General features: G+C 44.8%; 1 protein-coding gene and 1 long non-coding RNA gene across 3 annotated transcripts; one reads left to right on the plus strand and one right to left on the minus strand.

Moving 5' to 3' along the window:
- Positions 1–10,740: 10,740 nt before the first annotated feature.
- On the minus strand, positions 10,741–41,532 carry LOC308506618. Its single transcript, XR_013994742.1, has 3 exons — positions 41,414–41,532; positions 11,649–11,771; positions 10,741–11,197 (listed from the first exon to the last, which is right to left on the minus strand). It is a non-coding gene; the product is annotated as an uncharacterized lncRNA (long non-coding RNA).
- On the plus strand, positions 38,862–210,474 carry ADCY8 (adenylate cyclase 8). Of its 2 annotated transcripts, XM_081070317.1 has the most exons (18): positions 38,862–41,789; positions 66,720–66,869; positions 93,212–93,342; positions 99,659–99,770; positions 107,126–107,253; positions 120,921–121,079; positions 127,177–127,447; positions 141,462–141,659; positions 154,116–154,216; positions 165,319–165,520; positions 167,532–167,621; positions 175,668–175,840; positions 182,781–182,859; positions 191,458–191,616; positions 200,244–200,390; positions 205,479–205,571; positions 207,030–207,144; positions 209,905–210,474. In XM_081070317.1, exons 1-18 carry the CDS (start codon positions 40,833–40,835, stop codon positions 210,390–210,392), a joined length of 3,753 nt encoding a protein of 1,250 aa, XP_080926443.1. In that variant the 5' UTR covers positions 38,862–40,832; the 3' UTR covers positions 210,393–210,474. The 2 variants fall into 2 exon arrangements, with proteins under 2 accessions (XP_080926443.1, XP_080926444.1); XM_081070318.1 differs by lacking the exon at positions 167,532–167,621.
- The last annotated feature ends 77,884 nt before the right edge of the window (positions 210,475–288,358 follow it).

Below are 288,358 nucleotides of genomic sequence, written 5' to 3' on the forward strand. Positions count from 1 at the left end.
GAGCTCATCTTTCAGAGTGCTTCTAGAACACCAACTTCTGCTCTCTCCCAGCCCCTTTGCCCCTGCTGAGTGGGGCTGGGAAAATCTCAAAGTTTCCTGGAGGGAGGTAGACACTAACTAACCACTGCCCCCACCCACTCAACTCTCCTAAGAGTGGCCAGCAGTCTAGTTTGGGTCCCATTCTCTGAGGCCATTCGTAAATGCCTATCATTTTCTCTCTGGCCTTTCCAGAGTATCCTCATCCAGTAGCCTGATCTAATTGGTTCACAAAGTAGAAAAAGTGACATCTTCTTTTCTTTTTCACAAGCTGTAAGTTTCTCTTGTAAATGAAAGGCAGACTTCCACAGGCACAAGTTTTTAATGGGTCATAAAAATTGAATAGTCAGCTCTTTTTCTCTTCTTTTTTTTTTAACTAAGTTTATTGGGGTGACAATTGTTAGTAAAGTTACATAGTCTTCAGGTGTACAATTCTGTATTACATCATCTGTAAATCCCATTGTGTGTTCACCACTCAGAGTCAGTTCTCCTTTCATCACCATATATTTGATCCCCCTTACCCTCATCTCCCTCCTCCCTCCCCCCTTACCCTCTGGTAACCACTAAACTACTGTCTGTGTCCATGAGTTTTTGTGTCTTCATTTATTTGTCTTGTTCTTTTGTTGTTTTCAGTTTTACATACCACGTATCAGTGGAATCATATGGTTAACCCTTGAGTCTAGTGTCCTATAATGTCAGCATCAGACATTTAAAGATCAAATTTAAATCATCTCAAATAAGAAAAAATGAAATCCCGAAAGTTAACATTATTTGCCCAAGGTCATGCAGTTTGTTGAATCAGACCCAAAACTGATGTTGGGGTTTTCTCTTTCCCAATCCGTTGTTCTTTCCACTTCATCTCACTATGTCTTACGTAAACATAGCAACAAAACAATACACAAATCCACTTCAAATCCTGTGTGGAATAACTAGTGAAATACTTGGCACATGGTAAGCTCCTGAATGAACTCATTCCTACCTAATGAGTTGTAGGCATACATGTACAGATAATACATGTGATCAAGACTGCAGAAAATAGACTTTTGATAGGTCAACAGAAATATTCAAATAACTAAACATATTTGGGGCCCATCCAATATCCCTACAGGAAATGTTGTCTGGTCATTGACTGGTCCTTTGTTGTTAAAATGTTCTTGGAGGAAGTAAGCGCTGACCAATGTCCCAGCGGTTAGAATAGTCTATTCATTTTACCTTATCTTTGTCTACAGGTAGATAAAGAGAGAGAAGGAGATGCAAATAGCACAAGAATAAAGATACATGGTTTCCATAGAGGACAGTAATGGAGATGGGGGGGCTACAATCCATTGTGGAGGGGCAACTTGGACTCAGTCAACTGTAGGTAAATCAATAAGAGAACACCGCTAAAGGTAACTTTGCCCATGTGATTTTTGAGCTAGATAAAAGAAATGTTTTAAAAATAGAGAACTTCATTAAAAATACAAAGGGGCGCAAGATTTAGTGGAGATTAAAGTCACTTATTGTATGGGAGCAACCCTGGAAGGTGTTTATTTAAAGACAATTAGGCACATCTCCACCAGAGTCAATAATAGGCTATAAAAAAGCATGCCTCACCTAGTTTCTCTGGGCTCAACCTTTCCTGTGTGTTCTTTACAGGACGTTTCTCCTAAGCTGCTTCCGTAGGCCGGATGAGTGACAGGTTGCCAGGAGCTTCCTTCACCCACTCTTCTCCCCCTCATAGCATCTCTGACCCCAGTGGCCACTGCCAGCCCCTAGAGCCTAAGAAAGAGTTGCTTTCCATAAGTATGGCAACATTTTACCTCTTTTTAACCCAAGGGATGTGACAGTAACTTGGAACTCTGGGACATGAGCTAAAGAGATACCAGATGGCAATCTTAAGAATAACTAGCTAGGCTTTAGAGACTATCTGTGGGGCAAACACTATGTTGTCCATTTGGGATTCTCATATCTTTACTGCCACAGGTCTGGGGCACCCCTTCTTCCACATGGACTGCTTTATCATCCTTGTGTCACTGTTTCTGCTCTTCTCCCCTCCTCTCTCTGTTATCTACCACAAAACAGCCAGAACTAGCTTTTAAAAGCATAAATCACCTCGTATGATAACTTTGCTTACACTTCTCAGTGGCTTCAGACTGTACATGGAACAACAAAAACAACAGCAAAATCCTACCATTCACCCACTCCATAAATTGCAACCACACTGACATCTTTTTGTTCTTGAACCTGCCACACGCATCCCCAAGTTAGGGCGGCTGTTATTCTTTTTTCGTGGAGGATGTTGTCCCTGGATCTTTCCATGGATTTCCTCCTTGTCATTCAGCTTTCAGTTCAAATGCCACCTCTTCAGGAGACCTTCTCTGATCACCCCTGAGCCACCTGACTCCCACCCCTACTTACTTTGTCTTACTTCTTTATATGTTGTTTCTTCACAGTATTTGTAAACATGTGAAATTCTCTTATTCTTTGGTTTGTTTGCTTGGGCATTCTCTGCTTTATCTCCCTGAGAACATGAGTCCATGAAAGCAAGGTCTCATCTGAATGTCCAGAGGCCTGGAACTCGGCTCTAAGCCCAGGTTGGTAGGTGACAGGGCTCACACTAGAACCAGGTCTTTTGTGTCATGTAACTGTACTCTGCTTCTCTCCACCATCATCTTCCCACCAAATCATTTGAATCCCATCTCAGAGACCCATCTCAACAAAGGCCCCCTTCTGGTGACAACAAGAGACTGCTCCACCAGGCTGGCCAGGCTGTGTCTCTGTCACACTGTTTAACCAACTGCAAGTTAAGGGGCATTACTGCCGCGTGGGAGACCAAGAGCTGGAATTGCCCATTTCCTCCTTTTACCTGTCATGCATCACCACCGAATGTCCCTGTACACTGAACCAAAAAGAAAAAGAAAAAAAAAAATCCAGGCCACTGCAATGGCCTGGAAAAGCAGAGAGGGGTAATTTAAAAATAATAATACTAATAAGGCTAATTAGAATAATTTAACAAAGTGGGAAATAAGGAGAGAAGACACATCCCCTGGAAGCCAGACTGTCTGCTCTGAGTTATTTAAAGTCTCTTTCGTAAAAGGTGCTGATTCTGACTGTCTAAGGACCTCAGAGGCTTGCGGGCTGGACCACAAATGCCACCTTTTCCCAGGCCCCAAACAGCCAATGAAGTGTAATAAATAGCCCCCGAATCTCATGCTCAGCAGAGTCATTTGGAACAGGGGGCCACATACATCATCTCAAGGCCTCCTCAGAGCTAGAATTCCTCTCTACAAATAGTTCCCCGAGGAAGCGCAGACACAGCTCTCATATCCCGTGACTGCTTCTGAGAGCCCACTGCTCTGTACAAGGATGGTTCACATTTTATAAACAATCCATGCCAGCACCCTAAGCTCAGCTGTAAAAAAGTAGTAAAAAGCCCCCAAATATGGGTTAGGAACCAAAAGCATTTCCTCAGGGTTCTCCAGATTGGGCACTGCTGCTCTCTTGAAATAGATCAATAGAATTTCAGAGTCGCAAAGCACATTGGAAATGATCCCAGCCAGCATTTCCCAATGTGCGTGAGACTAAACCCTGGAACTACAAAGTCTAATGTTATTAGGTGAGGAACGGGGAGGGGGTGGTGGTTAGAGGATAAAATAAATGTAGAGCATGCTGTGTTTCACAACGTTAAACAGGTGTCTCTGTGGAAGGACTCCTGGAGTCCCTAGGGCGCACTGGGAATCTTACAGTGAGAGAAAATAGCATTACACGTCTTCTCATCCTCTTATCCAGGAGGATATTTTTTTCATGGATCATCTTGCTGATTAAGTGTTCTATGGGATCCGAATTGGGGAAATGTTGGTTTAGCCTTACTCTACACAAGGAAGCACTTTGATGAGGGACTAGTTAGATGTGTCTGGTGTACAAAATTGTCTAGCAATTCCTTTCATTGAAATTTTGTGGGAAGCTAGCTTGGAAGAGACAAATAGCTGAAGACAAGATAGTTTGGTGGAAAGTACTTGGTTTAGAACCCTGGCACACCCAGCGATTAGATGTGTGGTGTGGGGAGAGCTGTGTTACACCTCTGAGAAGGCTTGGATCAACGGGGGCCAAATGACAGCTGGCAGGATCTCCTGCTGGGAAGGTGGGGATGCGTGAGAACTTCCATCACACTATGACCCTGCAGCACTTAGGGACCCATCTCCAAAGCTGGTGTCTTCTGCTACCATCTGTCCGTGACTTTTCCAGGTGTCTGGTTCTCTTGGCCAAAAGTTTATAAGCCCTTAATTGTTTTCTGGGAAAGCCGCGTGTTCCTCTTTATGTCTGATAGACTGCAACTGAAGGCACGGATTCATTCTACCACATTGGTTAAGAAGCCACTCGGTGTAAGCACGGAGCTAAAAGCTGGCAAAGCAAACATTCACAGACGAGACAGACGTCCAGGCCACCATTCTGTGCTTCTGACACTTTCAGCTGACCCAGAAACTCTCACTCTGATTCTAGCCCACTTCCTGACTCTTTCCTTCTCCTGCCTTCTCAGGAAGGGAAAGTCCCTATGACCTTCACGTTTCTTCAGAAACATTACTGTCTGACAGTGTGTTCATCCATCCACGGGCAGGGTACGCGTGCTGCCAGGTACTCTGAACGGCACTGAGAGCTCACGGGTGAACGAGACACAGGCCCTGCCTCCCAGGAGCTCGTCACTGAGCAAACAGGCCTGGCTGACCTCCGGGTGGATAAACAGAACATGCCTCTGAAGGTTGCAAAAAAGGAAACAGAGGCATTGGTTTTGAACTGAGAGTTAGAGACCCTGCTCTGCCGTTTACCAGCTGGGTGACTCTGAAAAAGCCCAGCAGAGTCTCTATACCTCAGCTGCTGTCAATTCAGGTGTGATTGCCCTGATCTCTCTTCCCAGGTTTTAATTAAGCAATGAACATTTACGTAACATTTAACAGTACGTAAGTGGTTTTCACATCTATTGTTTAACCGTCACAATCACTTGGTGATATAAGGATTTAGCATGCATGTTATATTATCAGTCATAGTTGCTATTGGTATTAGCACTAGCGTTTTAAGTGAGAGAAGGATTATCCTTGCAAGGGTGATCGTATACCTGACAGGCCCAGAACAGAGCCAGTGCACGCTCATACAATTATTAATTATATACTCACTTTCAAGCTCAAAACGATCTAGGTTTGGGTGATACATTTTTTGACCATTGTTTCATTAGCTCTGATCCACACAAGGTTCAGAGAGGCCAAGAGGGACATCCAAGATCACACAGCAAATGGTAGACCAGTTCCGATATGAATAGAGGGCTGTCTCATTCTAAACGCCACTGACTTTGAACCATCACATGCAGGACCAGTCTCTTCGTGAGAATAAATAAGTCCATGACTAGGAAGGTGCTTTGTAAACTTGAGATAACGTGTGTTGTTTGGGCAATGTGCTGTTATTAAGAATCCACCATCTATTCAGTCCTTTTGAAGACCTAGTGTCCGGAGGAGTGAGCCAGATGGAAGAGACAGCCCAGAAGCCACAGTGCTGTGACCAGGAAGGAGGAAAGTTTTCTCACACGTTTTCTTCAACAAAGAAAAACTGTGAAACTCAGGGGCTGAATGACACAATGTCTGCCGCTGAGAAGAGAAAACAGAGAAGAGGATCGGTGGTTGCCTGTGGAGACGCACAATGCCTCCGTTCATGAGACGCAGAGGAACATGGCATCTGGCATGAGGAGGAAGGGAAACATGGCGTTTGTCCCAAAGAGAGATGAAGCGACGCCAAGAACAATGACCGCCTGTCCAGGTAGAAAGTGTCACCGTAGGAGCACGGAGAATCTCCCCGACTGAACAGGGTCTTATTCACAGCAAGGATATGGAAGAAAGATGGCTGCTGGTCATTTCCTTCTGCGACCCTTAACAAGCATTCTACATCCTTTCGTTTTCGCTTCTGGTTTTATTGAGAACTAGTTGACATAATCACAACGTATAGTTCAAGGTGGACAGCATGATGGCTTCATGGACATACACTGTGAAAGGGTTATCACAATAGGTGTAGTTAACCTCCATCATCTCATCTAGATGCAAAAAAAGAAAACAAATGAGAACTCTTAGGATCTACTTTTGTAACAACCTTCCTACATATCATACAGCAGTCCGCATGTGGTACGTTATATAACTAGGACTTATTTATCTTATAACTGGCTGTGGTTTTCCGTTTGCAGTCAAGGCAGGAGAGAGAAAACGAATTACAATGGAGCGCTTGCTTTAAGCCAGGTGCTCTCACTTGACAAATATTTACAGAGCTCCCACTATGTGTCTGGACTCAGATTTAGGCATGTCCATGTACAAGACAGATGAAGACGCCTGCCCTAAGAGGAGTGTCCATTCCACAGGGGAAAATATACAGTTAACATCAAGCACAATAAATTAATACATATTCCAGCTTGTTAGAAAGAGGCAGGCGTCACCTAAAAAGACCAAATAACGCAGGGTGAGGAAGAGAGAGAGTATTGGGGAGGGAATTGCAGAATTAAATTCGGTGGTCACATTAAATTTCACTGAGAAGGTGACAGCTGAGCAAAGACTTGAAAAAGGGGAAAATGAGCCATGAGACTACATGGGAAAGAGGGTACCAGGCAAAGGGAACCGTTAGTGCAAAGGCTTTACGGCGGCAGTATGGCTGGGATATTTAAAGAACAGTGAGGAGGTCAGCATGGACAGATCAGAGGGAACAGGAACAAAAGGGGGGAATAGAGAGATGAGGTCGGAGAGGAAATGTGAGGCCATTTCACTCAGGGCATTGTAGGTCATTGTAAAGGTGTTGGCTTTCACTCTGAGTGAAATGGAGAGCCATTGTTGAGAATTTAAAAGTGACATAATCTAACTTATGATTTTGAAGGAACACATTGTCTTCTCTGATGAGAACAAATGCTATGTGGGCAGCCATGTATAAGTAAGGAGACTTGTACGGAGGTTACTGAAGGAACTGAGGCCAGAGACTGTGTTGGCATCAGCCATGATGGGAGCAGTGGAATTAGTAAGAATGGAGGACTTCCAGCTGGAAATTGAAGGTTGATACAACACAGTTTTCTCATGCAGAAAATGAGAAAGAATGAAAGAAAGAGAGAGACAGAGAGAGAGAGAGAGAGAGAGAGAGAGAGGAGCCAATGGTGACTCCAACGTTTCTGTCCTGAGCAACTAGAACAATAGAGTGGTCATCACCTGATATAGGTAGGTCTGTGGAACAGCTTGAGAGAAGATCAGAAGCTCCATTTTGGACCTGTTTTGAGGCTAATCGTAGATGTTCCAGTAGAGATGTCACGTAGTCAGCTCTTTCTATGAGCCTGGAGTTTGAGAGAATGTTCTGGAATGGAAATATCAATATGCTTCGCTTATCGGTTTCATTGGTTCCTCCTAAAAACCCCTCCAAGTAGGTAGAATTCCCTCTGGTTTGTCCCAAAGTGGTTGCGACTTACGCACAATCACATAATTAAGAAGGGACTAAATGAAATTTTGAGTTCATGCCTGCTCTCCCAAAATCCCAGGCTTTTTGTTTTAAGAGAAATATCTTTATTAAAGCAATTTTCACCAAAGTGTAACATATTAATATGTATTAAATAATGTATTCTTCGTCATCACTATTAAGCACCATTAACCAAGGGCATTTTCTTTTTTTTTTCAATTGAAGTTTATTGGGGTGACAATTGTTAGCAAAGTTACATAGATTTCAGGTGTACAATTCTGTATTACATCATCTATAAATCCCATTGTCTGTTCACCACCCAGAGTCAGTTCTCCTTTCTTCACCATATATTTGATGCCCTTTACCCTCATCTACCACCCCCACACCCCCTTACCCTCTGGTAACCACTAAACTATTGTCTTGAAAAAAAATCCTTTAAGAGAAATTAGTTCACTTTTTCTTCTCCCTTTATTCTTTTAGTTTTATTCCTGTAACCCAGTTTGTGGTAAGCTCTATCTAGAATCATAGAAGTATAAACCTAGAAAGAAGTGCACAAATCTTGCCTCCCTCCTAACGACTTGGTTAGGATTGAAGACAATCAGGAGACACTTGAAGCTGTTAAACCCAAAATGGGGACTTAGAAAGGATGGACTAGAGGCAATAAGAAGGGACCTCAAAGAAAGAATGGGAGTTGACAAAGTAGGACACTGACAGTCATGAGAACATTAGGCATACAAGATGTATCAATAGAGTAGACCTCAGCCCTCCCAGACCCCCCACTCCCCTTTTATTACAAGTGAATGCAATGACATATGTCTCCCAATGGTGCATCGTGACAGTCCCAGTGAATGTTTTGTCCTCTGTTAGAGTCTGAGCTCCTTGAGTACTAGGACACCTTCTGTGTCTTATTCACCTTTGTAACTCCAGCCACCTGTCTATTGTCTGGCTTGTAGTCATGTAAGATGGACACATAGATAAATGGATGACTAAAATGCTAGATATGCAAGAATGTGGACCTAGAGTTTCCCAAGGGTACATTCTAGAAAGAAGAAATAATTTGAGTGAAAATTAAGCATCTTGTTATTCTACTTCAACATGAAGAGTAGCAGATTTCTGTGGACATATATTTGCATATCTTTTTCTTAAATAGGCAGGCCAATTTACATACATTTTTATGTTCCATTCAAAGAAACTTGCTGTCAGTATGTAAATTACTCAGCACATTGAGTTCTCCTTATCCTTTGTCAATTTTTCTCATTTTTACTTTTTCCTTTTTTATACTTAAATATGTATATTTTGTGAAAATTATCTCCATATTCCAATAGTGACGTCTAACGGCCTATGTTATTTTAAATGAAATATATAGTTATATATGCATGCATATGTATAATGTATTTTCTGCACTTCCATTAATGAAAGAAGCCACATTCTTATAATTTAGTATAAAATATTCTGACTTACAAAAGTTTCTTAACCTAGATGCCCATTATTTTTAGTATTACTATCACTGCTATAGTTGCTGCCACTGTATCTGCTTGTTTGAAAACAGAAGCCGTCACAGAACACAGGAACCAGGCCACCTGGGTTCAAATCCTGATTCTGCCGCGTGGTGACCTTGGACACTGATTTAACCCATCAGAACACCGCCATTTTAAAGTGGGGATAATATCAGAACCTATCTCTGAGGGTTGCTGTGAGGATTAAATGAGTCAATCTATGTTAAATCCTTAAAATAGTTTCTGGAACATTCTGGAACAGTAATTATAAGCACCACTCAGAAGTAGAGAGATGAGCATTTTGTGACCTCAGGGAGGTCCATAACATCTCCAGGCTCCACTTTTATCATGTAGAAAATAGGGATGTTTCATGCCTACGTTTCAGGTTGTAAGAATGAATGTGAAAATATACATAAAGTAGGGTCGGGCACTTAAAAGGTGCTCATGAAATAGTAATTTCCACCCTAGTTTTAAAATTTTGTATTTTGTTAATTATCTATGAAAAATATTGCCTACATTGAGCCATGGAAATATCCTGACATCATTTCAATATATTTTTTAACTTTATTTTATTTTTAAGGAGGGCGCAGCTCACAGTGGCCCATGCGGGGATGGAACCGGCAACCTTGGTGTTATTAGCACCATGCTCTAACCAACTGAGCTAACCAGCCACCCCATTCAATCAATTATTTTTAATGGAATATGCAAGTAGCATGATTAGCCTCTGATTCCCAACTCACCTCTGAATCTTGTTCACTCTTTTTTGCTTTTCTTCTATACCTTCTCAAGCTGAAAACACCTATCTGATTTTACATAGTTCCAGGTACTCAGAGTGTGCAGGACTCAGGGAGGGTGGCGTAATTTTCATCCTCATCGGATGTAAGGGAGCCTATTAGATGCAAATGAGGTTGTGACTGTTTCCAGCCATTTTTCTTTCACCAAAGTGTCCCTCCAAGCTCCATTCATCAGGGCTGACATTTCAGGGCCTGCGATGAGAGCCATGGCCCAGCTGCAGTTCACCCGAGTGTGATGCATTACTTATACTCAGAGCTGCAGTGTTCTTATCTGCAAAGTGGGGATGCCATTAGCTACCTCAGGGTGTATAATGAGGATTAAATGTGATAATGCAGTCAGTGTACTTAGCATAGTGCTTGGCACAATCATGTTTGGGATGATGATGATGATGATGATGATGAATTTTGCCTGGGGTCCATAACCATCAAAGTCTTTGAATCTACCCTTATGGCATCTTCACGAGCCCTTTCTACAGGTTCTGCTATTTAAAAAACCTGCGTGTTGGGGTGTAAAGTCTGACTCCTACTGACAAGTGAGAAAATCCCTCATTATGAGCTTCACAAGCTAAAGTAAAAAATAACCTTGCCAGTCAGGCTCAGGAAAGGCTCCCCGGAGAAGACACACTCCCTCCCCCCAAAACAGAAGCTCCTTCCAGGGGGCAGAGCTGGTCCATAATCAGCAGTCAAGCAGGGTACACGGTGGCTGTAATAGTTTCCTAGGGCAGGCGTAACACAGTACCACAAACGGGGTCACTTAAGAAAATAGACATTTACCTTCTCACAGTTCTGGAGGCCAAGTCCAAAACTGAGGTGTTCATGAAGCCACATGCCCTCTGAAGGCTGCAGGAAAGAATGCCTCCTCGTTTCTGCTGGTTGCCAGCAATCCTTGGCACCCTTTGACTTGTCGAGGTATGTCCAGTACCTACCCCCATCTCCACGTGGCCTTCTCCCTATGCTTATCTCTGTGTCTCTGTTCCTCTTGGCAGGACACACAAGTCACAGGAGATAGAGCCCAGCCTAATCCAGTACGATCTCATCTTAGCCATCCATGTGCAAAAGAGCCGATTTCCAAATAAGGTCACATTCTGAGGTTCCATGAATTTTTTGTTTTAATTTTATTTTACTGCGGCAAGAACACTTGACATCCTCGTATGAGATCTACCGGCTTACTTGTGCAGCATTGTACACCAGGAAAGAGGGTGGGAGACACGAGAGTCATAAACAGAACCCTAAAATGAGAGTGAAAGGGTCTCTGAGACAGTCTTCGTGCACGTAATGATGTATGTGATGCCTCAGTAAGAAAGGTGACGGGAAACTTTCTGCAACCCATGGTAATGGCGTCCTTGGCGGTGGTCTAGCTGCAGGAACGAGTAAAATTTGTATGTGCGAAGGAGAAGGCACATCAACATCCAGTGAGCAGCAGTAACATCTCTGCTACCAAAAAAAAAAAATTAAATATTTACTTTATAATTAGAATTTAAAATTATCTAATCCAAACACCTAATTTTATATACAGGGCCAAGAGAGAGGGTTCTCTTCCCCAAAATATTTAATTTCCAATTAATACCTTCTTACCCACAAAGATGTAAAGGAGAATGTATGGCCCTTGATATAGATATCAAATTTTGAAGGTAATATAGGATGAAAGTAGCAGACTGCAATAGTAAGTTAAGATGGTAGTTATAGGCCCAGTTCTCTCAATAACTGCAATTAATACAAGTTAACCATACTCATCCATTAAGAGACAGTGAATGACAGATTAGTTTTAAACAATAGAAACATATGCTGTTTACAAAGATATAGAGATATGCAACATAAAATGCATGTAAAGTTAAAAGTAACAAGAGCTTGTGTTCTTTCTTCAGCCCAAGTGTTTCTCTACCTTTGCACAGTTGACGTTTGAGGCCAGATAATTTTTTGTCATAGATGGCTGTCCTCTACATCATAGGGTGCTCAGCAACGTCTCTGAGCTCTACGCAGGAGATGGCAGTGACACCCCTTGCCCCTGTTGGGAAAACCAAAAATATCATCAGATATGACCAAATGCCCCTGGAGACGGGGCAAAATTGTCCCCAGTTGAGAACCACTGATCTAAAACAAGTTATTCAATTTCATCGTTAGTAAGAGGGCAGTAATGATAGTATCTTTCCTCTGAGAAGATTCTGAGGATTTTATGAATACATACATTAGAAGTTTGTAGAAAAATCCCTGGATGAGAATAAATGTTAAATACATTTAAGTAACTGATGTTACATCCATAGTGAAGGTGGAAGTGATAGTAACAGGAGTATGATAGCTGAAGTGTCTTCTAATAGGTGCTACATTTTCAACTTAGATCCAAAGCAGCGAATTGCCTTTTCCATAAAAAGGGAAATATATTCTTTTATTCAATAAATATTCAATAAGCTCTTACTCTGTGACAAGGACTGAGCTAGACTCTGGGAATAAAATAACAAATACTTGTAATCAGATCATAAAAAGTGAAAAAATAAAGCCAACAGAGGGGAAAAAATACAAGCAGAAGAGGGTGGGGAGAGACAGGGAATCATAGAAAGGCAGAGAAATACAGAAAGATAGAGAGGTAGGCAGACAAATCACTACACAAAAGGACAGAGAGAAAAACAAGCAAAAGTCGCAACTAAGAACCATATGTGAAGCAGGCAGGTGTTACAGTGCAGAGCATATCAAAGGGGTCTTCAGCTTCTAATAACAGCAGCATAGATTATCTACATTACTCTGTTTCAAAAATGCCTAACAATGCTAGAGAAGATAACACATAACACAAACATTCTTTTAAATGTGTAGATGAGCGCTCACCAAAGATGAGCGTTAGCTCAACTAGCAAACCCTCGACTAGGATTTGACATCCATTCTTAGACAGATCCTAGGGCTTTGGGTGCAAAAGATAAAAAGTTGAAACTGACACCTCTGCAAAGAAGAGAACTTTGAAAGCCTACACCCTAAGTAAAAATGTAGACTTGTAAAAACCACCCATAAGCCTAGGTAGCCATGTACCGCATGATATAATACATGCAGTATAATACAATACACACACACACACACACACACACACACACACACACAAACACACCACTAACTGTCCTGAAATCCAGGTGAAGTTTTGATGGGCTGTTGGCAGGATAGGTAGAGGATAGTGTAGGGAACCTTCTTTTCTTTGGCTTCATGTTTCTACGTAAGGGGCTTCCTTTAGTGTAGCTCTATTGCCCTCTCCTGATCCCTCATCTTTCCATTTGAGAGATCTTATCTAACTGGGAGATTGGTGAATGAATTGGACATATTTTACTGCAGCATTTTCCTTTCTTCTCTACATTTTGGGATCTGCCAAGTCACAAAAAGCATGTTGGCTTGTTCAGACTGTAAGTTTTATATAGATCTTCTGTGTTTATGACTAGATGGTAAGGCTTTCTAATATACTTATTATTCCTATTTACTGTTAACTACTTATTGGACCTCCTCAAACCCTAATATGAGTCGGCTGAGCCTCAGGTTTGGGGGTTCAATTTACTCTGCCCCATGGTTTAGCTACACAAAGCCCCACAAATTAAAATATAACATAACTTCAAATAAAAGATCTTCCTGAGATGTCTGAGAAAAACGAACAGAAAACAACCATGGAGGAATGCCTACCATGCCAGGAATCACAGGCTTCAGAACGATAAAGCTGCACTGAAGATGGTTTACACACCAAATAGATGATGATGGTGATAACAGAACTAACGTTTTTGAGCAATTCCTATGTGCCAGGATCTTTCTAATTATTCTAAATATAACATTAATACATAGTATCTCAATAAGACAGGTTCTATTAAGATGCTTATTTTACATTTGAGAAAAATCAGGCATAAAGGGTTTCTGTAACTAGTTCCAGATCACGCAGCTAACAAATAGCAAAGCCGAGATTCAACCCGGTGCGTTCTGGCCCAGGTGTGTATTTTTAAGCCTTAACTGCTAAACTTCTTGTCTGCATAACAGGGAAACAAACCATGAGGCATGTCCGAAGCGAAAACAAATTGGGTTAGAACACTACGCATTTCAAATAACAGAAACATAAAATCGAGACTATAAAAAATATGTTTTGAATGATTATAGACACAAAAGAAGAAATTGGAAACATGAAAAGAATGTTATGAAAGAATGGACACATAGAACTTCCATAAATGAGCAAAACAGCCTTGAAATTGACTTCAGCGGACAAGTTAAAGAGCAAATTAAACACAACTAATTCCTCAGAGAAGACTGGGTAATGAAAAATAGATCTGAGAATACCCATAATGCAGCAGAGAGAACAAAGGAATAGGAACTAGATAGATTGTGAGGTTCCAACATATGTGTATTAGTAATTCCACAAAGAGAGGGCAGATAAAATGGAGAGAGAAAAGATATGATGTCTGAGAATCTTCCAGAATTGTAGAAAAACATACATGGGCCCATTAAAAATAACAAGTGATGTGTAGGATCAATAAAAGTAAATCCAAATCTAGACATCTTGGTGAAAAATGCAGAAAACCCAAGATAAAGAAGAGACTTGAGAAGCGGTCAGGGAGAACAAAGAGACTAGCTAAGGAAGAAGTTATATCAGACGAGCAGTAGGTTCTCTAACCAATAAATAATAAATTTAGATCATCAACATTTTGAGAGGAAATGACTGTCAACCTGGAATTCTATACCCACTTAAATTTCCATTCAAGAATGAGAGTGTAGTGAAGGAATTAGAGGAGAAGACTGGAGAGAGGTGACCTCTAAGAGACTCCTCCACTGAAAAACATACTAAAACATATGCTTCATGAAGAAGGAAACTAAACCCAGGAGGAAGATGTAGGCTGTAAAGGAGAATGGTAAGTTTAAGCAGACACATTTGTGGGTAAACCTAAACAATATAAATTAATTAGAAAACAATGATTTTGATCAATTTAGGTGTATACAAACAAGGGGAAGCGAACAATCTAAAAAGGAAGATTAAAGATAAATGTTTGGAAGAGTTAAAGAATTCTGGGTCCTTGTATCCCAAGGAGGGAATGAGAGCCACCAATGGCCGTAAACCAGGCTAAAGGATATTTAAAAACGGAAACAGTATATTGGAAGAAAGCAAAGAATCGTGATGACTTCACTTAAAGTACACTTCGTGTTTTTGCAGATTCAAAATAATTGCGATCCAGGAACAAGGCATCTAAACAAAGAATGTCACTTTTTTTTTGAAAAAACAAAACCCGCAGAGGTCAAAAGGTGTGTGAATCCCTAGAGGCCATTGTCAGGCATCATGGAACAGTGCCTTAGATTTGGAATATCCAGCTTCCCATATTCCAGGGTGTTGCCTAAATTATGTTGCCAAGGGAAAAACTCCAAAGTTTCAGAGCCTTCACACAACACAAGTTTATTTCTCACGCTAACAATAATTTTGACTTTGAAAAGTATGTTGGATCACCATTGTCAGAGCAATAGAGCTGTCACATGTGGCCAGAAGGACACCAGGAACCGGGTTCGATCTATGGATACAGTACAGTGAAGGGTCCACTCTACGGGGAGTTTTCTAACTTTACCTTGTCCCAGATCTCATGAAGTAAACACTGCCTTCAGCCCCTTTGCAACCTTGGTGGCTTCAGTGCTCAAATTACACAAGGTCCGTTGTGCCGCTGTCAGGCTGAAGGCAGATAAAATCGTTTTGATTTTGAACTTCTAGCCATTTGTATGCCCAGGGAGGTCCCTACTGGGACCTCTGCAAGCACAGGGGAAAACCAGGGACGTGAACAGAGGTAGCAGGCCTCTTCTGTGTTTGAGAAGCAGGATTTTAGATGGCAGAGTGAAATGGACTTGTGTGACCGTCTCAGGAACTCCTTTCTCCCTTAAAATTGAAGTTTAAAAGGGCCAGACCTTTTAAAGAAGAACAGTAAGAACAAAATACCTTTTAAAACTTGTTTCTCTGCCTGCAGAGTTCTGTGTATGATTTCTGGAACAGGCTATCCATTTTTTCCATGGTATTCAGAGCACCTGGTCAAATGGGGTGCACTAGTTCAGTTCATCTTCCTGGCAGCCCAAAGGCTGCCCCAAAGACCCTGTTTTCTCCTTTTATCCCCACCTCTGGAGTCACCTTAAAGGTTATGTGAGTGGTAGCATTTCTCTCTTGTTGGGTGGCCTGACCCCTCCATAAATCAGTACTTTAGACTCTCTGGGAAGTATGGCTGATGCGTCCCAAATTGCCCTTTCTCTGTCCCCATTCAACAGTTACCTGGCATTCGACTTCCCGTCATCTACGTTTGTATGATTGTTTTTTTCTAGGTAGCACTATTCTCTCTTGTCAATAGCCAGGAGGAGCAGAACATTAATGAACATGAACCAGTAATTCCCCTCTCTGTGCCTCTCATCCTTACCTGGAAAGTGGATGGTGAGTTGGCCGAGATGACTGCCAGCATCTCTGTGGACATCACCACTGTGGGCTTCCAGGTCTTTGGGAGACTCCCCAGGTAATCAACCACCCGATTTCTGGAGGTTGGCTCACACTTCATCATTCCTTTCCACACTCCCTTACTGGATCGAGAAATCCCAAATGACAACAATAATAATAACTACCATCGATTTCGCACTTGCTCTGTTCTTTGAATTGTACAAAGCACATTAATATACTAACTCTGATCTTTATAGCAACCCCACAATATGCAGGCGACTAACTCAGCCCTACAGATGGGGAAACAGAAGTGGAGAGGTTCAGTGACACTCCCAAAGCCATCCAGGAGCTAAGTGGTAGAGTCAGAATTCAAACCCAGGTCCAGGGGCTCCTGGAGCCATGCCTGTCAACTCTAACAGACAGCCTGTGGCCTCATGAATCTCAGTGTCACCTGTTCCCAGCATATCTCCTGGAACAGACTGAGGGTAAAAAAAATACTTAATTAAATAAATAAAGTCAGAGTGATGTCGTCCCAGGAATTACAGGGGAAGTGGATACCTATGCTTTCTCACCACTGGACATGTCCTGCCTTCACTCCTCTGTCTTTGGGAATCTAGCTTCAGTCTCCAGCTTTCAAAGCTCAGGCCAAGAGCCACCTCCACCCAAAACACATCCCTGATGGCTCTTAGCTGTCTGTCTTTCTCCTGCTTCTGAAATCATTCAGTATGTGTTACCGATACATCGTACATTTAATGTATTTGACATATGGGGTGTTAATCCCAGTGTCCTGGAAAGAGCACCCCCAGAGAGGAAGTGTGAAATCCAGGTCAAGTACAGATTCTGACCCTCTCTGGCAGCATGGACTTGAGTATCCAAGAGAGTCTCAGTCTTGGTTCTTTCCCTGCAGAACAGGAATCACATATGCTCTGGCCCCCTCACTAGTCTGATGGAGGACAAACTCAACTTGAAGTCAGCCATACTCAACCCTTAGCCTGAGGTGCCTGCCATAGAGTGTGCTCTCAGTGATTATTCAGTGTGAGGTGGCAGCTGTTCTTTTCAAGTACAGTGCCAACTTACAGTACTGTTAATGAGATGATCATAAGCTTCGTGCCTCCACAAAATGTACAGCCGGCCCTGAGAAAGCAGACTCTGGCTTCTTTTTTTCATCACAGCCTATGTGCAGACATTCATCATTTTTCACCTATATTACTGAAATAGCTGTTTATTATATATATATTTTTCCTTTTTGACTTTTTTTCTCTATCCTCCACAATCAACCAAATGGATCTATGTCCATCCCCTGAAGAAAGCCATCAGGCTTCACCATTGCTTGAAAGACAAACTCCTTGGCCTATATATAAGGTTTTCCATGACCGTGAACTTCTCGCCCAGCCACACCTCCTGCCACTAACAAACTTCAAATTCAGTGGTCCACCCACCTTAAGGTTCATCTTATATGATGCCCCTGGACCAGTGCCCTAAACTGGCCACATGTTCTGTAGCTCACTATACCATGGGGCTGCTCCCCCAGGGGAGACAGGTGCCATCAATTCTGATCAAGCCAAAGTTGCCTGCCATTCCCCAAGCATACAGAATGGCCTGGAATGTGCTTCCCTCTCAACTTCCTCATCGTAGAACGGCCGACCTCATCTTCCAGGCCCTGCTCAGATATCACTTTCTCGGGGATGTATTTCTGGCTCTCTCTGGCAGAATCAATGGAGCACTGAGCGTTCCATCAATATCTGGAACTCACTGTGACTTGAACACTTGTCATGTGATATTGTGGATGTTTGATGCGTGTTTTCTCCACCCCAGTATCTATACTGTGAGCCCCTAGAAGGCAGAAACTTCTGCTTCCTCTTTGCCAGTTCCTGACACATAGAAAGTATTTTTTAAATATTATAAAGTTCAGAGGCAAATAAGGTTAGCAACCTTATTTAATCAGAGACCTCACCCAACGACTGCACATACAAAATGTTTCTGTATGAAGGTAATTGGCGCTACTATTAAAAATCATCAGAAGGGAAAATAACCGTAGTGAGAATGAGGAAGGCTGGAATAAAAGTTAGAATAATATGGGTACGGTAAAAACGGTAGTGACTACGCAATGAAATTTCTAATGAAATGAGCAGTCGATTTAAATTAGGAACTATTCACACAAAAAATGTGAGAGTAAGTTGGGAAACAGTTAAAAGGAGCTTATGTGGGAATCAGATCTTGTCAGTTTTCATATTTAAGAATGACAGCTCTCAGAACATGAAAGGGGACCTAAAAGTTTATGACGTGGAAACACAAGTGCACCGGCTGGACACTCACCCATAGTTGTTGACTGATTGTCATTTAAAACATGTGACATGGGACGGGGAGGGGGGGTCGTTTTTAGTGTGTGCTATTGCGTGCGTATTAACTGCTTTGCCCAATTCAACAACAAATGTTCCAAGAATCACTCTGAAAATATTCCTTTCTTAAATACTTTATAAAATGACTTATCAGCCATTCATTTTGTCAGCAGAATATTAATTAATCAATATTGTTTAGACATTGGGGAACTGAATCAAAATCTGGCAGACTTGGGTTTCAATCCTGTCTCTGCTACCAGCTCATTTTCCTCCCAGGATCTCAGTTTACCTTCTTGCACTAGATGAACAAAAGTTAATGCATATTATGTTCTGGGCACTCATCTAAGCACTTTATGTATTAAATTGTGCAAACTGCATAACAATCTAAGAGGCAGTTACTACTGTATCTGCATTTTTCAGCTGAGGAAAGTGGGGCATTGAGAGGTTAATCAACTTCCAAAAATCACACAAACTAGGAATAGAGGAAGCAGGATTTTTAACCGGCTCATTTAGCTCCAGAGTCCATGCACATAAGTTCTAGTGGCACCCAGGGAAGGACAGTGGAGTGATCTGCCCTGGGTGAAGGCAATAAGGAAATGCATTGTCTTAAAGAATTTTAAAATAATGAAAATATACCTCACTAGATATCAGTCTGCTTTTATTATCACCATCCACTTGCAATTCTGAACAATGTCAGTGAGAAAATACACATCCCCCCTAATTATTTGTTCTTCCAAGTCACAACAATTGTTGTAACTACTGTGGAGTTTTACTAGCATGTATGCAAGCTTCCAATTGGCTCATTGATTGTCCATGCACGAAATGAAAGTTGATTCAAAGAACTTTCCTGACCCAGGCTGACCCAGCTACACACATCGATTTTGAAAGTCAGTTCATAACGATTCGGAATCATTTTATTTCGAGTGCAGTTATAGTTCGTATTTCCAACCCCTGTGGGAATACATATTCCTATATTTAACAAACAGGTGAAAAATAAACAATGATGGCACAGTGATGGGAAAGATAAAGATAAAGGATTAGAGTTGCCTCAATTCTGTCATTCTTTGTGACCACTCAGAGTGTTTATTTCCATTTGAAATTTTAAACCATGAAAACAGTGTGAAATGCAAGGTGTGATATTTTTATCAGGCAAGTACAAATTTTAGTTCGTGCATGAAACATACTCATTTCACTTTCATGGTTATTAGTGAAAATAATCTGTCCTGCATCAAAACCAGATCTGCTTAGGTAGGTAACAATTATGCTAGATTTGCCACTGAGTTTTTAAGGACAAGTAGTCTCTCTAAATGTCCTATCTCATTGAAAAATGCCACATTTCATGATTATATCAACCCCCATTCTTCGTATTTCTGAACTTAGGCAGCTCAGAGTACCTGCAATCCTTCTACAAAATGAAGCAGGGAATAAATGAACAGTTAGTTTATAGCAGGTCCCTCAATCCTCTTCTTCATTTCTTCTGATGCTTCCTTCTCCACTGTGTTCCTCAGAAATGTGGTGGCCAGACCACCGTGCAAGGTGAATGTTTCTTTGCAGCTTTGAGCCCAAAGTGCTCCCTGGCTTCATATCATCCCAATAAATCCTTGCCGTTTCCCCAGATGTACCATGATCTTCCTCACCTCATGTGTGTGCCTGTTCTTCCGTCCACCTGGAGAACCTTCTCCCACTCTTCTCCCTCTCTGAACCACCTTGTCTGCTGGAAAAATCCCACTCTTCCTTTAGGACTCACTTCGTATGTTGGGGTCCCCTGAGCATACCCTCTTGACAGTTCTGGGCAAAGTCAATTGTTGTTTTCTTATTGTACACTTACGGCAATCTCCTACTAGCTTGGCTACATATCAGCTTTCCCTTCTCCCGCCTTAAAGGTGACTTCTGGAGCTCAGGAATAACTTTCTTTGTATTTCTATACCTAAAAGACCCCAAACGAAGCCTGTCCCCTAGTATGACTTTAATAAATATTTAGCTAATAAATTCAGGATCGAGGTCCAGTATTTTATGATTGCTTAGGTTGATGGCCCTAAAGAAGCACATGATATTTAAAACAATAAAGGAAATTATTTAAGCCGGGCCTTCCTAGAAAGCAGTCTGAGGCCAATCAGAACTGCTAACTTTTAATGGGCCTGTAATGCCAGTGCACAGGAGAGAGGAACATAGGGAAGAGAGAGGGAAGCAGGGAAAACAAATACAGGTGAGGGTTACTAAACAGGTCCCTGTTTCAGCTGAAATTAAAGGGAGAGCGTTGATTGGTCATGGGCATGACCTGGAAAAGCCAAATGGGACCACCATGTTTCACTGCCTCAGAAAGAAGAAGAGTGAGAAATTTATCTGCCAGCTCCTTTCTGGCTCCTTACTCTCACTGGTCCAAGTTTGTCCCATGGGCGCCAGCTCCACCATGAAGCTTGGGTACGTTGCCTGTCCCTGCCTCCCATCAGCCTCTTGGGAAGCCAGAGCCTCTGGATCTGGTGGGGTCAATGTAGGCTCTGTTGCTACCACACTTCTCATCACTGAGGACCCCTTGGGGGCCATGCTGAAGCCTGGCTCTGTCCCCAGAGGAGGCAGTGGTAGGACATAGTGATGGAAGCAGCAGTCTGGCTTTGCTACTGTGGGAATGGTAGGAGCCAACGTCAGGGAAAGGGGAAATGACTGAAAACAGCAAGTATATATGTGGGATCCACTAAGACAATTGACAATGACTAGCAGCTGAAATGTACTTAGCATTTATACTAGGTCAGACTCGATAGTGGGCCCTGGGGCCCCAAGAGTGAGCCAAAAGAAAAAACACACACAGAAAACACTGTCCTTCTTCAAATGGTCTGGCGGGAAAAACAGACATTAAACAAACAACTGCCAAGTAAATTAAAAATAGCAAATGTGAAAAGCACAACCAAGAAAAACTTAGGCTATCTTCTCAGAGCCTCTGATAGTTGCTGACCAAATAAGGCGGAAAACTTCCCTCAGGATATAATCATGAAGTAGAAGTATTAAGAATGAAAAAGAGTGATCCATATGAGGAGAAGGAAAATACAGACAACGGGCAACAGCGGGGGGGAGTCCACTGGCAGTGAGCGGTAATGCTTAGAGAATGGGATGAGAGGTGACGATTGGGGCCAGGTGATGATGGAGAGATGGATGGAGTCTGGGTCAAGGGACGCCTTGGAGTACATACTGGGGATTTGTGTCTTAACCAGAAGAGCAATAGGGAGCTACCAGAGGAGATGAGCAGATTTGGTGTACGTTAAATTGTTGACCGGGTCAGCACTGCCACAAGATCATGCTGACAGTGAGTGGAGAAGAGGATAAACAGAGGCGAGAGGATGGAGGGACACCAGTTAAGAAGGTATTGGAGCTCGGGCTGAGGAAGTGACAGTGGAGTTGAACTAAAAAGTAGGAAGATTTGAGAGATGTTTGGCTATGACAAGACATCTTACAACAGCAGATGAGACAAAGCTGGACAAGCATTGTAATTGCATGTTATTATATAATAACCCTAGTTTTACACCAACCTCACATGTCCCGAAACCTGGGGCTTATGCATGGCTTGAATTATGTTTCTTCTGAGTACATCACTCTTCCCCAGGTGATGTGCATTTTGATACCCTCTTCTGAGACGTGGTGGGGCACACTTTCCTAGCAGCCAGGTATTCCACTACTCAAGAACAAGACATCGTCTACAAAAGGAAGGATTGTTCTTTCATCTCCTTTTCTAATGTTTAGTAATCTATTAAGACGAATGCCTGAACTGACACTTCTCCCAAGAAGACATACAAATGGCCAACAGACATGACAAGATGCTCAACTTCACTAGCCAGTGAGGAGATGCAAATGAAACCCACAATGAGATACCACCTCACACCTGTTAGAACAGCTATTAACAATAAGACAAGAAATAACAAGTGTTGGAGAGGATATGGAACAAAAGAAACCTTCAAACACAGCTGGTGGGAATGTAAATTGGTACAGCACTATGGAAAACAGTATGGAGATTCCTCACAAAATAGAATTACCATATGACACAGCATATGGGGTATCTACCTGAAAGTTTTGAAAACATTTATTTGTAAAGATATATATACATCTATGTTCATTGCAGTGTTATTCACAGTGGCCAAGACATAGAAACAATCTATGTATCCTTTGATGGATGATTGGATCAAAAAGATGTGGTACATATATACAATGAAATATTACTCGGCCATAAGAAAGGATGAAATACTGCCATTTGCAACAACATGGATGGATCTTGAGACTATCATGCTAAGTGAAATAAGTCAGACGGAAAAGGGCAAGAACCATACGATTTCACACTCATGTGGGATATAAAACCGAAAACAACAAACAAACAAAAAATAAACTCAAAGACACAGACAACAGTATAGTGATTACCAGAGGGGAAAGGGGTTGAGGGAGGATGAAGAGAATAAAGGAGGTCAAATATATGGTGACAGAAGGAGAATAAACTCTGGGTGGTGAGCACACAAGTGCAATATACAGGTGATGTGTTACAGAATTGTACACTTGAAACTTATATGTTATTAACCAATGTCACCTCGATAAGTTTAAAAAATAAAAGGATGGTTATCCGACTCAAAAAACAAAAACAAAAAAGATGGATGCTTGCATGGATTTCTGGGATTATACATTTAAAAAAAATAAAAAAAAATGATAAGCATATGAATAATAACCAACATCTTAATTTTCTAGCGTGGATGGAGAGAGTGAACTCTCTCCTTGAGAAACTTCGTCCGGGTCCTCAAAGCCCAGGACGGGAGGCCAAAGAGATGGGCCATTCACAGTCTGCAGAAATGTAAGCAAGATTCTTCACTTCACTGCTTCTTTCTCCTCATCTTTACAAAGACAGAACACAGTCTGCACTATTCACCAAGTTGTGGTGCAAGCCAGTGAGAGTTCTCTTCAAATAAACTGTAAGTCACTTACAACAAGGGATCATTATTATTTTTATTACCACATTATTATTACCACAATAGGAAATGGTAAAAGGACAATTGAGTGTAGTACAATGCAGTATCATTTGGGATTTCTTTTTTTTTTTTGTTTTACTGTAGCAGGAAATATGATACTTAAATGCTGGGAGTAGAGAAAAATTCATTAAGTTTTCTTATAAAATATAATTCTGATAATGAAAGATTAAAATACCAAGTATTGTGAAAGATATTAAATATTCAACTGTATGAAACATCCAAAAAATCCCATCAAAATTCTAATAGGCAACTTGCTTCTTATAATAACTTTCATTTTAGAGTGGATTTTACGCTTGAATTGGCCACATGTAATTTCTGATTAATATTTTTAATGAAACTCTTTCAAACTTTTAATAGTCACCACAACTGAAAACTGTCTTTGTACGACAAGGTGATAATAAAATGTAAAACCATTTTACAACCACTCAAAATTTGCAACAGCTGAAATTAAATTTACAGCATCTGAAAGGTCTTCCATTGACAAACGTATTGAAATTTCTTGTGATAATGTGAGTGGACCTCAAATGCAATCAAATGTTTTTAAATAGAGTATTCCAAAAACAATGCAGGAGTTCTCATTGGAGAACATGCATGAATTGTTAAGGCAATTGTCATTCTACAACTAGTTTGAACTAAAAGAGTATAAAAGAACTATCATTAAAAGAGCATGTCAACAGCAAGTTGAACAGAAGCATCCAATCATTGTGAAAACAGAGACCGTGGCCTGGCCCCTAGAGCTGTGGCTTGAGGACGTTGGAGACGCTGCCTCTCCACTTTTCCATCACTCCCCCTACCTGGGCTGCAGGCTGTGCTTCTAGGGCACCTGGACATGGATTTCTCCCTCAATTTTGCAGACGCCTGGTCCTCAAAGGGCGGAAAAGTGCTCCACGGCTCAGGCTCCCCTGGCCATGTTTCACTTTAAACAGTAGAACAGGAAGAACCACATGTTGCTTATTCTGGTGGCCTTGACCTCAGTCATTAGTCCCCACTCTTCATGCAGAAGCTCCCATGAATCTCTGAAGCCAGTGATCACAGGATCCTGGCACCCACAGTGATCAGTATGACAAAGGGGCCCCAGTGACCCACGCCATTCAAACCATGTTCTGGAAAACTCTAGTGCAAAAACCTCTTCCACCCTCAGTAAGAGGAAGGCAAGGGTATGTGGATATGGGGAACCTGCAGAGCTGGTGTCAGTACTCATGTGTGCTGGCATTCCCGAATGGATGGTAACTGGTCCAGATTACCAACAGGCCCCGGTGCTTCGCCAGGTCTCTTATCTGTTCTGCAGTGGAATACAGCTCTCTCTTCTGAACAATGTGGTCATTTTAACTAGCTTTTAAATCTAAAGGTGAACATGAGGCAACAGAGCATTTTATATGTAGGTTGAAAATAACGGCTAATGGTGCACTTGCACCCACATGACACTTCAGACAATAACGCTCATTCGTATTCCACAGCTCTCGTCAGGTAGCAAACAGGTCAACATAATTCAACTGGTGGCTTATGTTTGGTTGAGCAATCATCAAGGAGAAATCATGATTCATTACAAATTCTATTAGTGGTATCTGTTAAAAGTGGTTCAATATTTCTCTGAAAGGGAGAAACCGTCTCTACTTCCTTTTTAAAAAAATTCTTTATGCACAGGGAAAACTTTAAAATATGAATCCAAAGAACTACATTTATCAGTTATCTTACATGTGGCCTTAACTACGTCACTTAAAGTCTGTGATTCAGTTTTCCACCTATAAACCGAAGACATGCACCAAAAGTACCTTTGTGGCCACACAACTCTAAAGTTCTAGAATTTTACTTTTGATTTATCTCTTTACATTGCTCAGTTGATTAGAACTATTTTGCTCAGGAACTGTGTGTCTTCCCAGATATAAAATTTCATTCAGGTTGTCATTGAAAGTCAAGAAAACCAACTAATGGAGTAAAAAAGACTCAAGCTTTTAGGTAACATTTTAGGTAACGTGAGCAGGGCTATTTCTTTGCCTCCTGGGATATTTGCAATATAGTCAGTGCTCACCAGGTACCGGGTGAATTGAAGGGATCCTTGCTGAATGCATAATCTTGCTTGATTAATTTGGGAGGTTTTTAGTTTTTCTTACATTCACTTATTTGTTTTTACTCTTGTTTTTTGGAAAAGGACTTCTTTGCTTGAACTTCTCTCAGCACTAATGCTGGGTGACATATAAGAATTGGGGGGGGGGGCGGGTCCCATCATGGGTAAAATCACCAGAAAATCTCTTTCTTGATTCATGATAGCTTCAGCCGAAACGTTCAGCATAGTGCACAGAGCTGCCTTCCCAGGGAGCTGCCTTCCCAGTTGTTCATTTGTCCATTGATTTTTTTCCCAGGAACATTTGTTAGGTATCTACTACGAGCCAGGTCCGTACACCTAGTGCAAAGGATATGGTGGAAAATAAGAAGCACAATTGTCCAATTGTCATGGAGCTATGTTCTGAAGGGAAAAGGGAAAAAAATATGTGACCTAGTAGGTGACCAAGAAATTTTTCAGATAGTAGTAAGTGTTATGAAGAAAAATATATACTGTATACTGGGAATAAAAGGATGAGCAACATTGGGGTGAGGAGGGACAACATCTTAGGGGAGATCAGATGACAAAATAAAGGCGATCGGTGGGAGTTCTGGGGAACCAGAGGCCAGCCAGAGGCGGGGTGAACACAAACGCCCTAACATCTGAAAGGTCTGGGAGACTTGAAGGAGCCGTGTAGGTCATTGTGGCCATAGAGTCCTGGGCAAGGGGGAAAGTGAAATGAGAAGTTGTGAAGTTCAGAGAACAGCATTCAGGTCTCAACGGGTTGCTCACTAGTTGTGTGGAATGAAAACACCTCACTTGGCCTCTTTGAACCTTGTCCATTACGGGAGATGATACTTACCTCATAGGATTGCTATGAGTCCTGCATCCGTACCATTGGCGAGATTTCAGTACCATCCTATGGTATACCACATGAAATTGGAATTCCCTAACACGGCATCCCAGGTGGTCTTGACGTGGGGTCTCGCTACCTTGCTAACATTACTCTAGCAGTCTTTTAGTACTGAGTAAATCAGCGGCTTAGTGAACACATGTGTGGGACACGAATGAATGAAGTTCCCAAGGTGGTGTGGAGTTCCACTTTTAACGTGTAGCTTGTCTAACTAACCTTGCGTGTCTGAAAGGATGTGGCTAGGAGATTCTCAAAGACTCATTTTCTGATTTTGCATAAAGTGCTCAGTTTCCAATTTGTCTAAATTTCTTTAACTATATTTCAAGAGCTAATTGGGCTGCGCATGTGGTCACACACACACATTCAACAACTATTTTGAAATGTCATAAGACATAAAGACCCTTAGTCGCCAGTACTAACCACGATGTGCTCAGGATGGATGTGATTTGCCCAGTGTTCTGCTCTCTGGGCTGTAACATTGCCTTAAAGTTAGGATTCAGGGCCATATATACGTAGGAGCTTCGTCACCTCCATCCAAAAGAGAATCCTACTAGTTCCACCAGTAGACAATTAGTGATGTTGAGCAAATCAGTTAATTTTTCTGAAGCTCAATTTTGCAACTCTACTAATCAATAGCTTCAGAGCCATAATAACAAGACCAGCAGCAGCACCTTGAACCCATAGCCCCTTCTTTCTCAGCCTCTTAGACCAAGCTTCCCTTTGTCAAGTCTCGGTCTTAAAGCCCTTACCCCTAGAGGAAATCATTTTCTTCCTCAGCCAGACAAGAATAATCTTGCAAAGATTTACCTTGATGTTATTACATACATGCAGCTGACCCTCTTGAACTCTCTACTTCAGAATAGGTAGGCGTTTGCTTTATTTTTAAACACAGCTAAGTGTAGATTTGAACAGATAGCACACTTGGACATCTATAAAAAGAAAATATCAGTGACATACATTAGGAAATACAGTCCTGAAGCTTTCAAAGGGGTACTCTTCCAATTAACTTTTCAACGCAGAGTCATCAGTGCCCATGTTTTCTGGAAAATACCATTTTCTCTGCCATCAAGAGCATTGAGCTGTGCTACGTTTCATTTCTTAAGAGTACTCACTCACGTCTCCTGGATGTTCTGCCAAGCTGCTCACCCTCATTCTTCAAGTTTTCATTTAGGCGCTTTATAGATCTTACCAGATACTGTCAACGAAAGATTTTGTAGACAACCTCATGGAAATATTTCAAAGGGTAGATTTGTGGTCCTTTGTCTATTTGAGGGCCAGGGACAGATGGGCCTCCTGTGCTGGGGCCCCCACTCCCAGCCACCACTCCACTCCCAGCCACTTTAGATAAAGTTGGGGAGAGTCTTAGGCTCCGGGCACATGGAGAATTCATAACCAAATCCTGCCTTGGAGCCATCAGCCTCACCAGGAACTGAAGCCAAAGAACAAAGCTTTATTTGCGATGACCTCCTTCCGGATTTCATAGTCACACTGTCTAGACACTATTTATCGGCAGTCCCCCTGGGATTTGTAAGGAGTACACTCAAGTCTAATTAATCAATCTGACTAAAAGTATGTACAGTCGTTAGAGAGTAACCACAGCTTTAATGAAGACAAAAGGGCACCAGATGGCCCCTTTGGTCGTAACTTGGGCTACTGCATCTCACCCCTCCCTGAGCTTCCCCTCTCTTGCCTGACTCCCCCAGGCCCCCTCATTTTCTCTCATACCTCCAGGTGCCTTTTCTCCAGTGATTTCGTGGCAAGCACATGAACTTTAAAGCTTCTGAGGATACTATGTCCCATTCCCATTTTTTTAATTATCCAAATTAATTGCTGTGTAATCTTTATGAGGCCTCAGTTTTCTCATCTGTACTATGGGGGTAATGATATCTACCTTGGAGGGTCATGTAGATTCAGTACATCCCACTTGCCTATCTCAATCTTCCTTCTACTCTTCCTTCCTCTTTCCCTTCTGTATCTTCTTCCTTTCAAAACCTTTTTTTTTTTTTAAACAGGACTTTATTGGGAAACAGTGTGTACTTCCAGGACTTTTTTTTTTCCAAGTCAAGTTGTTGTCCTTTCAGTCTTAGTTGTGGAGGGCTCAGCTCAGCTCCAGGTCCAGTTGCCGTTGCTAGTTGCAGGGGGCACAGCCCACCATCCCTTGCGGGAGTCGAACCAGCAACTTTGTGGTTGAGAGGACACACTCCAACCAACTGAGCCATCCGGGAGCTCAGCGGCAGCTCAGCTCAAGGTGCCGTATTCAATCTTAGTTGCAGGGGGCAGAGCCCACCATCCCTTGGGGGACTCGAGGAATTGAACTGGCAACCTTGTGGTTGAGAGCCCACTGGCCCATGTGGGAATCGAACTGGCAGCCTTCAGAGTTAGGAGCACGGAGCTCTAACCGCCTGAGCCACCGGGCCGGCCCCTCAAAACCTTTACCATCTTTCCTGTGTGCCTCCTTCCTCCCTCTTACCATTCCATTTTTCCTTCCTCCTTTTTTAATTTCCTTCTTTACCCTCTTTCCTCTCCTCTCCTTTTTCATGTTTTCTTTTTCTCACCCTCTCCCTTTACCACCAGGAGTCATCACAGGCATAGTAAACTTGAGACTTCTCTGGATGTCTGGCAAGGCTCACAAATTTCAAAAAAACTAAAACACAAGAATAGCACTTGAATTGGCAAAGTGGTTAAGGTGTTTGTTGTCTGTTGTCGCAATAAGACTATCTTTCCCCCATTGTCTTGGCAGGAGAGGAATACACAACAAAATAGGATTGAAAAGGGGAGGAAGGAGAGAAGCAGGAGAGAAGAAAAGGCTGGCCTCTCCTGTTTGAGATCTCCCGTTTTATGCCTTGTATTAATTGTCACTGCAGAGAAACAGATGTGACTGATTGGGACACTTGGAAAGTTTCAAACATGTGAGCACTTTAAATCAGTTCTCAGTGACATATATGATCATGACTGAATCTAGAAGGTTGTTTGTTTGGACTTTTTTTTGTAACCTACTTTGGCTATTGCAGTAGAATCAATCTCTTCTCTCTGCCTCAGTCATAACGCCATGCAATTTTTTCTTATCATACTGGTAGTGTCGGAGGGGTGAACTAGTCACATCAATCCTGTTTCTCACTTCCCCAGCATCCCTTATAGTTTACATGGTCATGCCATCTAATTCTGGCAAATGACATCTAAGTAGCATCTGGTAAAAAGTAGTGGTTTAGAGGAAAGCTCTTGCTTTTCTAAAAGAAAACTAGAAATATAGATGTAGGAGGCTGGCAGCTATAGGTCTGCCCTCTTCCTTTGCTTTCAGGCTTGAGTATAGATGTGATGACTGGACCTACAGCAGCCCTCTTGTAACCATGAGGTCAAGGAGCATTTCCACTCAAACGTCTTTGAGATCCTGACTCAATGCTTATAATTACCTACATTGAGAAAAATGAACCACTGTCTATTATATTTAAGCTAATTATTCATTCAAGTATTACTGTGGACTGAATTGTGTCTCCTCAAAAATCGTATGTTAAAACCCTAACTCCCAATGTCATAGTATTTGGAGATAGGGCCTGGTAATTAGGGTTAGGTGAGGTCATGAGGCTGGAGCCCTCATGATGGAATTAGTGGCTTTATAATATGAAGACGAGAGAGAGTGCATACAGCAAGAGAACAGCCATCTGCCAGCCAGGAAGTGGGCTCTCATCAGAAACCAAATCAACTGGCACCTTGATCTTGAACTTCTCAACCTCCAGAACTGTGAGAAATAAATGTCTGTGGTTTACATCACCCACTCTATGCATTTTATTATGGCAGTCCTAGGGGACAAATACAGGTGTACTGTAACTCGTAGCTAAAAAATATTTGCTGGATTTTGGAAAGAAATTAGATTTTGGAAAGAAATTAGAGTCCTAACTCTTCCACAATCCAGATCTGAGTGGGGGACTTATTCTGGAGACATGGGAATGTGTTCAAAGCATCTTCCTGAGGTTTTTTACAAAGTAGCACTAAGCCTGGTACATAACAGGTACTCTCCAAACCTGGTCTCACTTCCCTTGGGAGGGATCACTCAATGAAGAAGTGTCCCTATTAGAACCCAGTGAAAGATTCCCAGTGCTATAGGCTCTCTTTTCCTTATTTTGAGGTTTATTCTGCTCCAATTCAGGAAAGTATAGATTATTTTCTGGCCTGACTACTTTTGCATCTGTGGTTTGCCTACATGAGAGTCAGTAGCCAGTTAGTTACCAAAACTGGGTAATTTTATACTCATTCATTTAAAGCTGTTTGCTAAGCTTGTACTATCTGCCAAGCCCTGGAGAAGGAGTGGCCAATAGGGGCCATGGACTCTGCCCTCAAGAGCTTACATTCTAATCCGAGAAAGCAGAAAAGAAGTAAACAAACAAAAAAGTATGATAACTGCAGATAGTAAGATATGTAGGAAGTCAACAGATATTTTTGCTTGAAAAATTCTGGGAGTTGGTAACTTAAGTAGGATCACCAAGGATGGCTCCTCTGAGGGGAGGGCTTCAGAGTGAGACTGGAATGAGGCAGAAAAGCTGTGATCCGGAAAATCACTCTGGACAGAGGGAACACCAAGCACTGGCAAAAAGCAGCTTGTCCTCGCTACCTTTCCTTCTCAGCTAATAATTGAGCTTTGGTACATAGTTGTCTTTCAAAACCTGGTACAAATATCTTCTCCTGGTGTCTCCACAGTATAAACGAGTATCCATTTGTCCATCAATGTATGAATGAATGCATGAATGAATTAATGAATGAATTACAACAGGTATGAAATATTCCTAAGTACAACAGGAAGCTACTAAATAATTTTAGATAAAGAAGTGATATCATCTCATTTCATGATGCTCCCTAGCCCAAGTCACCCATGATTTCAAATAAAAATTATCACAGGAGCCACATAAAACATCTCCTTCCTATATCCTATAAAAATAAGCAAACGCTTTTCTGCCATTTTGACTACTATGTAACTAAAAGTTGTTGCTGTTGTTATGGTTTTGGTTTTGTTTTAAGAAACGTATCGTTTACTGGGGCAGTCAGAGAGTGTATCAGTTATCTATTGCTGCCTACCAAATAACCGCAAATCTTAGGGGCTTAAAACAATAAACATTTATTATCTCACAGTTTATATGGGTCACACATTTAACAGCAACTAAACTGGGTGGTTTTGGCTCGGAGTCTTTCATGGGGCTTCAGAGAAGCTCTCAGCGGGAGCTGCCGCATCTGAAGGTTTGACTGGGGCAGGACAATTCACTTCTAGGACGGTTCGCTCACGTGGCTGCTGGAAGGAGGCATCGATTCCTTGCTGGCTTTGGTGGGCAGGCTTAGCTCCTCGACAGGGCTGCCTGAGTGTCCTCACAACATGGTGGCTGGCTTCCCCCAAAGCGGACAATCCAAGAGAAAGCAAGGCAGAAGCCACAGTGTCTTTTATGACCTAACCTTGGAAGGGGCATATCACCATTGCTGCTGCACTCTAGTGGTCACACCGACTAATTCTAATATATTAGAGGGGACAATGCAAGCGCATGAGCACTAGAGGAGGGGGGATCGTCTTGGAGTTTGACTACCACAGATGGGCAAGGAGGTGGTGACTGGATAGGCCTAAAATGGAGATGTATAATTTGCTAAGCAAACAGATAGTAGGGGTGATAAGACCATCTGTGTCGCCTACCCAAGATCCATCCCCCACTAGAACACTGGGAATGTGACTCCAGGTCCTGGCTGAGCAGAGAGCATGGGATGTAGTTCTGGCCAGTAAGATATACGTGGAAGTCTTCTAGGGAGTTCTGGAATGACTTTTTTCACCTCTGATAAGAAGGAGGTACTCAGCAGAAACTGGCTTTTACCTTTCTATGTGGTGTGAGACAATGAATACTCAGAGATGCTGTCACCATCTTGTACCCATGAGAAAAGAGCCAAAGAAATACTAGACTCACCAGTACAAAGCCCCTTATCTAATACACTTCCTGAACCAAACCGGTAAATGCCTATGTTCACACTTCTTGTTGTGCAAAAGAAAAACAAACTCCTGTTTGTATAAGCCACTCTTATTTGGGTTTTCTCAATATTTGTGAGCAAAAGCATTTCTAGTTTATAGAGGCATTTCACCCAGACATAAGAGGCCAGGAAAAGCTTCTTGGAGAAAGTGACATTCATGCTTAGAGCAGAAAGATGGGGGAGAGCAAAGGGAACAGTAAATCCGTAGATTCAGAGAGAAGAGAGAGAGAGCAAGCAACATGTGGGGAACTGAATGAAGTTGAGTGTGCTCACAGACTGAGAACAAGATGGGAAGCTGTGACAGAGGGAACAGCAGAGAGAACCAATAGCCAGTCCTGAAGATCTCTGTCTTCAATTTTAAGGCATGTGAGGGCAAAGCAGAGCCACTGCAATGTTTTCAGCAAGAGAGGGGCATGATTGGCTTGGGGGACAGAGAGGTGGGAAGTTGGGGTTCTTTGATAGATACAAAGTTTCAGTCACATAGGAAGGGGAGGGGTTCGGGGGATACGTTGCACAACAAGTGCATATGGCTGACAGTATTACACTGTAAATTTAGAAATTGCTCGGAGGGTAAATTTTATGTCATGTGTTTTTTTCCCACAATAAAAAGAGAGTGACATTATCATATTTTTAAATTTAGAATGATCACAGCAGCTGGAGAAAGGAGGCAGACTCCAAGTAGAGAGACATGTTCAGTCTATTGAAAGCATCTAGGTGAGAGAGGATGGTAGCCAGAAATAAGAGAACGTGGAGCAGCACTGGAGGTGGGGGAAGAAGAAGAAAGTTGTGATCTATCTTGTCAGTAATTCACATGTGTTTTTGAGTGGATGGGGCCTTTTTCACCTGTGATAAGCTGTACCACATGCTTTATGTGAATTACCTTTAGGCTTCAGAAAACTTGGCAAACTTATTATTTTCTTCCACATTATGCATGTTCTAAAGTGTTAAGTAACTCGATCGAGGTCACAGAGCTAGCACCTTGCAAAGTCAGAACTCAAGAATAAGTCTTCCTGACTACAAAATCAACTCATTTCACTAAGGATTCCAGTAAGGATCTCAGGACAAGACCAATCACTTCCAAACATTTTTTTTTTTTTTTTACTGCAGTCTGCATTAAGAAATCTACTTTAAATTGTGCCCAGTACCTATTGTGTGCATGTGTGTAATGTTATCCAGATCTAGTTGATTCTCATTGGATAATGAGAGTTCAAACATCAAGTTGGATAATAAGTAGTATGTTAAATTGAACTTTATAATTTGTGGATTTCAGGTAATGTCATATCAAGAGTTTGATAAGGTATTATTCTGAAATGTTATCAAATTTTCTTCTGTTCTTCAGAAAGGAAGAATTGGATGCCATAGAATGCCTTTCTATGTACAGAGTAGCAGCAAGACATAATTATCCTTAAGATTCTGTTTTACTCTTTTATTTACCCTTTGTGAATCTCCTGTGTTTTTTGTATGTGTATTTTATTTTGAGATATTAACTCGGGGGATTTGCTTTTGTGTGCTCCCTTTTGTCCTTTCCTTCATTCAAGTTCTCTATAAATCACTTCCAGAAAGAAGGAACAGAAAGCAAAAGTCGTCTTTCCGTCTTTTGTTTTTCATAAAGGCTTTAGAGTTATAAAGAGTAAGAAAGTGCAAGGACGGATGGGAGCGCACAAGAAAAATCAGCTGGGCTTGGGAGAAACATAAAGCAAGACATCTCACCAGACTAAAGGAGATACTCGCAAGCTGGGGCAGAAGGAGAGAAAGGGAGAAACACACAGGGAGAGCTGTTGTATCCTAAATAATGGCTTCCCAGTAGTGCCCTGGGGAGGCGCCCTCACCCTAAAGACAGAGGAAGGGCAATCAATGTACTATGTCAAGCTCATGGGGCCTCAGGCAGACAGAGTGATGGAGACTCTCGGGGGATGTGTTGTAAGGAAGCAGTGCAGAGTACTGTTCCTGCTGGCGCCACAGGGATGTGTGAGCAGGACCAAAGATTGCCTCAGTGGTGACCTGGAATGGTGGATGTGGAGTGGTGACCTTGGCCAGTGGAAAGCCAAAGACCAGAGGCTATGCATGTGCATGGGTGCCTGCATGCCCTCCTCTCCCAACTCCCACATAAGAGCCTGCAACATGGTGTCTTCCTGGAATTAGGAGGGTGCAGATGAAAGCCTCAAAAAGGATGGGAATTCAACGTCTCACCAACTGGTGAAGACAGAAATACACTGATTTTTGAAAGGTGAAGAGATATGTTTCTTTCACACTCAATTAATGGACAGATTCATATATGCAACTCCATAAATTCCTATAAATACATTTATGTAATATATCTACATATATATTTATGTTATATATATTAGCCTAAATATCCTAAATAGATCTCAAAAATCTCCGGGGGAGGGAGGGACAGAAATACAGTAAATATTTTTTTAAAAAAATAAGAAGTTTTGTGCTATTTCAGAATTGAAATAGCAATCAGGTAGATTCTTTAAAAAATAAATAAATAATAGAGAAAAACGATCTGCTTTGTTTCCCACTGAAGTTAATCACTTTTGCCCCAAGATTCCATATGAGTCAAATTTAAAAAAACAGATCTTAAACCATGGCCAAAACAAGATTTAGTGAGAAGGTACACTAACTGGAAGCCCTTTTATTTTTTTCTTTCATTACTACTTCTTTAAGCTAGTTTCTTAAGGATTTCTCTCATGCGTGTGTGAGTGTGTACACGCGTGTGTTCCTATTATCTTATGATTTCAGTAAGTGAAGACTTAGTAAGTGATATCACAGTAAGCTCATACTCTAGTTAAACCAGAGGCTAGAGAATCATCTTTTAAGAAGAAGAAAATGTCTATCTCCCTTGAAGATTTCTTCCTCTGACTTGCCTGACTGATGAATTTGGCATATAAATACACTGTCTCAGAATTGTCTTCTCACTGATGAGACTTTCTTCTCCTTCCAGGCACCAGAATCTAATTTAAACTAGTTCCTGTGAAGATCAAAAATGTATCCAGTGTATTTTTTTCCCTCTTGCATTTTACAAGGCAAAGAAATACAAGCTAGGAGTAAAATAGACATTTTGTTTTTTCTATTGTACACCTTACTGCTTTCCAGATGAAATGTGAGTCCAAAGTTTTTAATTCATGGACTGTTTTCATGGATGAGCTCCACTTCCTTTAGACATTGACTTTTCCTGGAGTTCTATCAAAGCAGTTAATGCCTTTGATATTTCCTAAAAGCCATGCTTCCTGGCAAGGCAGGCATGCCCTCCCCTCCCTTCCCTCCAGCTTTATTGAGGTATAATTGAAATTAAAATTGTTTGTATTTAAAGTGTATACAAGGTTAGGTGCAACTTGATGTTTTGATGTATTTATGCCATGTGAGTTAATCACCACAGTCAGGCTAATTAACATATCCATCACCTCATATACTTACCATGTTGGTTTTTTATTCCTGTGCCTGTGTAGACAACATTTAAGATCTACCCCACTAGCAAATTTCATCTACTTTTCCTTTAAGGGTTTCCAGCTTGGGAAGCTCTGCCATGTCACAAACACCCTCCTTCCCTTTGGAAACAGGATCTCTATGGTTTCAGATCCCCTTCCTGAACTGAGTCCATCTTTTCTTTTACATGTGAATATTTTATATGTCTTCAGTGAGCGTTAGGGTTTCTATGGGTAGTTTGCAAAGGGCATACAGCTCTTATAAAATTTAAATCCATGTAGTAATACTGTTGACCTAGGAAGTCAAAGATGCACTGGAAGGAAACAAAATGGGTTTTTTTGTGTGTGTTTTTAAAAAAACATATCTACCATAAATGTAGTCAACGGTAGGCAGTACGTCACAAAACAAATATGTTATTTTCCTGTGGGGCAAGAGGATGTTTCCCATATAAAACCACCACTCAAACGAAGCAATGTAGCCCAAATCAATTTTTCGGGTTAAATCTAATATGTGAAAATCTGCTTTTTCACAAACTGTAGAAATAGTGTCTAGGTCTTGGACTGAACAAAAATAGACTACTTTTGTTATGTGAATATTTTATTCACATAAGAATTAGTTCTGCTATCTTCATCTGCCATCCGTCGTCATCCTACCAGACTTCTCAAAAAGCCCGAATACCTCAGAAGTCTCTTATTCAATTTGCATTTGGAAACGCAAAATGTATTTGACATTTTTATTTCTATCAGTTCTATTTAAGTTGGGTCAACATTTGTTGACTGCCCGTGACAGCATTTTTATTAAACTCAAGGATGCTAAATTTATACAATCCGAATTTGATTGCTGGAACTTTGCTAGCTGTTAACCAGGAGGGCAAGTTACTTAACCACCTGAAGCCTCAGTATCCTACCTCGTAAAATGGGAATAATAAAAAATGGAGAAGGATCTAACTCAGAATTGCTGGAATGATTGTTAAGAGGTCATTGTAACGATCTTAAGGGAGAGGTGCTCAACAAAGTGTTGCTAATTTTATTATCTCTGTGTCCACCATAGTTGCTAGAAATTGGGGGATATGGGCCCAAGGAAAATCAGTTTTCCTGTTCAAGGAGCTCACTGATTCATGGGGAAGGGTGAGGCACAAATGGGTAAGCAAATGGGGTATAGCCGGTCCCTGTACTAAGACCACACTAGAAGTCCACAGAACAGACTAGTGAACAACAGAAAAGGAAGTCAATTCTCACTGATATTAGGATATTAGAAAAGGCTTCCTGCAGAGGCAACATTGCTCAGGTTTGAAGGATGAGGTGGGTAGTGTTTTGAGGGAGGGGAATGGAGAAGGGGGAGTAGGGAAATGGCTGTGTACAAAAAGACACTGACTTGGCAAAATATTGTCGCTGGTACATAATAGAATCCCAGCCATAAGAAATACGCAGGAATAAATGAAAGCATGATAAGTACATGAACATCTCAAAGCAGTGTGTTGACATCTCTTGTTTTAAGTGATAACCACATGTTCCAAAAAGCCTCTCAAGACTTGTGCTGAGCTAATGCTGTCATTCGGAAACAGAATGCTTTAGGGCTGAATGGCATTGTGTCTTCCCAACAAGAACAATAACGTTTGAATCAAATTGTGTCATCCATGCTCTTGTTGTAAAACACCCTGTCCTAACACCCCTCCAGCAAAGGAAAGTTCAGAAGAAGTCAGCTGAGCAGATGCAATGTTTTCTCCCGATACATTAGTTTCAACTCCTAGGTTCATGAAATTCTTTGAGTTTTTTTCGGTAGCATGCTATGCTCATTCATCGGCCTGAGTCATTTTATCTGATTGGGTCCAACTCCCCCTCCTTGGCACGCCTCCTTTTGCTGCTGAATAAATCATACTGGGATATGTCCAGGAGGAAGATTTTCATAGGAAAGTTCCATCTGCATTCAACCCCTCATTTATTCAGGCTGAGTTCTCAGGCTCCCAAGGAGAAAGAATTGAGAAAATAAAGAGGTGTCTTCCACTGCCAAGTATAGTAATATGGTCATTAGCACAGATGACTTGGGACTATGAGAGAAGGGAGAGGACACAGCTGCCCACCCAACCTGCCTTAGGGTCTGCGGGAACCCCCCTTCCTCCCCCACCCAGCCCCCGGTCCTCCTCAAGTCCAGACTTAATAGGCACCCCAGAATTTCCGGGTAGCTGGTGAGGCTGAGGAGTCCAAGGAATTTAGGAGAAAGAAGCAAGCAGCGTTTCATTCTCAGGGATATATAATTCCGGGAATTATTTCACTAAGACCTAGATAAATGCAAAACTGGGGTTTTCTCGGGGGGAGGGCTGTTTTGCCCCTAACTTCCAGCCTCACAGGATAGGCCCTCTAGCTGCTCTGGGAAATCCTTACAGTTAAATGAATTCATCTACAAACGGGGTTAAAAATGGAATTGACCTTCTTTTTCAACTTGAGCATTTAATTTTGTTCTCTTTACTGAGGGATGGTAGGATAGAACCCTACAGCACTGGGGTGAAGGAGTCATCCCCAGGGTGTGGACCACATCCCAGAAATCCACTGTTGAGGGACCTGGTAAAAATGTGAGAGCCTTCTTCCCTCTTCTCCTGGGATTCTCTGTGCAAGGCCAGTTCTGGGTGTAAACCGAACCCCGTGTGTGTGGAAAAGAACGAATTAAAAGGAAAGATGTAAACCCCTTGTTTCTGGGACAAGGTGGACACAAATCACCCTGGAGGTGGTGTGTGGGTTGGGGAGGTGGGCCTCCAGCGCTATTCTTGCTCAGCGCAGGCAGGGGGGAGGGGAGTTTCTCTTCGCGAGGGCAGAGGCCATCACTCGCTCTAGAGGGGCAGAGAGGGCGGCGAAGCGATCATTGGGGCTTTCTTGGGACGCCACGGGGAGCCGCGAAAGCGCCCAGGGCCTGACGTCATTGGCCATCAGCTGACTGTGCTCAGGGCCCGGGCTCCACCGGCTGCAGCCACTGTCGCGGTGGCGGAGGTGGCGGCCCCCGCAGCTCCACCACCTGCAGCCGGGCTCGGGATTGCGGCGGTCGCTGTCGCCCTGCGGACCCTGCACCTGAAGCCCCTGCTCAGCCCACCGAGCTGCGCCTCGGTGTGCCCCCAGCGCCCCAGAAGCTTTGCCGGCATCCGCGCGCCGGAGCCCAGCGGGCGGGAAACCGTGGCTCCAGCGGGCGGCTGGAAACACCTTCCCCGGGTCCTCGTCCTGGACCCCTCCTATAAGCAGGGAGACACTTGGTGTGCGACGCAGCCCGGGGCGCGCCCTCCACCGGTCCAGACCGCTGTAGTAAAGAGACTCCGCAGGAAGCTGCTCTGGGGGTATTTTGCTTTCGATCCCAAAAGTTGGCTTTGCCAAAAGACGCCCCGGCGGTGAGGGCGGAAAGGACATCCTCAGTTCCGCGCATTGGGCTCTCCGAGTCCGTGGGCTCAGCGGCCTCCGAGTCCTGGCTGCGCACCTGCCGAGGACCAGAGCCAGCGCCTAAAAAAGAACAGCGGAGGAACCGGCCTGCGCTGCCAGCTGGAGCGCGGGATCTGCGCGCCCGGGCCCGGCGGGGGCCCTGTCGCCCGCCCAAGCCGGCAGCCGTCCCCTCCCACGCCGCTCTGCTCTGCTGCTGCCTTCAAGACCTGGGGTGTCGGGACCAGGTCTGGGTGCGGGGTCCCCGCCACCGCCCCCAGCCCACCCCCTGTTCCGGGGGCGTGGCTTGGCGCCAGGGCGGGTTTTAGTGGCGGTGGGTGTCTGAGCGATCTGACAGGTCTCCAAATTTCGCCCGGTGCCCGCAGCGCACTCCAGAGCGCCGGGTGGCACGCGGCGCTTCCCTGGACCCCGAAGCGTCTCGGGCGACTTCCCTGCGGCCTCGGGCCTCCTTGCTCGCCCGAACCTTACACCCGCCGCACCCACGGAGCTCGGATCCGCACCGGTGGCTTCTCTGCGTCCTCAGAGCTGTGGGCTTTGGAGCCCACCCCACGTTTTCCTACCCCCGCCTCCCGCTTCTCCCAGCTCCTGGCCAAATGGACTCCCGGGAGCGAAGGGAAGGGAATGGGAAGTGTGTATTGCAACTCCGCGGTGGCACAGCTGGAAGGGCTGATCTCGTCGTGTGGCGGAGACTGGGACCCTGAGGCCCTCCCCCTGCTCCGGGGAATGTGTGGGGCCCGAGCCAGCGCTGCTCGCTCAGTCCTCGCTCGGGAAGCGGAGACAGCCAGACATGAGCCCAGAAGGGCGCCTCCGCACACCCTCTGCTTCAAATTAACTGTTTGGTGACTTGTTGGCGCGGGGGCTACCACCTTTTCAACCCGCCCGCCGGGGCACCGGCCACCGCGTGGTCCCCCACTCCTCCCCCTTCCTTGCCTCCGCCCCCAGCTCCGCCCTGGCTCCCCATCCCGGAGCCATGGAGTTCTCCGAAGGGCTCTGTGCTAGCCACTGCTGCTAACTTCGCTCCCATCGCCTCTGCCACCACTGGTCACCCTCGGCCAGCCCCTCGCAGCCTCCGAGTCGTGGGCGTCCCGAGCCCAGTGCCGCAGCCAGGACCCGCCCGCCCGGCGCACGGCAGCAGCGCGGCGCCCGGGCGCCTCTTGGAGAGCAAAGACTGCGCCAAGACGCGGATCCAAGAACCAGTCAAGGAGCCTGAGCCCGGGAAGGGGGCTACGTGGCTCAGCGCCGCCGCGGCTTCCACCGACAAATAGCGTCCGCTGCCCTCGCCCAAGCTGCGCGGGTCGGCGGGAGGCCGGCGCGCAAGGACGCAGGGGTCTGCCACCATCCTGCTGGCGCCCTTTGCCCCGGAGCTCACTATGACCTGATGTGCAGGGGCCCTCCGGCCCAGGGCTCCTGCGACCGGGCGGCGGGGGACGGAAAGGCTCGCCGCCGATCTCCTAGGAGGCCGCCTTTGGGTCTTTAGGAACCCCCTCCCCCAGCCTCCTCGCCCGGGGCCGCGCCTCCCTCCCTGCGGCCTGGCGCCATGGAGCTCTCCGATGTGCGCTGCCTTAGCGGCAGCGAGGAACTCTACACCATCCACCCGACGCCCCCGGCCGGCGACGGCGGCAGCGGCTCCCGGCCGCAGCGGCTGCTGTGGCAGACCGCCGTGCGGCACATCACCGAGCAGCGCTTCATTCACGGGCCCCGGGGCGGCGGCGGCGGCGGCGGCGGGTCCGCCAAGGGCTCGGACTCTGCGGGCGGCGGCCCCAACCACCACGCGTCGCAGCTGTCCGGGGACGCGGCGCTGCCCCTCTACGCGCTGGGCCCGGGCGACAGAGCACACAGCGCTGGCAGCACCAAGGTCTTCCCGGAACGCAGCGGGAGCGGCAGCGCCAGTGGCAGCGGGGGAGGCGGCGACCTGGGCTTCCTGCACCTTGACTGCGCCCCGAGCAACTCGGATTTCTTCCTCAATGGGGGCTACAGCTACCGAGGGGTCATTTTCCCCACCCTGCGCAACTCCTTCAAGTCCCGGGATCTGGAGCGCCTCTACCAGCGCTATTTCCTGGGCCAGAGGCGCAAGTCCGAGGTGGTGATGAACGTGCTGGACGTGCTGACCAAACTCACCCTCTTGGTTCTCCACTTGAGCCTGGCCTCCGCCCCCATGGACCCGCTCAAGGGCATTCTGCTGGGCTTCTTCACGGGCATCGAGGTGGTGATCTGCGCCCTGGTGGTGGTCAGGAAGGACACCACCTCACACACGTACCTGCAGTACAGCGGCGTGGTCACCTGGGTGGCCATGACCACCCAGATCCTGGCAGCAGGCCTTGGCTACGGGCTCCTGGGTGATGGCATAGGCTACGTGTTGTTCACGCTCTTTGCCACCTACAGCATGCTGCCGCTGCCTCTCACCTGGGCCATCCTGGCCGGCCTGGGCACCTCGCTGCTGCAGGTGGTCCTCCAAGTGGTCACCCCCCGCCTGGCGGTCATTTCCATCAACCAGGTAACTCCTGCCAGCCTTGCTCATCCCCCCCCCCCCCGCCTGAACTCCCTTGGGCTGTTTAGAAATAGCTGTCTGAGAGGCAGGGCTGCCTGTTCCCTTTGAGTCCCCTCCCCCAGCCTGGCGCGCTGCCTTGTGCCTAGGAGGTCCTGGATAACGGGGATGGATTTCTCTCAAAGGAGTTGGAACTAAACGACCTCTAAAGTTTCTTCCAAGTCTCCCCCTCTCCTCTGATTCCGTGAGTAATTCTGCTCTGACATCAGCTTAGAAGCAGCCTTCATTCTCTTCCATGCACATCCACCCCAGGGTCTGCAGCCTCTGGAGCAGGAGACAGAGGGGAGGAGAAGCACCTGGTGTAGAAGGGGACCCATTCCTTAACAGCTTTATGCATGAGAGTCACAGCAGGGTGTTGTAAGGGACTCAAGGATTCCGAACTGGATTTCTGTGCATCTCTGCCACAAATCCTCAACTCCTGGAGGAATCAACATTTGTTAAGCACATACCAATCGCCAGTGTTGGGAGCCCTGTTATATTATCTCACCCAATCCTTCAGACAATCCTATGACACCTGTTTTATCTGGGGATGCTTTATTGCTTTGGGGATCTACAATGATATTTTTTAATGGAATCCAACCCCAGTGCTTTGAATAAATTAACCTCAGGAATTGGGGTTGGTGTGTGTGTGTGTGTGGGGGGGGGTATCATTGGCAAAAAAGTGCAAGTTTTGCTTAATTGAAAAGGGTATTTTGACGTGGATGGTTTGAAATATTTAAGTGGAACCTGATTCTTTAGTTCTCTTTCTCCTTTCTCCCCCTTTCTTCCTATCTTTCCCCATTAAATATGGATGTGTTTGTGTGAACAAAGTTCCCATTGTCTGTGAATGAGAAGGTAGAGAATGCCTCTCTTGTTTAAGTTCATTAAAATCAATAGATAATTAATGGCGTGGCACTTCCTTTGCCAAATGTCTGGTAGGTAGCAGGAGACTAACTTTGGGGGCTTCCCTAAAAACGTGGGAAACATGTCAGCTGAAGGACTTTCACGTAGACGGCTGATGAGAGCCACTGGGACGGCAGGCTGCTTTGTATATTCCTGCTCCAGCCTCAGCGTCTGTGCCACCTTAGCTGCATTGGAAGGTTAAAAACTCCTCTTCCTTGTGATCAGCTTTGAATATTGTCCCCAATGTTCAATACCTCTGAAATACCTATTCAATACCTCTGAAAATTGCTCCGGATTTGTAGAACACTGGCTCAGGAGAGTGCTTTACCCATCACTGACCTGCTGGGCTTCCAGTCAGTCTGAATCTCTTCCTTCTCTAATGGCTTGCTGTCCATTTGCTCAGGTTAGTTATCTGGCCGGCTGCTTTTACAGTGTTTTTTGAAGTCTCTCTGGGTACAGCAAAGAGTATATAAAGTACGTGGCTGTCATCATCAGGCATGAGATGGAGTGATGCTAGTTAAGGGCTGACCAGCTGAACTCCTTGTTAAAGAGAATAACGAACGTTTCCACAAAATTACCAGGAACGTTTAATGCCCACATATGATAAAGACCCACTTGGGGATTGTATAAAATTTATTTTAACTATGTTTCTTAATCCTGTGTGCACATGGATATGAAGCCCATTATCGTGAAAATCTCTCACTTTCTTCCAAGCTCTCTCTTTATTTATTTTTTCATTTTCTTTACTAGGTACCTAGACATTAGCAGATCTCTCTTCCCCCTTTACTCCTTTCCCTTTCCCCTTCTTATCCCCTTTTCCCCCCTCTCTTCTTTCTTTTCCCTTCTCTTTTTTCACTAGGAATTGTTTTCACAATGTGTCATAGCTATCTGATCAGTTTCAGGAAATTCCATTTATCACAACCTACTGCTTTGCATACGCTAGCCTTCCTTAGTACACACCGCTAAAAGATTCCATCAAGTCAGTTTGGAATAGTATTTAGAATAACACATCCTAAGTGGCAAATGATGAAAATTTTCTAAGTTCTAAGTATAGAGACACTTTTCTTGCCAAGTGAATCAAGAAAGTAAATTTTGGCTCCATATTTGTTTTATACTCAACTCAAATACTGCCAGATGGCAGAAGATTTAAAAATAACCCCAAAATGTCTTCCCACTCCTACCTCATCCTAAACAATCATTCGCTGTGAAAACCCAGGGCCTGGTACACGCAAGCCGAGCTCACTCAACTTTCTCTTTGGGTAGGGATTATAGATGAACTACCTTTTCTGAAGTTGAGTCACCTTTTACCAGACTCTGTGAACCAGAGCGCTCTCCTTCCCTGTAGGTGCTGAAAGAACCTTGTGGCTTTGGCGACAAAACGTTTTCCTTTGTCGCCCTCTAGAGGTTCAAGCTTCATTCTTAGATCCTGCAGATGGAGGATGAACTGGAGAATTAATAGCTTAAAAAAAAAAAAAATCTGTGATTGTTGAGTAGGTACTGTTTAGTTTTCCCTGCTTGGTAATACACAAGGTATGCTAAAAGAAACCTGCTAACGACCTCACATAACGACTGCGATAAAATCCTAACTCCTTTCCATAGCCTCCCCTACCCTCTATGAGCTGGCTCTTGCTTTTCTAATTTGATTTCCTTCTCCTCCACCTCAGGCTCCAAATACACTGTCCATTTTCTGTGTTTCAAATATCCCAAGCGCTTTCCCACTTCACAGCCTCTGTACCTGCTGCCTGGAGCAATTTTCCCCAGGTCTTCACGTGACTGATACATTCTCGTTATTCCAGACTCAGTTCTAATGCGCCTCTCTAGTGAATGACGTGTCTTATTTTCTCCAGAGCACATACACTACCTGAAATTAGCTTACTTGTCTATATTTATTGTGTTTCTTCCCTCTGCCCCCACACGCTCAAATGGAAACACCACCTTAGGGCAAAGATGCTGTCTATGGTCTTTACCACTTTACCCTCAGCACCTAGAAAAAAGCCAAGAACTCACAGCCACTGAATGAACAGGACGGCTCATTGCATGGGCAGTATTATAAAATACCCACGTCCCCTGACGCTGTGTTGGTGAACGCTTTCTACACACACACGTAAGTTATATGTACGTAAGGCAGTCTTTTACACATAATACCTTGGGAGAAATCCCTTACCTTTGTACAATATTTTACATGTAGCTGAGTGCCTTTACATACACTGTCACATCTAGTGATGACAAACAGATGGTATCATCCTTCATTTTCATTTCAGAGAAGAATGCCTGACTCTTGGAATCTTTAAAGGGACGTCCCAAAGATGACGAGCCTAACAGGTGGTGAGCGCAGGGTTCAAATCCTGGCTCCAATGCCCATCTTTCTTTAGAAACCCTTTAGAGGTTGTCCTTCTGAACACGTAAGCACTTGAAATGGCTCAAGAGTGAGGGGTACCTGTTTCACTGCTCAAGAGAGCCATACCCCATGTAGCACACGAATTAACACTTAATGAGAAAGCCAAAGGAAAATCATGAGAGAAAAATGACTGAATTTCTGGGAATAGGCTCTTTATAGTAAGCTCATCATCCTTCTCAGCTGGAGACAAATGTGTCAACTGAAAGCCATAAACACTGGAATATCATCTTTCTCTACATTAATCTTAATTCCTATTAAGAGGATGGCTCACGTTTAACTTAGTATTTTCAAGAAGCAGGAAGCTGGAACGAGTATACAGTCAACACAGGTGAGCAGCTGTTTCACTTCCCTGAAAATGCCGTTTTCTTTCTTTTTTTATTGGTTTCAGGTGTACAAAACAATGTACTACTTAGACATTTATCATTTATATCCCTCATACAGTGATAACCCCCCTTCCCCCATCTACTACCCCTGTGACATCGCACACAGCCATTACATTTCCATTGTCTCTATTCCTAATGCTGTACTCCGCTTCTTGTATCTATATGTATATATATAAAATTGTAGTTGACATTCATTATTGTTCAGCTTCAGCTTCAATAGTAACAAGTGAGCCAATAATCGCCTTCCCTTAATCCATGCTATGAGAAGCCGCCTTTCCACTTTCCCTCCTAAAGGGCCTGTGGCTTGACAGGGTATCAACTAAGTTGCAAATGTCCGCAGATACCCCGTAGGAAGAGATAGGCTCCTCTGTTCATTTCGGTCATCACGTGCTGTCCACTGTGCATACAAGATGGAACCTAAATGGGGCCACTCAGGAGGTTCCTTGTCATCGGCGAAGAGATGGTTTATGATTCCTCCACTCAGTAAACAGAGAAGTTCACTAAAGATGTGGACTTCCCACCCAAACAAAGAGACTATTGTCCCAAGCAGATGTGATCACCCATGTACTTTCTAGGTCCAAAGTGGCATTGGAAATACTGAGGAAAGGCTCAGAAGGTTCAAAGTGCTCCTGCTGTGTTTACCCTAACAAAGCTCAGCTATAGGTAACACCAGGGCTGCAGTTATGCTCACCCTTTTCAAGTTACATCAGCTTCACGTGTGTGATTTAAACCAATGATACCAGTGCCTTGATCCAGAGTCTCTCTGAGACACAGATTTCCCCCATATTTTAAATTGTTTAGCCTGCTCGATCAGTAGACCTATCTGAAAAGTCATTATAAAATGACATTACATGTATAAGTAAAATATTAATGATAAGGGGAGAGTTGCTAGGTTCTTTCACGGAGTAGATAATTCCAAGCCCTGTTGCCATAATTAGCGTTTTCCTCTCTTTTAATTGCTGGTGGCACTAATGTGAGCTACTTAACATTTGAAACTAATTTCATTCTCATGCTTTAGCTCATTAGTGATAAGACAGTGAAAATCATTTAGTTATTGAAAAATGGAGAGGCAGCAATAGGTAACCAGAAAGACTGCTGCATTATGCTTTCCTCTGCGGGACTCTAAAATGGTAAAGCTTGTGGCTCATTAGTCTTCTGTAACCTCTTCGTGAGCTAGAGAAGCAAAGTGTCAGAGTAGAGGTAACTCTAGGATAACTCTAGGAGCGAAGCCAGCCAGATATGCAAATCCAGGTGAGTTACTGCTCAAAATCATTCTGTCAGATTTGAATTTCCCATGCAGCGTTTTCCTTCCTACCTTACACACATCCCATCAAACGGTAGAGACTAGAGTCAGGAAAGTTCTAATTAAATCAGTCATTAGAGTGGCTAATAGCAAGGGACTTTTACCGTTTGGCCTTTAAAATGGTCTTTGAGGGGAAAATGCCTTGTGATTTCTAGTATGAATAGGCGGGGTCAGGTTTTGCATGTGCTTTCAAATGTATTTCTGATCATTTAAATCAAGGATTGACTTCACAGGAAAGATAAAGTGAGTGAAATGGAATTACCAACATCTCTCCCCGACTTATAAAGTTTAAATGTAAGAGTATATTGTATATTCTTTATCTAAGTCTGCTAACTCATATCAAATCAATGGAATAGTATGACCGCTTAATGTACAGCAAGTGGCATGTAATTTAAACCATCCTAATTTGGTAGTAGATGTCAAGTAGCCACTTCCTTCGAAACACACAAGTATCCATTAAATGAGTGTACCTCACTAGTTAATGGTATGCATTTTTCAAATCCCAAATATCTCCATTTCCGTACATTTTCCTTTAGCAAATTCTTATGTTAAAAAAAAAACAAACCCATAATAATTGCCTCATCCCAGCATGTCTGAAAAAATGACTTTCAAAAACAGATTTGAGTGTCAATGTCCCCAAGAGATTCCTCTGAATACCAGGAAGTGGAAATATTCTCTCTACCTTGTAAAAAGTACCCAGAGATTGTCCTTTTGGGTTCTATCTTTTGGTTTCCCTGTGGGGTGGCGATGGGTAGAGAGTAGGCTTTGCAAAAGATATTTTTAATGACTTCTAAAATGACCAATTACAGCCAATCAGCCTGGTCTGTAGACACCTGGTTGTGGTGTCTGATTGAGAGAGAGTTGTAAAATGATTGTAGGGTGCGTGCTTTGCCAGATTGAATTATGAATGTGTTTTCCTTCAGATCCGGGAATGTCACCTGACTGGCCTCCGTGGGTCGGAGCATAATTAGATTCAAACGGGGAGGATGAGGCAGACTTTACTTCTGTAACAGCTGCTTCAATGTCACGCTAAGTAGGACAAATGCATTATTCATATTTACACCTTGATGATTGAGGGTATTTTAAGAGTGCCGCAAAAATAAGTGAAACCAAACATAAAAAGAAAAGGGATTAAAAAATAAAAAAGTTTATCCCAAATTCAGTGCTGCTGGGAACGAAATCAACGGATAATACTACCTGATGTGACATGTCACCATTGTCTAAATATTTCTTAGGATGCTCCTCTATTCATTTCACAAGGATGCCGACTTCAGTGGGTCCTACATGTGTTTATTTTCAGAGTATAGGCGACCCTTGCAGCACACATCTTTAACCTTTCCTCTCACCGACAAATGGGCCCCATGTTGATTTCCTGCAAGACCAGCAGGGCCCAGAGTACACAGGTGGACAGCATATCAGTTCCCTTAACACACTGCTCTTGAAGTAGATTCTTTGCTTTCTCTGGGCTGGTATTTAAGGTAACAAACACTGAAGCTCGGCGAATTTCTGTGATCTGCACCTTTGAACCTCAGTTAGCAAGAGCATGGGTTCTGTCAGTAATTTCTTTTCTTCTCCAGCATTTTCTTGGGTCTCCAATAGAGGAACAGTGTCTTGGGGCTCCAATAGAGGAATGCTACTTTACCCAACCCAGCTGGCCATAACGGCGGTGAAAGCCAGAATTATCTGCCCTGCGCTTCCCCAGGAAGCATAATTGGATTTACACACTCAAATTATATCATATGAGTTTTGTTTATGAAGGACTATTTTAAGAAGTCAGGTCACTTAAGCAGCACTTGGGAAGCCAGCTTTTCTCACTGAGAGATTTTTCAGTCAGCCCTGCAGGGTAGAGGAAGGAACACAGGGTAGAATGATTAACTGTTGAGGTGCCAGACATTCCAAGGGAGTCCTGGCCTCATCCTGGTAGGAATAACAGCTATCCTACCACTGATTGCAACTACGTGACCCCCTTCTCACCGAAGGAACTGGGATGACAATTCAGTGTGGTGTCAGCTAAGCCTGCAGTTCATTGTTTCTGTGATATCTCTGCAGTGGAATCTGATCGGCCACGGCTGTGATTTGATATTTGAATTTCAGGGACGTAAATCACGTATTTAATATGTACGATACCTTGCACATGTATTAGTTACAGGCATTTTCTATCCCTTCCATCCCTCTTCCTGACTTTTTTGACTGAACTCTCTTTTTGAAGCCCCAAATTCTCCTAAATCAGGAAATGATAAAATTATTCATGGTGAAGGCACGAGCTCGATGTGAAATTAAATCATATTAATGTTTTGGGGTTTTTTTTTAATGAGTAAATTTTTAAAACTGCCACCTCTATATAAAGTGCATATCAGTATAAAATTTTCACGCGAATCGAGAACTATTTTTGAACCATTGTGTAAACAACACGTTCTTGTCCTTTGTCAGCTGGTTTTCCAGTTGACTAGAGTAAACCATTTCAGAATCTTTTCTTCTATTTGTGTGTGTGATTACATGCTGAATACACATGATTGCTTATAAAATAGATGACTAAAGATTAGGGACTGCATAAGCAAAGTACGTATATTTCTTTAATTTAGAATATGGGAATAAGAAATGCAGCATACAAAATTTAACAGAAATGGACACACACAAAAAAATAGAACACTGAGAGGCCTGGGGAGAGAAAGGGTGTAGAAGAGATATGGTGGGTGTTCTCAAGTATTTGGGGGTGCTTCCATGATGAGGAGAGAATGGTTATGTTATGTGTATCCTCCAGAACAAAATAAAGACCAGTGGGTGGTCGCTATAGCACCAGAGATTGAGGCTTCGTAACAAACAGTCCTGCCCAAGGGGCTGCTTTTTGAAGTGATGAGCTCCCTGTCAAGGAATTCTTCGAGGGAAAGCTATATAGCAATCGACAGGTGATGGCCGGAAGGAGACTGCCATGCAGAGAGGTCATTTCCACAAGGTCAGGTGAACACCACTGGCTGCATGTCCAAGCCATCATGGCTGCTTTGCAGGCAGGAAAAGGGAGAGGGCAAAGGACAAAGGGCAAAAGGCCAAGATTGCCAACTGAGTCAGCTGCCCATTTAGGAACTCCTCTGGAATCCCAGCCCAGCGATGTCGGCTTATAATTCGGGTACCAGAATTCTGACGCAAGACCACTTCAGCAAGAGAGAATGGCAAAAGAGACTAGATTTTACAGCCCTTCCAAAAGTTAAGATTGCATTATGAAGAAGGGAAGAAGGAGATTGAGTACATAAGTTGTTGAACAAATTGTTGACTGCTGTCACGCAGGGTCTCTGCTCCCGCTCCCCACACTGGGTAATGGCTTAGCCCGCCATTTTTCACACCTTAAAACCTACCACCTACAGACCAGTTTGTGTCCTAACAGGACCAGTTTGTCTGTCAACTGCCTAACAGCAAAAACAAAGCCTGATTTTGGATATTGAAACCCAATGCAGTTAACTGAAGCAGTCTTCATGAAGTCCGAAATAGGTGATAAGGCTTCTGTTTTCAGTTTTGTGTGAATCGTTATCCCACGTAGTTCATTTCTCCACTGTCAGGTCAAGACACAGAATCAAAATCAGTTAGAGCAAACTTGTTTCCTCCTAAAGTCAAAGTCTGGCTCCCCTCCATCACGTGCATGAGCCTTTCTAGCCTTTTGGTGATGGGCAGGTCCTTTGAGAATGGGTTCATGGCCCCAGACAGACAGTGTCCAATGAGTAGAATTCCCCTTCTCTATGTTTGAGAAAGATCCAAAATGACATGGTTTGGTGCCAGGCTGTGAGTAGTTCAGGGCCTGGGAGGCATCCAGGGGGCAAAGCTTAGGGGCACTCACTCTCGGGTGCTGACCTTACACTTGTACGACCCTGAGAGGATTGCTTCCTGACCTGTACGCTCTGGGCACCCGCCTTACCTCACCTTAGTCCTGGCCCTGGCTTCTATTTTAAAGGAAGAACCTGACTTGAAAACCGAGATGAGAAAATATGTCTTAATATCCTGAAGGAGGAGTAGGAGTTGGCAAGTAAGATTGGAACCATGGCTTCTTTATTTGTTTCTGCTACTGAAGCATGTGGTCTTTGAGGCCCGGCTCTGTCCTTTTGTGTCTCCCTGGGATAGACGTGGCCACCTCACAGGGGACACGCGTAGGAGAGGCTTGTTGAGAAAACGCCTGGCCCATTCTCTTAGCATCAACACTGCTCCTTCGCTGTTGAGAGCTGAGGACTCCGAGCTCAGAGTAGTTACCTCATATCCCTTTGGTCATATAGCTAATGAGGGACGCTAAACCACATCTGTCTCATTTTAAAGCTGCCCCTCAGTTTATCTCAACTAACTCTGCTGGTTCTGAAGCAACCTGTTAGAAGTAATGAAGAAGAAGGAAAATGAACTTTGTAATCCAGATGGTAACAATGTTTGTAATCATGGCATTGCTCTATGGAGCTGGGGGCAGCATGTTGTACTGACAAGAGCGGTTCAGAGTCATCAAAAGACCGACCTCGGATTTTACATCCAAGAAGGCCCCACTTTGCACAGACCCCTCAACCTGCTTTGGCCTCGAAATGAATTCCTCACAGCTCTAAAATTCTGTCACTATGAAATAATTTTTGAGGTTTCTCACAGCTCCAAAATGTGTATTCTCAGGAGTTAATGATGAATATGAACGTGGGTATTTGTGTGCTTTCCTCATATTTGTCTCTAAGATCAGATAATGCCACTTCTCATAGCAAACAAAGCTTGCTGAGGTCTGTGACCTCTGAGAAGGAAGAGAAATATGAGTAATGTAGCAAATGCTGAGAGAATTACTTATTAGATGGCGTTTAATATTTAATTTCCTCTAGTGGTTTAATTACCTTGGACACTACGAGTTGTAAAATTGCATGCCATTTTAGTCAGTTGACTGGTTTTGAAGGGAATGGTGACTGAGATATTTAACTGACAGATAATTGTTTCTTTTGAATATTTAATTAGTGACACTGTGGCGCTTGTCAAAATTGCCTGTCTGGCTTTTGCCAAATGTGCATGTCCGCTGGGATCCACACGCTATTTTTCTGTCCGTATTACTTAGACATGATGGAGCTTGCCTAGCCTAGGTGTCCACAAATGCGAGGCTGGCTTTTGTGGTTTCCTCCTGGTTGTCTGCAGACCCCAGGAAATAGACTCATGGCCTTGAGGAACTCACTGCAGCCTGCCATATGTTTAGTCACTTCATCCATATCAACATGAGAGTAAGACACCTGCTGTCCAGATTTCGTCGTTGATAAATATGAAAGGAGTTAATAACTATGAAAGAGTTTTGAGCCGACAAGCACTGGTCACCAAGCACTGGGTGGCAGTAGTATTTCTGGAGCACAGATGGGTCTGATGTGGGCACTCAGTAGCAGGCTGCCTTGCTCTGCCGTTGGGATGGAACTCTGGGGAACACAGGACGGCAGGTTCACTGTGTGACTGGTGGGTAAGCGGGGAGGGTCCCGCCTTGTGGCACAATAACAATCATTGCACACTGGATGGAAACACTGCACCTCGTGATGAGAGTATGTCCACTGACTTTCAAGGTACACGTTCCTTCAGTGTTCCTTTCATGGACAAAAATATCAGTCCTTAGGAATCACCCCTTTGGCCATGTATCTAGAACATTATTATAAGGAAGAGAAACCGTTCTGCACTTTAATGCTGGTATGTCTTGCTCCTGGCGGCCACACTACAGTCTTTCCATGTGTAAAACCCTTCCTCATTTTATGGACGATGGAAACAAGTTTTCATCGGACATCTTGCAAAAAAAGACCTCGGGTCAAAGTAATTTGGATGTAAAAAGGATTGAAAAGATCATGTAAAAATCTTGTTAATCAACTTTATTTTTTCAGACCGATCTCATGCACACACACATAATTCGAACTGTGAACCTATCCCAATATTAGATAACCATTGAATGACCGCAAAACGAATCCTTTGTTCATACAATTAGTAGGAAAACTCATAGTAGGGTAAATATCGAGTTCCCTCCAACAAACAGAATATACAAAAGAAGATTTCAGAAGAGCAGCAACTCCTTTTTCAGACTAGGTGAAGCACTAAAATATAAAACTAATAAAAGTGGTACTGCAGAGTTGGAAGGCTGGCAGGAGACCCACCGCGCCCAACATTACCCTTCTTCCTCTCCTTGCTGCGTTGCCGTTCTTTTGCTGCCCTGCCCTCCAAGGCACTACCAGGCTTCCACTTAACACCATCTGAGAACCACGCCTTTAGAAGTTCCAGGTCTTTGGGTTTTGAGAACTGAATTTAGATGCTCGTAAAGGGAGAAGAGGGTAGCAGACCATGGGGCAGTGCCTTGTTGGTGCCTGTTACATGGTTTACACACAACCTATCCACTCCTCATGGTTACCTGCCCACTAAAACTATAACCTCTATTTCACAGTGAAGAAATTGAGGACCAGAGATGAATTTGGCTGAAGTCATTTAGATTGTGTGTGGCCAAAGGAGGATTCGAACTCAAGTCTGTTTGGCTCCCAACATACACAGGTTCCTGATGGCTCCCACCAGCACCATCCTGCACATGGCAGGCTGCCATTTAAGTAAATGTATGTCCACAATTAATAATGCACACTCCTTTCATTTATCAACTGTCTTCCATGTGCTAACCTTAAGGAACGCAAAGTCAAATTGGACATGTTTCCTGTCCTCAGCTCATTTATCACCAGAGCAAGAAGGTAGGAAAGAAAAGTTTATCCCTGATGCCTGGACTCTCCGGAGAGCTGCATTGGGTTCCATAGCTTGAAGCTATAAAGATCTGAGACACGAAAGTCTCCTTTACCTGGTTTTCTGTGCATGCTGTACGTGCCCTAAGCAGAACTAGCATTTAGGGGAGAAACTGAGACTTAGAGAAGTTTAAGGTTCTGATGGCTTCACAGTTCCCCATTTTTCCTCAAAACCAGACTAGTAGACACACGAGAAGGAACAGGAAAAGAATCATTACATTATTTATTGAAACACGCAGACCAAGCCTTATTTTTGCCCAAAGCTCTACTAGCAAACATAATTCTCTTTCTTCCCTGCTTATGTTCTTGAAAGGGATCCACACCGAGTGGTCCACATGATTCTGAGTTACCCTAAATTGTTTCGTATGCTTTAAAATGTAAGCCATTTGAGGACATGCCTTTTGTCGTGGGGCAGGTTGCTGCCCACAGGCTCTTTCAGAGACTACTAGTTAACTAACAATATGCATTATCTTTTTTCCTTCCACATAGAACCAAAATTTTATCTTGGGAGGTAATATATATACGTATATGTGTGTGTGGGGGGGGGGGCGGGAGGGTCTCTGTGTCTCCTGTGTAGCTAGGGTTTGTAGCCAGGGGTAGCCAATTAGATATAAGTGGTATTGTTATTGGAGGGTTTTGGAAAAGTTTGAAATGATGCCTGATTCTTCTGAGAGGTCTGCCTTTTTTCACCCACCCCACATCCTTTAAAAGCCATCTTTCTGCCTGGTGAACAGATGGAGTGGCACCTCCACCAGCCATGTTAGACCGTGAGCAGACCCTGAGGATGGAAGCCACGCAGTAGGCTAGGGTTGTCAGAAAGAAATGAGAATACTATAATACTGGTAATACCCTGAGCTCACCGTACCAGTCCTAGACTGCTCATCCCTCGATGTTCTTTTATGTGACATAAAATAGACTTCAAGTGTGTTTAATCCACTGTCATTTTAGTTCTCCATTACCAACATCCAAATGCAGTTTCTAATCAATACTGGCTGCAAAATATATTCATGGTGTATCACCGAATAAATTAACGTTGATGATTCCTTGAGATAACATTGCATTCTCATAAACCAGTACTTAGTGATCCGATCATCTATGACAGACAGACCCATTTTCATTTTGTGATTTTTTTTTCCCTCCTTACTTGAGATCTGGGGAACAGAAAGACCCAGATCAGATGTTGCGTCATCTGATACATAATTTATACCAGTAGAATAAATGCCAGGCAATAATTATGGCTGGAGAAGATTTGTGAGACTATTTCCCAAAGGAAGTAACTGATACCTTCCTGTTTATAACTATGAAATTTCTCCAGGCCTCGTGAGATTAAAAAGCCATTCCTGGAGGTGCTAAGCAGAAGCCAGATGCCGTCATCATGGATCTGGGGCAAACGGGAAGGGGTTGGACTAAGTGATTTTTAAGATCCCTTCTAATTTGAAGCTTGTGACTCTGACTCTTGACGTTGTAAATAATTGGTTAGATGTAGAACAATTGGACTCGAAAGGGAGAGAAGTCCAAGAAACCTCCTACATCTCAGAAAGGAATGCTGGATATTAGCATCAAGCAGTTCCCCTAATGTGTCCTGTTCCTGGGTCTTGAACTCCGTGAACCCAGGGATCTCTGTTTTATCCTTGCAGTTGCCCAAGCCAGAAAGCCCTCGGCCATCCCTGTCACTTCTCCCTCTCTGTCCCCATGGCCTATGTATTTATTGCAAGTTCCTGACAAGGTTACCTCCCGAATATTCCCAAGGCTATCCACTTTTATCTCTACCCCTTCCACTTCAGTGCAGGAGACACTGTTCCTCTCCTGAATCACAGTAACCCCCCTGCATCCGCTTTTGACCCTTTCCAGTCCAGAGTCACCAGGACGGTGTCGTACCTGTGATTGGGTCTCAGAACCCTTCAGGAAATGTCAGTAGGTACCATTGCTCTTCAGACAAAGGCAGAACCCCCTGCTGGAACCCACCTTTTAGATCTGATCTTTGTCTCCCTCCGATAGTGCCATTCTTCATCTCCCCCTCATTCCCGAAGTCTCTATGACCTTCATTCAGTTCCTCAAAAGACCGACATGCCTTTTTCTGTCTCTCAGCTGTCTGAGTTTCCACTCCTTTGCCTGAGATGCTTGTCCCTCATTCTCAGCTCAAGGAATCTTTCTTAGGGAGTGTCCTCTGCCCTCTCTTTAGTCACTACTTAATCACATTTCTAAATCGTCCCTACTTTTCTTAGAAAACATGTCACACTGTGTGTGTGTGTGTGTGTGTGTGTGTGTGTGTGTGTATGCGCGCGCACGTGCTGTGAGGGTATTAGCTCCATGTCTGTCTTTCCTACGTGACAATAAATGCAACGAAAATAGAGGATGGGTCTGATTTCATTGCTCAGGGGATATTCTCAGCATCCCATGTTTGATAAATATTTATTATTTATGCTGGAGAGAGGGAAGGAAAGGAGAGAGGAGTAGTGGAGGAAGGGAGGCAGTTACCCATGGCTGGTGTTCAAGGCCAGTTGGTGGTTCTGGCTTCTTTGGAGGATGTCTGGCCATAGAATTTTAATGTCTACAAAGGTGAGATAAACCTGGGTTGGACCAGGGTTCAGGTTACTGCTTCTGCCAGGCTTCTGGCCTGTTTCTCTCTGGCTCAACTCCTGGATAAGGCTAAAAACTACAGATAAACTATTTTCTGCACCAGCAGATGAACAGAAATGGCACCAAGAGAAGATGGCCTGATGAATCTGCCAACTTGCAGCTCCAATGAGCCTGCACATAAGTACTGTGCCAAGGTGATGCTCTTCTTGGAATCGTCTGTATTCTGGTCAGAATCCTCATGGCTTCCACAGCCTTTAAATAGATGGTGTCAGCAGAGGCAGACACTGGTTTTATTAAACATAATTACTCTTATTGCTTAGAATTTATCTCGATAAGGCTGAGTTATCAAATAAGCATATAAGATCTGTTGACCTCAAAGAGAGGAGGTTGACACTGATATTGGATTGGACGGAGGGATGGATGGATGGGCAGACAGACAGACAGATAGGTAAACAGATATAATGAGGAGGATTTTTCAGTCCTACTGTCATTCATTTGTCCACTCAATTTTGGGAATGGGTCTGGGACGAGTAATGAACAACATAAGAAAGTAGGATATTGATTAACGTGCTTCATCTATACATTTCCTATCAAATTTGTATCCTAACTCTGCTTGAATATCCCAAATGACAGGGAGCTCACTCCATCCAAAGTAGCTCTTTGCCTTTTATGTGACAACTCTACTTGCAGAAAATAATATTTGTTGTTGACATTGTATAGCATCTGTGATGTTTGTGTGTTACTAAAGGCCATTACAGCCCAAGACACCTGCGGTCATCACTTTCCTTAATATCAACATTACCATTTTCATCACCACCATCATCTCCTGTCTCTTCCCTTTTCATCGTTCCCACCAGAGTCTTTGACATTTATGTCCCGGGGTGCCAAAACAATATACTACCCATTTTAAAAGACGTTATCTATGTATTACTTTTCAAATTTGAATTGACTGAACGGTCGCAGTATGTACTATGACGTTCGCTGGAAAGATGGCGTGAATCAGATGAATGCTAGCATCATTCATTGTATTACAATTTTAACACAGTGTTTTCCTTTCTTAAAACGTGTATACCTTTTTTGGGCACCCTCTGTAGTTTTTAGGGCCACAAGGAAGTTGTCATTCATTCTAACTGCAGACACTGAAGAAGTCTTCACCGCGGAGGTGGCAGGCAAACTGTGAATTCAAGGGTAAGATTCAGAGACCAGAAAATAGCATGAGTGTAAGGTTAGGCCTCCATTGCTAGAAGATGAGATGCCCACATGCGTGCCCTCCACGACATTTTAACCTCTAGGAAATGTCCACTCCTCGACTCCCTCTCAAAGAGAAGAAGGTGCTTTGGGAAAATGAGTGAGAACAGATGTGCTTGCGTTTAGATCCTGATAGGGCCACTCATTAGCTTATGACCAGGCAAGTTACTGTCCGCTGTAAGCCTCAGTTCCCTCATCTGTAAAATGGGGAGAGTTACAGTGTGTATCTTCTAAGGGAGGTGTGAACACTAGCAGAGGTGATGCAGGCAGAGTCTTGGAACAGTGCCCAGCCCATAAAGTGTCGCCTGTTATTATGCAGCTTGCAGTGGAAATTCCCTGAGGACAGAGACCTCGATTCTCTCTTTTACTGCCACATCTCCAGCTGCTAGAACAGTGCCTAGCACATAATTGGTGCTCTGTAAGGAATTATTGAATGAACGAACAGAGCTGTTGGGGAGAGTAGCGTGGCCAAAATGAAAAAGTTGGCAGTAGTCGCTGGCCAAAGCACTAGCAAATAGCTTGATTAATGAAAATGTATGCCTTTGATATTTTTAACTGATATTCCCAAATCATTTGATGGAAAGCTGAAAGAAAATGTTTAATACAAACATTGTGTCTCCAAGATGATGTATTTTACCACAAGAAAAAAAAAAAAAGAATGACTTCTCTTTCTTGGAGTGTTCTCTTTGACCTTTAAAAATAGTAATAGCTAAAAGAGGCAGTATTGGAACTCCACTGAGTCACTATTTTGATTAAATGTTGAAGGAGAACATGCATTTCAAAGCCCACTTCTTTCCCTTGAACCAACACTCACCTCAAATGATCTACTCAGAGCACTCATACCAAAAAATATTTGGCATTTGTAATACAATTTATATTTCTGCATTTTCTGCTACTGAACGTACCAGATGGTATAATAACTTGAATACAGAGGGCATGCTACTAGCCCTTTGCTTATCACAGGAGGAAGCACAGGCCTGAAAGTTTTTCTTACCATCCACACACTGGTTGGGCCAGTTCATTTCCTAGTGGGATTCTTTTTTTCCCCTTCTTACATGGAGACAGGAGGAAGCCTACATTTTATGTCCCGCCAGTTCTAACAGAGAAGCCAAGGGCTTTTCGGGGGGTAACTCCTGAGCTGAATATATCAGCTAGTCAGCCCCTCTGTGCCCCCAACCTAGCATGACCCCCCCTTTTCATGTGGGGTCCTGTCGGTGTCCCTCAAGTGGTCCACAAGGTCCGCCGCTGGGCCCCACCTTCTGCCTTGTCTCCTGTGACTCTCTCCCGGAATTCCTTCAAATGTACCCTCCTGGCTTTACCACTGGCCGCTCCCTCCACATGGCACGTCCTTCACGTAGGGATCCCATGATTCACGCTGTTCCTACAAGTTTCAGTTGCAAAGCCAGCCACCTTTGCAGAGCATCTGCCCTAACATTCTTAATTAAATTTGTAACCTCCCTCCCATGTGACATCACTACCCGCCCCACATTCCTCTCCCCTTTACGTTGCTCTGTTTTTCAATAATCACTTTTACCTTCTACCACTCCAAGTAATGTACTTAGCCATACTGCCAGCAAGGTAGGCACACAGATAGAAAACGTGTGTCATTTTTCACAAATGTGTCCCCGGGGTGGAGGACAGAGCCTGGCACGTAGTGGGCACTCAGGCAATATTGGCTGAGAGATGAATGAAGGAAGGGATTTCCATCAATCTCTGGGCCTGTGTTCGTTTTTCATTCTCAGACAAACCGTGGCTTCTTATCTAGGTGCTGACATTAAAAGCAGAATCTTCGGAAAGGAGGTAGGGCATCTGCAATGAGCAAATGATTATCTGCCTTTCCGGCCCAGCCCCCACTACCTGGCCATGTGCTCAGACACATTTTCACATCTCTCCAGCCTCACGTTTCTCACCTGAAAAGTGGGTGTCATAACCCCCATACTGATACATTCTTGTAAGGAATAAAATAGTTTTATAAAGCAGCAGGCATGTAGGAGAAAGTTAATAAGCTCAACTGTTATGTTTGGAATGGATTACAAACAGCTGGATTAAGCTATATGTTATGAATTGCTTAAGGATCGAATAGCTAGAATTATAGAGAAGACAGCATGTCTGACGTGAGTTTTCAAAGTCCCTATAAAGTTGGTTAGCTCATATCTCATTGATCGTCCTTCGTGTTTACTTTATCAGGGCAATTGTTACTAATGTTTGTTGCTGATGGGATATATATTCCACATTACTTCTTTGGCGACCTGCCTGGTTTGCTCACCTTTGTGGGGTCTCTGCTCAAATATAATCATATGAAGGAGGAGCTACCTTCTCCTCTCATTACTTTCTGCTCTGAATCAGCTCTTTTTCTACATAACACTTTTCACCAATGTACAGGAAATGCTATAATTTTTCACTCATTTGTTTGTTGTCTATGTCCCCTAGCGTAAGGGAGGGATTTAGTCGGTTTTGTTGACTGACATGTCCCCACAGCCTACAGCTGTGCGCTTAGTGATTTGAAATGACAGCTCTTTATTAAGCAATTGCCGAGGAATGTAGTTGGAAGACTTACCCGATCGGCCTGTGCCTCGCCCAGCAGTATGTGCCGCAGGTAGGATGCCCATCCATTATGGTGTGTCCGGGACCCTCCATATTCATACCTGTGTCCTTTCACTGTCAAAAGTGCCCCAGTTTGCGGAATACATGACATTGGAGTCCAAAAGAATTAAGTATGACACATCATCCCTCATTGAAGGAACACACAGTCTCGATGAGAAAAGGAAAGAAATTACTATTGAAAGTAGCAGCTAACCTGTACTGAAGGCTCGTGATATGCCAAGGTCTCAGCGTAATTACCTCTCTCCATCCCAACGATTTACGATGCGCGCAGAGTTAGTGTCCCCATTTCACATATGAGGAGCCTGAGGCTTAGAGCGGTTAAGTAAATGCCCATCTTCCCACGACTAGTAAAGGCAGAGCCTTTGCACCACTAGGGGAGAGGGCAGCAGGCACCATCGTGGGGCTTTTCTATCTGGGACCCTCTTTTCTCCCGTCACAATCCTGGAAAGTTAACTGTCCCACGTTTTAAAAATTGGTGAAATAGGCTCAGCGGGGTCCAGCAATGGAATTAGGGTTGAAACCTAGACTAAGCATATTTAGGAAAAAAAACATTGCGAACTGCATGGTGTGGGGCGTGAGTCACCATGGGCTGCAGACGTTTTATGTTTCTGGCTTCCGGGATATTGTTTCTCTCTCATGTGTCCCAACGTGCCTAACTCCGCATTGTAGACCAACACACTCTCTCATAGTCACTGTGTACTTAACGTTTCGGGAAAACATTTTATTTGATTCAAACATTAAATGAGTACATTGAAAACCCAAGGGTTCATTAAACCCTTGTTAACAGGTTCGCTAATGTTGATGCCCGACCACAGATGCTGACCCATGTCTGTCCACAGACAGACAGTCATTTTTAAACTGCTCTAGTCTCTATCCCCATCAGAGAAAGGAATGCTAGCAGACTGTTTTATGCCCCCACCTTGTAAAACAGTACAGTTGAGAAACTTTATAGTTATTCCATGTCAATTCACCTTCTCTATGAATTGGACCTGGGAACTCTTTTTTTTTCATCTTAGGCCACCGTGATAGTCCTTTGTAACAGCAAACGCTCTTTTTTTTTTTTTCTTTCCGGTGAAGGTAATATGGGTTTCCTTAGAGGAGTCAGGATCGAGACTGTGGTGACCTGGGAAAAAGCTCCCATTTGGGTGCCTACTGTACTCAGTCAACCCTGAACAGCAGATGCATTTTTAAGAGAAAACAAGCTCTGGAGAAGGTGCTGTTTTTAGCTCAGTAACTAGTGATGAATCAAAGTGTTTCTTCAAAGCCAACTACCCCATAAAAATTGCCATAGTAACCACCGCATCACAGGACACTGACTTCATGCTCACACCAAAAACTTCCTTGGGAACTGCTGCCACCACCTCCATGACACTACCATCTGCTATGTAGGGGAAAGGAGGAGGAGATGGTGGGGGAGCCTGGCGAGGGAAAGGTAATTCTGACTTGTGCAAATCCCCGGGAGGAGTGAGTCTCAGGGCCGAGATATGTAGGTAGGAAATCTGTAGTGGTTTTTACCGAGATCTAGAAGTGGTTCAACCCAACAGCATCATGGTAAAACCAGATTAGAGTTCAGACAAGGAGGCTTCTCCTGCCATCCACTGTAGGGTCACCCTCCCTGGAAGCATTGTTGCCTGCCTCTTTCCTCCACCAACTCCTCATGCTTCTGGTCTCATTTAAGTATTTCATCCCCAGAGAGTCTTTCCTTGAACTCCTTGATCTACATTAAGGTCCCCACTGAATGCCCCACAGGGAAGAGACCTGAGTTGTCTTTTTTTTTCTAAAACAGTGCCTAAACCATATTTGGGGCTCAATAAGTATTTATGAAGTGAATGAAGAAAGGAGGAAACTCCCTAGGAGACAGTCATTATCATCATCTAAGGGTCTGGATGGTACAAACTAATTAAATGTATTAGTTAAATCACTCATTCAACAAATTCATTCAGTCAACAAATACTGGAGGCTGACTACGTGAGTAAGGGTAATGAATGCTTTTTGGTCGTTACAGGTTCGATCGTTTGAGAAGCAGACTCTGAGAGGGAGATTTGTGTATAGGAAGTTCATTAGGGGATGCTGTTGGAATCAGCACCAGCGGAAGGGAAGAGACACAAGTAGAAATAGACAAATGGACGGGTTGAGCTGTGATGCAATTTCAACAGAGACCTGTCAATCCCAGGGGGCTTTTGTAGCTGGAGTGATCTTTCTGAGATATCTGAGTTACAGTTACGAGGACTTATGCTTCCGTGTCTATCAGTCTGGGGGCATGAACTTGGGTTAAAAGGCCCAAGGTCTTCAGCTCCTCAAAGGAGGCTGACAGCTGAGAACTGTCTGCCACTATCAATCCTAGAAGACCATTCTCTATACTTTATTCATAAAGGGACATCTAGTAGCTCAACTCGGGGTCTACCACAGTCCACTCTGGTGCCACTAGGATCTACTTCTTCACACAATTTCTAAGAGCATTTCTTCTGCAATCCTGGTAGGCCTCTCTTCTTTGGGGACACTTAGCAGAGGACAGTTAATGGGATAAATTACAGTCTTCACTGCTGCAGCTGGCTCTTGGGACCCCAACTGCTCTACCTGGTCTCCCTCTTCTCTTTGTTCTAGGTTCCTCCCACCATCAGCCAGCACCTCTGCTGGTCTTGGTAGTTTCCTGGTGGCATTATCCAGATTCTAACCTGTCAGAGCTCTGAAGCTCTGGTTATTATCCTGCCTTTCTCAGGCCAGGGTATGACCCTTACCTGGATGGTGACTCTTCTCATCTAAGAGTCACTTGGCACGATGAGCCCAACATGCTCTATTCAACAGGGCTCTTGCTGTGTCACCTGTTAGAAGTATTCAGCCTATGGAAACCTGGAACTCTGAAGCTACAAAGCCCCGGGTTTCAGGCTCTGTAATTACAGGCGCCCCAAGTGGGTCATTAGGAGTAATGGTAAGTGGGGCCATTCCAACTCTCACCCCTTGTTTCCCAGACTCATGCATTTTCCCTACCGGGATACAGCCCTGTAGGGAGGTCTTTGATTTAGAGTCTCCACTGCATGCTAGAGGGGGACACCGCATCCTTGGAGAGTAGTGACTGCAGGATGACACCAGGTGCTCCCTCATCTGTCATGTTGTCAGCTTCTGGGAGTGGGGGTTTAAGTGATGCAGCCACTGGATCCTGTCTGTAGTTTTATGCCCATTCTTACATCCTCTCTGCCACAAAGGACATCCTTGGGTGAGACACCACCCTGATGGAGGTACCTGTGGTATTCTCCCCAAGCCAGACTCTCCTACACACATCTGTCTCCAAAACCAGAACAAAAATACCACAGGTTCAGACTGTCACCTCCATTTAAAAAAAATTCTAAAGCTAACCCTGGGAGCAGAAGCCCTCTTAAAGGTAGTTAACCCAGGTTCCCAGCTCTCCCAGGCCCTCTGTGTCAGGACCTGAGAACGTGGCGAAGGTGGCAATTTCATCAGTGACCTGCCAGTGACCCAACCAGGAGGGCCCCTCCCCAGGGGAGCGATTCACTGGAGTCTCAGAGGCCCCAGCAGACCCTGGCCTCCCAGCCTCCGCCATAATGCACTTTAGATGCAATGCCTGACAAGCCCAAGATAAAGAGGGAAGACAATTGAATCAACATGCACTTTGGTCTTCAAAACTTATCTAATTTTCCTGCCTGTGAATATGAATAGACTTCATACCCAATGCAGTGTTGCGAAGTGCCCCTGTGTCTGCACAGGGCCCTTCCCAGATAGGACGCCTGATTCTTTTCTGACCACAAGCAACGTAGGAGACACTGATGCGTTTTACCATCCAACAAACATGCGCCATGCACCTGCCATTGCTAACTGCACTGCCAGGGGTGTGTGCACCAACACGGTAGCTTTTCCAACTTGTACTTCTTTTGTTCACTCTGCATTGTTATGCATGTCACCATGGGACATGTTGCTACTTGGGTGAAAACCACACTATCTTGGAATCACAGCTTCCACTGGGGTTAGGTTCTAAAGCTAACAACTGAGTCAAAAATTGTACCTAAAAAAAAAAAACCCTTAAATGCCCCCCCAAAAAAAATGTCGGTTAAGGGCTGTATCATATCACAATACTCCAACACAGCCAAGTTTCCCCCAGTGTGGCTGAGTTTGTGTTTAGGGACCATGATGTGTGAAAAACATGTGACTTTAATCTTAGTGGCACACCCAGGCCATTGGGATGGGCACGCCGCTGAAGGCCACAACCCTGAAACAGACTGATCTTCTCATTCAAGATCAGGAGCGCTCATGGGGCCGGGTGGGGGGGGTGGGCATTGCTCAGACAGCTCCAAGTGCTAAACCTCCCCTCCCCTCATTTCCCCTCCATCCAACCCCCCTCCTCCTCCTTCTACTCCTCTTCCTCTCTCTCTCTGTCTCTCTTCCTCTGTCTCTGTCTCTCTGTCTCTGTCTATCTCTTTCTCTCCCTTCCTTTCTCACCCCCACTGGTAATTAATTAAAATACACATTAACTAAATGTAAGTACCATGTTTCCCCAAAAATAAGGCCTAGCCGGACCATCAGCTCTAATGCGCCTTTTGGAGCAAAAATTAATATAAGACCCGTTCTTATTTTAGTATAAAACCAGGTCTTATATAATATGCTGTGCTATGCTATGCTATGATACCCATTCTTATTTTACTGTAAGACTGGGTCTTATATAATATAACATAAGACCCGGTCTTATATTAATTTTTGCTCCAAAAGACACATTAGAGTTGATGGTGCGGCTATGTCTTATTTTCAGGGAAGCAAGGTATGAGAAAACTCTTCCTGGTTTTCCTGGAACTGTCCAAGTTTTAAAATAAAGTTCTGTGTCCCAAGAAAACCAGGACAGTTGGCCGCCATAGTACCATTTGCCAGTGTGGTGATCTTGGGTAATTACTTAACTTCTGGGAGTCTTACTTTTATTTTCTGTGAAATGGACCTAAAAAGACCAAGCAGAGTTGCTACTGGATTGTCCATACACTAGCACGTGCTGAGTCCAAAGCGCAGTGTCTGGTTCACCATCGGTGTGTGTAAACAGAAGTTCTCCTCGGGCCCCCTTGCAAGGAGTTCAGCAGGAGATTCTAGGCAGGAGAGGGACCTCAAGCTGGAAAATGCTCTTGGAACAATTAAGCCTTCATGTTGTCCATCGCTCTAAATGCTGTAGAATAAACAGAAGTATTTTATTATCTCAAACTACTTTGCATTAACATAGTTTATCTTTAAAATCGGTGCGACTGCCTGTTATATTTCCTCATATTTTAAAACAATTAACTTCATCATTTTTTACCTTGTCTATTTTTAAAGGGTTTAATCACTTCTTTTGTTTTCCCTCACTTCCCATCCTTCCTATTTTTAGACTTTAATATTTTTGTTTCCACCTTAATGTCAGAGTGTTTCTAATCCATTTTATAAAAATCTTACGTCCCTGTTCTCTTATTCTTTTAATTCTATTTTTCCACATTCTCTCTGCTTGTTATCTTCTGAGGAGTCTGCATTTTCCTCTCATTTCTTTGTCATTTCTCAGGATGTCATTCATTGAACTCAGGTCTTTTCTTCTGCAGGCTTTTCATCCTTCGGTTTGACTTGGATGCCAGCTGAGTTCAGCATGTCTGCACCCTTTTTGAACTTTTTCTTAGATTTTTCACTTATGTTTACTGCTTTATTGTTCTGTCATTTTTTAAAAAAACTCCATTACGTACTATTTATAATTTCTTTTTCTAATTCAGTATGTACTATTTATAAAGGGCAGTCAGGAAGCGCAGTCACAGGACCGACAGCTGTGGGGGGAGCCCACGGCTCTGGCAGAGGAAGTCGGAGGTAGTTTCTGTCCCTCCAGTTGGTTTGACTGGTCCTATGGGTTCTCTTAACCACCCTCATCCCATTCTTGGCTGAATCCTTAAAGAGCAAGTTTAACCTGAGCGATAACTATTCTATTGGGAGTTGTGGAGAGTATCACAACCTGTTTCTAGTATTTTCCTCCTTCTCCGCAGTGTCCATGCTCCCCACCTTCTCCAGCCCCTCCCTCTGCCTAATGTGCAGCCACGAATGCTCAAGTGTGGACCCCGTGAGGACAGGCCTGAGTCCCAAAGCAGAGAAGCCAAAACACGGCAGAGTGCTCCCATGGCAAGAATGACTTGTGGAAACACACCACAGCTTGCCAAGAGCACAGGTATTGGGATTGAGTCCAGTCAGGAGATTTTGGTGCCTAGGAGTTGGATAATGGCGATGCAGGTGGAAGAAAATAGACAAATGTGATAGCTGTTCTTGAGTTAGGAATGTCAGGACTTGGGTGCTACCCAACAGGGCCTGACAGAACCAAGGTCAAATGCAATAGCGCGATTCAACTAATACCTCACCTGTTTCTTATTAGTCTCTTCCCCTTCTTCTCACTTGATTCCCAGCCCTTTAAAAAGCCAGTGAAGGGGAGAGGTGAGATGGAGTGAGGAAGAAAGAAGTCTCCCCTCCTCCCCATCTTGCTTCATGTTTCCAGTCCAGATTCACATACACACTTGCGGAGAAAGCTTTAATTTGGATGGTGTGGTCAAGGGAGACCTCTCTGAGGGGGGGACGGATGACCCAAGACCTGAATGAAGGACATGGTTCTAGTACCCTGCCACTAACCATTTGGATTATTACTACTACCTTAGGATGTACCTTGGAAGTGTTTTTTTTTTTTTTCTTGCCTCCAAACAGCTCTTCTTTTAACCACCTGACCAGGCTATGTTTGCAAATCTGTTTTAGGTGGTGGCCCAGGCGGTGTTATTCATGTGTATGAACACAGCTGGAATCTTCATCAGTTACCTGTCAGACCGGGCCCAGCGCCAAGCCTTCCTGGAGACGCGGAGGTGTGTGGAGGCCAGGCTGCGCCTGGAGACAGAAAACCAAAGACAGGTACCAATCGGAAAGGCCGTGTGCCCAGGTTATCTCCTAGTCAGTCTCTAAATAACATGGAGCTTTTTTTCCTCCCCAAACACATCCTGACTTGCAAGTAATCTCTCAAAGTTTACATCATGGGATTCCGGAGTCTAAAATGGTCATGTGAGACTTACAGGTCAATAAACACCTTGTACAATAAACATTGTACATCAGGTCAAAATGGGTGGGTCTTACTCTCCACATTCAGTTCATTGTTGCCCACAAGAAATACAATGATTCTACTCACAAAGTGATTTTTGGACACCTTTGACTGACAGCTATGTTTGTGAACAAGGCCATGGTTCCTAAACACCATTAAAATTCTCATCTTTGACCTTCTTTTGAAACTGTAAGTTACTATTTCAAAAAAACATTTTTACTACGTAGCAATTCAAATTATAGTAAGCTCATAGAAGAATCCTGTACATGTGTGACTCCCAGTACTTCATCCTGATTTTCAGAAGAGACGATGGAACACAATACATTTGATGGAACATGAGAGGGTCCCAGGTAGGGGATGCCATAGGGAACGCAGGTTGGCTCACGGTCAGAGCCAGGGGTTCCAGTAGGAAGAGGTTAAAATAAAGGAGTTTCTTGGACATCCTAATTGGGTGGATGTTATAAAGATTTTAAAAATTGCTGTGGCCTCAAATTGTGTGTTTCCCCAAAACCAAATTAGCTCTCAAAGAATGAAGATGTGCCCCTTTTAAAATTATTCATCTATTAAAACTGTATTCATGCCTTTGCCTCTGAAAGCAATTTTCAAAGAGGAATAATGGGGATGTCTTGAAAATTGGCTATCAAATCAATGTATTTCATGTTCAACATCTTTCTATACTCTTGGGAATTCTATGCTCAGTGGATATATTCGTTCTTCCGTACTAGGCTCTTTTCTTTTTTAAAGTATGTCTATGGATACACACTTGTTATTGTAACCTTTATGTAATAATGGTTCAAGAAATGATAAAGAAAGCTACAAAATAATGCAACCATTTTCTTCATCTTACTGTGATTGAAACACCAGTAAAACATAGATCTTTGAAGTGAACCAAGCCGGGTCTGTGTGATAATGGATGAGGCGGGCAGGCAGTGTGTAACTTGCCAAAACTCAACTCCCACTGCCATATGTCACCACCAGGGGCACGGAGGACGTTATTGAATTTCCAGATCCTACATGGATTTCGCAGGATTCCGAATTAGGACATTTCTAAGTTAATGTCTAAAGCAATGATGGAAACACATTAACAGATTCATTGTAGTTGCCCCGAAAAACCTTATAAAATAATTTAGAAAAATAACTCTAAGAAAGAAATCACCTTGTACAATAAACATTGTACATCTCCTGGGACTGTATATTGTGTGCCTCTGCAAAACAGAGCAGTTGCCAGACTGGCATGTCTCTCTTTCCATGGGATGGATGACAATTCAGAGACTGCAGCCATATTAATAATTTATGCAACTGTTCTTAATGCTCTGTCGCAACTGGAACTGCAATTGTGGGTGAGTTGTCTGGGAAACTCAGTCTTTTATTTAATGTTTGTGAAATACTAGTGACACTGAAAGTTATTGCTTTATCATACCCGTAAGACTTTTTCTTTTTTTCCCATCCTTCAAGTTGAATGTCTTGGAGTCACCGTGATGTAGTAATCTAACATGGTAAAAGGACCTTTCTCTACCCTCTGTAATCTTGATTTCTTTTCTTTAAGTTAGTGGAAAGAGGAAGAAAATAATAATACTGTGTCTCCCTGAAAATAAGACCTAGCTGGACAATCAGTTCTAATATGTCTTTTGGAGCAAAAATTAATATAAAACCCAATATTATATTATATTATATTATATTATATTATATTATATTATATTATATTATAATTATATTAAAGACCCAGTCTTGTATTATAGTAAAATAAGACAGGGTCTTATATTAATTTTTGCTCCAGAAGATGCATTACAGCTGATGGTCCAGCTAGGTCTTATTTTCGGGGAAACACGGTATGCAGAAGTGAGAACAGGTGACAAGTAGAATGCAGTGTAAAGCTCACTAGCATTCATGTCACAGCGATTTTGCCTCCTCTTTGAGCCACCAAGGCGCTGACCCCCAGCCACAGATTCCCCACCCATACACGGGGCGATGTGTCTCCTTCCAGCATTGTGTTTGCCTCAAATGACATAAGTGGTGTACAGCAACACAACATTATGTCAGCCTCATTATAGGAAAAGACTATCCTTCGGTAGAAGATTCCTTGTTCTGAGGATTCAGTAAAATATGCTGTAGATTTGTTATAGTCCTGTGTCCACAGTGATGAGAAAGCATTTCTGGTATATTGACCACGCCTCTTGCCTCAGTGGTGGTATCTAAGAGACCTGGCTCCGTATCATTCAATCCTAAAGTTCCTTTCCATTGACATTGATCTCTGCTGCAAGTTCCCATTATCCCTGAGAACTTCCTCAGTGGAGATGGGCAGAGACACTGCCCAGAATTTGAAATCTTTGCACAGGTACTTACCATTTTAGTGAGCAAGAGCAAGCTCTGAGTCGTTTCTCCATCGGTATCATGGGGCTAATAATACCCTTCCTCAGGAGATTCCTTAATGGTTAGATATATTGTGCGCAGTGCCCTTGCAGCTCGGTGAATAGTTTCTATTAGCATGATTGTGCATCATGATTTTTATGAGTCAGCCAACATAGCACAGTTCCAGGAGGACCCATCTGAGAACACGTGATGGATTGGCTTGTCACAGCTGAAACTCCAATTGAAAGTCAATCCGATGGAGGGAATTCAGGATGGTAGACCTCCCCTACCATCCTCTGATGGATGTATGTCCATCAGAGCCCAGCATTAGGCTCCATATCTTTTAAAGTATCATGTGTCGTTAATCAACCCATCCCCACTTACCTCTTATGAGTGCTTATTATAAGACCATAACTGTTAGAAATTCTGGACCATAACTATTAGAAATTCTGGGGTAACACTATAAGGACCTCAGTGACAGGAGATCCTTTTTCCTTGGGAAATTATCCCAGAGGAGACTCAGTGGCATTTCTTTTACACTTACAAATGCAAAATCAACAGGCCTTGTGCCATAAGAATGTTCAAAGTTTTTTTTAGGATTTTTGAAGTATTGGCTTTAGCTCATGGTAGAACACAAAAGGATACTTAAATGACTTAATTTGGTTAACCATGAATTAATGTATTTGTTGAGGACATTGGGAATAGAATGGTCACTAGCAATCAGTTCCTTGTCTTACAGAGCTTCCAGATATACAAAGAGATGGATGACTATACAGACCCCTGTGGCAATGCCCTATGGGTCCAACCTAAGCTGGAGGTGGATAGAAAGCGACCTAAAAGAAACAATGGCTGAGTTGATATGTGAATAGGATATCCACATATCCTATTGTGAGAAGCAGGGAAGAGTACCACATAAAGGTCACACAGCACAGACAAACATCCTGAAGGAAGGGAGAACATAATTTGTTGGGGCGATGAGGAACGCTCTGATGACTCACTCCCAGGATTCATCCATCCATCCATCCATCCATCCATCCATCCATCCATCCATCCATGGTAGAGTTACAGAGAAAAGTTAAAACTCAGTCTCTACTCTGGAATTGCGCCTGGAGGATGAGTAGAACTCTAATTATTGGAAGCGAGGGAAGAAAAAAATTAGCAAAGGTACTGAGGTTAAGATACATATGATGTGATGAAGAAACATTGGGAACTTGGTTTGCTCTGCTGCCCTCTAGCAAAGTTGTGTACTTTCTTCAGTGGCGTACCACTGCATGTTCCCATTTAATGAAAAATACATAGTTATTGAGTGTTCACTACACATCGGGCATTGTTCAATGTGCTATGTATACCAAAATGAAGACAGTCGATTGCATATCCCGATTACCGCATGCCACACTGGGTCTCAGTCACTGTATGCCTGTTTGTTGGGGTGAACTGTGAGCCCCTTAAAAATGACCCAAGGCTCCTCCCTCTATATACTACCCAGCAGTGCCTGAAAACTAGTGCAGGATATATGGTTATGAAAAGACTGAGATTATCATTATTTAAGAGTGGTCACTAATTGTTTTTCCAAAGAAAAATTGCCAAGCCATAGCTCGAGTAAAGGTGACACTTGACCGGTACCGCCTCTCTCGGTGGGTCCCTTAGATGAAATGCTCGAGGTCCTGGGTGACAGGTTTCTTCCTTAGAGAACCTGAAGTCGCATGCATGGCTCTTAAGGCCAGGAGCAAGCAGGCAGGAGAGACCAGCACATGCTGAAACCCTTTGCTCAGTGTCTCTTCTAAACTAGATTTTTAACAAAGCTCCTTGAAGATGGCTTTCTACTTGACAAGATCTCGTTCCCCTTCCACAGCACCTGGCAGAAACTACTGAATAGTCCAAAATGTTGACATTTTCAATTTAGATGATTGGCTTCGAGAAATTGAGCACATATCAGCCCTTTCCTTCAGAGAGGCAAGGACTTTGTTCCTTTTTTTTCTTTTTAATTATTTAATCACCAATTATACCTAGTACAGAGCATATTAAACACCTCCTGTTTGGTCTCTCAGTCCCCAATTTCTCTTCCTCCAATCTGGTGTCCATCCCAAAAGCCTGGTCTGGTTCAGAACATTGTAGGGGGTTGCAATCAAAACCTCCAATGTTTGGAAGAGCTAGATTCTAGTCCTACTTCCGGTGCTTCCCAGCTGTGGGAACTTTGGCAAACTATCCCCTCTAGACACCTTGCTTCTGTAGGTGTACAATGAGCATAATGATTTACCTTCCTCCAAGGGGTGAGGACTAAGGATGAAGGCTGGACAGTGCTTAGCCCAAGGCAGGGAATGTGCTGCAGGCATATTAGAGAGGATGCTGAGATGATGGTCATGACATTGATGTCATTCTTCGCTGCAGGAAAGTCCGTCCCTGGCCACATTCCCTCCAAGATAAATGCAAAGCCCCATGCATGGGTGGCCCAACAGGCCCTCCAGATCTAGCCTGTGTCCGCTCTCCCACATTCTTCCCACCCCCTCGTCACTCACACCAAATGACCATCAGCTCCCTGACCGGCAGTGTTTCAGTACCTTGTGCCCTGTGGTTCTTGCAGCCAGGGAAGCCCGCCTCCTCCTAATGTCTCTACCCTGAAAGTTGTGCTCCACCATCCTCCATGAGGCCTGTGTTCGTCACCCCAGGTTCAGTTGAAATGCTTTTCTTGTGCTTCCAGCATGCCTTACAAGTTAACTCGACGATAGAACCTGTCATCATTTATGACATTTACTAGTCTGCATTTCTCTCTTTCCATGGTCAACAAGGATGACTTACAGAAGCTTCTCTTTCATTCATCTGATTCCCTGATATTTATTCAGCACTAGGGCTGACACATAAGATCTTCTGATGAATGTTTATTTGAACTGAGTTACATTGAATCCAAACTTTGGCTCCTGGCTTCACTTCTTACCTGCATGAGGGTCATGTTGAAATAATTGTCCCATGTAAAAGTAAAGAGACTCAGGCCCCATTGTGACCCCCTTAACACTTGGTGGAGGGGGCCTCTTACCCAATGCAGGACAGACTGGGACAGGCTGAGCGCGTCTCACACAAAGCTACTTGGGGAATTTTCCATCTGGAAGCCACATCTTAGAACATCTCTCTTTGGGGAGTTAGATTCTAATTATTGTGGTTTCTGTAATCCCACTTCTCCTCCCCAAGATCCAAATGCCCCATATTTATTTTAAATATTACAATAAATTAATTGTTTTTCTTTGAGCTTTGAGAATTGCTGAAACCTACTTATGGTAATCATGGCATTTCGAAGTGTTTCAGAAGCTCTGGGGGCACTGGAATAACGTTTCTGATGGGCCCATATGTCGCCACAGCAGGAAGATTATTGTTAGATGCAGCAGATGTTTTAGCTGTGTCAAAGCAGTTCTGTTTAAACTTAACATCTTTGTTAGACAATATTGGTATAAACTAGTTTGGACAATAGATTGGGTGAGAAAGTTGGGTTTCCTACTGAGTTCTGAGTTGGTTGGTGTGATTCATATTGTGCCCTGTAGCATCTAGGAAATTGTTTTTAAAGCTACAGATAGCTGTTCACTCGTAAGACAGAGCCTTGTCATTCATTCATTCATTCATTCATCCATTCATTCCTTTATTCAAGGAAGAATCAAAGTTGACCTGAAAGTGGCAGAATCTCAGAAAATTCTTTTTTTTTTTCTTTCTGTTTCAGCTCGATGGATATTCTCATTATATTCCAAAAACCTCTTGAGCCTCCTACCATCAAGCCATTTTTTCTGCTGTTCTCTATCTCTTACGTCCAAACCACCCATGTACCATCCATCATGTTCATCCTTATCTGTTATAAATATGTTTTATATAAATCTAGTGTATGCTGGAATATTCTTCGGTTCCCTAAACATTCTTATCACCTATTACACCCATGCCTTTGCTTATGCTTTTCTCTCTACCTGGTATAATAGTCCTTTCATCCCTAAACCTTATCTGCTCTTCAAAGCTCAGCTCAAATGTCACCTCCTCTACAAAGACTTTCTCTGCCCCCCCCAGCTGTGACCTCCATGAGTGTTTTATTCGTATAATACTTTATGTAATTAACCTGTCTCTGCATTTTGCTATGCTCTTGCTTTGTGTTTTCTTCTACACTCTAAAGTCTTTGAAGATTAGATATATGTTTCATGCGTGTTCTTCATAATACCTATGACTCCAGAAGGGGAAAAACCCAAGCTGGGGAAAAAAGCAGAGAAAACGAACGTGTAATGAGTGCTACAATTGTGTCTTCCAAATATTCTTCCGCTCAAGAATACTTGTGAAGGAATAAATCTGGGAACTACTCTCCTCTTGTGATGTGATTTCTGGGGTCCTTTTTCTCCAAAACCAGGAGTCCAGTCTCTTCTTGACCGTTAACAACTTTAACTGCCAGTCCAAGTTCCCTTTTTATTCTTTCTTTTTATGTGTGACTTCAGCCTCGGTGGCTTTCTGTCTAAGCAAAATTTTTAAAAATACATTTCACCTGGAGGCATCTTCGTAATCGTCTTACTCCTACGAGCTTCTCAGCCTCTGGGTTCCATTGCTTTCATAGCTTCATTTCATTTCTTTTCACAGTTTTGCTTTCATCTCTTTCAGGTATTTGGGGGAGAAAAAGTACCATGTTATTCCAATCACAATCATCCCTCAATATGTAATGGTCGGCAACCACACTGTCCCATGGAATTCCCTGTGATGGTAGAAATATTCCAAAAGCCACTGACCATATATGACTATTGAACAGTACGTGAAATGTGGTTGGCGTGACTGTGGAATTGGTTTTTAATTTTAATTAAATCAAATAACATCTTTGGCTCTATTGTGTTGACTTATCATGACTCAACCTTTGCTTCTGGATTGTTCCCATGTCAATACTCTAACACCCTGTTCTTTTCTGATCTCCAGACGCCCATCACCAACACCCCGCCAGGCAGCGTAATCTTATGTCCCCTGGTATCACTGGCTCAGCCTGTTCACGATCCTCTCATTCCCCTAAAACATCTTTCCTCCCATGTGACACATCGTGGAACCTGACCCATCCCCATCAAGTGTGGTGCCAATTCCTGCCGGTGCTGTGTCCACCATATAGGGACTAACTGCCTTATCTTTCCTTTCCTAATACTGTTTAAATCCTCCCACAGAATAGCTTTCTGACGGGTGCTAACCTGTATCTAACTATCGTGCATGGGTCCAGCTGCCTGCAGTGACTTAACCTATCTTCTTCTTGAGAAAAAAAGCTATAGTTTGCTTGTTCCAGTTTTTTTTATGAAGTAGCAGACTCTACAAGCACATTGGATCTCGTGGAAATGTACAGCTCATGAGCCACTGTGTTCTCTCCATCTATTCTTGTTCCTCCCCATGTTACAGAGTGTATCCTTCCTGTGTCACGTACTCAGTGCCCCAGCCTTTTTGTGGGGTGAGAATGTGGATCCTCTTGTCCAGTAGAGAGCCCATGGCTGCAGTGGCCCCACAGTGGCCCAGCTGCTCTCTCTCTTTGTAGCCAGTATAAAAGAAGGCATAGAAAGCCCACGTCCCCTTCCAACAGTGAAGTGGTTGGTCTTGATTCCGATACACCTTCCATATCTATTTTTGAATGGATTCATTTGAGAGGTGAGGCACGTAATTAATTCACGTCTCAAAACTCCAGCACAGAGTGTGACACCTGTCAGGATCATCTTCTTAGGGACCGATTTTGGTTACATAAGACCTCACACTAAAGCTTTCCATGGATGGCTGTTGCCCTTAGAACGCAAACCTGGCATTTCTCATTACCTGGCATTTCAGCCCTTCTACCACCTGGCTGCAGCCCAACTTTTCAATCATGTCACTTGCTACCTCCATCCTTGTACTCCAGCTCTCGACCTAGACCAGCAAACATGCCCCCACTCTTCTGTGCCTTTGATTTTTTTGCTGGTTGTTCCCTGCTTGCCTAACAGATCCAGTCTCTAGTCTTCTCTGCCTTTCTCTGGGCCCCAGGAAGCTAAGATTCATCGAAAGACTCATTAACCTCTAGCTTCCGGTCGGGTTTGGCCGAAGAAGGCACTGGATGGAGATTAGGAAATGGGAGCACACAAATGTCAATGCATTTATCTTCCCATCTCCTGCCCTGCCAGGCTGTGAAATGGCGGTGGCTGCATTTCTGTACCAAAGGCCATAGCTCCTATCAGGCAGCCCTTGCCTGCAGCTCCAGGATTTGCCCTGTCCCAGGGGTGTTTGTAGATCCACTCTTCTTAGCTTTTGGATGCTTTACCATCTATTGTTGGGTTCCGTAACTCTTCATTAAACTCTCTTCCTTACCCCTTTTGGGGTACCAATTGTGTCCTGCTAAGACCCTGAATTACTCTTATTGTGCCATTTGCATGTGAGGTCCTACTCCCATTTCTCTCCATTGCATTTGTAAGGCAGTTTAGCAGAGCAGGAAGACTAGGGCTCAAAAAAATCTTAGCTCTGTCTGGTCCAGTAACCACTAGGCACATGTGGGTATTCAGCACCTAAACTATGCCTAGTCTGAATTGAGATGTGCTGCGAGCATGAAACACACACCAGGTTTTGAAGATAGTACAAAAAAAAAAAAAAGGAAAGAAAGAAAGAAAAGAAAAGAAATGTACAATATCTCCTTTTTACATATGGGTTACATGTTGATTAGTCACCGAAATGACAATATTTGGGGTACATGTCGTTAAACAGAATGTACCATGGACATGAATTTCAGTGTTTCTTTTCACTTTTTTAAATGTGTGGACTAAGAATTGTTTAACTCCCTGGGTGACGCACATTACATTTCTGCTGCCCTATGTGCTTGTCCCATTTCAATTTCCAGCTGGCTGGTGTGACTCTCCGCAAGTTGCTGAACCACTTTACACGTGAGTTTCCTCATCTCTCCATTAGAAATAATAGTTCTTGCCCCAACCCCGGGGTGTGTTCTGAGAGACAAATAACATAATGCCTGAAAAAGTGTTATTTCAACTGTAAAGAACTTGGCAAATGTTAGGGCTATTTCTGTGAAAATCTCACCAACGCCCCAATCTGATGCTCAGATGTCCCTCCTCCAGGAAGCCTCCTCTCATGTTTCCAGTCCAGAGCCATCTCTGTTTTCCTTGGCACTTAGAAATTTGTCGTGAATGCTGGCTTTTCACACTCTGCCGAGTACTGTGGTTAGTGCTAGGATTCCCTCTAATCGCGGGTAAGATTTAGAGCAGTGAAGCAGAGGCCCAGTGTGTGTGGCCTGCGACCCTCCTGTAGCAGCTGACGTCACCCAAAGGATTGTGTTTACCCCACGTGGGTGAACCACCAACTCTTGCATTCCATCTGGCTGCATCTTCCAGCACACTCTTTGCATTTGGTGGATTGGGGGAAGGAGTGAAAGCTTTAAAGAAGGACAAACCTGGATTTGATTGTTAATTCCATACCTGGGTGACCTTGCGTGCGTCACTTATACTTGCTGAACTTTGGCTTTTTCATCTGTCAAAATGATAATCTCTTGTATCTCAAAGATTCTCAGAGGACACCAAGGAAATGAGTGCTGGGGATCATAGTTGGTCCTTGAACTTCTGAACCACCTGGGCCACAGCTTGAGTTTCACAGCAGAATATATTCTGATTCTGGTAACTACAGGTTTCCTTTTTGCTATTGGTGTTCTTTACTCACATTTGGCATCCTTAGAGGTACTAATTTCACAAATTCAGAGAGGCCATCACCCTGTGCTCATTTGCATACGATTAGCATTTCCAGAGGCAGCTTAGATAGAAGAAATCAATCACCATCACTGCCCTCAACACCTTTGCTCCAGCCTGGAGAAACTGTGGAGCAGCCAGAGAGCAACATGGGGCCTTTTATCTCATACATCTGTCCAGGGAATTTTGACTAAAGAAATTGGAGTTGGAAACACAATGCAAAAATGCTGCAAGGAAGGCATGCTCTGTTGCCTGGATATAGTTGAAGGCACATTTCGAAGGTGATAGTAGAATAGAGCAGGGGGAAAATAAAACATGTAGTATTTTAAAAAATGATTCATGCCGAAAGTAGCTTATTTCAGTTGGATTTGAGTACGGGTCCATTGACGGAAATTCTGTATTCTCTATTTTGTTTAAACCACCCTCAAAAGAGCACATATAATTCAAAAATAGTTTTAGAGCCATCTGAATACAGAACCCCCCTAGAATGTTCTGTTGGTTTGTTTCTAATCTTTTGCAAATCTTTGCCCATACCCAAACTGAAAGCAACGTCTTAGAAGGACACTTTGGTTATTCACAAAGCATGTAGCTTATTTGTCATAGAAACAAAAGCTTGCTTTCTTTTCACGCTCATACTTTGTTGTTTGCCCCATACTCAATTCAATTTCGTTATAGCAATAGCAAACACAACTAATATAAGCGTGTTTGGAAACAAACAGTCCTGCTTCCGGGTAAAGTTATGCCATCACTGGCGGAGCAGACATGGAGTGGACAGGGACCCCCTAAGTCTGAGTATTTAGCATGGCGGAGTCTCTCTCCATCAGGCGGACAAGCTATTGAACCAGTGAAGTGCAGGTCGACTGTGATGCCGTGCCATTTTATCCATCATTTATGAAAGATCAAAAGAGTCCCAGTGGATCTTTTAAAAACATTGAAATGGCCTTCATTGGCAGTCCAAGCCTACAGAGGGGAGGCGGCTGAGTAATCAAGGCAAGAAGAAACACAGACAAAGAGGAGCTCTGGCAACAGGGCCAGCGCCAGGTGAAAAAGAGGCAGAGGTTGGAAGTGAGAGATGTACAACTCCAGTTGCACTTGAGATGGAAGAGATCTACAAGCCAAGGAATGCCAAGGACTTCTAGCGGCCGTCAGAAGCTAGGCGAGCTGGGCCGATCCAGGGGTGGTGTGGGTTTCCACTAAATTCCCTTTGCTTTCTCCCAAAGGGTTTTTGTGCTCTCCTGGCTCCTCCCAATATTATAAAGATTTCAGCTTTGTGCCTACCTGCCCACCAAGTGCCAGAAACTCATAGCAACTCCAGAAGATCATTTTCCAAGGTGTCTAGTCCTCCTCCCAAACCAGCTTTGGACTGACTGAGTTCCATTCCTAACAGGCTTCAGGCACAGCTGGATCCAGGAGTCATCCAGTATACTGGATTTCTCTTCATTATTTAGGACTCAGCTAAGTCATCAAAATCCAATCAAAATTCCACATTCACTGACTTTTTCTCAGAGCCCACTTCAGAGCTCTTTTTAATGATTCGTTTCAGGTGCTTTAATAGTAACAAATGTATTATCACTCTTCAATCAGGTTACTGCATTATGGAATGTAGACCAAGACCTGAGGTAGGGGCCAGAAATAAAAATAAGATGAGATTTTTTTACATAGAATTTTTCGTGACAAAGTGGACTTTGGCAAGCTTGGCACTTTCCAACTTGTTTTGTAGTTATATGGGGCATGTCTTATATCTCTCCATTAGATTGCAAGTTTCTTGATCAAAAGAGGACTCATGCTTCCCCTGCCTGTGATATCTAACCTGGTATTAGATATTCAGTAACATTGTATCAAATGAATAAATTAAGGAGCCATTCCCACAGGGCCCCTTCCCCAAATATGAGAGTATTATTGACAAATATTGGAGAGTAACTTCCCTTCCCTGCTTGGTGTTGCAGAGCTTTTCATTTACCACAGAGCGTGTTCTTGTTGAACTCTACTCCGTCAGCTCCTCTTTTTTCATTCCCATTGTCCAAAGAGTTTACAGTTTAGGTCTATAGGAGACAGCTCTTTTGTATATTCATCGCCCAGAGGTAAATATTTCATCTTTACGCCTCCTGACTCTCCCACAGCTCCAAGCGTTTCATTTTTCCCACCTATTGTCCTGGTGTCTCTTTGGAACAGGCAAGAGACAGGTGGTGCCCTGTGATGACTTCCGTTGTAAGGACATCAATATTGCATGACAATCCTTTTCAGTCTCTGGCATGTGCGGTGCCGGCAGAGGTGAAGCTTGTGCCCTGCTCTGCCCAGCGCTGAGCACGGCGCCTGTCACTCGCTCATTCCTTAGCGAGTGGGTGGTGGATGACAATCCCTGATAGATTCCACAAAGACAGGGGAAAGACCATGATGTGAGAGTCAGCCCCAGGTGATCCACCGTCCCAAGAAAAGGCTGAATCCTGAATCAGCCTCCAGTGCGCAGAGACGGAAGCCACCTAATGGCTCCAGGTGCCAGGGTTCACATCCCGGGGCTGCCATTGCTCTGTGCCCTCGGGACAACTACCTAACCACTCTGTGCCTCTGTGTCCATCCACATCTGTGAATTATCAGTAATAAACATATCTACCTCATGAGTTGTTGTGAGAATGAAATGAGATGAATCACGAGCGGAGCATGACACGTAGTAAGTACCTAGTAAGCTCTGTTGTCGGTGGTGGGCTTGTCAGTGTAATTGCTACTCTTTCTTAGGCATTTGCTTGAATGGTGAACTAATACATTCCACAGAAAGCAAAACTCTCAGACTGCCAGAGACCGAGTGGATTTTAAATACGCATAGGGGGAAACAAATTGAGAAGCTGGGAGTGTGAAAAGATGGGGAAATCAAAGGCCACTGAATTCTAATTTATGTCATAAGAGGTAATTGGTGTTTGTCGACTGAAATAATAAAAGGGAGAGCTAATAAATGAATGATTATTGCATGTATTTTCCAGGTAAGCCCTCCTGAGTATGATGTTTTCTGCTTTTCAAATGTAAATGAGAAGTGTTTGATCATTGTCCTTCTCACAAGCAGAAAACTGCCATAATTAAATACTGGAGTGAAGGGTGCCGGTTCAGCTCATTAGCCATTGGTTTTATAGGCTGGCAGGAGGGGGGTTGCGGAGCCCACGTGCCCACACCTGCCCTGTGTGATTTCTCCAGGCCGTTTGTGGCCGTGTACCAGCAAAGGGGCCAGCAGCCACCCCACCTCTGCCATGTCCTCCAGCCTCTGACCCAGTTTCTTATTTGGAACGCTGGCCAAAAAAGACGTTTTTTGAAATGCAACAGAAGCAGGATGACTTGGTGATTTGGTGTCCTGCATTAAACATAATTTGGCCTGGAGCAAATGACTTCTCCGCCTCTCAGATTCCTCACCTGTAAAATCATTTTCCTAATTCCTACCTCCCAGGATTCTTTTGACCATTACATGGCCCAGTACACATTACGGTCATTTGTAACTGGACCCACACTACAGATGTAGTTATTACTTTCATTATTTGTTTAAATGTTGTATTTGAGGAAGATTTACAATCTCCTGGTAATACTGCAAGCGAGGGAATTGGTTGCATTTTAATCAATATTTCAACCTCCACATCAGACCAACTCTAATTGCTAGTAAAATCTAATGTTCTTGAAGAAAGGTGGAAAGCTCTGTTCCATATCAAGATAAAGCATAAATTCAATGTTTTTAAAATTTCAGTGGATGAGTGTAAAAAAACATTTGTAAATTATTAGAAGAAAAAAAAAAAAGATACCAGAGTAGCATTCTGAAACATGTACTGTGGCTCTAATCAGGTATCTATGGAAACAGCTGCATATTAACACTTAGACTAGGTGATAATTTGTTTTCTCTGTCCACAGGCAGCCACGGGTCAGGTAGTGCCCCAAGGTGTTGGCATGGTCCAGCATTTACAATCGTGAAAGATATCTGCCTGCTCAGAAGCAGACTGACTGTGAAGCTGATAAGAGTTTACACTCCAGGACCCGCCTCTTACAAGGCATTTGCAGGGCACTCCAAGGCCCTAGCGAGTTTGTAGTTCGGATTTGCAATGGTTAAAGGAGGTCCCTCCAACTTATTTACCACAAAACCTGCATCCAGCCACTGTCCCCGCCCCCTGGGAAGAGAGAAAACCTTCCCTCCCCCCCTCCACACCTTTGGGACTGAAGCCGTCACCTTGTGAAGACCCAGGCGGTTCCCTGTTTTCAGACATGGCTGCCAGTTTGAAAATGTACGTGTTCTGCCATGTCTGTCCCAATATTCTTGGGGAAAAAGAAAAAGCTTACAGTGTAACGGTCTTCCCCACACCAAGATTTGCAGTTGTCCAAAGTATGTGTGCCTGGTTAGCATATTGAAGCAATACTTGGTAGCTTTTATAACCTTGCTCTTGTCTCTCCTCACCGATGACAGAATGCTATTCTAACAGATTTTGAAGGTACCATAGTAGGAAAGAATTTTATCAGAATTGACAGGAATGTGTTTGAGAATTGTCGAAAGGCAGGTCTCTTGGTGCCTGCTGATTGTTTCCAGTGTTCGAATTTCACTGGAAAATTTATTTCTGAGAAAATCCCTACTGTGTGTACAGGCGACGAAATTGCTACATCGGCAAGGGAAGTCAGACAGACCTGGTTTCGAATCCCACCTTTGCACATGACTAGCGGTGTAAACTTGGGCACGAAATGTAACTTGATGTGCCTCAGTTTTCTTATCTGTTAAATTGGAATAATCCTACCCCGTGGAATCGTTGTGAGCCCGTATTTGAAATAAATGCTGTGGTGTGACGGAGGGACAGTCACCCCCAGACCCCACTTCTCCCATTCTCTCTATCACTCCTAGTGTCCCCAGAGTGCCAGGGTCTTGCTTCTGTGCCACAGCTTATGGGACTCAGCTGTTGGGGTTCTCCTGTGTCTGCATCCCCCACAGGCTGGGTGTTCTTCAGTGCTGGAATTGTATGCAGCACCAGCAACACCCTCAGCCTGGCCCGCGGCAGGCACGAGTGCTGTTCTTGGGCACGAAATGTAACTTGATGTGCCTCAGTTTTCTTATCTGTTAAATTGGAATAATCCTACCCCGTGGAATCGTTGTGAGCCCGTATTTGAAATAAATGCTGTGGTGTGACGGAGGGACAGTCACCCCCAGACCCCACTTCTCCCATTCTCTCTATCACTCCTAGTGTCCCCAGAGTGCCAGGGTCTTGCTTCTGTGCCACAGCTTATGGGACTCAGCTGTTGGGGTTCTCCTGTGTCTGCATCCCCCACAGGCTGGGTGTTCTTCAGTGCTGGAATTGTATGCAGCACCAGCAACACCCTCAGCCTGGCCCGCGGCAGGCACGAGTGCTGTTTATTGAAGGAAATTGAGTTGAATAGTCAAATAGAACCAAGTACGTGTGCTCCTTTGATGGCTAATAGAATAGCAGAGAGGTGCGTGGTGGGACATTTGCAAATATGTGATCAAGAAGAGTTCCAGGGCGCACATAATTTCTGTGGGCCTGATAAATTTTAGAAAGGAGTTTTGAGTATTGATGAAATTATAAAATACCTTTCTGCTCCCCTCACCCCTGCCAGCATGAAACTAAAGGACTTGTCCATTGGCCTTGGAGGTGGGTTACGTCCTGTCTGGCGACGTCGCTGTCCCTTTTGTCAACCTTGTGGACCGGCTTCTCATTCCCTGTGAAGGGCAGAGAGACCAGGAGAGCCATCGCTGCCACAGCAGTTAGCTCCAGAGCTATACCGCCTTCTAGGTCCATCGGCACACTAGAGACAATGGCCACCTTCTGAACAGCCATCAATCTGGTGACTGGACACTGGAAACCTACTGTTTTTAAAAACCCAGTAAGTCCATAACCACGATTGCCAGCAACAAAAAGCAGAAGTAGCTGGAAAACTAGCCCCTGTCTAGCCTCCACATTCTAAATCTTGCAGGAGTGCATCTGATTGTCAAAACCCAAATCACACGCAGAGCTGTAGGGTCTGGACAAGTGCAGTCACGGTTCTCCAGATTCTTTGTTTCAGAAAGGGATACTCGTGTGCTTTTTGTTTGTCTGTTTTACCTTTTTCCACCGCAATTCCCAGGAAGAGGTGCATTTGACTTGATGATCCTAGTTCAGGGGTGTCCAAACTTTTTTCAACGTTTTTCACGAAGGGCCACATGCGGTAAAATACACAACCAGCTGGGCCACTCACTCGAGGTGAAGTACGTATTGCCTCACCTGGTTTATTTAAGTAAACTAAATATATTTTGGGAATTTGCTGCGGGCCAATTCACAATGGATGGCAGACCGCAGTTGGCCCGCGGGCCGCAGTGTGGACACCCCTGCTCTAGTTAGTATACAAAGATATAGATGTAAAGTAAAGAAAATATCCAGCATACAGCACTGACCTTTATTGTCACTGGATTCTGAGGTTTTTCCGTTTTTTATCTATTTCAGTTTTCAGTGCTGTGTATAAGCCACCATACGAGTTTGATTTCAGGCCCATGAATGTGTCACAAGATGCAGTTTTTAAAATGCTGCATTAGACATGGAGTTGAATGCTGGTCCAGCAGACCCACCGTACCCCTTATCTGCTCATTCCAGCTGGGTCTCGGTACTCTCTAGTTCCTCTGGCTAGAGCCTGTGGCTTGTGAGTAATTCTGATTCTTCAGGAGGCAGGACCCCACGAGAAAGCCTCCCAGGGGCAGGGCATTAGTTTCTCCTCTGAGACAGTAGCCACCACTTCTGACTATAAGCCATAGGCGAATGGGGAAGTGGAGAACCCAGCAAAGGACAATGAAGAAAAAAAATGAACAGTGCTTTGGTGGACAGGGCACTAGCTTTATTTACGGACAGAGGGAAGTGTTCGGAAGCTTTGGAAGTATTGGGCGTGCGTGTGTCATCAAATATTTGCAAAAGAACACTGGCTTTCATGCCAAGCTCACTGAGTTTGCAAGTCTTGGTTCTGCCACTTACATTGTTAGGTGTCTTGGGCAAATGTTTTCCTTTCTGAGCCAATGTAGCCATCTGTAAAACAGGATAATAAGGCCCATTTGTAGTATGACCTCAGATGATTTATAATGTCTTTCTGGATTTATTTTTCATAGCTGTAAAATGGGCTTCTTTGTTCCATTGGGTAGCTGTGAGGATCGAATTAAATGAACTGTGTGACAAGTATCACACACAAAAAGTGCTCAGTAAATGTTAGTCCCCCTTCCTAGTTGTGTATTGTAATCAACTACCTTATCGTCCCATTATCTGTTCATGTGGGAGATGAATTACATTTTGCTGTATAATAAACCCAAAATGTACTGGCTTAAAACAGCCACCATTTATTTAGCTCACAATCGTGTGGGCTGGCTCTGGGGTTCTGGTCTCATCAGCACTGCTGATCTCTGCCGGGCTCTTTCACGTGTCTCCAGTCAGCTGGTAAGACTGACGGCAGCTGCATGGCCTAGAACAGCGTCATTCACACATCTGGGGATCAGAAGACTGTAGATCAGGGTGCCCACTTCTCTACCACGTCGTCTCTCATCCTCCAACAGGCTAGCTCAGGCACCTTCACCTGGTGGTCTCAGGGTTCCAAGCAAAACCCCAGTGTACAAGCACATTTCACACCTCTACGTGTGCCGTGTTTGCTCTTGTTCTCCTGGCCAAAGCAAGTGACATAACCAAGCCGAGAACCAGTGTGGAGGGCAGTAGCCAGGGGGAATTATCAGGCACATGTGTGCACACTGTCTGTCACCTGGAGTAAGTTTGGGTTGCCCATGGCTCCCTTCCTGGAAGGTCTACAAGATGCTGGACAAAAACCATAGCTCTCATTTTCTCCCCACTTAATGCCTCCTAGGAAGCAGGAAGATGTTATTATTGTAGACAACTATGGCTTATGAAAAAAGGCTTATGATGAAAGTGGCTGCCATTGTATTATATTATACTATATTATATTACATTACATTACATTATATTATATTACGTTATATTATATTTTATATATTATATACCTAACTGTTCACATTTATGTTATCCAATATAAACCTTCTTTTCTGGTTCATTTTAGGAGTTTAATGTGTAGAAGGAAAGAAATGTAGGGAAGCAAAGGGGAGAAAGAGAGCAATTAGTATTTATTGTTCCCCTACTATACGAGTATGTCCGCGACTCTGTCATTTTCACGTGACACATTTGCCACACCACGGAAGGCTGTATCGTTCCCGTCTTCCAGAGAAGAAATTATGCTCAAGCAAAATCACTCAGCTAGAAAATGGACGCAAGCCTCACCTGTCTTACTTCAGAGCACCTGGTCATGTATTTTCTCTGTTCCCTAGCCTTGCAATCCTTATACGCCCCTTCTCCCCCTCCCTGACTTTAAAAATGGCTCCCTAGTCCCCTATGGGCTAAAGGTCAAATTCCTTGTTATTAGCATTCAAGGGCCATGCCAAACGATTTCCAATGGAATTGTCAAGTCTCAATTGTGACCCATCCCCTTTCCCAGAGAACCTTCAACCATCCCGAATTCATCCTCAGACTTGTCATCTGCTCTGCACTCTCTGTCCCTTTGCCCATTGCCTGAGTGTTCTGCCCTGACTCTGTCAGGCACACTCCTAATTTTTTAAGGCACCATAATATCCAGCTGGAATAGCTCGTCCTCAATGAAGCCTCTCTGTGAAGTAGGCAGGACAAGGCTTAAGGGCCACGTTTACACCTAAGAAAACTCAGATTCACACCTCCCGTGCCCAGGATCAGACAATTAGTGAGCAAATGCCAAAAAAAAAACCACTCAAACTGAGTTCTTGCCATTGTGATGTCCAATCTACCCATCAGTGGCTTTTTGTTGAAAATGGCACAATGCTTAGCAGTGTTTTGGTGTCTAAGAAAAGTAGGAAAAGTTGTCTGAAAAAACCTTCAAGCACTCTCTAAAAAGTCTTTGAAATCCTCAAGCCATAAGAAGTGTTTAAAGAGAGATTTTTCGAGAGAGACTCCTGAGCCACAGATTCTGGGCCTAATATCTTCTGGGCTCAGCACAAGTGTTCTTTATTTCTCGCATTTGACTAAATTCCTTTTGGGAGAGCTTAGCATCTCACCCGAGTGTCGTATTGCGTGTCGTTTATCATTTTATTACTGAAGGGAAGCAAAGGGCCTTCCTTTTATTTCTTGATGCCGGAGCTGTCTAGATATCAGACTAGACCCTCAACTAAAGGTACCATGGGTATGCTGAGCCTCGGTTAGGCTCAGACTTACGGCAAAGGCTGGCATTGCCATTGTCCTGTATCCTTCTATATTCCAGGAGCTAGTACTGTGGAAGCAGATGTACATTATGCAGGTTCTTTACTGAGCCATCTCTTAGGGAGTGGAGAGAAATGTTTTTTCACTGATACTGTTTAAAACGGCCAGTGAATGGTGATAATAAAAGGCAGAACAATTTTTAGTCTTTTTTTAGTCTTTTCCGTTCCTTTATTATTTTAAATTCCCTACAGACAAGGAATCCCCTTATTGCCATCACCTTGTACAGACCACTCCCCACTTCTTCTCCGCACACCCATGGTAGGCCACTGCTGCTTAGCAAGATGGAAAAAGACCTATCTCACTGGGTCCTGGTGATCATCCCAGTAGAGAGCTGTTGTTACCATTTTACAGATGCCGTCATCTGTAAAATGAGGCTTGGAGAGGCTACGTCTCCTGAGCTCGCAGCTGAGTTACAGACCGCTGTGATCTGTGAAGTAGTTGTGTGACCTTGGCTGGCCTTGTGCACTGGGGTCTCCCGGCACACAGTAGGCCTTCAGCAATGATTAGCAAATGAAAGAAGGAGGAAAAAGCTTTGTCTCCAGGTTTCCAATTGGATATATCTAGGAGCTAACTAAATGAAGAAACCTGAGAAAATCTTAACTCCTCGAAAAGACAAACAAGATGAAAGAAGTCCCTGAAACCTGAATTTTGTGCCTCATCCTTTAAATTACGCTCCACGTCATGGATTATGGACCGCAGCATCATGCTGGCCACGGCCACGGCCTATGAGGTAGCCACTAAGATGAATTAAAGCCTATCTGATGACCACTGCTTTTTCATAAGCACCTACTGTGTACCAGGATCTGTAAAAGGGACTTTGTCATTCAGTGTGGGCCACAGTCCTGGGAGGCAGCTGTTGTTATTCCCATTTTGTTGATGAGGAAACTGAGGCTCAAAGGAGGCATATAAGTTATCACAGTCACAGAATGAGTCAGCTGTTGATCTCAGCCAGGATTCACCTTGAGCTTGACTCCCAAACCCTTTAGTCTTGGCATTTATGAGCAGAACCAATGTTCCTGGGTCTTAGACCACCTTCTAGTAGACAGGGGTGTTAATCCAGGCTTTACACACTCAAATGCCAGAGTCAAGATTTTGATGACAAATGTTTGAAAACGTTTTAATTATTAGGAGTGTGACTGGCGTTTTTTCACTGTAGCCCAGTTGCCTTTTCACATATTCAATTCATTTTTCCCATATTTCCTGTGTAATATCCTCAATTTCAAAGCTTTAAGCTTTAGCGCTAATATACAATTAGAGTTCTAAAACAATGCTTAAAATAGAGCATGCTTGCCAGTGAGTTTCGCAAACATTTGGGCTGTGGCTGCAGTGTGCTAGACACTAATTCTTTTACAAACATGAACTCATTCAATAGCATGAAGTAGATGCTATTCTTATCATCTCCAGTCTCAGATGGGGAAATTGTGGCACAGAGAGGTTCAGTCAGAGTCAGGAGGGGCAAAGTTAGGGTTCAAAGCCAGAGCCCGACTCCAGGGCCATGCACCCGACCGCCATACTGCACTGCCCTGTTCCTCTCTCCCCTTCACTTCGGGTTCCCTGCTCTGCATTGCTTCCCTCCTGTCAGAGCTAGTGTTTACCTTTCATGCATCTGTTTCTTCCACACATGTGCATTAGGTACTGCGTTGTCTACCTTCATTTCCTGCCAAGTCCCCACCCCCCTTCTGGAACTGCCTTCCTTTTCTCTGTACCCAACCCACCTTCCTCTTCATGGTCACCCCAGTAATGACCATGCTTTTTATTGTGATGCGGCACCTCTCACCATGAGCCTTAGGCAGGACTGGATGTTTGACCCAAGCAGAGTTTTTACGCAGACATGTCGATCTGAGCAAGAATCTTCTCAAAATGGTCAAAGATACAAGGTGGAAAGACTGAGAGCTCTCCGTGGCTGGGGAGTGAGACGGAAGGATGGAAGTAAGCTATGGGAGAAGCAGATACCCAAGTTGGGTCACTGGGACCTTTTGTTCCCAAGGTCCAGCCTCTGTTTTACCCTTAGGTTCTATGAGACACCCCAAGGTACTTACGATAAAGCCTGCGTTTTCTTCAGCTGTGCTGAGTTGGGTACCTAGCTCTTTGTCACCTAAGGAATCTGCACAATATGGCTACCCCTTCCTTACTAAGGCCATGTTGGGTTTTGGAGGTGGAGGAAACATTATCTTGGTTCTCAAATATGTCACAGTCTAGGGAGGGTGACAGACACCCAAATAAGAATTGTAAAATCCCTTTGGCTAAGGCAGTCAGGATGGTGATTGTGCAATTAACTGGAAAAGTTGGTTAAAACGGAGAATTATAAAAATTATACTTACATACTTTATTTGTAACTTAACCATAAAGTAGTCATTCGTTATCTGGTCTTTTAAACTGAGGCCCAAACTTGTTTTGTTTTGTTTTTTAGCATAGATCTATTGTTTCTTACAGAGACCATAGTTAATAGTGCATCCACCAAGACTTCTAGTTCCTTAAAATGGAGTAAGAATTTAAAAGTACTTGCAAAATTATCACAGTGACTTCTGGATTTTAACTATTGTTCTCACAAATTTTTACAGCTGTCTTGCCCACGCCTAATTTGGTAGCAATGCTTTAGTTATTCAGTTTTACCAAGTCTTTCCAAAGCATTCCATTCTATTTTCATACAAACAGAATCTCTCATTCCTATATATTTACTGTCTCATTAAATCGAGTGAGTGTACTAGCAGATAAAATTGACATAATTATGTTTGGAACAAGCTCAGTGACTCCTGGTCAGCAAGGGGCTGCAGATGGAATAGAAGCTGTGGATATTTAGGCAGCTCTCCACCAGCTGGGGACTTTCAGCCCTACAGTGGCCTGCTCAGCTGATGTCTGTGACGGAGGGACTGAAAAAAGTGGGTCCAGCATCAGGTAATCCAGAGTCGCTTAAGTGCAGGTCAGCCAGGAGAGCTTCTAGGGCTCTAAAGTATACAGGTGCTGGCTCAGGGGTTGGTGCAGGTTCCAATCTGGACGGAAGGAGGCAAATCTACACAGCATTTAGGGGAAGGCTTCACGGAGGTGGTGTCACTTCACCAGACCAGGTCGAGAAGGCAGCCCAGGCACAGGTCCAGTACGATCAAAGGAATACATGACTCATGTGAATAACTGCGTGGTTTAGAACACTAGGGTGGGGAGCCCATGTATTCCCCATGAGCACATGCCTTGTTCTGAAACTAAGTACCCCTCGTTTTATCTCTACAGATCCAAGTTTTGACCTCTTGATCTCCATCTTGCTCTGAGTCTTAATGATAATCTGTGTAGAAGCTTCTCCTCCTTTCTCTTGCCAGCTCTCGCAAGGCTCCCGGACCTCACCTGCTAATAGAGCAGACTGCCCTAAATCACTGGGTCTCCTGCCCCCATTTCTAGTGAGGGCTTGTTCCTGCCTTACTGTCATAGTGCTTGTCAAGCTCCTGCTAACCACCTTCACTGGACCTCTCTGATACCATGACTATCGCTTCCTAGGCCTGTCATCTCTGAGACTGAGCCCTTAAGCCCCCCTTGTGAAATCCAAGACCATATCATCCCTGTATTTATAGCATCTAATATACTTTCCCATAGGAGAATCTCAGTAAAAACCTGTCAAATGAATGAATGAATGAATGAATGAATGAATGAATTTAATGAGAGACAATGGACCATAGTCCTCGCTCTTCCCTCGTGCCTGAAGCATGTTTCCCTAGCTTTCCACAGGACTGCTTCCTCTGCCATTCAGGTCCCAGCCCGACAGTCACCTTGAGGAGTCCTTCACTGACCATCCAGCGAAGGCAGCCCCCAGGGCCCCTAATCTGCACCCCGGTCCACGTATTATCTCTAGAACATTAGCTCTACAAAGGCAAGTACCATGTCGGTTTTTGTTTCCTGATGACTCTCCATGCCCAGCCCTGCCCCTGTCACATAGCACCTACTCCTTGATGGGCAAAAAAATGAAAAAATGGATGAGCTATGATCCAAGTTCCAGAGGAAAAACGAACATGGCCTGAGTCTCCACCTTGCACTTACCAAGTGCATGACTTGGGCTGCCTGATTTCACCTATGCTCTTTGAATCTCGGTCTCCTCGTACGTCAAATGGGGTGGAAATAGTAATTTACCACATCCTACGATTAATGAGAGGTTTTGATTAGATAACTACATACAAAGCACACGGCGGCTACATAGTGAGTGGTCATAACAGTCAGCTAACCCCAGACTAAATCTCTCGGCTGTCCCCGGACCTTCACTGCTGAGAGGGATTCATCAGAACCCACTCGGTTGGCAAGAGCTTGAGAGGAGCGAGTTCTTCCTGAAGCCACTAAGAAGCCCTGCTTTGCATAAACCCAGACATGCTGCCGGCATCAGGGGGCTGCCCTGTTCCCTTTCTCTTCCCCTTCTATAACTAGTTGCATAAAATAAAGATCCTGAATCCCTCGGTGCTTTCACCTTTTCTTCCCCTCAGGGTGTACTGTAGCAATTGATGCTTGTGAAACTATTTTGATGACATGAATAGAGCATGTTATGAGATGAGAGGAAAATCCAGACAGGAGCCACTGATTCATTTTGAATCCACCCGGGGGCCCCTTTTCATGCAAATGGAAAAAACCCAGGGAGAAAAGATGTGCAGAAAAAGAGCACAGGGGCCACCCTGGACCACAGTGGGGCTCTAGGAGAGCGTCTTCTACCTCTGATCTCCAAAGCTGAAAAGGCATTTATTGTGCCTCAGCGGGAGCAGGGCAATGTATTATGGGGCAAACTTTCCCATTTTCTTTCAGATTGTGTTTTCAGGGGACTTGAATGATGTTTCTCAAGGAGTCAACAAATCGGAGGGAAACAAAAGTGTTGCAAATAGGCTTTTATGAGCAGACTCCAGGCAAATGCCCTGTGTCTGGCAGAAAAATGTTTTACAAAGGGAGGAACTGGGGCAGTTGCCAGTAGCAGGACTGGCTGAGGCCTGGCAAGCCTCGGTGCTGGAGAATTTTGCTATTAAAATTTTATTCCCACTCGGCAGTGACTGCGTGAACAGGTCCTCAAGTACCTGGAAAATAGACAGATAGAGGTAATGAACATGAAAGGAACATGATGGCAGGGCATTTGCAAGAAGCGTGCCTATCAGTCCCACAATGAGACAGCTTTCAAGAGAGGGAAAAGCCTCATCATCTGACACGCGTGAGCACTTCATTAACAAAGTGCTTTGCATGAGAGCAGGGTTAAAGGGAGCAGAGAGAAGGAAGGAGCTTAACACCAGGCCGTGACATATTTTATTTCATTGAATTCTCACAGCAGCCCTGTGAAGTAGATGGTGTCATTGCTATTGGTCAGATTAGGGACATACAGCACAGGGATGGCGTAGCTCACCTAATGCTACCTTACTGTTAAATGACAGAGGCAGGACCCAAACTCCCGCCAGACTCAAAACCCAGGGCTTTTCCCATCTCACCAAGAATCCTGTCAAGGAATAACATGGTAAAGAATTGCATTCTGGTACTGCCGCTTGGTAACTGCTCGAGTCATGCAAGTCATTTCATTTCTCCTAGCCTCAGTCTGTCCGTTGAACGAAGGTCCTTATTTGTGCCTGCTTGTTTTCTGGGGTTTGCGAGGAAGGAATGAAAGAATGCGTGGTCACAATGCTTAAGTTCCATAAACAATGAGGAAGATATGAGAAACTATGGTGATCAGAATGCACTTGTCTTAAACTCAGTTCCACTCTAGAGTGAATTATACAGCAAAGGATCCAGATGTTTGCCCAGGTTCTATAACGTGCCATCTTCCTAGGATTTAGTTCATGTTGCTAGTTGACCAGTTGTTTTGTTTTTTGATCTGCTGTGCTGATCACAAGGGAAAAATACTGACTCATTGAGTGTTAGGTCCCTACTTTCAGACTGTTGTGTCTCATTTCCTCTCCCCTTGATAAGGAGGCAGCGCCTCCTAAACCCAGTTTCTTTCACATATTCCCTGTTTCAATAAACATAGCGCATTCTCTTCATCAACCGAACTCAAAACCTAGCCATCACCGTGGCTGTGCCCTCTTTCTCTCCTCCATCTCAGTTGGTCCCCAATCCTGTACATCTTGTCCCATGTCACCTCGTACCTGGACCACTGCAGGGGCCTCCCCAAATGATCTCTCTGCCTCTACCCTTGGCCCCCACCCCACAATTCAGTCTCCAAACCACAGCCAGGACGGTCTTTTAAAATGTAGAGCAGTTTATGTCACGCCTCTGCTTAGTACTACGTAGTGGCTTCCAAGTGTAGTTGGAATTAAATGCTAACATCTTCCATAGGCCTATAACATCCATCTCCACCTCCAGCCTCATTGCTTGTCACCACACCGTGTAGCACCACCCTCCAGCCACACCAGGGCTCTTTTTTCTTTGCCTCAGGGCATTTGCACTTGCTGTTTCCTTTTCCTGGAGCTTTCCTCTCCTTGCACAACACTGGGCTGGCTCATTCCAAATTTTCATGTATCCGTTTAAATATCCATTCTCAGAAAGGTTATTCCTAAGCCCTGATTTGAATCATGTCAACCATTATACTCTCTGATTATATAACCTGCTTTTGCATGGCACTTATCACATTTTGTCCGTATGTATATTTAACGTTCATCTCCCCTATGACAATATGAGCTCCAGAATGAGGTCCCCCATCTCCATTTGGTCCACCACTATACACCCCACAGCCGGCACAGTGCGTGGAAAATGACAAGGAGACAGTAGGTATCTGTCATGTTCGTAGAATGGGATGAAAGTAGCCGTTCCTCAAGGAATTTAGGGAAGAGCCCCATGGCTTCGCCACTGCCCACCCACCCGTCTTTGAGTCAGTGTCAGGCTAAGCCTGTCCCTCTTCGTGCTGTGTTCCAGGAGCGGCTCGTGCTGTCCGTGCTCCCCCGCTTTGTCGTCCTGGAAATGATCAATGACATGACAAATGTGGAAGACGAGCACCTGCAGCACCAATTCCACCGGATCTACATCCATCGCTATGAGAACGTCAGGTGGGAAACAGACCCCCCCGCCCCGCGTGCCCGTGTGCTGTGCGCATGCCTGGCTGCTCACCTCTCACTGCCACGACTTCTGTCTCCCAAACATCAGCCCCTTTCTTCATTTGGTTGGTTACTTCGTTAGTGATTATTCTTCAGAGGCTTCTAAATTTCCAAAGTGAGGCGGAGAGGAGTGTCAGAGGGATGCAGTGATAGTCGCTGGCTGACTTACTGCTTAGCTCCCTTGCAGTAGACTTGCCAGCCTTTACATTTTGAGTGGGAAAGTCACACGCCTTTTACACGATGGCTGGAAAGAGAATCCCAGAATGGGATCTGGAGGCCTCAGGGATGATCTCGTAGGTCTCCTCCTTGTATTCCTCATAAGTATCTTTAAAACAATGCAAAAAAGGATTATAGCTTCTTTTAAAAGTATGCAAACATATTTTTGGCCAACCATCCATTTATCCATCCATCTACCCACCCACCCACCCAGCCAGCCATCTATTCATTCATCTACCCATTCACCTTTCTATCCACCCACCCATTTACCTGACCATCCATTCATCCATCCATCTACCCATCCATCCATCCACCCATCCATCTGTTTATCCATTCACTCATCCATCCACCCATCCATCCACCCATCCTCCATCTATTTATTCATCCACCCATTCACCCTTCTATCCACTCACCTGCCCGTCCATCCATTCATCCATCCATCTCCCCATCTCTCCCCCCACCCATCCATCCATTCACCTACGCTTCCATCCATCCATCCATCAGGGCTCTCTCTGTGCCCAGCACTGCATTAGACAATATGGTGTATACTGAAAATCAGGGTGGTTTCCTTAGTGAGGCAGACTGGCTTTAGAATCCCACTTCTACCTTTTCCTTGTGTGTGACCGTGGGAAACATACAGGCCTGAATCTCAGGATCTTTCTCTGTTAAATGGGCATTTTAGTAGCCACCTTACCGTAAGTGACCTATAAAGCATAAGATGGGTAAGCACATAGTAGGGCATTAGGTATACTCGAGGTTGTTTCCTAGTGGCAAGCATAAAGGAATCTAACCCTGCCTGATTTAAAAGAAATGCACTGAGAGACTGCATGGTGGCTCACACAGCAATTAGGGAAGGGCGGAGAGGAAGGCTTAGGGAACGGGCCGAATGAAGCCAGAAGCCAGAAGTGTAACCAGAATCACAGCAGAGCACTAGACCAATGAGGACCGTGCTTCCACTGCTCCTGAAGAATCCATTGCTTGTGCTGCCGGCCCTGACCCTGCTGTCCCCGACATAGCTGCCACCTCTGCAGTTCCTCCCGCAGCCCCCAGGATATGGATGTGCCTGCCTCTCCCTGCCCCCACTCTCTGCTTCCCTGCCTCTCAACTTAACCCTGGGGCAGATGTGGCCAACGTCTCACCAAATATCATAGCGGGGAAATTTCCCAGATGTAGGGGAGAGTCTGTACATTGAATAGGTCTGAAAAGGTCCATGGACCTTCTTGTGCCCTTCTCCTCCACTTTAAGAGAGGAGGGAAGGACAGCTTTCCCCATCTACCAGCATCTCTGGCTTTTCCACTCCTGGCAGGCACGGACACTCACTGGAAGCAAGTCCAGCAGCGAGCGTGATTCTAACACAGTCCTTTTGCAGACGAGTCAGGATAGGTCTTCTCTGAGTCTCGTCCAAGAGTTGAGCTACACGGGTTTAGATGCCTGAATTTGTAGAGAGCCCCTTGTCAGACCACAACCCCAGTAAAAGATGATCTCCAGATCTCACAATTGGTCCCATAGATAACAGGAACTCATCGATACCAATTCTAGAACAACAGGTTCCAGGCAGTAATTATCATACAGTGTGTGGTTCTATTATGAAAGTAAGCTAAGGGTGCAAAGAGTTCATAAAAAGAGGAAGACATGGATGGGTGCAGTGAGAAGTGGATAGAGAAACCTTCCTAGAAGAGGTGAGTCTCATTTGCCTTACTCGAAATTGAGTCAGCCACGTGAAAAAGACAAATAAAGGACTACTGGGCAGAGCGATCAGCGTAAGTGAAGGCAGAACTGTGATATATAAATGACATTACGAAAGTGCCTGTCACCATGAAGAAAGAGGTGGGGGGAAGAAAACTACCCTTAATTAAGAAAAAAATGGAGAAAAATACACAAACTCGCATACCCACACCGACGTACTTGGGACCCTTAAGTTCAAGAAACAACATGTTTGGCTTGCTTTCTGTACTAATCAACTTCCAGTGCTTCCCTTAGTTCAGAACAACTACTTACTTCTACCCCCATCCCTACCCCGCACCCCACCCGTGTATTTTAAACCATTGAACTGAGTTCTGATGCTCTGAGACTCTTTTTGCAGAAGTTCACAGCTCACTGAATTATAGTTGAGTCTGCTGCCCTTCATTGCTCAGCGGCCTCAGCTCCGAGCAAAGGAACCGTTTCCAGTGGGGAAGGAATCTAGAGACACCCACTGCCACGCTGGGCCTCTCCCCAGCTATTCCCAGAGGCAGCTCCCATTGGTATTGGGAAGATGAACTCAACCAGGGGCAGGGGGCCTCTCCAGCCCACTGCAAGGCTGCTGGGTGCTAAAATAAGACCAGAGATGAAAAATCCACAGGGGGAGGATCCTTGGCAAGTATCTGAGAACAAAGCCAGACCGGCAGCTCCGCCCCCTTCCCCAGCCCCCAGAGCACACCCACAGTGGAGCAGGGGCATTTTCTGAAATCATTTCCAATCTTGTCATTCTTCAGGGAAACCCACCTGCTTCATTCTGTCTTCTCTGTTGCTTTTCAGTTGTGGTGTTGTTTTGTGACCTTTCCTGAAAACCAGTCTGCTATAAATGTCTAACTCTTAATGATACGTCCTACAGTTCATTGCCTCCTGTCCGTGTAGAGTGTATGGGAGACGCCACACTTAGGGACATTAGGGTGCCCAGTGGACGGGGAGTCGGCAGATCAGGGTTCTCATCCCAGAGCACTTTGCATAAGCCATGGCCCCTGCGAGATGTCAGCTCCATCTTTTCATCTGTCTGGGTTTCAGTTTCCTAATCCAAAAACCCGAGCTGTTTGAAATGCTCAAAACATTTGGGCTCAAGTTGATTTCTGCCATATACATCTGAGACTTGACCAGATCTCTGGCCACTCAGCTTTTTACTGGACGTCTTTTCACTTTCCAGTCCCATCTGCCTAATTCTCTTTCCTATTTCCCCTATCTACTTGAGACACTTCTTGTATAAGTTAGGGCCTTGCAGTCTACTGTAACAAAGAACCTCCCCATTTCAATGACTTCAACTCAAAAGGCTCCATTTACACACCTGTTTACTGCTAATATTCCTGGTCAGTGGGGAACTCAGGGACAAAGGGCCCTGCATTTCGTGGCTGTACTGTCCCCTGGGCCTCAAAATTCTTGGCATTCAGCTCTTGGAGGGAAAAAGGTAGGAAAGCCCCACCCTCTTCTTTACCACCGTGGCCCAGAAATGACGTGAACCACTTCTGCTCTGATTCCATCAATGAGACCTGATCACGTGGCCCCACATAGATACAAGAGGGGCACGCAGTCCCAGCCTGGATGGCCTTTGCTAGTGACAGGGCGCCATGGATTTGGTGAACAGTTAGCTTCTCCACCAGAGCTCCCTTCCCTCTTTCCTCTTGCCCCAACATGTGCCATGTGAATTCGCACACTTGCAGGCATTACTCAGTCTACCTGCTTTCGGCTGGCTGTTTTTGTCCAGCCAGCCCTACTAATGTCTGCATTCACCACATTCACTCGCAGACTGGAGCTTCATGTGTAAGCAAAATGCAATGGACTGAGCCTAGAGAATCTGACCTCTGAGGCCTGTTTGCATGGTAATCTATTCAACACTTTCTGATAGGCAAAGCTTTCCACAAGGGGTTATGGGCCCTCTACTTACTGAGCACCATGACGTGACTTAGCAGTTATCTTCTTCCAGTAACCCTGCAGAGTGGCTGTAATGATCTTTGCTTTATTATCAAGAAAATGGAAGCTCATAGAGGTTAAATAACTTTCCCAAGAACACACAGGGAAAAGAGTCTACACGGAGCCCACGTTCCTAATAATTCTAGTGAGTTCTGCTAAAGCCTCCTTGAGGACTCTATTTGCAGAATGACTGTTAGGTAATATCACTTATTTTTAGCCAAATAAACAACTTATATAACCAAATTAGAGTCAGAAATTAATATGACCTCTTCAATACATTCCAAGATGAATATATTCCAAAGTGACTATCTTGGAAGATTACAGGTTTATATCTGGAATCACAAGACCCAACCTTGAGTCTAGAAGGAGGCAGAAGGAGCAAGGGAGTGAGAACCAGGACCCTGCTTTCGGCTTCTGGTCTTCTAGTCAACAAACTCTTATTGCATAACTATGGCTAAAACCAGAACTTCTCCATCTGGAATGTCACAGGAGTCACCCGGGGCTCTTGTTAAGTTAGATTCTGATCCAGTGAGCCTGGGTTGGGGTCTGAGAGCCTGCCTTTCTAACCAACTTCTGGGAGGTGCCAGTGGTGGCCAGGACCACACTCTAAAGAAGGACTTAATTCTGAAGATTTCTGTCGACTCCACTCAGGAAACGTGTTACTAGGTTCACTGTGAGCTAGCTGGGCAGTTGGCATACAGAGGTGACTTGCTTCCTGTTCTCTAGTGAGCAGGTGGCTCACACAGAGTCTCATATGACTGTGCTTTGAGCAGTACGTGCCATGATGGGGGGAGTGTGGGCTGGGCAGGAGGCTATTCCAGGGGCAACTGGCTGAGCCCAGGGACGTCCCCCTAATAGTAGAGTCTTAACATATGACGGGGACTTGAAGGACAAGTAGGATTTTAACAGGAGGCAACAAGATAGCTGTGCCAGGGTGCAGGTACATTGTACAGATACAGATTCATAAAGCATGATGTTTCCAGAAGACCACAAGAAATTTGATGATATTAGGTCACAGTGCACCTGTGAAACTTGTATGACCGTTGTCTTCCCACTGGGTAACTGGATGGATTAACAAAGACAGTGCTCTCTGGTGACTTGCTTTTAGAAGGTGTGGGGACAGAGCCCCAGAAAGCAGTTTCCAGGCTCTCGGCCTCATGTGGAGAGGTGCTGGCTCGAATAGTGGATGGCCGTCAGCTGTGGCTGGTTGGCCATCAGCTGTAGCCATTAAGCCATTGGTCACTGATATAACTGCCGCGGCTACGGAGGGGAGCCGAGGAGAGTGAAGGAGGAGACTGAAGGAGAGTAAGGAGAGTCGAGGAGAGTTGGTCACACGTCGTGTAAACCCAGCCTCCAGTGAGACCATAGTGGTATGACTTCCCTACCTATGGCTCCGTGGGTGTTCCTTTTTGGCCTCACCATGTCCTGCATTCTTATGTGGGGAGCGGGAGCAGAGACCCCGCAGGCAGCCCCACCGACACCCCACACGACAGAAGGCTTTCAAGGACGGCCCCTTCCCTTACTTTCCTCTTCCCTTATCCCAAACCATACACATACCATGTTTCCCTGAAAATAAGACTTAGCCGGACAATCAGCTCTAATGTGTCTTTTGGAGCAAAAATTAATATAAGACCAAGTCTTATTTTACTATAAGACCGGGTCTTTAATTAATATAATATAATATAATACAATACAATACAATACAATACAATACAATATAATATAATACTGGGTCTTATATTAATTTTTGCTCCAAAAGACACATTAGAGCTGATTGTCCGGCTAGGTCTTATTTTCGGGGAAACAGGGTAGAATAAGACCTCACCTCACTAAAATCCTTAGTAAATATGAGAGTTTTAGGTAACTATTCTGCCTGAGGTCTCCCAGCTTTGCTACCTATTAACCCATTATTTTTGAAAGGTGCCTAACTCTACTTGCCTGCCATTTTGGGGGTGACATACATGTCATTGGGCCAGAGATACTGAGGTTTTGTGTTATTTTTTCCCCTATGTCGATTTTCATGGCATCTGCATTGCTGTTCATTGTGAAAACATACAAATGATTCATAAAGCTTCATTTTGCTTCCCACAACAAATTGCTCTGTTCCTAGTGACACATTTCCTTTTGGAATGTGTTTGCGTTGCCCACACCGCACAGCTTTGCACAGGAAGAAGGGCTTTCCATTGCCCCCTTATCCTTCCTGATTTCCTGAGTGGACTGTCTGTGCTGAGATGTTTGTTAAATCCTGAGACATTCCTTCCGACTCCCATGGCAGGGAGAGCTGAAATCTAAGACCACGGTTGATTTCTTTGGGTGGTGTTGATGTGTCTACGGGGATGGATTAAAATATTAATACGCTTTCTCCCCACCCCACCCCTCCCCTGTTGTTTAGTATTCTTTTTGCAGATGTTAAAGGATTTACCAACCTCTCCACGACCTTGTCTGCTCAGGAGCTGGTCAGGATGCTGAACGAGCTCTTTGCCAGATTTGATCGACTGGCCCATGTGAGTTGAATTTAATTCCCTCCTGGTCTTTCGCAGGAGTGAGGGACTGCATATGGAATGAGGGAAGAGAAGGACTCAGCCCTCATGATCATGGTCATTGCCATCCTGTGTCCTGTTGCAGGGCATGGACCCCTGATCTCACAGGTTCTGGGAATCAATGTTAGTTATTTACAGGTCTTAGATGGGAGCTTTGTCAGATTAATTTTTCCATTTGAGAGACAGCTGGCTGAGTGACAATTAAACCAAAGTCCTTTTCATCTACTTCCACTCCCACATGATTATTTGCCCCTGTACGTGGCCAGGTGCCATCCAGCTGCAGCCTCAGTGTTGGTTCATGCAGGGATGGCTGCCTGCAGTTTCCCAGCCAACCCCAGCCATCTGGAAAGAATTAGCCTATTCTCAAGAATCAGGACTCTACTGGGTCACCATTTTGTTTGACCTTCCTTAAGAGCTTTGTTTTAGCCGATGGGACACCACCTTTACTTTCAGCTGGCTCGGTCAGAGCTAAAACAGAGAACAGGTTAAAAGGGATGAACATTTGCGATCAATACATAGGTTCTTAGTCCTAACGCCACTCAAGTTGAGGAGGAATATCATTGTCACGCTATGTTTTAGAGTGGGCTTTGGGTTCTGTCATACAGGGTATCATGTGGGGTCTCAGCTCCCGCTCTCCACATAAGAACCCAGGACATGGTGAGGCCAAAAAGGAACACCCACGGAGCCACAGATAGGGGAGTCACACCACTATATTCTTGATGGTGGCTGGATTGGAGACACAGAAAGCAGGAGCCACACTATCCACAACCTGCCGTCTGCTTTTCTGTCAACCAACCTCACGTCCTAACTGCAATCCGCGCTTGCTAGCCCAGCCACCATCTTCTTGCTAGCCCCCATTTTCTGCTAGCGTAGCCGCAGCAGTTATATTAGTGGCCAGTGGCTCACTGGTTACAGCTGACGGCCAACTAGCCACAGCTGATGGCCATCCAATCACAGTTGATGGCCATTTACTACCTGAGCCAGCACCTTTCCACGTGAGGCCGAGCGAGAGCCTCGAAACTGCACTCCTGGCTCTGTCCCCACAGGTTCCAATAAGCAAGCCTTAATTTCCTTCTTTGTAAAGTGTGTACGTCAGTGCCAAGTTCACAGGCTACTGTGAGAGTTAATAGGAACACATTAGGTGGGAGTTCATTTTAGAGTATCAGAATGTCCTCTTTTAAGGCTGCCTCACTCCAACAGAGAGCCCTTCATATTTGCACCTGATCACCGCTAGGGGTTGCACATGATGGTCCTGTTTTGGGAGTATGGGAAGGACTAAAACACACTTCCTTCCTGGAGTGAAGTCTAGTCAGGGCCACATAAATACATAATCAGTACATGACGTGATGTGTGCTAAGGTAAGTCTGAGATGCTATGGGAATGCAAAGACAACACATAACCCTTGGGCCAGAAAAGACTTCCAGGCGAGAGTGACTCTCAGGCTGAGTCTCAATAAGAAAACAAAATAAAAATTCATAGTTACAAAATAGTCACGGGGATGTAAAGTACAGCATAGAGAATATCATCAATAATGTTGCAGTAACTATGCACAGTGCCAACTATGCAGAGTGCCAGGTGGGTACTAGACTAATTGGGCGATCACTGCATAAATTATATAAATGTCTCAACCACTAAGCTGTACACTTGAAATTAATATAAAATAATATTGAATGTCAATTGTAACTGAAAAAAAATTAAAAAATGACAAAACAAATGTAATAGAATACTATTCAGCAATAAAAAAGAATAAACCACTAATATATGTAACAACATAAGTGAATCTCAAATATATTGTGCCAGGTGCAAAAGGCTCAATAGTTTATGATTGCATTTGTAAAACATATTAGAAAAGGCAAAATTATAGGGACAGAAAAGAGATAAGTGATTTCCAGGAGCTGGAGGTGGCAGGAGTGAGTTGGTGGCCCAGAAGCACAGGGTTTTGTGACTTGGAGATGATGTACCTATATGTGAACATGACTTTCACACTTACCAAAAGGGTAAATTTTTTGTATATAAATTATATACCAGTTAGCAAGGTGAAGAAGGCTAGGAAGGTCGTTTTATGGAGAGGTATGGAGAAACTTGAAGAGATTTAGCGTTGCTGGATGGAAAAGTCCAAGGTAGGGAGTGTGGAGATGTGTTAGAGGGACAGGCAAGCACCTGCCAAAGAACCTGCATCGTAACGTGTAGTTACTGGACAGCGAGTAAATAGGAGCCTGACATGGGCAGAGGCAGAGGTGGAGACAGATCTCCCCCTAAGAGAGGAGTTGGGTTTACCTGAAGAGCTGGGGAAGCATGTATACCATTTCTTGTTCTTGTCGCATCAGTGGTGGTTAGTGCCAGTTACACAGTTATTCTACTTCATGTTTTGACTATTTCTGCTCAAAGATAATAAGATGGACACAAATGGCTCTCCGGTGAGAAGAGACAGATGTGACCAAGGTCAATTCTTACTGTCACAGTAAACCCCACTGACCCAGGGAAAGGGTTGCTAAGGAACATTTAATCCCAGTTGTTCAAACAGCGTGTGTGGACGATGTCCCATGTGTCCGGTACTGTGCAAGACTGTCCCAGCCCTCAGGAAGCACAGAGTCTGGTAAGGGAGAAAGACAAGTCCGTAATATTGCAGGACAGTGCAGTGAGAGCAGTAAGAGGCCCAGAGGTCCTGGTGGACAAAGGGAGGAGCAGGGAGGTGCTTGGCGGACCCAGGGGAGTGAGCTGGTGGTGATCTGGCAGCATCCAGAGAAGAGGTCGGATGCAGGCTGGGTCTCAAGGAAGAACAGGAGCTTTCCTGGCATCAGATTAGACAAGGCAGTGCCTTCTAGGTGAAGCCATGGGGTAAAGAAAGGCAGGGAAGTGTGAAAAACGTGAACTTGTGTGGCTGGTTTGGGGAGCTATAAGAAGTTCACAGTTGCTGGAGCGTAAAGGGCATGGGAGACTGTGGTGAGAAATAAGCTTGAAGAGGAAAGCAGAAACAAGTCTTGGAGGGCCTGGTGTGACATTTTAAGGAATGTGGACTTTGTCCCCTAGCCCAAGCTTTTCACCCTGGTTACCATACACATGATGGGGGACAGAGAGCAAGATGGGGGTCCTTGGCCCATTGACCGACAGTGGGTGCAAGATGCTGTCATCCACCTTCTGGGGTATGAGTCTCATTGAACGATTTTAAAGAAAAAATGAATATCAAATTAAGCACAGATATATGAGTAAAATTATTCTTCATTTCTATAAGAAGATTAAGCATTCATAAATTGCCTGGAGTGTGTTATGTACTGTTATGAGTGTTTTCTCTGTCTTACCTAATTTAGTTCTCACAACAAACCTTCAAAGGGGGAGCGGGGGGGGGCGTTCTTTACTGTTCCCATTTTGCAGAATGAGTGACTGAGGCTTGAAGAAGTAAAATCATCCGTCCAGAATCACCGGTAGGCGGCGCATCTGTGATTCAGGCCACCTGAGGCCAGGTGCTAGCTCTGGACCACTAAGCAATGCAGCAGGCATCTTAGGGGATGGAACTCAAGACGTCAGAGATGTGTTGCTTCTCATGCTGGGGAGCTTGAAGGGCTGTCTTCAGGGCACTTCATGGATGGGCTGGACGTGAATGTACTTTGTCCAAATCGCCTGAGTCTGTTTCCTATCAGAAGTGCGATGAAGGGCAAATGAAACAATACCTGTGAGGTGTCTCTTCACACCAAGGCTGGCTCAGAATAAGTACTCAGTACCTAGCCTGGGGGTAACTCCCAGTCTACCCCTTGCCTGAATCTCACCTTGGGCACATCTGTATGTAGTGCTCTAGGGGACCTCAGTGGAAAAGTTTGAGACACTCTGCAGTGCAAACAATTCTACTCACCTTGGAATTAAAAAAAAACAAAACAAAAAAACACCCTACTTTAAATGTTTTAGCCCCCAATCTTAAGCAAGTCACTTCTTGGAGTTCCAGAAAATACTTCTGTGTAACAGGGGGTTGAAGTTGCCCCTTTTAGTATCTTTTAGCACCAAAATTCTGTACCTTTATAATGATCTCTATCACTTTACCATGATTCTTTGCTTTCGATTTTCATTATGTGGCACATCAGAGAGAAACCACCTTCCATGTAAATGTCATGCACTGCACCCATTTGTTCACTGCATTATTAAAATGCAGTGAAAACTTCAAAGCCTTCTAGTAAAGAGCCTCTCAGTGTGATTGAATTCGTCGGTGCCCTGTGGTTCAGTCGGCTCAGAATAGTGTGTTTTTGACCCTTCATGCTGCCTTTGCAAACTTTAGTGACTTTTGGTCTCCGATTTTTTTAAAAAAATAAAGTGGTTCCTCTCTGTCCCTCCCCCATCCAAATTAGGAAGGAGGAATGTGTGTGTTATGAAGAAGGCATTAAACCTGTAAAACAAAGAACACAGTTACTGTTACACAATTGACCTCCTTACGTCTTAAATCTTGTTTTTAAATCACTGACAAGACTGGAAGAACCTAAATGATTGTTCTAAAGAACAAATCCAATAGAATGGAAAGCGAATCAATAGATTAAAAAGAATGAGAGCGCTGTTTCTGTATTGACATAGAACGAATTTTAAGATACGTTGTTGCATGAAAAAAACGCATGTGTCAAATCTATAAACATGGCATGATAAATTTATGACTAAACAGCATGAAAAATGGTCATATATAGAAACATGTAAATAATTGTATATGTGAATGTAGCGCAGAAGGAACAGGAGACCAGGCTCCAGCGTGTGATATGCCTGAGGAGGGGCTACCCAAGCAGACCTACTTACAGTTTCATTTTTGCTAGAACAATATATACATGTGTTAGTTCTGTAATTGCAATTCGATAAAATGCTATAAAAATGGTCATGTTTTATAATACAACTTTTTAAAGTGCCTAAATGGCACAAATGTTTTCGTCTTTTTTCATTTTGTATTGATTTTTTTCTGATTACAAACCAATGCTTATGCATTATATAAAATAAAAGCATCAAAGAGGTAGATAATACATAAAGTAGACATCCCTGGAACCCCACCCCTTCGCAATGATGTAACCATCTTTGATAATTTGGCACATACATCTCCTAAATTTTACCCACATTATGCTTTCATAAATTCTCTGGCTTTTTCCCAAGATTTTTATCAGATCAAAGCCCTCAAGATGGAAGGAAAACGATTATATTAAGACTAACTCAATAAAATTTGCAAGAAGATCCTCACCCTACTTTATTTTTCTTATTTAATATCGTTTTTTAAAGCAACCTGGCTTCCTTAATCTGAACTTTGCAAAGCGATTCCTAGTGAAAAGAAGTGGCTTGGCTGTTATTATCAAATCGCCGCAGGAATTGATCAGAAAAATATGTATGCAAATAGACAGAACTTGACAGATAAAAACACAGGCCTTTCTTATGTCTATCTACCTATCTATATATACATACATAGATATATCTACATATATATGAAAGAATATGAATGTAGAGGGACGAATGTATGCATTGTTCTACACAATTTTATATAAGGGACTTGAGGATTTGCAGATTTTGGTATCTGGGGAGGTCCTGGAACCAATCCCCTGCAGTTACCGAAGGAGTGTTGTAGGTAGTTAAGTTTTGGGGGAATCAAACTTCACACGTGGATTTTTCAACTGTGTGGGGCATTGGCGTCCCTCACCCCCACATTGTTCAGGTGTGAAATACATACATGAATACATTATATGTACACACATAATACAGCCGTGTAGCGAGTTTTTGTAATGTTAGTTTTGTTTAGTGCAAAGAACTTTCCCTTATTCTAGGAATGTGGGTTTTTACGTTTTTGGTGTTGAAAATGCTTTTTCTTTTATGAAGTGATAGGGATGGTAGATGGTAGCTATTTGTTGATGGACTTTTCATAGTTCCTGGGCAAAATATAAAACTGAACCCTAGCTGTGCCTCCTTGGGCCCTCTGGTTTCTCATAACTGTCCCGTGGCCTCCCCAACTCAAAACTGCGAAGGCCTGCGGTGCTCCCTGGTTCCATTCTGGCCGTGATACACTAGAGGTCTTAGAAGAAGCAGCCGAAGGTGTTGAACTCCTCTGATGGACCCGAACTCTTCAGCTGCTCTCTTGTAAAATTAGCTGCATTGCAGCCACCAGGAGACAGAACCACAAGGTCCTGAAAATAATCCTAGGAAGGCAATGCATGCTGTTCGAGTGCTGAAGATGGCATCTGTGCCCCTTTGGGAAGGTTGGCAAGGCCCTGGCGATCTGACCCAGACGCGGAAGTACCAGAGCCAGTTCTCGTTCTCTTTTCTTTGTCTGATATTTGTTTTTTTACTGGGAGAGTGATTTCATGCATTTGCTACCCAAACGTAAAGGGCCGACTCCTGAGGAGATTAGGAAACCAGCACGGTGCTTTACAGATTGGCAATACAAGGGTGTCCACTGTGCTGGTGGCATCTCGGTCACCTTTCTGTCTGCAACTCCCCTCCTCCTGCCCCTGAACTCTGCTCGCCCAAGAAGGGCCCCTCACCCACAAAGCCATAGACCCATAGGCTCCTCGGGCTTCAGGTCTAGAAGACATCTCAGGTCGTTCGGTCCCACCCATCTATCTAAGGAAACCAAAAGGGAATGTCATCTGCCCGTGAGCGTGGATAGACATGTGAAGAACCTGTTTCTCGCCTCGTACCTACCTCTTAAGGCTGCTGCGAGGGTTAACGCTATTTAACATATGGTGCATCACAGGGGTTAAAATTAGTCATCTTCGTGGCAGGGACAGTGCCTGCCTTGTCATACATGGACAATTGATGTTTTTCTTTTGATGAACAAGCATATCAATAAATAAATGAACAAAAGGGTATGTAAGACATAGTCAGCCCCCATCCTTAAGGGGCCAATACCCTAAAATAGAACTGAAATAGTAGGAATGATTTATACTTCAAGTCCTTATTGTTGAACTAAAGACTGCTTAAAGCTGCTGGTTCAGAGGCATGTCCTGAGAAGAAAGACACCGCTGGGGGCAGAGCTCCTGGGGACACGCAGGCCGAGTGCCCACTCTTCTCCAGGCCTATCCATGTGATGGGTGTTCAGATCAGAAAGCAAATACATGGCAGAGCTGGCATATGACCCCGTATCTGTCGAGCTCCAAACCCAGTGTTTTTCCATGATTCCATCTCTGAGCTCTTCCAACCCCTACTCAGGATACCCCCTAATTTCCTAGGAAGACAATAGAGGCTCATTTCAAAGGTGGGTGCTCCCGACCCCAAGATGCAGACCGCCTGACCCATTGCCCTCTTTTCCAAGGCTTTTGATAGCACTGAGCTGTCTGCTAACTCAGTCCTTTCCTCTCCCATGCTGTTCCTTTCAGGAGCACCACTGTCTTCGTATCAAAATCCTGGGGGACTGCTACTACTGCGTTTCCGGACTTCCTGAGCCCCGCCAGGACCACGCCCACTGCTGTGTTGAAATGGGCCTCAGCATGATCAAAACCATCAGGTAATTTGGGGTCTCCTCCATAATACCCAGCCTGCAATGGGCACGATGGGAAAGACAAACCACCTCATCTGTCCTTTGTCGTAAATCATGTGTATGTTGACAGGTGAAGCCCTCCCAGATGAACCGATGAACCCGCTAGCTTCACTATATTCTAGTTATGCCTCACATTCAGTTATTGGTGCGACAGACTTGTATTTCCCACATCCTTGTGGGGGTAGAGCAAGGAACAAGATGAGAGTGTAGTGCTTATCTCCAGGGTAGTTACGGTGCTGTGGGAGAGATGAGCACACGGGCCTTTTCAACGTGGTACAGTAAGCTCTGTGATGAATAAAATTCAGGGTACTTGCGGGAAATAGACAAGGAACGGGTAATGCAATCCTGGGTGCTGGAGAAGGCTTTCCAGAGTAGAGACGTCTAAGCTGTTTTTTGAAAAGCGAGTAGATATTATCCAGATCCTGGAAGTGGATGGAGAGCATGGAAGACAGGATGGGCGTGTGCAGAAATTAGGCTGCTGGTGAAGCCTGGGGTGGAATGGGTGGTGGCAGAGACGCAGACTGGGAATAGCCAGCGCCTGCAGGACATTCTCAGCCAGTAGGGGGTTGCACCCTATCCTAAGACCAACTGGAAATCCTTAAAGTGCCACCACCGGGGTTGGCTTCATGGGTATGTGACAAGTGTTTTTGCCTTTGGTCAGCGTATCTGACAAATAGAGGCTTAATCAAGGGGGGAAGGACTTACTGAGGTCTAGGACTTTGGAACTAAACTATTGATGGCTTGGGACAGAAGCTCAGTGTGCTCAGAGTGCCCCTCGATTTTCCAAAATGGTTGCAGAGCCTCCAAGCATCGCATCTTCCCCCAGCAAAGACAGGATTCGTGGGCAGAGATCTTCTCTGTGGCTCACGCCTTCATCTTCTAAGGGAAGAGTCTTGCCAGAAACAGACCAGAGACTCTGCCTGTTAACTCGAACCTGGGTTGCATGGTCCAGCAGGTGATGTGGCATTCTAGGGTGTGTCAGTCGGGATTAAAGATCAGCAAGGACAGCAACCCTGGCACTGCCACCCCCCGACCCTCAATGCAGGCTCAGCTGGCCAGCTGGTTCCCAAGACCAAGCTGGAATGGACAGGCAGGATCTAAGGAATTGAAGCCTCCCTTTCAAGAGCCTGGTGGTGGCCGTAACTGTGTTCCTGATCCCTCCTACCTGGTGACAGATCCCTGACTTCATTCAGGTTTCAGGCAGAGGTCTTTGGACAACGAGAAAGGTGGTGTAACCCCCTAATTAAGAAGAGAACACAGAACTATGATCCTGCTCCATTGATGTGACACTGGTCATTTCAAGACTGAGCCTGAAGCCACACTCCTGCTGGGCAGATATGCCACCCTGGCAGCTCTCAGGGTCCCACCTCTGGGACCAGACCATGACCTGGGCCTGATCAAGGCAGCACGGTGCTTTGCTATGAGGTGTATGATGAAAATCCAACCTATCACCATCCTTAAGACCAAGTAGGCAGGTAGAGAAAGACAGGACATGTCCACTCTGCTGTTGCCCCCTTTAACCGAGAGGCAGAAGTCCCCTCCTCTAGGGACCATGGAGAGGGGCCCCCAAGTTCCGACACGGAGTTCCCTTTTGGTCAGCCTTTGGTAGATGGAAAAGGCTGGAGATGCTTCTTCACTGTTAATTTGGACACTTGAGAGTTCTGCCCTGAAAACGTGGTGGAATTCTGACAGCATCGTGACTGGTTTCAAGGGAGGCAATAATCCCAGAGGACCTGAGATCTTGTACCAGCTCTACAGCGAATCGGCTGTGTGACCCTCATTCTGTCAGTCAACCAGTAGGTCAGCCAAGAAAGCATTTGTTGAGCTCTACCGTGTGTCAGTCACTGTGCTAAGCCCTGGAAACACAGCGAGAAACAGGTCACCTCAGGGTGGCCCGTCGGTGGCCATGGTGCCCATTAGGGAGATAGATCATTTGGATTTGTTGTCTGACAGATGAGGAAATTGGGCCAGACCAGCTCTGAAGTTTCTGCCAGTTCTAAAAATCGGTGATTTGTCAGCCTCGTAAAAATCAGGTTAAGTAGCTAAATTTCCATAGACTTTCTTTTAAATTAGGTTTTAATTTTAGTTGTGTTTTTTTTATTGAGGTATAACTGACAAAATTGTATATATTCAAAGTGCCTATAAGTTGATTTGGTATACATAGACATTATAAAATGATTATCACAATCAAGTTAATTAATACAGCCATTAGGTCACATAGTTATCTGTCTTTTTGGTGAGAACACTTAAGATCTACTCTCTTTGCAAATTTCAAGTGTACAATACAGTGTAATTAACTATAGTCAGCATGCTGTGCATTAGATCCTCAGGGCTTACTCATCTGACCACTAAAAGTATATACCCTTTTACACATCTCCCCGTTGACTCCAGCCCCTGCCCCTGTCAACCTCCTTTCTACTCTCTGTTTCTGGGAGTGCAACTTTTTGAGGAAAGATTCCACGTGTAAATGACACCATACAGTATTTGTCTTTCTCTGTCTGGCTTATTTCACCTAGCATAATGCCCTCCAGTGTCATCCATGTTGCAAATGCCAGTATTTCCTTCTTTTTGAAGGCTGAATAAAACAATATCCCATTATATATTATATATAATATATGATTTGAGAGAGATATATGTATATATATAAGTATGTATACATGTATAGGCTACATCTTTATTCATTCATCTATAGGTCTTTGTATCTTAAGCTTAAGCAAAAGATATCCTGCAGAGATCGCATTGCAGAAGAAATGACCAGCGGTTATCAGAATTCTTTAAGACACGTCATTTATCTGTTTGGAAAGGACCTTATCCCGCCTGACCATTTTATCCCATTTAAGGTTTCCTGTCTAGAGCTCTGGAGCGGGACAGTTAGGGTGAGATCTGGGCAGGTTGAAATGACTCAAGGGCTTTCTTTTGTTAGTTTATTAAGTGCTGCTTTTACTCCTTTAGAAGAAGACAATTCAGTAGGCTATTTTTTCAGCTGTATGAGTCAGAGTCTATTAATAGTCAGACAGCTCCTTGATTGTCATGTAGGTGAGTTGAGGTCCAGCATTAATTCTCCGAGTTAACAATACAAATGGTGCAGAGGAATAGACAGGAGCTCCGGATTTAGGCACGCCTTGGTTGCAGTTCTAGAGTTTCCACTCCGTCAAGCATTGTACTCTGAGGCCTGAGTGGCAGGCGATATTTGCACCTGAATGTGTGTGGAAGCGAATCCCATTCACATAGCTCTATCAAAAAATGAATGATCTTAGCCAACTATCATTTACACAAGATGCAAATTTTTATTCAGCCCCACATATTCAGCCCCAAACTTGTTCTAACCGGAAAACTCCGTAGAAGCCATAAAGTCTGGAACCACACATAACATGATATTGCATGTGTTGTAATAGAACGTTAATAACCATTTATTGGCTGGAGCCCCCAGAGTAGATGACCACCCTGTATATTTGTCATCAGAGATGGATTTCTTTTGGAGTCGCTGTCCCCAACTTGTCAAGGTCTTTCCTTGTCCTTCTTTGTGGCAGTTCCTCAGAGTTAGAATCACAACAGCAGTCTGCAGGGTGCAGAAGTGCAGTGAGAAGAAGCTGGTTCTCCAGTGGTGAGACGGCATCTAGAGCTTGGCTCGCTAGAGCCAGTAGTCGCCTTGTTTGGGTGAGATTATAATTCTTGCACAAATGACAAACAACACTCAAAAATCATGCCTTTTTCACTGACCAGTTCAGATATGTGATAGACATTCTCCTTCAGTGACACACAAGTGGGAACAGGGTGCCAACAGCAGGAAAAGCGGAGATTATCTGTTTCTAGTTCAAGCATCACAGGCTTTGCAAGAGAGCGAGAGTCGATACAAGTAGAAGTACAAGAGAGGCAAACCATTTCACAGCTACTGCTCTTCTTCACATCCTTACTTCTCTTCCCTGGACTGTTACAAAAATATCTCCCAGTTAGTTTCCTTCTCCTTGGTCTCTGCTTCCTGTCATCCAGAGTCACCTGGAGAGAGAGTGATAATACTTGAAAGCTGAGACCCTGAAAGTCCCCAGAAGGGACAAGGTATAACATAGAAATTTAAATTAAATCGAATACGTATCATTACAGTAAACTTCATTTACCAATGAACAGTACTCCAGGAATTTTGGACAGGATTCCACTTTATTAAAGACAGAGTTTGTTGCTGATCATGATAATGTTTCCTGAAAGAGTGGCTGTTGCACCACCAGGTAACTTATGGGGAATGTGCTGAGTGAAAGGAGTGTGTCCTTGACCTGCAGTCAGCAGACCAAATCTGGTTCCTGCCTCTTCCCGTTATTAGGTGAGTGGCTGTGGATGAGTCTGACTTAATTTCTCAGAGCCTGCGTGGCCTCTTCTGTGACATGGGGATCATGAGATTCCCACCTTCAGAGTGTTCTTTTGAAAAGTCAGGTCGCTAGCTTGCATGTTCTTGAACAGAATCTCGCAAATACGGCTGAGTTTGGATGCAGGAAAAGCTGACTCCATTAAGTTACGGAAACCTCTTCCTTTCTTATGGCTTCTATTCTACTCCAGTAAAATAATGATACTCGCTAGGGTTTATTGAACACCTGCTAAATGCTAAGCACTGAGATAAGTTATAACAGTACTAGAAGGCAAGCAGGAGTGAGGGCAAAATACTGAACAACAAGTACGTTCAGCACTGACTACTCAGAATCGTTTGGAGCAACCAATCAGGGCGCTGTCAGCCATAAGCCACCAGGGCGTGGTACGATACAGCCCAAATCCTTGAAGCTCTGGAGGTGGGCTCCTACTTTACCAGTTAGGAAGCTGGAGCTCACCGAGTTTGTGTGATTGCACAAATTCATACAACCACTCGGTGGCACAACAAGGGCACCAGTCGAGAACCATCTGACTCCAAAGCCGCTGGTCTTAACCCTTACGGCATCCCGCCTTCCAGCTCCAGATTGCTGCAATCGCTTCTGATGCCTGAAATCTGCCATTACTACCCAAAGGGTCAATGTACAGCTTAGGAGAGCTCACATCCATCCCTAATAAATTAACAGAACCGGTACTGAGAGGAGAGAAAAGTCAGGCAACATCTGAGAAGAACAAGGCAGTAAGCCTTAGTCAAACCTCAGGGTAGATTTATTTCATCAAAAAAAATACTGGATTCTAGAAAAACATGCTGTTTGCTAGATGAATGGCAAAAAAAAAGAAAAGTAATTGAATATAACTTTATTTTATTTTTTTAAATTTATTGGGGTGACAATTGCTAGTAAAATTACATAGATTTCATTGTAATACAATTCTGTATTCCGTCATCTATAAATCCCATTGTGTGCTCACCACCCAGAGTCAGTTCTCCTCCCATCACCATATATTTCATCCCCTTTACCCTCATCTCCCACCAACTTTATTTTTAATGAAGCATTTAATACCATCTCATGCATGCCTGTTCATAGAAGTAAATTAATTAAAATAGGCTCAGGCAATAGTTCCATTAAGTAGATTGGAAGTGGCTCCAGGTGGCTCGTCTTCACATGCCCTGGGTTTATTCTGGCGAGGATCGATAGCTGAGAAGACACCACATTTGATGGCGGGCGCCATTACATGCAACATCTTTTGTAATGATCTGCAAACGCTTCCTTGATGAATCTTAATGAAAATGGCAGAGCCTGATCTTTTCAGTGGAATGGCTGAAAAGTCACAGAATAACCCCAGAATGCCAAGCAGCAACTGGCTTGTCCCCAATGGCTAACTGGAGCAAAGGTTTTCATCCTGTGGCAGGGTTGTCCTGCCAAGCAGGATAAGGAGTAAAAAACAGGAGTTATTTTGTTTCCCTCCCTTGAGGCAAGAACACTCAAGTTCCCTGCATGCCTCTTGGTATCCCTTCATTTTTCTTTCTCTCTCTTACTTATACTTCCTTTTCACTCTTTCTTTCCATCTCTCCCCTTTTCCCCTCCATTACTTGCTTCTTCCCTTCTTCTCTCCCTCCTATATTTCTCGTTCTCTCTCTCTCTCTCTCTCTCTCTCTCTCTCTCTCTCTCTCTCCCTCCCTCCCTCCCTCCCTCCCTCCCTCCCTCCCCCTCGCTCCCTCCCTCCTTCTCTTCCTCCCTCCCTCCCTCTAAAACCCCCTTTCTCACTTTGTTCTGAAATGTCATTCACTAAACCCATAAGGCCACACTCCTCTTAAAGATGCAGCAATTACAGCAGTCTTCGGTCCATGGCCAAGGATTCCTTTTTTTTGCAAAATTATTTACAGTGGTGAAGATTGACTATATCTAGTAATAATAATTTATAAAGCTAACGTTGATTGAATGTTCACCTTGTACCAGATGCTATGCTAAATAATCTTCCTGGTGCACCTCACCTAATACTACTGACAACAACCCTGTGAGAAAACTACTACTACTTTCTCCAATTTTCAGAGGAGGAACCTGAGGCTCTGGTAGGTAAATAACTTCTGATGCAGAGCTTGTAAGTGGCAATGGCCCTGAGCCGTGTTCGGCTGACTCTGTGAATGTCCAGAGGCAGGGAAATGGTCAGATAAGTTTTGGCATAGTGAAAAATAGGAAAATGGGACCGTTAAGCGTCATAGTTTATATTACTATTCAACGGCATAAGGAAACGTGAGTGTAAAGGAGTGTGCATACAGACTGCACACACACACGTACACACACATCATTTAGGACAACCTCCGTTTTTTAAAAATCTATTTTTACGGAAAAAGAGAAGGACATTAAGTTTGGTGGTGGAAAATGGGTGACTGGATCTGTTCTCTCATTTTCTCTCACCTCGGTCCACACTGTTTTTGAACAGGAATGCTACAGTAGGTTTTCCCGTTACCCCAAACAGGAGTGTAATCCTGAAGGGGTGCAACCAGCAGCTACCTGTGAAGGGGCACTCAGCGTGGAGTCTGACGTCCTGAGGGCCATTCGCATCCCATTACCTTCTGAGCGAGTGATTGCATGTCTCCTGTTCCAGCTTCTTAGCTGTAAAAATGGGGATAAAGCAGCCTCACGTAAGATCCGTGAATAAGGAACTGGTTGTCTGATTTGTTGATTTGGTTCACTGCTTATATCTGCAGAGGTCTTCAAGAGACATTTGTAGAATGAATGAATGAATGAGCCAACTATATATGTAGCATAGAGTGGTTGTGAGGATAAAATAAGATCATGAAGATAAAGAGCCTGACACAGAAGAGGAAGTAGATATATACTTAATTCTCTTGGAGCCTCAGTTCTCTCATCTGTAAAATGGACATTTATAATGCTTATAGGTATCTACCTCTCAGAATCTCTGTGGGCGTCAAAATGAAGCACTCTGTGAAACTGCAGTGTCCGTGCTAGAATAAGACATGGCAGCTTTCTAACTTCTTAAGAAACAGATGGGCCCCATGTTTTGGAAGGCAGTCTGATGCTGAAGTCCAGTAGAGGTTATAGAATGGATCACAGTTGAAGGTGAAGTTGGGCTCCATAGCCACTTTCCTGCCAGCCCCCACCACTACAATGAGTGACCCCTGAGGTACCCTCAGTGAACAATGGAATCTACAGAAAGGAGCTCATTATCAGTCTGCTGATTTGGGGAATTCATTGGTAGAGACTATGTCACCCACCTTTTGGGCCGAGCCAGATCAAACTCCATTGGTCCATGTACCTTTGAACGTGGCTACTTTTGGAAAAGAAGCCAGGTAGGGCAATAGAAATGAACAAGTGGGTTTAGACTCACACACCTCGGGTAACATTCCAGTTGTTCTACCTAGAGCTGTGTGCCCTAAAGAAAGGAACATTTTAGGACTCAGTTTCCCCATTCTTAAAATGGTGCTAGTAATCATACACAGGTTGTTGTAAAGATAAGATTTGACACCTGCACAGAACACCCTTTACAGGAACCATAGCTGCCTTCCATAACTAACTCCTTTGCTTTGCTTTTTTCCCAGAATGTTCAAAGGTACTGTGTCTTCCAAGTCTCTGAAGACCAATCAGTTCTCATTACATTATAAATGAGTTCATCCTTTTTGTACCAATTTATGTCTAGAAACTGCCCAGTTGGAGTACTAAATGGGTTGGTTGAAGCTCTTTCCATGTAAATAGAGTGAATGAGGCACAGTTTTATCAGGAAAGTGTAGCGTGATTCAACCTGTGTAATTGTTGTGTAAATATTGTGTAATTGTAAGTTGGTACTGCTAACAAAAATTAGTAGTAGCGACTATTTTTGAGTGTTAAAATTGCACCAGGTTAAGTGCTTTATATACATGGTTTTATGAAACATCCTAACAACCGTGCAGAGGACTGGTTCTCTTTCCCATTGCACCTGGGGAAACTGGGACTCACAACCGATGTAATTAGTCCAGCACAATGCCCACAGCCAGTAAGTGGAGAAACCCAACTGCACATCAAAGTTTGCTTTAATGCAGACTCTGCCCCTTGGTGGTGGCCAGGGATTTGCATGGAGCAGCTGATATCTGTCATTGCATGGAGGGGAAAGGGGACTGTGTGTCATTGGCTCCAGCTCCCACAGTCAGCACGTGGGACATCCAGCATTAGAACTCCGGTCTCTGCCCCCAAAACTGAGGAGTTGGGTGTACTAAATGCTCTTCTGTGAAAGTTGTTCCTTATGCATCAATTTATTTAACAGTGGGCAAAGTCTAATCTACTGATTGATGGTGGCTACTAGATTATGCTTCCTGTCATTCCTCAGGCACCTTCTACAGATTAATTGGTTAGAAGAGTAACCATTTTAAGCATTTCAATTGAAAGAAAAATTCTAAGGATCTTCCATCTTTTGCCATGTACCAAGCGTTCCTCTTTAATAGCTCCATTAAAAGAAATAACATCTTCAATCCTCTGCTGGTTAGTTTTTGTAGTATTGGTCCCCAGCTTGAAATAGAGCTGCAAAAATAATAGTAATTATTATTAAGTGGATTCTTTATTTAAAAGAAATCTTAGCTGGAAGCCCACCATGCAAAACAGAGGAGAGCAAAGGTGCTTTGTTTGAGCAGGAAGATGTGGAGGGTCACTCCGTCCCCAAGTAGCAGGTCCAGAGGCACCTCTGTTGTTCCCCTGGGACTCTGGGAAGTAACTTGGGACAACATGGGTCTGCAAAGCAAGAAAGCCTTTCAGCTTTGTCCATTAATTCAGTAAGTACTGTGAGCGCTGATTACACCTCTGTGCTAAGTGCTGTGCTCAGTGCTGGGCATGTGGCAATGAAAGGTAGTTCCCCTGCTCTCCAGAAGCTCAGAGTTTGGGGAAGAAAGAGAAAGTGCAGATAAGGCAGAGGGTCTATATCTATCTTCTCTTTCTTTGTGGCTGATAAGGCACAGCAAGCATCCCTGGGTTTTGTTTTGGAAGAACTAAACGTGACTTGTAACCCAACAGAATTCTCTCCATTTTTGCCTCAACAATGCCCCAAGGTTCTCCCCTCAAGAACTGATCCTGAAACATGTGGTGTGTGTTTGTGTTTCCATGTAACCACCAGGTAGGCTCTCCAGATAGGGTCAGTGTCCGTAAAGTGTTCATTACATAGTTTTATTCCTATCTTTAATTTAAGGCAAATCCCAGACATAACAAAAAAAAAAAAAAGAAAGAAAAAAGGTACTATAAAGAAATGTTGTTTTCTTCTGATGATTTTTGTTTTGTAGAAGAAGTAAAAAATCGAATCGTGTTTTCATTAAGATGTTCCAGCACGTTCCCCGTGTAATGGTAATTACCTAATGGTATTAGCATGGTGTGCTGTGTCCACATCCCTCACAATTAGTTGGCAAAGCCCTTTAACATCCGTTAGCTCCTTGGGGGCTCACGGAGGCTCAGAGAGTGAAGCAGTCAGCTAGAGCTTTATTTTACGACTGTGGAACTCAAGGGCATAGCAAGCTTTTTGCCACATACAGTACCCCTGTTGCAAAGAGCATGAGGTTTATAAGCACAACCGTGCTAGGTTAGTCCTAGAATCCTGTTTATTAGCTATGTGGCCACAACAAAGTCCTTTTACTTCCTTGGGCTGCAGTTCCCTCATACATGATAAGCAAGCAAGCAGTACTTAGTATATTCCAGACGCTATTCTCAACTCTCCACATGTGTTTATTCACCTAATCCTGACGATGCTCTCGTTATTCCCATTTTATAGATAGGAGTTAAGTAAGTTACCTGAGGTCGTGCAGCTAGTAAGGGGTAGAGAAAGGTGTAAAACTCAGGTAGTGACGCATGAGAGTCCAGATTAACCCCTACACTATCATGGCTCACATGTTACGAAAAGAGTGTAGATTGGGACTAGTGACTGTATCAGTCAGATGGTCCTGGTTGTGCTGAAGTAACAAACATCCCCCCCCCCAAATCTCAGGGGTTTACCACAGCAAAGATTTCTTTTTTACTCTCATTTCCTGTCCATTATGGGAGAGTTGGGGGAGTAGCAGAGTACCACCATACATCACCTTATTCAAGAGCCCAGGTTCAGAAGGCTCCATCACCAAGCATCCTTGACTGATGGTGGACACAGAAGGAAGAAAACAAAGAAGGAGGATGGTGGATCAGATTTTTAAAGCTTCAGTTCAGAAGTGACCCATATCACTTTTGTTCACATTTTATTGGCCCAAAACAATGTGAAATGTATAGGAAATGGTGTTTCTACCATGTTCGTGGATATTGTAGCACAAGGTACAGTTGGTGGAGAACACAGGTGACAACCGCCTGTGACCTGCCTCCCAGAAGCTTAATGGGAACATGCATCAGAAACTGAAATGCTCCCCTCAAGTGCTGGGTGCTTTTCTCCTCTTGCCTCGTTAAATTTTTTTCAAATGACCTCTACTCTTTTCATCATCAGTGGATTAAACGTGCTATGTAGTTTTTAATTTAAAGTTAAAAACAATGACCAGGAAACTAAAATCGTCCCCAGGGACAAGATGGTGGCACCTTTTAGCTACAATCATTCTTTCTCTCATCGAAGTACTAACCAGGCCTGACCCTGCTTAACTTCCAAGATCAGATGCGTTCAGGGTCATAGATAAGCATTCTTTCTAATGTCTATTGCTTCCTTCCTAAATCTCATTTATTTCAATATCTCTATATTCTCACTTCAACTTTGCTTTCTTGTTTAAATAACTTTGTATGATCTCGCTGCTTCTTAGGAACAGAGAAATACAAAGACTTAGTTTTGTATGTGGAATCATTCCTTCATTTATTCTTTCAATAGAAGCCGAGTCATGTTTTCAAACGTAGCTATACACAAGGCACAATGCCCCAGGCTGTAAGAGATACAAGGATTGCTCAGAAAGAAACGTTGCCTTCAAGGAGATTAGACTCTTTATCAAAGAGCTTAGGTAATGTGGCAACATGAATGATGTGAAATGGATGGGCACCCATCCATTCATTCATCTATTCTTCCATTCAGTGAATATTTATTGAGTGTTGGCCAAGTTCCAGATACAGTACAGTGTTAAGAAAGGTACATGACAATGAGTCATGCAAAGTCTCTACCCTCATTTAGTTTAGAGTCCAGTAGGGGAGACAGACGATTACAATACAGTACCCCAATTATTGTTCCTATGGGATGCAATAGGAATACTGGGAAAGGCACATAATCCAGGCTTCCGTTAAATGAGGGAATGGACATTCCAGGCTGAGGGAATATCATGGGCCCAGTGGCTGGAGAAGAACACGGAGTTCCGGCAACGACTTATACTTTGTGTGGCTGGAGTCTAATGTGTGCATGAGAAATGATACTACTAATTGCAGGATTTTGTGTTCCAGACCAGCAATTTTCCATTTTATCTTATGAGCCAGTGGTTTCTGAATATTTTGATCCTCCAGCTTTATCAAAAGTGATTACAATAATAAATAATAATTATTAGAATAATTTATCAACTGCATTTATAATCTATCCTGTTACATTCACACATTTTAAAACGTGTAAGACACATGTGCAATATGGATTTTAAAAGACAGTGATGAAATAAATAATACTTATAAATATTTTTAATTATAACATAAAAATTTTTCTGCTCTCACTGTTTTTTAGTGAAAGCAGTGGTTTGAATATAATTGATTCTTTTTTTAAAAATCTTAATAGTTTGCATTACAATAATACAAAGGTTCAGTTCCAAATTCAGCTTATTTCTATACCTGGATCTAATGGCCATCAGAGCAAAATATATATCTTAGAAACACAGGCAGATTCTGGGGTAGCATTTGCACCCTTGACTGTGATTTCTCAGTCATTTATGTCAAACTTCTGTTTAAGTCATCATAAATTTTCTTCTTCTTTGATGTCTGTGAGTTATTCTTGCAAGCTCATTAGAGGACAATAGAATGTTTGTGTTTTTAACAAATGGGTTCAAACTCTTCATTTGGAAGATCTGAAGACATAGTAGTAAATGTGCAGCTCTGGGAATTTTGATAGATGACATAACTCACGTTTGACAACATAGTTCCCCAAAAGATGAAAACATTTTCAAAATTCTCTCTTCAGAGCATAAATGTTTTTTTATGAAAAGCCGTTACTTTCCCACTTCTTAAGATTGTTATCTTTAGTTTGGATAAACAAAGTAAGCAAGTTTGGTTTTTTTCCAAATATTTGCTAGAGAGTATATTAATGGCAACCTGTTATCACAGAAAAGGCAGCAAATTTGAAACGCTTGCTTTTTTGTCAAAGAAAAATGGATAAATCATCTTTAATTTTGACAACTCTTTTAAGTATTTTGAAATACAATAACCATTGAATTTCTGTGTGGCAACGAAGATTTTTCTAATTATATTTCAAAGTATTATATTCTACCAGTTGAATTTCTTTCTACATAAATGAGGTCATTTAACTCATGAACTAAAATTGTTTGAAATACCCTGAAAATAAAAAAGGGATGTGTTTGCCTAGAGGAAGCCCTCAATAGTAGAAATTCTCCTCACTTCTTAAGACGCCTCCTCCATGCTTACAGTCAGAGGACGGTCCTACACGGACCCTGGAGAAACTAAGGTCAACCCATATATCAAATGTTGGTAAAGCTTTTTCAAGATATAAAACAAAAGCTATGAACGGAAGATGTAACATTGTCTTCCTGCCTCCCAGCAGATGACCCGGCTCAGCCCTGAGATGTAAGCGCTCTGCCCCAGAGACCACTGCTTTAAGGAGTAGGCCAGGAAAGAGTTTGAAACAAGGAATGATAGAGTGAAAAGGTCACATTGTGTTTGTGGTAATTGTGTAGAAGATGGGCTAGAAGGCGAAGTGGGGACACCAGACTGAAGCATGAGGGTGGCCTGAATAGAGTGCTGGAGAGAGGAATGGAGAAAAGGAAACAGAGTAAAAATTAAATACTTGGGTTGGAAATGAAATGTGTGATAAAGTGAAGAATCTGTAATACATCCCAGATTTGGGTAGTAGTGGGTAGAGAAAGATGTTGGTGCTATTCGTTGAGACAAGTTATATAGGATGAGCAGGTGTGGAGAGAAGGGTGATAAGGGCCTCTCAAAGTTCAGATAAAAGGCTAGGGGAGTTTGGAGGAGAAAGAGAATCCTTCCAGTTATCAGGATATCCAAGAAGGCTTCACGTAAGAGGTGGCATATAATTAGGCAGGAGCTGAACTTATGGAGTAGGCAAAACTGGGGCTGCCACCAAGGCCAAGGGTACCCACTCTGGCCTTATGCGTGTGTCTCTCCGTTCACCTACATCAACAGGTACGTGCGGTCAAGGACGAAACATGACGTTGACATGCGAATTGGAATCCACTCAGGCTCAGTGCTGTGCGGTGTGTTGGGCCTTCGGAAGTGGCAGTTTGATGTCTGGTCTTGGGATGTGGACATTGCGAACAAACTTGAATCTGGAGGAATCCCTGGGTAAGCCAGAGTTAAGCCCTCTCTTTCTTTCTTTTTTTTTTTGTTTCAAAGTTCTTTTTTTTTTATTGGGGAATATTGGGGAACAGTGTGTTTCTCCAGGGCCCATCAGCTCCAAGTCGCTGTCCCTAAATCTAGTTGTGGAGGGCGCAGCTCAGCTCCAAGTCCAGTCGCCATTTTTTCAATGATTAGTTGCAGTGAACGCAGCCCACCATCCCATGCAGGAATTGAACCGGCAACCTTGTGGTTGAAAGCTACCATGCTTCCCCGAAAATAAGACCAGGTCTTATGTTAATGTTTGCTCCAAAAGACGCATTAGGGGATGTCATCCTGAAAAATCATGCTAGGGCTTATTTTCGGGGAAACACGGTAGTGCTCTAACCAACTGAGCCATCTGGCCATCCCTCCAGAAGCTCAGTGGCAGCTCGTTGTCTTCATTCTAATTGTGGAGGGCGCAGCTCACTGGCCCATATGGGAATCGAACCAACAACCCTGTTGTTCAGAGCTCGTGCTCTAACCAACTGAGCCATCCTACCACCCCAAGCCCTCTCTTTCTTAACCCTTGTCATTTGCTCTCTTTGTGAGAATGGGTTTTCTGTGTGTAGAATTCGGGGTATAGATCTAAGAAGCAATTATTTGGGAGGAGACAGAACAAGAAAACGTCATACAAATATTGACTCCAGAAGTCTAGTGAAATTCACCATAGGCAACGGAGATGGTGGGATGACACTCAGGTTTCAGGACCCAAACCTGCATAGCACTGGTTCTTAGACTTGACTTCACATTAAAATCAACAGAGGAGCATTTTAGAAATACTGTTGTCTCATGCCAATTCATTTAAAGCAGAATCTATTTTAAGTTCTCAAAACAATTCTCCTGGGCAGCCAATATTAAGACCTACTGACCTAACACCTTGAAAACTCAGCTCTCTACATGCGGCTTGCAAGATCGGTGGGTACAGAATTCCCAAAGGCATTAGATGGAAAGGCTCATTGAACACTGAAAAATACTGTTAAGATTCTGTTTACACAGATTGGGCCTAATAAGATCTTAGGTATATGTGAACCAGGGAGTTATACTGATTTGCCACAGCCTCCCCCTCTGAGAGATGATAAAAGACAGACACAAAGGTAAGATAGAACATTTATATACATGCCTTCCCTCCCTCCCCCAGCCCTGCCTTTGAAGTTCCATTTCTCCGGTATAGCAAGGGACTCCGGTATCCCTTGCTAATTATATGTAATATAGGTAACCTGCTATCATTGGTAATAACCCACAGGAGGTGGAATCAGAGAAAGTAGGATTTCCACTCTGCTCCACACTAAGCTCTGTGATCTTCAGCAAGTCATGTAAAACAGGTACAGAACCTGGCATGTGATTTTAGCAGGAACTTGGCTTTCATGGCCCTCTCTGTGTGATCTCAGGCCAGTACTTAACTTCTCTGAGCCCCACTTTCCTCACTACAGAAAGAGAGATGATAATACGTATGATACGATTCCTTGTGGTTTTCTGTCCCTTTTCCATGAGAGCTTGTGTTCGCATCTGCCAGATGGGCGTAATTCCCCGCACAGATTTCTTCTGAAAATGATCTAGGGCAATGAGTAGGGAGCATTTTGTCAACTGTATGCTAATATCTCCATGTCAGTCACCATCCTTATAAGGGACCCTTCACTGTCATCAGGCTGTCACCACTGTTTGCCATGACGATTTAGAACTAAGGTAAGTGTGACGTGTCACGGCGGGGCTTCTTACATTCTTAAATTCTACAAGTAACTGCCTGCTGCATTCAAGCAGACCAGATTGCGAATTTATCTATGGACCCAAGCCTCTGTCTTAAAAGTGTCGCTGAATGGAGAATTACGCGTGTCCTCAAACCATAGCACAGAGCGTGGAGGGGCATGGAGGGTGTATATCTGAAAGCCAGATTAGCTAATGTTCTTGATCACACGAGGAAACACAAAAGTGACCCAACTGAAATCTTATAGTGTGTGTTTGAGCGGGGGGGATTTACTGCTTACCAGTTATGAGAAGGCATGTTTCTAAATCTCCCTGCCCAGTTTCTTTACTTTAAAATTGGGCTAAAAGCATTACGAACCGTAACAAGTTGGTTTCAAATGAGATAGTGTTTAGAAAGTTCTTAGTCTTCTGTACAATATCCAGTCGGCTTAGGCGTGGGATGGGCCAACATGCAGTAATACAGTCATACCAAGTCCGAACCCTCCATGGTCTGAGATTGTTTGGGTTTATATTCTTTTGCTTTTTAGATGTCTGGTTATTTTTCCTTCCTAGCGATCAATACATATAACAAATGAACTCAGCGTACTTTTCCTTCCAACGAGAGAGTTAGCCCCCAATTCTAAACATGTAATAAGTACCTACTATATACTATGCAGTCTGTTAAATATCATTAATGTGTCCCATCGCTTGATCTTACAGCACCTCACAGAGTAAATGTTACCTTCCTTGTTTTAATGAGGAAACTGAGGCTCAAAGAAGTTAAATATGTCACATAAACAGCGCTATTAAGTGCCTCACTGCTGTCTCCCATTGTTAATTTATCAGTTCAGTTTGCTCAGGGTTGACCTTTTCTTATGAATTTCCAGGCCCTCACTGTGTCCCCAGAGCTCAGCACAATGCACAGCACATGGAAAAAGGGAAGGAAGGAAGGGAGGGAGGGAGTCAGACAAGTCCATGGCACAGTGGTTGAGAGTGGAGTCATGGAGAATTGGATTACAATCCTTTCTCTGCGCAGACACCAGCCATACAGGCTCAAACAAATTCCTGAACCGCCCTGAGCCTTGGATCCCTAGAGCAGCGATCCTCAGCCTCAGCGTCTGAATCAGCTGGGGGTTGTTAAACCAGAGGTGGCTGGGCCCCAGCCTCAGGGGTTCTGACCATTATGTCTAGAGGGGGACAGAGATTACATCTTTCTCACAAGTGCCCAAGTGATGCTAACGCTGTTGGCCTTGGTACCACACTGAGGACCAGCGTCCTGGAGCTTTCGTTCAGTGAGATGATGCATATAAAGTCCTTCGGCCTGTGCTCAGCAAATACCGGGGGTGCCAGAAACATGTAGACAAGTGGATACTTTGGTCAATGCTGCTCAAGCAGTAGTGCGCCGTCATCAGAAGTGTCTGGACGCTGATGGGAATCACTTTGAGCACCTCTTGTCATTGCAGAAGTCAGACATGACTTGTATGCAACTTTTGTTATTGATTTATATTGAGTACTATAATTTGAATAGTTTTTTTCTTTTCTTAAAATGTGTATATGGGTTTTTTTTTGGTCCTCTCCATATGAATTGTGTTTGCAGTATTTACCATATGATACAGATATAAGATCTTAGAAGGACGTTGGAACTTAACTCCTTGTCTCAACCCAGCACTGCCACCGACCACGGACACAACTTTGGGCCATTTATTTAATTGTTGTCTCCAAGGGAGTGTCACACTCTGTAAAATGGGGACGGGAAGGGACGGGAGGGAATGCCTGTCACCTAGAGTTGTTGGAAAAATAGAAATTACATGTGATGATTCGTGGAGCCAGTCATACAGTAATACCTTTGGCTCCAAGATAACATTTATGCAAAATAGTGTTACTAAATTATTAGATCTTTTTTAGTATCATCACTATTATTATTATATATCATTTTATCCTGGCATTTAAAATTATCAGGAAATGTCAGGTTTACCTGACATTCAGTAAACAAGAATACTGCCGGACTCATTTCCTGCAGATGGAAATGTAATCATCAGAGTTTCATCTGCCAATTCCTTACTGCAAAGCTTGACATAGTAGTAAAGACAGAAAGGAACATCTAAACCCCAGTTCCTATTAAAATATTTAAACTTAAATTGATGAGAACTTCAGCAGAAGAATCAATAACAAGTGAAGGCGGGGATATCTTTCACTGTGGGAAACATAATATTTGTTTAGTATATGCAAATATTAGTCCCCATGCGCACTGAGGCAGCATAATAAAATGTAGAAGCCAGAGAAAATACCAAATGGGGTTGATATGTAACTTAAATGTTTTAAAAGAAAATCAGCCATCAGACTTTACGAAACCCTTCCAGAAGTTTCACTTGGCCTGAGAGAAAAAGACAACTTCCTAGCACCTAGCTCTGAACTTGATTAGCGATAGAAGACTGGATATCCATTTAATGGAAGGGCAAATGACTTTTCTGTTTTCCTAAGTCAACACTGCTGATTTCCGATGTGTTAACAAAATTCATCATGAGGATATTTTGTGCTGATTCAGCACATTTCTCGAGGAAGAGGTTTATGTTTCACGTGCTTTTATTTCTAATATCTCACCTTGATATCAGTGACTATATATAAGCATAGTAATTTGGCAAATGTGGAGAATGTGCCTTAAATGATCAGAAATGCATTATTTGTAGTTTTTTGTTTTGTTTTGGTTTTTTTTTTTACATGTCCTTTGCAGTGAATTATTATGTCTACAAGCAGGAATTTAGCAAAATGGGTAAGAAGGGCAAGTAGAGAGAGTACTAAAAGCACAATGCATTTGGAAATGCCACTGTAAAGACATTCAGTGTTTCCTTGGGTATATTGTTTCTCAGATTACAAAGTCACGCAAAATATTCGTTCGTTCGTTCGTTCATTCATTCGTTCAAAGAAGTACTAAGGAAATGACTTCAGAGCTGAATCAGGGAGTAGGAAATTGTCACGTAGACAACATGGGGAGAGCATTCTAGGCAGAGGAAATGTCTTGTTCTGAGTTTAGTAGGCATAAAGTAACACCTTGAATTTGAAGAAATACCAATGACATAATGAGCTGGAGAGACGAGAGAGTACTGTAGTAGAGGAATGTCAGAAAATGAACTTCCAAGACGGGGCGCAGAAAGTGGAGGCCTTAGAGACCTTGCTCAGAACTTAGCCTGTCTCCTAGGAACCTTGAGGAGGCATGGAAGAAACAGCAGTGATATGCTTGCCGTGTCATTTTTTGGAATGCTCCTAATAATTTAAGCACTTGCTTTTATAATACATGCAGTGTGCCATGCACTATTTTTGACTACCTCATGCAATTCAACTCTTATAATGCCACAGTGACCCTAAGAAATGGGTACTCTTGCTTTTCCCGTGTTTTATCGATGAGAAAATGGACTCATAGAAAGGTTAAGGAGCTTGCTCAAGATTTCTCAGCTAACAAGTGGCAGAACTAGGGTTGGCATACCAGCAGTGTGGTCAGAGCCCATGCTTATAACCACCAGGCATGTCTGCTCAGACCACATACATCACAAGAAGTCATGTGACTGAGGTAGACCGTTAGGAGCACAAACTCTTCCCAGAATGGTTTACCATGTGAGATCGCCACGATTCCAGTCTGATCTGTAAGGCCTTCGATGTCATCTGTTGTTTTTCCAAAAAAGAAACTTGACTCGTGGCTGATGACAGCAGGAATGAGTCACTTACCTTGTGAGCATAGGCAGCTGCCAGGCTGCACGTGTCCACAGCTTTGTTCTCTGCTCCTCACCACCTACACGTTTCAGGGCAAATTGCATCTGACAGTGGTTTTCCCAAAAAACCCTCCATCTCTCTAGCTCTGTGGACTTATAAGACCTGCCTTTGGTTTGGAGAAGATTTTAGACAAGTTGGAGAAACAAGGCAAATATATGAAAGGAATGACAGTAAAAGTTCCAAGACACTAAACTTCAGTGTTGCATGATTTTGGACGATTTTGGACGATTGGCTTCAGAAACCCTTACAGAACTTGTTTTTCTAACTAATCAACAGCATTGGAAAAAAAAGAAAAAACACTGATTCCTAAAGGTTGGTGGGATCTGACAGTCATAAGAAAAGCAAAAAGAAGTGCTGAAATGGGGCTGTATTCCATCAGAGGGTGGCGTGCCTTGGGGAGAAGTCAGCTATAGCCTGCTCATTGATTTATGCTTGTATTTCTGCTTTCCTTGATTCTTTCTGCCTTTTCAGGGGCACAGATATTGTCCTTGAGGCTATGTCCTCACAGTGCCCATGTGCAGCCCTCATGTTGGCTTTGCACAGGACAATAAAGTAAAACAGCGATGGCCATTGCCGGCCATGTTGGGAATGTATAACTACCTATGCTTTGTGCACACAGGAGGATTCATATTTCCAAAGCCACGCTGGACTGCCTCAATGGCGACTATAATGTGGAAGAGGGTCACGGGAAAGAGAGGAATGAATTCCTGAGGAAGCATAATATAGAGACCTATCTAATTAAGCAACCTGAGGAGAGTCTGCTGTCCCTGCCTGAAGACATTGTCAAGGAGTCCGTGAGCTCCTCAGACAGGAGAAACAGTGGGGTGACATTCACAGAAGGATCCTGGAGCCCCGAATTGCCCTTCGATAACATAGTGGGGAAACAGAACGTAAGTCCTAGCTTCCTTCTTCCGGTTAGCCAAATGCATGCTCAACCCAGACGCCTCATTTGCCTTTAACCTTTTCTCTGCTGAGCAACATAATGGCCAATGATCAAACATATCTCCGCAGGACAGCAGTAACCTTTGTAGGCAACGTCAAGAAATGCCAAATATACCGAGTGTTCCCAACACCCTTTCCTTTTAATTATTTTTCGACCGAGCTAAAAATAAATGGCATGTGAAGCTGAATTATAATTTTACACACACAAAAAATACTCATGTTGGAAAAGATAAACCAGATGTTATTAAACCAGCAAGAATAAAAGTATATTCTCATGTATTCATCAAGTCCATGAGAATGCCATTTTTTTTGTTTTAGGTTGCTGCAGACTACGACTTCTGAGTTTACCTCTGAAATTTAAAATCAGGAGGGCACTGTTAATGTGGGAATATAAAAGCAACGCGAAGGGGTGCCCAGGGCGGGGCCCAAGCGTTCCGGGGTAATATGCCATTTCAAAGCTGTGCACATAATCCTATTACTGTTTAGTGCAGATTTGCCTCTTCAATGAGGAATAGGGCGGCAAGGTCAATACATCGGGATACACCATCAAGAGCCAAATTATTTTAACAATTATTTCTTCAAATACTGGGATCTCACTAAATCCAATGAGATGCTCAGACTCAGAGAGGCCCCGGAGAACCGAGGCTGATCCAAGAGCACTCAGAGGTGCTCTTAGTATCAGAACATAGGCACAATCACCTGCTCTAATATGGGTTTTCCCTTCCATCATTGAGGTCAAGCACATATAGTTGAATTCATTGTAAGGTAAATGGTGTAACTCCACCGTACTTTCATAAAGGAATAATGTTTAAAAGCCAATCTATACGACTTGCAAACCGTTTCTGATATGCTCTTGAGCCCAGCAAAAGCTGAGAGCAGTACGAAGTAAATCAACCAAACCACGAGTGCCAGGCGCTTTGTGAAGACCGGTGTGGGTTCCTTGTTTCAATGCATGGACCTGAACTCGGTCACTTGTAGATGAGAACAGCCTGTTTTTAACCGCTTAAAGACGGTCAGAATGGAAAAGATTGCATTGCTGAAAGTCTTCTGCAGCTGAGAGATGGACAGGACACGCTGAGGCCAGCTTAACCTCAGTGTCCTTCCAGTTCCGTGTGAAGGAGCTACGGAGCAGTGCATGGCCCAGGTTCCACTGGGAAAGATGCAGGTCGAACCCCGCCTGCATGCCTTAGGTCCTTACTGTTCTTTTGTGAGTGTTTAATTTTCCCCAAAATTACCATGCCCACACAGGCCAGTGCTGATTTCAGTGCCTACTTCTTTCCGTCCCTGAGTTGGTGTGCATAGTACAATTGGCTATTATATAAAACAACACACTTATGTATACTTCCTGGAGTGGGTGCGTGCCCAGCTGACCGTACCCTCTCTGCTTCCTTTGCCTATTTTTAGCTTGAGCCTGGATGCTGCTTATTTAGAGAGGAGACGCGTGCCTCACCCTGAATACCTCTGTAACTCTGTAAAATTCTCTCTCGTTTTTTTGTCTTTTTATTTTTGGTCTTTCCATTTGCAAAACTTTCCACTTAAGTCGATTGTGGAAAATGGGATAATTCCTAACTGATCTAATCTCAGTTGTATCTAACCTTTGTACTAATAATTGGGAACCAAGAAGAGAGAGGTGGAGATGCTTGGTTTTATTCCACGATGGATTGGTCTGATAAAATTGTATAGGAATAGCTGAAATATTTATTTGCTGATTTCCTGAAGATATTAGCAGATGTCATCCGATAGTTATTGTAAAAGATGTCATTATTAGTCAAAGATTATTTTTCTTGGTGTTTAACCATATCATATATTTTTTATGAGGCCTGAGTTTTGCCTGGGTACACCCCATCTGTGCCATCTCCAGCATGAATAATCTCAATTCATGTTGATGTTGTCAGACTTAAGACTCAGTGAATGTGTACTGATATTCGCCAATCAGTGGCGGTAATAACATTTAGGAAATGATTAAGTCAATTAAAATGATCACAAGCTCTCAGAGTTTGCACTGATGTTTAATTCTCGAAGTCAAGAAGCCATATGTGCAATTCTGAGACATAATGTGTGCCTGGAAGAGATCAGCACTGGTCTGGCTGAGACTGAGTTCTGCCAACACTCCCAGTCAGTTCCACGGAAAGCCCAGACCACCTGAGTGTTTGCATGTCACACTTCGTACATACTAATGCTTCACTGGGGATTTTCCAGCTAAATTGGCCAAATGTTTTGGCTTCTATTTATTCATAATGGGTGCTTAGAAATATAGATAGATGATAGATAGATAGATAGATAGATAGATAGATAGATAGATAGATAGATAGATGATAGATAGATAGATATAGATATATTAGTACAAAAAAAAAGCAGTTTATTAGAAGAAAAAGTACACTCCAAAGAGTTTGGAGCGGGCCCCGAGCAAAAGCAAGGCTCAAGAGACCTAGAAATATTTTTAATGACATCAGTAAGCTGTGCCATAATCTGTGCTATATAGACAGCAGATGTTCAGATAGTTCCATTCTCATGTATTCATTCATTCAATAAAGATTAATTGAGCATCTACGACTGGTAATAAAAGAGAAGGCAGGACAGAGGAAAGAAGCACTTCAGAGGTAAAGTCAGCTAGTAGTTTATGTTTCATGAAGATAGAAAGTATATCTGTTTGACTTATCACTGTTTAGACCACACTTAGAATAACACCTGGCAAATAGCAGGGCTTAATTACAGTTTGTTGAATGAATGAACAAATGAATGAATGAGTGAAGTGATGGATGTGGGTGGTAAGGGAGAGGAACCAATCAAGTCTAACTTCTAGGTTTTTTGCTTGGGTGAGAGAGTGGGTAGTGGAACTGCCCGCTGAAATCAGCAATGCTGGAATGGAAGGAGATTGAGCGGGAGACACTAAGAATTCAGTCTGGGACATGAGGTGCCTGGGAAAGGTCTTAGGAGAGATACCCAGAAGGCTACTGAACACACACTTTGAAAGCTCATACGTAAAAGAATTGTACAAAGGATGTAAATCTGGCAGCCCTCAGAATCTGAGTGTTAGTTGAAGCCATGCAAGTGGAAGAGGTCACAGTAGAGAACATGTAAAATAAAACAATAAGAAGGTACAAGAGAGAAAGACCTGGAGGGGACCCCAGATGGGAGGTGAAAGAGAGTAAGAATCCCATGACAGAGACAAAGAGGACGTGAACTGATGTGAAGAGAATTAGGGAATGTGGTATCGTGGAAGCCTGGAGAGCATTTTGAGAAGGAGGAGTTATCAACAATGTCCAATGTAGCCGAGAGGTCCAGGAAGGTAAAGACTGAAACCTACCAACTAGAGTTGGATGGAAGAACATCGTTGGCAAGAGATGGATTTGATGAGGTGGTGAAGTCAGAAGCCAGATTGTCACAGTTGATAAGAGAGCTCTGGATTTCCCGGGAGAACCCCAACTCCTGCCTCCTCCCCACTACCCATCTCAGAAGTCTGTCAGAGGTTTGGAGGAGCAGTTATTGCACTAAGAACTATTTCTGGTCCCTGATGTGAGCCTTCCAGTCCTTTGTCTACACTGAAGGAGTCTTCCTTGGTTTGGAGGTCATGCCTCTTCCCTGCCCCTATAGCTGTGTCCATTTGGGTTAAAATCTCCAGTTCAGCCTAGTCTGGGTTCTGGGGTCCAGTTTGCTCTGAGAAGCCCTCATCACTCATGCTTTGCACCCCTGATTCCCCAGGTGGCAGGAGCTCTAACCTCTGATTTGACGTCTGGCTCCCTGAACCCTGGCTTAGTTACCAGTGAGGCTTCCTATGTTCTGAGGCTTGGAGTGGAATGAAAGTAAGAAAACTAGATGGCAAGAAGTGTATGATCAGAGGTGGACTGCTGACATTTAAGGTTACGAAAGTAGAAGTAGGTAGTTGAAGTAGAGCGAAAGTGAAAAATCGGACATTTCGCAGAGGATGTCCAGAAATTTCCAGGCTAGGTTGTTGGGTGAGTCATCAACACGGTCATTGGATCTCTCCGAATAAAGACAACATTGGGGATGAAAATGAAGACTTAAGAAAAGGCTCTTATACTAAAGATCATATTTTTTCCCTTCTGGTTATATACCATAACTAAAATCTGTTGTGGGCTCGAGCTCTTGTTCATTAAATTATTTAACGGGCATTCAGTGTTCTAGCTGCCAGGGGTCCAATAATGAGAGCACGGATTTGTTCCCTCTCCTCTAGGAGCTTACATTTTAAGGGCATGGAGAATGCAGACAATTAACCACAACCCATAAGTGCTATGAAGGAAATAGAGAGAGATACGTGTATAGGGAGCAGAGAGAATGACTGCACATGGGATCTTCAGAGGCCTCTGAAGATTTGCTTTGACTGCTGAAGGGACCCTGCATGCAAATAACCCAGGGAAGAGCATCGTGTACAGAGGAAACAGCTAGTGCAAAGGCCCTGCAGCAGGAAAAAGTCTGGTGTGTCAGACAAAGAGCCAAAAGGTCCAAGTGGCTAGAGCAGAGTTGAGCAGGGAAGAAAGGGGTAGGAGATGAAGTTAAAGGAGACTAGAGCTTGAGCATGCAAGCCTGGTTGACTTGGGATTTGATTCTAAAGGAAGTGATAGAAAGATTTTAAGCAGGTGAGTGACATGATCTGATTTAGATTTTTAAGAGATCATTTTGGCTGCCTTGCGGAGAAGGGATTGTAAGGGGCAAGAATGGACTTAAGACAAATTGCACCTTAGACTTATGATTTACAAGAGGCTACCAAAGGGTGAAGCTTTGTGTCACTGTGAAATGTGTCGTGTGAGGATATTAATCCTTTTAACTTGATTTTTCTGACAAGTGTTATGCCAAGAAGGTGAGCCGCTCTTTTAGAAGCAAAGCCCCTTTCAGAGTCTCAGATGTGCCTCTCACATATTGTGAAAGGCTCACCATCGTCCACGCAGCGCTTTCACGGGTATCGTGGCGTCAGAATCCAGGCATTTTCCTATTACTCCTGCAGGCCTTTTAGAAGAATCACCTGAGAAAAGTACACATTTGGTACTTCCGTTGTATATATTGTTTCTGCACAAAAGACGGACCTTGGTCATCACTGTTATCATGAAGTCAGTACGTGCACAGTGAATATGGAACACGTAGTTGGATTTTCTGCATTCCACACAACAAGCCAGAAAGCAAATGTGACTCTTTGCAGTGAGTGTAGGTGCATATCCACGCGTCACTAACAGTGGAGAATTTGGGGCCATATTGGGAACATTGCTCACATTCTTTTGATTTAATTTTCATACCAACCTGAAAATGGAAGTGCGATGTGCCTGTTTTCCAAATGAGAAAACTGATTCGTAGAGATGGATTAATTCCCTGAAGGACACGTACCCCGTAAATAACAGAGCTGGAATCAGAATCCAGTTCTGTCTGACTCTCAAAATCATATACTTCCCATCAGTCCACACCTTCTCCTCTTTGCGGCCTGAAGATATAAGCTGGGTTTCTACCCTTGACTTTGTTTTCAGGTCAGTCAGTCTTACGTGTGTGTGTGTGTGTGTGTGTGTGTGTGTGTGTGTGTTCATCTCCTGAAGACGGGTCACTTGCTCACCAGGGATCTTTAGAAATATTTTGTGGAATGCAAACTGAGTGGCTGGCCCTTGTTTTTGTGCATAGAAATGCCCACAAGGAAAAGAACTCTTCAAATTCAAACTCATTTTACTTCTATCATTTGACTTGGGTGAGTCAGTCCTCCAAGATGTTCATACCTTGTCTCATTTATGCAGTCATTCATTTATCAACTACTTAGTGAACACAATTTGCAGGCACTGTTCTGGGTGCCGAGGACAGAGAGAGAAAGGAGCAGGTCGAGCTGCAAAGGAACGCAGTCCGGTGGTGTTACGACCAGGTCAACCGGCCCAGTGTGAACTTGCTGTCATTATAGCAGGGGAGTGTAGAAGAGGGTGGAAATTGGTGGAAGGTATTCGGGGAAGACCTTCCCAAGAAAGTGACTGTTAAGGTGAGACCTACTGACGAGCAGGAGAGGGCCAAGGGTGAGGAGAAAAGCAGGGCCACCGTTTCAGCCTGGTTTCTGCTGCTCAAGACCAAAACACAGTCTTCTCTTTCCCCACGAAGAACTCTGACCTAAAATTCTTACCCCTAAAGACGCCTGCAGTATCAGGCATTGATCTAACAAAGAAGTTATGTTTTCAGAGGTTATAGCTCCTGCAATGAGCTGCCAAACAGCTAATTGTCCATATTCAGCCTTAGTATGCAGGACGCCGCAGGCAATTTTTTCTCATAGGTGATTTATTTTTAACCATTTGAACATCCGATTAAGTTTTGCTGTTGGTTGGATGGGACATGTGCAAGCTCCTGGGGTAGGGAACATGGAGGGCTTTGGACATTTCCCTGAGGTAAATCTGCGCTCTTCCAGTAAGGAAGCTTTTTCTGACAGCAGTGCCCCCCCCCCCTCCGCACTCCTCAGGGCTGTCGTTAGCTCTGACTTGGAACATGGCCTTGGAGTTCAGCCAGGGAGAGCCATTAGAGGGGTCTGGTTTGTCACTCTCTTCAGAAAGGCAAGTGGATTTGAAGCCTTCCCGGGAGCATTGAGTGGATTAGATAGGCAATTTGATCCATTAACTTTGGCTAATCATCCTTCCTACCTCTGCAGTTCCAGGGGTTAGACTATAGTGGAAGATATAAAAGTTGAGTTGCACTTTGGCTCGTGTAGAGTTGCAAATCTGGAAATGTGCATTTCAGTTGGCAGGTGTGAAAGTTGCAGCCTGTGGTGACCGGATGGCCAGGACCTGACAGAAACTTCTAAACTAACCAATGGGACTGACTCTTCTTTCCCAGGGGCTGACTAGCTGTTTGGGCAGTCGTGAAAGAGTGGCCTGAGGAACTAGAACCAATGAATGCATGGCATTTTGAGTGTGTGAAGGTAAATGTGTGATATTTTAAATACGTGAAGATAGGTAGGAAGAGAAAGAGCCAACCCTGGATTTTTTTTTCTGACTTTTTTTATCATATATCATATATATCATATATATATATATACATATATATATATGTATATACGTATATATATATATAAAGAACTTGAATTGTTTTATTCATCTTGGTGCCAATTTTGCCAATGACTGGACTCAGATTCTCATTGTAACATTTCTTCATTGAGCTTCAAGAGGATTTTTCCATCTTTTCTCCACTAAGGATACCTTTTATTGTTTTGATCTGGTGCAATTCATATGTATGAGGGTTTTTCTTTCCAAACAAAACTGTGTGTGGTGTGAGTGAGCCCATTTTTAAAAAAGTGATTGGGCACATGTGTCCTGACCCACCATGGCTGCTGATTTGCACGAGGAAATGAATGATATCACTCTCGGGTGCTTTAATTCCAGCCCAGAGCAAGGACACTTGACATTTTTGTTGGCCTGACCACCCTCATCTTGGCTATGTGTGTGTTTACTTATTTTTACTTCAACGAGGGTCAAAAAGGAATTACAGTGGTGATTCCTCAGGGATGGATGGACCTTTTGAAAGGTCTTCTCACATCTCAAGGATCTCCAAACTACTGTTGTGAATTCTAGGTTATGAACCTCTAGATTCGGTGGTGTCTTCCCACCTTATGGCTTTCGTGTCACCTTTAGTCCCCTAAAGGATCTCTTCACACTGTGCGATGATAAGGGCTTTGTATACGTCATAGGTGCCAGCACCCATTCAGAATTCCATGTCTTGGGAGTACTGAAGCACAGAACTGCCCTTAAATGACAAACTCGGAAGCAGAGCCTGGGGATAGTAATGGCCCAGAAAGGCTAAATTAATGAGGCAATTCCAATAGACAAGTGCATGGTAGAAAAGTCAGGAGAAGAGGGAGTAGAAGCCACAAATCCCAAAGACATAACCATTTGACTGTAACCTGGGTAATTTCTTCTCTCCAGCCCCACCCACCCAATTTTGTCCTTCATAACTGGTGACAAGGAAGAGAGGCTAGATTCTTGAAGGTCAATAATTTGTAGCTCCATTGGAACAAAATGAAGGAAAGCATCAATAACTAAATTTAATTAGCAAATTGTATAATGGGAGTCTGGGAGCAGGCAGACCTGTAGACTTGAAACACCAAACAGGAGCAATTTATCAGCAACTGACTATATAATACAGCAGGCCTTTGAATCACATCGTTGAGCTACCATAGGAACTTAACTCTTCAATTAGCCTATGGTGAATTGGCTTTATTACACCTCATTTCGCCACAGATCAAAAAAACCTATCAAGGATGTGAAGTGAGGACTTACTGTATTTATTTCATAATACTAAATTAAAAGAGTTACTTCAGAATCTTAAAAAAAAGAAACGTTTATGTAATTCTTACATTTAAATGTTCTCCAAATATCTGTTATGAACACACACACACACACACACACACACACTCGTTTTCCCCAGGGCATTGACATTTCTGAAAAATCTGCATTTTGATGTTCACAAGAACACTGAGTAATGTAGGTCCTGATATATGTTTGTTTATTCATTTCTTGACCTGAAATTATTCAGATTGTCATTGGGTCAGTGGGATAGTGGTCACCTCTCCGCCACAGTCGAGGGCATTTCGCACCACACAGCTCAGTGCTCTGAGTACTTTGATTCCCACCCATCTGGTGGCCCTGTAAACAAACCATTAATGTGTCAGCTTCTCTCTCCCCAGCTTATAAGTCACGTCTAGAGCAGGAATATTCCCTCCATCCCTAGGCTCCCCACCCCTCTCTGTCTTTCCACACTAACTCTGAGGTGAGGTCAGTGCTAAAGTCCGCATAGCTGTTCCACGTATTATTATGGATGTGATATTTTGAAAGCTAAAAATTCATTTGGCAGCTTGCCTCTGGTCATATGGCTTCAAAGTGGCCACATCTCGATGGATGTGCCAAGTTCTGTTTTGGCCAGTTCTGCCGAAGTTTATCAACTCTTTCTGATTAAAAATGGCCCAAGTGTGTGATGACTCAGGCTCAATCACATTCTCCAAATGAGATGAGTATCTTTCTGGGGAACTCAGAGGATAATAGTGGAGTAAGGAATCCCAGATTCGCTGAGAGAGGAAGGGTCAAACAGAGCCAGACAAGCTTCTCAGGTGGGACAGAATCAGTGTCAGATGCCACTTGTCCTGGGTTAACCGGGCTCTGAGGTCCTGGGACTAGACCTTGGGGACACAATCTGGAATGCGAGAGATTCCCTCTGTGGGCTCTGAGTCTCCTGAAATTAAAGCCATTAGCCTGAGGAAGAAAACTCTGGGCACTAGAAGATGACTACATAGAAGAATATAAACAGATCTTATTCAGACTTCAGAAACAATTCCACTGGGTACAAGTTATGTCTGGCTCTGTTTGACCCATCCTCTATCAGCGAATCTGGGATTTACAGCACTGTTTTCCTGTGGTGTTCCATGGGACATGTAGAGGTGATTCAAGCCAACAGGGTTTGTGGTCATAAAAGTTTGGAGAATGCAGAGTTTCAAAGGTCTCCTTTCTACAGAACTTACCAGTGTCTTTATTTCAATGACGTGTACTGTGAGACCCCAATAGGAGGATACAAGAAATTTTTCATTCCACAAATACATAGAGTAGCTACTTAGTACCAGGCACTGGGGACAAAGAAATGAACAGAAGTGACAAAGTCCCTTCTCTCAAGGAGAGTGGTAAGGAAACATGGCAGCAAACAAAGCATGAATCCACATTTCCTAAACTGATTGGTTTGCAGAACAATTTTGTAAAGAAACATCCCTTCATTCTTGTGTTCCTTGGAACACAGTTTGGGGGAGGAGTTAACTAGGAGGAACTGCTGATGAAACACAGTGGTAATCTCCCGAGACCCCAACCCTGAAATGGTGTGGGCTGATTTATAATGTCTATGGCAATGCTTTCGAGGGTGTTTTGAGACTGGATTATGTGATCCAGAATTGCTAAGGATGGTTGACTCAACAAAACTACATGTTTCTAGAGAGTGCACCTTCAGCCTAAAATCTTACTGGGAAGAATTGTTTTGCTGACACACAGTGGCTAAGGAATACCAAAGGTTATGGCCATCCATGAAATGATAGGACCCGTAGGGAAAGTAGCTTTCCAGTGTATACATAGATAGAAGACAATTCCCAAAGAAAAGTCTTCTTCTCATAAACCAGATGATGAGCTGAAGAGGGTTCATGACCCCCCCCCATTGCATTCCAATGCAGTTTACAAAAGGACACCCTATCCAGGACCTCTGATGATAATTTTCATGAGAACTCCCAAACTCTCAGGCAAGACCCTATGTTCAGAAACTTGGGTTCAGAAGGGATTCTGGTCCTCGTTTGGGCTTTGATCTGTCTTGAGCACCGACGAGTGAGGGAATAATTTCTGAAATGCCTGAGGAGGGCATGGATCTTGGTAAGGATCAAGCTTGGGGCTGCAGTGTCGTTCTGTGAAGAGACTCATATGAGAGACTAGCTCAGCCCCAAACTTTGGTGTTTCCCAACGTTAACCAATCTGACTTCCCAAATATCTGAAAACACCAGCTAGAGTAAATAAACGTACACATTTATCCTTGTATATAAATATATATTTCAATTATACATTGAACCATAGTCAAATATATGCATTCAATTAGATATATAATTATAATATAATTCAGGTATTCTCATGGCATTTCTCATTTCCTTTGATTTCTTCCATTCATTTTTCCTGCTTTAACCAATGCTTAAGTTGTCTCTGTGAAAGAACAGTCTCAACATTTTGGAGGTCACTTGACGATTGGAATCATACTTGAAAGCTTACACTGTGTTTTAGCATGAACCAAACCTTGCTCACACTGGTGTTATAAATCTTAAAAAGAAAAAGCCACATTCTATCAAAAATAGCTCATCCCAGTAGGACTCTAAATACTCCTTACAAATGAGTTACTGAGAAGATATCAGTGTGTGGCTTTTTGGTGTATGGTTATCCCACTGAAGGTGAACACGTGGTCCAATCTTAGTGGCCGTTACTGATGGGGAGAAGAGGTATCACAGATAATCTCAAACCAAAGTCACCTCCAAAGCCATTCATGCTTTGCAGTGGTGCATTGGGGGGTGAGAACAGATGATTACCTTTCCTGATCCCACCTTGCTTGACTTCTTGAGTTGATGTTCGTCTTCCCTTGAGCATATTATGTCCCAAAGGTATGAGGTACCAGAGAGATTGCTGGTCAAACCGCAGGTATAATTGTCATATGTAATTGACAAAGCAAATGATCAGAAAACAGATCACCAAGCATTCACAACCTGCATAAAATGCTAGGGATATAATTACAAGGAATGCAAATAACTGCTTGGACAAGAAAAGAATTCTGCATCTTAGCATCACTGACATGGTGATGTAAGGGCCCCTTCCCAGATCTTAAGAATCACCTGTCGGCAATGATGAAAGTATTTCAAATTGGAAGAGAGGTGCTTCCAATTTTTTCTGTCATTTGAAGCAGCCACACAGACAGCCAGTAGGATGTTTTGAGGGGTAGAGGGACTCCGAAAAGGAGATTTTCTTGGTCTCTGATTTACAAAACTGGTCAATGGTACAGGCACTCAGGAAGCAACATTTAGTCCTAGTTTCCCGAAGGTCCCCCTACATGTCAATGTTATTCCCTGATGACATTTCACGAGGGCCTATCAATCTGAGAAAAATGAGGGCAAAGCTCATTAAATTAGTTATTCCTTCAATTAAATGCATTCGATGGAGGACTCATCTTTTGTTCTGAGATTGTATCATTCTTGTTGAAAAATATACCCTTTCTTTTATGAAATGGTGTTCACGTTAGAGAGCTGTAATTGTGATCACTGCTGCTGCTACTGTAATTTATGTTAATCAGTCCCAAAAATAGTTTTGAAACTCCCCTCGTCTGTGAAACCCAAAGGTCCAAGAACCACTGAAGGCATGCGAGGCTGGTAGCATGGATAGGCTCAATTTACTCCCAAGAAGGAAAACTGTCAGAAAATAAAACTTACAAAGAGAGATGGAAGCACCTAACTATAAATGTACACAGATATTTATCTGATTTATCTCCTGCTCTTAGACTCCCAGCTCTAAGCACTTGCCAGGGGGCATCTTGGCATCTCTAAGCCAGAATGTTATGTCCAGACAAAGGCAGCTTGAACATCTTTTCCACCCCTGCTCCAAGATTAAAAAAAAAAAAAAAAAGCAAAAACTAAATGTTGTCATTTTCCAAACTGTGTGGAAAGAATTTCCACCCAAGAAGGAATGGGAGATGCAGAGTGGCAGACAGTCCAGTGTGCTTTGCCTTTTGCAATGCTGTTCTAATGCCTTTATTCCCAGGGGCTCAAGCCTTCTGGCCCTGCGTGGATCCTGCTGTTCAATTTTCTGCAACATTGGTCCCTGCTTCCTTCTCCACACCAGCCCTTCTCCTTACCTCTTGTCCTGCCACACCTCCCCCTAACATCTATCTTTTTCTCTGTGGTAGCCTCCTTGGTACTCAGAGCTGAAATTAACTGCTCCAGTGCCCTAAGAGCATATACTTTCTCGTGTTGGCACATGTCACCCCATCCTTTGTCCCAGGGCTGAAGAAGAGGGTTTCAGTCCATTGTACCAGGGCTGAAGCCCTGCTGTGGAATTCTTTAGAGACCTTGAATTTAGGTTACGTTGAGTATGTCCATGAAGGTTTAAATGAAGAGTCCAACAGTACCATAGGAAGAATCCACATGGAATGGGCTGGAAGGCTACGTGAGGTCAAAGCCCCTGACTCTAGCTCTGGGTCTCAAGTCGGAGGACCTGACCCAGCTGCAGATGAGCTGATGGCTCCTAGCTCATTGCACTGAGGCTCACGGACATCTGAGGGGTTCAGGCAGGAGGGCCTGTGAGATGCCGTCTGCTGTCACAGGCTGCTGTCCGATGATTTCATCACCTTAGCTCAGTCTCTCCTGTGAGCTGAGCATCTGGGAGGCTGGCAGAGAAAAGCAGACCCGGCGAGCGTGTAGAGCAGCAGGGAGATTTCGCCGCCCCCCTCTGTAGGGGTATCACATCCTCTACCTCTCCCCAAGGAAATCTCTTGGGGAAGAAGTTGGACATCCCTGTTCCTTTATTCCTCCAGCTCCAATTCCCCCTTTTTTGGGAGGGGGGGGATCATTGCAGCTGTGAGCGAGCACTGCGTTTGGGTAGATGCTCCCAGTTGGTCTTACCACCTGCATTGAATCACCAGGAGACGGGGTGTGTCTTCATCAGCCAGTGCTATTTCTGCAGCCATGCAGGCATACCCAGTGACCCGCCATGGTGGTCACGCCTCTTCACACCTGCTGTTTAACCCTGTGAAAGGCAGGAAGGCTGCAGGTGCTTGCATTTTCTGTTTTTTTATTTTTTTGCCTAATGGAAATTAAACACATATATCTATATGAAAATATAGATATATAATGGTCTATGGGGAAAAAACATTGGGGAAGTGTAAAAATCTAACAGGTCTTTATCAAGTTTAAGGAGCAGATCCTGGCACATTTGGCACATGAGGAATGCTAAAAAAAAAAAAAAAAAAAAAAAAGCAAGCCATGCTTTTTTCTCATGGGTCTCCCAGTCTCTCCACCACCGTTAAAGGAAAGACCACACAAAAATGTGGAATCTACTTGGTTGGAGATGATCATTTCTGTGGGCTTTTCAGATATATTTTACTTTCTGTTATTTGCATTGGTTCGCTTTTCTCATACCAGAGGTGTGCCTGGTAAGAGAAATGATTAACATTTCCAAGCCGGCAGCTCTCCAAATAACCTGACCCAACAGAATTCAGTGCACTTACATAGAGGAAAGGGGTGCGTGCCTCTTAATGTGCTATCTTGCCAGGCTGTGTTTCTCTAAACCAAATGCTAACTTATCAACTCCGATAGGTTTCACTGAATACAAATGCATGGAATGCTATTACTGTTTGCAATGCAACCTGATCTAAAAACATTGCATTTCTTTTTTAATCCAAAGGGGACTTGCAGGTTTATTGTGTCTGCATGTGCTTTCCCCCTAGACTCTGGCTGCCCTAACAAGAAATTCAATAAATCTACTTCCAAACCATCTTGCACAAGCTTTGCATGTCCAGTCTGGGCCTGAGGAAATTAACAAGCGAATAGAACATACCATCGACTTGCGGAGTGGCGATAAATTGAGAAGAGAGCATATCAAGCCATTCTCACTGATGTTTAAAGACTCCAGCCTGGAGCACAAGGTAGAGCTGGGTCTGCAGAGTGGCTCTTTTTCGGAAGTACATTGTCATAAATGTTCATGGGACTAGAGAGAGCCCAGGGGCTGCGGTTTTGGTTGGTATGTTTGTTGGTTTGTTTGTTTGTTCAGTTTGGTTTGGTACTGTCTTTTCTTTTTCTCTTTGAAAATCATGAGTAGACTGAAAGCCATGAAAGGAGATGCCATTTAGATAAAGAGAGCCTCAGCTTTACTCTTTAAGGAAGAGGTAACAGAAAGAACAAGGAACCCTTTCCCTCCATGAGCATCAGAAATACCCCTTCCACTTTGAAATTATTAATCCAGTGGCATGAGCACCCACGTGCCTTTGGTTTTAGGTCGATTCTCATCAGTTGCAACCCTTGTAACATAATATAAGAGGGCACCTGATAGCTTCACCTAAGCGTTAGTGATAAACACTGTCTTTCTTAGGTGGCCGACACCTATTCTCCCATGCTCCCAGTTGTCTACTGGCCCCCTGATGTAGGCACAGCTGAAAGAAGAGGGTTTGTGGATTCAGAGTTGAGTTTGAATTCCACCTCTGCCACTTCCTTGCTGTGTGACCTTTGAAGAGTGGAGTAGCCTCTCTGAGCATGAGCTCCTGTCTGTACAAGGAAGATAATGAAGATGCCTGTCTCACAGGTTGGAAGGCTCCAGACAATGCCTTCATTAGGCTCAGTGTCCAAAGATGGCAGCCATCACCATATGGATGATGACTTTTTCCAATGCCCCTTTAAAGGGTTGTGGAGAGGTGGTTGCTGTCCCTGATGAACTGGGCTGCCCCTTTGCACTGATGAGAGCTGACAGACCTCCCTTGACTGAGCATAGGAGCGGAGTGGCATTTGCAGGCACCTCCAGCAAGAACAGCAGGGAATTTGTAAGCAAATTTCGGGACTTTGAGTTGATTCTCTGCACAGCTCCAGTAAGCAATTTTTGTGTGAGTTTTCTCAGCTGCCTAGGAGATTCTGCTTTCCTGGGTTTGGGGAATTCACACTTCTCTGCACAAGCACCGTTCCCAGTGAGTGTCTTTGATAAGTACCTAAAGATTGCAAACTCCAAAATTAATAACTTTACCTGCAGCTCACAATTGGGAATGTGTTGCGTCTTTGTAATAACAAAACAAAAGGAAAAGAAGCATTTTGCCTCCTTCAGCACCCCCTTCACCCCTCCACCAAATGGAAAGTGGACTTTTCTTATTCATTATATAATTGAGGGCTTAAGGTCCAAATTAAATGCATTTTCTTTCTTAGTTGCCATATTGTAGGAGCTAGGAAGAGCAGGGTGGTCTTGCAAAGAATCTTCTCAGTCAGCCTGTGTAAATACCTGTGTCCACAGCTATACAAAACCCTTTTATTTATTCTTGTTAAAGGTGTACTTGCTTCGCTAATGACCTGAGCCCTGCAAACTATACATAATTTCTAATGTGTTTTATTTAATAGTGTCCACATATCATCGGCAGGCACCCGATGTTGGAACAGGAATGGACCTTGGGGAGACACAGTGTGTCTAAGGTTGATTTCTGTGACCAGGGGCAGGTTCTAGGACAAGCAAAGGGCGGCATCCTGAACGGACAGTGGCATTGATCCGCTGGCAGTCCAGCCTTGCTCCCTTCAGGATGTGCTTTGCCCTGCATGGGTTCCCCAGGGTGACAGCAACGGGGCACATCAGAAAAGATTCATTCCCCCTGTGTCACAGAGACATTCCTTACTCTGACAGCCTCTCTCGGGACTGTGTGGCTGCTGAGCGGAGGACACAGAAATAACAACCATTAGGCATTTGCCAAACACCAGGTACTACGCTAAGCTGTTCACACACATCGACTAACAATGAGAATGTGAAGTAGAGGTTACTATGAGCCTCATTTTGTGCTGGATGATATAGAGACATACAGAAATGATTGTGTAGCCTGCCCAAACTCGAACTGTCGGTATAGGGGCTGTGATCTGAGCCCACCGTGACCCCCAAAGCCAGAGCTTATCTGTTCACCACTCTGCCTCTCCCTGGAGCTCCGGGGATTGCTCTGAGCTGGGAGGGCAGGACGCATTTAGGGGATAGGTGAATAGGAAAAGGTCTGAGAGCCTTACCAAAGGAAAGGCAGGGGCTTCAAATCCATAGGAGCCCAGAATTCGAGGGTATACAGTGTGCATGTCCCCTGTGCCTGGTGTTTATGTGTACTGGTTTATTGCATCCTTAGAGAAACACTACTAACTCACACAAGAGAAAACGGCCCTCATAGAGGTGAAGTAGAGGTCATAGATCTCCAAATCCGGCTGCCATCTTTCATTGATTTTAAACAACCAGCAACTGTGAGCTGTCTCATCTTCTATGCAGCACTAAGAAAGAAAAATCACCCAGTATGGGGAGTTTAAGAGGAACCCCGCGCCCCAGTAAACTGGGCTTACACCTCAGGGTAAGGAGGAACAGAAAAAAAAACCCACCCAGCAGACAAAGAGAGTGAGGAAACCCACACTCCTCTACCCTAGTGTTGGTTCGATGAAATAAAATAAAATAAAAAAGAGCTCCCCAAAAAGTTAAACTCCGAAACGGAACCCGCATAAGTTTGCCGCCTGAGTTCACATTCTAAATGTGGTCTAAAACAAACCTCAGGCCGAGAATTTATATTTAAAGCGGTCCCTAGTTGCTATTGCCCCCTGGTGACCAGCAGGAGCAAACGCAGAGCTCTCTGGAAGAACTCAAAGGTTTTAAGACTCCATTTGATAGTAAGACGTGGTCAGATTTCAGAGAAGCTAAAATGTGAGGGGGGAATTTTGTGTGTCTTAGGGTTGTTGAAACATATACAATATTTGTGACCCCCAAAGCAAGTTGGCACCATAAAGGCATGTTTTCTGAAAGGAAAAATGGAAATAATGATCTTACCCCTGGAAATTTTAGGTAAGAAAAGGCTTCACTCTGTTTCAACAATAAAAAGATGTGAATCAGGGAACCCGTTCACCTCTCCTCCTTTGCTTGTGAATGGAGAACACAGCCTCCTTTGAAATGTCGTTCAGATATTTCCTGGGCACTTTTGCTTATAAAAATAGGCATATCTACCAACAGTGTTATAAAACAGGACTTTGGTATACCTCTGGGTGATGCATAAATACTTGCTGAATGAATGAAGATGCAGATAAAGGAGAATATTGGAGGAGACCACCTCGCCCCCTCTCGCTGGTCTCAGGATATGTTTTGCGAACTCTAAGAGCTGAAAGACGTGAGTCGTTTTTTGTTTGTTTGTTTGTTTGCTTGCTTGTTTTTTATTTTACATTTTTTATTAGTTTCAGGTGTACAAAACAATGCAATAGTTAGACATTTCACCCCTCACAAAGTGATAACCCCTCTCCCAATCCATTGCCCCTCTGATATCGTATATAAGCTGTTACAATTCCATTGACTCTATTCCCTATGCTGTACTTCATATCCCGTGACTACATATATAAAATCATAGTTGACATACAATATTATTCAGCTTCAGCTTTAGGTGTACACTGCAGTGGCCAGGCATCTACACAGTCTGTAAAGTGGTCTCCCTAATAAGACATGTTGCCATCTGACACCCGACAAAATCTTTACATTGTTGATTCTATTCCCCAAACTGTCTTTCATGTCCCCGTGGCAATATTGTAGTTAACAATGTATGCCATCTAATCCCTTCCCCTTCTCCCTCATCCACACCCCCTCCCTCTAGCAACCATCGTGGGTCAGCTTTAATCTGATTCTTAGCAGTGGAGTTTCAGGAGAAAAGACTATCAAGTTCCGCCCACCCCCTGCCATGTTGTTTCAAAGTCATGTACACACACACACACACACACAGGAATCTTTTGAGCTCAGTTTCAGAAGTGTGCTCATGACTCATGTGGCTTAGCCGTGTTTGGGCAGCACATTTTCCCCTCTCTGTTCCTGATTTCCACATCTGTGAAATGGGAGCATTGGGCAGCTCCTCGCCTCTTTCAGCAGCCGACACTGCGTCTGTGAACTCCCTATGACATGGTGGCCATGTGTCCTGACTTGCCTGGGACGATCCTGGTTTCTATTGATTTTCTCAATGGAACTGTTAGTAGCACCTCCTTTCACCCTCAGAAATCACCCAGTGTGGGCGACAAGTCACGTGGCCCAAGGTTTGGGCCTGGACCAGCTTAGAATTAGCGGTTCTCAACATCTTCACTTCATGAGGACTTTCTGGGCAGACCCCTAAATGGGGTAGGGGGCTCAAGCCAGTCATCAAAGTCCCTTCAGTTCCTCCCAGCCTTCAAGAAAGAATCCTCTGCCCTCCTTCTCTCCAGCTAAATATTTCCCAAGGGAACTCATAGATCTTGGAGGCAAACAAAAAGTAGAACTCTGGTGAAGAGATGTAGGGAACATGACATACTTGTCAAATACTGTCGATCGTATCAGACTTTTTTTTATTACAGATGACTTTTTTTTCTCATTAAAGAAAATAAATGCATTTGTCTAACAAAAGCTTATATCAAACACAAGGCAAAAAGAGGAAAATGACATCTCTTATAATCTTACAACCCAGGATAACTACTAACCGCTGTGACATTCTGGCGTCTGTCATGCTGGTTTTTCCTGAGTGTGATTTTATATACTTATCTGTGCCATTTTTTAATTAAAATAGGACCATTTTGTACCCTAGTGTTAAGCATTCTTGGCTTGAACTTTTTCCCACATTATTAAATATTCAGTTACAAAGAAATTATTTTGTAATGCGTTTTGTAACTATTCCATTGCATGTTTTAACCATTTGGGGCTCTTTTTTCCTCAGTTTTTTTCACTATTATAAATTAAAAACTACATTGTGATGGCCACTGTCATAGTAAAATCATACACCCATGCCTAGTTGTTTCCTTAGGATAAAATCCTAAACATGGGAATAAGAGAATGTACATTTTAAAATACTTGATGTGCATTCTGAAATGGCCCTCAAGAATTGTGCCTATACTTTTTAAAAATGGCCAATGTGGTAAGACACAAGCAGCATCTTTTTGTCATTTTTAAAAATTATTATTGAGGTTGACTGTCTTTCTGTATGTGTCTCTATGTTTTGGTCTTTATATTTCTCCTTTGGTGATCTGCACGTTTGTCTTAACAGCCATCTTGTATTGGGATGCCCGCTTCTGTCTTTGTGAGTATTCTTTATATAGGGAAGCACTTAACCCCAGAACACTTAAAAGAACGTCATGTTTCACAGCTTCTGGTCCTTAGTTCTCTTCTAGGACACGGCTCTGAATGAAGTTTAGGATGAGGAAGGCAATTAATTACAATTTCTTGTGAAAGTTTCCAGGCAAGAGAAACCACCCAAAACCTTGGGTGCCTTAAGACAGCAAAATAACATAGAAACTCTTATCTGGAGTGACTTCATTCAGCTTAGTCGCCTCAGAAATGAGGCGACTTCTTCGTCTTGAATAAAGAAGAAGATATGTTTACCATATACTTCAAAACTGTTTGGGACTTAATCCTTTTGATATGGGCATGTTAGCGAGGTAAGTGTCAAAATCAAGCCGTATCAACGGCGACTACATTTCCTTCCTTCTTTCAATGCTGGTATCCTCCTGTTAAATTCTGAGAACTTATCATTGTTACAAATTTAAGCAGTGAAAAGCCTCGTTGTCATAGCTCATCGTTTTCAGACTTGAGAATCACTTGGAGACCTGGTTTAAAATGCAGGTACCTGCCAACTACTCTGCCCCGAAGATTCTGATTTTGCCGGGTGACCTACATTTTGAGAAAACGCTTCTGGGGTTCTGTTGTCCTGAGTCACCAGCCACCTTTCTCTGTCCGTGGCTGCATTAGGGCTTGGGCTTGTCACTTGCCTCATGCCTTCAGTTTCAGGTCATGTCAGAAATTCCCGGGTCCACACTCAAGGCCAGCATGGCCTCAGGCCTAGAAGGGACGTCTCCATAACATTCACAGAGGTCCTAAGAGCTGAGGCTCTGGGCTCCATCAGACCTTGGTTTAAATCTTACTTTGGAAATAGACGTGAGTGCAGTGGAGAGTTGATTAATTTACAGATTATTATTGAATCCTGGACAAGTTGGTAGCTTTCCATCACTCAGATGGACACCCCGCACACATGCAGAAGCTTCATTTATCTCACAAGCGCTTGGTTTTCATTAAAAGACAGAGGAAAGGACATAGGCTTGATGACTGAACAAATGTGATGGACCCTGTTCCTGCCACTTATGGGCTGGGTGACGCGGGACAAGGTATTTGATCTCACTGAGATGATGACAACCAAGATATCTGCCCCTCATTGGATTGTTGTGAAAGTCAGATGACATAATACTCATGTAGGAGATGTTTGAATAAATGCAATACTTATTCTTTTCTCTTTCCTTTTGATTAATCCCATGCCAGTGCAAATCTGGGTGAGGCAAAACCCTCACGTAAAATAAACCTCACACTTCTTTCTACAGCTTCTTTTAAAAACCTACTTCATTAAGAATGGTGGGAGGGAGCAATTGTAATGTTTCTTGTCTCCCAAGGCACCAGGGTCATGACTTTCATAAATACTTCGTTATATAAGTACATGAAAGTGTGTACTAACCAAGCACACACTGTCACCCATACATGGTGCTTGCTACCGTGTTTCCCCAAAAATAAGACCTAGCCGAACATTCAGCTCTAATGCATCTTTTGGAGCAAAATTAATATAAGACCTGATCTTTTTTATAACACCGGGTCTATATAATGTAATGTAATGTAATATAATATAATATAATATGATATAATATAATATAATATAATATAATACCAGGTCTTATATTAATTTTTTCTTCCAAAAGACACATTAGAGCTGATTGTCTGGCTGGGTCTTATTTTCAGGGAAACACAGTAGGAACCAAGTCTTGTGCTGGGCATTTTCAAAACATTTATTTAAAGTTACATTTTTTTGTTGTTGTTTTTTCTATCAGCAGCCACATAAAAACAAAGATTTGTCACACAAGGGAATCTTTAGATAATCTTTTAGTTGAGTTCAGTTGGTTCTTATCTATGTTCAGAATGTCTCTTATTTCTCTATTCTTTATAAAGAAAATGAGAGTTAAGTGGGGTCTTAAAAGAGTTTGGGGAAAAAGCACACAGACTTTGAAATGTTTCTTTCTTCTTCCCATCAACTCCTATTTGAATTATTATAATGAATGGAATAGGATAATTAAGAAAGAATTTGGCAAAGCAACGAAAGCTAGGATGAATGAATGAAGATGGATTCATTTCACCTTCTGTCTGATGGATTCATTCCATCTCATGGAATAGGATGTTGGACTCTGAAATCAGGTAATGGGAGAAGATGTGTGTTTTTCCTTCGTGGAGACATTCAGAATTTGTTGTTCCATTCACTCCTTATTTAGATATAGAGAGGTCGGAACATGGATCATGAAACGAATGGTCTCAAGTGTTCTCTCTCATTTTCTGAATTAGACACCTCCTGATCATTTCCATGAGCTTAGTTTTAAAGGAATTATTCTATTGCAAGCTCAGATTACTGTTGCATTTTTACTGCTCTAGAAAAGCCCAAAATAGTAAGAGTATTTAGACTATTCCCTTCAGGTAGGAAGGATAGATTTCAAGAGTCTTAGCGGGGAAAAATCCATCCCTTATTCAAACAGTAGGTTTTTCAGACTCCTTTTTATTCTTGACTTTTTTCTTGTAAAGTTACTGCTTTTTCTACTGCCCTGGAGGTAGCCAAATTGATACCAAGAGCCATTTAACTTGTGTCTTTTTATCAGACCAGTTAACTAGCTCTAGTCCCACAAAGTCAGCATTTTCAGAACCAGAAGTATCAATTTCATCTACAATAGGGTACTGTAGAATGATAGAGAATTGTTATGATTTCAATCCAAAAGTCATTGGCCCAATCCTGGAATTAATCTTAATGCTTCATATGTAGACCTCACCATCATCTACAATCAGGACCTTCTGGGCAAGGAACACAGGAATAGTTGTCATTTCCGTGGCCTCATCATGGCTTCGGGGATGGGGCCAGTCAAGAAAGGCAGTCTTTCCTCCCCGGGATGGGAGATTTGGGGGAGGGTGGGCTGGAAGAATGGTGGTTGGAAGCTTTGTAAAGTTCTGCATGGAATTCTCATATGTTAGTCAACCCTGCCCCCCACCTCTCATCATCACCAAGGGAGAGCACAGCATTAGGAAATGTATTGCCGTTAGGGGGTCTTCTTTTATCCCTGGGTGGTGTTCTCCCAGCCTCACACTTCTGGATCTATCCATCTTAGATACACGTTAGCGTCTCATCTTGTGAATCTACTAAACATGAGGATATCCACCTTTGTTTAAAGGCCAGGTTACTTGGGCAGAAGTATGCCAGTGAGAGATTCCTGAGACACACCTGTCACTCATAGAACTGCTCCTGATAATGAGATGGCTAGATACTAGATCCCAAGATACAGGAGATTATCTATTTCAAAATATGAAATTATTAAAAATTAGTCCCTCACACTTTTATTGCAATTGTGCCTTTTACCCAAATGGTCTAATTTAAGGATGCTCTACCATTGCCGTGCCACGTAATGCACAAATTTCACAATAGAACAAGGCTAAATTCCATCATTCACTCATAAAAGATGAGCAGATTGTTCTGGTTGAGATTCTTTCTTTGATTTCACACACATATTCATTTATTCTAATGAAATATGTGCTAAAAAAATCATCTTTCTGCAAACTAGATTTATCCAAAGATGGAATGAGCTTTCAAGTGACATGTTGATTTCCCCCATCACTGGAAATATCCATGCAGGAGTTAATGGCTCCTTTCTGAGAGCTTTTACTGAGTGAAAGTGGCATTAGTAAGAGTTGGACCAAGGCAACAAATACAATCCACTCCACCTGTAAAATTTTGTCATCTCACATACACTTTTGGATAAAAGTATGGTTGTAGATTGGAGAATTAACTAGATGATTTATTTGGTTAGAAGTATCCCTACATCTTGGAGAGATGTAAAAATTCAGTCAGTACCTATTCATTTACAGTCAAAGTGGAGAATCTAGGTGTTAGGGTGATTTTCCTCCCACACACGTAGGAAGATTTTCCAGACCTGTCTTAGGCACAGAAACATAGAAGACTGGGAGCTCTGTCCATCACCTCTGCAAGCTAGCTTTCCTGAGCATCCCTCTTTGAGTGAAGAATCCAGAATGGGCTTTTCCTTGTGTGGTCAAACTTGGATTCTAGGCTTCCTGGTGACAGATCTAGGAACCCATAGATCCTCAATGTACCGATTTCATTTCCGAAGATGCCTTTCAAGAGAATGCAGGGCCAGCATCCCCAGATATGAAAAAAATGGAATACAAGTTCTTCCTGTCTCACTTCTTTGGAAGGGACCCCTATTCTCAACCTGATCAAATCAAGTAGGAAACTTTCATTTCTTTGTATCATAAACCAGATCATTGAAATATACCAGACGTACTATTGTGTACTCTATGAAGAAGATGACCTTACCTTGAAAGTAGCAAGGGAGCAACAGATAGTGCAGCCAGTGAGACCTTGTGCTCGGGGTCAAACGTTTTGGATTCCCTATTTATAATCCGTGAAGTCCTAGTTGAGTTACTCAGTTATTCTAATTCTCTATTTCATTATCTGCAAAATGGGGATATGATAATTAGGATCTGCCTCAAAGTGTTGGCATAATTAAATGAGACCATCCACATAAAGCATGTAGCTTAGTGCCTACCATCAGTTGTTATCATTCAAATTTGTTACACCAGATTTGGGGCATTTCCTGAATCAGCCAAGACTCTACAGGTTGAAAAATAACAACATTCTAATGTACACTGTCAAAGGAAGCACTTGTAATTTATTCCAAATGCCATGCCCTTTAATTGGTGTGATTCTCATTTATAGTTGGCTCAGGTGCTGGCTTCAAGCATTTGCTCACAGTGAGACACTGACAGAGTGGAAGGTCTGCAGGCAAAGTAAATCTTCCCACTTGTCTCCACCCAGCCGAAAGAAAAAGAAAAACAAAAGATCTTATGCAACTTTAGTCTGGATCGATGATGATGAGGTAACATTTTAAAGTCACCACTAAGACACATTCAAGAAAGGAGTCAGAGACTCAGGCATGCGATCTCTAGAAAAGGACCTTCTCACAGTGAGAATGACCAATCATGGAAGGAACCCTGTGCTAAGGAATAAGCTTCAGCAGGTACTAGGAGTGTTCAAGTTGAGGGTGTTCGAAACCCTAGAATGCCCTGCCCCAGAAACCCACTTCCTCCAACAAAGCAGAAAAGGTCACCTGGTGACAATCAGTAGGCGTTTGAATAGATATCAGGGAGGTTATGGGAAGGATTCCTGAGAGCAGTGGTCCATTACAACTTCAAGATGCTGTAAGAATAACGACAAATTGATGACGACGATGATGGTGATAAGGATGAAGGAATGGAGGAAAAGGGGGATTAAGTGTACTAAAAGTTATTGTTTTTAAAATCTCATTATCAAACCTATATAACCAAGTTGTATTTGAAAGTAGTCAGGCCACCACCAAGAATAATTTGATCCTGTGCAAACGGTTGCTAGAAGGAATTCAGACGTTAAGCTTTCTTTGAATTGACTGCTTTGTGGCTAACTCATATTTATTCCCAAGCTGGTCTGTGGGGGGCTGTATGCTTGGGCCCTGTGCTGAGGCCTGTGCTCTTTGTAACTATCAGTAACATGGATCGTCTGTGGTTTTGTCAGGAGCGAGGATGGCATGTAGTGATTCTTCAGGGAAATGTTCCTGGTTCCCCTCCAGATACCAAGCAGGTTGTCAGCAAGTGGACAGAGACCTCCGTACCGGAGAGTAGAGAAAGCACTGCCCTGCCGCAGCTATGAGCCTGCAGTCTCTGAGCAGCGCGGTGCTTCCGTTCTATTGCTCACCAGCTCGGGGCCATTGCCCTTCCCCAAATCTCAGCCGTGACAACAAGCAGTAGGTTCCGTCTAAAATCCAGACCACACCAAGCAGTAAGCAAGAGAATGAAAATCGTGGACCTGTTGATTGTGACTACCATTAACCAACAAGAGGCTGGACTAATTTTATTATTTCATTGGTCCTCATCAACCTGACCATAGCCTTCTCTTGGCCTTGCGGACAACCTGCGATGTTGTCAGAGCTCTTTTTCCTGGCTCCCTTTTATAAAATAACTCTGTGAAATTCAAATCAGGGATTTCAAAGTTCCAAAGCCAGACTTAGCATTCTCTTTCCCCCCGCTAGAAAACGATCTGTATGCTGTGTGATCTAGGGCAAGTTCTTAGACCTCTCTGACAGTAAGGTAAAAAGTCAGGGCTTGCTCTAGGCTCATTTTAAGGTCTTTTTCAGTTTTAAAACTCCTTTGCTGCTTCGGGATGAATTGGATTATTCCTCAGTTTAGTGACTCCAAGGTGAGTTGGAAAACTCGGCAGAACGAAGGCAAGTACATATTCAGTGCAGACCTTCCAGAGCTTTTAAGGCTGTACAATGAAATTACTGAGTACTCTGGATAATCAAAATAAAGTTACCGCCGGTCCCCAGAGCCTCCTGCAGTAGACAAAAGGGCATTAAGCTTATTGGTCCATAAGTCTTGGTTTCTCTCGTGTGAAAGGGCTACTGTTGCTGGAGATAGCTTAGGCTGCTTTCTATTTCGAAGAATTTAAGATTCTATGAATATATTTTTCAATAGTCTTACCAAAAAAGGAGGCAGAAAGACTCTCTCCGGTAAAACATCTCCCTGTGTCCCCAAACCTAACAAGAAATAGAGCAAGATCCTTAAATGACTTAAGTTTACTCATGAAGAAAGTCAATGTGAATTTGTTTTGCTGCGTATATGGATGTGTGCTCTTCTGTTTGGCTAAAATCACCTTCGTTCAGTGGGAAGAGAAGAGCGGGACAGGCTCATGCAAAGCCCCTCTCCCATCTCCTCCTACTGTGAAGAGAATTTAATTTCTCCTGGGCTCTCACTGAAAGGTTGGCGGGACGGATGGAGACAGTGCTCTGTGAAGGGTTGCTTAAGATGTGGATTCCTCTTAATTAAAAGTTGTATATATATAATATATAATTATATATTAATATTATATTTATTATAATATTATATATATTAATATATAAATATATATTTATATATATAATATGTAGATCGGGTGTGCCAAAACAATGTATACAAGTGGACACTTTGGTCAGCGTTGCTCAAGCAGTAGTTCCCCGTCATCAGAAGTGTCTGGACGCTGATGGGAACAACTCTGAGCACCTCTTGTCATTGCAGAAGTCAAATGGGACTCGTATTCCTCTTTTGTTATTGGTATATATTGAGTAGTACAGTTCTAATAGTTTTCCTTTCTTAAAATGTGCGTGCATTTTTTTGGCACCCTCTGTATGTGCTTTGCCTCTTCTTGCTGTTTCCCCAAACTCCAACCACTGGTAAAACTTAATTCTCCCATATGCCTAGCTCTGCTGGCAAGTAATTTATTCTCCTTCTTTCTTAATTACAGTATTCTCAAATGAGGGATGAAGTTTTCAAGTCAAACTTGGTGTGTGCGTTTATCGTTCTCCTGTTTATCACGGCAATCCAAAGTTTGCTTCCTTCTTCAAGGTAAATACGAAAGGGCAAAGTGACCAGGGGACATCTCTTTGTGAGCTGATGGTCTCTCACCTGGAGCCAGCCAGCTGACCTTTTCGAAACAAAGTGAGCTCAGCTTTAAAATCACAGGATCCGGGATCCATACTAAAATGTTTGACAGTATGAATGGTCTTATTCTGTGTAATTACCTCATTATTCTGCCAAGGCAAGAGTCTTTGCCCCAATCTTAATAAGCACGACAGCTAAAATCAACATAGGCCTCTCTCGTGTGACATTGTACCCATGAATGCGGAACGTAAGTATAAGAGCCTCAGTCCCCATTTACTGTTCCTTTGGTAATTACCTCTTTGTTGTTCATAGATACAGCATCATAGCGTCCAGGGTCAGCCAAATTGGCACTTTAATAACACTGTCCACAGCTGTGTGTGGCTAGTCACTGGTCCAAATACTCTACATACAGTAACTCATGAAATCCTCATGGCAACCCAATGAGGTAGGTACTATTATTCTTCCCATTTTAAAGAGAAGAAAACTGAGGCTCAGAGTAATTAAAGAAGTTACACAGGTCTCAAAGTTGAAAAATGTCCCAGCCTGGATTCCAACCCAGGAAGTCTCATTCCAGAGCCTGGACTCTTAACTCTCTATTAGACACAGACTTTATCGTACAGCTTATGGTACCAGAGCCAGTATTTGAACCTAGTGTTGGATTAACCCAACGGCCACGCGTTCTGCTCTCTCCTGTATTGTAAGGTAGCTACTGCTTCTTTTCTCAGGTAATTCCCTTCTCTCTTAACTTACCATGAATTTTCCCCTTTCCTGTGATTAAAAATAAAACATCAACAAATAATTTTTTAAATGCCTAATATAGGCAAAGCAAGCCGCTAGACCCTGAGATGGTATAATTTTACAAGAGGAGGTCTGCATTGTCTAAGACATAATTTAGTGGGAGAGAGAGAAATTCATAATGGCTCCCAGTTCCTGAGCACTTCCTACATGCCAGGTAAGTGCTCAATCTTTTGCACGGGTTGTCTCAGTAAAACCTCAAAAATAACCAGTAAGTGAGGAAGCATTTGAATTCCTGTCTTGTAGATGAGGATTGATCTAAGTTCACAGGTCTGTATAGTGGCTTAGCTGGGAATTGAACCCACACACAGAGTCTGTGCTTTTAACTATTTAGCTGCTTTGTACCAAAATCAGTGGTTTAAGGAAAATAGTGCAGAAATTTTGAGCTGAGTAGGAAAGGGAGAAAGAATGGAAGAATCCTCCCAGTTTAGAAGACAGCACTAGCAAAGGCACAGAGAAGTGAAAGACTTTATGTTTGTAGGATCGTGAGTAAATGTGAGCATCTAGAATAAAGGTTTGTGCGAGAAGGTGGTGGTCACCATGGCTGGGAAAGGAGTGAGCTAGCAGTTCCGTGTCCACCACTAAGGAATTTAGAATTGATCCTGGGGGCAGGAAAAAGGCCCTAACATTTTTTGAAGAAGGTAGCAGCATGATTCTATGAAGAAAAAAGGTTCAGCTTAACACTCGGGCAATGGCAATTCTTGACCGTTTCTAGATTAGCAGCGTTATTGGAAGAAGGAGAAAGGGGATTCTGGGAACATGGTGGCAAAGGTGGCATGTTTCTGAATCTGTCAGACTTCTGACATACGTGAGCAAGTAGATAGCAAAACCAAAAACCTCATCAACTATATCTAGAACAAAAACAGGTAATGTGGCAGCCCCATACATCCAAATGAAGGCAGGTAGGGACAATCTCCAATAGCCCCAAGGTTGGTGTGACATCAGCATCTGTGTGGGAGGAATCACGGAGCAAGTAGGCATCTGTCACCTCTGGGGACAAAAGACCCCCATTATAGCCAAGAGATATTGGCTGGGAAGTGCCACGGGCGAAGCTGAAAAAGCAACCGAAAGTGGGAGGGGTTTTGCCCAATCCAACATCAGGTGAGTGCTAAGGTCCACAGTCAAGTAAGAAGAGCTGGAAAGGTCAGGACACTGTGAACTCCTGAAATGGACCAGCCAGATCCTATCCCGGGATCCGATCCTGGCAGGAACTGAGTGAATGGAGTCCAAGTGACTCACAAGAAGGGCTACAGAGAAAAAGAACAGGGAGAGTCCACGTAAACGCCCTCATGTTGTTGAGCACAACGTACAATGTGAAAATGACTGAAAAAGGAGCTCCGTGAAATTAAAAAATAATCTATCCCGAACTATACCTCTTTCTAAAAGTTCAGGAAAGTTAATTCTGCACAAAAATTTGCAACAAAATATACGGGTAGCAATCTCATACTAAGCTATTATTAGAAAAAAGAGAATAAACAAGGAGATTAATATCCTTATGGGCGATGAAAACACTCCAAAAAGATACACCTACCACAGATATCACAAGGCTAACCTGCTATTTCAAAAGGAACCGAAGCACTTAATGTGATTCAAGACGTGAAATAACAACCTAAATCAGAATTAGAAAAACCTAGAAAGTTTGTAAGAGAGCTCAGGAAGGAAATATTAGGTTGGTGCAAAAGTGATTGCGGTTTAAAAGGTTAAAAGTAATTGCAAAAAACGCAATTACTTTTGCACAAACCTAATAAAAATAAAAGACAGATACATTTCCTAAAGGGAGACTTAACAAAAGGGAACTTAGGACATACAGTGTTTCCCCGAAAATAAGACCAGGTCTTATATTAAGTTTTGCTCCAAAAGACGCATCAGGGCTTATGTTCAGGGGATGTCATCCTGAAAAAATCAGGCTAGGGCTTATTTTCCGGTTAGGTCTTATTTTCGGGGAAACACGGTATAAACACAGCAGCTAATGCCTTACAGGAAATAGAAGGTGGAAAAGATGAATATTTTTTAAATAAAAAAGAAGTCTGAGAAACTGTCACAGTAAGAAAAGCTTAAGCAGACATGAGAAGGACCGGAAGTTAAATGGAGGATGGTATCCCGGATTGGAGCTATAAATGTGGAAACTTCTAGAAAGAATGTTCAACCCAGTATATATGAGCATAACTAGGGGCCAGATTGCAGTCTGGAAGTAACATATCACAGTTTTTATTTTTAAAAATTTTTATTTTGAGATATGTGTGATTCTAGGGCTAGGGCAGGAAATGTACAATATAAGCCTGGAACGTTTTGTCCTACTAGAAAGCAAGGAAGCCATCAAGCTTATTAGTCATGTCCAACGGACTGAGAAGCCTCACAGAGGAAGTGCCCACTGTCCAAAGATGGAATAATTGGAGCTTCAGTATGGATACTTGTTAAAATGTTCAATCAAAACCCAGCAAATATTTTTAACTGTATGAGTTCATAATGACAATTTTAAGGGTTGGTAACATTTGGTGGATGATAGGGAACTAATTGGTTATCTTGGAAACTAGTGAAAAAGGGAAAGAAACGAAATTCTTTTTCTGTCTTTCCTACATGAACTGTATCAGAAGATCACCAGATAGTAGGTGAGTGGAAACATCCTAAAATTATTCAACCTAATACATTTTAAAGCTATTATAGAATTAAAATATCACCGTTTTCCAGCACTCAATGAATCAATAGATCTAGGATTGCTGGTAGCAGCACAAAAAGCAGAGACAACCATATCTCCTGGTGGAAGAACACAGCATGTCTTACCAAGGGATCAAACCTAAGTCTGACCAGGCCTTTGAATCCAGTTCCCAATTTGCAGCCAATCATGGAGCACAGAAGATGCTGAACGAATATGCTGAAGTAAAATGCAGACAGTGGGAAATGCTACAGGTCAAAGGGCACATAGTCTTCAATAGATAATTTATAAGGAAAGGAAAGAGATAAAGAGGAAACCTATAGATTTCATTTAAAGACTTAAAAGTCAACTCAAATATAACAACAACAAAAATGGGCAAGACTAAATTATAGTGTCTAAAAATGGGTGATAAAACTATAGAGAAGTGGAAAGTGATTAATTGGGGTGAAAGTGATTAAAAAGCGAGAGGATTGGGACCAGGACAGAGGGCATGGAGGGGCTTCTGGGACGTCCTGCGAAGTTGTGTTTCGAACTGAGTGGTGATTACAAAGGCAGACTTTATCAAGGGCTTTATCATAACTAATTAAGCTGTATCTGTTGTGTGGTTTTCTGTATTGATGCTTTCTTTTACAATTTTACAAAAGTTTATAATGAGAGAAAGAGAGAGAAGCAAAGCCTGTGCGCTTCTGCCGTACGAGGAGCAGGGAAGCCGTGCACCCATCGAGCACTTGTTAGGAACTACATCTATACTAGATACGGGGAACACATCGTTGAACAAAAAAGACCGCAAAGCCCACAACAACAACACAAACCTGCCCTCCTTTTAACCTAGTAAAGGGAGACAAAAAATAATTAAAATACCTACGTACGTCTAGGTGTATATGCTGTATGGAACTGCTTACATGCTATGCTTGCTGTGTAGATACGTGTGTAGATAGATATACTACGCAGGTAGATATGCCATGTACGGAGGCTTGCATACGCTATGGCAATGACTGAATCAGGACAGGGTACCAGGGAGTGCCGTGAGAGAATGGGGTTCCTGACTGACTACCCGAGAGCCATGAGGGGACTAGGGTCCTTGGGAAAGGGATGGTCTCAGGGTGCTGAGCTGGGAGCGTCGGTGGGGGTCTTGTGAGATCCACCCAAACTTCCTGGACTCCACCTTGGGACTGTGGCCAGCTATGGTGCACCCCTTCTGACCTCCTGGAACACAGGGTGTTGACACTCCCAACAAACATCCTTTGAGGACCTGCGATGTGCCAGTCTGTGCGGGCTAGAGGTCCACAATCATGGTTCCTGCCATCACGAAGCTTACATTCTAGTGGGGGGTGGGGAGACAGCTGACCGACTAATATAGGGTAATGGCTCTTATGATAAGGCAAGGGTAAGGTGGGACGAGATGTGTGGGAGTGAGGGGAGGCAGAGGGATCCGGGCAGGTTTCTCAGAGGAGGTGACACCGCCATCTCGGCCACCTCCTGAAGGAGCTCCCCAGCTTATGGGAGAAGACTGAGCAGGAAGTGAGGGAGAAGGAGCGGAAGTTAGTGTCCTGGAGGTGAGTGGTTTGTAGGTCTAGCTTAGGGATTGTGATGGGTTGGAAGAGAAGACTTTCTTGAAACATTTCATCAAAGAAGGGGTGTGATCACATTTGTGTTTAGGATCTCATTGGACATGAAACACGGACAGGAAGGGGTCAGGTGTGGGTTGGGAAGACCAAGTAGGAGGCAACTGCAAACGCCAGGTGAGAAATAATAGGGACAAGAGAGGAAGAATTTGCGAGATATTTAGGACAGAGAGTTGGCAGTTCCCAGGACCAAGTGCATGGGGAAGGGGGCTGAGAGGGAGCCCAGGATGGGGTGAGAGTCTGGACTTAGCACTGGGACAGAAGCAGCCACTACGCCCCACAGGAAGGGAGCGTGGCACTTCCCAGCTGGCCTGGCCAGGTTGCCTTTCCAGGTGATGAACCAGAGATGAACCAGCCTGGGTACCCAGGGCTAGGGTCCAGGAAAAGCAGACCAGGAATGTCACCCAGCAACTGGCCACATGCAGTCTCTGACTCTGGGGTGTAAGCGGAAGGCAGTACCTGAAATCCCAGCCAGTACCTCAGTATCCCTTGCTCAGCGAAGAGAAGAACCTGACAGTGGCACTTGCTAGCTGAGCTCTGACCAGACTCCCACATGCCGTGGGAACTGAGTGGCCCGTTTGGCCCAGACACAGCACAGCTTTCTTTATTGTGTGCTTGTTTCCTCTCCAACTCATTTTGTTGCTGATTGATTCTTTGCAAGTGAACAGATGGTAGGTGCCTTTCACTCACATTGCTTCTGTCACGGACCTTTTAGCAGATGAGGCAGTCGGCTCATGTGACCGCAGCTAATTCCCAGCCCCCACAGCAAAAATTAATGGACCTAGGTAGAGAAAGATAATGCTTGCTCTGCTCTTTCCTTTCATTTCCACACCCACGCAGATGTTCCTCTCCCAAAGGATAAACTGAGGAAAGACCCGAAAATACCTTTTGTGTAACAATGTATGTAAGTTTGCATCAATGGTGACTAGAGAGGAAGCGGAGAGGAAGCAAAGAAGAGGGAGAATATAGAAAACGAAGGAAAAGGAGGAAGGGCAGGAGGGAGGGAGAAAAGAAAGAAAAGGAAGGGGAGGGGAAGGGAGAGAAGGGAGAAAGGAAGGAGGTGGAGGAAGGGAGGAAGGAAAAAAGAAGCATTCGATCTTATCATTTTCTGTGTATCTTCCTAGCTGCATGTATGTACTTGACTTCTCTGAAGCCTCAGTTTTCTCATCTATAAAATGGGAATAACTGCCAACTTCCCAGGTTGATGTACGAATTAAATGAGCCATATCCATTTTGATAAATTCTGGTTCCATTCCCCTTTCTGAGCTATGGTCTTTTCCTCTGTTGAAGCAGCTAAGAATACCTACCTCTCAGAATTCTTTGGAGGATCAATGCACTGTTGGACTCCTAGGCTCTTTGCAGATTTTAAAGGGTGGAACAAATGTTCTCCTTCAGTATGACCTGAGTTTCTGTTTCCTGTTGGAACACAAGCCGCTAAAGGCTGTTGACTCACCCCCACTGATCCCTGACTCCCCAGAAAACCTCAAATCATGGTGCTAACCCAGAGCTTGTTTTAAGACAGACTGCAGCAAATAATTAGAACTTCATGTCTGAAAATGATTTAGATGGAACTGTCTGCAAATCCCTTGTCATTCTTTTTCAGACGCAATTTCGCAATTTCGGAAATGAAACGTTTCCTTGCCTCTTACGTACACCAACAATGCAAAAGCAAATTCAGAACCCCTGGACACCTGAGGAGCTCTATAATTAGATAAAAATTACAATCTGATGTTACAATGTTTTTGTGAGCAGAAGTAAATGAGTGCTGAGGAGGTGTAGCAGAGGGTTCCAGAGGAATTTTACATGCAGTGCTAGCACCTTGCTTAGAAAGCCTGTCTTGTAATTAATGCTTGAAAATGCCTTTGGTTTCCTGAATTTCACCATGAATAGAGAAAGAGAAGAAGTTTCTTTGAGGCTTGCTTATGTGCTAAGCATTTCACTGCTTTATTACTTTAATGTCTGCGCCTCCTTAAAGAGATGACCTTAAACCTCCCAGTTTAGCACATTGAAAAAATGATACTCAGAGGAGTGAGTTACCCTCCCCAAGGCTTTGTTCTTGCCAGTGGACGATATGCGTGCCTTTCTCCTCCCGTCTCAGTCCATCCAGGCTGCTACAAAAAAATACCACAGACTGGGTGGCTTATAAACAACAAAAATTTATTTCTCATGTTCTGGAGGCTGCAAGTCCAAGGTCAAGGCTCTAGAGGGTGCAGTGCCTGATGACTATCTTCATCTTTCTCACCTGGCAGAGGCAGCTCTCTGCAATCCCTTTTCTAAGGGCACTAACCCCACTCATGAGACTCCACCCTCATGAGCTCATCTCACGCAGGCCTCAACTTGAAACACCTCAATTCTAATTCAACATTCAAACTTGGGGAGACACAGACATTCAGTGCATAGCACCTCCTTTTCCGTTGTCCAGCAAACCCAGAAAGAAGTGCTGATCACGTAAAAGTCAGTGAGGGGCACAGCTGGTGTGCAAATCCTCCCACACAACCCTCCAGTGCACCCTGACACCCCACCCAAAGCACACACAAAAGCACAACAGCGAAATGAGCAACAAAGGATCCGTTTTATACACTTCCATGCAAATGCTGGCTTTGTTTATGCAAACTATGGTAAAAGCTAGAATACAGAATTTGGTTAACATCAGGAGACCACCTGGTATCTGTTCTGGATTTCTTGGGTCTCTGCCTGCCTCTCTCACTCTACCTTCCAATTCCAGGGTGGGGTCTCCCTGCGATGATGCTGGGAAAGATCGATATATGCCACAGCCTGCCACCTGGTGCCAAGGAAGGAGGGAGATCTGGGAAGGTGTCTGTCAGGACTTCCTGGGTGCACTGAGATTCCGTGCTCAGGAAGAGCTGGCCGGGCCTGTTCCCACAGGGAAGGTCAGACTCTGGCTTCCCGACCATCTCAGTGGGTCTAGGAGAGGGCAGGGCAAGCATCTGAACTTGACATAAACATTGACCTTTAACATGGCCCCGCCCTCCAAGAAGAACGAGGTCCACTGAACATCGCAGACAGGCTCTGAGCAGTCAGGTTGGCCCTTCCTCCCTAAGGGGGCAGACAGACGGGCTGGGAGTTGGGTAGGAATTCAGGCCCCTCTGAAGGCTGCTGAGAGGAGGAGCAGAGTCTTCTCTCCACAAAAAGCAAGTCAGTGACTCTTTATTGAGCACGTTCTGTGTATTCAGCCCCATGCCAGGTGTCATGGAAGAATCCAGAGAAAAGCTGAGCCTTGGAGGATGGACAGGGCGTCCCCCAGGAGAGTGGGGAGCACTGGAATTCTGTGAGAAAGCACAGAGGTAGACATAGCCTAGCACTGAAGGCATGTGCTTGAGTATCACCCTTGGGGTGCGGACAGGTGAGAGAGAGAGAAAAGGCAGCAGAGGGAGCCACGGGCAGTGTTCAAGGTCCCGTACGCTGTATAGACTCTGTCTGGATGGCAGAGGTGGCCACGAAACCGGGCAGCTTTCTAACTCGCCTTTGCCCGGTTGGCTTCTGCCTCAGCTTTGAAACAAGACATTTGTACTCTTCGTGGCTGCCTCACATTATTGAGACACATGAGCCTGGGAATTGGGCCCTTCTCTCCTGGGACGGCCTGATAAGGTGATCCACCTGCATTCTCCTTCACTGGCCTCCCCTGGGGACCCAGAAATAATAGTGTGTTGTCAGGGAGATTTTCCAGCCGGTTTGGGGGAAAGTTTCCCATCTGCCTGGAGCCCTCTGGGAACCCACTGCTGCACAAACCTTCTGTTTTCATCTAGAACTCCTACAGAGATTTCCTGTCAAGGTGATCCATTCGATCAAAACTGTGCACGCGTTGAAAAGCATAGACAAAACCTCCAACAGTGAAGGCCTCGGCTGTGGGAGGCATGGCTTCCCAGCCTTCACAATGCCGGCCCACGCAGAGGGACGTGTTGTCTCCAGTACCCATCCTTGTAAAGGTCTCGCCCCTGGCCGTCATGATGTGGGGTACTCCCGCTCTCCTGCCTTTTTGACCACATTTCCTGATTCCCTTTGTGGCCTTCTCTTCCTGCAGCCCCTCAGCTTCCCCCGAAGCTCCATCTTTTGTCCTCCTGTTCTTATCCTGCACACCCTCCTTGGGCAGGTTCCTCCGTTCTCAGATCGTCAACCACCACTGACTCACTCCAGACCAAGAGCTCCACAACCGTCCCTCTAACTGCATGGACACCTCTGTGACTTCAGTGGGATGAGCCACAAGAACCAAAAATTCGACTTGCCCTAAATCAAATTCATCATCCTTATCCCCTATTGACTCTTCCTGCATTTACCTAGTTAAGATGGTAAAAACACAAATGTTGTCCTCCGTGGGTTACTTCTCCAAAATCCCCCCTACGTATACATGCAAAATGCTTACTAAGAATCTTTCCCCGTACCTCCAGCTTATCAGGGCTCTTACCCTACGTCCCTTCAACCTCCAAGGCCTAATCCAAATGTCACCTCCTCTCTGAAGCTTCTGTTGATTTCCTTGCCTATTCTCTAAATAGGTTGCTCATAACCCTTTATAGATCGTAGCATATTACAAAATATTTCACAGTGTGTATGTCCGTGTTCCCCTCTAGATTATGGTCTGCTAGATGATGGGGAAGATGTGTCTTTCCCACTGACACATGTACCCACTGGTACCCACTGACGCCTACCACTGTGCTGGGGAGGAAAGCTTGTCGAGTGAATAAATAGCATGATGGCACCACAGGAACAGAAAAGATTACTGCAAACCTGGGAGAGAGATTACTCACCCAAGTGACTAGAATAGCATACTGGTACAGCCGAGTGGACTGTAACTCCTAGCTCTCACATTTACCAACCCTGTAACCCCTTGGACATTGATTCTCTCAGCCTTAAAAATTCACGTGAAGCAAGAGAGATCAAAAAGCCTGTCACGTTTGTTCTGACATAGTTTATATAAAGTGTTTAGCACTGTTCCTAGCATATAGTCAAAGCTCAATCCATTCCTTGCACTAGTGTTATTAATAATAATTAAGAAAATTCAGGCAGGAGGATAGTAGTAAGAGAATTAGAAGAAGGAAGTGGGTCCAGCTGCATTCACTAAATGCGTCTTTATTGAACACCAACGGAGGCGGGAGGGCACATAAAAATCTCCCTCCATTTCCATCAAAGCACCTTTTCGCATGCAGTTCACTGGGTGAAACAGAGCTAGAGAAATTAGAGATGTCACTATAGGTCACAAATGGCTAGAGAGAGAACAGAGAATCAGAGATGAATTCCCAAGAAGGAGCATGCCTGGTTTAGGCTGGTTAATAAGGAGAGGAAGCAGTCAAAGGTGCCTCCAAAGATGGGGTGTTAGATCACTGAGTCACAAGGAACAGCCTGACACCCGGCAGAGTACCCAATAGACAGGAGGTCCCATGGCAGTTGCCTTGGTGACAGCTTGAAGCTAGAGATAGTTGGGAGTGGTGCTGTAGCTTTGAGCAAGGATGGGTTCTCCTTAGTCATGTCTCAAATTGCACCCTCACTCACGTCCCTAATGGCACACAGTATGTTCCACGCAAATCCTGGTTCTCGCTCACCAAACTGAGCCATTTGGAACCGGTGCCAAGTTCAGTTCTTGACATTAGAGCAGACGGAGAGGGAACATTTCATAAAACCCACCTTGAAGGGGAATGGGCGCATGGTTCCCTCCCACAGACGAAACTTTTGAGATAAAATTCCAGTGGTGTATTGCCTAGTGAGAAAGATGAACGATAAAAGAAGTGAAAAACTTGGGCAGGAGCAATATATCACGCCAACTATTTGATATCCATTGCCAAGTTTCTCAACAGAGAGAGTATTCCAGGGATGGATGCAATAGAAAATGTCTCGTGCAACAGCCCTTTTCTTGAACAAATAGAGCTTTAGATGCATTACTGGGCACAAGGACAATCCTGGATGTGATTGACAGCATCACTCAAGGCGCGGGGATCAGACCATTGAAGCCACATGACCCAACATTCTGTGCTTCCCCACAGGGCGATGCCAATGGCCATCCAGTTTTCCATCCTGATTATGCTGCATTCGGCTCTGGTCCTCATCACCACTGCGGAGGATTATAAGTGTTTGCCCCTCATTCTCCGGAAAACTTGCTGTTGGATCAACGAGACCTATCTGGCGCGGAATGTCATCATCTTCACATCCATCTTGATCAATTTCCTGGGCGCCATCCTAAATATCGTAAGCATTCCACCCCACCAACCCTCTGCTATCTAGGGTGCACTCAGGAGTTCCGAGTTCATGGAGCCTGGAGCTTCTTGCATTGCTTTTCCTTGGTACTAGTTACCTTCATGTGCCTGGTCCAGCTCCGAGCTTAGGGACAGAGCACAGAGATGTGGCTACTGTCACAACTGTGCATTTCCCTGGTGGCAAGTGGTCTCTTTCCTGGTGGGAGAGGTCATTTGCTCCAAAGGAGCTCCCATCTCCCTTAAGGTTTTGTACTGTCAGTGGCCAATCGATCACCATGATAAGTAAGAGTTACCACTTATTAAGTACATACCTGCTGTGTGCCACACACTGGAGGAGGGGCTGTCCCTGGTTTTCATATTTAATCCTCACATAAACCCCGTGAGGTAAGTCTGATTATCCCCACTTTATGACTGAAGAAACTGAGGCTCAGAGACATGAAATAACTTGCTAATAAGGTCTGTCTGACTCCACGACTCGTGCTCATTGCTGAATTGTATCTTTGGGAGTGGGGGCCGGGGCAATGGAAATAAATAGCTGTCGTTTATTGAGCACCTCCTATGGGCTACAGGTAGGTATTATTGTTCCCATGTAATGGATGAGGAAACTGCATTTCAGGAAGGTTGGGCATCTTGCCTACGAGTTTCTAAAAGTTCATAATGGATATGACTCATCGAATTCCAGTGAATATCCTACTACCACGTTTACCATTGTTTTTCATTGGGTGATCCATGTTTTAATGATTTCAGTTTCTCTCGAGAATGATAGCTGTAGGCATTTTCTATGTATATACAAACAGTCTGTGTCGTCCATGACTTGGGGACCTAGGGTTTCCGAGCGGTAGATCTGGTTCCAGGTTTTGAGCTTGGCACCTTGAGAGCGATTTATAGAGACATCATGTGTGGGTGAAACCGTCATCTTGGCCCTTGGGCCTGAACGAGGGTCCCCAAGTGTTCAGGGATCCAAAGTATCAACCACAATTATCAACCTGTGTGTTGCAGGCTTACACCGCCTAAGAGGTACTGTCCAAATTGGCCCAGTAGTTATTCAGAGTCGGTGATGCTCAAGCTCTGTGGCTGGCCTTGAAGGAAAGGACTCCATGAGATAAAGAAAAGGGGAAATCAGAGTCTAGCTAAATTCATCATCTAATGAATATTTGAGAGATCATGGCAATTGAAAATGGAAGTACATAGGCTGATTGATCACAGCATGTGGAGGTGTAGCCAGGGTCTTATCGTGACGAACCAGATATGTCTGGGGTGCAGGGTTTGGATATAAGCCCAAGGACTCTAGGTCGGGGTCATCTCTGGGGCCAGCCACAGTGGTGTGGGAGGCAGTTCAGAGGCTTTGGAGTCAGATAGACCTGCGTTCAAATCTCAGCTCCACCACTTACCAGCTCGGTGACCCTGGACAAGTTACTTTACTTCTCAGAGTTTCCTATTTTTTGGTTGTAAAATGGGGATAAAAATAGTAGCGACATCACAAGGTGATTGTGAAGGAGTTTTGTGGTACCAAGTGTCTGGCACAGAGGAGGCATTCATTCAGCCAATGGTAGCTGTTCTTTTCTGAGTGCCGCAAAAGCTCCTACAGCAATTTCCGGACTAGGAAATGCCCACCACCCCAGTGCTAAGCGTCTTTCTGGAAACTGAGTCCCCTCCAACTCTCACATCCTCACAGCTGTTGATGTGGAGACAGGCTGCGAGCTCACCCCAGACCTTTTCTCCTGCCATCTGCTCTCTCTTCGGAACCCAGACCCTCCTCCATGGGGCCAGCAGAGCAGCCTTCACCTGGTCTCCTTGCTGACTGGCAGATGCTTTTTCTGAGCCAGTACTTTCTTTAAAGTGCGATCCCAGCTGGCCCCTCAGAGCCTGGTCTGCCCCAGGCTCCCACTGACGCCCAGCACTGATAGCACAGACTCCTTTTCCAGCACCCACACTGACGCTGTTGTTCCTGTGTTTGTTTTTGTTTTGTTTTTTCTTGTTGTTTTTTTTTTTTTAATCCGCAGCTGTGGTGTGATTTTGACAAGTCGATACCCTTGAAGAACCTGACTTTCAATTCCTCAGCTGTGTTTACAGATATCTGCTCCTACCCAGAGGTATTTATTCACAAGCTCCCCTGGGCGAGACCTGGGCTTAGATCTCTCCACCAGCTCCACATAAGCACGACGGGCCGGAGGGCCTCAGAAAGCACTCAGAGGCCTGTTTCCTTCTTCTGCCTCTTCCTCCTCCTTCCTTCTCCGTTTCTGTCTTTCCTGCTCTCCTTGTACCTTCTGCTTTTCCTTTTTCTCTTTCCTGCTCTCTCCCCTGCCTCTCTTTCCTGTTGCCATCCTTGCCCCATTTCTCTCTCCCTTCTTCTCCTCCTCGTCTTCCTTTACCTTTCCTTCTACCCATTTTCCTATTTCCCCTTGTCTCTTCCTCCCCGATTCTTTTCCCCCACCTCATCTTAATAGCCTAAGGCCAAATGTGTCCTTGCATCAATAGAGGACAGAGCACAGAGTTACTGCTCAAAGAGTGTTTGCTGCATTGAAAAAGGAAAGATGGAAAGAAAGAAGGATGGAAGGATGGACGGAAGGAGAGATGGAGAAAAAGAGGAGAGAAGGTAGGAAAAAGGAAGGAGGGAAGGAACGGAGGAAGGAGAGGAAGGAAGGGAGGGAGGGAGGAAGGAAGGAATGAAGGAAGGAAGAGAAGGGAAGGAAAGAAGGATAAAAGAAAGGAAGGGAAAGTAAGGGAGGAAGGAAACTAGGAAAATAGGAAGGGAAGAAGGAAGGTAGAAAGGAAGGAGAAATAAAAGGAAGGAGGGGGAAAGTAGGGAGGGAGGGAGGGAGGAAGGAAGGAAGGAAGGAAGGAAGGAAGGAAGGAAGGAAGGAAGGAAGGAAGGAAGCAAAGAAGGAAGGAAGGAAGCTAGTGAATCACAAACACAGATGACAGCTAAACTTAAATCAAGGTGGTATAGAACATACATGGAGCACCACAGGATTGGGAGGTGTCTCCACAGGCCACCACCATCATAATATCTGACCTATATTGGCCACAGAGCCACTGATCTGGCCCTGGGCCTTTGGGTCAGCCTACAGGGCTGGGCAAAGGACAATTTTAGGCTTTACTAGTCATGGCCCAGACCTTTACATATTGGGACAGAAGTTCTGAGTCAGAAGGGAGGACAGCAGACCCCAGCCAATGCCATATCCCAAGGACACTGGGTAGACTGGGTTTTCTAAGACCCCCTCCAATGTGCAGGTGGAGGAAAGTCTCTCTGTGGTCTCACCAAGGCCCCAGAATTGGTCTGAGAAACGTCTGAAAAGGAGAGAAAGCCTCACACTCCACCCCAGATATACAGCATGTACCTGATAAGCATAATATTATTACTTCCTGAAGATGTGTGGGGTAGGTGCTGTGACATCTCCACTTTATAGGTAATAAAACGAAGGCTTAGAAGGTGACTTGCTCAGTGCCCCTCCTGCCTGACTGCCATTCTTCCTCCCTCCCTTCTATCCTCCCTTCTTTCTGTCCTTCTCTTCTTATTTCAGTTACCAAGACTTAGGACTGCAGTGCAAGCCAACCATATCTGGCTTATTCTTGAGCCCATACTTCTGAACCCAGGCTCAGTCCCTAGTGAAGAATGAGGCTCTTCTTAAGGAATTCCAGGGCAGGATAGAACTAGCTTTCATTTCAGGGACGCACAGGACAGACCACATGCTCAGGGACTCCCTCTCACCAGCAGTGAATGAGCTCCAGTTTTGTGGGCGCTGTGGTTTGGAGAGCATGAGGAATGTCCCAAAGGGCAGTAAGTTGACCAAGAATCGGATATTTAGAGCTAGGCAAAAGCTGGATCTCACTCCCTACGGAAACCCTTCCCTTGCTAGTAGTGGAATCTCGAATCAGTTCTTTCTCTGAACCTCAACTTCCTCATCTGTAAAGTGGGAAAAATAATACCTTCTTCAGATGGCTATTGTGGAGTTAAGGAATATCCGTTCTCACTGAGCCTACCTAGATGAGTGAGCAAATGTTGAGTTTCTAACATGACATCCGACCTGAAGCAGGTATTCATGAACGGTTTAATCTGTGTTGTTCTACATCAGCACTGTGGACCCTGGGCCCAAACCTGAACTCCCAAACTCAGGACCACAGCATTCATAGATTGGCCATCCCTAAGAAAGTGATGGGTAAGCTTTTTGTTCACGTAGCTTCACCTCCATGCCAGTTTCCTTATCTGTCAAATGAAAGTGCATGGAGTACCTTCCTCCTGGGAGGTTGGAAGGATTAGGGGAATTCATCCACAGGATGTTTTTAGAGCCACACCTGGCACAAAGTAGCTGCTCATTAAATGTCAGCCATGATGTGTGTATTATTTCTAGGGAACGGGTTTAGAGCACGCAGCACCGGCATACGTGTACTAGAAATTGCATACCTATCCCAGTGTGCCAACATATCACGTGCATTTATGAAACATACTCAGAAAAGAGAATGCCAAAAAATGAGATAAAATAAATGAATCGGAAGATTAGTATTTCCCTCCCACAACCAAAGGATCAATCTGGTTCAGGGGTTGGTAAGCTGAGCACACAGGCAAAATTCTGCCTGCCACCTATTTTGTAAATCAAGTTTTATTGGGGCACAGTCACACCCACTTATTACCAATGGTCTATGCTTTTATAACACAATGACAGTTAGATGGTGTGGTTCCCTAAGCCAAAAATATTTACTAGCCCTTTGCAAAGGTTGCCAACTCCTGACATCCCCGCTGGTGCAGGGATCCCACTGGCCTAAACGATGAGGATCTGGACTCTTTCTATCACTAGCTACTACCCTGTTTTGTCCCACCATTTGCCTTCCTGATATGTATGGCTGTGCTTCTCTGCCTAAGGATTTGGCTACCAAGCTAGAAGGAACCAGACATGGAGACCTAAAACGCTTAATCCACACACCCCTTCCCCTCATTCACAAGTGTGTATCCCAAGCAAATCACCTTATCTCTCTGAGCCTGGGTGTCCTCATCTGTGCACTTGACCTCTCTCCATCACCCCATGAGAACAGACACTCAGTTTGAAAGCATATTAACCTGGATGATGGAATACAAACATAAGAGTCTCATATGCAGTCTCATATATGGTATAAAGTAAAATTTAGTTCTGAGCGGGAGCTTGCCAAATACTAAAAAAGAGTGAAGATAACAGGAAATGACAGTGAAGAAAGCCATGTTCCAACTATGATTTCAGAAGTAGCCTAGGGAAGGGAGAGGCATAGGTTTGCAAAATGAATGCAAATCATATGCACAAACCCACAGTATCACGATCTGACTCCTAAATGTGGTTCTCGGAGGCTTGATGGAACGACCTTCATTTGAGAATCAAGCCCCTTTATCGTCTGAGTATACTCTGGCACATTTGAATAAACAGTGAGCTATATTTGTAAGAACACTCCGAGTTGGCTGTAGTTGTAAAGGGCCCTCCAGAGCCAGTTTCCCGTAGACATGTAATCAATCATCTGTGTCTCTGCGTCCTGGCACTTCCTCCCATGTCCCCCCTCCCCACCCCCATGTATTCAGGTCCTACCCAGCCTTGAAGGCTCCCTTTTTCAAAGTTCGTTCTTTGGTGGAGCCAGTCCTTTCAGATTACTTCCTGCCATCTCGATACCCTGTGGCATCATCACACTCTGTGCTTTCTATAATGCATTTATCTAGCCAGGACATTCCTTCCACACCTTCAAATTTATAAATTGCTTTAGCAGAAAAGACAATATTGTATAGTTATGCGAGATTACCCAAAGGACAGAGGCCACAGTCTGTTTAGCAATTTTTCTTCAAAAAAAAGAAAAGGTATATTTCCAATGAAGCAGCAGAGAAATGATTTACCGCCCCAGCTGAAACAAATAAAGACAAACAAAATGTATAAAACAATAGTTTCAAAGACACTGGGCATCAGGCAGTGACAGACAGTGATCCTGGAAAAGAGCAAACCCGCGAAGCGAGCATTAAGTCTGCCGGAGCTTTGATTGCTTTCAGAGGGTTTTCAGGCTGTGGCTCAGGTTGGGGGAACCCAGATGGAATCTAGTGGACTCCCTGATTGGAGGAGATAGAGCTGAGAGTCTGAAGAGACCGAGGTGGCTGGAGTTTGCAGGACATGCTACCAGAGAGGAGAGAGTTGTCAGAGAGAGAAACCCAGGGATCTACAGAAGATTCCGTCAGTGCACGCTTGGGAAAAAGCCAGGATTCGTGCCTGGCTCTCACACAGCGCACAAAATAGTGTGTGTTTTTTTTTCCCCACCAAGCAGATTGAAAAACATCATAATTCATGGAGCATTAGGTGGATAATCAAAAGGGTCTTGCTTGGGTAGTGTGCAATAATTTTATCCCTAGATTATATACCGCTGTATTCTTCCTAAATAATCTTAAAAGACCCCAAATATAAGACTTTTCTTCTTTAAATCAAAACAGTTATTTTTTGCATTATAAAAACAAAAAAAATAAATCCAATCAGACAATGAAATAAACACGTAGGGCAGTTTGTCTTTAAAGAGGGATAAATTACTCTGACAGAAATGCATCCTAATTTTCCCTTTAAGTCAAGTGTCTTGTTGTTAATTAACTTCCTGTTTAAAAAATAGGAAGAAATATTTTATATTAAAAAATATAAGTTATATTTCTCTACTTCTAAAGAATGAGTGTTCATATTAGCTTTCTTTGTAACAGCCTCAAACTGGAAACAACCCAAATGTCTATAAATGGGTGAAAGGACAAACAAACCTTGGACAGACCATCTAGTGGACCATTACTCATCAGCAGAAAGAAATGGTCTCTTGAGATGTGCAGTAAGATGTAGTCATTATGCTGAGGGAAATAAGCATGACCAAAAATGTATACACTGTATGATTCCATTTATCCAAAACTCTAGAAAATGCACACCGGACACGTAATAACAGAAACAAATCTGGGGAGAGGAGGAAACGATGGTGGGTGGGAGGGAGGAATTAATTATAATGGGACACAATGAAACTTGTGCAAGTGTTCATTTTCTTGATTGTGAGGGTTTCATGGATGTAGACATATATTAAAACTTACTGAACTGTATGTTTTACATAGATACAGTTTACTGTATGGCAGTTATAAGTCAATAAAGATGTTTTTAAAAATGAAGTATAGAATAGGAACTAGAGAGAGAGAGAGAGAGAGAGAAGCAGAATGACAGGGGGTCGGTCAGAAACCTGTCAGCAGAAAATTTTGGCCTTAAAATTCCAGCTCTGATGTTTATTTATAACTGTGTAGCCTTGGGCAATTTCCTGAACTTCTTTGAGCCTCATTTCCACACTGAGGATAAAAACTGTGCCTGCCTCATAGGATTGTCCTGAGAGCATCTGTCCTTGGGTCATTTTAAGAATTAAATAAGACAAACCATATAAGAGGTATGATAAAAAAAATTACGGTGAATGTTTAAATAAAAAAAAGTTATTACAGTAAAAGACACGTTGCCATGAATCCCGCTCAAAATACTGCCCCTCGCTTCAAACACACTTCTCCCATCATTTCTGCCACTTTGTGAAGCAGTTCTAGAAGTCCTCTTCATGTTTTTACTTGCTTTGTCGTGGCTGCCTTGATGTTCTGAATCAATTCGAAACACTTTCCTTTCATGGTCCTTTTGACTTTGGGGAAGAACCAGAAGTCGTACAGTGAATAAGGTGGATGAGAACACACCATGATGTCTTCATTTGACAGAAACTGCCATGCCAGAAATGATATGTGACACGGAGCGTTGTCATGATGGAGGATGAAGTAAAGACACTCACAAAAGAGGAACTTCCAGAACTGCTTCAGAAAGTGGCAAGAACGATGGGATACGTGTGTTCGAAGTGAGAGGGAGTATTTTAGGAAGGATTAATGGAAATGTGTCTTTTCCTGTAATAAATTTTTTTTAATTTAAACATTCACCATATTTTCGATCATACTTTGTAAACGCATTTATGGAATACCTGGCACAGAATACGTACCCCACGCTTAGTTTTAATTATTTGACTCCTTCTGCCTCTGTGCTCCCATCACATGAGCTCACATTGCTGGCAGAGCACTTTCCACAGTGTATCAGTCTTGCCGTTTTAATGTCAGCTTCACAAATCAGACTACGACCTCCGTTAGACCGGGCCATCTCTTATTCACCTTTGAGATCCCGGAGACTAGCAGCGTACTTTGATGACAAACGGCACTCAGGAAATCCTTATTACAGTTTTAAAATTTAACTGTGGTGCCCTCCTAAGCTTAAGCTTAAGGTCACACTCCTTTCGATGGCTTTTGACCTAATAAGTGATTCCCAATTTGCGTTGAGAAAGCCATCCACGTGTGTTGCAGATAACATCCAACAGGATTCCTCAGTTCGATTTCTCTTTCCTCTAGTTGTTAAAAGAGAAGACCTTCTAAGTTTCTCTGGATAAAGGAAATAAACTCTAGAATGAACTTATTATCCCCTGTTCACTTCCCTCACAGCTTCTTGCACAAAGGCATCCAAATCTTGCCAAGGGGAACCTTAAAGGAGAGCTGAAGAAAGCCTATCGTTGCATTTGAGATGAGGACATAATTGAGCTGACCAGGAAAGGAAGAGACAAAAGCTCAAAGACACTGTAGACACTGGACTCCTTAAAGGCAGGGACAGTCATTCATTTCTGAGTCCATCCCGCACCCCCTAAAGGTCCTTGTCCTCAGGGGGGACTCAGGTGCTGTCTACATTGGTTGATATCGATATTTCTTGAAAGTATACACGAATGAGTCAGTTTGGCTTAAGAAGTCCATACCTATGTGTTCAGTAGTTGCTCAGGGATTTCTGGAAATTCTTACCCGTCTCCTCTGCCTATACAGAAATTGTCTCTTCATGTAATAGGAGAAACAAAGAGACAACTCGTAACAAAGAGCCATGTATAACAACACTTGGATGGATTTTGGAAATGATCGAGCCTGGTATACCCAGTAGAGTCACGTTTTCGTGGACAGATTGTCTCCAGGTGTCCTTGGGGTCGTCGTTTTCCTACCTAAGAGAACTTGAACGACTGACTTAAACTCTATGAGCCTCAGTTTCTTCACTTGTAAAAGGGGAATGATGATTCCCATCTTGACCCCTTATTTTGGAAATTACAAGAGGAAATATGTACCAAGATCTAAGTATTGCCACCCAAGTGGGTCTTTGATAATGTGAGTTTTATTCTTTTTTCCTACTGGATCCAAAACTACGATCAAGAATCCAAACCTACCATCAAGAACAATGGATCAGTCTATTTCTGTAACAGAAATAGATGAGGGCTTCCTAGACAAGGCTGAGATCTGGTGGGGAAGACAGATGTGTCCGGGGGGGGGGGGGCTGCAATAATCCTGCCCTTGAGTGGTTCCAAACTGACCCTTTGAACAGCTACTTCTAACACAGGGTGACAGAGGGCGTGCTGGGCTGTGAAGGGTGCTATGGAGGAATGAGCTAGTGTCCAGAAGCACCTGGAGATATGCCTGAAAGCTTCTCGGAGAGGACCCCTGAGTTTGTCGGAGGAGTAAGGTTTAGTCCCATGGGTGAGATTTGGGGACACTGGAAATGCAAAGCACTGAGGCACGGGAGAGCTGGGAAACAGCCATGGGGAACAGCAAGTGGAGACTGAGGCAGGAATCTACGTTGGGGTTTGGAAAGTGAGAGGAAACTGACATTGATGGTCGTGAGAGCTTTGTTATTCAGAAAGAAGAACGTAATTTGAGGGAACGGAGAGCAATGAAAGGACTTCAAGTTGAGGAGTGATGGGATGAAATCTGCGTTTTAGAACTACTGGCCAGAATGCTAGTGTCTGGGGGGGGGGGGAGTAAGGGGGTGGGTGAGCTAGAAGCAGGCAGAGCTTCCAGAAAACGTTTCCAAAACGGTAGGTAAGAACTAAAACAGAAACGGGTACAAGGAGAAAGCTGGCCGGATTTGAGGAAGAGGAAGGCAGTGAAGATGAGACCAACGAATGGTGTGAATGATTCCCCCAAAGAATATGGAGCAGAGGTTGGGGAGATGGTAAGGAAACGATGCGTTCAGAGTGGGACCTGTGGAATTAGAGGAGGGCTGAGACCTCCTGGCATCTTGGGCAGGGAAAGTGAACCTCCCACCTTCCTGCTGCATCTGACCACGTATGGTCTTTGCTTCCAGTACTTCGTCTTCACGGGGGTGTTGGCCATGGTGACCTGTGCGGTCTTCCTGCGACTCAACTCCGTCCTGAAGCTGGCCGTGCTGCTGATCATGATTGCTATCTATGCCCTGCTGACCGAGACCATCTATGCGGGCCTGTTCCTGCGCTATGACAACCTGAACCACAGTGGAGAGTGAGTGCCCACCACTGCGCGTGCAGAAGGTGCCCCGCTGCCCGTGGGAAGTAGAACCATTGGGAAAATGGTGCAGGTGGAGTTATCAAAACTTGGGGACTGATTGCATAGTAACGTATTTCTCAACCTAGGTACTTTCGAGTTTCCAAATGTAGGCAAAATGTCTAGTTTTCCGTTTTATCATTTATGTTAACTACAGATTCATTAACGAGTTCAAGTTTGGACTAAATCGTAACTCAGGTCTCCTCTCAGACTAATAATTTATGACTCCTTCAACTTGAACAGCTCCAAGACTTGTAGGGTCTGATTATACTTGGGCTGTAGCAGTGTTAATGATAGCAGAACTTGTGCACTGAGCACTTTCTCTGCTCCTTGCATTGTATTATTTTTGACATATAGAAAAATTCAAGCAAAGTCGTGATATCCTAGCCTAGCTTCCTTAGAGAACAGAGCCCGAGGCAAGCCTGGAGTGCTTATGCAACCCCAGGGCAGCCAAAGTGAGGGAAAGGAAAGGAAAGAAGAAAAGGTTGGGAGGCAACCACAAGGTAATGCCATATTATGCTGGTCACGAGAATTGTGAAGAGATTCAGCAGGTACCTTGGGAGATCCACTGATGTGGCCAGTTGAAATGTCTCTGGATAGGTGGCGAGTTGGGGGAAATCATCTCAAACAGAGCAGGGGAGAGGAATTGGCTGGCTCCTCTCTCCTTTCTCCCATTAGTCACAGTTCACCCTCTGGATGCACTTCCTGGTGCCGTCACTTGGCCCCTTCCACAGCCCCTGGGGAAACCAGACCCCACCCTTGCATTACGGAGTTTTCTCCCAGGGGCCAGCAGTGGGAGGGGCCAGTCACTGAGCACGCAGCTCATCGGTCTTGGCTACAGGAAGCACATGGGTCTGTGGAAGGTTCTGATGTCCCTGGCACACAATGCAGGATCAATAGCTGTTCATTCCTCTTCCTCCCTCCTTCATAGAAGAGAAGTTTAGTTCTGAATTCTGTTCTGAGGTCTTCAGGAGGAGCGTGTAGTGACATTGTTAAGTGGGGTTGTGACAGTAAACGTCAACCCAATCCCTTTGCTGCTAATGTGCAAGTGCTTTTCTCAGCTTCTTCCTGAATCAAGGTCAGTTACTGGTTAGTCTGGTATTGATTCACGCTTTGCTATCAACAGAAGTAAATTAATAAGGAACAGAAGAGCTCGTTCAGCCTTTCCCATCAGCCGCATTATGAGTCAACAGGTCACTGTGTACCCAGATCCCACTCACAGGTGCTCTTGCTGTCGGGGATTGAACTACCACTTCAGTCATTCACACTGGTTCGGGGGCATTTCCGCTGGTTATTCCCAGGGTCAAGTACCTGGGAAAGTACAGAGAACCTTCCCAAGGCAGCCTGGCTGCATCTCCATCAAGGTGGTCCCAAATACTTTAGACTAGTGTCCCCAGTCTGCGCATGAGGACCCCTCCACAACACCACTTCAGTGGATGACACTGAGCCTAAAACAGGTAAGCCACCCTCACCCCCAGTATCTTATCACTCCCGAGTGATTCACATTCCTTAGTACCCCTTGTCGGGAAGCACTATATCATGACATTTGTGAGTACAAGTTTAGGAGTTGAATTACCTGGGTTCAAATCCCAGCTCTGCCATCAATCTGCTATGTGATTTTGACCAAGTTAATTAAAAGTGACATAACCTCTCTAAGCCCTGCTTTTTTCATCTGTGAAGTGGAGATAATAATAGTTCCTATGTTGTAGGAATATAAGATAATCAAACGTGATCCTGGAAACTTAGCACATGGCCTGGCATATAGCAAGCACTTGATTAATACTAGCAATCATTATCAGACATGCCCTTTTATACCACAAAGGCTGCTGTTCTAGAAATATCCTATTCTCATCTCTGCACTGCTGTCTCTTAACTGGTCTCCCAGCCTCCAATCTCAAAGCCATCTGGTCAATTCATTATTTTTTGAAAACCCTAAGGGGCCTTCTTATTGCCTCCAAGAAGCTAGAAGTTCAACTTGTTTATCAAGGATTTCAGAGCTCTCCCTGGTCTGGCTCCCACTGACTCCTCCAATCTTTCTCCTACAACTCATGGGTCACCATTTATAGCCTTTATCCTAGCCATGGGAAACCATGTGCTATTTACCAAATGGGCTTCTGCACGATTTCCATCTGATAGGTCCATCTCCCTGACAATTTCCAACCCATCATTCTCAAGGTCCAACTCAAGGACAAGCTTCTTGGTGAAGCCCTCTTTGATCACTCCTCATTTTTTAATCCAGGCGTATAATTTTTTTATCATTGCACTCATCTCTGTGTTGTAAATATTAATTTTCACGTCTTCCTCTTTCATTGGAATAAGAGTTTTTGAAGACAAAGGACCATTACTCATGGTCAGATTTTTGGCACTTAGTAGAGTATCTGGCAGCAGGTGTCCAATTAAATATTTGTTGAATGAAGCATGAAATGAATGAATGACTGAAAGAAACATTAGCTCGTTTGGAATCATATTATACCATTGATTCACAGGGAGCTCAGCGTTACCTATCTACAACTGCTAAGGATTTTGCTCAACATTGTCCATAAACCATATGTTCCTCATCCTGTAAGCACAATTAGCTTTTGGACTTAAATGTCATACCTTTGCTATGGGCTTTGCCAGTCCCTGCACATTCGCAGATGAATAAGACATTATTTCCATCTTCAAGGAGCTTGTGGGCAAGCAATTCAAGGAAGTATATATAGGAGGACATGGCAGTTACTGAAAAAGCATCACTGAGACCTGGATTGATAGCCAGCCTTCATCATTCACTAGATGAACTGGAAGGTATCATTCAACATCAGAGTCTCAGTTTCCTTTACTAGAATAGGAATAATAGTATCTTAATGTTGATCTGACAGTGAAAGCCAGCAATGTATATAAAGTGTTATTACAGGTATGGCACCAAATCAGCACTTAGCAAATGCTGTCATTACTACGGCAATAGAATAAAAGATAAATTCAAACCGGCTGGTTTATTTTGGGTTTCATGGAGGACATGGGAACTAATAGCTAAATGAAAATTAGGCACCAGACGCACAATGGCTAAAGCTCTGAACTTGGTGCCTGAGATGTGAATTCTGATTCAGGCTCTGACACCAATTAGCTGTGTGACCCTTGAGCAAGTGACTTCTCCTCTCTGGACCTCAGTCTACCTGCAAAATAAAAGGCTTGCAAGGAATAATAATATGTTGTGTAATGATACACAAATATGAAATAAAACAGATTCAGTAAATTCACATTGTAAAAGTAATTACATGGAATTATTTTCATAATATATACTAAGGCAAAAGTGGGTTATAAAACAGTAAGAACTATATAATCCTAAATTTGTAAACATAAACATATTTTTGTTTATGGACATTTAGTTGACTTCAAAATATTAACCATTGTTTTCTCTGGGTGTGGGCCTAATTAATTAAGGGGAAATTTTTTATTTTTTTATTTGTGAATTTTTATTAGCTTCCACTTTATTACAATTAGCATAAATACTTCTGTAATGAGTAACAAATATTAATTTTATGAGACATCAGATAAGATGATCTCTAAAGATGGTTACAGCCCTGAAAATGACATTATCCAATGTTTTCACTTAATTATCATCTTTTCTATTAACATAGGGAGATGGTAGTATTAATGCAATTATTTTATTAATACAAATAAATTAGTTCAAATATCCTTTAAGTTCCTGCCATCCGATATCAAGAAAATTATTATAATTTCATACAGATGTCAGCCATTTGGCTCTCTTGGGAAGTTCTTGAAATAATCATAGAAGCTACAAAAAAAAGAGTCCTAAATTCAAATCACAATTCTTTCTGGATATTCCTTGGCCTGGCTGACTTACTATGCATATTCTGCAGTCTCTAATCAGGCCATATTTTTTTCCACCTGAAATACATCAGAAAGACTCAAAGATCATTCATAATTTCCTTTTACTTCTCTTCTGAATTTGATCTAGTCATCTCTCTATTTTTGCTCAACCATTGCTTTCAGAATGATTCAAGAGGTATTTATGTTTCCTCTTTTAAGTGATAAACTTCCAAAAAAGTCATCCACATCTGAAGAAAAGGATGTCAGAGGTGCTGGTTAGAGCAGGAGTTAGGGCCCCATTCAAGAGGAGCTAAACAACGCACATTTCCCATTCCAAATATGTGTGCCAGTGATTTGTTTTTAAAGCACCACCACTAGGGGCAAAATCATGTGCTGGGAGCTTATTGGGGTGCAGAGAGGGAGATATGGGCCATGCACCATGCCAACCAAACATGTTACCAAGATTAGCTCCTTTAATCCTTACAATTATGGAGGTAAATACTGCTGGAGTCTTTCACAGGGCAACAAACTGAAGCTCAGAGATATTAAATGGCTTGTCCAAGCTCAAACTGGTCAGTAGCAAGCTGATATTGGAAACTGGGTCTACATGAGTTACAAACCTCATGTCTGTAATCATTTTTTTCAGGAGTCCGCAGACTTCAGGGGCCAGAGAATTAGTGACATAGAGGAAAGAATGGCACCAGGATATGCCTATCCCTCCATCCCCCAAAGAAAAAGAAGCACATATTCTCAGAACTCTGAGTGAATGAATGAGTGAATGCATGAATGAATGAATGAATGAATGAATGGATCCTGGTCCCTACAATGCTGGATGACAGTACGGAGCTCACAGACCAACCTGTTCATTTCAGCACTGGTGGTAGTGGACAGCTCCAATAGAGCTGAGCGCTCCTGCTGAGCCTGTATGCAGCCTTAAACTTGACATCTGACATTTACTCATTATCCCTGCACTAGAGGCTTGTAAAACAGCCAGCTAAGCAAGTTTATATGTCCTGTACCTATAGAGCCCAACCCACCTTCACATCCAGGAGTCTTACCATCTTTGAAGACTAAGTTCTTGCATCTTTCCTGAATATCCAGCCCCGGCTACTTTCTCTTCCCATCTATTTCCATGGCAACAAGGACGTATCCCTACTATGGAATGTATCGTGTTATGAAATTATCTGTGTATTTGATTCTTTTTTTTTTTTTAGTGTTTTGAGGCCAAAGACAATATGCCTCCTTCATTTCTTTATCCCAGCATGTGCCTGGCACACAGTAGATGCTCAGTAATTATGTGCTTTGCTGGGGCTAAAGAAAAGCACAATAATGAGCATCATCTATTATTAGCATCTTATCTCCCAGGCAAAGCAGATGGAATTAGGAATTCATAAATCTAAATACCTCCCCAAGAGAAAGCATGTTTCCATTCCTAAATCCCTGTTCTACCTGGGGAGCTGGACTGGGTCTGGCTCTCTGTAAGCTGGGAGGGTCTTTTAGCATACAGCTAGATGAGAAGCTCGTCTTTGCAGCTGGGTTCTTGCCCCCGTGTTCCTAAACCCCATGCTACTCCAGCTAGTATCTAGCAAGAATAGAACAGGGAAAGCCGAAGGTTTCCTGGGTGCAGCCATATTAATGTTCACTCTATCCTCCCTCGAAACACTGCATCTCATCTATGATGGCCCCACTGTGCGTGTAAGCCACATCAGAGTTAAGTTATTCCAAGTGAGTTCTGAGAATATGTGCTTATGATTGGGAGGCGATAAAACAAAGGAGTGGCATGAACTAATGTTAGCGATGAAAAATATTCTGGCAGCCATATAAAAAAATAGATTGTAGAAGGTAACATTTGGAGGCTACTGGAAACCGTGGTGGCCATACTCGGGGTGGAGGCAGAGATGGAGAGAAGTGGATGGACTGGGGATGTATTTTGGTGGAAGAGCAGACAGGACTGGGGTATTAGAGTGGTAAGGGCTGACTCCTCATTTTGTTTTTGTTTTTGGCTCAAGCACCTGGGGAATGGATGAGGAAGCATTGCCTGAGGTGGAGAAACTTGGCGAATAGAACGGGAGGTGATAGAAAACAAGTCACAGCGCCATAGGGACGATTTGTCTGGAACATTTTCATTTTGGGTTTTCTTCTTTAGCCCGTGGAAGCCTGTCAAGGAGACTGTTCATGTCCACAAGTCACCTCTGTCCACATTCAAAGCCCAACATCGCTTCCTCCAAACTCTTTGCCTCCTGACCTAGCTTGTCTTGAGAAAGGCTTCATGTTGGGCCAAAATAAAAGAGAAAAAAACATTTGGAATCAAACAAGGGAATCGCTGGCCTCCTTCTGAATTTCTCTGATGGCTGAAAGTCACGTCAGCATTTAAATATACAGCTGACCATCTTCAGCTGCCCTTCCAGCCTGGTCTTCCAGACAGCCCGGGAAGGCCGGGTCAGCCACACTGAAGCTTGCGCTCCCAAAGGACTGTGAATAGGATATTAGAGGTTCACTCCAAGGGGACAAGACATACGGGAACAAAGCCTTCATTAAAGGATATAAGAATTGAAACGGGGGTGGGGGATAACAACAGTGTTCAATTCAGAATTAAAATAAGAATCTAAGTTCTTAAATAAGAATCTGATTCTTATAGCACGTAGAACAGGACTGCCCAGCACTGTTCGGCACTACATATCTGTCTCTTAAATAGGATAACATCTAAAAAAAAAGGTGGGGGGATCTTGGTCTTCACATGCATTTTTGTGACAAGAAAGTATAAGAGCTCTTTGAAATCTAGAAAGTGTTCTGCAAATAGCAGCTATCATTATTAATGTGAGCGCACTGTCTAAACACTGGACTCTAACTAACGTCTTCCTCCAGGTATGACCCGAGTGACCTCACACCCCTGAGGGCCAACTGATTTCTGAATCAGCCTCTGTGAAAACCCTCAGAGCAATTTTTGTCACCGGGTGGGTGCTCAGGAAACAAGGGCTTCTATCTTTCGCTCCCACTCATTTCTGAATCTGGGTCCTAACGAGTGTCCTTCGAGTCCCTCCATGGTTGTCAGGAACCACACCATCATTTGCATTTCCTCTTCCAACAGAGACTTCCTGGGGACCAAGGAGGCGTCCTTGCTGTTGATGACCATGTTCCTCCTTGCTGTGTTCTACCACGGACAGCAGGTAATCTAACACTTTGCTCTAAGTACCTTCGGTTCCCTGCATTTTCCGTTGCCACGAAAATGGCCTCTGAGGCCTTCAGTCTTCTTTGTAGTGAACGACTGTTCGCTGCTTGCAACAAGTCGTGATTCTTAACTAATCAATTCCTAATATAGACATTAATGAAAAAAAATTCAGATGGAGATGATTTGGTAAACGATGTGGGTTTAACTCCCATTGGGTATATTTCTTTCAAAGACACCATTGTTCTAAAAAAAAACCCACAACAACAAACTTTCATTTTCTGCCTGAGGCGAACTGGGACCTCTCCCAACTTCATAGCCTGCATAGAATTATCACTACAGAAGTTGTGTGCACCAGCATTCGGGAATGAGGGTCACTGAGCCATGGTTCTGATCCCATCCCTGCCTCTCAGCAGTTTGTGGCCTTGAGGAAGTGACTTATTTCCAGGAGCCTCAGCCTTCTCGTCTCTAAGACGAGATCGAGAGTGTAATACCTAAGTAGGGCTGTTTTGGAGAATCTTTTGAGATTGTTGTGGGCAGCATTTTGCTCACTGCCTTTCCTGAGTACAGGAAGTGCTTCATTACTGATTTACCTGCGTAGATAAAGTGCCCCCCTGTACTGATGCCACTTCCCTCGGAGCCTCTACTCTGCCAGGATCTGCATGGGCACTGTGAATAGTTCTGTACACAAATCCACCCCTGGCCCCAAAGGCTCCAGTCTCCTGGAGGAGAGCAGACCCCAGATCCTGCCAGAGAGGGTGTCCTATGTGTGGATCAGGCTGTCCAGGGCCTTCCAGAGTTGGAGAGGCAAGAAATTATTCTGCACGGGACCATCCTACGACACTTCACCCAGGTAGTGTCGCCTGCTGTCCCCCGTAGGACTTCTCCATCAACTTAGCCCATGAATGCGGTAACGTTCGTCATTTGGAGAGATTTTCTCCTTCTGGTAGAGCCCAATCCCTCGGGCCTCACTGCTCTGCTCTGGTTCCCTGTCCATCTTTCTTTGGTTTGTAAGCACTTCAGAAAAAAGGAACGAGAAAAGGAGAAAAACAAAACAGGAAGACAGTCAGAGAGGGCAGAAATAGAAACAGACCGCTGAGAAATCACTATGGCAACAGAGAGGTAACAAACCCTGAGAAAACCAGGGATGAACCAGCCCCAAACCCAAGAACCTAGAGATACATATATAATCTATTGGTAATAAAGGGGGATGGTAAAATGTAGTCAAGGGGATTTTCAAAAAAGAGTAAAATAAAACTTGGCAAGCAAAGACATGGGGAAAGAGTTTTTACGTACATTAAGTTCCTACTACGTGCCTACCACTTTCCTCTATTATCTCTTTTAATCCTCCCACAACCCTGAATGGTAGTTATTAGCAATCCTGTTTTACAGATGAAAACAGGAAGGCTACTCAGCTAGAAAGTGAGAGAACTAGATTCAAATCCAGGTCTGTCTCCCACGCCCACCCTTTCCATTTCTCTCGGCTGGAGAAAGACAGAAACTTGTCTGCACACCAACACAATGAGTTGTGTTGTTCCATCCCGCAGGACGACTTTGACTTGGTTTTCAATTTTAGCTGAATTTATGGTGAAACGATAAGCCAAATGTCAGTCTAGCCATTTCCAGAATTCCTATATTTCGGTCCTTCTGAGTCTCTGTGAGAGCTGGGGTCATGGCTCCCATGTCTGATGGCTTCTAGTAGTTACAGGGGACAACTCCTTAGGCTGACATGGAAATGACAGCCCAGTGGAGGGCTATGAAGACAGACGGTGACAAGGCCATCCTACAGAAAGACGTATGCACACTCTGTCACCCAGGTTTTTTAACTGAAAAGTGAGACATCCTCAGAGAAAGCTAAGAGAGCAAGTTCAGAGGGAGCGTCCTTGTTCCATAATAAGGAAAGTGCTTCTGTCTCGTCTGGACCATAAGGAATTACTCCCTGCCCTGTCAGTGTTCCCTTCCTCAATGCTTTTCTAGCATTCTGACATCATTTATTCTATTCTCTGCCTGTCCTGGGAAAGCAGATGCACTAATCATGTTAAGAATATGTATTAAGTAAGAGTACAGACATGCACAGTGAGCGGCTGGTGCTTAAGTGACACCCGATAGCTTTTTTATTTTTTAGCATTCAAACGGCTTTGGAATTACATAATCACATAACTGCAGCCGTTACCAGTATAGGCTTGGAGTGAGGTAGATCATATTCAAATCCCAACTCTGCCACTTAGCAGATAGGTGACTTTACTGAGCTTTCAGTCTGTTTTCTCACCTATGAAATAGTAACCCTATAAGTTAGGGTTGTTATAGTCTTATATGAGACTATAATTATCATCTACTTATCTCAGTGCTTTGCGTATAGAATACGTACTCAAAAATCATGAGCTATTAATAGTTTACTGTGAAAACAAGCCTCTGAGACAAACAGGGAAAGTGTTATTACCATCTGGTCCCAAGGCAGGAGCAGAGACTCGTGTCACTTGAGGTCACGAAACCAATAAGGAAAGCCAGACAGAACGTAAACGCTCTCCCGTCTGGGTCCATTCTCTTTCCCTCATGAGCCATTCACTGTCTGTCTGTTAGAAGAAGCTTTCTGTAGGATCACATCACTTCCGGTGTCATCCATTCATAGCATCTGTCAGGGTCCTGTTCATCCGGAGGGAGTCTGTACATTCCTGGCTTTTGCTACCTGCTGCCACCGGCTTCCCTTTGTGACTCCAAGGCCCTCCATTTTTATTCAATAAATGGGCTGAATAATGCCCATTGATGCCTGGTGCGCACACAGCAGCCTCGTGGTGGGAGCCTGTGTTATGACACATCGCCGAGTGACGGAAGCAGTTGTGTAACTGAATTGTTGGGAGATTTCATCTTGCACATATGTGGCAGTGAGATGCCAATGCTTCCTCCTCCTCCGGGCAGGTGAGTGTTCTGGAGGTTGGACAGGGAGAGCAGATGGTCGGGGGCCTCCCACCTGAAGCCTGGTTCACTCACAGCCCTAATATTTGGGCTTTGCCTCGGCATTTCCATGTATGGCAGAGGCAGCACCCCCTGGCCACAGAGATTAATGAGGTCACTTACTTCTGGGCCTGATAAAGACAGGCACTCGGGTGATGCAGGTTAGAAAGAAACACCCAAGTCTTAGACCAAATAGTCTTAAATTTGAGTCCCAGCAACGCCTCTGGGAGAATGAGGGACCTTGAGAGACTCAAGCTCCAAGAGCTGTCATTTTTTTACCTATAAAATGAAAAGGATGATAGTTCTCTATCAAGAGTGGGAGAACGGCTGAATGAAGACATTTATACGTAGCGTAGGAGTTAAGAGTCATAGCTTGGAGTCCAGTGCCCTGAGCTGAACTCTATTTGTGAGACCTTGGGCAACTGACTTCACCTTACTGTGCCTGCATTTCCTTACCTGTAAAATGGGGATAATAAAGTACCTACCTTGTTGAGTTGCTGTGTGATCAAATGAGATATATGTATGAAGTGCTTAGAACAGTGCCTGGTCCACGGCAAGAGCTCAGCCACTGTTACCATTATGTGATAAGAGCCTGGCATGGAACATACGAACAGTATGAATTAGCTCCCTTGGTACTCTTTTCACATAGCCAGTTCCCCAGTGGTTTAGTAAAAATGTAAAAAAGAGTGCAATTCCAATTCAATTGACATTTCCTGAGCAAATGCTGGAGGATTTTCACTTATAAAACCTCTGTGCCCATGCCTTCCATATGCTTTGCTTTTCTCTCCAGGTCTGCTCAAATCATACTGTGTTGAAATGCTTTTTCCTTTTTTGTGCTCTCTCTTTACCACTTGGCTATGAGTAAATCAAAGGCAGAGACTGAGTTTCACTCATCTTCCCCCCAGCACATAGTAGGTACACTAGATAATTTTGTTTTTTGTTTTTTTGTTTTTTGTTGAGAGCCCACTGGCCCATGTGGGAATCGAACCCGCAGCCTTCGGAGTTAGGAGCATGGAGCTCTAACTGCCTGCGCCACCGGGCCGGCCCCACACTAGATATTTGGTAAAATAAGAGGACGGCTTTCCTTCCGTGGAGGTCTAATGATATGTGATGCCCCCCTTATGAGACTTGCTTTGTCGAGAGACATGCCTGCGTTGGGAGTAGCACTACTTTATGGTCACGACTTAGAGGCAGTACCCTGCAGTCACCTGGCTGAAATGTAACATACGTCCTGTCTTGTAACTGGAAGATTCTTGCTGAGATAGTCTCAAGTACTCCGATTTCCCTACTCATGTTTCTGAGTTGAATTCAGTTAGATGAGAGTATTTCAACAGAAAATAAATGAAAAATCATCTCTTGCTTCAATTAAGCCTGAATTTTTAAGGGGGGAAGAAAGCCTTTCATTTGGAAATAGTTGTGGACAAGAAAAGTCTATACTTGACAGAGGCAACTTGACAAATCAAACCTTGCTGCTCTTGAACCTGGAGGGAAAAAACTTAAAACACAGCTTGGATCTGCCCTCATCCATAGATGATTTAAATTACAGTAATACCTTATAAAAATGCATTTTAAACATTTCAGAATTCTTTTACATGCATGCCATTTGGTCCATGCAACAGAACCATATAATAATCCATGTCTCTTGAATTACCCATGATTGGGTGATTATTATTTTTTAGAAGGAGAACCAAAATACAAGAAATTGAATGACTTTCCCAAGGTCACACAGCAACTTGGCAAAATGGTCCGAATTAGCATTCTTATATACAACCTGTTGTCTCCACTCAAAATGTTTAAAAACTTTTTTCTTATGGAAAATTTAAAAGTATATAAAAGCATATAAAATAGTATAATGAACCCACACCTTCAATGATCATTAACTCATATCCAGTCTTTTTTCATCTATATCCCTATCCATTTTTTTATTGCCCCTTCCCAATTATTTTGAAGCAAATTTCAGATGTCCTATCGCTGTATCAGTTGATACTTCAATATGTATCTAAAAGATAGAGAATTCAATCTAATCATATTATTAATACATCTTAAAAGAGAAAGCAGTAAATCTTTAACATTTGTCAAACTTCCAGGTAATGTTTGAATTTCTTAAGTACTTGAAATTTTTTGTTTGTTTGAATTGGGATCCAAATAAAATCCACATATTGTCCTTGTGGATTTATATGACAGATTTATATGTCTCTTAAATCTCCTTTAATCTATAGGATCACCCTCCATCGTTTTTCTTTCTTTCAATATTTTTTTGAGAGCCATCTGACCTCCAAAATATCTCCCCATCCAGAGTTTGTTGATTACACCTCTAGGGTTATTTAATGCATTCCTCTGTCCTTTCTTTTTCCTGTATTGGTAGTTATGTCTAGAAACTGGTTAGATTCAAATTCAGTATTTTTCTGCAAAAATATTTTATTGGTTCATTTTGTGAACTACTATACGGGACACATAATGTCTGCTTGTCTCTCTTTTTTGTGGTGTGAGCAGCTATTGATAAAAGCCTATTCTATTTATTTATTTTATAGGTGGTAATATTCCAATCCTATCAATACTCCATAATTTATGACCGGGAACATATTTTAATAGAGAACCTTCTCCTCACCAACTATTTGTTACCTCGAAGTACATCTCCTAAAGCAAAAGCAGGATAAATGCTTAGTTCTGTCCCTATAAATTTGTTCCCATTAAATTTTCTAATAACTTTTTTCTAATAACTTTTACATTTTCTAATAACTCTTTTTTAGAGCATCATCAAGAGGTGATCAGTGAGGTTTTGTTTTTTAAGTGTCATTATGAACTTGAGCATTTTAACATACTGCTGTGTTTCAATCCGTTGCAATTACTGTTCTTACTAAGGTTCAACTTGTTACATCTTTGACAAAGGGCGCCTATCTATTCACATTGACTTCTGAGTCCCTTCGTCATAATCCCAGTCGACTCTGGTAGTCAGTCTCCTTGCCTTCAGGTGTGAAAAGATGTTCCAGGCTTGTACATTTTCTTCCCTGAACTTCAGCCTGTTCTGCAAAGAGCACAAGGTGATTTTTGTAGGAATTGCTATTATGGAGCCACAGTCTGGACTCTGAGAGTGCTTACTGCTAAGAGGTGTTCATTGTTTCTAGTCCTTGACTTCGGTGGGCAGAGCTAGGAAATACATCTATGTCATGAGTTCATAGTGACGCTTCCATTTCATAGTCAGGACGCAGGCTTTTCACTTAACCTCATCAACCTTTCATCTGCATCTCCTTTTTCCCTTCCCCAAAATTACAGTGCTCAGTGACACTGATAGAAATACTCGTTAACTTTATCCTACAATTCACACACAATAGTCTAAGAACAATAACACAAACACTACTGCCTATGATATGGCTGGTGTAAATAGTTTAAAGATTCTTAAGATTTGTTTTGAGCTCTTTTCATCCTTAGAGCATTTCCCTCTATGCATGTGCCATCAAATTATTGTGTTAAAAGAAGTTTGGGGGTGGCCAGATGGCTCAGTTGGTTAGAGGACGAGCTCTCAACAACAAGGTTGCCGGTCGATCCCCACATGGGCCAATGAGCTGCGCCCTCCACAACCAGATTGAAGACAACGAGCTGCCCCTTAGCTGCAGGTGGGGCGGCCGGATGGCTCAGTTGGTTAGAGGGCGAGATCTCAACAACAAGGTTGCTGGTTCAATTCCTGCATGGGATGGTGGGCTACACCCTCTGCAACTAAAGATTCTCAAGATTGAGATCAGCGACTAGACTTGGAGCTGAGCTGCACCCTCCACAACTAGATTGTAGGACAACAGCTTGACTTGGAGCTGCCGGGCCCTGGAGAAACACACTGTCACCCAACATTCCCCAGTAAAAAATTTAATGATAATAATAATTTAAAAAAAAGAAGTTTGGAATAGTTCCTTTCCATGTGGTTATACATGTAGGTTCATTTGCTTAGTTGTTTGTTTTCACAGAGTTTTTAAAATCTATGTATTTTTGTAGTTAAGTAAAATATTTCTGTTTCAAGAATCAAGTTTATAAAACAAGATGCAATTTTAAAAATTTAAATTCTATCCGTCTTCCTCTACCTTATTCCTTCCCTTCCTCATCTCATCAATAATGATTTTTTATGGTTTTCCACTTTTTATTTTTTGTACTTCAATTTGTCAATAAATAAAGAAATATATATATATATATATATATATATAGAGAGAGAGAGAGAGAGACAGAGAGAGACAGAGAGATACAGAGACAGAGACAGAGAGACAGAGAGACAGAGAGAGACAGAGAAATGGAGAAATGGAGATATCTCCCTTCCTTAGCTCAATGGTGGCATACTATGCATGCTTTTCTCTGCCTCCAATTGGAGACAGTCCATCAAAGTATAGATAAATATTCTTCCTTTCTTTTTATAGCTGTATACAATAGTTTATTCACCCAACAAAAGGAACACTTGGGTTGTTTCCAGGTTTGGCTATTACGAATTCTGCTGAATGAATAACCTGATGCCTCTGCCTTTTCATATTTTTGTCATCCACTGAGGCTTTCACATAAGACAAAGGAAAGGAACCAGCTGAATTTTTAAGCCCTTGAATTCAGGGCATCCAGCCATGGGTTTAACAGAGCAACATCTTATTAATTTCCACAGTTAAAGACTTTGAAATAATGACACCGCGAAGCTGTGGTAAATATGTGGGATTCTTTCCCCACTTTCCAATGCAAAGGGAAGCTAGGACAAGAGGGAACAAGTGTGGACTGAGGACCTACTATGAGCTACGTGCTTTATCTATAACTTCCTAAACGATTCCTCTTCCAGTCTCGTGTGGTCATTGGTGTTCTTCCCAAGTTTAGAGATGAGGAGACAGAGATGCAGTCACGAGTCCAGGTTATAGTGTTTGAAGTGAGACCAGGACTCCATGCCATGTTTGTATCTCAACTAAATCCACGATCCTTGCACTATCAGCTCATCCATTTCTTCCTTATTGCCTAGGGATTATAAGAGCTCAGACTCTGGGGCCGTACTGTGGCATTGATCCTAAATCCGGGCTTCCCCACTAACTAGTGTGTAACTTTGCTCACGTTACTTACCCATGATTGTTTTCATTTTCTCATCTGTAAAATAAGGATTGATAATAATACCCTCCTATTAGGGTGGTTGTATGAATGAAAGGGGTGAATACAATATATATTGCTCAGAACAATGCCTGGCACATAATAAGCACCATCTGAGTGTTCACTGGCTTTCATTATTGTGATTTCTTTGTTGAGTCAACAAATATTGACTGAACACCTGCCCTGTGTCAGGCATGTTGCTGCATGGTAAGGATGTAATTAATGTTGATCAGGTGAGAGGACCCCTTACCTCATAGCATCTATAATCTAAGAGAAGATACAGGCATTCCCAGATGATCACACAAACAGTTCTAAAAATACCAGGTGCCATAGTGCTAGGAAGAGGAGATCCACAGCCCCTGTGAAGTCTGATCAGCCTCTCATGTCTTGGCCGCAGGCAAAATGCCTCCTCCAGTGTTCAGATGAGGCCCTGTTTTATTTGTGAAGGGTTCCTGAGAAGCCTCCCCCCACACACATCTGCCACATGTGTGTGCCTGAAACCCATACCATGAAAGTCTACCTGTATCTTCTCTTTCTCTCACCTGAACTGCAGCTGGAGTATACAGCCCGCCTGGATTTCCTGTGGCGAGTTCAGGCCAAAGAGGAGATCAACGAGATGAAGGAGCTTAGGGAACACAATGAAAACATGCTTCGGAATATCTTACCCAGCCACGTGGCCCGCCATTTCCTGGAGAAAGACCGAGACAATGAGGTGAGCCCAGGCTTGTCTGGCCGGCGAGAAGGGGTGGCAGTGGGTGGGGTACAGTGGGACACACTGATCCCAAGCTCTGAGAGAATTCCACTGTCCTCCTGTGAGCACGTGAGAATGGAGGCCAGGCCTACCACGTGGCACCAGGCCATGCCAGCTGCCGAGCGCCGTGAAATTCACACACGGCCACCCAGCCTCAGGTCCCTCATCTATAAGATAGATGTAAGATCTCCATTACAAGACTAAACTGGAATTTTAAAGTTTTATATATATATATATATATATATATATATATATATATATATATACACACACACACACACACACATATATATGTGTGTGTGTGTGTGTGTGTGTGCACATATTTTAAAATTATATATATACCCAGGGTGCCAAAAAATGTACATTTTTTTTTTATAAATTTTATTGGGGAACAGTGTGTTTCTCATCAGCTCCAATTTGTTGTCCTTCAATCTAGTTGTGGAGGGCGCAACTCAGCTCCAAGTCCAGTTGCCATTTTCAATCTTTAGTTGCAGGGGGCGCAACCGACCACCCCATGAGGGAATTGAACCGGCAACCTCGTTGTTGAGAGCTCACGCTCTAACCCACTGAGCCATCAGCCGCCCCTCCAGAAGCTCAGGGCAGCTCATTGTCTTCAATCTAGTTATGGAGGGCACAGCTCACTGGCCCGTGTGGGAATCAAACCGACAACCCTGTTGTTCAGAGCTCGCACTCTAACCAACTGAGCCATCCGGCCGCCCCAAAAATGTACATATTTTAAGAGATGTTATCTATGTATTGTTTTTCAAAGTTGAATTGAATTACAGTAGCAAGATATAGTATGATGTTTGCTCAAAAGATGGCGTTAATCAAATAAATGCTAGTGTCATTCATTGTATTACAATTTTAATACAATTTTTTCCTTTCTTAAAATATGAGTACATTTTTGGCACCCTTTGTATATACATATATATGCAACAATTCCATTTCCGGGTATATACCCAAAAGAATTTAAAGCAGAGTCTCGAAGAGACCCCCTATTAATAGCAGCATTATTCACAATAGCCAAGAGATGGAAACGACCCAGTGTCCAATGACTGATGAATGGATAAACAAAATGCAGTATCTACACACAGTGGAATATTAGCCTTAAAAAGGAAGGCACTTCTGGCACCTGCTACAACATGGATGAATCTTGAGGACATTATGCTGAGTGAAATAAGCCAGACACAGGAGGACAGATCCTATAAGGCTCCACTTACATGAGTATCTAGAGAAGTGACATTCGTAGACAGAAAGTAGAATGGTGGTTCCCACAGGCTGGCGGGGGTGTGGGGGAGTGGGAAGGGAGTTATTGTTTAATGAGCATAGTTTCAGTTTTGCAAGATGAAGAGTTGTGAAGATGGACGGCTGTGATGGTCATACGACACTGTGAATGTGCTTACTGTCATTGAGCGTACACTAAGATGGTAAATTATGTTACAAGTATTTTACCACAGTTGCTAAAGTAATAAGAGTATTATAATAAAAAATCTATGTGTGTGTATATATATGTATATATATACACGAAGTGCTCAGAAACCATATCTAGATATATATATAGAGAGAGAGAGAGAGAAAGAGAGAGAGAGAGAGAGAGAGAGAGAGAGAGAGAGAGAGAGAGACATGGCTTCTGAACACTCTGCCTACCATGCAGGAGGTGCTCAAAATGCTCTTTGACTTAAATCAGTTTTTCTTACTGTATTCTGAAGGGCCACTCAGTGAGGTCAGGCCAGCTGCCAGTATTATTTCCTCACTCACTCATCTTTGCCCAGCAGTGAGCACCTCAGAGACCCAAGCGATTTGGCATCTGCTACGGGTCAGGCATTGTCCTGTGAGTAAGAAAGTACTCACGTGCCTGGAAAGCATCACGATCAGATGTGGGTAGGGATAGAGGGGTGCTGATCGATGGAATAAGGTAATACTTTTCCTCACTTTATGAATGAACTCAGTGAGACTCAGACAGTTTCAGAACTTTGTCCTAAGTCACACAGTTACCGGTTGGAGGTACAGAGTGACTTCCCAGGAAACCCCATGATGGGGAGCTCTGAGTGCAGAGAAGCTGGAATGAAGGGTCCAGGAGTTGGAGGGCAGGGCCTGAAGCAGCGTCACTCACTCAGCCACTGGAGTTGCCTGGTCATTTGACTGCATGAATTGTTAGAAAAGATGGTCCCATTGCTCCTCAGTAGTCTGTTTTATTTGGTAACCCCTGTCGTGGGCACACCTGTGGACATCTGACGGGTCCCTGGAAGTACTTGGTGGGTCCCTGGACTCAATGTGCCAGGTACGACGTGAGCCGTAGATGGAAGCATGTTGGAAATCTGCCCAGTGATGTTCTGAAACCCTCCAGACCCAGTGATGACAAAGCCAGTGGGACCCCTTGGGAACTGTCAACTCATCACCTCTTTTCCCCAACGTTGGTTTGAGTGGCAGTGGAACTGCCATCCTGAGGAAGGAGAAAGCACTTCCATTTCAGTAAATGCCCCCTCTGGGCCAGTCACTTGGCGGCATTCACTTACTTAATTCTCGTCATGATCCAGAAAGGCTGGTGTTTTACTCCTTATCACAGATGAGACAGAGAATCGTGGAGGAAATGGATCACCTCCTCCGCAGGTTAGAGGTAAGACGATCAGAGAAAGCTTCCTGGAGGAGCCGTCGGCTGTGCTTTGTCTGCTGGACGAGGAGAAAAGCATTTGTTCAGTGGCCCTCCGTAAAACACTAATTGAGCATCTGCTATGTGCCAGGCCGGCACTGGACAGACAAGGTGCGGTAGCACTACAAGCGGGGGAAACAGGTGTGCTGAAGCACAGAGGCCAAAGGACACTTGGTGCGAGCTGGCAGCACAGTGTGGCCAGGACGCAGCGAGGAAGCTGGGGATGATGGGGACGCAGCCGCAGACGCAGGCAGGGGCCAGTCAGGAAGAGACCACTGTGCCCTACCGAGGGGCCAGCAAGTGTGGTAACGCATAGTCAACCTTACAGGGCTGTTTCGTCGTTCACAGCTGGCTTGAGGGCTGATCTCTGGCCAAGTGCAAGCGGTAGCCTTTGGCCATGAAAGGGCAACTTGGAGTGAGGCTGACTAAACTTTTCAGGGAGCTGAGTCACAACAAACATTCAACAAATATTTACAGGCACAGACTGTGAAAGAGGCATCACTAGAACCATACGAGGTCCGACTTGCCGTCACCCAGCTTACATTCATGTGGGGACAGAGAGATGACCACTGAGCACGCAAGGGTGCTTCTCATTGTGGTTGATTGGTGCTCCTATGGACGGGTACAGACCACCTGCTAGTCAGTGACTGGAGGGCAGGTGTAGTCAGGGGAACCGTGCAGTGGTTGGTTGGCTCGTTGGCTGGTTGGTTGGTTTGTTGGTTTGCTGATTTGTTTTAATTTGTAGATTTGATGCCTTTTGGCATGGAATAGGCTCTCTGATGTAACCACCTGTGCCTTCACACTTATGTTACCTGCTGGTCCCATAAGGACATTTGGGTTTGTAACCCTTGCCTTAGGGTAGAACTGGGTGAGGCCTACAGGGTCCCTTCCCCATCCAAGCCACCACAGAATGATCAATGGGAGAGAAGTCAGGGGATGAGTAATCTGCTGCTTGAACAGTCAACTCCTGAAAAACGGAGGCCTAGAGGGTCTCTTGGATGCAGATCAAGGCACCACCCACCCTCCTCAACAGATGGAGTTCTCTGGGATTCGGTTCAGGTCTGGTTCCCTCAGGCTCCCTAAGGTCAGGGACTTTGTGGCAAGAGCTTCTTGACGAAGCCCAGAAAGCAGAGAGAATATCAGTGTGCACCAAGCATGAACACCAGAAGGAGCGGGTGAAACACGAGAGCCCTCAGAGGAAAAACCCAAGGAGAAATGAAAGGAAAGCTGCTTTGCAATCAACACACCAAAACCATGAGGGATTTGGGACCAGTGGGGAGGGGCAACAGGATATGACTTCATCCTGAAAGGAAGGAAACCAACCACTGATGCTGACACTCCGGGTCGTCAGCTGTTCTCCAGGCCAAACACCCACTGAGCAAAAGGAATGGCAGGATCAGCCTTCCTCGTGTGTAAACGACATTGTCAATAAAATGTCTTCCCGTACTTATCGGCGGTTTTATAAATATTTAAAGAGTTCACACCTGACTAGGCTGAAGTGCAGGAAGCTTTTACCTTGCCTAGAGAATTTTCACATTGTGATGAAACACCATTTACTGAACCCCTATAGCATGCCAGGTACTGAGACAGGCAACTGATGAACATGATCTGTCATTCTAGTCACAACCTTAAGCGTCCTGTCAACCCCACATTATTGAAGAAAGACCTGGGGTGCAGAATGGTCCATGACACGCCTCGCTGTATTGAAGCAAAGCTGAGACTCAAATCCAGTCCCTCAGGTTTCTCCCATCTGGGCCACACTGCCTCCCGACCATGTTGCTGCCTCTGCTGGCTCTGAGAATTTGGCCAGATTAGGGTGTGTGTGTGTGTGTGTGTGTGTGTGTGTGTGTGTGTGCCGAGAGAGACAGAGTAGTGTAAAATATGCAGGGATGACAGGCAGAGGCAGGACTGCTGGGCCTGCAGTAACTCCCAATTTCATGCTTTGTTACTGTCCGAGGCAATTTAAGCTTCCCCTCTTGCTACAAATCTGACTAGGATGATATAAATCTCTGAAACTCTGATTGGGAGACACATCTGTGAGTTTGGGTCCCAGCTTTCATCTGGCCACAGCAGTGCTCACAGATGTGAGAAACTAGGAGGTAAGAATGATTATCCCCATTTCATAGATGAAGAAACTGAGGCTCAGAGAAGTAAAGGAACTTGCCCAAGGTCACAAAACTAGTGAGTAGTGAGCTTGAATTCAAACCCAGGTAGGTGCAGCTTCAAAGCCAAATGTTATGGTTTTTTTCTTCCTCCACCTCGCATGAGTGGGAGAGAAGAAGAGGCAGTGACAAGCGGTGACTCAGACCATCCAAACATAGGGCGGTGGACAGAGCCTCACCCCCTGAAATCTCCTGTCCAAATCTGTTCCAGCTGTGTCACCCACACAAAGGTTCTGGCAGCTTCCGCTATTCTGCTGACAGACATCCTATTCTTCTGGATTAGAATAGCACTCACCACCCATAGGCAGGGACTTTCTTGCAGATAAAGCCAGCTGGGCTGGGTCATCTGTGTCCCACAGGCTATTGCCGAGTCCCAGGAAACCCGGTCTCCTGTGGTGGCTTTACTAGGAGCTGCTGAAAGGCTACTAACAAGGGCAGCTGTCTCAGGTGCTAGACAGTTTGTATGACTCCAGTTCCATCCCTGCCACTAACTAGCTGTGTGACCTACGGCAACTTACCCAACCTCTCCGAGTCCATTTCTTCATGCAATTAATGAGGAAATAACACTGCCCTTGCTGAGTTGATGTGAGAATTAAATTGGATAAGAACACATGAAGTGCCCACTGCATGCAGCCTGATCCAAGGCAGGTTCAGCAGAGAAAGGCCAGTGTTCTGGGTCCAGCTCCTCCTGGCCATTCTCTCCATCAGATGGCATCTGGCAGAGCCACCTGACGAGGGGAGGTGTCCTCCCACCCCATTCTCACACCTCCAGCCTCCAACAGGGCACGCAGAGTCAAGACCTGAGCTCAAGTCGTATGTGTTCAAGTTTATGCATGGCGGGCCTCCCCCAGTGGCAGACGGACGTACCAGAACCAGTTTCCAATTCCAGGGGCATTTATTTCTCAACATTATCCTGCTTTCCGTGGTTATTATTGTTGTGGTTGTGGCTGTTATTATTACTGTTACTTTTATTAGAGCCGCATGGGCTCTAGAGTCAACTTCCTGGTTATGAATTCCAGCTCTACCTCTTACCAACGGTGGGACCTCGATGTCCCCACAAATAAAATAGGATCCTAACTGTATCTACCCCATGGGGTCATGGTAAGCATTAAATGAGATGATGTTTGTGCCGTAATCTGTGTCACCTCTGTCACACAGTACGTGCTCAGTAGCTGTGGCTGATATTACTAACGTTATTATTTAAGCAATCAGAACATTCGAAGTGTTAACAAAGGCTGAGAACTCAAGCTAAGAAGAGTGTGGGAGGCGGTAGGATTCATGGAACATTCAAGCGCACCGATGATTAAGAAACCTCTGGTGACCACTCATTTTATGTCACCAAGTATAAACTGAAGTGGGAGGGGACTTGGCCAACTCCATAATGATGGGATGAGTTTCAGCGTGCTGGGGTAGGGTTTTCTCTTTTTTTCTCTATTTTAAGCAGAAAATAGAAATACGGGTGCTACGGACTGAATTGTGTTTCCTCACAAGTCATATTTTGCAATTCTAAGCCCTAGTACCTCCAAATGCAACTGTCTTTGGAGAAAGGATCTTTAAAGAAGTGATTAAGTTAAAGTGAGGTCATGGCACAGGGACCCTAGTCCAATATGGCCAGTGTCCTTCTAAGAAGAGGAGATTAGGACACAGACACCCACAGAAGAAAACCATGTGAGGACACAGGGAGATGACATCCATCTTCAAGCCAGGAAGAGCAGTCTCGGAAGAAATGAACCCTGCTGCCATCTTGACCTTGGACTTCTGGTCTCTAGAATTGTGAGAAAAGACATGTCTGTTGTTTGAGCCACCCGCTCTGTGGTGCTTTGTCGTGGCAGCCTGAGGAAACTAATACAAAGGTCGTAGAGTAAACAGAGACTTACTTTTTAGTCCTCCAAATCAGTTATTTGGGGAATGTGCTTCTGGAAGCTTGCTTATGCAGGTTCTCTGAGCCGTAAGGCAGAGTCAAGCTCTTCTTGTGGTATCACTCCATTGTTCAAGGTCAAGGGGAATGGCCTCCCCTGAGAACGTCTCCTTGGCTGCCATGTGTGCTCTTCCCACCCCACAGCCCAGTGTAGCCAGCCACCAGCTACCTGTGCTGTCTTGGACAGGACTAGTGCAGGCACCTGTGCAGATTCAGCCACACTTAAAAGCTCAAGACCGACTGCTTGTGGATCAGAGACACCATCTTTCTCAGACCGGGGCATTAGAGGCAGAGAAGCCAAGCCCCCGTGAGCAGAGAGGGGAAGGCCCTGGGGTCTTCTAATGCTCGCTCTTCTGCTACCAGCTGTGGGAGCCCAAACGACGACTGAACTCCTCTCTGTCTCATTTTCCTTATCTGGAAAGTGGGGGGATACACGTTACCTACAAAAGCTGGGGAGTCATTCACTCAACAAACAGTTTGCAGCGTATACCTTGCACCAGACCCTGCACAGGGCATGCGTTATATTGCAGGCATCCCCGTACTATTAACCGGATGGTGTGAATGCACGAAGCTGAAGGGTATGGAGGCTTTGCCCTCGTGGAGTCCACACAGGAAGGAAGTGATGGACATGAAGGCAGCAGTGCAGGCGGTAAGCTGCAGGCCACAGCGCCCAGCTCAGCCCCCTGACCCATCGGCGAGTCTGGGAAGGTGTGGAGGAGACGTGCTATCCAGTGGTTAGCGAAGGCAGAAAACAAGCGTTAGCCTGCTTAGGGAGGCCGACCACAGAAAGGAAGGGTTTGCCCCATCAAGGAACAGACAGTAGGAATAAAAGCAGTGACGGGTGAAACAGACGTGTCTTTGTTTGGCTCCTTCCAGAAGCACACCTTGAGATGACGATTCAGGTACAAGTAATGTGCCTGCCGGTGGTCCTAGGAAACCCACATAGGCAGGAGAGTGGACAGAAATCATCAGACTCGTCACTTCTGTGGGCGACTGAAAGCATAAACGTCAAGAAACACACACTCTTGGGAGAGAGCACTACACCCAGCTGCACAGGTATCCAGGCAGATGGGACCTGAGGTTTGTGTAGTGACTTTTCCACATTGGCTGGCAGTCTGGCCTGTTCCCCAGTCCTGTCATCTCAACCTGACAAGTGAGTAAACACTGAGAGAGTGGGAACAGGCAGTGGAGAAAGCTAGTTCGAGAAGTTTGGGCGAAAATGGAGACTGGCTGGTAATCGCAAGTGTCTGCAGGATCCAGGGCACATTCTCATAGGAGACAATGAGAGGGGGACGTGCTGGTGGAGGAAAAAGAAAGAAGAAAGAAAGGGTTCACTGGAGGGGGAGAAGCTGCTGAAGACATTAGAAAGGGGTCGAGCGGTCAGGTAGAAGCGTTGACCTTCAGCAGAAGGAAAAGCGCATCGTCTGGAGTTGCAGCAAAAGAGAGGAAAATCCATATGAATGTAGACCAGTGTTTGCGTATTGGAACACCGAGCCTCAGCTTTCTCACTGAAGAGACAGGACCCTCTATCTCCTGGGAGGAATCGATGACAAGGAGAGTGGGGTGGCTTGGGCTAGCCGTTGGGGAGAACAGAAAAGGAAGCTGAGGACGGAAGGACAGGCAGGCGGAACTCAGGGCCTCGCTGAGGCTGGAGACCATGAATTTCCAGTGGTCTCGGTCCATCTGGTGTTGACGCTGTGGGTATGATGTGGAGGTGATGGTGTCCGAGGCCCTGCTCTGACCTTTCTGTGGGCACCTGTGCATGGGTGCAGGTGAGTGTCCACACGGGGGGGCAATCATGGCAGTGCCTCACCTCTGATGACCGCTTCTGGCTGTCCCTCTGTGTGTCCCTGTGCAGGAGCTGTATTCTCAATCCTATGACGCCGTCGGGGTCATGTTCGCCTCCATCCCAGGGTTTGCAGACTTTTACTCTCAGACCGAAATGAATAACCAAGGTGTGGAGTGCCTGCGCCTGCTGAATGAAATCATCGCTGACTTCGATGAGGTAAATGGAAGGCTCAGGAATTTACAGCCCAGTGGCCACCCCCGTCAGAGCATTACGCTGTCCCTTGTAGCAATGGCCGTGTTTTGCACTTACAGAATTCCAGGCCGCATTACAGACACGAACGTGCACTATGTAATCTAACTGTCACAATTATCACATGAGGCAAATGCTATGGTTTCTTCCTTGGGGGCGGGGAGGTCAACAATATATTCCAGGTAGTACTTTCTTCTTCCAGCCTCCATGAGTTTAAAGACTATATAACGTGTGTGTGCAGGGGGTGGGGGTACTCATGTTGCACTTTAATTATATTAATAGACTTGGCAGGAGTGGGCCTTCTCCTCCCCATCCCCCAACTTGAAGGAGGGCACCAATGCCTATCCACTGGCCTAAGCCTGAGAAGAGAAGTGGCCAAATGAGAGAATGCTGGGGAAGAAGCCACGCAAAGATGCAGGTTCAGCTCAAGTCCAGCCTCAGTCCGATCCCCGGGGAGCTCAGGAGCCTAAGCGGTACCCCAGAGTTGTTTCTCACTGAGGCAGAGGGGCAGGCTTTTGTACCCCTGCGCTGGTCAGCCATTGACTGTGTGGGCTGTCCTGGTGGAGATGCATACCATCAAGGGGCCTCCCATGGACCCAGGGCCATTCTCCAGAAAGCGTACAGCAATGCACTATCAGCAGGCAGCCCTCTCGGCATTCTGGAGCTCGGCCCCATAAAGCAGGTCTGGGCAGGGTACCAACAGCATCCAGCAACCACGTCCGCTCTCTTGGCCCCGACATGCCATTTAGCTCCCGAGTCCTGTGCATTCCTTCTTCTTAATAGCGCTCAGACCTGCCTCTTTCTCACCACCAGAGCTGCCCTGGTCTTGCTTTAGGCTGTATTATTTCTCACCTGGATGACTGCAGTCGTCTCCTAACTGCTCTCCCTCCTGCACCGCACCACCAACCACCACCAAGAGCGGGAGTATTTGGTCACATGCCTTTGAAACCCACAGCCTTTCAGTGGCTCCTCTTTGCCTGGTCCTCAGAAGGTCACCTGAGGCTCTGCACTTCCTGTACTCTCTCCGGCCTTACCGCCCACTGCATGCCCGCTGACCCCTGTCCAGCCCCATCTAGCTACTTACAAGCCCTCAAGCCCCTCTGGCCATTCCACACACTGCTCTTTCTGCCCAGATACTATGCCATCTTCACCACACCCACTCTCTCTCCCTTGAAAGAAAACCTAATAGTCATTCAACAGTCAGTTCAAACATTATTTCTACTTGTGAAGCCTCTTCTAATCCCCTCTCTAACAGGGAAATGTTGTCACTCCTTTTTCAATGAAAAATTGAGTCTCTGATAAAGCTGCCGTCATAGAGCCTGAAACCCTTCGGTGTACACATCTGCCACCCCCCACACCCCCACTGAGTTCTGGGGCAGCGACCCGTCTTATTAATCTCTGTAGGTGTTCACTACATAGTGTCACTCTATCACATTTAGTGGTGATTTCTTCCTCACACCACACCCCCAGGATAGGAGAGGAATCATGAACCTTCATTTTTTAAAGAACCAAAACCGAGACTCAGAAACACCAGCAGTGCCCAGGCTTCGCCACCACTCAGTGGCACTGCCCAGATTTACAGCCAGGTCCGCCGTACTGTCTGCTTTGTCCGCACTGTGCTGCCCTGGTCGTCCCTGAAGTGGCATTTCACGGTGCTGGTTTTGCAGTCAAACAACGATGGCTCCGCTAGTTGTCCTAGGGATGGGAGTGGGGCCAAGATAAGTGAGACACAGTCACATCCGCCTTTCATGGCTTCACAGACCAGTGAGACAGGGCGACTTACCAAGGAGTCAATGGTAAGTGTACTGGTACAGAGGGCCTTGCTGTATGGGGAATGGAGGGCGATTATGTGGTAATAGCACCTTTATTCCCATCCTCCATGCCAGGCCATAAACTCAGGCAGCTGGAAAGTACACTCCTACGTATCGCGGGAGGTCCCCAGAGCCTAGCACTGTGCCTAGAACATAAGAGACGCTCATAACGGATGCTTTATTAATTAATTGTGTAACGAGAGGCAAACACCAGCTGGCAGAAGGGAAGGTGGAGATGGACTAGTGCAGTCTAAAACGTGCTTTCGAGTAAAAACATAAAAACAGCTCTGTTAAAAATAATCTGCCTGAAGGTTGAGACCTCAGGCTCTGGTGTACTTTTACCTCTATAGCACTCCATCTCCCCAAAGTGCTCACTAGCATGTTTTAAAATGGTAATAAATTTGAACTAAATGCCCACCTCCCTGCCCCAAATTGTAAACACCCGGGGTCTTCCAAAATAGTACAGAGATGGAGGACAGCGCCCCTCGTGGTAGAGATGGGTGCTTGCAGGGGAAGTTGGAGAGGCAAAGGGGTCTAGGAGGCTGTCATCTTCAGAACAAGATTGTGGAGGAGAACGAGGGGGACGGGGAATGGGGGGGGGGAGTAGAAGGGCCGAGGAAGAGGAAGAGGAAAGAGAATGTCATCAACAAGGGAAATACATTCTCTGGCTTGCCAACCCCAAGTACTGGTAGCTTTCCGTGGATCACCCAGACATGCCTTCTTTATCTGGGTCAGGAGTGGCCCTCTAGATGATGTCCTGGCCGGTCTCCAGCCAGACGCCCTGGTGCTCACTTTTATAGTCATGCTGCCCTGCTTGCTGATACACTTACCCCTGGAACCTGAGAGCATGCGAAAGTCTTTCCTGGCTCAGAGGAAAGCAGAACATTGCACGGAAGCATGCATTCCAAGACGGGGTTTGCCATACCCGAGGCCAGGTCCCTCGCCCCATAGCCCCTAAACCCCCCACCCCACCCCCACCCCCGCGAAGGTGGAAGAGCGCTCTCACATCTCACTGCTCCATGCAGACCGGCAAATTAATAAAGGGGCTGCTCAGAAACCCCTCATGCCCCAGACGCTTTTAGCTGCAGAGTAGATAAATTTGCTGCATGGATATTAAATGAAATAAGGAACTCGTGCTGCCTCCTAATCAGCTTCTGAGGAGGAGGCAGCTTTGCCTAGGCCTGGAATTGGCCCTCAGCCAAGTAGTACCCACAAGAAGAGAGGATGGAGAGCCCCTCCCCGCAGGAAGCTAGGGAAATGTAGTTGTAAGGAGGTAGAGGGAGGGAGGTGGGCAACCAGAGGCAGGCGTGCCGAGACCTCTGAGCTAACATATCAACAGCCGAAGGGCTGCTCAGAGACCAAACCTGCTGGAGGTGTCTGAGGGCACATGTCAGACAGGATCCCAGGCTGAGGATGTGCCGGCTGCTGCAGCCACTTCCTGCCCTGGGCACCATTTACAGACTCTCAGCCAGGGCAGAGCAGCAGTTTTCTCAGCTCAAGAAGCGAACGTAATGAACAAAGCCTGCCTCGGCTGTGAATCAAGTGACACACACACGCACACAAAAAAGCAAATCACAAAAGCACCTGCCTGTGTTGTTGATGTTTCCCAGAAGAGTTTCTCTCGAGCTGGAATTTTCCAAGTTTTCTTAGCTCCTGCTTAATGCTGAGAAGAGCCTGCAGCAATATGGTCTGTAGAAAACCCACCGCGTCCTCTCCGTCTTGCCCATCTGTCTGCGCCCCCCTCCTGGATGGCATGAGCCCCTGAGGACACTACAATCTGAAAGGGAGGCGAAGAGTTGGAGAACCAGAAGTTACATCCAAATACCTGCCAACAAAAGGAAATTAGAGGCCAGAGTTTAGACTTGGGAGCAGGGCTTTGAGTTTTGAACTTAGCTCCTGCACTTTGGGCCGGCTTCCCGGATATGTGACCTGTGCAGTTGAGGAGTGGGACAGAGACAGAATCTAGGTATCTTTGAAGGTGCAGCTGAGGAGCTTCTGACAGATCGCTGTGGGTTATGAGGTTTTTATGCAGAACAACTAGGAAAATAGAAACACCATTAATTAAGATGGCAGGTGGGGGGAGGGGACGGAGGGCGTAGCTTTGGGAATGGGAAATTGGAGGTGCTTGTTAGACCTGTAATGGGGATGTCGCTTAGCGATGATGTAGGTGAGTCTGAAGATCACGGAGGACACATACGTTTGGGAGTCTTCAGCAAAGAGATTATGTGGAAAGCTGAGATATGATGAGATCTCAAGGGAGTGACTTCAGATGGAGCCTGAGCCCATCGGCAGCTTCTGATCCAGGGGACTGCTCCTTCCTCCTGGGACTCTTTGTTCCCCACTTGACGTCTGCCCGCTCAGGGTTTTATTTCCACTTCACCGTCTCCTATGCTGGTTTCATCTGTCTTCCTTATCCTATAGTGTAGGTGGCCCCAGGGATGGGATGTGTCTTCAGTTTTGGATGGGGTGGTCAGCAAGACGCCAGAGGGATGGCATTTGAGGAAAGACCTGAAGGAGGTGAGGGACGAGCCATACGGTCTTCCCCTGAGGGAAGACTGCCCCATCGGGGGAACAGCAAATGTCAAGGTCCTGAGGTCATTAGGATCAGCAAGGAGGTCAGTGTGGCTGGAGCAGAGTGAGCAAAGTGGACAGAGCATGGCAGAAGGGGCAGGTCATAGTGAAGACTGTGGCTCTGACCCTGAGTGGGACGGGAAGCCACAGGCGGGTTTTGCACAGCGCCGGGATATGGCCCTACTTAAATTCGAATGGGGTCACCCTGGCTGCCGTGCTGGGTGTGAGGGGTAAGGGCCAGAGCAGCTGGGTGGTCGCGGCAGGTAGGTATAAGCTAACGGCGGCTTAGACCAGGTTACAGGCAGAGAACTGCTGGGATTCAAGATACAAGTTTAATGTAAAGCCAAAAAGATATGTTGATGGACCCGGGAACATTCGTGATTTCTCCTTGAAGCTCATAAAGTAGCTTTGTTTATGTCACAGATTCACAGAAACAGATTCATCCTTAAAGAGTACCTGGTCACACCGTCCTGGCACCTGGCACTTAGCAGCTGCTCAGTAAATGCATGTTGACTCTCTGAAGGCATGACTTCCAGAGAGAAGAGTAACTACCTCATGGGCGCTAAACCAGTCGGGGTAGATCCCCCGGGTGGGCTGGGGGACTATTGCCAAGAGCCCCGGGCTGCTGGAAGGATGCACACCGGGTCCAACACCACTGCCTCCGTCATTTCAGCTGCTCGGCGAAGACCGGTTTCAAGACATTGAGAAGATTAAGACCATTGGCAGCACGTACATGGCCGTGTCAGGCCTGTCACCTGTAAAACAGGTAAAGGCACTCTTTGGACTCAACCACAGCCTGTGGCAGGGGCCTGCCAGTGTCACATGGCTGAGGGCGCTACCGCCACCGTCACCAGGAGGCGTAGGGACTGGGAGGGAGAAACTCTGAGGAACTGGATATTCTACCTGTGGGCTGTGTATTGTTCTCGAGGTAAGTCGCGTCCACTGGGTGACACGATGCTTCTTTATGATGGAGACACGTCTAGGCTTTATTCAGAACCTCACTGTCCCCTTGATGAACAAAGTCAGGGCGAAGAAGAACCCTCGTGATTTAGTTGTGGGCTTACAAAACCCGATGCTAGCCTGTGTTCTTATGCTTACTTTTGTTTTCTCCTCCAAAAGTAATACGTAACGTCAACAACAACAGCAGTAACTCCTGCTCTTTTGAGTGTCAGCTGTGTGCCAGGCCCTAATGTGAAGTGGCACACTAACATCTACCTTCCAGAGTTAGTGGATGAATTGCCTGAAATGATGTCATGCTCCCCACACAAAGCCTTGCACTTAGTAGGTCCTCAATCGATGTCACGTGGATATGAGTCTAAGTGACTGGGGAGAAGGAATCCTCATCCCTTCTTCTCGTCCTTCTCTTGTTTTCTTCCCAACTAAAAACCTAGAAGAGTAACTATCTGGCAAGACAGTAACCGGGCACACATGCATGGCGCTCTCCGCTCTCCGGCAGGGGCCCACAAAGGACAGCCTGCAGGCCAAATCCAGCCAACCACCTGGTTTTGTAAATCAAATTTAATTGGGACACAGCCACACCCATTCATTTGTAGTTCGTCTGTGGCTCCTTTCAAACTGCAACAGCAGTGTTGAGTAGCCAGGACAAACACCAGAGGTCCCACAAAGCCTAAAATATTTGCTGTCTGGCCCTTTGCCGAGACTGTTTGCCAGCCTCTACCCGGCTCTCTCGGGGCACAGAATTTTTTCACACGCAGTCTCATTCAGTCCCTGTGAGACAGGCAGGGGATTGATGCGTAGGCCCATTTTATAGATGAGGAAACTGAGCTTCACAGGCATTCCCCTCAGCAATTTCGTGAGCAGATGTCTATGTGAAACCAACCTTAAATAGACAGACACTGAGTGCTCTTCAAAGGAAATAGACATGGTTCCTGGACTGGAAACACTACACAGGAAAACAGAGGAGCCCGTGTGCACACAGACAGACACACACACACCCCAGTGAGCAGACTCAGGAATTCAGGGTGCATTGACCTAAACAAACGAGGGAGGAAGGACTACAATGAGCCACACATATTCTACTCCCCTGAGAAATCTGTTGCCCCATGTTTCTGGACGCTGGGGACGTGAGACCCCAGGAGCTCACACACCTGGTTATTTCTTTCTAAGGGCTGTGTGGGTGGGGTTAGGACAGAGAGCGGGCCCCTGCGGCCAGCATGTTCACGTGGGCCACTATGCATGACTTCTTCTCTGGCGTCTGTGGCAGCAATGTGAAGACAAGTGGGGACATCTGTGTGCCCTGGCCGACTTCTCGCTCGCCCTGACCGAAAGCATACAGGAGATCAACAAGCATTCGTTCAACAACTTCGAGCTCCGTATTGGTGAGTAGCGCTGGACAGCTGGCATGTGGGGTCCCCTCCGAGCTGGCTGGCCCCGCCCATCAGGCTCTCCGTGCCCTGGGCATCCTGCCAGGAAAGCTTTTTCCTACAAAATGCAGCAGGCTTCATGCGACATTCCTAAGAACGGTGGCAAGGGCAGCGTGGGTCCCCCTGGCATCGTCTCTCTCAAGGTGCTAGAAGCCAGGGAAGGTCCCTGGCCGGTGTGCAGAAATACAAAGCAGACACAAAAACACAGTTCCCCCCTCTCTTCCCACCGACTGTCCAGTATCCCACCCACCCAAGGCCCTATTCAGAGAGGCAGCTGACTCGTCAGTCATTTCATTCTGACTTCCGTGTCCCCCAAAGCTGGCAGGCAGTGGACTGCGCTCCCGTTCTGGGGATAATGCCTTACGGCCAAAGCAGGATTCCACTCGTGAGGGTGTCAGACAGCACTTCACTCGGCCACGCAGCTCAGCCTTCCTTTGAGCTCAGAGACATCCTGGTGCAAAGTGACAACACAAGTCATAGCAACATGGACAATCATCCTTTTATAATTTGTGTAACTTGCCAGTTCCTTTGGCAGCTGTGCTGAGGCTCGAGGGCCTCCTAAAATACAGTCTGAAAGCCCCTGCTCTAGTCTGTGTACTCATTTTACAGATGGGTAAACTCAGGCCCAGAGAAGAGGAGTAGCCAGCTTAGGATCACACAGCCAAAAGGTGACCCGAGCAGCAGCTCCAGGATTTCCCGAGACCGGTCACCTTCTGACTGCCGGGGTACAATCTAAAGCAACTTTGGCTGCAGTGTCATATTTTGAATTCCTCTGGCTGGTGTGCCATTTTATTTTATTTGCTTCTCCCTTAGCTGCTGGGGAGAAGAAAAAAAGGTCAACATCGGATTTGTCAGATCCCAGGGATTCCACACATTGAACTAAAAGAAGTAATATGTTACGTTTTTCATCTGTGGACGGGATGTTCGGGGCTTGTTCCCACACCTCCCATCGACTCTACATGTCCTTTCTGAAATAATTGACTACACAATTGAACCTCGAGTACAAAGCAGGCCTGTAACCCGGAACAAAGGGGCATCTACGTAAATTCAGGACACGTTGCCGGGGTCAGGGCCAACCCCTGGCGTGCCGTATTCTACAGCGGGCATCGTTCAGGGCTTAGAAAATTATTTTCCCAACTGCACTGGGCATCTCAGTTTGTGCCGTGGGTCTGCTGTCAGCAGCTCTAGGGCTTTGGGCAAGTCCTGTCAACCTTCTGAGTGTTGGTTTTCTCATGTAACCTGGACGTGATAGTATTACCTCTCCTGCTTACCTCACAGTAGTAACATGAGGAGTGAATGGGATAATGGCTATAAAAAGAGCTCTGCACGTTTTAAAGAGTAGCCATCCTTACGATTCCCATGCATTCTGCAAGATCTGTGTCTCAGATTTCACAATTATATCTTATATATGCGTACATGGCGGTGGGGCGGGCGGGTGGTTTGCTCTTGCCTCTGCCTAGAATGATAACCCCGATATCTACATGGCTTGTGCCATCACTTTCTTCAGAGCTCAGCTCAGAAAGACCTACTCAACTCCAAAATGCACCCCCTCCCATATTTCTCTATCCCTGTGACCTGGTTGGTTTTCCTTTATAACTTTTATCATTCATTGATATTATATCACATTTGTATTACTTCCTGTCCCTCCCCAGGAGAAGGTAAGCTCCCTGGGGGCCAGGGCTAGGTCTCTTTTCTTTCCCATCACGTCCCCCGTGCCTGGAACAGCACTGCCACCTCGCAGGTGCCTCGTCAGTTTGTGGAATGGATGACAGGTTCTATTCGAAGGAGACATGCATGCCCACGAACATGTTCAGTAAAATGCTATCAATTCTGGACGACAAGTCTTTTTACAGAAAGGAGGAGGCATTGAAACTATCTTTAAAAACATTTGCCAAATCAACAGTGGGATTGGGAGGAGATAATAGTCCAAGCAGAGAGAAAGGCAAGGACAAAGGCACAAAGCGGGGACCTGGCCGGCGGGTCGGCGAACTCTCGAGTTCAGTCCGGATACAGGCAACGTGCGGCCCAGGGTGATGACAAGTGAGGCTGGCTAGTTAGGGAAGAGCCGGGTCTGAGAAGCCCAGGACTCTGAGGAGCGGGGGCATTATCCTGCACGCAAAGGAGCCGGGCGGGTGTGCACGTGGGTTGTAACTTGATCAGATGGGCGTCCGAGAGTCCCTCGTGCTCTGGCAGCAGTGTGACCGTGGTCTGCGGGAGGACCCGGGCGACACAGGGAAGCACATTAGGAGGCTGTCACTGTGGACCAAGGACATGATCTCAGGAATGAAGTGAGCCAGAGAAGGAAACGATCTGCCCAAGCTCCCAGAGCGCTGTCACTGCAGAGAGCCCAGCGTCCCGGCGCCTGGTCCAGTGCCCTGTCCATCCCACCCTCTGAGAGTAGTCAGCGTCTGTGTGAGAATAATGACTTTCTCTCGAGTGCTCGCTGGTTGTCAGGTACTACACCAGTGGCTTTGCTTATACTGTCCCGTTTCATTTTCCTCTTATTATTTCCACTTCACAGATGGGGAAAAGGGGGGTCTGTTTCGGTGAAGTCGGTGACCCAGGTCACATATCTAATAAGTGATGGAGGCGGGATGAGGACCCTGCGATTTATCCGCAGAGATCACACCCTTCCCGACGGCTGCCCTGCAGGGCTGCAGCCACCTTGGGGCTGTCCCGCTTCTCTCACCTCCTGCTCCTTTGGTTCCCTCCCAGGAATCAGCCACGGCTCAGTGGTAGCTGGTGTCATCGGCGCGAAGAAGCCACAGTATGACATCTGGGGCAAAACCGTGAACCTGGCCAGTCGGATGGACAGCACAGGGGTCAGTGGCAGGATCCAAGTCCCCGAGGAGACCTATCTCATCCTGAAGGACCAGGGCTTCGCTTTCGACTACCGAGGGGAGATCTACGTGAAGGGCATCAGTGAGCAGGAAGGGAAAATCAAAACGTACTTTCTCCTGGGAAGAGTGCAACCCAACCCCTTCATCCTGCCCCCGAGGAGACTGCCCGGGCAGTACTCCTTGGCCGCCGTCGTCCTCGGCCTTGTCCAGTCCCTCAACAGGCAAAGGCAGAAGCAGCTGCTCAATGAGAACAACAACCCAGGGATCATCAAAGGCCATTACAACCGGCGGACATTGTTGGCACCCAGCGGGTCGGAGCCTGGACCCCAAGCCGAAGGCCCCGACAAGTCCGATTTGCCATAAAAGCATTTTCTTTGTGTTTCTTTTTTTTGTATTTCTTTTATATATAAAATAAATATACTAATAAAAAAGGTTTAATTTTTTTTAGAACAAGGATGGTTTCGTTGGTGTTTGAATGCACGAGGTCAAAGATGTGATTTGAGGTTCTCTTCTTTCACAAACATTTATCGACCATCTCTTATGTACAGGGTGCACTGGGAAGCGAAAATAAGGCCTACTCCCTGCCCTTGAGAAGGTCCCTTTCGAATGTGACAGTAGGACGTGTAAACAGAGACTCGACTCTGTGGGATAATCAGTGACCACGGGCAGGTATAGAGCGTTGGTCATGTGCCAGGCCCAATGCCAAACTCTTTCCATCATGAGCTGTGCTCCTCTCAACACCCTGACGTTCACTCCGCCAGGTTGTGTTGGGTACCTGCCATGTGCCTCTGCTTCCCTCGGCTCCACAGAAATCCTGGCAAAAGTCCTGCCCTCGTAGAGTTAACATTCCGGATGGGGGTGGGGAAGGGGCACAATGGATAACACTCCTCTAAACCAATATACAAATAATCGACTTTCAGATAGGGGTAGATGCAATAAAGAAAAGGAAGGAGGAAAACTGGGATGAAGAATCGGAGGTCGGGGGTGCTGATTTAACTGGAGCCACCAGGACAGGCTTCTTGGTGCTAGGACATGCAAGGAAGAGGCAGCCCATAGGACCTGGGAGAAAAGTGACTCAAGCAGAAGAAACAGCAAGTGCAAAAGCCCTGGGGTGAGATCGGCCCACTTAATCTGCTGAAGGGACAATGGGTCGAAGGTGTCCTAGGCAGGCACCCCGTTTCCTGGGGAGGCTACACCCTGAGCCTTCTCTTATGACCAAAAGGACCACTGGGAAAGTGTCATACAGATGAGAAAGCTCAGAAAATTAGAGGTCTTCCCAAATCGTATACTCAGCTGTAGAATAGGCTCAGAACTACATTGGTCAATAAAAACTGACGGCTCTCACAAATACCTCCCACTCTCAGTGGCTAAAATACAATATGAGACGTACTCTCATTCACACCCAGTCGGATGTGTGGCAGGGAGCCTCCGTGCAATGATTTCGGGACTTTACCTCCTTCCACGTAGGGTTTGCAGTCCTCTGCTTCATCCTCTACATTGGGCCCAGCTGAAGAGAAGCAAGGGGAAGGCGGGTCACCCAGAAGGCCTCCGGGACCAGGCCTGGAGGCCGCCACGTCAGTGCCCTGTCCTGGGCCAGAACCAGTCACTGGATTGTTCCTGTGCTCACTGCTAAGAGGAACGTGAACTGTCACGGGAAGTAGTGCCTCTTCCGTAAGAATCTACACCTGTCAAAGCCAAAGCCCATGTTCGCAAACACTAAGCTACGGTGGTAAGTTCTGTGCTGGAAGAATGCACAAGGTTTTAAGAAGTGGAAAGGGAAGTATGACGTCCCAATCATTCTCTAAACTCTCGACTCTTAACAACAGCCCATTTAAAATATACTTAGCTCTAGGTAGTGAATCCACAGTAGACTGCTCTCAATGAAGTGAGAAGTGTCTCAGGTAAGACACCCTCCCCCCAGAGGCCCCAGACAGCCTCATCCTCTTCCCCCAGGGGGGGCAAACAACTGTTTGCCATGATATGGAAAAGGTTGCCGGCCTCAATAATGGAGCCATAGATGATCCTCTGACAATCCCTGAAGAGTCACACTAGGTCGCATAACGAGTCTATCAACAGGATTCATTTTAGGTCATGTTTTGCCCCCAAATTAGTTATAAAATAACTTGCAGCTTTGAGAGCGTTTTTTGAATTGGAAGTGTAGAAACAAGCCTGCCGTGAAGATAACAGGCAAGCCGCATCTAAGGCTTGGCCCTCTGTTTCTTGTTATTATTAAACACACTGATTTTATCAAAATAGTGGGCACTGCCATTTTTCTTTGTCTTGCAATCTTGTTTACTTGTCTATATTTGCAAAATGTTCTGCAATGAGTGTGTAACTTTAATAATGAAAAAAAAAATGATAATCAAGCAAAAGTAAAGAGGATGGATTTACCGAAAGGGCTGCAAAAGGTTTCACTGGACCCTTGGAGATTCAGCCCTGTGTCAGCGGGTCTGGGCTGGAGGGGGGTAACTTGCAGAGGGCATCTTGCAGAGGGCTGGACTTTGAGTGTGAGCACCTCCCATGGGCAGAATTTTCTCGGCCACGATAACCACAGCCGACCCAGATTTCAAGGCTGCCCTTTTGGATGCAGTAAGAGAAGGGGTGTTGGAAACTCATTTCCTTCCCTGACATTTTTATTCTAGACCCACAGGCTTTTCTGACACTCCAGCTCCCATGCCAACCAGCATTTCCAAGTGAGAATGTTGCTCACAGATTAGCTGTGAGCTCCAAACAACTGAACCCCATGTTTTATTGATGAGTTACCAGGGGGGCGGGGTGCCCTGCAGAGTAACACCCTGTGCCTATTTGAATTATTAATTGCATATCAGCCACACACTTCCAGCCACCATCCTGCCCCCTCCCGCCCTGGGAAGATAATACGGCCATTCTTTGGGGGAGCTTTCAAAGCATTTTGAGTTGACTCCATGCAGCTGTCTTTACCTTTTAGAAAACAGACAGCATGACTCAAATGCAATCAGTTTCTGTTTGGAAATAATTTCAAATATAGCCTTTTCGTAATACACTGACCCTTATCTTGACATTATCACAACAGTGGTGGTCATGAGAACCGACATTTTCAGGGTGCTTTACACTTTACAGAGTCTATTTCCAAACATGGTTTCAGCTGATCTTCATGACAACTCTCAGGGAGACATATTATTATCCCAATTTTCTAGCAAATTGAGGCGCATAACAAGTAACAACAATAATTTTTTTAAAAAACTCCACCTAACAATAGAGTGTTAAAGCTGAAAAGAGCTTAAAGATCATATGTGGTACAAAGGCTTGGTTTTATATGTAAGAAAACAAAGGCCCAGAGAAGGGAGAACATTTGGCCAAGATTCATCAACCAGGAGGAGAATTAGAGCAGGACACAGAGAACCTGATTCCTTCTTTTGTGCCCTTTCGACTCTACACGGACCTCTTCTCCTTTGATCACTGAACATAAGACCTCCCTATAACCAGGAGGTCACTTGGGTCCTGCCTGTCCCATGGGACTGGGTGAGGTTGGCTCGGACCCCCTTGGAAGGTCCATGATGCCTGCCAACCCCAGGCCCATGTCATAACCCTGCTTCACGTCCTATCTCTGCTCCCCTCTGCTGGGACCCAACACAAAACTCAGCCCCTGAGTTTTTAAGGACTTAAAACTCACAAGCTGTCACCTTAGAGACATGTCTCTCTCTTGCACAGAGGATTTTTTTTAAAAGAACTTAGTAAAGCAAACTAACCCAAAGAAACAGTTGAAGTCGCCCAAGTGTGGACCTCTGGGACACCTTCCCTTGGGCACCAGCCTCTGAGAGAAGTGCCCTCTTCGTGGCACTTGTGGGCTGTAGGACAGCCTCTGCCGCACATGCAAACACAGCAAGGGACACCCGACTGTCCACAGAAGGTACCACAAGCTGGGACATGTCTCTCCCCTGACACTTATCGAGTTCCTGCTGAAGTGTCTTCTTGGTTGAAAATAATAAATCTCCTTTCGTTCCGATGACCTGTGTTTGGGGTTGTCAAGTTGTTTTTCACAAAGGCATGGGTGGGAAGAGGGACCTGGACAAATACTGAGATTTGAAACAAATCCCTCAGCAGCCAGGCCACCAAGACACCGGCTCACCTCACCACACCCTCCAGCCCTTGGCTGTCCCCTCAGCACGGAGGGCTTTCCTCGGACGGAGATGGGTGCCCACTGAAGGGCTGGGGACAGAGGGGCCACGTATTCAGATTTACATTTTTGCAGCAACCATCTGTCGGCCACTGTGGTGACACAGTGATCAGGAGTGAGGGTGGGAGCAGAGTGACGAGTCGGGATGTGGTGCAATAACCCGCTGAGGGATGAATGTGTTTGGCCCAGGCTGGCAGGCGGGGGCAGGGGGTGGGTGGCTAGAAGTGGTCAGGTTCTGGATGTAGCTGGATCTGTAAACACTGAGCTCACAATATTTGGTGATGGGCTGGATGCGAGATATGGAAGAGAAGAGGCCAGGGTGGCCCCAAGAGTAGAGGCCTGAGGAACCGAGACGCAGAAGATGACAGTAGGGGCGGGACTGGGGACGAGCTCACGTGCGCTCTGACAGGTAAAGGTGAGATGCCTATCGCATACCTGGATGCGTGAGCCTGGAGGTCCGGGTGAGAGATCTGGAGACGCAGCCATAATGCTTGACCTGTGTGGAGTACGTGACCTGGCCCAGCACACCCTCCTGCGGGGGACATTGCCTCCCTAGACAGCCTCAGCCACGCTTCTTAGTGCAGTTTGCTGGCTCCGCCATCCTAAGTTGCCTTGTTTCTCTGTACACCCCCTGAGCCACCGTACTCCTTCCCATGACATCGGCCACCACCTCTGCTGATGGTTCTCGACTAAATGGTAAGCCCAGACCTCTGTCCTGAACGGGGACGTCAAGTATCTAACAGATTCCAAGGCAGGGCCACCTGGATGTCCCATGAGCTGAGGTCCAGTCCTCTCTAAAGAAGCTCATCTTCTCTTCCTCTGGCCTGCTGGTGTCCCAGGCAGGGTGACAGCGACTCCTGAAATCCTAGCTCGGCGAGGCCATCTAGCTGGTTCTCCAACCACCCTTTCCCCTTCCCCTTCTTCCTCCTGCCCCTGACTCTCTCTCTCTCTCTCTCTCTCTCTCTCTCTCTCTCTCTCTCACACACACACACACACACACACACACTACACGTCACTTTTCCCTGACTAATATTCTGCAGGGAGTAGGCTGGTTTCTCCTCCCAAAACAGCTATCTGATTTTAAGTCCAGCTGCCTGGAACCCAAGCCAACTATATCATCTAGCGGTTATGTGTGTGGGCTTTGGAGCCCAGTGAACTGGACGGCAAACCTCTCAACATGTTGCCCAAATGAAGCCTGTGCACGCTGCTCCCTCCTTGCAGTTGTATATTTTTCCTTGCTCAGACCCCAAATGCCTCCAACCCCCTGCGCCTTGGAAATCTGGAGCCCAGAACTACATGGGGAAGGGGATTCTGGGATGCAATTCCTGCAATGCAGAGGGAACCTTAGAAGAGGGGGACAGTGGTGCCAAGTTGACAAGTGACAAGCAGCATCCCCAAGGCTGTCCCCCTCCAGTTCCCCCACTGGACACTGCGATCTCAGGTTGGAAGAGGGGAGGGGAGGGTCCTGACTCAGTTTCCCAATTCTGCCACATAGATGGGAATCGAGAGTCTAAGGAAGGAGCAGAGAATGGGCTCCCGGCAGTGGTACGATAACCCTGCCAACCAGCCAGTCGCTGCCCAGTGACCGCCCAGAACGCTGACATTTGGCAACCCTTCTTTTGCTATGGGAACGTGAGCGCTGGAAGAGGATGGGGGTGGGGTGGGGTGGGGCAGAGTGTTCCACGCCATCCACTACTGTCTTCCAATGGTACAGATGACAAATGGATCCAAAATGTCTTCCAAGGGGGTGTCCTGAGCAAGAGGGAGGGATGGCTGTGCAGAGTCTAAAAACCCCTCCCCCACCTCAGGCTTGTAGCCCTCACTCACTGTCCTTCAGAACAGAGAGCCAACACCCCCTCTAGACAAAATCTTGGATTTCCAACGTGGCCCCTGGCCAGAACCAGGATCTCTGGCGCTCGTTACCCTTTGCTTTGCTCAGAGTGTGAATTTTCTTTGTTGCTTAAAGATCCCACCGCCCCATTTAGCTCAAGCCTCCGTCTCGGATTCCAGTCTTTCTCTTGCTCATTAGATTCACTCTCAGCTCAGCTCGCCTCATTTTAATTTATTTTCTCCATCTGCTGCCGTGAGGGCTGGGCAGGGAGGCTGCCGAGAGCAGCATGGGGGCCGCTGCCTGGCACGTCTCCAGAGCTGGCAGAGGAAATACCATTAGGTTCTCAATCCACAGTGGGGAAAGGAGGCCAGGCTTTTCACCCAAGGCTAAGCTTCTGGGGGGGAGGAGGTGGGAGGACAGCCGGGAATGGGAAAGCCTGGGCAGAGCCCTGGCCTTTCTACAGCTGAATTAGGGCCTGGGGGCAGCTGGGAACTGGAGAGGCACTTCTGCGGAGCTCGGAAAAGGGGGCAGAGAGCGAGCGGGCAGCAGAAGAAGCTATTTCACGTTCGGTAGAACCACCAATCACAGGGAGCCCAGAGCCCCTGAGGAAAATGCCTGCGAGATAGGGTGAGGTGGCATCATCTTTGGAGGCTGAAATTGCCGATAATAGGATTGAGTGAGGTTAAGAGATGCTGTAAAGTGAAGCGAGAAAGGACCCCGAACAGCAGTTAGAGTTCTGTTTATCGCCTCATCTCAGGTCACGTCTGCCTTCAGAGGCAGCGGGATCCCGGGTTCAAAGGCTGCCTCCGCCTCTTGTAAGCTGCAATGCCTGGGGTAGTTCTTTAATCTTTCGGAGCCTCAGTTTCCCTTACGTGTGTCAGGGGCTCACTGTCCCTCCGTAAGGTTGGTATGTTATTCCTTTGTAGGAAGTCACCGCTCCTCACTCCCTGCCCACTTAGCTCCCGCCCGATGAGAGCATGAAGCTGGGTGGTGAGTGCTTTTGGTTTCCATGGGTGGGGGAACAGCCCTGGACAGAAAGAAAAAGGCAGGCTGGTCCCACCCTGACCTCTACCACGGGCGCCTCACATCTTCATGCCCCATTCAGCCCCCAGAGCTTTCTCAGTCACTTTGGGTACCAGGCACTCTGCAAGAAACCAGGGACAGGGTCCCACATGAGACAAGCCTGGTCCTTCCCTCACTGGGCCTGCAGACCCCTGGGGAAGAGAACAAAACACAAAGCGCCTGAAACCTATGTGAGCCATGCATCTTGGGAAAAGTTCAGGATGTCACGAGCAGCGAGAGTGACAGCTTGTCATGCGGGGTGTCCGGCGGGGTGACCTGTGGGGTCTCTGGTCCCGCTCCCCACATAAGAACGCAGGACATGGTAAGGCCAAAAAGGAACACCCACGGAGCCATAGGTAGGGAAGTCAAACCAATATATTCTCACTGGCGGCTGGGCTGGAGACACAGGAAGCAGGATCTACATAATCTGCCTAACAGCCGTCCGCGCTTGCCAGCCACCATCTTCTTGCTAGCCCCCATTCCATTCCTGCTAGCGTAGCCACAGCCGTTATATTAGTGGCCCATGGCTTACGGGTTACAGCTGACGGCCAACTAGCCACAGCTGCTGGCATCTGATCACAGTTGATGGCCATTTACTACCCGAGCCAGCACCTTTCTATGTGAGGCCGAGAGCCTGGAAACTGCTTTTTGGGGCTTTGTCCCCACACAGCTACACAGTGGGGACAGTTTGTTCCATCTCATCAGTTCTTGTCTGAGCGCGTCCCTGGATGCCTGGCACGGTTCCACCTGTGAAGCTGTCACGAGAATCACGGCCGCCCCTGCCCTAAACATGCCAGTGAGTGGAGAACCGCAAACACACCAAAGCAACCTAAGAAATAAAGACAGAACGTTACTTCTGATCACGGTAAGTGCTTGGAAGAAGTGTGATAGAAAGTGGGGGCTGATTAAACGGGGGAAATCATTGCCTACAAGGAAATATTCAAGCTGGCATATAGACATTCTTCATCCCACCATCTAACCCACACACTCCCACCCCAGGCTCCTCCTCCCCACCCCCAGTGCCCAATGGGGACCCTTTAAGGCACAAGATCCCAGGCCCTTTTTCGTGCAGGTTTGCACAGCTTCCCTAGACCAAGGTCACAAAATACCCAGGGAATGCCCTGTCCCTCACCTCTGAGTAGCACCGGGCCACTTTACAGAGGATGAGTGATTAGTGTCTGTGTGGGCCCGCAGGCCAGGGGAGCTCCGAGAGTAGTGAGAGTCTTCCATTTCCTAACGCAGGGACACCAGCAATCAGGAAGTCTGTGGAAGTCCCCAGAACTGCAAAGGCTTTACATTGGGACATGCTTTCCTTTGCTGCCATCTTGTTGTCAAATTTGGGAACAACAGCGTGAAGTGTGGGACACTGCTTCTTAGTCAAGGAAAGTTGACTGGTTCACAGTGTCCAGGCGCTGTTCTGGCACAGGTGCTGGACACAGAGCAGTGGCCAAAACAGACCAAAGCCCCCGCCCCGCAGAGCTTACATTCTAGCTGGCTGCGTCAGATACAGCTGCATTAAGGCGGAATCGTTCCATGTGACAGACGACAAGGTTTCAAGAGGTAAAATGCCTGCCCAGACCACACAGCTTGCACGTGGGAAAGTAGAACATGACCCGAGAACTCCTTTTGCACAGCACCCTCTTGCCTTCCAGGGGTCAGTCAAGAGGACGGGAAGTTGGCTCCGTGTCTGGAGCCAAACGACAAATCCTAAGAGAACGAACAGCAGTGTGCTTAAAGGAAAGACACCTGGGCAGGCATCCCGGAGCCCGGACGATGAGTCTTGGCCCTACCACTTTCTGGCTGTGTGGCCTTTAGCAAAACACGAAGTGTCTCTGATCATCTGCAAAATGATCAGGGATAAAAAGACCTGTGCCTTACCTAGCTCATCTGCGGGTTCTTCATTCTACCACCAACATTTATTGAACACCTAGCCTGGGTCGACATTGTGCTAGGAGTTTGCCAAAAGCTGGTTGAGCCTCTGTTCCCTCCATCCCCCTTTCCATGCTGAGACAGCCGCGGGCCTCCCAGCTCTGTAAAGTTCACCTACTCTCCTGCTCTTTAAGCCTGCTGGCCCAGTCTGGCTGCCTCTCTGTCTTCACATCCTGGCACTTCAAGCGGTCTCCATGATCAGTCAGTAACTGCTCCTACCCTTCCCCCACTCTGCCCAGGCATGTTCCCTGGTAGAACACTGGTAGCAAAGCCAGGCTGACCAGGACCTCCTCACATCCTCCTGTTACCTACCTACTAACTGAATTCTGTCCTCCTTTCTCCTTCCCTATTGCCACTGAACCCCTAAGCCACCAACATCTGTTTTCTTCCTTGCCTAGACAGGCCTCTAGCAGGGGCTACCTGTCCTCCCTGTCTCATTGCCTCACCACTGGCTCTCTGCAGGTGACTTCCGTCCTGCCTCCTTCCAGGTGTAAATTCTATTGACCCTCTTGCTGCAGGTGGCATAGCCTAGCATGTCCTGCGTGGAGATTGTGTCAGAGGAAGCTGGAACTATGGCCGATGTTTACTTTTAAAAGTTTGGCGTTACTGTTGAGCAAATGTCATAGAGGGCCCACAAATGGTATGGGAAGGAATTGTCCCCAATTCGGCTTCGGGTCTTTCGTCCACGAATGTGTCATGGACTTCTCTCCCCTTTGTTCTGCTGGCTGGGGCTTCGAACGCTCCCCAATGGCCTGTGTTTCTTTACATATAGTTGGAGCTGTGTCACTACACTCAAGATTCATTCATGCATTCATTCATTCATTCATAGAAAAAGTAACTGTTGACTCTGTGCTACGTTTCAAGAATACAGAAGGGAGAAAACATGCACACAACTGTTACCCTCCCCAAACCTACACATGAGCAGAACAAGAAAGTAATTATAATAAAATCGGGTGACTGCCACAGGGAGAGAAGTACGAGATGCTAAGCTATTTTCTTTTTTTAGAAAAAGAAAGCAAATAACCCTCCTATGTATTTGGGCCTCTGTTAGAGACTTAGAGCTGAGATTGGTCATCATCCCCACATTTGCCACCCAGCATTTACGTCACCTCCTTCTACCACATCTTTTGAGGCGGGATATTTCGAGGACGTGGCATGGCTCTTAGCAGTACCAGGACACTAAGACATGAAAAACACTCTGGTCCGGCTTTCAAGTTCTGACAGTCCAAGTGCGTTGGACATCACCAGATTGGACCTGTGGGGGCAAATTCCTCTACACAGAACACTGGCTTGTTTCTCTGGTCGCTCCTGCTAAGGTCCTATCAACCCATCATGAGGTGTGGGTTCTTCTGGTGATGTTGGAGGAAAGGGGAGGAAAAGGGAGGTATTGCCATCTGAAAGGGGGACTTCGTCTCTGTAATATTTTGTGAAAGTCTATTTATTGGAGTGCAGCCACTCCAATTAATCTGGATACACGTTCTCTCAAGGAACATCTCCGAAGATTCTGAGAGGCAGACAGGTTTCTGTCCTAAATTATCCTTGGAAGCCCAGGAAGATCTCCAATAATAGAACAGGGAATGGGGAGATGGTGGAGGGAACGCCGGGTTCCAGGGCCCGGACCAGCTAACAGCAATTTACTTGAGGTCACTTGTTTTAAATTACCAGGGCCTCATGGGTTTATAAATCAAGTAAGCTGTTTCTAAAGAAATCAAAAGGGAGTATAAGACAAGACACATAGGAAGGACAGCTATAACTCTGTGAAACTTTCATTTGAGTCACCTACACACAGTGTGAGTATTACAAGGTCACGATGTCGTGTCTATTTCTACCTGTCAGAGGCAGTTTAAAATTCTGAAAACCAATGTTTTCGGTGGCAGGATGATAGGTTTATATTCTGCATTTTTCTTCACAAAGCTTCTGAATTCCCTACCATAAAATTTTGTTTTGTTTGTGACATCCATAGAAAGTGCATATTTTTTTAATATGAAGAAAATTTCAATTGCACAGAAGAATTGAAAAAGGCAATGAACTCCTGTCTACCCTTCAGTTCGATTCACCAGTTAACAACATTTGATTATATTTGATATCATGGCCCTTTAACCCTGAGTTCTTTTAACTCCTAAGACTTGGGGCCTAACCACCACACAATTAGCATGCTCAGGACATGTGGGGACAGAGTCCCAGAGAGCAGTTTCCAGGTTCTCGGCCTCACATGGAAAGGTGAGGGCTCTGCTAGTAGATGGCCATCAGCTGTTACCAGTTAGCCATTAGCCACTGATAAACTGCCGTGGCTGCGCTGGGTTGGTTGGTTGGTTGGTTGGCAGAGAAGCAGATGGCAGGCTGCGGATCGTGTGGCTCCTACTTCCTGTGTCTCCAACCCAGCCGCCAGCAAGAATATAGTGATATGACTCCCCTATCCATGGCTCCATGGGTGTTCCTTTTTAGCCTCACCATGTCGTATGTTCTTGTGCGGGGAGCAGGAGCTGACACTCTGCACAACAATACAATCTACATTTCAGTGTCCTTAATTGTCTTAAACCTATGGTTTCCTTGCTTGTTTTGTTTTTGCAAAAAAATAATTATTGCACCTTGCATGTAGTTGTTTTTAAAAGCCCATGCGTTTTCCTCATCATAAATAGGAAAGAAAGCACGAGAGGGTAGAGCAGGTAACGAGTCCCTTTACACCATCCTGCGTTTTGGGGGCATGTGTTTGTTTCCTTCTGTGTTTGCTGTGACCTTCTGTGTTTGCTGTGACCGTTGCTGCACAGGGAATCGTGGGCCAGGGGTGTGGTCACTCTCCCCATGGACTCCCTTCAGCTCCTCATTGGCCACAAATAGCCATGCTGAAGCCTCCATAAAACCCCTGTGACAACAGGGCAAAACTCATATCCCATCTCCAATATTTGTCACCTGGATGAGCTTGGGCCTCGGTTTCTTACCTCTCACTGGGATCATCCTAATGGCCACCTCCTAGGGCGGTGGCAAAGGAGTAAAGGGTACATTTGATAGACAGCTGGTTCATAATCAGTATGCCAAAAATACTAATGACGGCTGGTAATAAATAATGGTCTCTTGATTCTTGTCCAGTGATCTTAATCAGCACATGCCACCAGACTGTCACTCTGAGATGGCCCCATGGTTGAGGCTTTAAAAATGAAACTTCAATGCATCAACCAGGAAATAGGGCGCAAGTATGAAAAGAGCAGGGATGTCCTATGCTGGGTGGGAGTTCTGCTGTCAGCCCTTCCTTCCAGCTAGTCTCTGCTAGCCTGGCTTCTTTTCTCCTGGGATCGTAGGAATAGTGGCTAGTAGGGCCATTTCATGGACGCTGCAGAAAGTACCTGACAAGATGAGACCAGAGTCCTATTTCAAGTCCCAGGTCCTTAGGTAGCTCACCCACAGGAGCGGGGCCACCAGGTAACCTATTTGGGCCTCAGCTTCCTTAACTGTAAAATTAGGAGCCCAGCCACAATGCTCTCTTCCAACTCTAACAGCCCCCGATCCTATATGATGGATTAAAGAACAATACTCCAAACTGAGTACGATTCTGGCAACAACAAACTTAGTGTGACAAAAGATTGACAACGGGCACTGCAGGGGCAGACACAAGCTGAAAGGAGACCAACATGGCTGGAGCTTAGAAAACAAAGAGGAGACAAGAGATATATCATCTGACGACACAGCCAGACCATGCCCTGAAGTCCCAGGGAAAGAATGGGATTTTACCCGATGTAATGGAAATTTCCTTTTGATGACAGAAGTGTCGACAACGTATTTTAAAAGGACCACTCAGGCTACCATATGGAGAATGGATTGGAGGGGAGCAAAATGGAAGCAGGAGACCTTGAGAGGGCTACTGTAATGGTCTGTGTAAGTATAAAGTTCATCCCCATTATTCACCCTCATTTTGCTCTCATATTAGAGCACACCGAACACCTATAAAACCCACAAGGGCCTACCTGTTTCTAAGTACAGGGCAAGGTTATTCAAAAGTAGTCTCATAACCCTTTTAAATGAGCTATTTCCTTTAACACCAAAACTTCAGCTCTTCTCAGCTCTTGGAATAGTGACTAATAAAATGAACAACTGCTCCCCCGAATCTAAACACTCTAAATTCAGAATTTAACATTCTATGTATAGTGTCCTTTACCTGGAATAATTAACACCAGATTCAGAAGAATGTCAGTGATTCGTCATTTTCTCCCATGAGAGCCATTCTGAGGAAAGACACCGGCTGTATCTTACTCTGCCACCTCCGTGCCACCCCCTCCCAGCTGTTTCCTCAAGCTGGGTCTCCCTCACCTGACTGACAGCAGTTCTCATAGGGCTGGAATATCTTGGTGAGGAGAAGGAAGAAAACCAAAAACATCCAAAAAGCAGAATTGTAGCTAACCTAAAATTAGTAATCATGACCGAATGGCTATCATTTGTTGAAAGCTTGCTGTGGGTCAGGCACGAGGTTAAGAACTTAATACACCTGTTAAAAGAACTGCACCGTCTCACCAATTCATTGCCAAGTCATTATCCAGTACTACACTGGGACCGTAGCAGGTGTCCCCAGTACAGCGCAATGCTACAAGCCACATGGAGGGAAAACAATATGGCGGTTCTTGGTATTTACAAAACTCCAGCCATCAACCTAGGCAAATGTCATCTGACCTCACCATCCATTTTCCAACCCTGAGTTTGAACCTCTGGGTTGTCTCCTGCTCTGCTGTCCCAACTTGCTGACCACTTAAAAGATTTTCTCATCTCCCTACCGACACACACTAGTTCCCAGACTCTGAGGGCATCGGTGTCCCGGAGGTTAATCCCCTTGTCACAGGCTTCCTGTAAAGGCCACCATGCCAGCTTGACATCTTGGGTGAAACTGCCCTTCCAGGGATTCAGAGAAAACTGGAGGAGAAGCTGGAGAATGATTTCTGCCAATCAACCTTTATTCCTTAAGGTGTTGTATAACTTTAATGTTTTTCAATTATTTGCTTTCCTTCCTGCCCAAGCCCTCAGTCCTAAACTGCAAGGAACTGTATTCAGCTGACAACCATGTGATCTTGGAAGGGGATTCTGCAAAGGACTGAACATTTTTGTCCCCCCAAAATTCATACGTGGGAATATTAATCTCTGATGGTATAGTATTTAGAAATGAAGCCTTTAGGAAGTCATTAGGCCATGACTGTGGAGTTCTCATGAATGGGATTATTACTTCTAAAAGAGGCCCCAGAGAGCTCCCTCACTCCTTCCGTCCTGTGAGGACACAGGAAGCAGGAGGACACTTGTCACCAAACACTGACTCTATTGGCGCCTTGATCTTGGACTTCCCAGCCTCCAGAACTGTGAGAAGTAAATTTCTGTTGTTTATAAGCCACCCCGTCTATGGTATTTTGTTATAGCAGCTGAACAGACTAAAATAAACCCTGAGTTCCAGAAAGGAATGCAGCCCAGCTGACACTGATTCTGCCCAGCCTTGAGAGATTCTGACCCGAGGGCCCAGTCAAGCCGTGAACAAGTCAAGCCAGGGATCAGCCAAGGAACAAATTGAACAGTGTTTTCACCGTGGTGGGATGTCACTGGGATCCATGCAATGCCTCCAAAGAGAGAGGAATCTCCTCATGCAAAGAAACGAGTGAAAAGCACTTGGCAAAGGAAGATCATGAGAGAAACATTTATTGGGGCTTAAACCAGACAGACAGCATGATACATGCTTCTGTCATGCGTCCTCACAGAAGGTCATCCTTCCCTTCCCTCTCCTTCCTCGAACTCCCAGAGCTGGCGTCAAGGTGGGGATTCAAGTACGCCTCACACAGATGGAGCTGCCTGGTCTGCCTTGCAACACGCTGAAGTGACCTTTTAAGTTGTGCCCTGGCTGGTTCCTGAACTTATATCGTGGTGTTAGAAGGAGGCCGCGGAGAGGACACGTCCGTCTGTGTGCCCAGCGCTGTCTGGAAGGCTGCTTATCTTCCAGATGAAAGTCCCAGGTTCCAGCCCAGGGGCCACAAAAGCACAAATGTAAGTGGTCACCCTGTAGGGCCATCCCTAGTTAAATAGGGGCACCCACCTAAGAGGGATCCCCTCCCATCTTCCTTTACGGGATTCATCTCAGCACAGGTCACATGCCATGTGGTAAGAACCCCGTGTCCTCAAATCTAAGATGTACATATTCTTCCATATTGAAATGTTTCTGAAAGTGGGATCTATCTTGAAAAGCACTTGTAGATTTGATATGATGCCAGTGCTGGGGTCAGTTGAAGGAATGTCTCATCACCTATTTTGTAAAATGACACCAAAAGAGGTGACGTGATTTGTACATACAGACCCAGCTAGTGAGTGGCAAAACTGAACTTCGAGTCTGAGGGGTCCCAGTGTTTGACCCCAGGGCACGCTTTCCTGCACTGAGCAGTGGTTGCACATGCACTCTGGAGTCAGGCAGCACCTAATTAGAAACCCTCACTTGTTAGCTCCATGACCTCGGGCAGATTACCAACCTCTCCAAGCCTCAGTGTTCTCTCTAAAATGAGGATAATAATACCGAACACATAGGCTTATTCCAAGGATTAGAAGAGAGAATATAGCTAAAACATTTCCTGAAACATGACATAACTCACATAATGTTAGCTAGTATGACATAACGGTGACTCCCCCGTCCCCCGCCCCTCCCCACTGCAATATTTAAGGTTTGTCGCTATTCAGAGAGTCAACTAAGTTAAAACTTGAGTAGACCATACAGGGGCTGTACAACAAACCTCCCAGTTTCAAAGGTCGTATTTTTTCCTTTAAATCTAATTATTTTGAAATGATCTTTCAATAAGATCTCATAGGCAAGAGCATTCCTTCTTTCCTGATAGTTTCTTGTATCACAAAACATACTGTTTTTAGATTCTCCATACTAATCAGAATGGGAAATTATCATGCTGCCCTTTCTTCTCAAACACTGCCTGCAACTGCCCACCTGGCTCACTAACGTCTGTTCCAGCCCAGGACTGGAAATAGCAGCCCTTAGTTAACAAAAGGAGCCGAAAATATCACAATCCCTCAGTGGAATAATTTAGTCACTTTAAACCAGATCTCTCTTTTACTGTCTTTATTTTCACAAGTAATGTTGAATGTAGGTTGTTTTATTCTTTACACACCACTGAAACATCCATGTACAGATAAAAAAAGCATACTCCCTAGTACTAACTTTTTCTGTTCATGTATTCAAATAGTGTGTATCGAGTGCCTACATACCAGTGCTAGGCATACACTAGGTGCTAGGGACAGCAGTGAGCAAGTTGGGGACATGGTCCCTGCCCCCACAGACCTGTGGTCTAGCAGAGAGATAGTAAATCGCTATTTAAAAAAAAATAATTGTGTGATTACAATTGTGATAAGAGCTGAGTAAACAAATCAGAGGGCTCTAAGAGTGTGGAACAAGTTGCTGACGTAGCCCCTTCCTCTTTCTTTTTTTTTTTTAATTAAATTTATTGGGGTGCAATTGTTAGTAAATTTACATAGATTTCAGGTGTACAATTCTGTATTACATCGTCTATAAATCCCATTGTGTGTTCACCACCCAGAGTCAGTTCTCCTTCCATCACCATATATTTGATCCCCTTTACCCTCATCACCCACCCCCCATCCCCTTACCCTCTGGTAACCACTAAACTATTGTCTGTGTCTATGAGTTTTTCTTTCTCATTTGTTTGTCTTGTTCTTTTTGGTTTCTATGATTTCACTGACATGTGGTATATAAGCCCCTTCCTCTTTCAATGAGCTGAATATGGCGGTGGGAATGGACGGCTTCAAGGGAAGATGTGGCCCGAACAAAATCACAAAGCAGGGAGCTGGGAGGGAAGCATCATCAGGTCAGATTTGGGGGGGCAGATAGAGTAAGTCCAACTGGCTCAACATCTGCCACAACCTTTTTCTAAGGTGTTTTCTGGTACTGCAGAGACTGGAAATCTGAAAGCCACATTTCCCAGACTCCCTTGCAGCTAGAGTTCTGGATGCGATTCAGAGTTCCCTTCCAGTTCTGCTCACTCAGGATCTGAGTGCAGAACTGAGTTAACTGGGAAGAGCAGAGGGAGTGGGCATCATTTTCCTGGAGGAGACCTAGGAGGGAAGACATAGATCAGAGCCTACAGTTGAACTATGGTGTCAGTAGGAAACACTTGTTTTATTACGTTAGATCACCATTGTCTCTTATTTCTAATCCCGATGGGACCTACCTAGCCTTTACTAACTAGCACATTTTCTGAATCCAAAATTTATTCTCCTGTATTTGCTTTTAAAGTTGTAAAAAATGTTTCTTTTTTACTTTTAGAATTTCAAGCCTTCTGGAATTTGTTTCCTATAAATAGCATGAAGTAGGAATCCGTTTTTTCCTCTGACAAGCTAATTGAGTCAACCCTCCATTTTAAACATTTATTAAATAGTCCTCTCCCCACTGTCATCTCCAACATATATCAAGCTTCCAATTTTCCGTGTAAATCTGTTTCTAGACTATTCATCCTGTTATGTCATTTCCAGGGTGTCTGAAAATTTGAGAAACATGAAATACATTTATTTTTAAATAATATATTCATTACACTCTTCAAATCATACGCTTGAGTTACATTCTCTTGGTCAGAAAAGTCACAAGCTAGCTCACATTCAAGGGGTGAGGAAGGAAATTCCTCTTAATTGGGAGGATCTGAAAAGTCACTTGCAAAGGAGGGGCAAAGAATTGAGCACACTTTTAGAATCAATCTATTACATGAAAGATCTCTCCTTATTTCTAATGATACTTCAATATTTAATGCACTCATTAATAGTGACTTACTTATTTAATATTACTTTATGTTTTCCCTACGAAGTCCAAATTTTTTGCCTGTCTCTATCCTACTTCCAAATAAAACAAGAAACTTGATGTGTTTTAAATTCTTAGAACTGCCCATTCCCATCTTTCATGTTATTATTATCCAAAACTTTACTTCCACCATTTTTTTAACTAAAAAAAAATCTATGTGTATACATGTGTAGATTTTACTCCAAATAGTTCCTTACAAATTTCCTATTTTACATTGTTCATGGTTTCCTCTTGCCTCTTAGTTCTTCTTCCATGTTCATTTCTCTTCTTGATGAATTTCATCATTTTGTAGCTCTTTCAGCAAATATGTATGAGTTATAATTTCCTTTACTCTGTGTATGCCTGAAAATATCATTATTTTGCTTTTATTCTTGAACAATTATTTGGTTTTCTACATAATTCTGGGATGAGAGTTACTTTACCTCTATACTTTGGTAGGGGAAATATGTATGTATCTCAAGTACTTCAAAACCAGAACGTAAAATATATTATTTTTATGGAAAAGGTAGGTTTAATCGTGAATCAATTTCAAGAAATTGATTAAAGCAAAAATAATCAGTGAGGTCAAAATTATGTAGATGTTACTGGAAAAACTAAAGTCTGAGAAACACCTTGTTTAACCATCCTAACTTCCCTCCCCACCCCCATGCCCACACCAGCCAGCTGCCCCCACAAGGCCTTGGTAAATAAGCTAGCTGAACTCTAAATGACAAATCTGAACGAAAGCAGGAGTTTAGAACTTCTCTTTCCACAGTCTCTTGCAGAATACCCTGACACTTTGCAAAAATGCTACCTTTATCACTTTCAGTTTAGGGGAGCAGTAAATACAGGATTCATTTTGAAAGGAAGAAACTAGAAATAGTTGGTGTCACTGAGGCATGAAGAAACATCTGAGTTGTCTTCAAAACCCCCAAGAGGAGAACCCGCATTTACAGGGACAATTTAACCATCGTTCCATCAATTTGGATTTTTAGATCTCCCTTCTTCTCCCTCCCATCTGTCCTTCCCATGAGCCTACAGTTCAGAGGCTACTCACACGTCCCCCTCTTAATGCTATTAAGTGAAGCAGTCAGTGCAAATTTAATACCACGTTTCCCTGGACAGAGCATTACACTAAACTCGATACCCAGACTTAAGCATTTCCTGTCAAATATCCATATGCTCCCATTACCAGGCTGCATTTGTTCAGAAGTTGCTAATGCTCCAAAAATTGTCCTGAGTCAATGCTCAGTGTGCTAACTGTGCTGCAGGGTGAGCTGGGGGTTCCACTCTCTTTGGGCTTATTTTCCATCTGCAAAAGGGAAGGAGAAATTATCTTCCAGTTCCCAGGCCTCAGGACTCCAGAAGGATGGTGACTTCCCCCTAAGCCTCATCAACAAATAACAGGAGAGTGGAAAACAGTTTTAGAAACTAGACTAGCCATGCTTCATTGGAACAGAGGAAAATGGACACAGTCATACATTGCTGAAGGGAGTATACTTTCCCTTTCTAGAAGACAGTCTGTTGGATCTGTCTTCTATTGAAAAATACACATGTGCACTATTTTGAGAGAATCCAGTGTATAAGTACAAATTATATGAGGACACTTCCTGTGTGGTTACTGGTAATAGCAAAATATTGGAAACAGCTTCAGTATTCACCTATAGCAACTTAGCTGAAGAACTATGGTATCTACACTATGAAACATTATGTAACTTAAAAATAAAGAGACATGTGTGCATTGAACTGGAGGAATGTCCATGATACATTATTAAGTGAGGGGGGGGGGAAGTAGTAAATGGAAAAACACAAGTTACAGAGAGTAATGTGTAAAATACCATCTCATTTGTCATTTAAAAAAGAAAAACTACATATATAAGTATGACTATACATATGCACACCCACCTATGAAGAAAGGACCACATGTACATATGTAAAAATCTGGAAAAATACCCCCACACACATACAAAAAGTATTAACGTCAGTGAGTGCGAGGAAAGGGATTGTAGGGAGAACAGGGAAAATAATTAACTTTTAAAACTATCCTTCTTGTCTTGTTTGACTTGTTGGAATGAGCAGGCATTATATTTATAATTTAAAAAACACAACAAAGTTATTTTAATGGAGCACAAAGTATTCTGATCCTGTAATATCAATAGCTTAAAAAATACTATCTAAACCATGATTCTTAAAATTGTAACTCCCACCAGCAAAGTGTTAGAGTTCTCCTGACCCCACTTCCTCGCCAATACGATGTTGTCACACTTTGTAATTTCAGCTATTTACCGTTGACATGGGCATCTTTTGGGGGTGTTTGTCTTTTTTATTGATCTGGAGGAGTTCTTAACACAGTCTGGATTCTTATGTTTCGTATCTGGTCTAATTCAAGTGGGAGAATAGGAAGAAAAATGAAACTGGACGGAAAGTAAAGAAGTAGAAGAGAATGGATATGTATAGAGTATCTAGTGCATGTCAGCCAATTTGCTGTGTAGACTTCACTTGTTCTTTAGCCTTGAAAATTAGGTGTCACTGATCCCATTGTGTAAATGGGGAAACTGACTCTCACAGGGCTTGAGAGATTGATTATACCAAGATCACCCAGCAGAATGTGGCAGAATCTGAGCTAACTAAAATCCACATTGTGACCCCTCGGGTGGTAAGAGGCTGCCTGCCCAGATGGACCTCAGCTCACTCATGATCCAGGGTCAGTGGGGTTAGAAAGGAAGCTGTGTATTCCCTAGTCCCAGCTTTAACTGGAGGATGTTCATCTGCTAATGGCCCTTTCAATCGAGGCACATATCCAGCATCTTTCACCAAGGGACCACATCTCTCTCTGTACTGACTTTCCAGGAGCTTCAGATCAATGCATGTTACTCCATCTGCAATGTCTCTGCCCCGTGGTGGTGGCCTCCAGCAGATAAGCCAGCCCCTTGACTCGCCATTAGCAGTAACAGCTGTCTGATAATTGCATCCATGGAGGGAGTCAGCCAGTCTTGTCGGATACATGAGCCATGCAAGTGCTACACGGGGCAGGAAAGGGTCCAGCCAGAGGCAAGCAGCACCGGGATTTCACAGACACCAAGACTCTTAAAGGGGAAGGATGCTTCAGAGAATCTCCTCCAACCCCTTCACGTCCCAGGTGCGAAACGGAGGACAAAGTCCTTTTCTTAAGACACAGCTCTGACAATGTCATCCCCGTGCTTAACGGCTCCCCATCAGCTACAGAATAATCATCATCGTAATAACACCAGCAACACTGTATCTCATCTAATATAACCTGCCATCAATTAGAAGTTGTACCTTTACTTGTTTCCTTCTAAGAAAAAAATATATCTGCTGATGAAACCATGACACATAGTCCCCTGTGATGTATGAATGGGTCACACCAGCGTCTTGTTGCTTTGAAATTTGTTTTCATCTGTTTTGAGGAATCTGGCAGCGTCTGTGCCTTCACTTGCAATGCTTGATGTTGGACAGGCAATCTTTTTGCACATATCGTGGTAACAAAATACAATAGCGTCATCTTATATAGGTGTCTCCTTTCTAAGAGCCTGTGAGGCGCTAGGGTTTTGCAGCTTGCAACTAAATATAGAGTTGTCGTTATCCTGCCAATAAATATTTGCTTCACTAATTTCAAACCTATCTCCTGCTGCTCTGCTTCCACGCCTTTGTGCGGATATAATAACTCTGTAATCCAATACCAAATCATAGTGTATACTTTTAGGTATATTTTAAGTGGCAACTCAATTCAACATCAATTATGTCAACCATGTGTATCAGGCAATTGAAACCATAACAACGTGGACAGCTATGCCCAAGTTCACACGTGCTAAGATACCTGTCACATCTGCCGCCTGCTGGGGAGCGATTGTAAAGTGCAATCCACCAAGAGTCACATGCAAAATTGAGAGATGTTACACAACAGAAGAAGAAAAATACACATCTTGGAATTACTGAAATACAAGAATTAGAGCCCAATCTTATTGAGTACTTATTATATGCCCGGCACTTTTCAAAATCCTTTTCAAGTCTAATAAATTTCATTTTCATCCCAACACTAGAAGGAAAGTACTATGTACCCCTTTCATGGATGAGGAACTAAAGTCCAGAGAGACTGACAACCTTTCCCAAGGTCACATGGACTCCTCCCCTTTTATTACCTCCTCTGGCCAACCCTTCCTCATCTTTGAAGACTCAATGCAGATGTTACTTCCCTCCCAGAGCTTGCCATCATGGCTCCTCACTAAACGTGAGTCAGGAGTCTGCTCTGTGCTTCTATCATATTTGAACTTAACCTCTACAAGAGCATTTAGCACATTGTATTTTCATCGTCACTTCACAGAGCTGGTGGTGGGTCAACATGCGCTTGTTGAGTCCTGTCCATCTGATCTGATGGACCTTTGTGCTGGTGAATCAGGGCCCTGTGATCACCAATTATTACATGGTTTATGGCACCATGGCATGTCCATGTCTCCTACTAAATACTCGCCATATCCTAATCACTGAGCCCTGTACCTGGCACACATGGGCACTTGATAAATGTTTATAGAAGTGAATTCAACTGAAATCTGCCCATGGTCACATGGCCAGCAGTCACAGAATGGGTCTGTCCACCCAGTCTTGGCTTTTTGGAGGATCCGTCCCATCCCCATTAATGGAACTAGCATGAGGACAGGCAGAGAGGTAGAAAAGAGCAATGTCTGAGAATCAATCACGGGATTCATGACGTAGGCCACCAACGGAAGCCAGGGAGAGGCCCAGGGCCCCTGCTCATTCACTGACTGTCAGAGCTGAGAGGGCCCTTTGAGATTTGATTTATCAGTTTTAGGAGGATGGAAATTGAGGCCCAGGCTGGCAGTTCCTGGCCCAAGGCGTCTCAGGCAGTTGCAGGTTCAATCACTGCTCCATCCACTCCACCCCTCACGCCAAGAGGGCTGGCTGCTGAGCTCTTTCAAATTCAAAGGCAAGAATCACAGCAGGAGGGTTCCTGTAAGTAGACTTGAAATTAAAAATAGACCACTTTCCTCTTGGAAGCCTTTTCCTTTGGCCAAGCGCTTCCTTGCTACATTTAGGAGCAAGACAAATTTATCAGACAAAGTTAAAAATGACTTTGCAAGATGTGTATAAGGAAAGTGCTGAGGGACTCTTCCCAGGACACCTTCACCAGCTAATAATCATAAAAGTTCTGGCAGGAATCAATCATCCTTGGAATAAAAGACAGATGATGAATCTGGGCCAGAAAAGGAGAACATGAGGACTGGAGATAGTGCCAAATCCAATTGAAGCTGGCAGGCAGCAGGAGCTCACTCCAAGGCATTGACAAGTTTTCCAGATTTCTAATCAATTATAGGTGAGAAGAAAAAAAAAAGGAAAGATCCTGGACCTAAAAGAGGGCAGTCAAAAAGTCTCTAAACTCAGGAGGGGTGGGGGAGACTATGAAAACAAAATACTAACATGACTGAGCCCCTAGTTTGTGTTGGAAACTTTACATACACTGTTTGTTTATCCTCACCAGGGTTTTATGAGTTATTATGCCCATTTCCCAGATGAGAAAACTGAGGTTCAAAGACATGAGGAGTCCTGCCCAGGGTGTGATATCAGTCAGCGATTGGTCGGGCAAACTGAAAACAGTCTAAGTGTTTTAAGATGAAAGGATTCAAGGTGTTCATTTTAACTAGGCATTAGGAGCTTACCAGGCCTTTGGGGGAATCCAAGAAATGAAAGTCAGGGGATGCAGGACGGATCTGCCCATCATTCATTTTCAGGTTTGCTGCTGCAGCTGGGATATGAGAATTGCCCACCAAAGCTGAGGATAAGACAGGAAAATACTATCAGGGCCATGCCTCCTCCAAAGCCCCAAACTGGAAACAATTGTTAGAAAAATACAGAAGCCACTGCCCAGAATTTCACATCTACCCAAACTGCAGCAGGCCAAAAATAAAGGCTTCTACTTCCCATCTTCCTTCCATGTTTCACACATGTGCATTTCATTGGAAAAAGCTAAAGCGTATCTGTAACCATGTCAAACAGGCAAATAAAGGAAATGGAGTCCTCCAACTGGTGATACAGGGAAGAGCAGAGAGAGGGGAGGGAACGGTTCAGAAGGCTCACAGGTAACGTCCAGAGCAGGAGTACAGCTGGACCACTCAGTCGCTGATTCCAAGACGCACACTTTACCCACCAACTATCCTCCTGACTTGAGGAGGCTATAACGGTTCTTACAGGCTGGTAAAGAGAAGGATGGAGTGAGCACTTTTCTTCAATATTTCAACGGAACAGTAGTAGAACTACTTATTACCAGGAAAGTTTATCTACTTGCAAGGTAGCTGACAAAAAGTTGATGGGTCGTAATGACTTACTGGTATGTGTGCAGGTATCCTGAATCTGAACTCATGTGCATGGAGAACACACGAAAGCCCTCACCATCTGCTAACAGCAACAAACTTGAATAGCTTCACAGTACATGAAGTGGTTTCATGGGTGTTACCATGAAGCGTCGTGACAACCCTATGGGGAGAAGACTGTCTATTTCTCCTGCTCCGTGTCACAGATGTGAAGTGTGGCATGCGGTCCTCGAGAGCACTGAGCTGGCTGCTGACATGACTGCTGACGTCAGGCCCTCCAGACAAGCTCTCATCCCAGCTCTGTACGTCCTCGCTGTGGGACCTTGATCCAACGGGTCACCTTTCTGGGCATTCGTGGTGACATGTGTATTTATCTGATAGAATTGTTGGGAGGGACATCCATGTCAGAACATTAATTAAGCATCGACCGTAGTTCCCCTCACACCCTTATCTGCGGTTTCACTTCCTTCCGTTTCCATTACCTGCAGTCAATCACAGTCCAAAAATAGTGAATGGAAAATTCCAGAAATAGACAATTCATACATTTTAAGCAGTGTGTTCTGAGTAGTGTGATACCTCACGCTTTCCTGCTGTCTCCCATCCGGGAGGTGAGTCATCCCTTTGTCCAGCTCCTCCACGCTGTTCATTGTGTGTCCTACCCCACTATTCGTCACTTAGTCTCCATCTTGGCTACCACGTCAATTGTCGCAGCATTGGAATGCGTGTGTCCCAGTCACTCTTGTGTCCTTAAAAATGTCTCACTCACCTCACTTCCTCTCATCACATAGGTGTTACATCATCTCCCATCACAACAAGAAGGGTGAGCACAGTACAGTGAGATATTTTGAGAAAGAGACCACATTCACCTAACTTTTATTATAGTGTATTGTTATCATTACTCTATTTTGTTTTAAGTAATGAATTAAGATACTTAAATATAATTAAGTAATAAAATAGAACACATATATTGTTATTTAATCTCTTCCTGTGCCTAATTTATAAATTAAACTTTATCATAGATATATGTGTATAGGAAAAAACATAGTATATATAAAGTTCGGTATAATCCAGTTTCAGGCATCCACTGGGGATCTTGAAACTTATACCCCGTGGATAAGGGGGGACGACTATATTCTGCACAGTGTGCTGAATTAAATTAAATGACTCCTGTGAGGCATAAACTTGGAAAAAGTTAAAAGAGCCACAAAGTGCAAACAATTCACATATCAACTTATTTGCTTGGTATTTGCCTCATTCTAATACAAGCCCAATGTAGGGTGAAATTTGGCTTAGGGTTCCAATTTATTTCATTCTTGTTAACTAAAACTGTTGAAAAAAAGAGAGGTCTCTGTCCCGTTGACATTAAAATATGAGGGAGGAGACACACTATGAACAGACAGGTGTCATCTGGCCCTCTTTTCCTCTTACCTTTCCAGGGCCTGTAGTGAAGGTATTAGTCAGCGTTTTCCAGAGAAACAGAACCAATAGAATATATATCGGAAGAGATTAATTATAAGGAATTGTCTCGTGCAATTATGGAAGCTGAGAAGCCCTAAGATCGGCCATCTAAAAGCTGGAGATCCAGGAAAGTTAGTGATATGAGTCAGTCCAATTCTAAAGGCCTGAGAATGAGGGACACCAAGGACAGGAGACAACCAGTTGTCCCGACCAGTGGGACACTACACGAGGGACCCCGAAGCACCTAGAAGGGAGGAAAATGGGAGACACAAAGACCGGAGACAAGACAGGAGTTCTGATCAAGTCTCTCTTTATTGCAGCTCAATCAGGGGTTATATACATTCTTCTGCTGGGTGGAGGGGCATTAACATAAGAAGGGTTGCCCCAGGCTAGCATCTTAAGCCATCCAGACACCCCCTACAGAAATGTGGGTGTTATCTAAAGACCCAAGTAACTTCCTCTATCTCATGCTTCTCAGTTATGTGATGGTGCCTTATAGGCACCCGCCCCCTACAGGTCCCCCTTTTCTGTTTTATAAAAAAAGAGCTCTAAGCCCCTAGGGAACTGCGCCTGTCTTAGGTTGGGACAGTCCATCTCTGTGAAACCTGGGACAGTGACAGGTTTTTGATTTTTTTATGTTACTTAGAGAGCTGTCCTCTTACCCGTCATTGGCTATACAGTTCATCTCACAGGGGAGGAGTCCTGTTTTATGACTCCTGTCATTGGAGATCGGGATCTCCTCGCTCTTGCATCTTCAGTCGGGTGTAATGGACCTGTATGGGCTTGGCCTGCAAGGCCTCTATTTGTTGTCTGAGAAAGCGCATGAGTTTATTGAGAAGGATGGGTCCCAGTGATAGTAGGATAAAGCACCCATGTATGGGGCCAAGCAGGGGTAGTAAGTAGGGAAAAAGTCCATTGAATCCAGAGAGGGTTGGAAAGGAGGTCTCTTCTTTTTTCAAGGTCTTCTTGTCATTTTTGACTCTGTCACGAACAATTCCAGATTTGTTAGCATAAAAACAACATTTTTCTTCCGAGGGCCAGGCAGATGCCCCCTTTTTCTGCAGTAAGTAAATCTAATCCCCTCCTGTTTTGGAGGACAACTTCTGCTAGGGAATCAACCTGATCTAAAAGATCTTGGATAGTTTCTGAGAGTACCTGGACATCTGATATGAGTTGCCCAGATAATTTATGGTATTGTACTAGGGAATGTCCTATCCCCGCGGACCCGGTGACAAGCGCGGTGGTGATGCTAGGATCCGCTAATAAGGGAATAAAACGGACTGCATGTTTAGTGCGTCCTGCAATATGTTCGAAAGTCGGGATAGGGACTGGCTCATCTCCTGGAATGATGGATACATCTGGGAGGAGGGAGCCTAGGGCACAAACTCCTGTCCAGTTTTGTGGTAAATAGGTATAGGCATAATTATTTCCACAAATATATACTGATCCATTGGGTGCACACATAGGAGAGGATACATTAATGAAGGAGGAGCAATTTGTAAAGGAGAGGCTTCTAAAATAACCTCTGTAGTATATTGTTAAAGCCAAGGGGTTGGACTCAAAAAGGGAGAGCTATGTTGCATGAATTAGCAGTCATTTTTAAGTGTGTCAGAAAGGGGCCAAGAAAGTGGCCAGTCTTCTTGTCTAATAATGGTTGCATCAGCACCAGTGTCAATAAGGCCTTTAAAGGTTTTTCCATCAAGTTTTAAATCTAGCATGGGCTTATTGGGGGAGAGATTTTGAATCCAATAAGCATCTGAGGATCCAAAATTCTTTTTGTTTCTAGGCTCATTGCTGGCAGATTTATGGGTGGTCTGGAGTGGGAGAAGGAGTAGTTGAGCTATTCTCTGTCCTGGTTGTATAGAAATGAGAGAGGAAGTGGAGGAGGCTACAATCTGTATTTCTCCTGTAAAATCATTATCTATAACACCAGGGTAAATATATAGGCCTTGTAGGCTCGAACTGCCTCTTCCGATTATTAGACCAAAAGTGTTTGGTGGTAGGGGTCCGGTGACACCCGTAGGTAGTATCTGAGGTCCCATGTCAGGAGTTAATATTGATTTGGAGGAGGGACTGAGGTCCAGTCCTGCACTGCCGGGGGTTGCTCGGAGGAGACTTGAGACAGGACAAAGTTTTGTTGTGGATGAACAAACCGAGTCGCCCCAAGGTTTGGATTCTCTGTAGGGGCCTGGGGCTGGCCCCTCAGGAAGTTTCCCTGCTGGGGCAGGAGAGGATTGCCGTGGGCATCTATTTTTGATCTACATTGATTGGCCCAATGTTTGCCTCTCTTGCATCTGGGACATACTCGTGGGGGCAATATGGGTATGGGAGTGGGCTGGCTTAATGGTATCTGGCGAGGGGTTGGGCATTGATTGGCAAAATGTCCGGGCTGGCCACATGAAAAACAATTATTTTTGCTTTTAGATGGATTAAATAATGAATCTTTTAAAGCTGCCCCGATAGCGAGGCCCATTTGGTGACCAGGACCAGTATCAGTGCATAGGCGAATGTAATCAGAGAGTGAACCCTTTTTTCTAGGGCGGATGGCTGCCTGACAGGCAGAATTGGCATTTTCAAAAGCTAATTGTTTGAAAAAATCACTATCAGTTTCTGTGCTACCAAGGAGTCTTTCAGTGGCGTTGGTTAGGCGACTGATGAAGTCAGCATATGGTTCATCTGGCTTCTGTCTAATACTAGTGAGTTGAGTTGTGGCCGGCCCCTTAGGGAGAAGTTTTTTCCATGCCTTAGTAGCGGCAAGGTGAATTTGAGAAAAAAGGCCAGATGGATATTGTAGTTGAGCTTCATTTGTATCGTAGGGCTTAAAGCCCCTGAGCTTATCATAGGTCCAATCAGTGCACTCGCCTCCCGCTTCTGCGTTGCGGCGTGCAGTTTCTTTACAGGCCTCAGAAAACTCAGATTTCCAGAGAACATAATCACCCCCTGATAGGGTGGCATGGGCCAAATAGTGCCAATCGTGGGTGGTTAACCAGAGGTCATCTAGGGATTGTAAAATTGAGAGTGTAAAGGGGGCCGTGGGGCCATATTCATCCACAGCTTTTTTGAGTTCTTTTGTGGTTTTTAAATCAAGGCGTTTATAGTGTCTGGCGGGTTCTTTATTGTCTCTGTCGGGGTCCTCATCACTATCTGCACTGCCCTCTTCAGTTTTTATTGGGGGGAATTCAATAACAGGGAAAAGATTAAGAGGGGGTTTTTTAGCAGCAGAGGAGAGTTGTGAATCTAACTGTTGAAGTTGTTTAAGGAGAGTTAGATGTTGTTTTTTGAGTTGAACGGTTTTTTCTAATTGTTGGACTTGGTGGGAGAGGAGAGTTTGATCAGGATCGTGGATAGGAGCTGAAGGCATTTGGGGATTATAGGGAGGGGGCAATTGATTAGAGGCCAGAGACTGCCAGTCAGGATTAGCGGCAGCTTCCTCTAAATCAGCCTCATCCTCAGAGCTTAACTGATCGTCCTCAGGTGGGCTCGAATTTACATTAAAATCAGGACAATTAGGTGAGGACTCTTTTAGTCCTGAGATAAACTTGTCATGAACACTAACCTCTTGTCCCATTATGAGAAGGAATAAAGACTCTCCTCACGTAGGCAGTCGGTTGGTACAATCCGCCAACACGGACCCAAACGAGACGGCTCGGATGGCAACGACCCGCAGACGAATGTCTTTTGGGACTCACCCGGCCGGAGCGACGGGGGTGTTGGGATGAGAGGAGAAAAAGCCCTTACGTGAGCAATCGGTTGGTATAATCCGCCAACACGGACCCCGAGAGGCGACGCGGCTGGTAACGACCCTCAGGCGAAAGCCAGTCGGGACTCAACCGGTCGGGAAATCCTCTGGGTGGACGATTGGAGCTCAAAGTAAGCAGGCAAAATCTCGCTCAAACGGTCCCAAACACCTAGAAAACTGTCTCGTTGGTGAACGACTAAAACCCAAAGTGAGCTGAGAGCAGATAAAAAGGGAGACTGGGACAACAGGTTAGGGGAAAGGGGAACCCTAGTCTAAGTGTCTGAGGGGAAGCCTGTAGACTATACATAAGTCTAGAACACAAATATATGTCCCATTTTTTGAAGGAGTCGTCCGCTTACCTGTACAGATCTCCCACAAGTTGGGTAGTCTTATGGTGATCAAAGAAGAAATATGCTGCAGCTCCTTAGACCGGACGAACTCAGACGTCTCGTCTTCTAGGAGACTTCAGGCCCCACGTTGGGCGCCAGTTGTCCCGACCAGCGGGACACTACACGAGGGACCCCGAAGCACCTAGAAGGGAGGAAAATGGGAGACACAAAGACCGGAGACAAGACAGGAGTTCTGATCAAGTCTCTCTTTATTGCAGCTCAATCAGGGGTTATATACATTCTTCTGCTGGGTGGAGGGGCATTAACATAAGAAGGGTTGCCCCAGGCTAGCATCTTAAGCCATCCAGACACCCCCTACAGAAATGTGGGTGTTATCTAAAGACCCAAGTAACTTCCTCTATCTCATGCTTCTCAGTTATGTGATGGTGCCTTATAGGCACCCGCCCCCTACAACCAGTGTCCCAGTTCCAGCCATCAGGCAGGAGAGGCTGAATTGTTTGTTCTATTCAGGCCCAGATTATACAACACCCATCCACACTGGGAGGGCAATTTGCTTTCCTGAGTCCACTGATTCAAACAGTAATTTTATACAGAAACGCCCTTGCACACACACACAGAAATAATGTCTAATCAAGTATCTGGGCACCCCGTGATCCAGTCAGGTTGATACATAAAATTAACTATCACAGTGGGTTTCTATGCACAATATAATGAAATACTGTCAGTTTGTTTGTTTGTTTGTTTGTTTGTTTGGCTAGCTCTATTTCATGATAGCTAGACAGGTCTCTATAACTAGACTGCAGACATCTTGACAGCATAGACCGATGGAGGGCATTTAGTTTTATCTTGAACGCCAACACATTGATTGGAGGGTCTCCCTACTCAAAGTGTGGTCCATGAACAGACCATATTGGCATCACCAGGGAACTTACAAAACAATGCAGAAACTAGGATCCAACCCCCTATCTACTTACTTGGAATCTGCATTGTAATATACTCGTAATGCCCATCGTCATGTATGTGAGGTAATTAGTGTGCCCATTACAATGTGACAAGTGCTGACCTTGACAATGGTACCACGTAAGATTGTGAGGCTGTCAGCTGCAAAAAGCATTTCAATACTTTTGCGATATCTTTTGTGGCAAAAGGGAGCAAGAGACAGTAGGTGTCCCACCTCGGCAAAGACTAGGTCTTATACTTCTAGATGTCCAACATCACCTAACACGATTATGGATAGAATCTAAGTACAGTAGATTCATGACACTCATCTAATCAATTCACCTGAACCCCTTACTTAATACCAAATGTATAGATGTCACTAAAGGCATATGATTTCCTTCACAATATAACTGTAAGGGAGCCGCTATGGAGTTCACAGAGCAGGAAGTAGATTAGAGGTCATCAGTGGCCAGGGTGGGAAGAGACAGGGGGCAATTATTGCTTAATGGTTATAAAGTGTTTGCTTGGAGGTGATGAAAAAGTTTTGAAAATCATGGTGATGATTGACAAATATAGTGAATGTAATTTAATGTCAATGAATTGCCTCTTAAAATGGTTTAAAATGGAAACTATATATATACATATATGTATATGTATATATATATAAATATATATATATATATAATTAATTTTAAAAAAAGAGTGGTTATGGGCAGGGGACACTAATCACTAATTTTAAGGCAGTGTTAGGCTGGCATTCATAGGCTAATATTTAGTAAGGCTCAAATCGTGCCTTCCACCCAGTCCTGTGATTTCCCTAAGGGTGCAAGAAGTTAAGCAAGGCAAAGGAGTACTTATTACCAGCTAATTAGCTGCTTAATAGCCACAGAAGGTACAAAAATGATGGAGGTCTTCCAAGGGAAGTGAAGGATGACAACCTGGAGAGGAACCAGGTGACAGGAGATCAGAGGAGCCTGTGCCAAAAGACAGCAAAGAAGGAAGGACATGATCTGGCCAAGGGTGTAGGGGAGGGGTGCTCCAGATGAAGGCTGTAGACTAGGGCTAAGAAGAGCAAGGCATGCTGGACTTGGCACAAGACTGGAGAAGCTACCTAAGGAGGCAATTTCAAAGGACTTTGTGGTCACGATAAGGAATCATAATTTTAACTATGGCAAATCCCCACACATTCGCACAGTCTAGTTATCTATTTCTTTACCCTTCAGCAAATGACAGATTTGGTCATGGCCTCAGAGCCTGTTAGTGGCACAACTCGGATGAGATGTCTTGAATTCAGAATCTCAGTCCCTTGCCCTCCATCGTTTTGAGTCAAGCGCCGTGGCATAGATGTCCATCTAGGCCAAGCTGTTAATGGGAATCCCTCATCATTTTGTTCTGGTATTTCTCACATGATGCAATAACTTACGTTTTGGCACCATGGATACAAGAACTTAACAGATTTTACTGCAGAGTGGATCCTTCTTTCTTTCACGTTTAGACCACCACCGACCATGTCTCTAGTCCTTTGAAATCCATCCGTTGTTATGGCTGAAGACCAAAGGGCCAGAACAAACAATTAGTAACTGCATCAATCTGGGCTCTATTTATCTTTCTTCTGTGAGGGATAATCATATGTCAGTTGAAGTGAGACCGTATGAGTCAATTATGTGTTGGCTGAACAAAACCACTGTTATGAAATTCAGAAGTTACGGTTGAAACATGCATGGAAATTCAAACACAATATCATTTACAGCAGAGATTAATGATTACTCGGGGGATAATGATTTTGTACCAAGAAGATCATTATCGTACCTTCAATAACAAATGTGGATTGTGTACATGGACGTGACCCCTAGTCCTGATTTCCAAGGGCTGAGAGGTTCCGTAGACAGGGGACTTTTGGTGCCAAAAACAACTGGCTGGGACAAGTTGGTCACCCCACGTGTGTACCTACTACATGCTAGGTACCATGAGGAAGTGCAGAGAGAGTGAGCTACGATCCTTTTGCTTCAAGACCAAACTATAAGGGCAGTGGTATTTTTAATGTTAATGTGCCTTTATTTTTGCATTTCTGTGTACATGACCTTCTCTCTCATCACCCAAAGGCATCCATCTGCCTTGGCAAGGAAGTGTGTAATTTTCTTTTGTCTGGGCAAGAGGGATGTGTCTGATTAGGACACTTACCGCAGAAATGCAAAGAGAAAGAAAGTATATTGGGTATTTAGCTTTTGATTACTAAAATATAACTTTCAAGACAATATTTTGAAAGTCATACTTCATGGAGATACATAAGCACCAATTAACATATCAAAACCCAGACCTGCCTGACTTGAAATTGAGATTTTTCTAAGGAGGGCACAGACAGTGCTTACGACATGATATGGTGGAAATCCCACCCGAAAGACAGGGAACTGGTAGCATTTCCAACCCAGCAGAGAAAGGAAAATGAGGTCAGGATACAAGCAATTAAACTTAGGTGTGATGGCTTCTACCTCTAGAATTTCAAAATGGAGGATTAGATAGTTCAAAGGCTTTGCCAGACATTCCTGGTGTCCCGGTCACCTACTAACATGGGACAGCCACACAGATTAGATTGGTGACTTAGCACAGTTAGGCAGAGAAGCAGCCCAAATTGGCACTCCCATGCCTCCCTCAGTCCCGTCCCACCCCCAGCATAGAATGAACCCAGTAGTCTCTTCATTCCTAAACAGAAAGTTGGAAAATAATGGCAGTGAGAGCCCCAGCTGGCCTCACAAGGTCATGAGGTAAAGTGGCAGAGCCATAGGGACCATGCTGTGGGCAGGTCAGCTGGAGGCAAGATAGAAGGCAAGGAGAGAGAGAGAGAGAGAGGCAGAGAGAGAGAGAGAGAGAGAGAGAGAGAGAGAGGTCACACAGCAGTCCCTTAACCAATCATTCACAAAGGATAATGGACTAAACATGATTGGCTTCGATTAATCATGACCCATTTCCTGGGCTGGGCACCAGGCCCTCCTTTCCCAGCATGCTGCCAATATCCAAACCAAGCCAGGCTTCTGTCAAACAAGGAGGAAAGGGCAATGGCGGTAGGTAAGGAAGCGTCTGTGTCTGCCATGCCCCGTACCACAGCTACAGCGACAGACCCCATGAGAACACGGATGTAATGCCAACTCACGTTGCCTGACAACAGGCACTCGAGTCACTTCTTGAGGACTTTTGCAACCACCAGGCACCTCTCCTCTAACACCCTCTCTTATCACCCTGGGCACCAACTTCCACTGTGGGTATCGTGAACTACTACACTAACGCCCTACACCCCTCGAGGTGCCCAAGCCTCTCCAAGCAGCTAACAGAAATCGCTTGCTCCTCTTCTTCCTGGCACTGTGACCATATATTCACCAGTATAATCCTATGGCCAGAAACTGTCCACAATTGATAGGAGAGGAAACTGAGGCTATGAGAGATTAAGTAAATGACCCAGGGTCATGCACTAAAAAGTGTTAGCACATGGATTCGAAGCCAAGTCCATTGACCTCTGGATTCCTATTCTTCCATCCACCCTTCGAGGGCCATTATATTATACATGGATGCAGAGGGGAGAAGCACTCTTCTTTCCTTTTGCATTTCTCTGGTAATTGAGCAACAAAGCAGCATTCCCCAGGACTCAGATGTCTCTGAGTTTTAGTGAAAATAATTCTCCCATTTTTTAACATACAGCCTGTATTTCTCCCCTAAAACCCTCCCCCAAGCTTCCTCAGACACAGGCAATGATGGCAGGCCAGAGACTGAAGCCTAGACATGAGCGCCATATTGGTTTCCAAGTCAGCCCTCCCTTCCACTGTCTAGAGCTTTGTCCCTAGTCCAAGATTCTCACCAGTGTCCCCCATTCTGTTTCTGCTTTTGTTAGAATGCGTTCTCCTCCAGAAGGCTCTCAGCCCCCATGCAATACCCCCCGACCCCACCTTCTCAGCCTGAGCTGCCCAAAAGTGTTGGGATTCCCCACAGTGGACACTACTTAGGCTCAAGCTGGAACTGCCTTCATTCTTGTTCATTATTATTCCACTAGATAGATAGTAGGTAGCAATACAAATGACTTACACTATTTTTTTTCCCCTAAAGTACTATATAAGCTACATCATGCCCAGAAGGAAAAGAGCTGCATAAAAATAACATTCTGGATGATGCTTCTATGATTTTCCTCACCTGAACACAACAATCTGGACTGAAATTTTCGGAGAGGGTCTATCCAGTTTATAAGTTGGAGGGGATCTGTAACTTGAGACGCTGTTAGCAACCCAGATAATAATTGGATGCTCAGAGATTTATGTAAAATTCACTCGATTCCACTGCCTATGGTCTGTGGAAGCCCAGAGCCTTACTTGTGACTTCTGTGCCTTTCCAGAGTTTTCTCTCATGAGCCCTTTTAGTTAGTGTCTACATCTGCATTTATTGTCACCATTTTGATGCATGTCACTCAGGCTCAATGGCTTATCTAGTTTCCATAAGACGCCCACTCCCAGCAGGCATTTGTGAGTTTATTTAAATTGTATTAAGTATTATTCATTTTTTAAATATAATAAATAAAAATTAAATAATTTAATATTAACGTCAACAATAAACGTTATTTAAATTCACGGAACATTTGTCAGTCACAGGATAAGATAGGATTAGAACACACCACTGTATTCGTTTTCTAGAGCGGTCATAACAAAGACTAGGTGACTTAAACAACAGAAGTTTATTTCTCACAGTTCTAGAGACTGGGAAGTCCAAATCAGGGTGCGGGCGTGGTCAGTTTCTGGTGAGGCCTCGCTTCCTGGCTTGCAGGAGGCCACCTTCTTACTGTGCCCTCACGGGACCTTTCCTCGGTGCACACAGGGAGGGAAGAGAGACCTCCCTGCGTCTTAGAAATAATAACCTCCTTTCTCAAAAGAACAGCTTAACATTCCGATTCCCCACAAGGTGGCAGTATCGGAAACTGTTGATGCTTCCTTCCCGCAGCAAAAGCAATAAAGGAAAAACAGCACAACATTAAAACACAGCTGGTAATGGATAACTGGCTTCCAGAGCTCGAACATACTAAATATTTTCTCATAAAACAGAACCTGCCAGGAATATCTGATTTGCTTTATAGCCAGGTATCGTATGAGCCAAGTCCAAGGAGGGTGTGAGGTGGTGAACGCCCCTCCCTCCCCTCACCCCCAGGTTTAGAGAACCCAAGAGCAGGTGGGTCCTGGGGCACTAGAGCTGGGAGGGCATGGGAGGAGAATAAAGGCCTGAGAGGCAGCCGCACGAGTCCTCCAGGCCTGAGAACAGTGGAATAAGCCTAGAAATGGCGTTTGCTTTATGGCAGAACAGGGCACCACTCTGTTGTAGAATGTTGTAGAAGGTTCTCCCTTTACAAGGAGACAGAGGGCTGACAGGAGATTTGTAGTCAGGGACAGGAAGGGAATGGACTACGTGCTGGAGCCCAGAGAGGAATGTCACCAAAAGTGATGGCGATATTGAACTGCGGGCCACCCTCACTCAGTCCCCCCCAGAGCTCAGACACATTACCAGGCAAAGACGCCAATGGACTGAATGACATTTCTATCTACCATCTAAAACTAACAGACGCATGAAATCAAAACTAGATTCTGTTGTAGAAAAACAAAGAAAGCTACATTTCTGGCACACCTGAGGTCTGGATCCTAGATCCATGCCACTGCCTAGAGATTTTGCTTTATGAGAGTGGGTTTCAGCACAAATGTGTAACTCGGCGCCACAGGAAACTGTTCCTCGGCTTCTCTGTTGGAAGCAAGTGGTTTCCCTGTGGATGATTGTGGGGACAAAGCCCCAAAACACAGTTTCCAGGCTCTTGGCCTCACATAGAAAGGTGCTGGCTCGGGTAGTAAATGGCCATCAACTGTGATCGGATGGCCAGCAGCTGTGGCTAGTTGGCCGTCAGCTGTAACCCGTAAGCCATTGGCCACTAATATAACTGCTGTGGCTACGCTAGCAGGAAAGATTGGGGGCTAGCAAGAGCGGACTGCAGAGAGGCGGTTGCCACCAGTGAGAATATAGTGATATGATTCTCCTACTTATGGCTCCGTGGGTGTTCCTTTTTGGCCTCACCATGTCCTGCGTTCTTATGTGGGGAGCGGGACCAGAGACCCCGCCGGCCACCCTGCAAGACAAATGGCGCAGCGAGCAGTGTTCCCTGCACGACGCATGGCATAGTTGGCAGGATACGGTGCTGGCCAGAGCTTTCCGAAGGGCAGTGGAGCAGTTTGTGCGTCTGAAAGCTCAGTCTGAGGAAGATCAGGAGGAGCAGCTGCTGGAGAGCTCGATCCCCGTGGAGGGGTGGAAAGACGTGGATGGTTCCCCAACCAGCAGAGGCCGGAGAAAGCGGAGAAAGCGAAGGTTGTTGCTGCCCTGTGGGCTGGGAACTGCTTGCTGAGGCAGCCCGGATGCAGGACTTTTAGTCCCAGGAGGAAACGCTTGCTGAGTCCTCCGTGGGAGATGAGGGTGAGGTCAAGGTCATCCCTCACCCCCAGGACAGCCCTGGCGAATGACTATGGACTATGAGGAATTGCCTTCTACCCCTGATTTAATGGACGCTTGACTGTGTGGGAACATACCACCATGTAGTGGGACTGGCGGATGTTTGCTTTTGTGTCTTGACTGGCCGCCATTGATAATATATAAGCACCTTGATGTGAGCCGCTGTTGTTCCAGCACAGTACCCCGAGAGGCCCAGAGAGAGAGTGGCAGTGCCCTGAGAGCCCTGGCTGTGTCCAGGAAGTCTGGCTGTGCCCAGAGAGAGTGGCAGTGCCCTGAGAGGCCCTGGCTGTGTCCAGGAAGTCTGGCTGTGCCCAGAGAGAGTGGCAGTGCCCTGAGAGCCCTGGCTGTGTCCAGGAAGTCTGGCTGTGCCCAGAGAGAGTGGCAGTGCCCTGAGGCCCTGGCTGAGTCCAGGAAGTCTGGCTGTGCCCAGAGAGAGTGGCAGTGCCCTGAGAGGCCCTGGCTGTGCCCGGGGAGACAGGTGGTACCCTAAAAGCCCAGGATGTCTGGCTGTGCCCAGAAGTACTGGTGGTACCCGGAGAAACCCTGGCTGTGCTCAGAGAGCCCGGCTGTGTCTAGAATATTGCATTCACCTCCAGGCTTCTCGCACAGGGACCCTCGCGGAAGACACTTGTCGCGTAGATTGTGAGGCGAGACCCTGTAAGGGTGGAGTGTGGGGACAAAGCCCCAAAAAGCAGTTTCCAGGCTCTCGGCCTCATATAGAAAGGTGCTGACTCAGGTAGTAAATGGCCATCAACTGTGATTGGATGGCCGTCAGCTGTAACCCGTAAGCCATTGGCCACTAATATAACTGCTGTGGCTACGCTAGCAGGAAAGATTGGGGGCTAGCAAGAGGGGATTGCAGAGAGGCGGTTGTCACCAGTGAGAATATAGTGATATGATTCTCCTACTTATGGCTCCGTGGGTGTTCCTTTTTGGCCTCACCATGTCCTGCGTTCTTATGTGGGGAGCGGGACCAGAGACCCCGCCGGCCACCCCGCAAGACAAATGGCGCAGCGAGCAGGGTTCCCTGCACGACGCATGGCATAGTTGGCAGGATACGGTGCTGGCCAGAGCTTTCCGAAGGGCAGTGGAGCAGTTTGTGCATCTGAAAGCTCAGTCTGAGGAAGATCAGGAGGAGCAGCTGCCAGAGAGCTCGATCCCCGTGGAGAGGTGGAAAGATGTGGATGGTTCCCCAACCAGCAGAGGCCGGAGAAAGCGAAGGTTGTTGCCGCCATGTGGGCTGGGAACTGCTTGCTGAGGCAGCCCGGATGCAGGACTTTTAGTCCCAGGAGGAAACGCTTGCTGAGTCCTCCCTGGGAGATGAGGGTGAGGTCAAGGTCATCCCTCACCCCCAGGACAGCCCTGGCGAATGACTATGGACTATGGGGAATTGCCTTCCATCCCTGATTTAATGGACGCTTGACTGTGTGGGAACATACCACCATGTAGTGGGACTGGCGGATGTTTGCTTTTGTGTCTTGACTGGCCACCATTGATAATATGTAAGCACCTTGATGTGAGCCGCTGTTGGTCCAGCACGGTACCCCGAGAGGCCCAGAGAGAGAGTGGCAGTGCCCTGAGAGGCCCTGGCTGTGTCCAGGAAGTCTGGCTGTGTCCAGAGAGAGTGGCAATGTCCTGAGAGGCCCTGGCTGTGTCCAGGAAGTCTGGCTGTGCCCAGAGAGAGTGGCAGTGTCCTGAGAGGCCCTGGCTGTGTCCAGGAAGTCTGGCTGTGCCCAGAGAGAGTGGCAGTGCCCGGAGAGGCCTGGCTGTGCCCAGGAAGTCTGGCTGTGCCCAGAGAGAGTGGCAGTGCCCTGAGAGCCCTGGCTGTGTCCAGGACGTCTGGCTGTGCCCAGAGAAAGTGGCAGTGCCCTGAGAGCCCTGGCTGTGTCCAGGAAGTCTGGCTGAGCCCAGAGAGAGTGGCAGTGCCCTGAGAGCCCTGGCTGTGTCCAGGAGGTCTGGCTGTGCCCAGAGAGAGTGGCAGTGTCCTGAGAGGCCCTGGCTGTGTCCAGGAAGTCTGGCTGTGCCCAGAGAGAGTGGCAATGCCCGGAGAGGCCCTGGCTGTGTCCAGGAAGTCTGGCTATGTCCAGAGAGAGTGGCAGTGCCCTGAGAGCCCTGGCTGAGTCCAGGACGTCTGGCTGTGCCCAGAGAAAGTGGCAGTGCCCTGAGAGCCCTGGCTGAGTCCAGGACGTCTGGCTGTGTCCAGAGAAAGTGGCAGTGCCCTGAGAGCCCTGGCTGTGTCCAGGAAGTCTGGCTGTGCCCAGAGAAAGTGGCAGTGCCCTGAGAGCCCTGGCTGTGTCCAGGAAGTCTGGCTGTGTCCAGAGAGAGTGGCAGTGCCCTGAGAGGCCTGGCTGTGTCCAGGAAGTCTGGCTATGTCCAGAGAGAGTGGCAGTGCCCTGAGAGCCCTGGCTGCGTCCAGGACGTCTGGCTGTGCCCAGAGAAAGTGGCAGTGCCCTGAGAGCCCTGGCTGTGTCCAGGAAGTCTGGCTGTGCCCAGAGAAAGTGGCAGTGCCCTGAGAGCCCTGGCTGCGTCCAGGAAGTCTGGCTGTGCCCAGAGAAAGTGGCAGTGCCCTGAGAGCCCTGGCTGCGTCCAGGAAGTCTGGCTGTGTCCAGAGAGAGTGGCAGTGCCCTGAGAGCCCTGGCTGCGTCCAGGAAGTCTGGCTGTGCCCAGAGAGAGTGGCAGTGCCCTGAGAGCCCTGGCTGCGTCCAGGAAGTCTGGCTGTGCCCAGAGAAAGTGGCAGTGCCCTGAGAGCCCTGGCTGTGTCCAGGAAGTCTGGCTGTGCCCAGAGAAAGTGGCAGTGCCCTGAGAGCCCTGGCTGTGTCCAGGAAGTCTGGCTATGTCCAGAGAGAGTGGCAGTGCCCTGAGAGCCCTGGCTGCGTCCAGGACGTCTGGCTGTGCCCAGAGAAAGTGGCAGTGCCCTGAGAGCCCTGGCTGTGTCCAGGAAGTCTGGCTGTGTCCAGAGAGAGTGGCAGTGCCCTGAGAGGCCTGGCTGTGTCCAGGAAGTCTGGCTATGTCCAGAGAGAGTGGCAGTGCCCTGAGAGCCCTGGCTGCGTCCAGGACGTCTGGCTGTGCCCAGAGAAAGTGGCAGTGCCCTGAGAGCCCTGGCTGCGTCCAGGAAGTCTGGCTGTGCCCAGAGAGAGTGGCAGTGCCCTGAGAGCCCTGGCTGCGTCCAGGAAGTCTGGCTGTGTCCAGAGAGAGTGGCAGTGCCCTGAGAGCCCTGGCTGCGTCCAGGAAGTCTGGCTGTGCCCAGAGAGAGTGGCAGTGCCCTGAGAGCCCTGGCTGCGTCCAGGAAGTCTGGCTGTGCCCAGAGAAAGTGGCAGTGCCCTGAGAGCCCTGGCTGTGCCCAAGAAGTCTGGCTGTGTCCAGAGAGAGTGGCAGTGCCCTGAGAGGCCTGGCTGTGTCCAGGAAGTCTGGCTATGTCCAGAGAGAGTGGCAGTGCCCTGAGAGCCCTGGCTGCGTCCAGGACGTCTGGCTGTGCCCAGAGAAAGTGGCAGTGCCCTGAGGCCCTGGCTGTGTCCAGGAAGTCTGGCTGTGTCCAGAGAGAGTGGCAGTGCCCTGAGGCCCTGGCTGTGTCCAGGAAGTCTGGCTGTGTCCAGAGAGAGTGGCAGTGCCCTGAGAGGCCTGGCTGCGTCCAGGAAGTCTGGCTGTGTCCAGAGAGAGTGGCAGTGCCCGGAGAGGCCTGGCTCTGTCCAGGAAGTCTGGCTGTGCCCAGAGAGAGTGGCAGTGTCCTGAGAGGCCTGGCTGCGTCCAGGAAGTCTGGCTGTGCCCAGAGAGAGTGGCAGTGCCCTGAGGCCCTGGCTGTGTCCAGGAAGTCTGGCTGTGTCCAGAGAGAGTGGCAGTGCCCTGAGGCCCTGGCTGTGTCCAGGAAGTCTGGCTGTGTCCAGAGAGAGTGGCAGTGCCCTGAGGCCCTGGCTGTGTCCAGGAAGTCTGGCTGTGTCCAGAGAGAGTAGCAGTGACCTGAGGCCCTGGCTGCGTCCAGGAAGTCTGGCTATGTCCAGAGAGAGTGGCAGTGCCCGGAGAGGCCTGGCTCTGTCCAGGAAGTCTGGCTGTGTCCAGAGAGAGTGGCAGTGCCCTGAGAGCCCTGGCTGTGTCCAGGAAGTCTGGCTGTGTCCAGAGAAAGTGGCAATGCCCGGAGAGGCCTGGCTCTGTCCAGGAAGTCTGGCTGTGCCCAGAGAGAGTGGCAGTGCCCGGAGAGGCCTGGCTCTGTCCAGGAAGTCTGGCTGTGCCCAGAGAGAGTGGCAGTGCCCTGAGAGCCCTGGCTGTGTCCAGGAAGTCTGGCTGTGCCCAGAAGGACTGATGGTGCCCTGAGAAACCCTGTGCCCAGAGAGCCCGGCTGTGTCCAGGATATTGCATTGACCTCCAGGCTCCTCCCACAGGGACCCTCGCGGAAGACACTTGTCGCGTAGATTGTGAGGCGAGACCCTGTAGGGGTGGAGTGTGGGGACAAAGCCCCAAAAAGCAGTTTCCAGGCTCTCAGCCTCACATAGAAAGGTGCTGGCTCGGGTAGTAAATGGCCATCAACTGTGATCAGATGGCCAGCAGCTGTGGCTAGTTGGCCGTCAGCTGTTACCCGTAAGCCATTGGCCACTAATATAACGGTTGTGGCTATGCTAGCAGAGAGGAATGGGGGCTAGCAAGAGCGGATTGCAGAGAGGCGGATGCCGCTGGTGAGAGTATAGTGGTATGACTCCCCTACCTATGGCTCTGTGGGTGTTCCTTTTTGGCCTCACCATGTCCTGCGTTCTTATGAGGGGAGCGGGACCAGAGACCCCCGCCAGCCACCCCGCTCAACAAATAGCGCAGCGAGCAGAGTCCCCTGCAGGACAGTGATACCCCATGGGTGACATTCTTTATTTAGTGTGCCACGTCCCTGAGAGTGTTCATTTCTGCTTCCTCAGAAGTGGGCTGCAGTGACTTCTCTGGTGGGACATCTAAGAAGATGCCTGCCCAGCCCCACCTGTGATGGCAGCATTCAGAGTCAGAAAAGATGGAGACAGCTTCCCCAAGGAGGTTTGAGGCTTCCAGAAGAGCCCCAGGCTAGACGTCAGGAGACCTGGGGCTCTGTCCGAGCTCTGCCATAATTAGCAGTGACCTTGGGCAAGCAAATCATCCTCTCTTACCTACGGTTTCCTGTCCAGAAACAGAGGCGAATATTTCCTCACTGCTTAGTCACAGGCGTGAAATGAGGATGAAATGAGGTCAGGAATGGAAAAACTCAAAAAGAACCAGGGTGCAGCCTGACATGGTCCCACTGTCCTCACCCTTCTTTCTTCTCAGCTTCTTCTGTCTTAGGTTTCCGGGCTGTGACTTGCTTTTGGGAGTATGCACTAACCTCAGGTATGGGAGAATGAAGTAAGACATCCTCCCAGACCTAACAGAGCCCTCCCTCTCACATCTTCCCTGCACAATAACCCTCCACGGGCTTCCCACTAGACTCAGAGCAAGTTCCAAACTCCTCCCACGGTTGACACCATGCCCCCTGGACCTGACCCTGTGCCTCTCTCAAACCTCATCACCTGTGATGTCAACGTTGCCCATTCGGCTCCCCCACATAGGTATTCCTGCTCTCAAATGCTCAGTCTGTTCCCACCTCAAGGCCCTCATCCTTACTCTTCCCTCTGCCCAGAATGCTCTTCTCTCAGATCTTTTCACACTTGCTCACTCACTTTCTTCTGAGCACCATCTGTGCCAAAAGATTCCTCCATTCCATTCCCTCGCTTGGCCAACAACTCCTCTTTCAGTTCTCAGTTTGAATATCAATCACGTCCACATCTGACCATCCTGTCTCCCCTCCATTCACCCCACACACACTCCACCCCACCCACCTCCCTCACCTGAAACCCAGCCTTTGCAATTGAAGTCCTCCAGGCTGCTGAATGACTTGAAATTTAGAAAACAGCATGCAGACCTTCTGACTGCCACTGTTTCTCTTTCCCTTAGCCTTCCTTGTAATTGTTCCCCACTCACAGCCTTCCTTGGATTTAAATTTTTTGAAAGATGAGTTCACAAAGAGCAGAAACAACTGGTAGGCTTCGAGGTGGCTCAGAAAAGAGTGGGGCTTCCTCAGTTCCCATCCCAGCTCTATAAATCACATTCGTTCACTGGGCTTCCCATTTCTCACCTATGGAAACAAAGGATTTTAACTATCGGGGCCCTAAAAATTCTTCCAGTTCTGACAATTCCTTTACTGAACACAACAGTCGTTCAGCTGCTTCGCTTACAGTATTTCCCTGTCTTTCTGTGTCATCAAATCTGAAGTCACATGGACATTTTATACAATCAAGACCTAGAAGGGAAGATGGGCAAGTTATTGAGGGGGAAACTGCCCTAGTTTATTCAATAATCTCGGCCTGATATTGCTTTTCCAACCGTGGGACCAGAGGTCAGTTTCTCTAGCCCAGTAATTTTCTTTGCCTCCAGGTTCAATGAAACAAAAGAATTTTCCTTAGGTTTACAAAGTTAGGGAAGGGTTTGGATTCCAGACAGCTCTGCACACACACGGCTCCATTTGAAAGAGTTCCCTATTGTTTTTGGAAGCCCTAAGAAAATTAAGCATGTGCTCAACTTTTTCTTAATAGTCTCGTGAAAATGAGTCAGTTTATAGTGTGTTTTGAACTGAGTTTTACATTCCTGTGGGCTTGTAGCTCTTGAAATTGTTTAAAAGCTACCTCCAGAGGAGTTGAGTAACTCAAAAAACTCTGATGCTGGTTTCTGCAAAAGAGAAGCCCGAGGCCCTGAGGCGGTTCCATCCTGACTTACCATGGTGACCTCAGGTAACCTGCCTTCCCAGGCACAGAGCTAAGCACTTCCTGTGCTTGCTATCAGTTACCACCTCCCGCCCTGTGCCAGGTACCACAGCTGCATGCCCAGCCACCCCATAACATGGTGGCCTCCAATGAGAACACTAATGTGCTCCAGAATTTGTCGTTCAGAGCAGGGATCAGTAGAAACACTCGTCTCAGCTCCATTCAGCATCACTGGCATAGCTTGAAGGCTGGGGCTGAAATCATCTGAAAGCTCCTTTGCTAGCTTGTCCCCTGGGCTGGGAAGACTTAAACAGGGGAGAATGGAATAGCTGGGGCTCCTGGTATCTCTCTCTCTCTCTCTCTCTCTCTCTCTCTCTCTCTCTCTCTCTCTCTCTCTCTCTCTCTCTCCCCCGCCCCCCAGCTCCTGCCTTTCTACACACTCTGTCTGCATGCACTCCAGGACTTCCTATAGGCCCTCTCAGGGCTGCAATGTGCATGTCCCGAGAGAGTACCAGGCAGAAGCTGTATTGCCTTTTGTGACCCGACCTCAAATGCCATAAGAAGTCATTTCTGTCATAGTCTGTTGGTCAAGGCATTCCCAAAGGTCTGGTGAAGTTCAAGGGACGGCAACGAGTAGACCCCACCTCTCAATGGAGGAAAGTCAAATCCACCTCACAGGAAGAGCATGTGGGATGGGATATGTATTGGTGTCGCCATCTTTGAAAAAGACAACCTGCACCATCCCCACCCCCACCCCCACCTGTCAGGTAGATACCAATGCCCTCATTGCGGATGAAGAGAATGAGCCTGACTAAAGTGAAGTGACTTATCCCAGGGCCACATGGTGAATAAGTGACAGGGTCAGGATTTAGGAAGAAGGGAGCCTGGAAGAAGGGGATATGAGTGAGAAGCCCCCATCTGCCCCTGAGTCACTGTGAAGGGAAAGGACAGAACCGCAGTGCCAGGAAGCTGGGGCTCCAGCTTGATTCCCAGCATGAGAATAAAATCCACAGGGACAGAAACGATCTGGCTCACCTTTTTGCCCCAGCAGCCTGGCACAGAGGGGCCAGAAGAAAAGCTTAGGTACTAGAATTTGCTCTAGGTGAAAACTGGGGGATCTTGGTCAAGGCAGAGTCTTTAGCATATGTCATAATACGTTATAATTATTTTGTTATAACAGACACTTCATAAACATAATTTTCATGCCTGTGGAATGTTCTAGCTAGTGAATATATCATAAGTAATTTGCTGTCAGTAAGTAATATCTTTCACCTATATTTATAGAACGAGAAGAACATTTTGTGAATAAGACCTTTTTTTTTTGGATCATTCCTTTTGGATATATTTTCAGAACAGAAATCATTCTATCAAAGAGTAAAAATAATTTAAAGCCTTTGATACATATTGCCAGATGTCTTTCCAATATTTCATCTTTATATATGAGTTGGTTTCATAATTAAGTTTTTATCTGTTATTCCTTCTAAATTGTGGGCTGCTTGAGGACAGAAGTTGTAGGTTTTCCTGTAATCTCATCCCCTACTACCATGCCTGACTGCAGGGTATGTTTCAATACATATTTATTTAATGAATGAAAACGATCATGTCTGTTCACATTCCCATCAGCGTGAAAATGTCTGTTTCGTTCCATCCTCATTATAACTGAATATACTGAGACCAGGGAGAGAAGAATTAGGCAATCCACAGGACAAATTCCAAAATATATGTCTGTCATGACCTTTCTAGAAATTCCTGGGCTATTTCAAAGCCAAAAAAGGCTGACAGAACCCAAGCTTCTGACTTCTTGTTCAATAGCTAGCCTTCCTATTTTTCCTATTGTATATGCACACTTGGCAAAGGCACACAGTTAGAAACAGTTAACTTGAATATTAACAAAAAGCAATGAGCTTTCTGCGAAGTGATTTTAATCAGTCAGTCACTATTGCTATGTAACAAACCACCTCAAAACTTAGCAACTTAAAAGAGCAACCGTTTATTTAGTTCATGATTCTACAAGTCGATAATGTTTAGCCTGGGCTCAGTTGAGTAGCTCACCTGGTCCTGACCCAAGCTTACTCACATCTCTGCCCACAGTTAGTCACCCAGTCAGCTCCTGGCTCGGCTGGAGGCTGGCTGAGGGAGGACGGTCTGTCTCACGCCCCCAGCAGGCTAGCTGGAGCTTGCTTACATCTGCGAAGGTTCCAACAAGTACAGTGGAAGCATGTGCTGCCTCTTGATGCCTTGGCTCAGAACTGACACACATCACTTCCAACACATTCTACTAGCCAAACCATGTCACAAGGCCAGCCCAGATTCAACAGGTGAGGGAACAGACTCCACCTCTTAGACAAAGGAGCTGCAAAGCCCCATGGCCCAGGATGTGGACACAAGAAAGAAAGGAGCGAAGAATGTAGCCATTTTGCAATTGACCACTGTGTCCCATAATTCTATAATACATTGTAGAATTTTTTATTTCTGTATATTATATATATATATATTCCTTTAATATATATATATATATATATATATTCCTTTAATAGGATATTCCTTTAGTGGAAGAAGCAGTCATTCCTTTCACAGTGAGAAATCTGTTTTAAAATATTAACCACCAAGGCATTAATTATTGCTAATTCATTATAACTATTATACTAATTCTACATTATAGGATTACGTATTTCTATGTATTAATATATATGTATGTATATAATATGTATAAGTTATATAATGGTCATATAATATTATGTAATATGTTATATAATTATAAGACAATAATTCTGATATAACAATGTTTAATCATTAAATGTTTAATGTCCATTAAATGTTTAATGGACAGAATATATGAAACAGTGGACATCAGGCAAGGAAGGACAGTGATCCCTGAGAGATGGGAAACAAATGAAATAAGCCCCTCAATTGCCCCAGGGTACTGACTTGGCCGTGGGAAGGATGCTGTGCTTGATTAGTGATGTCTGGCCTGGGCTCAGGGCGGGTCAATAACAGCCCTCAACCGCGTATTGCCCATTCCTGCAAGTTTGTTAACATTTCTGGCTCTTCCATACTGTATTCTCCTAGCCTCTTACAGATTCTGACTCTCAGGACACCTCGCTTTATGTTACTATTACTTTACCTTGGACAACACACAAATTATTTTACATGGTGCTGTATCATTTTCTGCTCAGAATTGTCCAGCACATCAGTTTGCACACTTTCAACTTCAGGTAACAGAAACCCCAAGGCAGAATGGCTTAAACAACACAGGGACTTCTTTCTTCAGATACCGAAATGTCGGGAAGCGAGGCAGTTTCCCAACTTCTTCAATAGTTCCTCAACAGCAGCATATTTCTCTTCTGTCTCCTCTGCTGGACAACCTGTACCACAGGCTTCAAGCTGGTTGCCACATATCCAGACGCTACTTGTGGACACACACTGTTTCCCGGAAGAGACACCATTTCCGAGGCCTTTTGGAGACCCTGGGGAGCTGCCAAGTAGCATAGCATCCCCTCAGACCTGCACCTGACTCCAGAGCCAGTGCTGTTTTTCCATTCCATATAGAGTTTCAGATGATCCTGCCTCGGTCATGGCTAATGACCGAGGTGATTTGTTGACTCATTTTCAGCAGGGAATTTAAAATAGTAATTAGCAGGTTTGACTTCTCCCAAAGAGGAAGTTTAAATTTAGCTTCTACCTGCAGTTCTCCTCTGTGACTTTGCAGCAAATCTGCTCAACATCACAGAGAAAACACTAATCATGTCACATAGTTTGGGGATAAACTAATTATCTGTTATTGCTGCTGAAAACGCTGGAAAGTACCTAATTACAGGGCCCAAGGAATGCGTAGTTTGTTTATGACTGTGACACAGAGTCCAGAAGGGTGGCCAGGTCTTCAAGCTGACCTTCCCAGGCAAAGAAGATATGGCAGTCAACCCTGTCCAAGCTGGCAATTTATTCTGATGACAAAGTAGTACTCTTGTGCCCTGCTGTGATGTAAAACTAAGCAAAAGACAAACGCACCAAAAAAAAAATGAATTAAATGGTTAAATGCCTACCAGAATCCAAATGTAAGAGTCAGCACTTGAGAGATGATACAGCGTAGCGGTGAGGAACGCAGACTCTGGAACTTCATTGGCTGGATTTGAATCCTGGCTCTGGCCTTTATTAGCTGCATGACCTTGGCCAAGTTGTTTAACTTCTTTATGTCTCACTTTTCCTCATCTGTGCAATGGGAATAACAATAATAACATTATTCATCTGACCGAGAATGCAAAGTACTTAGAACTGTCTGTGGCACATAGTAAGTACTAGATATTATTATTTCATCTTGTTATCTCATTTATTTGGACATTTTTAACACCCCTGTAGGATGGATGGAATGGAGACTAGTAAGCTACCCACTAGAGCTATTATGAAAGTGACAGGAAATGAAATGGGAAGAACTCAATTAATGGTTGCAAAAACCAGTCCCCCAGGAGGAGACAGAGGCCAAATGAGTAAGTGATTTAACAGGTGACCCAGACAAGCTGATCCTCCTATCCCACAGCCACACTTTCCTGGACACACTGTTTTTCCCCCATCACCTCTGTCCTGACCTTGTCACTCCTCTGCTCAGCACCCACCAGTGGCTACCCATTACAGAGAGTCAAGTGCAGGCTCCAGGCAATTTATGAAGGACCCGGCCATGGCCACCTCTCCGGCCTCGTCTCCTGCTGCCCCTGCTCTTGCTCACTCTGGCCCAGGGCCTCTACATGGTCAAGTTCATTCCCATCTTAGGACTTTTGCACTGACAGTTCCCTCTTCCTCCGATGTTGTCATAGCTGATTCCCGCTTATTATTCAGAACCCAGGTTAAATGTCACCTCTTCCAAGATGCCTCCCCTGGTCACACACTCTAAAGTAAACCATTAATCACTCATTAACGGAGAGCTTCATTTTAATTAAGTACAATGTAAATGTACTTACTACCAGTGAACTATATATTTAAAAATGGTTAGGATAGTAAATATTATGCTATGTGTATTTTACCACAATCAAATATTTTAAATAAGACTGTGACTTCCGTCTTGTGTGTACCCTCTGTCTTTTCTCCTCTCGCTTGCTCACTCTGATGAAGTTAGGTACCATGTTGTGAGCTGTCCTATGGAGATGTCCGTGTGGTAAGAAACTGAGGCCCTCTGCCCAGCAACATGGGAGGAACTGAATCTTGCCAACAACCGTGTGCATGAACCTGGAAGCAGGTCCACATTATCAGAGAGACAACTTCATCGCAGCTGAGAGCCCCTCAGCCTGACAACCTAGTAAAGCCATATTCCTGACCATAAAAAACTTGAAGATCATGGATACTGGTTGCTTTATGCCAATAAGTTGTAAGGAAGGGGTATTTGTTACACGGCAATAGATAATTAATACACTCTTCGTTTGTTTATGGCTAAAGCAATGGAAACAAAGCACCCTAACCCAGGCAAGAGGGAACTCCACGCTGGCCCAGCACTTTAAACCTCCTCATTTCTAACCTCCTCCTCCAAACACTTCCTCCCCAAGGAACAAGGAGCCCGAAAGGTCAAGGGAACATGCCCAGCCATGTTCCAGAGCCCCCTGCCCAAATGTCCCTGGGCCTGCCTCCAGGGTCTCAGGGGGCTTCCCTTTCTGTGAGCACCACGTAAGGCCTAAGTACAGCTTTGGGGGGGGTGTGCATTGAACCTGGATATGCAGGTTGGGGTGCCCACAGTGTGTTAGTCTGGTTGCCTGTTTTTACACATTTATAAATGTATGGTTTGGTGCCCCCACTAGTACTCTTGTCTGCAGCCCTACAAGTCTTAGAAGCAGCCTGAGCCATGGAGATAATAATATCTGAGGACTGAATGGGATCATGTAAGTACAAGCACCTGTCCCAGAGTGTGAGATGCCGTGAGTCATCAATACATCACAGCTGTCTTCCTGCTACGAGTGGGACCAACGCAGAAAACTAGAACTCACTGGATTGACCACAGGGATCCACTTTTGTTCCAAAGCATCCCTGGCTGACAGTTAGGGAATTCTGGGATGAAAGGCGTTTCTGGCCTGGGGCAAATTCACAGCTCTGCTCCCCAGAGGCTCCTGTCAGCAACCCTTGAATAGACACTTCTACCTGCAGCTGGGGCTCCTCTGGCCCTGCAGCCAGGGCCTACTGGGAACTTCGGCAAGGGTATCTCTTTTTACCAGGAAGCAAGAATAAGGGAGAAATTCCCAAGTTCCTTGGGAGATGAAAACATGATTCTTTACCTTCAAATTGTTATTTCGTCAGCGAATATTTTTTGAGGAAGTATGGCAGAGGGATAAGAAGTATCTTTTTCTCTGTAGTTAGTAGGAGAAAGATCCAAGCTTGAGTGCTGGGCTTTGCCAGCTCACTAGCTGCTGGGCAAGTTATGTAATCTCTTTAAGCCTCGGCATCTTCATCTGTAAAATGAGGATTAAGAATAATTTCAATTGCATAGGGCTGTGGGAGGAATAAAAGGGATAATCATGAATCGTGCAGGACAGCTCAGGGTCCCTATCTGGAAATGGGGACTAAAAACAGTACAAACTCTTACAGTTGTTGTGTGAGTGAGCTTCGGTCCTATGTCTGTGGTCCAGCCCTGGCCCCATAGAAAGGACTTGCAGTGGGTTGAATGGTGGCCCCACAAAAGATGGGCCTTACACTTGACTCATGAACAACATGGGGGTTAAGGGTGCTGACTCCTGGCAGTCAAAAATCCACGTATAATTTTTGATTCCCCCAAAACTTAAAATGTCCCTCCAGGAACCCCCACAGATGTTACAATCCATGAATAAAATGGCAGAGATCAATGCATACAGTCAGCCCTCCACATCTGTGGACTCCTAAGCACCACGAATCAAAAACAGTACAGGGGCCGGCCCGGTGGCTCAGGCGGTTAGAGCTCCATGCTCCTAACTCCGAAGGCTGCCGGTTCGATTCCCACATGGGCCAGTGGGCTCTCAACCACAAGGTTGCCGGTTCAACTCCTGAGTCTCACAAGGAATGGTGGATTGTGCCCCCTGCAACTAGCAATGGCAACTGGACCTGGAGCTGAGCCCCTTCCCCAATAAAATCTTTAAAAACAAAAACAAAAAACAAAACCAAAAAAAATTACAGACATTTATTGAAAAAAAAATCCACGAATAATTGGACCCACATAATTCAAACTCGTGTTGTCCAACGATCAACCATATTTGGAAAAAGGGGTTTTGCAAATGTAATTAAGTTAAAATTTTCAAGAGGAGGTCATCCTGGATGAGGGCGGGCCCTGAATCCAATGACAAGTGTCCTTAGAAGAGAAGAAGATAGAGGGGTAGGCCTTGTGAAGACAGAGGCAGAGGGTGGAGTCATGCAGCTCCAAGCCAAGGGACGCCTGGAGCCAACAGAAGCTGGAAGAGACAAGGAAGGATTGTCCCCTGGAGCCTTCAGAGGAACATTGCCCTGCTGACACCTTGATTTCAGGTTTCTGTCCTCTAAAACTATGAAAAAGTACATTTCTGTTGTTTTAAGCCACCATGTTTGGGGTAATTTGTCATAACGGCCTTAAAACAATAACAAAGGGTTTAATAGGTGTACACGATTCCTATTATCTGTTGCTTTTCTCTGCCCCCACTTGAGTTGGAACACTTTCCACCGTCTAAGGAGGGCAAACTTGTGTGAGGCTCTGGAGCTGAGACACAAAGGGAAAAGTCTATCTGAAGTCACATAGGTCCCTGCTCCTGCCCCGCCCTCCTTCTGGGTGGGGTTCCATCCCTGGTTGTCTTTGTGCCAGGGTTTGGGAGGCTGGCAGCACAGAGCCATAAAGGGAATAATTGTCAGTGAGTTCCCAGATTGTTTTGTCACATACACTTGCAATATGACAAGTAGGCGGCCAAAATATGCTCCAGGAGGGGGAGCAAGAAATTTTCCAAAAGCCTACTTGGCAGCCAGAGTCATTCTGCTGAATCAAATGCCAGTCTACTTGTTGGCTTCACTCTTCCTGCCATGCAATGATGCTATGTCACTAAAGATGGAGAGTGCCAACCGAGTGCCACCAGGAGAAGAAAAGCCTGCTGTCAGTGGGGTTGGAAGCAGCAGCTTGACTCTATTGGCTGCTTTTAGGTTTTTCTAGATGACATCACAATAAAAGCTCTAGACTTATAATCATAAAAATAACAACAACAATCAATAGCTATTAGATACATCCGCTGTGTAAGGCATTTACATGCAATCCCTTCTTTAATTTTCACCATAATTGTGTAAGATTGGAATTATTATCATCTCTCTGTTATAGAGAAGCAAACTGAGGAAGATGGAAGTTAAACAATTTGCCCCAGTTTCCATCTCTAGGAAGTGGACGACCGACCAATCCGACTCACATCAGCCTTCTGTAAAGCTGGAGATAAGAGGACTCTACAGAAAAAAAAAAAAAATTAAAAATGACGAATAATGCTAAGTGAAATAAGTCAGACAGAAAAAGCAGAGAACCCTATGATTTCACTGATATGTGGTATATAAACCGAAAAGAACAAGACAAACAAATGAGAAAGAAAAACTCATAGACACAGACAATAATTTAGTGGTTACCAGAGGGTAAGGGGGTGGGGGGTGGGTGATGAGGGTAAAGGGGATCAAATATATGGTGATGGAAGGAGAACTGACTCTGGGTGGTGAACACGCAATGGGATTTATAGACGATGTAATACAGAATTGTACACCTGAAATCTATATAAATTTACTAACAATTGTCACCCCAATAAAATTAATTAAAAAAAATAGCAGAAAAAAAAAATTAAAAATGACATACATTAAAATGCATACTTAAAAAAAAAAAAGAGGACTCTACAGCCACAACGTATCATATTCTACACTCTGTGGGAATAAGGACCATAGTGCCCTCACTCCCATAAAAAGTGATTGCTTATATGTGGCACTGACGCCCTCTGGCTATTCCAGAGAGGAGATAAGTGGGTAAGGCTGTTAAAATGTGGAAAACATGTACAGTTTAAACAGAATTATTAAAGTAAGGCACTTTGAGTTTTCTCCCTCTTCCACCTCCTTTCCTAGAGCCTGGCAAGTACAGATGCTAAAGTAAGAGAAAGCTTTTGTCATGTAACTGAGGGCTAGGAAGGAGATTGACATTCTTTTAACACCATATGGTACAGAAGAAATGGTAGCAATAGGTTACTTTTTGTTGTTAAAAAGGTTTAACTGTATCTGCACCAATTTATAATCCCACCAACAGTTCACTGCAGTGTTATTTACAGTAGCCAAGACATGGAAGCAACCTAAGTGTCCATTGATAGGGGAATGGATAAAGACGAGGTGGTATATATATACAATGGAATATTACTCAGTTATAAAAAAGAAATCTTACTGTTTGTGACAACACGGATGGACCCTGAGGGTATTATGCTAAGTGAAATAAGTCAGACAGAGAAAGACAAATACCATATGATTTCACTTATATGGTATGTGAAATCTAAAAAATAAAATAAATGAATAAACAAAGTCATAGATGCAGAGAACAAATTGATGGTCGCCAGGTGGAAGGGGGGGTTAGTGGGATGGGTGAAAAGGGTGAAAGGGATTAAGAAGTACAAATGGCCAGTTATAAAAATAGTCACGGGATATAAAGTCCAGCATAAGGAACATAGTCAACACTATTGTAATAACTATGTATGGTGTCAGATGAGTACTAGACTTATCAGAGTGATCACTTCATAAGGAAACTGTCTAATCACTTGTACCCTTGGAACTAATATGTCAACTGTAATTGAAAAATAAATTTTTTAAAAGTCAATTTTAAAATAAAAGGCTTGATTGAATCCAGATGATTCCAAGGGCCTCTTCCCTTCCCCTTTATACTCTTAAAATCTTACTATAGCTTTTGTCCACCCAGCATTCATTCCTCCCTTTTTTTCTCCTAAGCAAACGAAGGTTTTGTTCTCTCTCTCCCACATCAGACTAAGGGGAAGTTGACCTCACTCCCAGCTCCAGGGATGGGCTTGATTGACCTAAGAGTAATCCTGTTCTCTCCAGTGGCTGGTTTAGGAATGGTCATCCCCCGATTCTAGCCATGAAAAATGTGAGACGTCTTCTGGGGTGAGTGGCAACTTGGTGGCTTCTGGAAAAAATATCTTTACTTCTAGGAAAGAGCCACAGGAGAAAAAAAAAAAATGGGCCCATTCTTCTTCTGGATCTTGTCATGTATGGAATGATGCTGAGAACTGCTGCCACCATCTTTCACCAGCCTGAGAAAGAAGCCCACTGAGGATGGCAGAGAGATAGAAACTGCCCCTAAATGCCATTGTTGAATGGGTGATTCAACCAGCTTTGGACCCGCCCTGCTCCCTGGAATCCCTGATATGTGAGATACCAAATTCCTTATTGTTTAAGCCAGCTTGAGTCAGGGTTTTGTTTCTGCCAGCAAAAGCATCCTGACTAATATGGGATTCAGAGCAGACTCTCCTCCTCCTCCTCCCCCATCCAGCAGCTGAGCCGAATGCCACTGAGAATTACCAACAACCCATTTCAGAGGCTGCACACAGGGGGAGGAGGGACTTGGGGCAGGGCTGCAGATGGGGGGGGGATGCAATGGAATACAAGGAGTCTGGGACCAAGGCTCCATACCCACGGGCAAGTTGAATGACCTGGAGCAACGCTCCTGAATCTCCACCATCCTCTTTGCTCTGCATGTGTGGAACCATCATGTTTGAACCTCAGATACACAACTGATTGAATATTCTCCAGAGTTCCATATGCTGCTTCCCTGGCCAACAGAAATCACTCTTTCTGCCATGATATACAGTGTACTGCTGGACTTACACATTGTCAACCCCAGTGGAGTCTTCAAAAAGGCCAACTAATCCCACCGCCCTCATTTTGTGACTCGGGATCCAAGGTGAGGAAGAAGAAGCTATTTCCCTGAGGAAGTACACAGTAAGTTTGTGGCAGAGCTAAGACTGACATGGGTCTCCCAAGCCATCACCCTCCCCACCACACCACCATGCCTCCCAGGGGTACACCAAGACATTGTCAACAGACTTGACTAGTCAGAACAGTTTTCGATGGTCAGATCGACTTAGGAAGTGCTACATTAAATAAATCAGGTTCAAGATCTTTCTATACCAGAGGAACTCCTCATAGTTTTTTGTTTTGTTTGATATGTTTATTTGTTTGTTTGCCGGTAATGCCTTGTGAACCTCTAAAGCTGAAATGTAGCACACCCTCTTTATCAGATCGGTTGGACCATGGAATCTTTCTTTCTCCCAGAGCATCTTATAGGAATTGTGTTCTGCCAATTCCATTTTAGCACAGCATGGACCTGCACCCGTAAGAAGGGGATGAGGTCAAAATGCAAAGAGAAGCAGAAACAGGCAGGGGTGAAAAAAAGAACCGGTGAATAGTCAGATGAGTGGATGGATGGATGGATTCAACATAATTTGAACCTCTGATCTCAAGCAGCCCTGTTACATGAACCAATACATTTTTTCCTCTTAGGCTAGCTTGAATTGCACATGAGTCAGGTTTGTCTTGTTGTTATTACTGTTGTTATAACCATGCGTAACAAACAATCCCCAGATTTCAGTAAGTTACCACAACACATGTTTAGATTACGTGTTTGAATCAGCTCGGCCAGGACCCTAGGGTTTCCGGCTATGTTCATGTGTCTTCATCCCAGGACCCAGATTGATGGAACAAAGGCTACCTGGTGCGTGTTCTTCTCGTGGTGGTAAGAGGAAGACCCAGGGAGCTCCCTTGCCCCTCCATCCATGTGAGGACACAGAGAAAAAACGGACGTTGGAAACCAGGCAGAGGGTCTTCACAAGACACTGAATCTGCTGGCACCTTGACCTTAGATTTCCAGCCTCCAGAACCATGAGAAATAGTGTTTATTGTTTAGCGCCCCCCCCCCATCTATGGTGTTTTGTTATAGCAGCTCGAGCTGACTAAGACATCTCCACACTCTCATGCTTCTCGAATAAGTTAAGTATGTGAAATTTAACAAACAACAGATTCTTGGGAAGTGGGCATTTCCCTTCTTTCCCCTCAACACGGACCACTCAAGGCACTGAAACAATTGCTTGGAATCTTATGGGTGTGCCTTCATGTTTTGTATGTCTCCTTGATGATGTGGAGTGTAGGGGACAAGTGTGAGGTGACTCTGACACCCCGCTCTGTGACCTTTGGCCAATCATCAAGCTCCCTGATCTTTTTCTTCTTCATCTGTAAGATGGGGCAGAAAATACTTGCCCCTTATACTTTTACACAGGTATTGTGAAATCTAAAAACAAAAGTCCCTTGAAATTTTAAGTCTTGGGCAAATGCTGGATTTTTTTATAAGAGAAGGAGACTGATCTTTCAGGGCAATCTACCGGACCTTCCCCTCCAAGTGAGATCTGAGGCTTCCAAAGCATTCTCTTCCTCGCCTACCAAGCCATAGACTCATTCTAATAATGCCATTTTTGCTCAAGACGTGTTTGGAATGTTTCTTTGGAAATTACCTTTACAGTTGGTTTCCTAGCCAAATGAGAAAATCATTTTCATTACCTCACAAATCTCTATTTCATTCGGGGAGCCAGAAAGAGTGTTTCTGAGCTCTTCTCCCATATTATTCATAAGAAACAGTTCTGAATGATTTATGTCTTTAAAAAAACTCGAATCCACCCACAGAGAGGGAAGATATGCCTCCTGGAGACTATCAGGGGCACTTGCCACGGGAATCTGAAAGCAGTATCATTATTTCACAGTCACGTTTTACACTCGTGAAATTCGAGCAACTGTGCCCTGTTGTACCATTCAGGTCTGAGAACAAGGGCTCAGCCTGTCACAATATCAGGAAATCCATCTCTATACTCATCGTTGGACTGAAAGATAGAGAACTGTGAGAAATAAATAGTTGTCGTCTAAGCCACCAGTCTATGACACCCCTTAGAAGCCATATTATCTAAATCATTCCTCTGTTCCTTCCGCTCATGCCTCCCTTCAAAACAGCACTTTCATCAAGTACTTTCCCAGCGTGGATGAAGACGTAACAAAGCATTTGCTCTCAATGGGAGAAGCCCCCAGGTGAACACACACATGCAAGAAAAGTGTTTTGCGCACTCTGACGGAGGCCTGCGGTCACTGTGAGGACAGCCCTGGGCAAAGAACGCACATGTACTCAGGTCTCAGGAGGGGAAAGCACAGGATCTCTGGACGACAGCACCCCCGGGGAGCTGTGCCACCCAAGGTGGTGCACCAGTGCAGCTGGCTCAAGGCAAGTGGGTTGTACCCACAGCGTAAACCTGCGAACCAAATGTTAAACCACTTGGCAATATTTCAAACACAGAGAGAGGAGAAGGGGACTCTTACCGACATGTTTAAACCTCTGACTTCCCTAGAAGAGGCTGGCACGATGCATGTGCATTTCTCTAGGGAGTTATGTGTCGGGCTGACCAGTACCTACCCTACTGGGCTGGGGCCCGGAGTTTTTCTTACAGTTGCCCACCACCCTCACTCATGTTGCCTTCCTGGCTCCTGCGGGTACTGACTTGGCCACCTTGCCTTTTAGCTGGTTGATACCATTCACTATGTGTAGCCCAGAAATTCTCAAATTGGGATCCACAGACTCCTTAAAGGATTCAAGAGGGATCCATGAACTTAACAGGGAACAAAACTGCCTTCTTTTTTTACTAAGCTCCAACTGAAATTTACATCTCCCTTCATTTATCAACGTAGTCAACAAACCACAGGAGTATCAGCTGTCCTTGCCCCTGTGGCTTTGTCACCAACAGGAACAAACGATAGTCCCATTTTATGGGAGGGCTGTTGCCGAATGTCAAACCAGTGATTGCATTCATCGGTGCTTTGAAATTGCAGCACATATTAGACTTACCAGTGGATCTTACAATCTAACACTTCAAAAAGCACATAATTTTCACACATCATAAATATGATGGGTGTTCTTTTTTTTTACATGTCGAGCGTTATTTTTCAATAGAATTGGCTTCCTTTATAATCCTATATATTACATTTTATATAGGATTTACATTTTATATAATCCATTAATCTAAGAAAGGGTTTATAGCACATTTTTAAAATATTAATAATCCCCGACTGAGGCACTGTTCTATGGAACTATACACACAAATTAGCACCCTGAATTTTTGCTATCACTGTCATAATTAATGAGGTGGCTTTTACAGGTGAAGAAACCAAGCACAGGAAGATTAAGGGAGCTACTCAAGGCCACACTGCCAGTAAGTGACAGAACATCTCAACAGCCTGGCTCCTGAGGCCGTGCTCTTAACCACCAACCTATCCTGCCTTCTAGAAGAGCCTGGAAGGGGTCACGGGGCCAGAATCCCGATGCAGGTGATGAAAAGCCACCGAAGGATTGTCCGTGGAAGAGTAGATAGTCATATCTGCACTGGGGAAAGCCGACTTCTCTGGCAACAGAGAGGAGGAGTGAATAAATTAGAGGAGCTTAGAGTGAAGGAGGATTTCGAAACCCCAAAGGCATGAGAAAGGCCCAAACCAGGGCAGTGGCAGCGAGCAGGATGGTGGCACTCAACTCCTACGGTGTTTCGGCTGTGGAATCGACACACCTGGGCACCCAGCGAACCAAGTGGTTTGAACCAATTTTGAACCCTGAAACCTAATGAGGGCCTTCCTCACCACCTCTGCTACCCAATACCAAGAAAATGAAAAGATTATACTCTGATGCCAGTATTTTAGAGCCTCACAGTTCATTTGGGTGGTCAGGACACAGTCTTTCGATTTCTAACAGCTGGCAATCCAACTGCTCACACTTTGGTGCACCCAATATGCACTAGGCACAGTGAAAGGCTCAAGAACAGAGAAGGGTGACACAGTGTGGCCCAGAGAAGGTACCCTGGCATTTCAGGCAGGCCAAGGCTTCGTTCTGTGGGACCCTCCTGCGCATTGTAGAGAGTTTAACATCCCTGTGCTCTGGGAGTTAAATGCCCGGGGGTACTGCGCCCCACCACAGCGGCAGACAAAAAGTGTCCCCACCCTTCCAAATGTACCCTTGCGAAGTGCTACCAGCCTGCTTGAGAGACACCAGGCTACTGACGAAAGTAAGAATAAGAGGTACCACTGGACCCAGCTGTAGAAGAATCATTCCTACAGTCCTGCAGCCATGTTCTGTTATTAATAGCCTAATACTAGCCGCAGATTCTTCTCCAAACGCGCTCTCGTTAATGCCTCTGTGCCTGTATCCATGCTGTTCCTTCCACAGACACACTCTGTTCCCACACTGACTTGCCTAGCAATCTCTTAGTGTCCCGCACGTGGTCAGAAACTCAATAAACATTAGCCATCATGAATATCTGCTCTGTGAAGACCATTCAACTTCCTGAGGGAAAACAAGGCACCTTTTCCATGTCCACTCCACTTTATGCTTACTTCCATTAAAACAATGACCGAACTGTACAGTGGTCATCTATTTCCAAATAGAACATACATTTCTAGCAGACACTCAAAAATATGTGTTGAATGAATAAATAATATCTGAATTATTGATCTGCAGCAACTCTCAACAGCCCCAAGAAGACATGAGTCAGTTAATATTCTCATTTTGCTAAGAAGAAAACTGCAAGCCCCCCCTTCCCCAAAAAACTACCATGTATTGGGTGCCTCATTGGTGTTCGGCAGTGCACTGTCACTTTAAATGCACTGTATCACTTAAGAATAAGTCTAAGAGGTTAAGTGGCTCTCCCAAGGTCAAGGGCAAACAACCTGTGAGCTGCACACGGAGGTCTTCTGCTTCCAATTCTGTGGGGTTCAGAGAGGGGGGAACAGTAAGGAAATGGGGGCACAAAGCAAACCCAAAATGCACACATCGGGATTTATAAAGAGGGCATATTAGGGCTAGACCTCTCTTTACAAAAGGATTTCAGGGTGATACCCTAAAAAGCATAAACTCTTCTAATACTTTAAAATGTTTTCTGTCTTGCAAGAAGTCATTTTTTATTTTCTCACTAGTTGCAGGAAGCGGGGTTCACCTGGGTTCCTGGCACAGACATCCCAGTGGGTGCCAAGGAGGTGGTGAGTGCCCTCAGCCTGTAGGAGCTGCCTCTGGATCTCTTCCAGCCCCTGCAGCTCCACCTCTGGCACGTGTGACCATGTCTAGGTTCCACTGGATTGAAGCTCACCTAGGGGGGACCCGGCACCAGAGACCACAGGCAGCGCTTGGCTCTGAGAGGTACCCGCTATGGGCTGAGGTCAGGGGACTGCATTTTGCATTTGTCTCAATGCCTGGGTGGTCTTCGGGGCTGGTGCCAGGGAGCACATATTGCAACAATTTACTGGGAGACCACGGAAGAGGGTAAAGCGGCAGAGCCTGGAGTGGGCTTGGAGGTGGGCGCCACACCCCCACCCCTGCCAAACACCGCCTGCCACCCGCAGGATGAAAGGTGCTTCTGGCCCAGACACCGTGCTTTTTCCACAGACTCGTTCTTGTGCTGGACAACCAATTACCCATCACTCCGCTCCCCGAGCTTCTATTTACTCAGATATAAAAATAGGGGTGAGAATATCCACCGCGGAGGGCTGACGTGTGGAGGAGACGGTGTCCCATTTAAGTTCATAGCAGCAAAGAGAGGGGTAGGGAGAGGAAAAACACCTTGTGACCTAAGCAGCTGAAAGGGTTCACCATTCAGTTCCGTCGCTATTTATATTCAAGAGATGCATCAGTCCAGAACCTTCTGGAGAGAGAGAGATGGAAATGATACAGGCCCAGCTGTCACAGCCCCGACAAGAGGCCTGGTTTTCATTTTCTTTCAACTTGGAAGGACCAAGGGGAAGGCAGTTGGAGTGTGAGAGGAGAGCGAGCACCCTGCTGGGTGGGAGAGAGGCAGAAGGAGCTGGACTCCACGATTAAACTTGGCGCAACTTTTTCAGGAGAGCACCGTGTAATGAAAGCCTGCTATGTGGCGGCCCAGTGCAGAAAGCGTCACAGACGCCATCCTAGTAGCTTGGAAGCCATCTTGGATGAATGAAGGTTCTCTGCAGCCCTACAAAGGAGGTATCATTACCTTATTTTAGAGACAAGGAGGTGGTTCTGTGGACCGAGGGTGTGAGCTTCAGAGCGGAGCAACTGTGTGACTGCAGCAAGTTGTCACATGAGCCTCAGTTTCTTCATCTGTAAAATGGAAAACATGACTGGCTCCCTCCCAGGTCCGCTTAGGAAGGTTAAAGGCAATATACATTAACTGCTTAGCACAGCATCTGGCACATCAACTGTGGTTATTACGAAGTAATCATATCTAGTCAACATAATTCTAGATAATACAAAATAATTCTAGAATTTCGAGATCATGTCTATTAATAAAGATGGAATTAATATCCAAAAAGAAGACAATATCTACTAAGTGTCCAAAACACTGTGGATGTTACACAAAATGTTAGCTTTTCTCGCCATCACCCCCGCCCCAGCCCAGCCCAGCACTAGCACCGAGCAAGAGCTCCAAAAGCACTGGCTGAGTACATGGCAGGGTGGAACGGGGACTTGGAGCCGCGAGGTTTCCTCGGGATCTGTGATCTGTCATCATCTCGTGCTGTAGCTTTCTTTTGGGAACATGAGCCCACCTCTTTCACACGCACACACACACATACCCACTTAGCATTAACGTCTCCGCAATCTGTGGGTTCCAGGAGATCAATTGTGAGATGCACTCCAGCCCACTACCCCCTGGCGACGGGGAATTACTTGCTAAGACCATACTTGGGACAGAGCTGAGCCCTGACAGCTGGAGGGAAAGCTCTCCAGGAGAGCCCCACGCCTCCATCTCCTCCACCCAATGGTGACCCAGCAATTCGGGCCCTGCTGTCCCAGCCAGGCTTTCCCAATTGAAGCACCCCACTCGAGAAGTTGAACACATCACAGGAAGAACTCTAACCTGAGCAGGAAGGTCTCTGAGCATCTTTTTAATGGACTTAGCTTTCATATGGCAGCTGCACAAAGACACAGACACAGCTAGTTACCACACTATGTCCCTTCCAACGCCCCCTCCCAAGGAGATGTTTATCTTTAGGGGACCAGACGTTCCCCCAAAATGGAGGCGAATGTTGCCCCTCTGAAAGGAGACCAGGTGCCCATTTTCCTTATTTTTAATTTTCCCCTTTCAAGGGTGGATTTGCTGTCCTGCAGGTCTGGAACTGAGAGACCAACACTGTTGCCAGACAGTGAAATTCTTTTTCCTCGGTGGTTGAAATAAGGGCCTTGTTTCCACGGGGCACATGGAGTTTTAATTAAATTCAACAACCATGTGCTACAGGCCAGGTACCAGGAAGTCCCCATCACAACTCATGATCTTCCCAAGCCCCTTCCCCAGGATCTTGGATTTCGTCAAAGGTGCCCTTCAGCCAGTTGCCTTCTTTTACATCCGGGCAATCTCCCCCAGCACCTCAGTTTCCTTCAGTAACAGGTTCAGACAATTCTCATTGCTAAATGAAAATTTAGCAATTTGGGTCCTTTCTTGCTTTCTTACCATCCTCTTCACTTTTATGATTTCTGCCCAGACTCTTGCAAGACCCTCCTGACTGGACTCTTCAGTCTCTCCACTTCTAAACCATCTTCACTCTGCATCCAGAACCATCTTTCTCTAACCCAGCCTGACCACATCCCAACCCAGCTTAAGCACGCTGACAGGTTCCCCTTTCCCCCCATGGGCAATTCTTCCTCTTTATTTCACAAGGCCCTTCTCAAACTGAGTTCAGTTTGAGTCTCCTCTTGTCTGCAATTACTCGTCCACCCCACCCACATTCCCACTGGGCCTCAACCACAAGGAACCACTGGAAGCTGCCCTCACACGGCATCTGATGCATTCTCTGTTGTCTGCTGTTGGGCAATAGGAGGGGGCTGGGAACAACTGTTCTGCCTCAGTGGGCCCCATTACCCTCACATCCCCACGCAAAGTGACCTGCTGGGATGAGAGGGGGACTTATGTGTGTCCAGGGATGTTGGAGAGGGCTCAGAGAGCTCTTGGATTGGGGGCTGAGCTGCTGGAAGAAGGCTGACCAGAGTCTTGGGGCACAGAACACACTGCACATGCAATGGGAGGATTATTGTCTACTGGGACATGTAGCGGGAGCAAGTAATAACCCTTTGTGACTTCAAGCCACTAAGATTGGGAGGTTGTTTCTGCAGCATAACCTAGCCTAGTTTTGACGGATATTATGACGTTTATTAAGACGATGAAAACCAATGCATTAGAGGAGATATTGAGAAATGAGTGGTAAGACTGTAAGACATCAGGAGAAGTTAATTGAAGAGTGATGCCTTTTCAAAGCATTTCCCACCAACGGGCCCATGTTCTCCCCTCCTTAGCTCTGCCCCTAAATATAAGAACTTGCTTAAGTGGCATTTCAAGGTGGGGAACAGGGGATTATCTGGCCTTGCAGGGAAGAGGGTAGAGAAAGCTGGGGGGAAGTGTTTTATCACTGACATTGCTTAGAATTGCTGGTACATGTGATACTAGAAAGCAGAACAACTTTTAGTCTGTTGAATTCTTTTAAATTATCTACAGACTACGCACCTTTATTGTCTGCACTAAGCGGTCACCTTCGACAACTCTACGTTAGTACATCACTGACCTGGATTTACGTCTGGCTACAAGTAGATGCATTCAGCGCATGCTGGAGAGCTGGGGTCTGGGGTGGAGAACAACTCACCAATGAACCCTGAACTATTACTGCTACATGAATCTGCTTCTTCTACCTGGACGCTGCTATTGCTTCCTTTAGAGAGCGCCAAATCCTAACCACTAGACCACCAGGGAGCCACTCTGCTTCCTTTAACTGGTACAGTCCTTCATGGTCCAAGACCAAGTTCCTATGCCACCCCCTGTGTAAATCTCTCCATGATACCCAGAGGCAGACTTCATCACAACCTCAGCTGTGGTCTCAGGATATATATTTTTCTTACCACTGTTATGAAGTGACAGTGGCTTATTTCACATCTTTCTTGTCCATGAGACAAGGAGTTCTAAAGGGTATGGCGTGTGTTTCTTTTACTTTTGGGTCCCCTATGCTGTGTACAGTATTTACTTGTGTGGGCTTTGCCAATACTTCTCTAGTTCCTATCCCGTGCCAACCACTGGCCAGACCCTGTGGATACAAAGATATGCAGGCCACTAGGTGAGAAAGGCATTCTGTGACCTACCTCTGTCCCCGTTCAGAACACGTCCTGCTTGGCAGGAATTGAAAGTCACCCTTTCATTTGTAAGCCACATCATGCATCAGAAAGCAGTCTGCTTTATGGTCTAAATTGCCTAGTTTCTTGAAGGTTGTTAAGGGATCACTGAGGAATGCCTACTAGCCAAAAATCTATTTTGAGTGAAGAAGAGAAGAAGGTCATTTTATCTTTGCCATAATTGTTTCTTTCCAGCCACTGGGCTCCCCAAAGTCTGGGCGCCCTACGCTATGTCAGCATGTGCCTTTGTTCCCAACTTGTGACTGTGTCACAGGAAAGATCCAGACATCTCACGAGACTGGGGAGCTTATATTTTTATTGTCAGTCTGTTGCAATATATAGCATGGAGGGAAACGATTTATTATGTGATTTTTACTATTATAATAATAACTGATATTAGATCCCTGTCATGGAGTGCTTAGATGGGCCAAGACAACTCTTTGAACTCTGTCCTTTGTATATATCTGCCCAACGGCTCTCCAAAACAGCTCCATGACATGCATAATTTTATTACTCCCATTTTACAGATAAGGAAACTATCATGCAACTTGCCCAAGGTCGGACAGCTGGTAAACTCTAGATTCAGATCCTGTATTAGATGTGTGTCTGCAAAGCCTCCACACACAGCCCCATGTTGTGCAGTGATGGCTTGAGCCGACTCAGACTGGCTCAAGAGAGCCAGCTATACACATCTTATCCCAACTCCACATACAGTGACATCATGTTGGTAGCTTGAAATCGGCCATGGTGGGAATATCTGCACCACAGGAATTGACAAAGAGCTACCCATTAGAACTGCTTTTCTTCTGGAGATACAGTTGTTAACCATTTACTAGCACACAATTGGATGAGTGGCTTCCTGGCTGGGAAGAAGAAGAAAAGAAAGAAGAGGGAAGGAGGAGGAATTTCTGTCTTTCCTGAGGCTTCATTCTATTGACTCACTGAATGGAGAGACACTTCTAGAATAGTCAGCTCAGAAGGAGAGCTTAAAAAGGAGTTGAGACAGAATCTTTCTAAATTTCATCCATTCTAACACTCTGTGGCTCCAAAATCCAAGATCTCCTCCCTTACCCAAATCACCTACTATGTGCCAGGTCCTGCTCTTGGGAGCTCACATCTAGGAGCTGAAATCTTTATGCCCAAGTGCTGTTCTCACAATTGAACCTCTCCGTGGTGAACTTGTGAGTCCAGGACTGGGGCTCCTGGGGCGGTGTGGGAGAGGAGAACGGGCAGGAGATGTGAGCTGTATCCTGGTTGGGGGAGCCTCCTCCCCTCACACGTTCTCTACTTAGGTAGCCAATACAAGGGGGGCTCCAGGAACACCTGTGAGGGTGGCTTCAGGGGCTGCTTGCCAGAGTCTGGGTCTGGCCCTGCCTTCTGTCACTGCACAGACTGTGGACTAGGCTCCAAGGGTGGGCAGTTTTGGTCACATCACTGTGTACTCACTGTGTGACATTTTACAAGAAAAGGAGCATGCATTCCTCTCTTTCATTGTTGGCATTCCCTCTGTTAAATTGCTTAATATTATTTAATATGAAATTAATATGATTTTAATATTAGCAATATTGAAATTTGAAAAATATACCAACTGCAAAGCTATGAAGCCATTGCTGTCCTTGTTGGAATTAACCACTGTAGAATTAACCCTCTTGGAATTAACCATCTTGACTGTAGAGCTGTGGCGCAGAAATGTTGAAACAGGGAACAGGGAAGCCAAAATAAAGCCCCGGCCAATGCATTTAAAAACAGATAGACAAACCTCAGTGGTACAGTCAATACCAGAAACTAATTTGCAAGACAAGCTAAGCCCTATGGGGTTTCATCTCATACACGATAGATTGGTATTCAGCCAGACTGAAGGGAACTCTTAGGCAGGTTTCTGGAACTCTTCTCTGCATAGGATCCTCCTCTCCAGAAATCTGTCTCACAGATTCCACCTGACTTGGTATCTTCGAACTCCAATCTCAGTCTTCCCAACTCAGCAAGACTGAAGGCCTCTCTTTGGGTTCCCTTTTCCCATACTCTGTCCTGGAAACTGCCTCTACTGGACAGTTTCTGGACAAATCATAGGGCTCACTTCTTTTGTTTTCTCAGAGATCCCATTCCTGCTCTGCCTAACTATAATGTCTGAAAAGTTGTTTTGTATATTTTCTTATGTTTCAGTCGTTTACACTGGGAAGAGAATGCCTACAGAAGTTAATCCTTTGGGATGTGGAAGAAAACTTCAACATACAGATTATTGAATAAATGACTGACTGAATGAATGGCAATGACTAGATCACGACTCCTCCATGAAATAGTCAATCTGGCAAGGGAAATGCAAAAGTTTGATTGGATAGGCTGAAGTCTTGTGACCACATTAGGGGCTAGGATAGATTCAACTCCACCTAAACTTCACCTGAAACACATTAGCTGAGAGTAAGAGAAAGTACTTCCCAAGGGAAAATTTTTATATAATTACCAGGAGAAAGGTGAAAAGATACTGGGGAGCAAAACAGTATATCCATTAGAGATATCAAGTCTACCTCCCTAGAACAACCTAATGGTCATCCAGAATCTTCTTGGGTTCCTGCAGTGATGGCGAACTCAGCACTTGCAATGGCAAGCCATTCCACCTATGGTCAGTCTTAATCCTTAAAAAGTTTTTCCTTATGTTGATCCAGAATCTGCCTCTTCCTCCTGTCTTCCTCCTATTACTTCTGATTCGGCCATCTTGAGCTCAACAACGATATACGAAGAACATAGTAATTCTTCAAATATTTGCATCCTTTAGAACAATAGATAATGGTTTGTAGGGTTGAAATTAAACTGGACCTCCTAAAATAGCAGAATCTACGGATCAACTATTTGAGAGAGTTGTTTAGTTATTTCAATGTTATATGGATATAAATGGCTATTTTAATGAATTCACCATTTAAATAAGAACATACTGGTGGTGAGCATAGACTTTGGACTTGGGTTTGAATCCTAGTTCTGCCGTTTACAGATTGTATGGCATTGGAAAATTTACTATGATCTTAGTTTCTTCATTTGCATAATAGAAATAGTAACAGCTTCCTGCTTGTAAGGATGCAAGAAGAGAATGTATATAAGGTGAATATTTTAGGTCCTATGAAACAGTAAACGTTCATGAAATGGTAGCTGTTACGACAACAGTTGCCCTGGAAAATTAGTCAATTAATTCAGCACAAGCCCTACGCTAGGAATTGGAACAGGGGATGAATAAGATATCTTATTGCCCTTTCAGACAACCAACTTTAACATGATGTGTTAAAGATGAGACTAGCAATAAAAAACAACCTGCTATGGAAATCGAAACAAGAACATTTTTATAGAGGAAGTGATATTGGAGCGTGGCCTTGGAGAATCTGTAGTTTTCCAGGTTGCAAAGTAGGGATAGGGTAAAGAAACATTAAAGGAGAAGGAAATTTAAGAGCAAATTCATAGAGCTGCTTTAGCCATTTTAAAACATAGCCCCAAATTTGCCTCACTTTCCATGAGGTAGAGTCCATGTCATCTGCCCCAGAATCTGAATCCTGTGACTACTTGAGTAATAAACTACAGTGGAGGTGAAACTGAGCTCTTTCCAAGCCCAGGCCTTAAGAAACCCAGGTTTCCACTTCCTGTGTCTTTGAACACTCACTCTTGGGACCCACTTGGCTGCTGGGAAGAAACCAAGCAACCACAGGGCGAGGCCATGCATGAGTGTTCCAACTGACAGCCCCAGCTGAGGTCTCAGCCACTAGCCAGCACCCACCACCAGCCAGGTGAGTGAGTCATTCTGGAAGTACACCTGCAGCCCCAGTTCAGCAGCCCCAGCAGAGGCGGCATGGGACAGAGATGAACCTTCCCTGCTGAGCCCTGCCCAAATGCCAGATCTCAGAGCTATATATGCGTAAATTGCTGCCTTATATTATATTATATATATATATACCCCAGTCTTCACTGTGTCACAGACCTCTTCTGCTAGAAGAGTATTTATCTGTTTGTTTCAACTGATGTCTTCAGTGTTTATTGCCAGTCATTACCACCTGTTAGGAGGCAATCGATACCTGGTTGAACGTCCAAGTACCACATTCCTAACCTTAGTCAATACTGCCTCAGAATTATAGTCATTATGAAAGCACCAAGCATTCTTAGCTGGAGCTAAGAAATGATTGTCCTCTTCAGAGTTGTAAACAGACCCAAAGCAATACGATATCTAATGCAGTGGAAGATTGTTATCTGGGAGTTCACATTCAAGAAGAGTCAAAATGATATAACTCGTCTATACAGAATTTTTTAAATGTCATCCATTCAAAAAATTGTGCTACTGGGATCGTTGAAGAACAGCTTTCTACAGAGCATGATACTGGGCTACAAACGATGGGTACGTACCCAGCAGCTGACTGGAGCAATTAGAGGACAGCAGGGAGGCTGGAAATATGCAATCACAGAGATAACACACTGGTCTCTCCGATGATGCTTCTTGGTAACTGTGTTCAGTCATTATCCATTATCCATCTAGTCTGGCAACATCCATGTCTATCTGTAAGCCTTTGGAGAGCTAAAATACCTAAACTCCAGAATTATTGTTAGTCTAGAAATAAATCAGGTACATTTTTCCTTTACCGAAGTTATGCCTAATGGCGAATCTCAACCCAAATATTGTTTTCAACCCACACCAACAGGGAGTAAATCGGTTGTTATAACAAGTGCTCTAGAATTTCCAGGTGTGCAAGGCCTTGTGTGGGGGCAGAGGCAGAGGGATAAGAAGCACAGAATAAGAATGGAACAAGATAATCTACTGTTGATGAACACATGATGTGAGATATAGATGATGTATTACAGAATTGTACACCTGAAATCTGTGTAACCTTACTAACAAATGTTACCCCAATAAACTGTAATTTAATAAAAAAACAATCTGCTGTGCCCAGCACTGAGCTAGGCAGAGAGAGCTAAGGGATAGAAAACTCAACAAGAACCTACACCGTAGAACTTAGCCTGTGAAGAAGAGAGATGACTAAGCAAAAACAATAAAATTCAGTGATGTTGCATGAAACAGAAGTCTTTGGGAGCACATGCTGGGAGCATCTTTCCTTTTCTAAAGGGAAGAGCCAAGGGAAAAATTGTTGACATGAGTAAGAGTTGGCTAAGGGAGAGAAGGGTGGGATCAGTGTTCCATGCAGAGGGAACAGCAAAATGAAGGCTGAACGTCAAGAGACCAAGCTCGTGGCACTGAGGAGGGCACTTTGTGGAACTAAAGCAGTTACTTTTGGCTAGAGAAGAGAATGCACGTGGTGGAAGGAGGTGAGAAAAGGTGATATGAGAAGGTAACCAGAGGCCAGCTTTTGAAGGTCCCTGGTGGGATTTGGATTCTATTCTGAGGGTAATAAGGGGTCTTAGGGAAGTTAAGTTTAGATGAATATTTGGGGAGGAAGTCTCCTTATCTTTATATTTAAACAGGCATAGATATATTATAGAATAGGAAAAATTCACTGTTTTTTTTTTTCAAGATAAAAACAGATGGAAAATTTGCAACAGTAGTGTGGCCTCGGCCCCGAGGGGCATTTTCGTGGGAAGGCTTTAGAAACACACTGCTTGAATGTCAATTAGTCCTCCGAGAGAAGAAAAACTGTCAGGAAATTAAAGAATTTGGAAATCCAATTCCTGAAAGACAGAGGCCATGTGCGAAATGTTTCTCTGAGGCTTTACACTTTGATCTCAGGGGGTTTCTTGGACAAGCATTGACAGAGTCTGGCTTGCAAAATGAGCATCAAATCCTGTGAAATCCTCACCTATAATTGTGCAAGTCAAGCACACTTCTAATTACTAACCTCCACTAGTGTACTATGATCAAGGCACAACTTGCTTGAAATAGAATATAACTACTTTGCATATCAAAAGTGAAAATGAGCCCATATTCATGGCGTTGATATATTTTTTTCCCTGATTCCAGGACAGGAACTAGACAGGATAACACACATCTACCCACGCGATCATCCATTTGTCTTTGGGATATTATTGTTTTGGACGAAATGAGTTTTAGAGCCTGTTAAACTACGTAGGAGCTCTAAAAATACGAACGAAGAGGATTTTGTTCTCGGCATCATTCTTCTACTTCTAATTAGCTTCTAAAACTGCACTTCATACCCAACATGAAGTGTAAACAAATCCAGTTGCAGCATTTGAAAAGCAATTAACAGTAGACAGTCAGCATCTTACCAGGATATGCTACTGCAGCCCCCTGACACCTTCCCTGACTCCCCAGCCCACGCACGCCGGCCTCTGCGGCCTTGGATTGCGGACAGAAGCAGACTCCGTCTCACGTCTCTCCCTGGGCTGTAGCCTGGTCTTATTTGTTGAGTGGTATGAAAGTGTTGGGATATTATCTTCTCAAGTAGATTCTAAGTTCCTTCAGAGAATGTGCCTTTCCAAATGGTTCTCCTCTGGCTTGCAAGCAGCCGAGCAGAGGCTAGCGTTTTCTCCTCTGACTTTAGAAAACAGGAATCAGTGGAAAGAGCCAAAATCAATTACTGATAATTAATAATAGTAATAATTTTAATAGCGCTTAGCTTTTGTACAGCACCTTACAGGTGACAATGACTGCCATGTCTCCAATTTCTTTGATTCCCACTCACATCCTGTGCAGAGAGCTCTTTGGGGGACCGTTAGTAATTATGAATTAGTAATAATTAGTGGATAGCGGGGTGATGGTGTGGATTGGGTACAAGTTTATGGAGTCAGTGCCAGTTTTAAGTCTTGTAATTGTTTTTGATTACAATTTTTTAATGATGACACATAGTCACTGTTGAATGGCTAGTCAGCGAGAATGATGAGAACACAGCAAAAGGACACAGGATCTGGCTGGAAAGGGCTCCCATTGGCCAAATCCTGGACAATTCGCGTATTAAAATAAATAAGGATTATAATGGATCTAGTGCCATTGACTAAATTAAGAATCTAGCTCGGTTGGTTAGAGTGCAATGCTCGTAACACCAGGGTTTGCCATTTCGATCCCCTCACAGGCCACTGTGAGCTGCGCCCTCCACAACTAGATGGAAACAACTACTTGACTTGGAGCTATTGGGTCCTGGAAAAACACACTTAAAATTAAAAAAAAAAAATTTTAAGTTAAAAAAAATAATCTATACTCCCAGATTGATAAACAAATATATTAAATACATAAATGGAAAAACCAGAACGCTTTTCCTCTTCATAGAATACCAACTACCAACTAATAAACATAGAAGGAATTATGGAATTAGAAAATCGCCATTGGGCATATATTACAGTAAAAATTAATTCAGGCAAAAACCACAAATGAACGCTAATAGTAGTGGAGGTGAAACTGAATAAGGAAGAGGATGTTCACATAGTCTCAAAGTATCTGGTGGAGCGCGAAACCACACACGACCTCTTGAGGCCATTGGGGTAGGCTTTTGCTTTGGCCTGGCCAATCTTGTATTCCATACTTGAAAATGGGGATTGAGCTAAGAAAAGGTCACGTGACTCAGGCAAACTCACATTCCTCCCCTGGGATTTTTACTCAACTCTGGGAGAACGACGTTTTCTCTTTCAACTGAAGTTACTAGGCTGGAATGGGGTGACACTAGAACTGCTGGCCGCCATCTTCCCCAGCTACGTGGCGGCATTCTGGCTGTGGAGGAGAGACTGAGGCCCCCTCGCACAGAAGAGCAAAGCTGAGAGGGAGAGAGACGGAAGAGAGGAGATCCTGAAGAGAGTTTGACTCTTGCCTGATGTGAGATCTACCCAGATCCTTGTTGTCAAAGGGGTTTCTTTTCTCCAGTCCTCGTGTTTCCATGATGCAAATTCTGCCACAGAACTATGACCAGCTTCTCTCTCCACCCCATGCTGCCTCCTTCCCACCATTTGATTGGTGAGGTGGAAAGAGTCTGATAACCATTTATCCCAAGTCCCTTTCACAGGCAGGATTAAAGTGTTAGCAGTTACTATTTCCAAAGTGTTAGCAGTTACTATTTCTCTCTTCAACTTCCTGCCCATACAGCAGAGATGGTCCTTCATGTTCTTGACTCTGAGTGTGTGAAATACTTCCTTTTCTGTCTGTCCTTAAAAACCACAGACCCTACCCAATGTATCTCTGTAATCCCAGCATTTACAACAGCGTGCTTACACATGTAGGTGCACACTAAACATTCAATGAACGAAAGAATGTCTGGATTATATGGGGGTGCCTGTCAACGCTCTGCTCCTGCTCTCAGGAAAACATGAATATTTGGGGGGTGAATTTGCCTGTACCGTGCCCTTCCTGGACTCATGTGAAGGGCTATTTGCTTTACCTGGGAAATAGTAGATTTCACAGCCACGTACAAGACTTTAAGCAAAGTTTCAATTCCGTTTGGCAAATAATGTGCTTGCATGCCTCCCTGGTGTGGATGTTGAGCTAGAAATACCCTGGACTCCCAAGCACCTCGGAGAAGTTTTTTGTTTTGTTTTTTTTTTTAAGTGAATGTCACCTTGAAATGGTTTTACTAATTCTGGTTAGCTCAGGCTTTTAGAGGCTGTTCTGCCCTTCCTTTGATGTACGTGTTGATGTTTCTTCTACCAATACAGCTTGATGATTAATTCACAGGACATTAAGAACGTTTGGCTTGTTCATGCTTGGTCAAACTTCTAGCTATTCTATTTTCTGAGTATTACATTTTCCACTGATTTATTATTATTTTAGAAGCAGCACATATTCAGTTTCCCCAGTCAGCATTTCTGGAAGTCTCCTCAGCAGTCCAGACTGTCCTTAGGTGGGTACAGATGGTCTCATCGATGTCTGAGTAGGACAGAATGTTTGTCTGCAAAGCAGAGTGAGGGAATAAAGACCTTGCATCTCGCTGAGGAATGGGACGTGAGCTGCGTTGTGACAATTTTGGCCATAGCACAGTGACATATGGTTACAGACTCCCAGAGAGCCCTGTTTTCTGTCTGCAAGATGGAGTCAAGTCGAGCAAAGGAAAGATAACTCTGCATTTAGTGGACACATAGCTCGCGGCTGAGTTAGGACCAAACACCAGAAACGCTGGCGTAGGAAATGCTGTGCTCTGTGGGAGAAAGAGCAGGAGTCTGGGAGCCCAGTGACTTGGGTTCTGCTCTACTCTCCTGTAGGTCACTGTGAGCTGTTCCGAAAATCACATCATCTCTGGTGTTCAGTCTGTTCATGTGTAAATGGTGAGAGGTTGGGAGAGAGAAACAGTCGAACAAAATGATCTCTGAAGTCTCTTCCACGGAAGGTCATGACCACACAGATTAAGAGCATAACACTTCCCAAGTCCCAACTATCCTGGAGCCTTCAAAATACAGGGTAATCCCTCCCCATTTTCCCAGTCAGCCACTCACCCCTCCCCCAGATTCTGCTTGCTCTGTGCTCTTCCCAAGCCCCCTAACCTCCATCGTCTTACCTCTCCTCTTAGCATGGCCTTACATCCACCACACAGAGGAGGTAGAGGCCCTGGGTGAGAGTTTCCCAGCATCCCAATACCACCTACGTCCCTTCTGTGAGTGCCACCTTCCCTCCTGGCTCAATACAGACTTGTCCCAATCCTCCCTCCGCTCTGAGATAAACCCTAACTTGAATCCAGCCTCCCAGATTCACAGGCACCTTGGATGTTGATAATGATCTCTCTCTCTCTCTCTCTCTCTCTCTCTCTCTCTCTCTCTCTCTCTCTACTCTGTAATTTCCAAACAGCTCATTTCTTCACTGTCTCTGAAACTTCCTGCCTTCACTTTGGTGGTGTTGGATTGATCTGCTTTCCCCTCCCTTCCAGAAAGTCTCCCATAATTCTCCCTCCCAACCTGGGCAAGGTGCCCCCCTTCAAATTCACATCTTTCATTGCTCTTCTCGTCATACATTGTCACTGTCGCCTTGTCTTTTTCTTTCACCAGAATCGGAATGCCTTGAATGGAGCGACGATTCCTGTTCTGTATCTTCATGTTCCTAGCACGGTGCTCAGCCTATGGCAGGCTCCCCGTGCAGGCCTTAAATGAATGAACGGGGAATTCTGGAGGATGGGCCTTACTTTGTTCATAATCGTTTTTAAATTCTTATGTAAGGTCTTACGACATCAATAAGATTATCCCAATTTAATAATCGTTGACGTGGATTGAGTGAATACTGGGGGTGAGGTACTCTCCTCAGTGTTTTATATCTATTGATTCATTTGCATGGCCGCCTTGAGGTAGGTATGGTTATTTCCCCCTGCCCCTCATTTACATCTGTGGAAACTGAGGCACAGAGGTTACGTGAACTGCCCAAAGTCACTCAGCTAGCAAGTGGCAGAGCTGTGCTCTGCCAAAACCCTGCCTTACGCCAAAGTTCTTTGCACTCTTTAATGGGCTTACTTGGGACTTTCCTCTGGAGTCTCAGAAGAGACCAAAAGTGATTGAAAGACCAGGTAAAAAGGAGTTCGTGTATTAATTGTTCTTTAAGTCAGACACCAAACCATGCACCAGTTTCATGAGGGGATCACCATCTTCCTCAGTTTCCTTTTCCACTCCTTTTAGTCCTTTCCTAGGAAGAGAAGGAACCGATTTGATTGGCACGTTTATGAGCAGGAAGCACTGCCCACCACAAGCCAGTCTCTCCTTCCTTGGGACCTGGCGTGTATGTATTCTTCTCTGAGCCACCGCAATCGTCCACCTGCTCCGTCTACCGCCTGGTGGTAAACTCAATGCAAGGGGAGAGAGCTGCAGACCCTTTGAGCCTTGGGCCCAAGCCCCCTCCCTCATCCAGCTTTCCCAGTATTAAAGTTCATTACTTTGATCCCTTTATGTCCACATCTCATTTGCATGCGAAATCGGAGCAGATGGGATATGACGAGTATGCCCCTCCGAGCCCATCAGAGTTCAAGGGCAATATATTGTAACTATGCGATCGTTTACATCTTTGCAAGCCAAGTACCGTCAATGGTTGATTCTCAACCTTTCCTTACATAAGGAACTTTTTTAATATCAAAATCCATCACAAATGCTCACATGAGAATAGTTGTACTTTTGAATCTGTCAAGAAGATGAGGGCTATGAATTTAGAAATGTGTTTGGGTAGTTTTATATTGGACTGTATACAATAGTATCTGCATCCATTTGAAAGATACAAATGAACATCCTAGTATGTACTCAGTAAGTACTTGGCTATTTAACAAATAAACGATATACACATGACCCTTTTTATTTATTAGGTCCTACAATAAGGTTTGTTGCACAAATAGATCAACACCGGCTTTGCAATAACCCAGTGCCCACCCCTCCCCACTCCCTGCCAGGAACCTGTACCTTATGCATAACATGAGATGTACATCACCTCAGATGCTCGAATGTTACCGTATAGAGGAGCATGTGTACATGCTGTGGATCTAAATGATCCTGACTTGTTTGGTTCATTGTTCATGAGCATTGTATCAGTCGGCATTCTCCAGAGAAACAGAACTAACTGTGTGCTGATTGAGTGTGTGTGTGTGTGTGTGTGTGTGTGTGTGTGTGTGTGGAGAGAGACGAGAGACAGAGAGAGAGACAGAGAGAGATGTTTCAAGGAATTGTTTCACACAATTGTGTGGGCGGGTGAATCGAAAATACGTAGGGCTGGCCAGCAGTCTGGAAACTCAGGCAGGAGGTGAGGCTACAGTCTTGAGGCAGAATTTCTCCTTTTTAGGAAACCTTTGTTTTTGCTCTGAAGGCTTTCGACTGATTGGACGAGGCCCACCCACATTATCAAGGGTAATCTTTTTATTTTAAAATCAACTGATTGGAAATGTTGACCACATCTACACAATACCTCCAAAACATCTAGATTAGGTTTGCTGAAATAACTGGGTCCTACAGCCTAGCCAAGTGGGCACAGCTGACCACCACAAACATTTTTCTCCATTTCTTTATAGCCACATGATATCTGTGCCCATTTGTGTCAACAGATGAAGACATAGAGATTACTAAAACTCCACATCTGTTTTCTTCTTTACTCTATCAGTGTTTCCCAATCTGGGGAAACATGAAGGAAAGTAATAAGCCACTTGAGCTACTTTTAACATGTCAAGAAGCCTGTCAAAGATACTCGATGTTTTCTGATTAAAATAGCCTTTTTTTGCTTTTGCCTGGAATTATGTTTGCTCTACTTAGCAAGCTCATTCCTTGATATAAAAACAAAAATAAAAACATGTAATTTAATAAGTGCATTGGATTGCACGACCTTTTGAAATATGCAGTTTACTGTGGGAAAATATGTATAGGTGTCTTTGGTGGGGAAAATGTTGGCATTAGACCAACACATAATTCAAAGAGCTTTCTGCTTTCGGTAGTACCGTGCCAAAGCCCTGGATGAAACTCCAAGTTCAAACTCATTAAGCAGGACCATGGCTGGCATCTGTTGGGTCCTATCTGCAAGAAGGAATCCATGGTTTTCTCAACAAAATGAACCGGGCTGCTCCCAGGCTGCAAGCAGCCAAGCGCGGGGCAGCTCACAGCTTCCTCACTTTTCACTTGTTTTGACTCCCAACCTCTTGGTCTGTGGATTCCCCACCTCTCAGCCCAGCATCTACTTCACCCCCCAACCTCAACCCCCAGGGCCAACTTCTCCACTTCACTCAGTGCCATCACTCAACCCCACTGTGCTCTCGTCAAGGAACAATGGCCATCCATCTCCTCCGTAAGACCTTCTCCACCACCCCACCTCTGGCTCCAGGTAAACCACTCTCAGCCTCCTCACCTGGGTCTATGTTACCCACCAACTGGGCACCAGGCACTACCTGGAGCTTATGGATACAGACGTTGATCTCTGCTGCTCCTTACGCATGGAGCATGGAGCCATCCGCGTGAAAAGATTCTGTATTACACTTCAATGTCTGCGATTAGAGGGTCGGCCTTGGAGCTCTGGACTTGGGGCTCATGTTCACCATCTCTTCCTCATATTTGATAAGTTCTCTTTATCATCCATGCCCTTAAAACAGGTAGGGGGTCCTATTCCTCACCTGTAGCCATGTAGGCTTCTCAACTGTGCCACCGTTTCCGCTAGTGCTTCGGGGTGTCCATTCTTAGAGACCCCCCCAAAAAAGTGATTCCCGAGAATGCTACGCAGTGTTTAAGTCAAACCATCTCAATCTCTGTGAATTTAATGAAAAATATTCCAATCATTTGTGAGTGATGTGGTAGCAGGCAAAAAACTAGTGTGTGTATATATACATACACATACATATGGAGAGAGACTTATAACTACAGATACATAAACCTGATATACACATGTGTACATATCACGTGTACACATGTATCATGTTGAAGCAACTATGTGTAAAATAGTAATAACTAATTTTGGGGCACTTATTCTCTGCCAGGCACCGAGACATGACCTCTACATGCTTTATCTTCACCTGATCGAATGTGCATAATTACTTAATAAGCTAATTATTATTGCTTTCCTCCAATCTGCGGTTAGAATGTGAATATTTTGAGGGGTTCTTATTCAGCCGACCATGTAAATTAATAATAGTATCACAGTGGGTGGGTGGATAATAGTGAAGGGAAACCTGAGGTGTGGAATCGTCAGAAGAGTTTGGAGGAAGATCTGGTCTATAAGCAGATTGCCAGTTACCCCATAATGCTGGGTGGTTGTGAGGATTAAATGAGATACTAGTGCTGAGCACAGAATCAGTTCTCAAAAACTGGCGGCTCCTAGAATTATGGCAATTCCTGAGCCCTCAAAATTCTACCCTGAGTAGTGTGGTAGTTGCCTTCCTAATATTATTTCATCTCTCCCCTGGGTGGGAGGCAATTTGTGTAGCACTTACCCCATCTTCAGGGTGAGCTGAAGATGGTCTAAGTGTCGCAGGGGTTGATGGAGTGATCACATTGCCTAAGATAGTCCCTTCCAAGCTGAGGCTTTTTGGGTTATAGGAAAGGAGCTACGCGTACATATGGGTATCTTACTACGTGATGGAAGCCAGCCTGAGGATGAAGCTAACACCCAGGAGAAGCTGGAGCTGGAGCTGAGGTTACGGCAGAGAAGGAGAACCAGATGCCTGATCAAACTATGCCTGAAGTCCTACCTCTGGACTTTTCAGTTATGGAATACAATGTTTCCTTCATTATTAAGACATTTGGAATTGGATTTTTTCTTCCTTGCCACCTAAGTCATCTCTGAAACAAGCAAATATTGTCATCCTCCGTTTGCAGGTGAGGAAACAGAGGCTCAGAGAGATAGGTAACTGGCCAACACGGTATAACTAGTACAGGGTGTCATGGAGGATTCAACCCAGGCCTGAGTGACTCCATAGCCAG

Source organism: Rhinolophus hipposideros (genome assembly GCF_964194185.1).
Source record: "Rhinolophus hipposideros genome assembly, chromosome: 13".
In the NCBI taxonomy this organism is placed as follows: Eukaryota; Metazoa; Chordata; class Mammalia; order Chiroptera; family Rhinolophidae; genus Rhinolophus; species Rhinolophus hipposideros.

Bases quoted from the DNA above. Each gene is read 5' to 3' on its own strand.
- ADCY8 (XM_081070317.1), top strand. From the start codon at position 40,833: ATGGAGCTCTCCGATGTGCGCTGCCTTAGCGGCAGCGAGGAACTCTAC. The intron at 41,790-66,719 runs GTAACTCCTGCC...AATCTGTTTTAG, and splicing joins CGGTCATTTCCATCAACCAG to GTGGTGGCCCAGGCGGTGTT. The intron at 154,217-165,318 runs GTAAATACGAAA...GCTTCCCCACAG, and splicing joins AGTTTGCTTCCTTCTTCAAG to GGCGATGCCAATGGCCATCC.